Genomic DNA, 239309 nt, shown 5'->3' with positions numbered 1-239309 from the left:
GTATAGGAAGTTTACCGTTAGAAACGGAAGCATTATTTTATAGCCAACTAGATTGAGTCTCAGGTCGTGCTTACCTGTCTTTGAATTGAGCAATCCCAAAAATTCATGATCGGAATTAATTTGACAGTCCAAATTTATCGTAAAAAATATAAAAATATTTAGAAAACTTTTGTAATTAATTTTATATTCTTATTACTAAAAGATATTAAATTAGCCAGCCAAACAATATCTAGAAATCATATTATTGTTGCGTCGATTGCTAAAAAGATGGAAACATAAAACTGGGGAATTTATAATTTTAAGTCACTTAATTTAACTAATTTTTATATAAGTCATGTTAATTTTATTAAATTATATCAATAAATTTGATCGTTTTTAAAAGAAAAAAATAATAAACATGCATCAGCATATTTACAAAGCTCAATATAAAATATTAATTTTGTTTAAAAATTAAATTAGCATTATTTGATGAAATTAGCACAAATAACTAAAATTTCGGAAATATGGTCCGAGATTTATTACTTTAAAAAGTTGGTGATTATTTAAAAAAACTAAAGGATAAACTACACCCAAAGTTATTAATCTATTAGTACATTTATGTTTTGGTCACTCAATTTCAAAAGGTTACAAAACGGTTATTGAACTATTTGAAAGTTTTTATTTAAGTCGTTGAATTATTCAAAAGTTTTTATTTGAGTCACTTGTTGTTATGTTTTTTTTTTAAATCTGATTAGTGAGCTCTAAGTGACAATTTGACGATTAGTATATATGGTGGTTCTGTACTTATTAATGAGTAAAAGAATATAACTTAACAAGATATTTAGATTTTGGTTTACAGAATTCGTGATATTTTAATTTGTTTTATGAAAAAAATAACTGTAAAAGAGAGAGGAAAAAAGAGCTTTCAATTAGTGCAAATATTATGATCAATAAAGCCCATACAATAACGATTTCAATAACCCGATGATTTAAAATAAAATTTTAAATAATTTTGTGACCATTTTATAATTTTTTAAAATTAATTAACCAAAATATAAATTTATTAATAATTTAATGACCCTAAGTATAGTTAGTATTATATTTCAAAAATAAAAGTTAATGTTATATTCCAAAAATAAGAAAATAGAAGTTAATGTTACCACTTACCTCTGGCTTTGATTGTAGTACATATAAAGGATGTGGAAAGGTACCAACACTTTTTCCTTTTTATCTTTCTTTTTAAGAAAAAATGACTTAAGTGAGAATATTTTTTGTTATTCATTTTAAAAAAGTTTAAATATGTTAGAAGTAATTGTAGTTTTTCGTATTTTAATATTTAATCTTTATATTTAATTTTAAGAAATTGAATCTCAGTTTTGTTATTTAAATTTTTTATCTAATTTTGTAAATTTTTTAAAATAGAATAACTTTTTTTAGGCTAAATTAAGTAATTAGGTCTTTTTTTTAAAATTAGAGAAATAAATCGATTTTGGAGAGAGTGTATGAAAGCATGTGCTTTCTTGCCAACTGTGTAGAAAACGCACCCAGCTGGACATGCTTTCACACACTCTCTCCTAGGGTTAGGATTTTTTAATTTTGTTAGGGTTTGAGTTCTTTAATGTTTAGGGTTATGTTTTTAAAGGTGAAACCGCGAAAGTTTATAGGTAGCTTTGAGAGGCCAGTGATGCAATAACACACCTCAGAACACATACATTTCATATGTCATGCTGGGATAAAACCATTACCTCAGAAACTTATCCTATGGAAGTTAGATTTCGGGGTGGCAGTGCTTGATATAGTCACGAGTCAAAGTCTAAGTGAAAGTCTCAATCGGTGGTTGTGATGCGGTCTCGGTTTCGAGTATAACTGGAGGCCAATTAACGATCATTATGCAGTCATGAGTTCAAGCTTTTTAGATACCCACAAATGATGCCTTATATATACCATACATAAGATTGAAGTCATAATCATAGGGAAAAATTAAAGGCTTTCTGGTGCAATCAACATAATTTTTTTCTCTATTTCCAGGCAATCGGTATCTTTAACCTTTCATTCTTATCCGAAGGCTGACATTAAGGTGGACACAAGAGAGTTCTCAGGCAAAGAGCAGATGTTTTGACAAAAGTAGAGGTAAAACTTAGGTCGGCGCGACAACGATTGTAGTTATTAATGGGTTATTTAATAACAGAAATCGTTGTCGCCCTAAAAGGAACATCACCTATACTCCACCGAAAGAGTCGCTATGTAATGAACCGAAAGTTACGGTATCGGAAATTGAGTCTTGAGTACTGTTTCCGTGAAATTTATTCATGAATATTTATTAGAAATATTTATGAATTATAGTTGAATGGTTATTTAATGTTTGATTAAGTTAAGTAGCTTGAATTTAGAATAATGACTAAATTGCATACGGTATAAAAGTTTAATTATAGATTAAAGATTAGTAAAAGGGACTAATCTAGCAATTAGACCCTAAGTGCCATGTGTGTGAATGTATGATATAACATGTGTAATAGTTGGTATATATGTGTAATAGCTATAAGATATTTTATGTTATAGCTATTACACATGTTAATTTTATATTTATTATAGGTTAATAATAATATAATATAGTATAATGAATAAAGAATAATGAGTAAAGAAACATAGAAAGAGTTACAGAGAGCAAACGTGAGAAAGAAAGAAGGAAAGAAAGAAAGAAATAGAAAAGGGAAATTTGAGGATTAAGGCCCTAAAGTTTAATTGGTAAGTTGTTTTAGCTCATTTTCTTATGATTTTTATGTTTATGGATGCCTAATTCAAAGTTCTACATGTATAAGGTTAAAATGAAGAAAAATAGAAAATTTTAGATATTGATTTAGTTGAATAAATTGAGGTTTTATGGGTTAAATTGATAGGAATTGAAGTTAGAAGTGAAAATTGAGTGATTTATTAAAAGAATTCTAAGTTAGGTTTAAATAGGGATTAAGTTGAATAGAGCTCAAAATTTATGTTTTATAATGAATTTTTATGAGTTAGAAATTGTTAATGAGTTGATTAAAAGAGAATATGAAGCTTAAGTTAAAGAAAAAAAGATTAGTAATGGAAAAAGGACGAAATTGGAATTTTTGTAAAAGTTTGATAGAAAGTGAAAATGTGTTTTATGAATTAGTATATTGATGATTTTTAATTGTATGATTGTTAGTAGCAAATGTAGCACCGGAAACGTCATCAAAGAAGGGAAAAGAGAAAGTGAACGAAGATATCGATTAAATTCGATAAACAGTGGTTTGTATTTCTATAAACTGAGCTTAATCGTTATTGCTATATTTGATATTTATATTGTATGAAAATGTGAATGAGGTAAGTATTTTTACCATATTGAAATGAATGTGATTTTGAATACCCTATTAATGTTGTCGGGCTAGTCGGATATAGTTGACATGTCATAGGAATTGGAAGTATTGGGATATTCCGACATTGAGTCGATGAGACACTATGTGTCGACTCATGTTAAAGTTCGGATTTGTTCCGATGAAGTACTTTGTGTACTATAATGTTAAAGTTCGGATTTGTTCGATGAAGCACTATGTGCTTATCCCGAGTGTGGGTTGGATCCGTGTATCCGTTAGTATCCGAGTTATGTTAATAAGGGTAAATAAAGTAAAAGTTATTAAAGTCTTGATTGATATTGAATAATAGCAATAATGTGTTTGAATTACCATGTCTTAAAGTTGATTAAGCTATTGTTTATAGAAATACCACCGAGAGTATTCTCAGCGTATGTTTGTTTCCGTGCACGTGCTAGGTACGAAAGTATAAGGACTCAAAGATACAAGCCGATCCCCAAACTCAAATTGGTGAAGTTTCTATCTTTTGGAAAATGGCATTGTACCTAGGATGTCTTTTGGTTATTTTGAAAGTATCTAAGTTGTTAAATGATATTTTGGTATGTTTTGCAAATGTTACCAAAACCTTAAGTATGGTATGTTTTGATATGTTAGTGAAGAGTAATAAGAGGAATTGTTGGTAAATGTTGTAGAGAGAAGAAATGAAGATGTTATAAACTTAGTTATCAACATTTTATACTAAAACAGATTTGGACAGTAACAGTAGTCCAACTTTGAAAATATACCAAAAATAGTATAAAGTGAATTAGATGATGAATAAAATATGTAATTGAAGCTTAATGAATCTATTTTTATATGGAAGAAACAAAATAGGTAAAAGAGTTGTATTTTATCAGATATTTACGTTTTGGTGAAACAGGGTTAGAACAATTTCTGGATTTCCTGTTCTGACTTTAGAAATTCACCATAAATTGCGTATTAAGAATTAGGACTGAAACTTTATTTGTATGGATTCCTTATTGAGTCTATTTTTAATTGAAACAAATGGCATAGTCATTGGATTTCTGTAAAGGAAGAAATTTGATTCGTAGTGCACAAGGGTCAGAGTAGCCGAACCCTGAAACAGGGGAGACTTCTTCTAATAAACTGTACTAATTGGCCTGACCAAAAAATCTAGAAAAAAATTAGTAAGTAGATATATGAGTCTAGTTTCAGGGAAAATTTACAGAATTGGATTTTGAGTTTCGTAACTCGAGATATGATTTTTTTAGCGACCATAACGCAGATGGATAGTTTACTACGAAAACTGTTTAAGTGCTATGATAAGTTTTGTAATGTCTCCTGCTTGACTCCGGCAACGGTCTCGGGTAGGGGGACGTTACACGCTACCCCCTAAGAGTCCTCTTGCCTCTACGGTGGTGTCAACCTTCTGATAAGAAGGAAGGCTAAAGATGTCGACTACGTGGAAATTGAGAAAAAATTACACCGGTTATAATGAGAAGTCCTATAATTTTCCTTATGGTTTTGCCCTTAAACTTCTATATGGCATTTATAAGGCAACATTTTTTGGAGTATGAAAAGTTTGAGCTTGTGGCCACGTAACGACCGTCAACTGGCTCCCCCGTTATACTCTGACCCATGACCGTATAATGGTCGTGGATTAAGACCTTTACATAGACTTCCACCTATGATCGTATAAAACAAAATAACCCCAGAACCTGACTTTCACAGGATAAGTTTTGAAGGTAATGGTACCATCTCGGTAGGATATAGGAAATGTGTGTGTCTCAGAGCGATATCTCATCACTGATAACTCAAAAATACCTTGAACCGGAAATTATATTAGCTATGAAAATTTTTAACACTGAAGCGAGGAAGAAAACAGAGAAAGAGAATTATTGTAAAGTGGAGGGATGGAGGCTAAGAGAGATAGTGTTTTTGGGATGATGGAGTGTAAAGTGGGAGCCCCTTTTTATAGGCACAAGGAAATGGTGAGATTGCAAAGGAAAAAATCTCGTGGTCGAAAATGCGTTGTAGAACTTGCATTTTCATTGAATATCTTTAAAATGTGCTTCAAATCTACAAAAAAATTGTCAAGGTAAAGTAATTTTTTTTTCATAAAGTATGAAAAAAAAAGTACATGACTCTGGGAATCTTGGGTAAAATCTGAAAGCACGTTTTGATGCATTGAATGCTCTCTGAAGCATACGTCTAATTTCAATGTGTAACACCCCTCACCCATATTCGACTTCAGGATAGGGTTCGAGGTATTACCGGGGCTTTATACTTATAACACACTATTTGGGTCGCAAATTTTTGTTCAAATTTAAAACCTTTCAACCATGAATATCTCGTCCCTTATATAGGCCTTCGAGGCCTATAACATACCTAGAGGCAGTGCGGGACAAATTCGGGCACGTTCGATAAACCTTGGGCTCCTCAGAAAAATTTCTTTATCTTAAAGTGTTATACGCCCATATAGATGGGCCGTTTGGACTCACACGCCCGTGTGACTTGGGACACGCCCATGTCCTTCGGCCGTGTGCAACCTGACTTATCAACACGACCGTGGCACATGCCCGTGTTGCCTGCTCGTGGACAACACTGTCTTTTAGACACGGCAAGGATACACGCCCGTGTGGCCTACTCGTGTGTGTTTTTTATTTAAAATTTTAAGTACAGGGGACACACGGCCATAGCGCACACCTATGGGAAGGAACTGTGTGTCACATACGGCCTAGACACACGCCCATGTATCCGACCATGTGGACCCTTATAGGATATTTTCCAAGCCTTAAGTCACCCCTTTCTACTTCTTATACCTAGTGGTTTCCAAGTTCGAAGGAAAACATGATTATACACTTGTAATAATCTTGATAAAACTAGTTGTATGAAAACCTCATATCATTAGTTTCATATATGAAAAGTTATTTCCCATTTAGTGTTTATGGGTTTCTATGTCACTTTAATTCGTCCGAAATTGGCTCATTCATGTAACTCATTGCCAATTGGTAACAACCCATCACTTGTAAATAAAACTATACAAAAATTCGTAGGTCCTAGCCTACTTCAATTAAGCCAATTTTCATGGCCATATACAAAAAGATAAACATATTTTTACATGCCTTCATTTGGAAAATCAAATGACACATATAACAAAATACTTAAAAATCCTATACATGCCATTGAACAAAATAAAAATGTCTTTATACCAAAAAGCTTAACTAGTTGATAGTGTGTCAACTCTCCAATCGTCTTCCAGTCCTTATGAGTCCTCGAACTTTGTGAGATAGGAAAAAAGAGAGGAGTAAGCATTTACATGCTTAGTAAGCTCGAATAACAGGAAAGTAAACTTACCAAGTATTTAACATGCATCCATGATAGATAAGGAAACCAACAATTATTAAATGGTTCCCTATTACATGCACTCAATCAATAAGTTAGTAACATAATCAAGCATCATATAATTTAACTAGATAAGCTCATCATTCAACATCTCATTTACACAAACATCTCATGTTAATTTCATTGAGTTTCTAGGAAATCTCGATGGAATACCCATTAACCGTCAATTCATGCGAATGATCATTCCCTATACGCACTCTCGCGAACCTCACATTTATGGCGGGGTTACCAGTCCAGGCTAAATCCCCTATTTTTTGAACTCATAAGGTGATGTCGGGATTACCAGTCTAGGCTAAATCCTTTAATACGACAAACACCCTTAATGAGCTCGAATCTGAATTACCAGTCCAGGCTAAATTCAGACCCTAATCAGATTACTCATCCGGGCTAAATCCATAATGCACACATATTCTTCGGGAGGCTCGACCATTCAAAAGAACACCCGTTCAAGCTAAATCCTTACTGCAACACATGCAGGATCTCGTTACATATATCAATCAGGGTTTATCCATTGAATTCCCTTTTTCAACCTCAACCGAGACATTTTTCACATGTTACCATCAAATATGCATTTTTATGATATTTCATGCCAATAATAAATGAAATCATCATGCATTAATAAATCATACAAATATGCATATTATGGGTTTACTTTAAGTTATCCGAACTTACCTAGTATTTGTTTCGGAGTTGTGTTTCAGTTATTTTGAAACCTTGCGTTTACCTCGATCGACCTCCGGAATTTGTTCCTCGGGGTCTATAACAAAAAAATTATATCACTAATACCTTGCATTATACATCACAAGTCTAATTCTCACCCCCAGTCCAAATGACCGTTTTGCCCCTAACCTTTGATATTTTTACGATTTAGTCCTTAAGCTCGTATAATGAAACACATGCAATTTCTACCTTACCCAAGCCTAGCCGAACACTTTTCGTTATTATGGAAACCCTCATTTTCCATTATTTTCGCACTTCTACCACACATTTTACAACTTTTGCAAAATGGTCCCTACAAGTGTTTTTCATGAAAATCACTTAGGAAAAGATGTTTAACACATATTCATCTTTCATGTTCCTCCATAATCCATCAAAATACAAGTGACTCATGCATGGGTAAATTTTTAAACATGAACCTTAGCATGAAATATGGGTAGAAATGGAGAGAGCAAGCTACCGGGATTTTAAAAATACAAATAACATTAAAAACGGAGCTTGTGAGCACTTACTATTAAGCTTGGAAAGCTTGAAAACCTTATCTATGGTGACAAGAGAATTTTGGCAGCATGGAGAAGAAGAATGGCTGATTTTGGCTTGATTTTTCCCATTCTATTTCATTAAAAAGCCAAATGACCAAAATGCCCTCATGCTATTTCTTCAAAATTTCATCCATGCAAGCCCATTTTTGTCCAAAAAATTATAAATTGGGAAACTTAGTCTCCAAGACCTTCTAATTCATAACCCAAATCAATTTCATACAAATTGCTTCTAGAATTCAAGTTTTGCAATTTATTCAATTTAGTCGCTAATTTCCAATTGAACACCTTACTTAAAGAATTTCTTCATGAAACTTTAACACATGCATATAGAATTTCTTCATGAAACTTTAACACATGCATATACTCATATTCTAGGCCTCATAATAATCATAAAATAATATTTTGATGTCGTATTTGTGGTCTCGAAACTACTATTCCGACTAGGCCCTATTTTGGGATGTTACATAGTGATCTGTGAAATGCTTTTTCAAGCACCAATAAGCATTTCATTACCATTATTTAACAAAAGCTTCCTCAGAAACATATTTTAAAACACGCATCTTGTGGGATTGAGAAGGTTCGTTATTTAATAGTCATGCATATAGGAATGGGGTACTTTTAAGAACTTCGCCAATGGGAAACTATATTGTATTTATTTAGATTCCTCAAAGTCCAGTGTTCGGACAATAAACATTGTTTAAAAATTTTGACTCGGTTGTAAATTTTTATAAATAGGTAATTCAATATAATTGTATTTTATGAGATTCTAAGTATGTTAAAGGATCCGGTTTAATTATGGCACCCCTTACCTGGACTTGACAATCGGATTGGGTGAGGGTATTACACTCGACAATGAGTTTGGTCTGGGTAACAAGTCAGATAGGCAAGCCTCGATTCTGGTAGCATCAAGGAAGCGAGACAAAATATGTCGCTATTGTAAGAAGTTAAGCCACATCAAGGCAGATTGTTGCAAACTGTGAAATAAAAGAGCTGCAGAGAGCAACAAGGAAGATAAAGCTAGTGCTAATTTGGTTGATGACAAGGGTTATGGTTTCTTGTTGGTACAAGTGAAAGCTCCAACCTTATGTACGAGTGGATCCTGGATTTAAGGTGTTCTTTCCACATGTGTCCCAATAGGACTGATTTTCCATATATAGTTTAGTTGAAGGTGAAGTTGTACGTATGAGGAATGGTTCACCCAATAAGGTAATAGATATTGGTATTGTTCAGATCAGGATGCACGACGGGACAATCAAAACAATATCAGACGTTAGGTATGTACCTGGTTTAAAGAGAAATCTCATCTCATTGGGAAATTTTGACTTGAAAGGTTGTAGAATTAACATCGAGTCAAGCAACATTAAGGTATCTCATAGGGCTCTCATTTTGATGAAAGGTAAAAAGATTGACAGTCTTTATGTTCTGGAAAGATCAACGGTGATCGGTGAAACAGAATATTCCTCATATATTAAGGACTCGAAGTTGACTCGTTTGAAGTGGAGACAACTTGGTTATAAGATAGAAAAAAGTATGACCATTTCATATAAGAGAGGTTCTTTTCTGGGTGCATATTTTGAAAAGATAAGGCACTGCTTTCGTGCATTTGTGGAAAGTTCAAGAACAACTTCGACTATCTTGCATAGTTCAAGATAGGCCCATGATGGGCTTTGGAAAAAAAAGACATTGTGGAAATACAAGTCAAGGTGGAAATTTGTGGAGTATGCCTTGCATTTCGGTCAAAATAAGACAGAAATAGAGAGTGGCGTTGCGACAAGAAGCCATGCGATATTGCAACAACATGATGATGAAAACATGACAGAAGCAGAAATGACGTGGCAACGACACGACCGAGGACGTTGTGACATGTCATGCAATTTTCTCAGTTTTCTTCTCTTGGTTAAACTCTGAATATTTGTTTCAGTTGAACTTTGATCAGTGTAGATTATTTAACCTATAAACAGGCCTTTTTTCAACCCTAGAAATATTAGCCCATAACGCATTTAAATATTAGCTTTTATAAACTTTTTGAGAATGTTGTGTTTATGTTTTGAGGGTTCTTATTTTGAGTTCAGGGTTTAGTTTTATCTCCATCTTTTGTACTATTTGTTTTTGTCGTTATAGTGAAATTATCTTTACCTATGATTTTTCCCACTTTGAGGGTTTTTCACGTAAAATATTTGTGTTCAATCTTTTCAATTTCTTCGTTATTTTACTTGTCTATTGCTTAATCGGGTTTATCCCCAACAATAATGAAGTTTTTTTTTTAGAAAGTTTATTTGTGAAATAAATTACAAAGAAATAATAATAATATTTGCTAATGAGCTTCATAATCATTAAAGTAAATATAAACTAAGAACACGAACTTGCTAAGTTAAAACAATTTAAAACAAATGAGGGTTAAATTAGAAAATTGACTAAAGTTAAGAGACCTATTATGTAAAAATATCAAGAACAAAAATATTAAAACCATTCTCACGTGAATGGCTAACTTGGGCAGTAGGTTTGCATTTTTAATAAAAATTTAATTTTTTATTTTTTATTTTTCATTTTAATAAAAATCCATCAAACCTCATCTCCATTACCCAATCTCTCATTGGAATTTTATTAAAATTTATATTGATATATTAATAATATTATTAAATAATAATTAAAAATGAAATTAAAATTGCTGCCCACTCTCTCATTGGAATTTTATTAAATATTTATAGTGATATATTAATTTTATTATTAGATAATAATAAAATGAAATTAAAATTGAACCAGGGCAGGACTTCCCTTCTCTAACCTTATAAGACCACTTCCCCTTCTCTCACTCTCAATTTTTATTTTCAAAGAAAAATACCTAGGTTGATCCTTTAAAATAAATACCAATATATAATATAAATAATACACAAATAAATAATATTTTAGTTAAATTAAAGGGATAAATTAAATTTTTAATTTCTATTTATCTAATTTTCTAAATTCATGTTTAAACATTAACTTAAAATTATAGATAATATATAATTATTAAAATAAACACAAATCTAAATATATATAATATAGGAATATATATCTCAAAAGATAAAGATAAAGATATTTTAAAATTAAATACTTTGAAAGGATAATTTAATTAAAATATATATATTTTTTAAATTATAGAAATTAAATGGATAATAAATAAATTAAACAAATTATTTAAATAACTATATATTACATTTATATATTTTAAATCATAATTTATATAAATGTTAAAACTATTTGACAAGTCTCAAGGTCAAATTAAGCGATTTAATATATACAATTTTAAAGAATCGTATAGATCACAATTAGTTTTTTATAGTTCAAAGAGGAAAATTAGTGAGACTCGAATTTAATAAATAAAATAAAATATGAAAAAATTAAATTACTATTTTTAACGTTTAACTTTACTCTCATTTACAATTTTATCTATTTTCTTTAGAATTAAATGAAATAAAGACTATTTTTTATTTTTATAATAAATGAAACTAGTTTGTTTCTAATTCTATAGCATAGGACTTGCTAGACAATTTAACCACACATAAACATAGGTCAATATTTAGTACACTGATAGTGTATTTTTTTATTTCACAAGTAATCTTAAAAATAGACATATATTTTTTATTATAAATATTTTATTATACTCTTATAAAATATTTGTTAACTCCCGATTTAACTTATAAAATTTGAAAACTTTAGTGATCTATTCGAAAAAAAAAGAGAGAGCGGCAAATCTAGTTGAAATTAATTATGAATAATATATATATATATATATATATATATATATATATAAAAGTATCAAAATTCTAAATTTATAATATTTAAATTGCAAAATATTGAATGTAAAAATATGTAATATTCAACTTTTCACTATTTATCAATATTCTAATCCTTCAACAGACTTGAAGCTTACATTCATAGTTTCGGACACCTTACCTTTGCATATTAATAGGAAGGTCTAACTATACCTTTAGTACATGTACTCTTTTAACATTTAAAATTTAGTTTTTTACTTTCATTTCTAAGAATTTAGTCATTTTACTTGTTTCATTTAAGATATAAAGTCCAATTGACAATTATGTTAATGGGATTTTGTTAAATTTTAATTCCTGGCATTTCAATATTCAAATGTCCAATTTAATAATTAAAGTTCAAATGATAACACATATTAAGACTTAACGGAAGTTAGTTAACAACGTTACTAATTGAACTTTATTTTTTTAAATCTATCAAGTAGAGGAAATGAATTTTTAAAATTAAAAGTAGAGGGGATAAGTTTCAAAAATTCGAAGAGTATAGGGGCTATGGACATAATTAGATTGAGAAGCTTAAAATATCCTCTAAGTCCCTATACTCTTCACACATTTGGAACTTAGTTTTGTACTTTTTATTTCAAGGAATATAGTCATTCCATTTTTTGAATTTAAAAAATACAAATTCAATTGCTAGCACTATTAAAATTATTTTGTAAATTCAAGTATTACAACGTTATTTTTTTAGTTACATGGATACTGAGTGAGTAACTTTCTTATTTCAAAATGTTCTGCAAGTAAATTTAACAAAAAAAATTTACTAGTGTGTATAACTGGATTTGAATTTTGAAAATTTGGAAAATAAAGAAATTAAACTTTTGGAAATTAAAGTAAATGGACTAAATTGCAGATGTATAATTATAAAGGGATTTGAAACACTATTTAACCAAATAGAGAAAAAAAAAAAGAGAGAGACAAATTTGTAAAATGAAATAAGCAATAAGATAATAGTGTGCTGTCAATTGACCTAACAAACAAGTGACCACTTTAAGGAAACTCATAAAGTAAATATTTTTGAAGTTGAAAGGTGGAGAATGCATGCTTGTAATTTACTAATGATGGAGCTATCACCACCTTAAAAAACACATATAACAAAAAAAATTATATGGAAAAAGAAATTATTTAATTATTAATTATTGATAAAAATTAGTAAATGTAAATATAAGAAAATTGTTTTGTATTTTTAAAATTTTAAGCAATTTACCTATTTAACTCTATTAATATAGTTTTTTAATAATTTATGAGTTAATGATTGATTAATTGTAAAAAAAAATCAGATTTTTATTTGTAGTTCTAGTCGAGTTATTATATTAATTTTTAGTTTAATTTACGATTTAACCATTTATACTCATATATGAAATATAAATAAAATTAAATTACACTATTTAATTGGCTAAAATTTTGTTAACGTTAATTAAATTTTAGGTTAAAAATTATAAAGGAAGAATACTTTAAATACCAAAATAAATAAAAAGTTTAACCAAAATTGAAAAACGAGTATTCTTTAAAACTCAAATCATAATATATATATATATATATTTTTTTTTTTACTTTCTCACCCATGCTCGAGGAAGACAAATTACCTAAAATTTTATTTTATATTAATATTCTTATATTATAATTAAATTTAAGTTAAAATGTTTTTATTGTTAAATAGTAATTCAAGTCGAGTAATGTCTAATTTATAAAAACCTTATAAAAACTATTGGTAGGAGCTAAATCTATTAAATTTTGGATAAATAATTTGCTTAATCTCAGATTTAGTACTTGAGCTTTAATAAATCTTTTAATATGATATTTGAACATTCAAAATTTTGATATTGATATTTGAACTTTAAATTTATTTATCAATGTGGTACTGTTAGTAAGGGGAAGCCATAAAATTTTCTAAGGGTCGAAATTAAATTGTAATTTTTACGATAGTAAAATATAATTTTACCATTTTAACAGTCTATGTTTTTATAATTTTTAAAATATTAAATCAAATTTTTATCATTTTAGGGATTAAAATATAATTTTACATTTACTAATTTAAAATTTTAAAAAATTTAAAGAGTCTAAATGAAAAAATTTTCATTTTAAGGGCCAAGCTCTTGCCAATTCCCTAATTTTGCCCTTTAACTGTTAGTCGATGAAGTGTCAATACACCTGACCCACTTAAAAAGTGACACATGTTGGTCACTGTGAGTTTTTTTTCCTCTTTAATTCCACCAGGGACCTGATAATAAATATACCCTCTTCTTTCCTTTTCACTTCTTCCACTCTTTGAATGGTTTTGCTGCAGACATTGCAGAATGGTTTTGTTGAAAAAATGGAAGAAACCACCGTCCACAAAGCCCAAAAAACAATTAATCCACTCATTATACCTCTTAATGAATCAAATTAAACACTAATTCTTAACTCTCCCAGAAATTAATTCTCAAAAATCTCTCCACTTAACTTCTCGAATAACTCAAAACAGTCGATCTTTTTGACACCTACAAAAATCAGGTCATTACAAGAATGAATACCCAGTGCACAGAGGCGGCATCGAGGGAGAGCTGGCAAGGGCCCGGGCATCCTAAAATGAGAAATTACATTTATAACCCTTTAAATTTTATAAAGTTATAAGTTAGTAATAGTAAAAGTACATTTTAACCCCTTAAAATTATAAAATTTTAATTGTCTTTTAAATAATTATAAAGATATAAATCAATAAAACAATAAAATTATATTTTAAATCTTATAAAATATATAAGTTAATTTTGATCCTAAAAGTTTCTAGTTTGGTCCTTGTCTAACATAGAGGTGGTATTGATTTGTTTGCTAAATAATTGTTACAAATTAATGATGAAGGTGATATATTTTGGGTTGGTGGTTGCTAGTGGAGGCCAAGATCTCACCATTTGCTTGCTTCTTGCAGTAGTTGTAAGTGAATAAATAAATAAATTTATTATTACAGCAGATGTATAAGAAATGTTCTTCAATTAGTGAAATTATTTAATTAATTTTTTGGTTAAAATATGCTTATAGTCCTCCTACTTTCAAAACTTAGGAATTTAGTTCATGTACTTGTACTTTTTAAGAATTTAGTTTTTTTACTTTTTAGATTTCAAAATTTACGGAAGAATGGTGTTGGAGTTTGATGTCTTGGCACTCTTGTGTGAATCATCTGCAACCTCCGGCACTAAATCTTGCATCAACACTAAATCTTGGTAAGGACCAGGGATGGATCCAATATTTTACTTCAAGGGGTGAAATTTTTAAATCCGAACGACATTTTTTTAACATAAAAAAGTGTCAATTCTTCTCGGATTTTTTTTCTTATCAAACAAATCAATTTAATGTTTTTTAAAAAGTAAGAACGATTTAACTGTAAAAAAATTAAAAGAAAAAATCATAGTATATAAAATTAAATATTTCTTTCCAATATGCAAAAGAGAATAACTAATACTATCATTCAGGAGGTTGGGATTGAGAAAACCTGATATCTTGTTCGTGAGCTTGGGAAGATCTAATATTTGATTTTTCTCCACTATTAACAAAAGGTTAAGGAACTGATTGATCATTATTGCTTTTAGTTACCCTTTTTTCGAAAAAAGATTCGGTCTTTTTGTTGACCATTATTTAATCTGAAAAGGAAATTGGGATTGAGAAAACCTGATATCTTGTTCGTGAGCTTGGAAGATCTAATATTTGATTTTTCTCCACTAATAACAAAAGGTTAAGGAATTGATTGATCGTAATTGCTTTCTGTCACCCTTTTTTCGAAAAAAGATTCGGTCTTTTTGTTGACCATAATTTAATCTGAAAAACCTGAAGACTATAATAATATATTAAATAACAACATATTGAGGGAAAAAAAAAACAATAAGTCATATAAATAAATAACATAATTTATGTAAAAATATTTACTAAGAGGTTTTTTGTGTAAGGAGCCGAGAGGAAGATAATTTGTACTTTTTACTCTGTGCTTGCAGTCTCTGCATCAAACTCCTTTCTTTTTCTATCAGCAGTATCAGTACCTTATAAGAGGAATATAACTCTTTAGCAAGACATACAAATCAAAATACAAAAAAGTTCATATTGAGCCTCTAAGTTTAGTCTTTCGAGGCTCATCATATATTAATATTTGATTATTATTATTAAAGTCATATAATTAAAAATTAAAAAACACTTTGTTAATATAAAGTAAACCTTATGGTTTAAGAGGTAAATGATATGAAATACAATTTGGTTGGGGTGAATGTTATATAATGTGAACATCAAATTTAAAATACATGATATTTTATATATAAAATTAAAAAATCTGAAAATTCCATGGAAGCAACTGCCCCTGAATCCATCCCTAGTAAGGACGGATTATTTATAAATTTAATAGTGGATCCTTGTATTACATGTGTCTTATTGTTGTTCGAGAGTTGCTAGTTGAGTAATGACCAACCAAATTCACAAATATGAATTAAAGATCCGTTTATTTACATGTAAAAAGTTTTACGGAAAATGTTTTCTACATTTTCCTGTGTTTGTTTCACAGAAAACAGTTTGGTCAACAAAAAATGACTTACAGATCAACGTAAAATAAGCCATTTTATTTTTTAGAAAAAGTGCAAGTTATTTTCTAAAAAAACCTCATCTAAATGTAATTTTTTTATATAAAATTAACTTAAATCAAACTTAATATTATTATATTGATAATAAATTTTATTTTATTTTTAAAATATTTAAAATATATAATATTATTTATTTTAATATTATTAAACACACATATTTAATTATTTATATTTAGTCATATAATAAATAATTAATATAATTTATTATTTTAATAAATTATTTAATATTTTAATTTTATTTTAATAATAAATTTTAAATAATATTCTTCATATATTATTGAAAATATTCAATATTAATATTTTAATAATAAATATTTATTACAGTTATAAATATATTAATAATAAATGTTTTGTAGTATAAAGGTTAAAATATGTTATAAGTCTATGTACTCTTTACAAATTTACAATTTAGTCTCTATACTTTGCGATTTGAAAATCAAGTCCAATTGTTAACATTGTTAATTTTTTTTTGTCAATTTTGTTAATGTCACATTTTAAAATAAAAATACTTACTTAGTAGTCATGTAAACTAAAAATGAGTTGTAATGAACTTGAATTTAACAAAATGTTTTTATTATATGCAAAAACATTGTAAAATATAAATATATAGATATAAAATTAACTCAATTAAAAAATAAAAAGATAAGAAAATCTCAAATATATATTTATTTCATTAAAAGTAACTTTTATGAAATATTTTTAAGAAGTCTATCAAATAACAGAAAATATTTTATACAAATTTATTTAAACACCAGAAAATATTAATTTTTAAAAAAATAAGTTATTTTCTAAATATTATTTTTCCAAAGATATTTTGAGTTAAACAAAAGAATCCTAATAATATGTATGGAAGAGAGGATAGTGTCTTTAAGGTTAATCTACATCATTCGATTTTCGTTGAGTCGGCTAATGCGCCAACTATATTCGGCGAGAACCGTTTGACAAAATGTTACTTCCAAATAAAGCGTCAAAATTGTCATTTAGGGGTTTCCAAGAATTTTTAATGTTAGACCCAACGTAAAATTATTTTCATATATTCATATCACATTTATATATATAATAATCATATTTATATAACTATTAACATGTATTTTTCTCCTATACCAAGACCAAATACAGAAACAGCATAATATATGTTCGACTGACATGTTATTAGATTTTGAGATGTTTATATTGCATCATTTATTTGCTTTTTGTTGCGTTGTATTTGTTGTGTTTAAAAAAAATCATATTAATACAGTTTTAAGTTTTCTTTTAAGACACTTTTGATCAACGTTAATATAATAATAAATTTAATTCTTAATTGTTTACAAATTGTATAATTTAATCCTAGTAATAAAGTAAACTTCTTTGCTTGAATTTAATTATAAATATTAATATTAATATTAATATCAATATAATTTTGAGAAATAAAAAAAAAAAATCAGCACCACGGCCTTACACCTCTACATCAATTACTTTGTTCCCATTATTCAAGAGCAACTTAAAACCTTGTGTTATCACTTCAGAGTTCAAATTCTGGTGTTAAACATTCCCTCGCCAGATTATAATAATTGTACAAATAAAAAATAAAAAAATAGCAGCCATGGTTGTCATTTGTTTTCCTTGGAACATTGGATGAACTTACAACTCAACAAAGGAGTAAATTTATCAATTTTTTATTTGGCAAAGGAAGCAGAGAAGGAAGAAGATTTAGTTCAGCAAAGAATATATATTATTACTTGTGAATAACAATGGAGAAAAACATGAGGCATATATAACTAGAGAAATCCCACTATGCCTAGTTGATATATATATATATATATATGCATATAACTGGTTATGTATCTTCAAGAATCTCTCTGTGAACATGCATGCAAGAGGTGCTGCAATACTTGTAATTATACCTGTGAAAGGGCACTTTTCCAGCCAGTGATGTATTACAACATGAGCAGCTACTATCACCTGGAACTGATAATCCACTTTTTGATTGTAAACTAGTAGTTGATCCTACTGTCATGCTACTGCCTTGAGCATCACGGCTGTGGGTGGCGGCAGCTGCTGCTTCAGCAATCCTCCTCTCAGCAGCGGCGGCTCTCTTTTCCCTCTCAAGAGCCTGTGCTCTCTTTAGTTCCTCCTGTTCAGTAACACAGCAGGAGGGGGGAAATGTAAGAAAAGTCTTAACATTGCTTAATTTGAGGGGATTTAAAGTGAAAAATAACAGAAGAAAAACTAAATATTCAACAGAGAAGGCACTGTTAAAATCAATAATTTAATCCCACCTCTTTAGAGATTCGCGATATACCAACTGATTGGGATTGCCATCCCTTTGAAACCGAGGCTACAGTGGCCTGATTTTGTGAAACTGCTATGGTTTTCTGGGACTGGGCAGCCTCAGCCTGCATATCAATATGGGAATTCAAACCAAGTGTGTCAACATTCCTAATAAGCATCAAGAAATTCATTGTGACGAAGCTTTACGACATAATTTCAAGAAGATACCAAATTCCATTCCCATGGATGGACACATAGTTACAGTACAGATACGCAGACATGCACATTCTCTTGAACATAAAAGGCAATTTCAAAGTCATCTCTGAACTCCAATATCAAACAGGAAATTGAACTAAAAGGGCATATATATGATGAACACGTGTTTTATTATAGTTTTACTCAATGTTGGATCCAAGATAAGAGCAATTTTTCTTCTTTTGATCATATATTCTTTAAATTTTCTGGGAGGGGTGTTGAGCATGAAATTTTGGGGCAGTAATTAATAGGGAATATTTACCTGAGCTTTCTTTTCCCTGGCTCTACGCAATTTCTTTAGTTCCTTTGCTCTCGCTTTCCTCTTAGACTCTTTCTCTGCCTGATACATCCATATACGGAGAAAGTCATCAGAACTCAGAAGTCAATATGGAATATAAAAACACTGCATAAACGACTTAATTTACCCAAGGACGGCAACAACCCAAGTTATTAGATGATGAGATGTTCCACAGTCGAGAAGAAAAGAAATATTGAAAGAATAATAAATTCTATGGAGACTGATGAAATAATTCCCATTCTTTGATGGAGTGCATGTGCATTGGTGAATGAGAGAGAAAAGAGGTAGCATACCATGGTAATACTAAAGCAAAATCTGGCAGCATTAAACATATTAATCAAAGAAAATATGCTTCTATTGACTTTGAATAGTTCATGATTGACCTCATGATCGATCGCTATGCAAAGACACTTATTGTTTATAGGAAGAAAGAATATCTCATGACTTATGGTTATGCAAAGATTTTTACCTTTTATATGAAGAAAATATTAAACAATACTCAGCCTGCTTAATCCATAGCTACTTAGATAACCTTAACTATTTATAGCGTACTATAATGCATAATCAGAGGTTAAGCAAATCAACTGCCAATAAGATTCTTGGTGAATGCTCTGATATAAGATCAAGGAAGATAGATAAAAATACCTGCTTGGCTGCTTGAGATTCCTCCATTTCTTTAGTTAAGGCGCTAGGAACTTTAGCAGCATTCCAATCCCACTTCTCAAGGTTTGAAGCCATGAACCGTCTAAAAGTATTCCTGACTTCCTTCTCATTGGCCAGCATATATGGGGTTCGCCCTCTTTGGTCTTTAATACAGGGATCTAAACCCTGCTCCAGGAGTTCCAGAACTTTTTGACCATCTCCGGATTGAGCTGCTTCATGCAAAGGTGTTGAAGTACAAACAACTTCGCTATCACTCTCGCTTGATATAGTATCAGATTTTACATTGATTGAAGGACTTTTAGAAGAATCCCTACAATTCAAGTTATTCCCTAGTTCCTCTTTGCAAGGGTCTAGGTGGTTGCCATTATCATTGGTGCTACTACTTAACAACATGTCTTCTTTGGTGCTAGGTGGAATTTCTTTCTCCTCCACTTCATAAGAAACTTGTGTGAGTTGGCTATATATACGCTTGACCTCCTTTAAGGTGGGCCTACGAACAGTTAATGGAACATTTTGAATGGCACAAAACTGGTGACTGAAACAAGGTTTATCCCCATCGAAAAGCACGTTTCGATTGCTTGAAGGAGCATGAATGAAAACGAAAGATGAGGCATCAAAATAAGACTTCCAAGAAGCAAGCAACTCTTGAATTTCCTAAACATTAACATCACAGGTACCAGTCAACATTTGTGGAGTTCAAAGCCTTTTCACTAGAACACTGCTAGGTATCAGGATGGTAACATAACATAAAGGATCTAATGGCAAAAACAAAATGTCATTACCTTCTTCAACGCAAGTTCATTATGCCGCCGGAGTGCAGCTCCAGCAGAATGTGCAGCCTTCCCAGTTGCATCTTTGGATGACTGTTTCTTACCAGCCTTGGCCCTCACCACATATCTACAAGACAGCAAATAGGATTATCACCTTAACACCTATATCCCATGATGAAGTACAATGTTTGCTACATTCACTACTACTATCATTCGAACAATAACATATATATAAATGCAGACCTGTGAAACGTTTTGTGAGCCACCACGGTGTTACCATGAAACACACATCCAGCAAAGTGGCCACCACTTGAAAGCAGCACAATCCTGAAACTTGTACTATCTTTAGGCTCTTGAATCAAAGTTCTCAATCTCTCAATAACCTCATTTTCTCTCAAGCACAAAGGATTATCATTCCACGCATCTTTATCATTCTCATATGAAACACTTTCAGACTCATTTAAAATCAAAGATTTCCAAACTGAAACTCTCTCTCCCGTTTGAAGAAGAATAAACAATTTCTGCCTAATATTTTCAATCAATCCCTTGGAGGCATCATTACGAGGATAAGATCCCTTATCAGCTTCATCCTCAGACCCTGAAATACTCGAGACATCATAGTCTTTGAAAGAATCCGTAGTCAACTCATCAAAATCTTCCTCCTTTACAATATCCTTACCAGCAATGCTTAGTTTTACCTATAATCAGATAAAACGAAAAAATACCCATAGCTTCGATTCCTATGTAGATTTCAGAGGTAAGTAGAAATAAAGAAAATTCAAAAGGAAAAGGTGAGAAAATTTACGTTGAAACGATGAATGTCGGATTTGAAGTGGGAGCGCTGGTCCTGGAGAGAGTCAAACTCAGCCTTGCAGGTGTTGCAAGTCCATCTAGGAAAAAAGACGCCGGTTTTGGTGCTCTTTTCTTCCCTGTCATCGGTGCTATGAGGGTTTTCTGAAGAATAGTTTTCGGAGATTGAGAGGGGCTCGAAGACTGAAGTTAAAGAAGGACAAAGCAAACGACACGAATCGAAGAAGTTGACAGGGAGGTCGAATATCGAACGGTGCCGGTTTTCCGGAGAAGTGGCGGCGGCTGCGGCGGAGGAGGAGGATGGAAGATGTTCGCTCGCCATGGCTGTGGACTAGTTTTGGTTTGCTTTGCTGCTGCGAAACGAAACGATACCTCGCAATCGTAAACCTTTAGATTAAAATATATGCATAATAACAAATTAAGTCCTTAAATTTTATATTTTTATCTTTGGACTTTATTCTTTTTCTTAAGCAAAATTTGAACTCCATTTTCTCAAAGAGTTGAATTTAACAATAATTTTCAAAAAATATTATTTTTTAACAAAATGTTCACATGACAGTTCGACAATACACGTGTACTTTTATAAACTTTTATATTTTTAAAATTTAAATTTATTTTATTTTTAAATTTATTTTTATAAATTTTAAATTATTTATTAATGTGATATATAAGGAAAATAGTGTCATGTTAGTGCGAAATATACAATGTAGATTAGCATGCTAACATTATTAAAAAATTAATATTTTAGTCCGTATTTTTATTAAAAAAAAGGTAAATTGACTTATTTAAAAAAAATTTGACGAGAATTTGATCATGTTGAAAGTTGTTAAACAGTCCTTAATGACTTGATTTTTTTTTCTTTTACTTTTTAATCCAATAAAATGTTGTTCAAAAATGTTCAATATATACATTAAAAAGTCGATGTTTTCCGATGAAAGAAATGCCAACTTATAGAATAAGTTACAGAAAACCATCTATATACATAAGGCTGTAAATAAACCGAGCTTGAACGAACGAACAAACATCTGTTCATGTTTATTTGTTTATTTTAAAGCTTGTTCGTGTTCAATTTGTGTTTTTTAAGAATTTCAAAATTTTGTTAGTGTTCATTTATTTAAAATTATGTGTGTTCATGTTCGTTTGTTTAATGTTCACAATCATGTTCATTTAACTTAATCAAACATGTTCATGAATATGTTCATTTAACTTAACCGAATATGTTCATAACAATGTTAATAAATAATAAATAAACTAACAATAAATAAATACATACACACATATATTGGTTAGATATAAAATAGTCAAATATAAATATAAATAATTATATTATAAATGAAAAAATACAAACCAAGATAATTTTATTAATATATACAAATGGAATTTTTATAAGAAAATATCATTAATAAATAAACGAGCCAAAAAATAAGTTTTTAAACGAACTTGCTCGTGAACATAAATGAACCGAACACACCTCTTTTTGTATTTGTTCGTTTATTAAACGAACATAAAATTTTTGTTCATACTCGTTTATTTAGCTTAAAAAATGAACATAAACGAACGTTATATGAACTGTTCGTGAACAGTTCATCAAACGTTCTGTTTATTTACACCCATTTACACCCCTACATTCAAGTTAAGTTGTAAATTGACTTTGCATTTGAAAAGTGTAAGTGGCACTATCAATCTCCCTCTTTTGTATTTTTAACCAAAATACAATATTAATGTTCAAGCAAAGTAAATGTGATATTCTACACAAGACTCCCTCTTAATCTGACCAGCCATGTAGCATAACTATGAAATCAATCATTAATGCAAATGAGTAAATAAGCAGTAAAAATAGAAGAACATAGTAAGGTAGTAGACTTGATCATGAGTTGAGTTGGGCCGGATTGATACAAAATTTTAGGCCTATTTTTTAGACTTGGGCTCGACCCGAAAAATAGATGTAAAATTCTACCTAAACCCGATTTAGATTAAAAATGTTAAACCCAAGCCTGACCCAACCCACTCATATTAATTTTTTTATATAAAAAATTATTAAAAAAATATAATACATCAAATACACTGGAAACATTAAAATAAATATTTTCCAACAAATTGAAAATACGTTAAAAAAGTTTTTATACTTAAATAGCACTAATATAGTTGCAATTTAGCAACTAAAATAGTAACAAAATTAATAATAAAACACAAGTTATACAATCCAAATAATAACAACGAAATTGTAGCAATATAAATCAAAGCGACAACAAAACAACAACAGAAAAGAAAGTATAGACTGATTTAAGATGGGCCAGGCCAAAAATCCTACCCGGGACTCAGCCTGTTTAGAAAACAAGTCTTATTTTTTATTCAAATCTATTTTTCGAGCCTATATTTTTGTCCAAACCCTTCCACTGTTTGGGTGGGCCTTTGAGCCTTTGTGGGTAGTCTGATCAAGTCTATAACATAGTAATATACCAGAAGAAGAAAAACCAAAAGTATAAGCATCACTAGTAGAAAATGTATCATGTAACGACCTAGTTTCTAATGGTGTCAAAAAAAGGCAATTTCGCGATCCTATTTTCGTAAATCGAGTCCGTAAATATTTAATAGAGATATTTATAGAGTTGTTGTGTTTATGAATTAAAATTTGATTAAGTGATTTAACCAAAATTGTGAGAAATATTAGCTTAGAGACTAAATTGTAAAAGTTTAATCGCTATAGATTTTTAATTAGATTAAGGCTTGGGACTTAAATAGCAATTAACCAAAGGTCTAAAATAGCAATTAGACCATATTCAAATAAGGATTAGTGGACGGTATGATGACATTGGTTTAATTAAGTAAAATAAGATTACTTATAATTAGAATATGATTAGTTAAAGTTAATTTAATTTTAATCCAACTACAAAAGAACATTTTCAGCGGAAGGAGAGATAAATTCATCTCCTCCAACTAACTACTAAGACTAAGAAGTTTAACTCCATTTTCAAGTTTTGAAGCTTTTGGTCCTTAAATGCAAGTAAATCTCTAGTCATTTTTCTTCAATTTTTATAGATTTTTTTTTTATTTTAGAAGTTTGTTTAAGCTAATCCAAGAATCACTTTGATCAATTGGTGAAGTTTTGATGAGATACCATTGTTGATAACTGAATAATTTATGTGTTAAATCAATAGAAATTAAGCTTAATTAAAAAAAATGACTATGTTGTAAAGCTTTTTTGATAATTTTGTACATTAGGGACCAAATTAAATAAAATGTAAAATTGTTATAAAATTTCGGTAGTAATAAAAAATATAACGTCCCTAATGAATATATGTGAACTTAGATTTTAATCCGAAGGTCTAAATTGAAAGTTATGCTTGTCTCGGGTTTAAGGACTAAATTGATTAATTGTAAAATATGTGTGACTTTGTAATTGATTGTGGTTTGAACGAGAATTTGATATTATGTGTAGGGCCCAATTTTAGCCCGGGGCCCAATAAACAACAGTCCAAAATACAAAGTCCATTTACAGCCAATTAAAACCCAAATACCAACCCTCAAACCCAATTCAATCAAAGCCCAAATGAACCTAAAACTTAGACCCAAAATTGTATCGGCCTAAATGGCCCAAAGATCAAATGATTCTTAGGAACCCTAGGGTTCCATTGCACCGCAGCCAAGTTAGCCTCCAGGCGCCGCACGTCGCGCCCATTTCCGAGTCGTGCGCCACGCTTCCATGATCTTCGCTCCACACTTACAAGCACGCAGTAAATAGTTGTATTTAGGCTATATAAAGCCATTCTCAACAGTGTAAAGAGGAGGTTTTTTTTTTTGTTTTCGAATATAGACACGAAATTAAAAGGTTAAGAACCGAAAGAGATTTCGAAAAGGTTGTTCACTTTGCTTTCATTTATTTATTTCTTTTTCCTTTACTTGTTTTTTTTTTTAAAAAGAAATAAATGAAAAGAGGGTAAAAATCTTACCTTTCTTTGCTTTCGCGCCGTCGTGGGGAAGATCGAGGCCGCCATCTCCGATGAAAGATGGCATTTTCGGAGTCAGGGTTTAGAAAGGCCAAAAATGGCTAATTTTTTTATCTCCGGCCACCGTGGACGGCGGCCCCGTCGCCGGCGACCGGTGGCCGTTACACTGGTCCGGCACCGGAGCTTTGGACTGGATGGGAATGGCTTGAGAGGTTTTGTGGGGAAAGGTTTTGTTTTTTTTTTTTTAGATTGAAGAAGGGAAATGAGGTTTTTGACCAAAAAAATTGGTTTTTATAGTGTCCCCATATGGCGCCATTTTGGTGCCAATGCATATAGGCCAAAACGACGAAGTTTTGAGCCTTGCCCATCCGACTGACCCGACCCGCTAGGAGATCCGTGTGTTTTTTAAGTGATGGTCTAATTGCCAGTTTGATCCCTCCGCTTTTTTATGATTTTACAATTAAAATTATTTTTTATTTCTAAATTTTCCCCACGGATCTACTGCAATTAGAAATTGGTCCCCCTGGCAACTGCGTGTTTAGGGATAAGGGATATTTGCTTTTGGGTCCCTCCCTGTTCTGCGCATGTTTTAATTCGGTCCTTCCCCTATCTTTTGTTTCCGATTTGGCCCCAAAACTTCTATTTTCAATTCAATTTAATCCTTTTTCGATTATTTTGGCTATTTTATTGTTAAATTAATTAATTTGAGTTTTATATTTATCATTATTATGTTTATTAATATTTTTAATATTATTATTTCTATTATTACTATTACTGTTGTTTTAATTAGTATTGTTATTATTATTATTGGTATTATTACCACCATTATTATTATTATTATTATCATACTATTAAATTAATTAGCTAAATACTTAGTATTTATTCGTTTGTTTATTTACTTATTATTTTTATATATAAATTCATTTTATTTTTTTATTTTATTTTTTCAAATTTCTATTCTATTTGTTTATTTCAAGTTTTTACATAATATTTATTTCCAACTCTTATACATATTATTTATTTTAAATGTATTTATTGTTTATTTTGAACTTTTCTTCATGTGATTTATTTTGCTTTTTATATATGTATATACACTACTTATTTTAGATTTTGTCATATATTATTATTATTATTATTATTATTATTATTATTATTATTATTTTTTCTTTTTTTTTCTAAAAAATCATTTTGTATATTATTGATTTTGATTCTTTTTTCAGTTATTATTTTGAACTCATTCATTATCATTTTCAAATTGTCTTACACTCTATTTCGATTTGCTTTATATTTTTAATTTATTATATATGTCTTTTAATTCATTTTCCTTTTGATTATCATGTTAGTTTGTAAATAATGTATATTAGGTGACCATCACAAATTGTTTTATTAGTGCATTCGATCTTGTTTACGTGGCAATTGCATTCGCATATCAGGGTTTCAAAGTAAAAAATACATCTCTTTAAAGCAAAGCACTTGATGTTATTATTCAAAAGTTTTCAAAAATAAGGCAATATTTCGTATTTGGAAATTTGAGAAATCGTGCCCTAACGTGCTAGGTTTCGATTTACCGTTTGACCAAATAACTGAATATCCTTTTGAAATTTCAATGCATGAATTCTGGAAATCATGAGATGATCTTAGTTTTGAGGGTTTGAATTGTTGTATCCTAACGTACTGGATGTGATATTTTATTCCTTCGAAACAAAAAAATCTTAACATCCAATTCGAGTATATTCAAACATTTCTAAATGGGATCGTATTCTAAAATCTTTTCAAAATTTTGACATTAAGAAATTAATTAATCAATTAGGTACCAATTTTTGGGCGTTACGAGGGTGCTAACCCTTCCTCGTGCGTAACCGACTCCCGAACCCTTTTTTTCAAATTTCGTAGACCCAAAATCATTGTTTTAATAAATCAAAATATTTTATTAAAATGATAATCTTAAGGTGATCTGATCTGGCGACTCCATATTTCATTTTAAAGTCGATTCCCGTTCTTCAAACTTAAAATGGTTTCGACATTATGTATTGTTGGATTATTATTCGTAGCTAAAGACAACGCAGGGCCATCGAGAGGGAATAGAAAGGCGAGAGCTGACAACGAGTAACTCAAATCTTCGATTTGTATTTCTAATATTCGAATCACTAAAATTTTGGCATATTTGTGTTGTTTTGAATGGTATGATATTGAGGTAAGATAAAGTAATTATTTGAATTGAATTGTTATAATTGAGATTGATTATCGGAATAGAGGATTAAATTGAATACTATAGAAAATAGCTTATTTTGATGAAAATATGAAATTGACTTTGAATTGGACTGGAATATATTTAGATATGTGATAAATTAATGAACTGGATTGTGAATTGGAGATGATGAAATGTAAATTATGTTATGTTATGTTATGAATTGAAATTACCTTGTTCGAGTAGAGTCGGATATAGTTGGCATTCAATACGATAGATTGAGTATAGATTACTTTGACTATATGTCGATGAGCGCAAGGCGCATTTTCCTTCAGACGTATCAATGAGTGCACGACAAAACTTTTATTTTGGTTATACCAATGAGCACTAAGCACAATTTATTTACTTTGAATGTTTTGATGAGGCATTGGGTGTCAAACTAGTGTGTTGGTTGGGATCTGTATATCCATTTGAGTCCGAGTCATGTTAATAGGAAATATAAATTTCAAATTCGTTAATTGATATTTGAAAATGAATTCAACATTATGAAATTGTATTACAAGTATGTATTTGCGATATATAATTATCAATAACATGTGAAAGATCATGCAAACCAGTTGAATGAGCCCGAGGGCCGAAACAAAATGATAATGGTAGATTTGATTTCAATTCGGGAATGATATACAGACTTGTTTAAATGTAATAGGGTAAAAGGTAATATGGTTGTTAAGTGCATTAGTATGACATGTTAATTAGTTGTTCATTAAGGTAGTATATTTAGTTGGTTCTTTTGGCATAAATAATATATCTTGTAGCATATGTATAGTGTTATATGTATTGAATAATGACATGAGTATGCAAATTAGTTGGTATTGAATGGATTGTATGCATTTGATTCGAAAATTGTATTAAATTGATTTGAATAATGAAAATACCATCGAGTTTTATTACTCAACGTACGGTTTGTTTTTTTGTGAGCAGGTTCAGATATTTCTTGAAGCCCCGAGACTTGAAGTCAGCATCTAGATTACCGCTTCCGATTCAACAAAGTTTGTACAATACCCTTTCGATTGTAAATGGCATGTACCTAGGGTTTAAATCGGTTTTGTATTGAAAATGATCAAATTTAAAACTTAGTTACTTAATGTTACTTTAAGGTATCGATTTGGAATGTTTGTTTCATATGTTGTTGAGATATTGTTGTTTTGGTTGTGAATGTGATACTATATGTTATTACAGGTCTTTTAAACTTGTTTCAATTGATCTTTTTTGGTAATGGTAAGCCACGTCAAGACAATGTACTCCCTACGTCGCGACGAGATGTAACTAATGAATCATGTCACGACGATGTTCATTTGAGGTCATGACTAGCACAACACAAAGGGTTGCATTGCGACGTCAGCCCAAAATTTTGAAATCCTTACAATTTGATCCTATTTAGACCTCGAGTTAACAAAAGGGTTTTCGTAAGCTTGTATAAGATCAAGAAATGATTATGTATCGTTTTATACACATGTTTTAGTTACATTTGTATGTTTAACGGTTGGTAATTGAATGTAATTTGTCCATAGTTACTTTGGTAAAATATGTAAAACCTTGTAATTCAGACCCAACGATCGGGTCAAGTAACGGGGTGTTACATATCAAACTCCAAAAAAAAAAAAAACTCTCATTCATTTTGGTCCACTCTCCCCCAACTCCATCTTATCTTTCCTTTTTTATGTTCAAAATGCAATAGGCCCTGAAGATCATAAGTAAATCAACCTTATATTAGAGGACTTGTGCTTTCTGTCAATTTAGAAACTCAATTTGGCTTTTCAAATGTTGCATCTATTTAATATTAGTTGTTTCTTCATCTAGATGTTTAAATAATCTGGATTTATCAGCATTAGATGGTCTACCATATAGTTGCAATTGAAGCAGCAACTAGTACAAGACTTTTATCATCCTCCGAATCAGCTATAACATTTGTGTTTATAGCTACATGTTTACCCATTTTCGACTTATAAGAGCATTTCAAGTCAAGACACAGATGACTCAATGACTTCATCTTCCTGCACAATATCCTTCTTTTGTTGTCACAGGATTTGCTAGATAAGCTAGGGAAAAAGCAGCATGTTCTTGGTGTTCTTGGTCTCTGCATGCTTCATAATTTCATTGAAGATTAGTAAACCATGATCAACAGATATAAATAAAACTACCTTGTATAGCAACAGAACCATTTTCTTGCTGACCACAATACTCCAATTTTTAGTAGTTATGGCCTCCAATGCAACATATGCAGGCTCAAGTTTGAGTCAAGTGGATCAAATTTGATTTATGAGATGGGAGGCTGGATAATCATATTCCAAAATAAAATTTTCACCATATTTACTAGAATGATGAAAGAATTTTCTTATCACAGCATGGTTAAATGTAAATAAGTGTCATCTGACATATATCTGCATGTAATGTTCATTATCCTTGTCTTTGATGGATTTCTAAAGATTGACATAGAATTCCAACACCAGGTTCTTCACATACGACTTGACATATGAAACAGAACCAGTTCTCTTGGATGTTCCTTTTGTTGATAAAACCTTTTTCAACTATGATCTTCATTGTCTTTGCATATGCCAGGTTGAGGAATCTTGGTTTCCTCTACTCAGGCTCAGGCCTACCTGCTTCAGCATTTTCCAATAAATTTCTTGGTGTACTTAAACTCAATTTGAGATGCAGAACCAATTGCAACTATCTTAGGCTCTTCAACATCAACTTCTTCATTATTCTTCTGCTAGTGTTACTTCTTCAACAAATTATTGTGCCTCTGGATCAATTTCAATTGGATGTTGCTGAATGATATCTTGGTCTGGGTAGTAAGGTTCTACTAACTATTAGTCACTTTCTTCCACTACCTTATCTGTCTTTTCAATAGACACCACCTTAACTCATTCTTCCACATTCTCAAAAGTAACATGAAAATACAAATCCACAAAATCATCAACAACATGCTCTTGTGGAATACAAATATTACCTTCTTGTAAACCGCCTTGCTCATTCTACTGTGGTTCTTTTACTAGTTGTTCTTCAGCCTTCATTTGGGGCATATCTGAAAATTTTAATTTTTTATTTCCTCTCTGTATTCTTTTTCCTAAACAAATTTGAAAATTTCTAACAATCCCATGTAGCATTTTAGGCTTTTTGTATGTTCATGCTTCCATCTATAAATAAAGCTAAGCTCTTAACAATTTCTTCAAGTTTTTAGGAGTTTCTTCCATTGAAGAAACATTATAAGAGAGCTTATAGCCAAAGTATTGTTTAGGAAATTAAAAAAAAAAAACACTCTTTGAAACCATCTCAAAAGCTCAAAGTAAGATGAAGCAATGAGAACAAGCTAATGAAATGAAAACACAAAGGAGAGTAAAAGCATATCAGAGTAGCCTTGAAGAGAATCAAAGGTGAAAGCCATGACTTCGTGAAATATTGTTGCTTGGCTTTTGGGTGATTATCTCACAATGTCATAGTAAAAAGTGAGGCAGAGATCGAACTGGAGAAAAATATTCCAAAGATAATTAAACCCAAAACCTCCCGAGATAGCCTTAACCTTTTTGTTTTCCTTTATGACTAGAAGTGGGTAGGTTAGTTTTAATCCTTTTTCTAATAAACTAAATTTTTTTTATATATTTTAGTGTGATGAAAAATTAAATATTTGTAATATTCTTTTCAAGTAACATGTATATTCACAAGTACGATATAAAGTGTCGAAACCATTTTTTTGAAAAAACGCGGGGATCGACTTTGTTTGAAAATGGAAATTAAAACGGGAGTCGCTACCGATCTTTATTATGTGTGATCGAATCACCCTTGCTTTAATAAAATGTTTTAGTTTATTGAAACGATGTTTTGGTCCACGAAATTCAAGAGAACAAGTTCGGGAGTCGATTACGTGCGAGGAAGGATTAGCACCCCCGACACGCCCAAAAATTGGTACCGAATTGATTAGTTAGTGTCTTAATGTCGAAAATTAAAAATCGGGAATGGATTTGAAATACGATCTTTTCTATTAATATCTATTTTAAAATTCTTGAATTTGCTCAAAACGATTCCTGAAGACTTCCTCGTCTCAAGATATCGGAGCATCACATCCCGTAAGTTAGGACACAATACCATGAACTCTCGAGCACAAGTTTGTCTTTAATTTTAATTGGAAATCCGTGTATTTCAAAACTCAAAAGGATATTTAGCTATTTAGAACCAACGAGAGAACCGAAACCCCATAAGTTAGGGCACAATTCTTCGATGTTCCAAAATGCGAAACATTGCCTTACTTTGACATTTTTTGAATAATAGCGAATTTGATACTTAAACAACGTGTTATTCGTTTGGATTCACATAAAACAATTTATTGGATGAATGTAACGAGGTTTGATTTATGGGGCGATGATATGAAATAAAGTATAATGCAACATAGAACAATGATTCACGCATAAAATATTCCACAAGCGCATGGCAATAATATGAACACGAGTAAGCAGATTAATGTACATGCAATAGCGATAATTTCACAACATACATTATTTAACATTAAACGTGATAAACATAGAAATGAAGCATAGTATAAAAGAACTTCACATAAATATATATATAAAGAAATGTATAAAGAGTTTAAAATAAAACATATGAAAATTTGAAAATAAATGATCCATAAAAGAAAGTTCAAGAATAAACATTCTATAAATTTAAAATAATAAGCAACTTAAAAGTAATTTATAAAAAGGGTTTAAAATAAATAAAAAGCAACGTGAAATAATTAATATATACATAATAATTCAAAATGACATGGAAAACATTCTAAAAGGAACATTATATAAAAAATTTAAAATAAACAATGTAGAACAATTTAAAATAACTAATAAAGAGGGTTTAAAATAAATAATATATAAAATAGTTTAACTACATAATGTATATAAATTTAAAATAAATAATATGTAAAAGTTTAAAATAAATAACGATATAAAAAGAAAATCATAAAGTAAATAATATACAAGATAATTTAAAGTAATATATAATAAAACCGTTTAAAGTAGCTAATTAAGAAAATATACTGTAACCTAAAATAATAATAACAATTTGAAAAGAATACCATAAATCAATTTTAAATAAATGGTTTCTAAAATAATTTTAAGAGAATTAATATATATATATATATATATAAAGATCTAAAGCAAAATATATATATAATTGTTTAAATACATGTTTTTCTAAAGAATAAATAAACAAAATATGCCAAATAGTTTGACATTAGAAGGATATGACCAAATTAAAAACAAAATTAAATTAAAGGGACAAATTTAAAAGAGAAAGGACCCGAATAGAATGCATGCAAAGAAAGAGGGACTTATAAGGAGAATATCCCCGCCCTTATACGCTTTATATCATGCAGGACCAAAATGCGACTAGTGTAAAATCCATGGGGCAAATTAAAGCGCAAAATTAAGAGCCAAAGGGGGTGTTGAAAGCGGGTAGTAAAACTGAAGGACCCATAGTGCAAATGCCCCACTTTTGCCTTGAAAACAACTCTGCCTTTTCATGTTTTTTATTAAGGCCAATTTTTATTTTATTTTATTTTTTTGCATTCTTTTTTTCTTTTAGAAAGAAACAGAGAGTTCTTTTAACTCTCTTCCTCTCCCTTTTCCTTTGGCCAAAGGGCCACGACCGTCAGTCGCACCACCACACCACCATCAAATCTGGTGACCAGTGATGCGCAAGAAGGGACCTTTAGCCCCCTTTTGAACAGATCCGAGGATGAACCCCTCCATGCCCGCGAAAATAGAAAGAAAAAGGCCCACTTTCACTCCTTTCATGCCTGATTTCGACCGTGGAAAGAAACTTCCGACGACGGGCCACGAGGTAACTCAGGTGAGCCTTTCCTTTTTCTTTTATTCTTTATGCCCACTTTTGTTTAATAGATTTGTAAGTACAGATAAAAAAGAAATTAAAAAGGAATTGAAACGAAATGAAAAAAAAATAGAGAAGATAAACTCGAATATCAAACTTTTGTATATTTTTTTGATTGCTGGTGTTCGTTTTTTTTTTACAAAATTTCTCCATTCGGTTTTATAATCGATTACAATAACAATAAAAAAAATGCTCCCATTCCTCTGCTATGCATTGCTTTTTTGTTGTTTGTGTTTGCGGGTATGGGTGTGTCGACGGCATGGAGGAGCATATGCTTAGGTAGTGGGGCGAGGCGGCCATTGGTTGGCCGAGTGTGCTGCTGAGGCTTGAGGGCTACTGCTATTTTTTTTTCTCTGCAGGGGCTAGGATTTGGGCTTTAGGGTTTGTATTTAATTGGGTTTGGTCTTTTAGTTTGGGCCAGGCATAATTGGGCTTGTACAGCTGCCCCTCTTTGCTCATTGTCGTGTAACGAGAATAGAGCAAAGACTTTCAGGAAAGACCAATTTGCCCGGTCGCCGAGTCTGACTTCTTTGGTGCTCATTATTCTTCAGGTAGCTTTATTATACTCCACTGCAACTTCGGGGAGATAAGTCTTGCTATTTTAACCCGCTCCATTGTAACTTTAGGAAGATAAGGTTTGTTTGGATCTGCTCTATTGCAACTTCAGAGAGATAAGATCTGTGATTTTCAATCTACTGAAACTTCAAGGAGATCTGTTATGGCTTTTAGCCGCTCCAACGCCATTTTAGGGAGAGGATATTTGATTTCCAACTTGTTATCCTACTACTTAGGGGGTTAAGATCTGTAAATTCAGCCTGTTACCCTACTGCTTAGGGGGTTAAGGCCCTTCGTCTTCGATCTGTTTCCCTCTTGCTTGGGGTTAAGATCAGAATTCACCAGCCATTACCCTACTTGCTTGGGGGTTAAGGCCCTTCGCCTTGATCTGCTTCCCTACCGCTAGGGGTTAAGATCTGTAAATTTAGCCTGTTACCCTACTGCTTAGGGGGTTAAGGCCCTTCGTCTTCGATCTGTTTCCCTACTACTTAGGGGGTTAAGATCTGTAAATTCAGCCTGTTACCCTACTGCTTAGGGGGTTAAGGCCCTTCGTCTTCGATCTGTTTCCCTACTGCTTAGAAAGATAAGATCTGTAATTCAACCTGTTACCTTACTGCTTAGGGGTTTAAGGTTCTTCGTCTTCGATCTACTCCACTATTGCTTAGGGAGATAAGATCTGCAATTTAACCTGTTACCCTACTGCTTAGGGGTTTAAGGTTCTTCATCTTCGATCTGCTCCACTACTGCTTAGGGAGATAAGATCTGCAATGCAGTCTGTTACCCTACTGCTTAGGGGTTTAAGACCCTTCGTCTTCGATCTGTTACACCATTCTTTGGAGAACATGACCTGTTGAATTCGTTTCATGGACCTATTTATGCCAAATGATTAGGATGTCATGATCAGAATGAATCAAATGATCCTAGCTAGGCGTGTATGAATGACGTTTGCATGAATGCAAAATGTCCCCCTTTTTTAATCACTCGTTGTTCATCGAGATTTTATTATTGACGATTATTCTATCTTTTCTTGATGGTATCTCCGCGTAATACCAAGGATAATCGCAATCTAGGCTATTCTTTCCCTAACTTTTCCAATCCTTGAATTTGGGCGATTCAAACTAATTAGTCCCGTTTCAGGTCCTTGTATCATTTAGAAGAATTTCAGAGTAATATGCAGATCTCTTTTTGAATATTATTAGTCCATTAATCATCAATTTAATGAAAGACGCTTGAAAAAGATTATCGCAATAGGAAAGAGGGAATTTTATTGAGAGTGAAGCTTAAGATGAACAAGGTAATTAAGATAGCACATTTGCTAAGGTACAAAATGTGAACCTATGAATTAATTAAGGTGGCACATTCTGCTAAACAAAATGAATAAGATAAGAATAGGTGCCCCAGATATCGCAGTATGAGCTTCGTTGCACAAACTTCTCGAGGACTCTTTGAACTCAGTATGTGCTTGGAAGACCAAGAGTACTTTGTTGATGCCCCAATATGTAGCATCCCTCCTTCCTGTTAATTCAGAGAAGACAAAACTGTCGCATGCCCTATGTTTGATCAAAATTTGAATTGCCTATTCTTGGGTTTTCAATTCAAACCCCTTTGGTCTCAAAGCGCCCTTTCACGGGTTTTCACCTTGGCCTCTCTGTTTTTTTTTAGGTAAAATACCTCTTGACTGAATCTGAATTCACAGGATTAGGCAGGCTTTTACCATCCATCTCGGTCAAAATCAGAGCCCCTCCAGATAAAGCCTTCTTTACCACATAAGGTCCCTCCCAATTTGGCATCCATTTCCCTCTGAAGTCCTTTTGTATGGGGAGGATCTTTTTCAATACAAGGTCTCCTTCATAGAATTCTCTAGGGCGAACCTTCTTATTATAAGCCCGCATCATTCTCTTTTGATACATTTGACCATAACGGATAGCCTTTAGCCTCTTTTCTTCAATCAAGTTCAACTGGTCGTATCGAGACTAGATCGATTCTGCTTCATCTAATTTTAGTTCTGAAAGCACGCGTAGAGAAGGAATCTCGACCTCAATAGGCAGAACTGCTTCTATTCCATAAACTAAAGAAAAAGGTGTTGCCCTAGAGAGGTTCTCGATCGACGTCCGTGAGGCATATAGGCGAATGGTAATTTCTCGTGCCAATCTTTATAAGTCTCAGTCATTTTTCCTATGATCTTCTTGATGTTCTTATTGGCTGCTTCTACTGCACCATTCATCTTTGGGCGATACGGTGACGAGTTATGATGTTTGATCTTGAATTGGCTACAGACTTCTGCTATCATGCTGTTGTTCAAGTTCAGTGCATTGTCCTATATAATTCTTTCAGGCATCCCATATCGACAAATGATTTCTTTCTTTAAGAATCTACTGACTGCTGACTTTGTGACGTTAGCATAAGAGGTGGCCTCTACCCATTTGGTGAAATAATTTATAACAACAAAGATGAATCGATGTCCATTAGATGCCTTTGGTGAGATTGGCCCAATGACATCCATGCCCCACATTGAGAAAGGCCATGGAGAAGTCATGACATGAAGGGGTGAAGGAGGTACATGAATTTTATCTCCATAAATTTGGCATTTATGGCACTTCTTGGCATAGTTGATGCAATCTCCTTCCATAGTGGACCAATAATATCCGAATCGCATGATCTGTCTGGCCATGGTGAAACTATTAGCATGTGTTCTACAGACACCCTCATGAACCTCTTCCAGGATTTGCTTAGCCTCGACAGCATCTACACATCTCAGGAGTACCTGATCCTTCCTTCTTTTGTATAGGATCTCTCCATCTAAGAGATAGTCACCAGCCAGTCTTCTTAATGTCCTTTTATCATTCTCAGTCGCTTGATTTGGGTATTCACGACTCCTCACATATCGTAAAATATCCTAGTACCAAGGATGATCATCTTTCTCTTCTTCTTCTTCAATATTGCAGCAATGAGCCAGAGCTTCATAAATACTCATTTGGATAGCTTTATGTCCTCTTGTTTATTCACTTTGATCATAGAAGCTAAGGTTGCCAAAGCATCAGCCATCTAGTTTTCGTCTCGTGAGAGGTAGCAGAAAGTGATATCGTCAAACTCCTCGATTAACTCAAGAACCAGCCTTCGGTAATTGATCAACTTAGGGTCTCTTATCTCCCATTCACCTTTAAGCTGATAGATCACTAATGCAGAATCTCCATATACCTCTAACATTTTGATCTTGTGTTCAATGGCTGCACGGATGCCCATGATACATGCTTCGTATTCAGCCATATTGTTTGTGCAATCAAAATCCAATTTACTGGTGAAAGGATAATGATCTCCATTTGGGGATACCAAAACTGCCCCAATTCCATTCCCTACAGCATTGGAAGCTCCATCAAAATTCAACTTCCAGGGGTGGCCTTCTTGAGAGTCTTCCTCCATGGTTGCCACGTACATTAGATCCTCATTTGGGAAGTCAAAGCTTAACGGTTCATAATCTTCTAGAGCCTACTGGCTAGAAAATCTGCTATTGCACTCCCCTTTATAGTCTTTTGGTTTACGTAGACTATGTCAAACTCAGAAAGTAAAATTTACCACCGAGCCATTTTTCTGTTCAAAGCGTTTGATTCCATCATATACTTCAGAGGGTCTAGTTTTGAGATGAGCCAAGTTGTGTAGTACAACATGTATTGTCTCAGCCTTCGGGTTGTCCAAATCAAAGCACAACACAACTTCTCGATCGATGAATATCTTGTCTCACATTCAGTGAATTTCTTGCTGAGATAGTATATCGCTTTCTCTTTCCTTTCTGACTCGTCATGTTGGCCCAACACGCATCCCATGGAGTTTTCGAACACTACCAAGTATAGTATCAGTGGTTTATCCGGGCAAGGTGGCATCAGTACTGGGGCATTAGACAAATAATGCTTGACCTTATCAAAATTTTTCTGGCATTCCTCATCCCAAACACCTGGATTATGCTTCCTAAGGAGACGAAATATGGGGTCGTATTTTTCCGTCAATTTCGAAATGAAACGGGCAATGTAATTCAGTCTTCCTAGGAAACCTCGAACTTCTTTTTGAGTGCGTGGTGGAGGTAATTCTTGTATAGCCTTAACTTTATTTGGGTCAATCTCTATCCCTTTTTCACTGACCACGAATCCCAACAACTTTCCTGACCTGGCCCCGAAGGTACACTTTGCGGGATTGAGCTTTAGTTGGTACTTCCTTAACCTTAAGAATAGTTTCCTTAGGACCTGCACATTCTCCTTCTCAGTTTTGGATTTTGCAATCATGTCGTCAACGTAAACTTCGATCTCTTTGTATATCATGTCATGGAACAAAGTTACCATGGCTCTCTGATATGTTGCTCCTGCGTTCTTTAATCCAAATGGCATCACTTTATAACAAAACGTTCCCCACATAGTTACAAATATTGTCTTTTCCATATCTTCAGGATGCATTTTTATCTGGTTGTATCCCGAGAAGCCGTCCATGAATGAGAAAAGTGAGTAACCTGCCGTGTTGTCCACTAGTGTATCAATGTGAGGCAATGAGAAATTATCTTTAGGGCTGCCTTGTTCAAATCTCGATAGTCCACGCACATCCGTACCTTCCCATCTTTCTTAGGAACTGGGACTATGTTGGCTACCCATTTTGAGTACTTGACCACTTGTAAGAAACCGGCGTCGAATTGCTTCTTGACCTCTTCCTTTATCTTCAACAAAACATTGGGTTTCATCCTTCGGAGTTTCTGTTGTGCTGGCCTGCATTCTTCCTTTATGGGGAGTCGATGTACCACGATATCAGTATTCAACCCAGGCATGTCTTGATATGACCATGCAAAGACATCCTTAAATTTTCGGTGTAACTCAATGAGGTCCTGCTTTGTTTCTGCAGCGATACTAGCTCCTATTTTCACCTCTTTTCCTTCTCCTAAGCTAACAATTTCCACCGGCTCCTTATGAGGTAGGATTTGTTTCTCCTCTTGATCTATCATCCTTAACAAATCAGGAGATGGGCTACAATTTTGGTCATCTTCAAAATCCTCAGTGTCCTTCATACACAAATCTTGCTCGAAACGAATTTTCGAGTCATTGGCAACGTTGCTCATGTCATTGATATCTAGAGACCTGTTATAGACGAAAAAAAAATCCAAAGAACAAAAGAATCTAAGAATACTTTATTCGTGTGGTATGATTATGAATGAAGTGGAAAGAATAAAAGAATGTTTACTCCAATTGATACGCAAAGATGCATTTTTATTGCAATGACGATACTGGATAGTAGCCTATTTCACAAAAAGATTCTTATTGCCCCTAGGCTTAGAGCGATAAGCTTGTTTTGGACATTACTCTGAATTAATTTTAAAAGTTACGGGGATCTCCTCTGCGGTCCAATTGTTTAAAATGCTCCAAGCACGTATGGGCAAATGTCTAATTGATCCCATTCTCTTGTTTTTTCTTCGGATATGGCATTAATGCTCAAACTTCCCAATATCTCCTCGGCAAACCCCTTCTTCACCGATCTTTCTTCAGAATAAATGGTCCCTCCTGACACGAATATTCTGGATATGTGAGGAAAGGCCATTGGTTCTAATTTGACCTCTTCTCTATTCAAACGCGCTCTCCTCCTTTCTTGTTTCTTCTCTATTTCCTTCTTCCTCTGCTTTGCATCTGGCTTGTACCCTAAGCCGAAATGGTCTTGTTTGTCGGCGAGCATAGGTGCCTTTATCCTTCCTTGTAGATTTCTTCCAAGCCCCTTTCCGGGCACAGCTCCTTTCCCAACTGTCAATAGCAAACCCATCTTGGTAGTTTTGGAGATTTTTGGCACCGGGACCTTGTTTCTTTCGACAATAAATGTTGCATTCACAAATTCTAACGATCTGAAAGAGCATTCTATTACTTCATCATTTGTCCCTACATAAGGTACGTCGCTAGTAACAGACGCAATGATATCCTCTTCTGCGTTTATAGTCACCAATCGCCCCTCTGTTATAAATTTGAGCTTCTGATACATCGATGATGGTATTGCCTCTGCCGAGTGAATCCACGGCCTTCCCAACAAGCAATTGTAGGAAGGCTTGATGTCCATTTCTAAGAAATCTATCTCGTATGTACTTGGATCGATTAAAAGGGGTATTTCAATCCTCCCCATTACCTTCCTTTCAGTACCATCAAATGCCCTCACTATATTCTGGCATGTTTTCATATGAGAGCTATCTACTGGCAGCCTCTTCAGCGTAGACAGGGGTAGGACATTTAGTGCAGACCCATTGTCGATCAACACTCCCGGTAGTATATGTCCTTTGCAGCGGGTTATGATATGTAACGCTTTTGTTGATCCCATTCCTCCCGGTGGTATTTCATTGTCATTGAAAAATATGAAATTATTGGCGCTTATATTATTGACGAGACGGTCTAGCTTGTTGACAGAGATATCATTCGTGACGTAAGTTTCATTAAGCACCTTCATTAACGCACTTCGATGTGTCTCTAAACTCAAGAGCAAAGCTAATACCGAGATACGAGTCGGTTGCTTATGTAATTGTTCAACCACGCTGTACTCACTGTGCTTCAATAATTTTAGAAATTCTCTAGCTTCTTTCTCAGTTACTGGCTCGTTGATTGGTAATTCGAACCTGACCGTTTTTCCTTTCTTTGCTTGACTATTGGGGTTTTTTCCTTAACAGTTTCAGTTTCTGTACTTGCAGGGTCATAACGCCTTCCGCTACGTGTATAAAAACCTATATTTTGGTTCTCTCTTAAAACATTGGCCGAACTCTCTCCACCTGGGATCATCACGTTGCAGTCATAATTCCAGGGAACCATTTTACTATCTTTGTAAGAGAAGGATACCAGTTTCTGAATTATGACTCTTGGCACCATTTGTACCCCTGCTTCATTGTTCTTTGGTCGCGAAATTATCACCAGGGGGTGATTGACTCTTTGGACCTCTTCTGTTGTTCTTTCTTCTGAGGCGTAGACCTCTTCTTCTTTTGACCCTTCAATTTCTTCGTAAAACTTAATCTCTTTATTTTCCATTAGATTTTGCACTATGGACCTGAACTTACTGCATTCTTGGATGTCATGACCTCCATCGGCATGAAACTCGCAGTATCTTCTTGCTTTTTTAGGCCTTTCCTTTGAATCTTGTGTGATCAAACCTCCTTCCATCATCTTCTTCCAAACCCATTTCAATGGAGTTTTTACCTCTGAGACATCTATCTTAGTTTTCTTTCCTCCACTTTCGACTATCGCATTTACCCCATCGTCTGAATGACTGGGTAACGGGTTTCCCGCCACATTAGGTTTTATAGGATCATCGAACTTCACAATGCCTATCTTTATGAACCTTTCGACTAATTTTTTAAAGGTCGTGCAGTTCTCAATTGTGTGTCCTGCAGTTCCTGCATGGTATTCGTATTGCGCGTTTGCGTCATACCACTTTGAGAATGGAAGTTGCATGGGTTTCAGGTAAAATGGAGACACCACATGCGCATCGAACAGATTTTGGAAAAGCTCCCTATACGTCATAGGGATTGGCGTGAACTGAACTCTTTCCATGTTAGACCTTGGGTTGGAATCTTGACTCGCAGAGCCCTGATGACTAGTAGTCACTGCCCTCAACTGACTTACTGTGATTGGCTTGGAATAACCTTTATGATATGCGCTTGCATTATTCACCTCATTTTCTTTCCTTCTTGGAGCCGATCTTTTGACACTTTCTCCCGCTTCAATTTTCCCACATCTTACCGCGTTTTCTATCATCTCCCCAGACATCACTATTTCAGAGAAGCTCTTAGTAGCGCTTCCCAACATGTGGTTAATAAATGGGGCCTTCAGGGTATTGATAAAAAGCATGGTTGTTTCCTTTTCCAAGAGAGGTGGTTGGATCTGCATTGCCATCTCCCTCCACCGTTGGGTATACTGCCTGAAGCTCTCACTCGGCCTTTTTTCCATATTTTGTAGGGTAATTCTATCGGGTGCTATGTCCGTCACGTGACCGTATTGTTTCATGAAAGCTTGAGCCAAGTCCTTTCATGAACCAATTTGGGCACGGCTGAGCTGGTTATACCATTTGGCCGCAGATCCGATCAGACTATCTTGGAAACAGTGGATCAACAGCTGATCATTGTTAACATACCCTGTCATTCTTTGACAGAACATCGTAATATAAGCTTCAGGGCAGCTCGTCCCGTTATACTTTTCGAACTCTGAGGTTTTAAATTTTAGTGGGAGCACCAGGTCTGGGACTAAGCTTAAGTCCTTAGCGTCAATCCCGGCTCGGTAATCGACAGTCTCCATTGCTTTGAATTTTTCTTCAAGCCATTTACAACGATCATCGAGTTGTTTTGCCAGGTCTACTTTTTCTTTCTTCCTTTCCGTCACGTCGTCAAGGTCCGGGACAAATGAGTTAGCTGGATTATCTCCGGGCTTAGAACTCGAACCTATGAGGATATTCAAAGGTATCGAGGCATTGGCCTGGTATTGCTGGGGCCTGATAGTGACGGGTACTGTTTGCGGATGTACCTCCAGAGCAAAGTTTGGAGGGTAGATAGGGTCTTCATTATCGTTCCCCATGGTGCTCTTCCCTTTTTTCGCGTTCTCTAGCCAGCAACTGCGCCAACTGGCCTATCAGATTATTTTGGGAGTCTTCCATTTTTTCCTTCATATCTTGTTGTATCTTAGCCAGTTGCTCTCGCATCTGTGCTTGTAATTGCTCTTGCATTTCCCTTCACATTTGTTCTATTCTTTCTAATCTCTATTCTATTGCTTTGGTTTTACGGCGAGTATAGTAGCTGTGTACGGTCGATTGATTCTCGTTGGTTTCCAAATTAACTGAAATAATTTGGTTTAATCAGGGTCTTTTCGTGAAATTTAATGCACATGATGAAATGTAATGCAAATGAATGAATGCAAAAAGAAGTGTTGATTCTAATTCAATTTCATTAGAAGAACTTCACTAGAAGAAAAATTTCTTTACATAGAACGGACGATTACATATACGACTTCGCCCTAATGCCTAAAGCCTTAATTTTCCTAAGAAGCCGTGCTAAGTTTCGCCTCGATCGATTCTCGACTCGTACTTTAAGCTCAATACATCACTGAATCGCCAAGGTTTGCAAGTGATCGCTCACCTCCGAACTCGAGCCACACTTTCGCCCATGACATAGTCTCTTTCTAATCTGGTCTTGAGGCGGTGAAGTCGTTCCTCACAACGGTCATTGTTTGCCTCAAGAAGTTCTACTCGAATTTTGCTATCTCGCAGCGCAGTCTCGAGTTCCTCTACTTTCCCTTTCAACTCTCCAATCCTGCTCAGACTAGCTTTCAGCTCAATTACGGAATTACGACTACGATGTTGATGTAGTGATCTTTCTATTTCAGCCACCCGAGCTCGTAACTTCTCCCTTTCATTTTGGGTTTCTAACAAACTCTTCTTCAAAGTTTCCTCTCGTACTCGGGCATCTTGAAACCTTTTCTCCCAATGCTCAGCTCTAGTCTTTTCCTCTTTAATCTCTTGGCGCCATTGCTCTGACGTTTTACCTAAACCAGCAGTTCTTATCGACATCCGTAACTTCTTATAATCAGTTTTCAGACTATCCAAATCTTGATCGGCCTTGTTTTTTCCTTTCCTTAACTTCTCGGCCTCTAGCTTGTGGATATCGACGTCTAATCCCAGCTTCATTTTCTCTTCTTCTAGCTGTTCTATCTTCTTTCCCAACTCAGAATTCCTTTTCTCGAAGTCTTGCTTAATGATCTCTAACTCAGATGGGATGACTCATAAATACTCCCCTATTGGTTGAGTATTCCCTTGATTCGGTTTAGGGATGTTGTCGTTGACTCTCCTACCCTGCCACCATTCATACTCGAGGGTCGTCATCGGGCTTGTGGTGAATCCTTTCATTATTCGAGTTTGGTTCCAAGCATCTGATATGTCGCGAACCCTCCTCTTATAATTGTCGTCTTTATAGGAGAACTCATATTGTGCCAACCCCTGTGTCACCGGTATAAACTGCCTTGATCGGTACTGCCTTAGCACCATCAATAGAGCCTATCCAATAGCTCCCCATATTCCAGCCAGAGGGACCCAGTCAAAATCACCGCACCTATATAAGATCTCGTCAGGAATCAACCACGGAGCTCTCCATTCAACGTCTTCGGCCCTCAAATTTTGGAGAATAGTTATCCACTTCTCTTCTGAGATGTCGTCTCTCCTCAATGTAGCCACTAATTCTCTTAATGGGGAATAATCCTTAGAGAATACCCGGTAAGAGACATTCTCCACCTTCCAAAAATGATTGTGGAACCAAGCTAAAAGAAGTTGTGCACAACCGATAAATCTTCCCTCGCCCGCTCTCCGGCATGCATTCAAGGATCTAAAAGTTTCTGCTAGGATTGTCGGGATAGGTGTAGTACTTTTATCAAGCCGATCAAATAGATCTGAGACAGCTTCATCTATGTGCCCTAGCGCCTTAGGAAAGATAATCAAATTGTAGAGGCTTAAGGCAAAAACATCAACCCTTTTCTTCGAATCCGGGTGTGCAAAGATCAAGTCCCTCAAATTCCTTCAAGGAATACATTTACTATCCCCTTTTTGCTTGATGCGAGCTGCAATCCATTGTTCGCTCATCCCCGTGATGTTCATCAATTTCTTCAAGAAGGGAGGGACGTTGACAGGTCTTGAATAGGCCCTATCGGCCTGAATCTTCGGGTAATTAAGTAGCGCTATGTATTCCTCCATAGTAGGTACTAAGTCGACTCCTCCGAAGGTGAAGCAACTGTAAGCAGGGTTCCAAAACTGTGCGAGGGCCCGGAACAAGTACTTGTTCACCTTTACATCGAGTAAATAGGGTAGATCGCCATAGTTACAGTAAAAGAGTTGCTTGACTTCGCTATTCCAACTATTCCATATATCCCTTAACTCTTGCAGGTCGTTCTGAGTTACACTAATGCGAGTGAAATCCCACAACTTTGACTCATATCCCTAGGTCAAACTATCTCCTTTCTCTTGTTGCGTTCTCTCGGACCACACTCGGACGGCCGCATTATCCTCCACTCTATCAAGAAATTCTTTTTCCATGTCAAACTCTCCTATCTAGTAACCGAACGTGAATCAACACCCTTTTATGATGAAATGCTACGCGAAAACAATCAAAACACCACAAGTCAGTATTATATACAAAGAATATAATTCAAAGCAAATAAAGAGTAAATAAGCACCTACTAGGGTAACCACTAGGGTTCGGCGTGGTACTATCTAGGGTAGGCTCTTAAGGCTCATTACATATGGTTCGGTTCTAAAGTAAAGGTATCTGAACCAGCAGATTCCTCGATCTTCACCCATTATAGGTTCATACAGGCCGAGTTCGATTCAGGGGAATACATTTCCCTACGGCTATACGGAGATGAAAACCTTACAAAGGCGCAGGTACGGATGTATCCTGAAAGTGATCCACTATCCTATACAGAGGTGAAGACCTCACGAAGGAGTAGTTTCTCACTTCCACTTAAGAGAGTGAAGTTGACCGGTAATGCAATGCGATATGCAAAGATACATCAAATATTTAAACTACTTAAAGCAGCATATTATGAAGAAAGCCACGAAAGTAACAGACAACATGTAATGGAAAAAAACGATTTTCAATTTTTGGCGAAAGACAATAAATAATCAATTTAAGGCTCGACTCTCGATGTCCCTAGTGGAGTCGCCAAGCTGTCGAAACCATTTTTTTTGAAAAAATACGGGGATCGACCTTGTTTGAAAATGGAAAAACGGGAGTCGCCACCGATCTTTATTAGGTGTGATCGGATCACCCTTGCTTTAATAAAACGTTTTAGTTTATTGAAACGATGTTTTGGTCCACGAAATTCAAGAGAATAAGTTCGGGAGTCAGTTACGTGCGAGGAAGGATTAGCACCCCCGACACGCTAAAAAATTGGTACCGAATTGATTAGTTAGTGTCTTAATGTCGAAAATTAAAAATCGGGAATGGATTTGAAATACGATTTTTTCTATTAATATCTATTTTAAAATTCTTGAATTTGCTTAAAACGATTGCTAAAGACTTCCTCGTCTCAAGATATCGGAGCATCACATCCTGTAAGTTAGGACACAATACCATGAACTCTCGAGCACAAGTTTGTCTTTAATTTTAATTGGAAATCCGTGTATTTCAAAACTCAAAAGGATATTTAGCTATTTAGAACCAACGAGAGAACAGAAACCCCGTAAGTTAGGGCACAATTCTTCGATGTTCCAAAATGCGAAACATTACCTTACTTTGAAATTTTTTGAATAGTAGCGAATTTGATACTTAAACAACGTGTTATTCGTTTGGATTCACATAAAACAATTTATTGGATGAATGTAACGAGGTTTGATTTATGGGGCGATGATATGAAATAAAGTATAGTGCGACCTAGAAGAATGATTCACGCATAAAATATTCCACAAGCGCATGACAATAATATGAACATGAGTAAGAAGATTAATGTACATGCAATAGCGATAATTTCACAACATACATTATTTAACATTAAACTTGATAAACATAGAAATGAAGCATAGTATAAAAGAACTTCACATAACTATATATATAAAGAAATGTATAAAGAGTTTAAAATAAAACATATGAAAATTTGAAAATAAATGATCCATAAAAGAAAGTTCAAGAATAAACATTCTATAAATTTAAAATAATAAGCAACTTAAAAGTAATTTATAAAAAGGGTTTAAAATAAATAAAAAGCAACGTGAAATAATTAATATATACATAATAATTCAAAATGACATGGAAAACATTCTAAAAGGAACATTATATAAAAAAATTTAAAATAAACAATGTAGAACAATTTAAAATAACTAATAAAGAGGGTTTAAAATAAATAATATATAAAATAGTTTAACTACATAATGTATATAAATTTAAAATAAATAATATGTAAAAGTTTAAGATAAATAATGTATATAAAAAGAAAATCATAAAGTAAATAATATACAAAATAATTTAAAGTAATATATAATAAAACCGTTTAAAGTAGCTAATTAAGAAAATATACTTGTAACCTAAAATAATAATAACAATTTGAAAAGAATACCATAAATCAATTTTAAATAAATGGTTCCTAAAATAATTTTAAGAGAATTAATATATATATATATATATATATATATATATAAAGATCTAAAGCAAAATATATATATAATTGTTTAAATACATGTTTTTCTAAGGAATAAATAAACAAAATATGCCAAATAGTTTGACATTAGAAGGATATGACCAAATTAAAAACAAAATTAAATTAAAGGGACAAATTTAAAAGAGAAAGGACCCGAATGGAATGCATGCAAAGAAAGAGGGACTTATAAGTAGAATATCCCCGCCCTTATACGCTTTATATCATGCAGGACCAAAATGCGACAAGTGTAAAATCCATGGGGCCAAATTAAAGCGCAAAATTAAGAGCTAAAGAGGGTGTTAAAAGCGGGTAGTAAAACTGAAGGACCCATAGTGCAAATGCCCCACTTTGAACTCTCTTCCTCTCCCTTTTCCTTTGGCCAAAGGGCCACGACCGTCCATCGCACCACCGCACCACCATCAAATCCGGTGACCAGTGATGCGCAAGAAGGGACCTTTAGCCCCCTTTTGAACAGATCCGAGGATGAACCCCTCCATGCCCGCCAAAATCGAAAGAAAAAGGCCCACTTTCATTCCTTTCATGCCCAATTCCGACCGTGGAAAGAAACTTCCGACGACGGGCCACGAGGTAACTCAGGTGAGCCTTTCCTTTTTCTTTTATTCTTTATGCCCACTTTTGTTTAATAGATTTATAAGTACAGATAAAAAAGAAATTAAAAAGGAATTGAAACGAAATGAAAAAAAAAAAAACAGAGAAGATAAACTCGAATATCAACCTTTTGTATATTTTTTTTGATTGCTGGTGTTCGTTTTTTTTTTTTTACAAAATTTCTCCATTCGGTTTTATAATCGATTACAATAACAATAAAAAAAATGATCCCATTCCTCTGTTGCGGCTGCTGTTTTTGTTGTTTGTGTTTGCAGGGTATGGGTGTGTCAGACGCATGGAGGGAGCATATGCCGGTGGTGGTGCGTGAGGCGGCCATTGGTTGGCCGAGTGTGTTGCTGAAGCTTGAGGGCTGCTGCTGTTTTCTCTTCTCTGCAGGGGGCTAGGATTTGGGCTTTAGGGTTTGTATTTAATTGGGTTTGGTCTTTTAGTTTGGGCCGGGCATAATTGGGCTTGTACATAAAGCATAATAATAAAAATTTAATTAATTAGAATTAGAATTAACTTAATATAAAAACTGAAATATATCTAAGTTTAAATAAGAATAAATTTAGACAATATTAACAGATGATGAGATTTAAACAATAGATAATTTGGAGGAAAACCTAAATACCTCTATACATGTCAAGACGCAAAGCTAAACACTTGATGCATTATTAATACCTCATTAGCATATTTATAATATTTTTTAATGTGGCCTTTAATTATATGAGAATATGCTTGCAGAGCTTTTTATTCTATTTGTGAAAATATTAAGATATGCAAATTATTATATGGATGTATATAGATTTTTTGTTGACTTTTATTAAAGCATCATGTTGATAATGCAAAATTATTGCCCTTCTTAAATGTAGTTAAAGAATAACGCATCCTTAAGATTTTGTTAATCATTTTGAAAAACTCTGAAAGACACCTTTTAACTTTATTAAAAGTAATTGACAAAACCTTGAGAATGCGTTGCTCGTATGGGTCATCTTGTTTAGTAAATGATAAAGAAGCGTCCACACAAACATTGTAAGAAGCCACCTCGCCTAGAATAAATATCTTGTCACGTGCATAGAATCTATATATCATTCTCTGTCGATGCCAATCTTCTACATGTTTTGCATGTGGACGAATACCAAGTCAACATCAATTACGTTTGAGAGTTTTTCAACAAGTTTAATGTCTCATCCATCACATCCAGATGCACATGTTGAGACTCCCATGACTAAACCAACTTTTTTTTATGGTCAATTTATCCTAAAAATCTTCTTCTCTCAACACTATCGTATGAATTGTCATATTCTACCTTACCCTAGATAATACATCATTAAATTTAAATTTGATTTCAATCTAATTTTAATTTAAAATAAGAATAATTTTTAATATATTAACAATAGAATTTTTTAATATAAAAGGTTAAAAATTGACACGATAAACAATAATTAGTTTATTTGATTTTGGTTGTGTAAGTTTTTTTTTTACTAAATCGACTGGTTTTATTAAAATAATAAGAACTGTAAAAAGAACAAATGATCTCCTGCAACTTGGACTTGGGTCTAAACAAAGCAAGTCCAATAAGCTAAAAAACCTAAATAAAGCAAAACAAAACTGCCCATAAATAAAATAAACTGAACAGAAATTGGAAACCTACTCCTTTTAATCCCGATCGACATCAATAGCTGCCCTCTTAATGTCTTCTCCTATCATCTGAACCATCACAACTGTTTGAAATAGTAGAGTGATCAAATCTCCTTAAATATTTTATCTTCTCCTACAAGTTCTCAAAAAAAGTCATTTCTTATTCTTCAATCTGGAGCTCTCGACTTTAGCCTCTCCACTTCTATTTGAACCCAGCTTGAGACGCCTGCCTCTAGGTAATGATTTTCATTTTCTTTCAATGTTTTTCTAGCGGTAAAGTGAGCAAAGAGATTTTCTGATTTTGGGATGAAAAGAAACCCCAAGTCTTGAAAGTGTATTTTTAAGAGTTGGATATCTCTGATGAGTGCTCCAATGACCGATCTATCATAATCTGCACTTTGACATTTCTTGATAACTGTTTTAGAATCACCCAGAATCATGCATGCATTAAAACCCATGGAACTACCTAATCTTATTGCATCTAGTCCTGCAAAAGCCTCCGTCGTAAACGGTGATGCAACGTCAGAGTGAAGTACCTATTTAGAAGCCAAGATTTCCCTATCCATCGCACGTACAATCAAACCCGAAGCCGATCTAAAAAGCTTTTGGTCGGAAGCCGCATCAAAGTAGATGGCTGGACACATTCTTTATTCATCATGGTTGAGATCTATGTCAGAATCAAAGCTAAGTATTTTCTCATTTAAACCTTTCAACTCCGAAACGTAACTAATTATGTGATTAGAAATATCTGAACTTGTTGTGTTTCGATTTTCATAAAGGAGCTTATTTTTACTTGTCCAGATGATCCATAATCCACAGCAAAAAAGACGACACTGTTCGCTTGTTCCCCGGTTGAAAACCCAAGTAAGCCATTCCCAAATTTCCTGATTGTTACAATTAAGCACCCAAGAAAATTGTAAATTTCTCCATACTTCCTCCGTTGTAGGACATTGCCGAAAAATGTGAATACTGTCTTCTTCATTCTGATGACACCTGGGGCATTGAGTCTCCACAGCAACTCGTTTTATCTTAAGATTAGCAAGAGTAGGGATGTAGTTCCAGGAAATTTTCCAGACTATAATTTTGAGTTTTGAAGGAACATGTAGGTTCCATAGTTTTCTGTAGAAAGTTTTAATCTCGGCCTGTAAATTATTATTACTAGGAACCAGTGTAGCCCTTTGTAATAGTTTGTAGGCACTTCTAACGGAGAAATTACCAGATGGTTCCCCTCCCCATACTTGGAAATAGTCGTGCACAGCCCTTGGCAATAGAATCTGCATGATTTTTTTAACAATCTCTGTGTGAAAGGTATTAACCAATAACTTTGTTTTCCATGATCTACTCTTTTCATCAATCAAATCTGAAACAAACTCAATATTAACATTGCTTATTTGATTCTGCAATCTATTTTCCTCAACATTCGGTATCCAGATGTCAGACCAGATAGAAATGCGATCTCCCTTCCCGACTCTCCAGCACAATCCTTTCTCCAAAAGTCCTTTAGTTGCCCACACACTTTTCCAGGTAAGTAAAGGTGAATTTCCTAATTTCGCTTTTAAAAAATTAGAGGACAGATAGTATTTCGCTTTTAAAACTCGAGTTAACAAGGAACAATGATAATTAATCAAACACCAACCCTTTTTAGCTAGTAATGCAACGTTAAATTTATCAAGTTTTCGAAAGCCAATACCTCCTTCATCTTTTAATGCACACATATCCTTCCAAGCACACCAATGAATGCCTTTTTTACCTCGATTTTTCTGCCACCAAAATTTTGCTATTATACCTTCTAATTCAGAACAAAGGGTTTTTGGAAGTAAAAAACACGCCATTGAGTAGGTTGGAATGGATTGGAGAACTGTCTTAATAAAAACCTCATTTCCTCCTTGCGAAAGATGCTTTATACTCCAATTATCAATTCGTTGTAGTAATCTATCCTTTAAGCTTTGAAAAGACTCTTTCTTCTTTCTCCCCACTAAATTAGGTAAACCCAGATATCTCTCTGGATTATTTGAGCTGCGTACTCCGAGCACCCTAGTAACAACTCTTTTCTCTCCCTCTTGCGTATTGGAACTGAAGAAAATAGTCGATTTAGCATAATTAACACTCTGACCAGAACATTTCTCATACTCATGTAGAATCTGTTTCAGATAAACTGCTCTTCTTTCAGTGGCCTCTCCAAACAAAATACAGTTGTTTACAAATAATAAATATGAGATCTGTGGTCCATTTCTGCTCGCCTTCACCCCTCTATTAAACTTTTTTTTTCATTGCTGACCTTATAAGGCTAGATAATCCTTCCCCACAAAATAGAAACAAAAAAGGACTTAAAGGATCGCCCTGTCTAAGATCTCTAGAAGGGGTAAAGTATTGACCAGTAAAACCATTAAAAACTACGGAGTATGATACTGTCGTTACGCACTTCATTAATGAATCCACCCAATCTGAATCAAAACCCATTTTCTTCATCACTCCTTCTACAAACTTCCACTCAACCCTGTCGTATATTTTACTCATATCTAGTTTAACTGCCATAAGCCCTTTCTTCCCCACCCTTTTTTGCTTTAAAGTATGAAGTAGTTCATAAGCTAATAAAACATTATCAGAAATCCAAGCACGAATGCACTCTATGCCAAATCGATACATTTGTCTATAACTGATCGGAGCCGATTAGCAATGACTTTGGCTATCAATTTATATAGCACATTGCACAAATTGATGGGTTTGAATTGAGTGATACTCAAAGGATTTGAAATTTTCGGAATTAACACAATATTAGTTTTATTTATTACGTTTAGATTCGTACCTTCATTTAGAAAATTAAGGCGGAATGATGTAGTATCTTCTCCAATGATTGACCAACACTTTTGATAAAAGAGAGCAGAAAATCCATCATCTTCAGGTACTTTTGTCGGACCCATTTCTTTCAGTGCCTCCCATATCTCCTCTTTTGTATATCTCTCCTTAAGTTTAGAACTATCTTCATCAAAAATACATTGATCAATACCCGATAAAATATGATTATAATTTCCTCTTCTTCCAGCTGAAAATAGATTTTGGAAATACGTTCTAGCAACCTCTTTCATTTTTTCGATTTAATCCATCTCCCCGCCCTCATCAGATTGTAATTTACGAATAAAGTTCTTCTTTTGTCTCTGTGTCGCTTGTTTATGGAAAAAAACAGTACTTCTATCACCTAATTTAAGCCAATTAACTCTCACCCTTTGTTCTCAATAACGTTCATCTTTCTCAATCTCAAAATTAAGTTCTACTTTTGTGTCAATAAGCTCTGCAAGATTTTCATCAGTTCTATCATCTTCCAGTAATTTTATTAATTTTGATGTTAACAGCTCATTATTTACTTTCCTGCAGTAAAGAATTTTATTAGCCCATTCTTGTAACCCTCTTTTGACACATTCCAGCTTGTTCAAAAAATTCCTTGTTGACTTTTTCCAAATGTTCCTAACCTCTCCAAAAAATGTTTCTTCCATGACCCACCATGCTTCAAATTTAAAACTTCTATTAAAGCAACTCTTTTCTTCCCATTTTGTAGTAAGGAGTAGTGGACAATGATCAGAAAAAGAATGAGGTAAATGCTGAATTTGAGACTCTGGAAATAGAGACAACCAACCATCAGTGGCCACACCCCTATCAAGACGTTCTTGAATATTTGTCTCTGGTAGATTTCCTCTTTCCCACGTGAACCAGTTCCCACAAAACCCCACATCCACTAAATTGCAATCTTCCAACACTTTTCGAAAAGCTTCCATTCTACCCTCCTCACGAGTTAAACCACCCTTTTTTCAAATCCATAGAGAATTTCATTGTAGTCCCCGCAAACCATCCATGGCATATCCCCATCAGTACGTAATTGTCTTAAAAGATTCCATATTTCATCCCTATCTTGTTGATAAGGAGAACCGTAAAAACCAGTAAATCTCCACTTATAACCTTCATCTATTTTGTAACACCCCAATCCCGTGACCGTTACCGGAAATCGAATACGAGGTGTTACCGAGCTTACTTCATTTATTTCCCCCTATTTTTTTTTGTTCCAGGCAAGCTGGCTAACTGTATCGTAGTCGCTTTAAAAATCATATCTTGAGTTCTGGAACTCGAAATCCAATTATGTAAATTTTCTCCGAAACTAGACTCATATATCTATATGGGGGAATTTTTTTAGAATTTTTAGTTGGGCCAATTAGTACAGTTTATTCATTAAAGTCTCCCCTGTTTCAAGGTTCGACTACACTGACCTCTGTACCTTACGATTTAAATATCTCCCTGTAAAGGGCTTCAATGCCTATGCAGTTTGTCTCTAATGAAACTAGACTCGATAAAAAATCTGTACATATAAGGCACGACCTCTAATTATCTCGATAAAATTTACGGTGAATTTTCTAAGTCGAAACAGGGGATCCAGAAATCGCTCTAGCCCTATTTCACAAGAATTTAATTATCTCCTAACATACAACTCATATGGTAGTTTCTTTTCTTCCATATGGAAATAGACTCATCAAGCTTCAATTACATAATTTATTCATTATTTAATTCCATTTATACTATTTTTAGTGATTTTTCAATCTCACATCACTGCTGCTGTCAGCATCTGTTACTAAAGCAAACTATGCCTATTTCATGATTTTTCCTTGATCTAACTAATAATTCATCATACATATTACAAATTATGACCATGACTAGCCATGCCAAAGGTTAATCATCACCGAGCATCTCCCTACTACACTATTACCAAATCATGAATTTAACACGAAAATAATCAGCCATGACATATGGCATAATAATCGAGTAGGCCTCAACCAATACTCAACCAAAACCGAATTACCAAGACTTGTGTCCAAACATCATAGAACCAAATCCAACCGAACATTATGCCATTTTCGCATGGCTAAAGTTTACATACCAAATTTCAACAAAACATAATAGCTTATACATGCCGAAATGTTCTCCTAGACCAACTAAAAGAAGATACCAAAAGTTGCTAGCGGTGTGATGACTTGATGACGGTCCCGAGTGCATAAAAAGTCGAGTCCAAGAAACCTAAAATAGGAGACAATCAAACACCGAATGAGTATATAACTCAGTAAGTCATAAGCATTACACTACCATCCATTAATAAAATTTTCACAAGAGGAAACAACGAAATGAGGCTAAGTACTCCATCCATACCGAACTATGCCATAGTTTCTTAGACCTTACGATTCAATCTCATTCCAAGTCCTACATTGACATTTCATACGCTATTCAATAGAGTAATTGAGGCATTTCCATACATCATTTTGTTTTCGTTACAATCATACAACTAAACGAACTTTCACCTATTCCACGATGAACTTTATGTACGTGACTTCAATTATAATCATCACATAGGTTCAAAACTTACCACGCTCAACTCCAAATATAAACATAGCACCTATTAGCCATGAACTCAAGGTACTTACCCTTTCCACTGTCCAAAATTGACTCGGTAAGGTCGCACCCTTAATGTAAATAATCTATAGAAAATACATAGTGGGTTCGCACACATAGTGCTTAATAATCAGCCGCGCACACTTAGTGCCATATACTTTAAACTCGCACGCTTAGTGCCATGCATTTTAAGCTCGCACACTTAGTGCCATGCATTTCAAGCTCGCACACTCAGTGCCAATCTCTCAACCGTGAACATTTATTGCCCGCACACTTAGTGCCGAAAACCAGCCACTCTATACGCTTCACTTCTTTTTTTTACATTCGACAATTTCATCTCTACGTACATATAATTTGTATACATTTCACCTCATTAAACACAATTGCATAGGTATTACGATCGTTTAAATCAATACCAAATATATGCTTAATGACTTACCTTGTGTTGGGTAGAACGGTTCCAACTCGGCTATTCGATTGCTTTCTCCTTTCCTTTATCCGATTTAGTTCCCCTTTGCTCTTGAGCTTAATTTAACAATTAAATTGATTTAATCATTTTGAATATCAAAGAGAAATTCAAGGTACTCAACCCTTATTTTTAATAATAAGACCAACCATACACCTATAATAACATCCAATTCATTAATTATTTTAGCACACGCATGGCACATAAGGTTAACTAAAGCTATATTCACTTATAAGATAGCACCTTTAATGAGCTCATACCATGACTATACCTAACCGAATTCAAATAGAGAATTTAGTACAATTAAACATTCTTACTAATGTATAATTCTAGCATGCTTTAATATTTTATACACCTCATTCGGCCCTAACCATTCACTTAACTTATATGTACAAATTCCATCTCAAAATTAAGAGTTGCAACTACAATTAGGTTACAACAATGCCCATCAATGACCGAATGCTTAAGCACAACTATACTAAAAATTTATCCAACATCATTTTAATTTGCCCTTCACTATTTTTTTTGTAATCATCAAATACAAAGTGATTTACATATATATATTAAACCAACCTTGCTAGCACACAATATTCCTTAACCGAATGTCATAAACCCAAGCCACACATTTTGTTCATTAAAACCCTTCAATGACCACATTCGGTACCCCCTTATGAACAAACCAATTTCAACCTTCAAGAAAAAGTATATGTACCAAGAGCTTCAAACTACTTGGCGAATATCAAACCTCCAAACAACCAAACTTAATCCATGGAATGAGTAGAACTTGAACTAATCACCTTATTTATACCTAAATTTCCAAGAATTTCAAAGTGCTTACCTCTTCCTAAGCATCATCCAAGCGAATCATGAACAAAAGAATTCCTTTCTTCTTCCTCCCTCAAGTCACGGCAATGGAGAAGAAAGATGAGCATTCCTTCATTTTTTCATTTTACCTTCTTTTACTAACAATATTTTATCTCCAATAACCCAATTTCTTATTATAATATCTAATTAACATATATATTGCCCATCAACAATCCATCTTGGCCGCCACTACAAAGGAATTGGGGAATTTGACATGCAAGTCCACCATTGTGTCATCATGCATTAACAAGCTATTTAAAATTAGCCTATCATATTTCACCATGTCTCATATTGATCCCTATTTAATAATTTCTCATGCAATTGGCAAAATTAGAGAATGAAACTTCCACATACTCATGTACACACATAATAAGCATAGAATATAGCAATTAATTATTTTTATGACTCGATTTTGTGGTCCCGAAACCACTTTCCGACTAGGGTCACATTAGGGCTGTCACATATTTCCTCTATGACCATGTCAATATGCCTTTTCGAAAAACGTTGGAGCACGACATTTGTGTCCCTATTCCATGCCAAACATAAACCTCCTCTAGAACCCATTGCTTCTACATCAATACCATTGATAAAACCACAACTTCTTCTGACTCTTTCCATATGACTTTTATCAATTTTTGTCTCCATAAAGAAGACCATTTGGGGATTATGTACCTTTAACGTATGCCAAAGTCTTCGAACTATTCGTGAGTTCCCCAAACCATGGACATTCCAACTCAGGATTTTCATTGCGTTTGGTCGGCTTGCCTCTTGGCAGCCTTCGATAATAAATTATTTGTTTCCACCATTCTCCTATTCCTTCCCTCAACTATGTTAATCTCTTCCCTGATTATAGAATCTTCAATCTCTTTTCTAGACCTCTTTTTTCCTTCCTCTCCAATTAGCACTCCATCTTTCAGATCGTGTTCCATGGTAGTATGAAAAAGTTCCGCATTCACGTTTCCCCTTCGTTGACATGAGTTCAACCTTCCTCTCTTCAAATTATTACCCGATACTGGATCTATATTACTCCTGTTTTCCATATTTTTTCCACAAACCCCCAAATTATTCCCTAAAACATGACTTTTTCCACGGTTTGCATCCCATACATCATCTCCTTCCTCTCGTAACCAAACACTATTCATGGCTATAGCTCTCCGAGATTGAGCACGCAGAGATAGATCCCACCCCAATTCTGCGTATTCCACTCCCATTGCCTTTTTGCTTCGCAAAAAGAATCACTATGACCCAAGCGACCACAATAAAAATAGAAAAGAGACAACCTTTCATATTTAAATCGGACATATGAACAAATTCCATGAAACATAAGCTGCTTCTTCCTCTTCGAAGGTCGTCGAATATCGATCTGGACTCTTATCCTCATATAATTACGATTTTCTTTTTCCAAATTAGAGCCATCATACTCAATAATTTTTCCAATAAAATTACCCAACTGCACCACTAGATTTTCAGAAAAGAACCCAATTGGGATGTCATGAATCTGAACCCAAAAGGGTGTAAAAATTAAAGGAACTCTCAATGGATCCTCTCCCCACTTAAGTTTGTATATCACCAATAAATGATTATTAAAAGTCCAAGGTGAACCCTTTAAAACCCTCTCCATGTCCAAAATATGGAAAAATTGAAATAAGTACCTTTTTTCTCCTAGATCTTGAATTTGAACAACCCCGAACAGGATGCCATAAATTAGCCATTGTGCTTTTCATTGCTGGGAAGTGAATAATACTAGCTGTGAGAAAACACCCCACTAAACAAAACGTTTCCACCTCCCTCTCTGAGTTTGACTCGACTTGAACTTGTAGAATCTCATCTTCCTCCTCATTAATTGATAAACCAACAAATTTTGACTCCATGAGTAAGATCAATGCATAAACGAGAATTCCAAAATTATTAAAAGAGATCAAAGGAATATTTCTAAATCGCCGTCAAAGGAACACAAACAAAATTTTTTCAAAAAGAACAATAAAACCTAATTCCTGCCAGAGAGAGCAGACAGAGACGTACTAGGGTAGTAGACGTTGATTGTAAGTTAAAAGTTATAATTTATATCGGTCCAATTAAAATTTTTAATTAAAGTTTAAGTATTTTATTTTTGTATTATATTAGTATTTTATTTATAAATGAAAAGATTATCATTCTTTTAATTTTAGAAAGTAACAAATTAATTATTGATTTTAACGGTTTTGAAGTTACGATTTTAAAAGAAATGAATAAAAAGAATATGAGTTAACATCTCGATTATTAAATCAATTATGAGAGTTTAAATTCCAAAAATTTAATAGATTTATACATTTTCCTCCTCTAAATTCATTTGTCCAAATGTGATAATCTTTGCTTGTTTGAAATTAATTATTCTATTTATAATGGTACCTTTTAATCTTAATTCTTAGTGTAATGATCATTACTTCATAATTTTAATTCTTTTTTCGATTGATATTCATTACAAGTAATAGTGATAACATCCATCACCTCCACAATTGCACTAAATGTGATAAATGACATCTATGATCTCAATTAAAATCCATGAAGCCTTCTCAATCTAATTGGTCACAATTAGATACAAAACAAAAAATGCGTCCTCAAAGAATAAAAGAAAAAAGAATTGATGAACAAAAAAATGAAGATCTCAGCTCATCATTTTCACGAATGGTAAAAATGCTTACCACTAATCAAATCAAATCAAAATAAGCAAAAGGAATCAGCCTAAAAAAAGCCCTTTTGTTAGGGAGTTTGTTTTTCACTAGTGAAAATATACAATGCATAAAATATATGTACACAGAAGCAGCAGCAGCAGCAGCACTTGGATAGGCCTTTTTAAAGTCGTGTTTATTGATTTGATTTTGCATAATAATATGGACCATGGTGAGATCAATGGTTGCATCTTGTATATTATCATTACCAATCAAAACTCAAAAAAGGCTGAATTGAAGACTATGATTTTAGACGAGGGCTGGCTGCTTCACCTTCCCTACCAACCTTGGGTTTCTTCTCTGCCATTTTCCCTACCAACCTTGGGTTTCTTCTCTGCCATTTTCTTACTCAACTACAAATATTTAAAATATTATAATTAGATTGAGCTCAAAATTGGGTTTGATTTAAAAAAAAATTACCAAATTGAAGTTAAATAATCAGCTTGAATCATTTTATTATAGTAAATAGAACTCTCAAACCTTCAAGTATTTAATTTCATCCGATTGAACCTTGATTCGACGGAAATTGATTATGACAATTAGATGCTTGAAGACTAAATTGATTATAATAAAATAATGAAAGCTTAAATGATTATTTGGTTCTGGTTTAGGGGCTCTTTTATATTTAAGCCATAAAAATCCATATACTTCTAACTAAAATTAAATTCAATGAAAAGAATTAATCATCCAAACCCCTATCATTTCAACCCTCAAAACATTCATCCTTACTCAATTGAGTCCTCAACTGGATGGAAATTGATTATGCGATTAACCAATTTTGTCCAATAAAAAAATTGATTTTAAAGATTTAATTGATTGTAATAAAACAATAAAGCTTAGATGGTTATTTTTTCGTTTTAGTTATATTTTGGCCACATAAATTTAAATACTTCTAATTAACTTAAATTCAAGTATTAAAAGGAAAAAAAAGGGACCTCTTGAACTAAAGTTAAATAATCATCCAAGCCTTTGTCATTCACAATAAATTGAGCCTTCAACATCTATTTTCATGCATTTGAACCCTTCAAATCTATTTTCATCCAATTGAGCCTTCAATCTGACAATTTTAGTCCAATCAAGGGTTCAATTGGGTGAAAAATAGATGCTTGAGGATTTAATTGATTTTGTATTAAAACAATGATGGTTAGATGGTTACTTAGTTCAAGATCAGGGTTCTTTCTATATTTAAGCCATAAATTCAAATTAGGGAGATTGGAAGATCAGGCTAACTTACTGTTGGATTGGTGAAAATGATCAACTGCTTATCTGCGGTTGAGACTAGAAGATTTGTGTTATCCTTGTCCAAAGCAAGAGCTGCAATATCCTGCCCTTTTCCCAGTTTCAACACATGGAGCACCTGTAAATCAAAGATTTTAGCCAGGTGACACTATTTGCCAATATGGTTCGTTCTCCTTATGCGTAACATGCATTCAAAGGAGTTTAATCCCTGGAACACCCCATTCCGAGATGGAGGAAGAGAGGTTTAGTCTCCCCAAGGTACCTTAGAACAAAATTAATGCAAACTGAATCCACAAGCATGGCTGCATTCACCATATACGGTGGGTAATAATAGCATCTTGGTTTAAAAGTTTTCTTGTACCTTCAGAGCATGCAGATCCAAGAAGCAAACTGAAGGTGATGGAATATCCAATTCTTCAATCTCTTCTGACTCGAGATTTGAATCATCAACCCCGGGATTCTTAAAGCTGAAGTTTTGGTTGTTATTGAACACTCCATTGGAAGATGAGTTCATTCCAATCAAAGCACTGTTGCCATCCACAGAAATTTCCATGCAACTGAGACCACCAAAGGAAGGAACTTTAGCTGTTGCCACTGGAATCCCATTGAGAGTGAATGTTCTGAGAACATGTTGCGATTGGTTCCAGGTTAAAATGATTCCCGCAGAAGAAAGGCAGACAGTGTCAGCTACCACACCAGCAAACCGTCTCATCAAGCAACCCTTCCTTATAGAATGTAAGAGAACATCTGATGAATGACCACATGAAACAACAATACCTAGATCTGAATTGACACAACAACAAATAACTTCGTTGTGGTGACCCCGAAGAACATGTATGGGACCTTCTATCCTATGCTTCCTGCTTTTTTCTGCCAAGGTGTTAGCTAAAGTACCAGTAGTTGGGGTTGGTGTGCCAGGGTCAGCAGTTGCTTCTGATGTGCTGCTTGAGCTGGATGTTAATGCCCTATGTATCCTCCAAAGTAATACGGTAGTGTCCCGGGAACCGGTCACGAGATAGTTGTTATCTGGTGATAGAGCAAGGCAAGTGACAGGAGCACAGTGTCCAAAAGCCGTTTCTAGTGTTTTTGCTCCATCAGATGAGAGTAACTTGATACTGTTATCCGCATGTCCACCTAGTTAAATTCCAGAAAATATATATAAGGAGATACTAAATAACACAAGAAATGTGCATAACCATTATCAATAACACTGAACATGTAGTTCAAAATTAAGTCTCTTACTGCTACAAATGTTCTATAAATAGTGGTTGAACAGCCAATCAAAATTGAAAAGTAAAGGGACAATTCACAAGTTATTGATATATTTTTTAACCAATGTTTCACCCTAAATATTTAAACATTGAACAGTAGAAGCTGGTTGTAAAAGATCAGAAGATTAGACTCCAAAAACTGTTATCATCATCATAAAACATAGTTTGCATGCAGCATTTCACTGCTATGAAATTGAAAGATTATCTTATTATAGAATGTTAATCAGAACTTGGGATAGTTTTAGATATGCTAGCCATCCACCCTTTTTCTTTTACAAAGGGACCAAGATTTGTTAAGAGACAACTATAAGCTCATTTTAAAATACAATCATAGTTCATTTGGTTGACCAGAAAAAGTCTTTAAAAGAAAAGTTCAATTCATGCTTATAAAGTATTCTTCAGAGTTCAGACAATGGTGCATGTAAGAAGCATCCTTTTCCAACTTATTACTACAAGGACCAAAGGAAGGATTCTAATGAGATGTTCTAACAAAATCCCAGCAAGCATCTGAAAGAAATATTACTTTTTCTTTTCTGATTTAGGGTTCATAAGCTGAAAGAAATTTATTAGACAAATTATGAATCAAGAGGCTACCTGTAACAATTTCTTTATCACATGTAATGGAAACAATAGATGAACTCCTGATCCCAGACGAAGCATATGCTAGTGCCTGGGGAAACTGCTCCTCATCAGAACCAGAACCAGCTGGCATTTTTAACATTCTTATAAGTGCACCACCAGCTGAGCTTGCGATTGCCTTTCCATGTTCAAACATAAATGGTGTTCCCTGATCATCAGGAGTGTTTGGCTGCCACTTGTGCTGTGCAATATGAGCTGCTGGTGCATTTGTGCCAACAATTATGAGAGCATCTGAACATGCATGAATAGCAGATGCAGGCAAATTGCAGCATTCAGGACGAGGGACAGCATATGGTTTGACTGCTCTTGGGTTCCGAAAGATTGTCTGGCATTAAATGTTAATCAGAAGTAGATCTAACATATTCATTTTCGAAAAAAAAAAGTTTGCCATTAGTGAAAGGACATTATTAGATCACTACTGAACTGCAGATGGAATTGCTAATTGCTACCTGCAAATGAAGAACCTCTGAAAGTGGCATCTTCTTCATGTGAGGAACAATAAGGAGTTGGGAAGGAGTTTGTCCAAAATAAGCGATCTTGTTTCGTGTAGCACACTGTTGTACCTTTTATATGTAATACTTGTGTAAGACAATAAAGAAGGTTTCCCAAATAGAGCAGACATTAGAAGAAAAGATAACAAATCAAACTTACTGGATCAGAGATCTTATTAATATCAACTGTCCCTTCATATGTAATGTATAAGAACATGTTATTGGACAATATCGCTTCTCTGCCTAGTTGCTTATACCTAAACATTCAAATTCACTCATGTAAATTCTTGTAAACATAAGGTTTTCTTAAAACAAGAATCTCTGTGAACAATTATTATTACAAAAATGAATATTACAATTATTATTAGTGAAAGTAATACAAAAATGTACCCAAATATGAGGTCAATCCATTCATTCAAATGTGCAGAGACATGCTCACTCTCAAGAGCCATTCGATGTTTATGAATGAAATCAACTGGGGTTTGAGCCCATGGTGGGAGTTTAACAGAATCTGCATGTTGAAAAAAGAAAAGAAAAGAATCAGACTCAGTGCAAATGGCTTTTGGTTCTCTTCAGACAATGAAAAGAGGAAACTTAGGTACATACCAAGATTTCTTCCTACTTGTGTTGTTCCGAAGTTGATTGAATATTCATTGGTTAACATCTCAGGAAGGTAAAACAATTCAGGAACCTAACATAAATAATATAAAATAAAAAGCAAATGAAGGAAATATTGATACTCTACTTAAGTACAAATGTGTCCAAAATTGATCGGCAAGATAAGACAAGCAACAATCACAGGGTACACACGTGCTTCATATTTTAACCGGACAAAACATAATACACATACCAATTCCTTCAAACTAAAGACAAAACATAAAACACATACCAATTCTGTAGGAATATTCTGTAAATATTTTAGGAATATTTTGTAGATATTTTTTTTATTAAAATCCCTTATTTTAAGGGATCATATCTCCTATTTAGTATCAAATACTCTGATTTCTACATGGTATCAGCTTAGGTTATGATTTCTTTTTCAACCTAGACCATGTCCGAAACTCCTTCTCCTACTTCGGAGATTACTTCAAATCCAGAAAATTTTTCTGGTTACGATGCTCCATCGATTAAATGCTGTCGACTATCACCGCCATCGATTGAATGGCAACAATTTTCTTGAATGGTCCCAATCGGTTAAGATTTTTCTCTTGGGCAGAGAAAGATTGCACTACGTTACTAGTGAAATCAAGAAGCTGCTATGATGATGCTGGTTTTGCTAAGTGGATGCGTGACAATGGTCGAGTTATGACTTGGCTCCTTAATTCCATGACCCAGTATAAGCGAAACTTTCTTCTTTACACCACAGCCGCTGAAATTTGGAGTGCAGTCCGCGAAACCTACTCTAGCACGGATAACATTGCTGAATTATATCATGTTGAAGATCAAGCAGCCACCCTTAAACAAGGAACCATGCCTGTTACTCTCTACTACAATACCCTTACTGCTCTTTGGCAACAATTAGATTTGTATGCACATTATGATTGGGTAGATCCAAGAGATGCTGCTCTTTATCAGCAACTTGTTACTCAACGAAGACTTTTTCAATTTCTCCAAGGCTTAAATAAGGACCTGGACGAGGTTCGCGGCAGGGTCCTGGCTATTTCTCCTCTTCCCTCCCTTCGAGAGGCTTTCTCTATGGTCAAGAAGGAAGAAAGCCGAAGGTGTGTGATGCTGTCTGATGAACCATATTCCACTTCTGAAAGATCTGCCTTACTGACCCATCAATCATCTCCCTCTTCCAAACGGGGGAGACCTTGGTGTGATCATTGCAAAAAGCCCGGCCACTCTAAGGAGAAGTGTTGGAAGCTTCATGGTAAGCCTCAGGACTGGAAGTCCAAGCACTCTCGAGATAATAAATCAAGCCTTGTCGTTGCCACCTCTGTCACTAGTTTCACTAAAGAACAGATTGCTGAACTTCAAAAACTATTTGGAAAGTTTCAAGGGTCTTGTGAGGTAATCTGGTCATAAAAGATCCGAAGGTAACCTTTCTTCTCTGCATTTTCTCCTCCCGTTGACTCCTAATTGGATCCTCGATTCGGTGCTACGGATCATATGATTGGTAACAACGCATTGTTTCACAATTTTTCCATACCTTTGGTAAAGTCATCAAAAGCGGTGATGGTACCTTGTGCAAAATAGAGGACATGGCAATCTGTTATTCTCAATGAGCAGTTGCACTTAAAATGTTCTCTTTGTACCAAATCGGCGTGCAATCTCATCTCTGTTAGTAAATTGTCCACAGACTTGCACTTTCTGTAATTTTAATGATCGTGATTGTACTTTGCGAGCCTTGAACTCGAAGAAGATGATTGGTAAGGCCGACTTGCATAATAGTCTCTACATCCTCCTACCTCTCCTAAAATCGAGATCTCCAAGTCATTTACCGCTTTAGGAAAAGTTGATCTTGTTATGTTATGGCACTTTCGTTTAGGCCATCCTAGTTTCCAATACTTTGCAAAATTGTTTCTGCTCTATTCATTAATAAAAGGCCTAATTCTTTTCTTGCAAAGTTTGCTCTCTTGCCAAACATACTAAGTCATCTTATTTTCCTTCTACGTACAAGCCTTCTTACCCTTTTGCTTTGATCCATAGTGATATTTGGGGCCCTTCTCGGGTGAAGAATGCTGATAATTGTAAGTGGTTTATCACTTTTATTGATGATCACATGAGGATAACTTGGACTTATTTGCTGAAAGATAAATCTGAAAGCGCTAGTGTTTTTGTGCAATTTTATAACATGGTTCTCACTCAATTTGGGTCTAAAATCCAGCTCTTTAAATCGATAATGGCGGTGAATTTTTGCTAGGTCTTTAGGTGATTTTTTAAGGAAAGCGGGCATAGTTCAGATTAGTTCTTGTGTTGGAACCCCAGCAAAGCGGCATTGCCGAAAGAAAAAATAGGCACCTTCTTGAAGTTACTCGTTCTCTTCTATTTACCACTAATGTTCCTAAATATTTGTGGGGGAAAGCCTTATTAACTGCCACATATTTAATCAATCGGATGCCTAGTAAGGTTTTAAAATTTCAAACGCCTCAATCTATATTTTTGCAGCACTTTCCTCATTTTAAGCCTATCTCCTCCATTCGCCACTTAAAATTTTTGGTGCGTTGTTTTATCCAAAATATTGCTCCTAATAAGTCCAAGTTAGATCCTAAGTCTTTAAAATGTGTATTGGTTGGGTATTCTTCACTTAAGAAGGGTTATAAATGCTATCATCCTCCTTCTAAACGATTTTTCACCACTATGGATATAACATTTTATGAGCAGGATTCCTATTTCACTCAGGCTGAAATTCAGGGGGAAACATGGAGTGATTTTCAGCCACAATAGGTATCTCCTCCTAATCTTCATTCTCAACCTTCAGAATTGCCATCTTGTTTGCCATTACTGCAGATCATCACTGTGAATGCTCCCATTGATTCTCCTGTAGCACCTATGACTAATTCACCTACACCCACTTTAAACACTCTTCCTGAAAATACACCTACTCCAATTGATGTCTTCAAAAACACCACCACCCAAACAACTTCGTGTCTACACAAGAAAAGAAGACATATCCACGAGACTGTTTTTGCAATCGATTCTTGCCGAGAATTGGATTTGGGTCCAACTGCCGAAATGGAAGAAGAAATCGAGAAGTCCACTACTCTAGATGACTTTCCTATTGCTATTAGAAAAGGGTTAAACAGTGCACCAAGCATCCTATTGAAAAATTCTTGGTTATAATTCATTGATGCCGTCTTTTCAAGCATTTACAGCAACTTTGGATAAAGAACAGGTTCCCACAAGCATAAATGAAGCTCTAAAGGATCCAAAATGGAGAAGGTCATTGAAGAGGAAATTTGTGCACTAGAGAAAAATGCTACTTGGACCATTACGGACCTTCCTCAAGGAAAAAAGGCATCGGTGTAAATGGATCTTTCTGTGTAAAGTATAACTCAATGGCGGTATCCAACGATACAAAGCTAGACTAGTGGCTAGAGGTTTCACGCAAACATATGGGATAGACTTCACAGAAACTTTTGCACCTGTGGCAAAGCTTAACACTATTCGAGTACTCCTAAGTTTGGCTGTAAATTGCGATTGGAAATTACACCAACTTGATGTAAAAAACGCATTTCTTAATGGCAAGCTTGAGGAAGAAGTCTATATGCAATTGCCACCTGGCTCAAAGTCTATTGAAGGTAGCAACAAGGTTTGCAAGCTCAACAAGTCTCTATACGGGTTAAAACAATCACCCAGAGCTTGGTTCGAGAGGTTCATTAAAGTCATTCTTCAAAATGGCTACAAGCAGTCCCTTGCCGATCATACGCTTTTCATCAAGGTAACTTCTACAAATAAGAAAGCTATCCTAATTGTGTATGTGGATGACATCATTCTTCTTGGAGATGATGAGGAAGAGATTAGCAATTTGAAGAAGTTGTTAAACAGGGAATTCGAAACCAAGGACTTGGGAAAGCTAAGGTATTTCCTAGGAATGGAGGTGGCAAGATCAAAAGAAGGACTTGTGATCAACCGGAGAAAGTATGTACTTGATTTACTCAAAGAAACTGGTTTTCTTGGTCGTAAGCCGGTGATACACCAATGGAGGCAAACTTGAGATTCAATAAAGAAGATGAGTCCTTAGTAGAGAGAGAAATTTCAAAGGTTAGTTGGGAAACTAATCTACTTATCCTTGACAAGGCGGATATAGCTTTTCCGTAAATGTGATAAGTCAACACATGATTAATCCTATTGAAGAGCATATGGCAGCAGAAAATAGAATTCTTAAGTACTTGAAGAAAACTCCGGACACGGCTTAATGTTTAAGAATACACAAGACAGAATGGTAAGATTTTCTGAGACTCTAATTGGGCTGGAGATCTCACTTGAAAGAAGATCCACTAGTGGGTCTTGCACTTTTGTTTGGGGTAACCTTACAACTTGGAGAAGTAAGAAACAATCTGTTGTTTCAAGAAGTAGTCTTGGTGAATTTAGAGCACTAGCTTTGGGGATATCTGAAGGAATTTGGCTACTTAAATTACTAAAAGAACTTGGCACAAATCGGAGGATCACTTTGAAGTTTTGTGTGATAATCAATCGCCATTCAGATTGCCAAGAACCCGATTCAACATGACCGAACAAAGCATGTTGAAATTGATAGGCATTTTATTGCTGATCAAGTCAACAAAAGACAGCCACTCTTTCTTACATTCCTTCGAAGGATGATTAGGACATTCTTACCAAGGCTTTGCCAAAACACATGTTCAATAAATTCCTATTCAACACGGGATTATACAATGTATATTCTCCACTTGAGGGGAGTGTAGGAATATTCTGTAAATATTTTAGGAATATTTTGTAGATATTTTTTTTATTAAAATCCCTTATTTTAAGGGATCATATCTCCTATTTAGTATCAAATACTCTGATTTCTACAAATTCCTTCACACCAAAGACAAAACATAAAACACATACCAATTCCTTCACATCACTCATGTCCTCAAGAACTCTATTCCAAGTAGCAGCAACATCTGAAAATATCCGGTCTGAATGATTAAAATTTCTACCTTGCAGCTGAATTGAAAGAGTAGTAAATGGCTCTATTCTAACAAGATAGTACAAAACCTGCAAGAAAGCACCACATATAACAAAGAAGTTAGATAAAGAACCTGCTCAAATTGATAGCAAAATTAACAAAATCAACTACTTTGCATAGAAATAGAAAATTGGATTGAATACAATGAAAGTCTTCAATCAAAAAATAGAAAAAAGAAATTAGAGGCAAGGAAGACTTCTTGCAATCACATTGTTTTCAAATGAATGTTTGCACATAATTCAGAGGATAGATGTAAATAATCCTTTAAACTAAATAAATGAAGCGTGCAACCTAGTGAACTGGCTGATGCAGAATGCATCTGTAAATCTCATGGTATTAGATTTAGACCAATATGTTAAAGTGCATATACTACAGATTTCAGGTGCACAGCAGCTACATGTTTGCCCTATAAAGGGGATTAGTCTATCATGTGAAGCACCATCTGTAGGGATGAATAAGAGTATCATACAATAGGTAGTATAATTTAATTTTTAAAGCCAACTACTGCACAGGTAACAATTGCACGCACATGTATGCAAATGTCCCAAGTACTATGAGGAAACAAACTAAGGAAATCAAACCCTTCATGAATAGCAGGGATATATCTGACATTGTCCCTATTTCAAGGAATTTTCTTATAACCATCATAAAAGTACAACTAGAAATGTTAAATATGTTAGAAAACCTACAGTTCCGGCACTTGAATAGTGTGAGTCATAGTGGAACTTGGGGATAACCGGATCATTGAAGTTAACATATCTCTCTTGGAATTTCTTCAGACGATCTGGATTCAGTGCCCCAACAGGCTGCAAACACACATGACTTTGTAATGGAAAAGGATAGTGCTGATAGAAAGTATGTGCCAGCAAGATTAAAGCAAACTACCTTTGAAAGATCTCTGTAAGCAGATGGATCAGCAAGATTCAAACTCTTTGAACTGTAGTCAGAAAGGATCCATGGGAATACTGGATACTGTAAGTAAGAAAAAAAAGGGCATTGTAAGTACGCCCAAAGAACGTGTGATTATCCATCAAAATGCACTCAGAAACAGTCTTACTTGAGTTATGTCATTGTAACTACGCCCAGCCAATGTGTTTAGCTGCATTAAATATTCAAAATTGCTGATCTGCAGAAGGGTTACAATTCTGCCTGTAATTATGATGCTTATTTATTGCATGTGAATTATTTATATATGTACTGTAATTCATACCTCCCACCTTGCCCAGCGCTCCATTAACTGAGTTCTTTTCAGAAGTTGTTCTGGTCTCTACATCAGAAAACAATATAAGTTCAGGTTCAGGAAGGTAAATAAAAAATGAATCCTTGTAAACAGCAGCTAATACACACACCTTTAGCTAAGTTGTAATGAACCCAAATTTATAGAAGTAAAATACCAGTGAACTTTCCACTCATTTCCTTTAAATACAGATGATATTATCTATGTGCATTCGTGCTAGACCTCTTTCAATTAAAATAAAAGAATATAAAATAAAAATAAAAATCAACCAAAATACAACCTGAGTTGCAAGATAAATGTTGTTCAAATGAGGAGGTTTTGCTTGAACAATAGCTTGGTAGGCATTTCTTCGGGCCTCGGAACTCTGGATCCATTTTTTTTTTTAAGAAAGAAAAGAAGAAGAGGGGAGAAAAGCCAAAGCCGATGCAAATAAGAGGAACATACAGGGAGTAAACAACCATCAAAAGCGTACTTCTTTTAATCACAAACAAATAAACTTTGAAGGTGCATCCAATAGGAACATACCCCAAAATCAAAGAAGAAGTTAGAACGGTCAACCATGAACAGCTCCAAGGCACTTCGTCTTAAGAGATATCTATGGCAAAAACAAACCAGCAAATGAGGCACAAAGAAGACGTTAAAGCTAAAGCAAATTCGATGATGAAAAGTTAAAATTCTTTAATGCAGCTATGAAAAATATTATTATGTGATGGATAACTGTGAGGAATAAATATCTCTTTACGCTCCTTGTAATATTAATATAAACAATAAGCACAAAGAGAGAAGACCTTAAATTCATTACTGGATTTTACAACAATAACAACAACAACAATAATAATAAAAGAAATCCTCATCTGCTGGTCATATCCAACTCTTGCAGTATAGTGTGCAGACATTCACATTGACATTTTCAGAATATTGAGAAATTTTTAGAAAACTTTTGGTTGTTAAGAGATAGATGAGATGCTGAAATAAAAGTAATTTCATACAACAATAAAATGGCAGCAGCATCTTTTTCTCATTCCTTGTTTTAGGCAAGCATCTTGTTTCAATATTTAACAGCATGAATTTAATATGAAATCAAGGATGGTTGATAATAACTAGACATATATTGTCTGATAATGATAAGCAAGATGAGTATAATACAACTACTGAGAATATCAAATGACAAAACTTGAAGCTCAAAGCTAGTAAATACAATAGTGATGCTCAAATTTTCTAAGGCTAGCTTGAACAAAAATGACAATAAAACTAATATGTTTCACTATAACTTCACCTTCGGCTATACATTTGATGAAGAGAAGTAATCAACCAACTATGGTCTTTTTGGTCATTTCTCATTTCAGAGTTGCCTTCCAAACCATCCATTGTTGTGTTGTTTTCCGTATAATCAACTATAAAATTTATTTTCTTTGTGGTTACCTGAAAAAAGGAGAATAGTTCATATTCTAGATGACCATTTCTTCTGGTTTGATATAAAAAGTACTGAAAGTATGAGAAACAAGTCGCACTAGATTTGCAACAGTAGTTTCCATTCTTGTTCTAGAACACAAATAAAAAGAATTTCTCTTTTATCCTAAATCTATAGGAAAACTAGCATCCACAGACACCTATGACGGAGGATTATGGGAAAGCAGGTGAAATAAGGATTGTATAAAGATGTATGATAGCATCCTCAGTGGTCAGACATCTGGCTCTGCAAGTGTGACAAATGTTAATGGCTACTTAGTTTAAAAGTCCCCATAAGTTGAGCTGTAAAGGTGTACCTAAGTTATGAGTTATGAGATGAAAAATGAATTAGATTGGTGACTTATACGAGGGCTATCTCAATTAGCCCAGAAACATTACAGAGGAAGCAGGACTTCTATTCTTGTAGATCTCTTCATTACTTTTCTGTTCTCATACAAGTTATCAATCTTATACAGTAAGTTGACAACTTAGCTGCATACTTCATGATATTTTAGAATTGGCTGTTGTGACTCAAGTAGATTCCTTCTGTTAACGGATCTAATCCTAAGCACCAGATAAAATGCAGTCCTCATTTAAAGGCATTTAAGAATGATGTTCCCTTTAAGTTCATGCACTTCTGTCAAAATCCACAATTCGCTAATATCAAAAAGAGGCACTGTTCTCTGAAAATTTCAGAAAATTGACTGGTTCATCAGCCAACAGTCTTGGTCCTATTATGAGTTTATATGCAGAACATATTGCCTTAATTAAAGAGAATCCTATCAGAAGCCTTTGGGAATCCATGCATCAGAAATTTATCATAGTTTAAGCAATCATCTAGGTTTGAGAATTTGATGGTACTAAGTTTAAGAACATCACAATCAAAGAAATACTAAGCCCACTGTAAAGCAGTGTAAAACAACTATATCACTGAATATAATCTGCAAAGATTTTAAACACAATATAAAAATCTTACTTGAAATGTTCCTCGTATAATCTTCAGCAGTCTAACCATGGATGAAGAAAGTTCAAACACAATTCTCTCACCAAGTTCACTAGAATTGTATCCAGGAGCAACTGCTGATAAACTTTGGACCAAGTCTTGCTCATTGGAAAATTGAGAATGGGTAGATTCTACCATTTTGTGCAAGGGTTGCCCAGATATTCCACAAAGCCTTGGCTGATCTTTTCCACCTTGGTCATTTTCATAGCCTCTATTGTCTTCATTATCAAGTTCTGGCTGTTCATCATCTTCATTCAATAAATTTGTTGAGATTGCTTCTGCTGCCAGAATAGGAGCAGTAGATGAGCTTATGACATCTTGCTGATTGTTTTTCAGATCACTTTGATCTTCAAAATTAGCAGCACCGCCAAAATGAGCAGTCCCTGTGTAATTCCTTCTCAAATATGGTCTCATTCTTGAAGAACTCTCCATAAACCTTAGCATACATAAAGTCTACACATACCATAAAAAGGAAAGAAAAATGTTAGAGAAGGGAAGAGGAAAAAAAAATCAGCTATCTGGAAACATATACTTTTTCTTTTCAGAAGGAGAAAAGAGAAGTCTAAACTTACGCGTGCCTGACTAGGTTGGTCCCCTGCTGGGCCAAAGAGACATTTCATCTCTATCAAGCAAAGAACAAGTTTACGCCATGCTCGAATCCCAGTGAATAACTGGTGTCGTGCAACTAGATCAACTTGTGTACGCCTATCAATCTGGGGAGAAAAAAGTAGATTAATCCAGTTACTAACTTTTATTGCAGCCTAAAAAAGCAACAACAATCATGATAGCTAGCAGTAATCAAACCTCTGACCGCTGAATATTTCTTGCTAAAGCAAAACTTGCAACAAGGACTGCAATAAATTTATAGGATAAAGCATTAAAATCTTTCCCATAGACAGATTTTGTATCAACTGGTTGCAGACATTCCATCCAAGCAACTCCCATGGCTTCAGATTCATTCCATCTTCTCACACGTTCCATATCACTAGCATTCCTCCTCTGTGCAGAAGTAGCCATTGCAATGGCACAGAGACCTCTTCCAGAACCAATCTTTGAGTTGCGTTCAAGATCACGTGCAGCTGCCAAGGCAGCGGCTTTTGCAGCAGCCTTGTCTTTTGGAAAGGATGATGATTTGTTAGGCGCTGTGGGAGGTTTATGAAAGCTTGAAAAAGTATGCAGCTTAGTTGTTTTGCGCTCAAGCATTGAGGATTCACGTTTAAACTGTGTGGTTGCTGGAGAAGCTGGAGTTTCTGCTCCGCTAGCCCCAGCAGCAATCATTGCCAATGCCATTGCAGCTGGTGGTGATGCAAATGCAGCAGCCCAATCTGGAGAGATCATTGCAAGAGCTGTCTGGAAAAAAAAGTGGGGTGGGGTAAAAATTGAAAATTCTCAAGCAAAGCACCAATGAGAAAAACATTGAAAGAAGGAAAACAATGTAGCGTGAGGATAACAACCAACTCTGAAAAAAAAATTCCTAGAAAATAAATTCCGGCTCCTTGCTGAGAGTCATGCAAAACAGAGAAGCATGCATGTGTGCACATAGTACTGTTGGCACTAGGAAAGACAAATTAACACTTATGAGCAAGATTATTTTATGAAAGGAGCTAAGAATAATATGTAGTAACCTCTAACGGTGGAGCATCAGTAGCCAACACAGGATTACCAACAGCTAGAGGATTCAAACCATCAGCAGTAGCAAGTTCATGGATTCCTGCCAAAAGTGGTCTCCATCTCCTCAAAACAGCAATAAAAGGTGGTACAATGGCTTCAAGATACTGTTTACGAAGCAGCTTTCTGTCCCTCCCAACAGCATGCCATACCTGTAGCATATGTCATGTTTAGGTTAATTCAGAATATCAATCAATAACCTAGATAATCATAGTGATGAGGAAGAAATAAAAGTAAACATTAAACATTCCTTTGCAATATCATAACAGAATGAATATGTTAATAGATGAGAACAAAGAAAAGAAGAAGACAACATATTGCTGTGCCACAAAAAGTTGAAGAGTAAAGCACAAAAACTAAGGAAGTAAATAATTTGCTGCTATTTCATACCAAGCAATTCACTTAGAACTAACCTCAGAATAGAGAACACAGGATGCTACCAAAACTCTCTGTCTCTTGGAATCAGAAACTGGCATGTTCAGAATAGGAGAAAGCACACTGCAAATAATTAAATTAATAAGTTCTAAAATCTCCTTGTATATGAGTAATGGAAGTGAGGTGGAAACAAGACCAATTAGACTACACGGTACAGGAGAGAGACAGAGCAGGCACTTTAGTGGATAGATATGTACACTTATGCATCAAGTGGTTGTTGATTAGGAGAATCCTCCACTAACTTACCTCCACAACAATGCTGACTCTGGATTTCTTGCTGCGATTCCATCACTGTTGTCTAAGGACATGATGTTCTCTCCTTGGTGATACAATGCTTCTGGCACTCCATCTTCTATGCCCACATTCCTCGTGACCATCTTGTCTGCTCCATTATCATCTTCCCTCATTGAAAGAAGCACCATGCGAAGCATGCATAAAAATGGTTGGTCACTGTCCAGTAACTGGTAAGGTGCTGCCATTCCTCCCATCCCAGTACCTGATCCACCACCTATACCAAGACCGCCACCAAGTCCAGAATCATCTAACAATAAAGCTTGGAGCATGCTTACAGACTTCTTCACTAGAGGAAGTTCAATCCAATTCCCCTTAGGATCCTTTTGTAAAGCAGCACTCCACAACTCCCAGCCACTGCCACCAGCGCCAAACTCGCCAGTTCTAGGAAAGCCAACCCCATACCATAAGCGGCTCCTGTATTTCCAACCCTCAGCTATATCCATAGCACAACTTCCATATGACACAAAAGCTGAGGAGACAGAGTCATATGGCTCAGCTGCAGCAGCAGCAGTAAGCCGTTCCATCGCCTTTGCAGAAATCTGCCCGTTTGCATCAGCCATTGAAGCAAGGACCTTGTTTGGAAAAAGAACATGAAAGCAGGAAATAAAAAATATTAGAACAAGGCATAGCATAAAGGAAGTCAAAGCAATGTTCATAAAAAGTTAATAATAACAATCAGGCCTAAGAACTGTCACATGTCCATGCTATAAGTCAGGAAATCCAGGAAGACATTATGGCTAATAAGGCTATCGTGGAAGATGAAGAAGTTTAAATAAATATCTAAACCATGAAAATTCCATGTATGCATAGACAATTATCTTTAAGGGGGCAATGCACGTACATCAAGAGGAAGTCCACCAGAATTTCCAGATCTACGATCATCCGAACCTTCTGATGATTCTCTACCAATTGATTCTCTAACAGTTGATTCTCTACCAGTTGATGCAATGGAATTTGAGTAATTATATAGGGGAGATACGAGAGAAAGCGGAGATACAATACCCTCAGCTTTGCGTGATGCACAAGAAAGTTTACTTTGTAACCGTAAATGATCTTCAACAAGCATTAAAATGACAATTGCATTCTCTACCAAAAAAATAGAAAGCTGCGCAGCATTCTCTGCTTGTGCCTTGGCTTCCAGTGGGGACAAACCTTCTGCTGCAACCCCAGCAGCAGCTGCAGCAATAACTTGAGTCTGCCATGGAAGAAAAGCTTAATGAAGAACTATCGCAACTTTTTCCTCTAGTGGTGAGACTTAATACTAATCATTGAAAATATAAACAGCAGCAGAAATAAGAGAAAGCAGCTAGTGGTGAGAACAGTAAAATAACAAAATTCAAGAAAAATAGAAGCCATAATTATTGCATTAAACTGCAATTGTTAATGACCATCTTACCTGAGCCTGCAGCTCTCTAGCAGCGAAGTCCAGCAACCCAATCAAGAGCCTTCTCTTGAATATTGGCAAATATTCTTCACGCCTTCAGAAAACAACCACAAAGGAAATCAAAATAAATTAATGCTTTCTTGTTCATCCAAAAAATATATTACAGATAAGCTTTCACCAATAATAGCAACTGCTGCCAAACATAACACATTTAATAAGATTCATGAAGAACACATAAGAAAACAATGAGAGACAATGTTAAATAAATCACTGTAGCCTTGTGGCTATTTAATATCCTATGCAAAGCATATTGAATATATTGGATACACTAAGTGTTTAGTGCAGTGCATGATGTATCAGAATTTTAAGCAATAAGAAAAAGAAGCAAATTAAGTTTCTATACTTTGACACTTCATATCAAAGCCAGCCAATGATTTTGTTACCTCAAGGAAGGCAGAATTACAGAATTCAATGACTCGGTGATTCTACAAGTTGGCAAGTGAGATCTTTATATCTGTGTAAATACAAAGTGTAGAATTCTCCTTTGACAAGTGCATGTTGTGATGTTCCGACAGAAGTGCTCATTTTACAAAGCAGTCCAAGGGAAAGGAACTAAGGTTCAACAAATCACAAAAGGCACCAGTGTACTGTTGGAGACAATTACAGCAATAAAATTATGGAACAGGACGCAATAGAGTTAATACCTAATTCTCTCGTCCCCAGTGCTTGATCCACCCACAATAGAGAGCCATTCTGCACAATGAATTGTAGCTTCAATATCCTGTAAATTGGAAGCAATAACCAGAAAATATAAATGGAACTGACATGCTTGAATTAAGAGGGACAAATATATACTGAAAGATACAGTAAAGTGGAAAAGATGGATAAAGAAAAACCTGCCATCCATCCTTTTGGCGCATTGAATGCTCCAAAATAATAATCAGGAAATTGTGTATGAGATCCTCTATGTCTCCAAAGCTTACGGAATTAGACTGTTTTCTTTCATCCATCTGCAAAATCAAGTAACAATGTGTAATGCTTAACACAAGGAGTATATGCATATTCATAGTTGCCCAAAAAGGTCAATACTAGTCCAAGTCCTCTAAAATGTCAATCCTAAAGGTCAAGTGAGGTTATCTCACATCAACTAAGTATCAGGATTCATGTGGTGTTATATTAACGTTAGGACCCTCCGCTTAAGCCAACTGGCTCTAGGTTGGATGCTTTAACATAGTATTGGAGCAAAGTTCTGTTATGTTGTTCTTCCTACCTAACCCCAACCCCAAGTGAGGTTGAGAGCCCTGCTGACATTGTCCAGGGAGTTTTAAGTGGAGCTATTCATATCTATTAAGTACAGAGTTTCTGTGGTCTTATATTAAACTGGACCCCTCCATCTATAGCCAATTGGTTTTAGCTTAGATACTTTTAACACTAAACAACACCATCTAACAGATTTATATGCAGTGGAACATCAAAGACGACAAGGGGAAGAAGCACAAACATAAAGAAAAATTGAAGATGGAAAGAGTTACCTCATAGTTATAGATAAGGACCTCTAGTATCCACTCAGGCCATTCCTCCATTTTTGTTAGACTACTTCTATTTTCTGGATGACTGCAAGCCAAAAACAGAAGATCCTGAACAGAAATAAATAACTCAGAAACTATAATACAAAATCAGAAAAAGTCGTAATAAGGATAGTTAAGAGCATGAAAGCAAAACGCAATGGTATATAACTGCAGTTGAATTCAGGACAGGAAAAAGCTAGGCACAAAAATAAATTGGTGATGGTTGAAAACTGTGTTATGTTCTGATAAGCATATATTAGTTTAAAGCTTATTTTGTATTACTAATCGTAAACATTAGAACGAAATCTGCAACTGATAAATTCAGACAAGAATACCTGTAGTGCCCGGCTTTGGAAAGATCTAGATGCATATGGCAGCGAACGCAACAAAACCACCAAAAGTTGTAAGTGTTCAAAACGATGGCCAGAATCATAAAAGCTCAACCTATCCTCTGTCGAAGAAGCATTGATCTGAGAAAAAATAATAATGACTTCGGCATTCAGTGCTATATGCAAGTACAAGATGCCATAAGAAGCTAGCATAGTTGCAAAGCATAGATGATATTTTTACTTCAGCAGGCTGAAAAAATACCACATCCTGGTTATACTTTAAAAAAGAAAAGAAAAGAATTAAAAGAAAGTTTTAGAAAGTTGATGCAATGGTAGACCAATAAGTTTTCCAATGCACAAAACTGAAAGAAAATATAAGCAGAATATCATTGATCATCAAGGTCAAGATAATATTAAAGCAAAAGATTGTTATCATACTGAGGCCCCCAATAAAGCAGTGTAAGCATTGCTTGTCATAAGCCTGTTAGGAGCAGCCTGAAAAGCCTTCTGCAAAGCATAAAACAGAAGAGAAACTTTATCATCAAACATACTGCCACCTGAATCACTCAATGCAACACCAAAAAGGCTGCTTGTCATTTCGGAAGACTCGCGTAAACCAAATTTCAGATGCCCATGTGCTACTAAAGCCGCTAACAGTCCAATGACCTCAACAACAATTCCATCATTTTTGTCAACATTGTAAACATTATTCCTTGCATTGTCGGCACTAATTGAAATACTTATTCCACCCAAATTCTTCATAAAAGCAATTTCAGAAACAGATGACATCCTTTCCATTTTCACACTAGGAGAACCTGCCACAAGACTACTACCACCATCAAGGAATAGAGATTCAAAATCTTTCTGTGAAATTTGATCCCTCTCCTTCATAGACCCTTCATCCTGGCTTCCTTCTGGTTCAGATCTTTGAACAGACAAGCTTTCATCCTCCTTAGTGCTAGTTTCAGGAATGTTGTGATCGCCAGCTTTAACTTCTCGTTGCAGGAGGACAAGTTGTGTTTCTATCCCACCAGAACCCATGAAAGAACTTGCAAATGTTTGAGCTCTGGTAGCATTTGGTTGTACCACTAGCCTGTAGATTAAATGTAGCACCCTGGCAACCTGAAGGGAATACAACTGAGTCATTTCTAGCAAAACAATGAGAGAAATGTCCTCCAATATCAGCCAGAAATAAGAAGCATGCATATAGCCGTATGGTCTAGTTGCATGTGATCATATGCTGATCCAGCAAAAGAAAGTCAAATAGGATAAATGTTCTGGAGACCCAAAATAAACTTCAGAGAAGAAGCAAAAACAATTTTAAGCATATCATCATCAGAACGTTTACTTCTTAAGAAATTAAGTTTCTTTCCAAAGTTTATTTAATTAAAAAGATAACAAAACATCACAAAGATAGTCATGCTTCAATATGACAAACATTGTTAAACCAACATCTGTTCAACTTTTATCTAGAAAAAGTGAACTTCTCATCTTTGAAGGAAATAGTGAAAAGGAAATAAGAACCATTATGAACTCACCTGATTAGGTTGTGGGCAATCAACCATGAATCCTAGTAAACAACGCACATCATCTGCAGCCAATGAAGGTGGTGCTGCTCCTATTAAAAGTTCAATGACAACTAAGAGTTCATCAACCAAAGCATTCACTTCACCTACTCTCTGTGTAGCATCAAGTAAGGAGAAAGTATCCAAGGAGTCCTTTTCAGAAATTGTCCAGTAGCACCTTCTGCAGCCATCAAGGAGCATCTGCATAGCATTGGCATCTCGCATCACTGTTGACTGTGTGAAGACCATATCTGCAAGCGATGATAGAAGTTTCTTTTGGAGCCCATAGCTGCACAAACTCCAAATTTTAAGATCCAAAAGCAGTGTACTGAAAAGCTGCACTTTAAGTACGTAATTATGCTTCTGAGATTGACATAGAGAAACCACAGCTGCAACAAGCTCCTCATCTCCCGCACCATCATGCTTTCCATCCCCAAGAGAAGACAAAGTTTGTAAAAGATAGTCTAAGATTCTTGAAAGAATCTCAAGTCCCCTTGTGCGACGTATCTCTTCATTGTTCCCTGGGTGGTGAAGGGCAATAGAAATAATTCTAAATATTGGAGCAGCTAGAGCTGCTGTAGCCAAAGACAATGGAAGACTACCCTGTTCTGGTTCCAAGCTATCTTGACACATTTTGCTGACAGCCAGAGGAAGTAAGGACATGGGACCTCCATAGGCTAAAGCCCAAAGAGCCTCCACAGGTCTCATTCGTGTTGCAACATGGACTTGTCCAAGAACCTCAGCAGGTCTACGCAGAATTCCTAAGTCACCATAGATAGGTAATTTAAGCAAGAACTGAAAATTACTTAGATACAATAGAAAAGAAAGAGGGCCAAGAAATTTCAAGTTTAAACATAACAAAAAAGTCAAATATGAAGGGGAAAAAAAAATACTATGGTTGATTTCACTAATATAAACAAAAAAAAAAAATGAACTCTTTTCTCCACTCATCTAGGAAATAGGGAGTGCAATGCTGCAATGTCTGGAAGTTAATGTAAAGATGTTAACCATCCAAATTTGATATAAGCATAAAAGAAGCCTAATATTTAAGACATGTGGGATAACACCACTTAGTACTCCCCCTCACATGTAACACGCAATGCGTACATGTGGACAACCTCGCATGGGATTTGGTAGGAAGAACAACAATACAAAAACAAAACTTTGATAAAATATTAAGCATCCAACATGAAACCAATTGGTAATAGGTGGAGGGGCTCAACTTTAATATAAGACCATAGGAGACCTAATATTTAACAGATGTAGGATAACACTTCACAAACCAGAAAAAGACAATGTCACATAAATGAAACGGGTAAACCCATCACAGCAGAAGAATTTACATTCACAGTCAAGTAAACTGACATGCCATCACCAACACTTCCTCCAACATCCATGCATGCACTGAGAGTGGGAAAAACGTAGGAAAAGAAACATACTCATAAAAACAGAACCATTCTGCATGCTCGTAGTACTTTAAAACAGCACAAATAAAGGGAAAAGAAAATGAGATTAATATAACAACTCTCTCCCTCTTATTTCAGCAATCTTATAAACTGTTCTGATTCAGGAACATGGAAAGAGAAAAAATATCATAAGATAAGAAACAAGTACCTAAGAAAAGAACTTAACGTTCATGGACATTCATGCACTAAAAAGGAACTAAAATTAAAGATGAATCTATTCACCTGCTGAGCCAGAAGGAGAAGCATCTCGACAGAACCGCCCAGTAAGAAGACAGGGGTGGTAGAGTAGGTGAAGACAATCTCCAATTTCTGCATCTAATAAACAACTTTCCCATGCCATTCTTTGAACATGATCATTTGTGGCTAGCCAAGGAAGTCCTGCACCATTACCAAAAGAAGGCAGCATATCCCCTCCCCTAGAAGCTATTCGTGCCATTCTTTCAGGCCCAATTGGTTCCTTAAAGATATATACTGGGCCTATTTCAGCAAATAAAGGGCATTGACGGCGACGGCGCTGTAAGCCGCCCATTGCAGGAGGAGGGCTTGTTCCAACGCAACTGAAAGCTAGTGGCTTGGAAATGCGAGGAAATTCAAAAGGATGGCTTTCATACAAAGATCCATCAATATATAATCTCAATTCACTGTCTGCTTTCCCAATAATTCCCTGCCTGCATACATATTCCAATCCAATAAAATACCAACATTGAGGTTTGAATGCATGAGTAAAATGTAAAGATGTTTTCTTTCCTTTTGCGCTACCACTTTCAACCACTAAAAATTGTGCATGAAAATATGCCTCTATTCCCTTATTATCAGCAGATAAGAAGCTAAATAAACAAGGCATGTGTGCTGTGCCTTGACCAGCAAGGGCACTTGCAGTGGCAGCAGCAGACATAGCCGATGATTTTCCTGACTTGGCTGCAGCTGCAGCAGCAATTGCAGCTGCAGCAGTTGCTGTGTTTAATGTATCTGCAAAGGATTCAATGTAGATCCACGTTGCAAAGGAAAACCCATTGGTAAATGGCCAACGACTTTCCCCAGGACCAAGCAAACCAGAGCTTTCACCATCAAATTCAAAGGTGCGTGCTGGCCCCCTCGACTCTCTCCCACTCACTGCCTTCTCTAATGCAATCATTAAGCGAGGTGCCCAAATGGTAGTCAGTGTTCTTGTAATGACCTGAAACCATCTACGCAAATCAATAACACAAAGTGAATGCCCCGCCAAATGTTGGATGCAATAACATAAGGGAGTCCCATCCCATTTTATATGCTCTAGTGAGCCAACACCCTGAGCAAAAATATTCTCAGCTGACCTCAAAAGCACTTGTAATAAACCAGCCATAGAGCACATTGCCCTGTTTCTTGTGCAAGCCCGCAATATAACAAGCAGGCCTCTAACCATCCGTGTCCTGGAAGACATGGCAATGTCACTATCTCCTTCCCAAGGAAGCCAAGGAATTAGCTCACCTGCCACTATTGCAGCCCGAGAGTTTAGCATCACACTAGGAGGATTGTTATCCTCGTCCTCTTCAAAACTTTCAACTCCGCCCATTGTGGCAATAAGTGAATCGACAACCAAGAAAGGAATGCTTTCCATGTCTTCCTCACTTCCAAAAGCCTCAACCCCTGCTACAATATTCTTCAGCTTGTTCAAGCTTTCAGGGTTGCCCATAATGGCAGAATCCACCAAATGCAATAGCTCGGGAGACACGTTTGGCATAGCAGCTTTTGGCTTTGCCTCTCTTGGTGAAGCATGGGGTGAATATCCAGAATCTGCATAAAAGACAGAATCAAGACAAGTTGCCGAGCTTGACTGCCTAATATCATAATCTGCATGTCTTGCTGGTCCAGGACTTGAATTAGAACGGTCATGCCATGTTCCAATCATTGGGAAAGAATCATGCTCCTCAAACCCACCTGATGAGCCTCTGTCACGGTCTAAATCTTCGGATGGATTCGTATCCACCTGACCACCATGAGACTCCCCAGCAGTCTTAGCCTGATTTTCTAGAGATACATGCTCAGATTTGTCCTTATTCCCAATCATAGATGCAGAACAAAACCCCTGTGACACTGCATTATCATTTCTTAATACAGCTTCCTCGCCAGTTGTAAAATTAACGTTCCCCTGATGAGATCCTCCTACCCTATCTGAGAGTACATTAGTTTCTCCAAAGTTCTTTTCTTCCTCTTCTTCCATTTTTTTTCTACTTTAAAGGCCTAGCAGATACTCATTTATATTATTTACAACTAATTTTCCTGCGAAATAAATAAATCAGAACGAGAAGTGTCATTCCTATCAATTCTTAACACTCTTAAAGATGCAAAACTATCAACCACGTGAAACTAGTCTTGTAGTACAAAAAGAAGAAGAAGAATTATGAAGCTCCTCTAAATTTGCTAATATTCTCTGTGAACTAAACCAAACAGAACCCTGTAACATAATTTTTTTGCACACTGACTAAAAATTAAGCGCAACTTCCCCGCTGGCAACTGACTCAAATTCGCACAGAAGAAAAAGCAAGCAATTCAAATTTGAATCAAATAGTTAGATATAACAAGCCGCAGATCCATCTCATGAAGCACGTAAACATTCAAAACTATAAGTTTCTCCCAATTGTATGGTTAAAAAAATGATCTCATCCTTACATTGACGAATCGATCAATTACCATTGAGACTAACAATCGGGAATATGAGAAAACAAGAAATGATCGATCCAACCTAATTGAAAACATAAATAATTGAGATACATGCAGAGATCATAGTTTACCGGTCATTGATTTGAATAATTCTACCATACCTGTAATGGAGAAAGTAACTGATGAAGTTACCTCAAATGGATCAGTTCGGTTCAAATTCTTAAGTTTCCCGTTGAATGTATCGATTTCAAAGTAAGAACGATAAATAAAATCGAAATGAGAAAGAGAGAATCAAAGAAGACGAGAGAGCAAAAGAGAAATGAAAAGAGCGCGAAAATGGCGCGAAAGAGAAGGTGCATTTGGCAAGTAATTAGCGCATTAGGCCTTCCTTTTGATTGCTCAGTCAAAAAAACTAAGGATCATAATTTGCTTAGGCCTCCCTTTTTTCTTATTTTATTTTTTCGATTAAGCACTTTTTGAGGTTAAAAATTTTGTATTTTACCCACAAATATAATAATAAATTATTAAAAATAGATTTTCTGATTAAAATTATGATTTATAAGTAAACGTACAATTTTTTAATTTCTTTTCTTCCATATATCAGTTTTCAATTTTTAAATAAACGAAATTAAAATAATAATATAACAGATAGGTGAAAGTACCATTAGAAGTTAATGAAAATCCTAATGAAAATGATCAATTTATTTTTTATTTTATATATATAATTAATTTATTTATTTTATTAAATGAATAAAATATAATTTAACTTTTAATACAGTACACCATATGATTAAAAGAAAATTAATTTCTAAAATTAAGGCCCAAATGGAATATATGATAGGGGATGGCTGAAAACATTACTTAGGTCTAATATTTTAGGTCTTACTTAAACAAGAAACAAATCTTTTAAAATATTTAAATAGAAGCCAAATCTTTTCGAATTCATCGAGTAACAGCTTATGTGGGCATATATTTGATAAATTATTTAAATTCTAAAAATATTCTAAAATTATGATAAAAATTTTATTATAAAATATTTTATATATTATAAAAATATAAAAATATATTCATTTATAAAAATTATAATAGAGTATGAACATAATTTATTTATGTGTACATGCTATATATTATAAAATATATACTCAATCATAAAAAAATGTTATAGTTTTTTTATAACTTATTTATAACTATAAAAATGATCTTTTGAAATTATGGCAAAAATTTATATTATTTAAAAAATATTGTGAAAGTTTTGGACAATTTATAATATGTTTTTATAAAGTTTATATATTATAAAATTTATGTTATTTTTATTTAATTTACTTATAAAAGGGATATAACTTAAGTTTTTCTTCAAATTAAATTTATATAAATTTTAGTAATTAAAGTTACATATTATTTAGATTGTGAACTCACATATTATAAGGTTGATGCTAATTTTGTAAATAGAAAAAGTTTTATTGCACTATGTTATGGACATGATACTATTTGAGATAATTGTGCTACACACAAGCATCATAGATAGTTCACGAACTCTTTAATTTGAGTCATTCGAGACTTTGAAATGTGATTGAGAATATATTTTTTGTTCTAAAAAAAATATTTTCCATAGTAACATCACTTTAGTATAGTATAAAAAAAATAGTTGGACCCACTAGCATGTTGTATATTTCATAACTTTAACTATAAGTAGAATCGACATGATTCATACTTCGTAAACTCCATGAAAGAAGTAAATCTTGACAATATTAATTATGCAAATTCAAATTCGAATCATAACAGCCTCAGTCAAGGACCAACAAATGATGATAAAGAGCATCTGTTAAATATTAAAAAGTGAAGTAGTAGAACAATTATATAAAATTGTATATGATTTTGAGGTTTTAATGTTTTATTTTATTTTTAGATTGGATAATAAATTTAGGTTATTTAATTAATTTTTTATCCGTATGAGTCATGAATTTATTATTTATATAAATTATTTGAAATATAATATATTTTGAATATATTATTACATGCGTAAATTTTACGGAATTACATGCATAAATTTTAAGGAAAAATATATTTAAATTTAAATAATTAAAAAAATATTTTATATTTAAAATATATTTTTGTAATATTTTAAAACAATGTTATTATATTTGATTGTTGCATGCAATTAAATTATTTTGTGATTTTTGTTGAAATTTTAATTTTAAATTTTAATTATAATTTAATGTACGATGCTTAAAGTTGTTTGTCATTTAAAATTTCATTATTATCGGGATAAATTACATAAAGTCACTTATGTATAAAAAAATTTATTTTAAGCATTCAAAATTAAAAAATTATGATTTAAATACTGTATTATATAGTTTAGTTATTTTAATCATTCCTATTAAAATTGGTATAATTCAAATTTATTCCACAAATTTTATATATTATATCAATTTAATTATAATTTAAAAATTAAAGTAGAAACAGATTCTTTATTCGTCGTTTCCATTTTCATTGCTGCACTATAGTTGTGGAGGGGTAGAAAGAATGCTCAAACTAAGAATTAAAGAAGAAGAAGAAACTCATGTTTTCATTGTTAAAAGTTCGATTACAATTTTACATCATTTGACCAACATTGTTCTGTAATGGTAACAGACTCTATTCAAACATCACTAAACCAAAGTTTTTTTTTCTCAGAAATCTTAACCAGAAACCTGAATGGTTTTGACATCAGGCTTCTTTACTTCCATCTTCGGAATAGTAACAATGAGAACCTTATTTTCCATGGAAGCTTTAATTAGATCCGTTTTCACATTCTCAGGCAACTTGAACCACCTCGAGAACTTGCCACTGCTCCGCTCCACGCAATTCCACATCTCGTTTTTCTCTTTCTTCTCCACATTCTTTCGCCGCTTATTTGACGCACCCTTTCATCTTCGATTTCCTCTTTCTCAAGTCCAGGAAGATCGGCTTTGAACACATGGGCACCCGATGTCTCTTTCCAGTCGATGCAAGTGTTGACCAAAGCTGAATTTTCTCGGAAAAGTGATTCCAAATTCTTAAAGGGGTCCCATACGTCGATGACGAATGGATCGAAGATGTTGCTTCGTCGATTGCCAAAGAAACTTGGGATCAAAGACATTTTTTTTCCTTTTCAAATTCTTGGAATTGCTTTTAGGTGTGTTGGGGTCAATTTGAGAATTAGGCAATTAGTGTCAATTATTTCTTGAATCAAGGAAGAGATGCATAGAATAGGTATTTGAAGGATACATAGGTGGTTTGGGGAGGGAGGCGGATGGGGACGGTGGTGGGGGTGCTACGATTGGGGCGAGAGGGAGAGGGAAGAGGGACGAGGTGAGAGTATTTTTATTTTATTTAATATTAATATAATTATATTTATTTAATATTAACAGAAATATTAATATAGAATTTAAATTTATTATATATTTTTTAAAAAAATACTTCTTAATTATTATAATTGCCTTCCAAGCAAAAGACCCAAGTTCGAATCCCAGCAAATGCAAGCAATTTTTCTTTTAAAATCACATAAAAAAACACTTACAGGAGCTTAGTTGAACAGAGCTAATAATTCCATTTTACAGAGAACTTCAATATACTTGTATTTTTACAAAACCATACAACTTGTTTGATATCATAATATGAGAACACAACCCAAGCAAATACTAAGTGCTAGCTTTGTGATCTAAACCAAGTTTTTTACACATTAATAACACCCATTTCATGCTATATATAGCTCAACAGACCACGAAACACATTATTTACCAAAATTTATAAAGAACTTAAGGTAGTTTTATTATGTTTTTTCTGGAGGTGAAGCTGATGAAATCTCGAAGTAAGTTGGCCTTGGGGTTGAGGGGCAACCTACAGATCGGATTAGATCTTCCACAGCTAGCACTTGAAACTTAGGGGGTGAATTCAGTGCGATGTTGTCAACTCGGTGCTCATATATTTTACCCTTCTTGTCGAGTTTGTATTCAGAAGTGCCATCGAATCGACCACGACTCTCCCATGGGACTCGTGGAATGCCATGGATGGTCCAGCGAACCATTACGACATTCTCCATTGGCTGCCATACACTGACAATGTCGAGCCAGAGAGCTTTGAAAAATATCCTCCCATGGAATCGCAGTGCCCGGAAGATTGACTTATAATTGTCGATTCCGATGAAAGTATTGAGAGGATCTTTGAATACAATGTCATCCCTAAATAGAGGAGAAGTAACTTTGTCAGAACATGGAGTATAAAGATGGACAGTATATGAGAAAATTAATCCTCCTGCATTTATAGAGGTGTCACATAGAAAAGCCCATAATCTATTTACACGAGGAAGGCAGCAGCATGCATCAACCTAGTGGCATATGCTATTTATGCATATACGGCATAACTTTATCCAGTATTGTTAAGACAAGCACCTGGGCATTGCGCCTTAGCATCAAACAAAAGCACCTTGAACCCCTTTAGGCCAGGCGCATTCAGTAGGCACAAGCTCGGCACACCAAGGCATGCACTTTTGTAAGGCAACACACACACACAAAAAAAAGAAAAACCATTTTTGAAAAGGGATCCTTCTCAATATTTGAGTATACGACGACAGGCATAGGACCAAAAGAAATCATGCACACCGGCCAACAAAATTAAAAGAAAAATTAGCTTGTTCACTAAACAAATTCGACCAACTTTCAGAGTTTATTATCATGAGTATAAATCTTAAGCTTATTATACACACAAGCACGTACTCATCAAGACTAATAGATATACAAAAATGCACACACATGCATGTTGCACATTATTTCACTCGAGAAAAAACGCTTTTCTTTAGCGCTTCGTGCCTTTGTCAATACAAGGGTTCGAACGCATAGAGTGCACACCTTGCCCTTAACAAAACCACCTTTGCCATCCATCAATTTGTAAAACCAATCAAACATGGATACTATTAACAGAGTTCTCTATGTTCTAAGCTAAGCGCCAATACTTTTTCCCTTATACACACACACACAAACAATCAACATTCAAACAAAAGACCAACATTCAAAAACATCTAATTACATCAAAAACATAAGCTCGGAATGAATAAGTACGCGTTATTCAAACAAATGTCATCACCTTTCTCTCTTTTTTTTTTTTTTGAATTTAACGATGAGAATCCAAAATCAGCAGATGAACAAGGAAAACTTTGAAAAATCGAATTTATTTTACAGAATTCTCAATTATTTACTCCATTTCAAAGAAATCAAATGCGGGAATATTGAATCCGAACCTGTAAATATCAAAACTAAGCTCTCTGTAGAAGATGTCCGGAAACTCCTCTCTCAAGGTCCGAATAGCGTAACCCATATTCACGTAATAATCCTGCTTCTCCTCTTCCTCTTTGCTGGGCTTCGATCCTCGCTTCACTGGAGCCGAAAATTGTACGTACAACCTCAAGTTTTGGCTCAAACACGAAACCGTACTGCCGGCATCTTTAACACCGACCCTAGCGTTGGTCCTTGACCAAACTTTCTCGTCGTCGTTCTTCGAAATCGCACAGCTCTTGAGGAATTTAGGGCGGGGGGTAGGGTTAGAGAAAAATTTTGCAGAGGCGGTGGAAATTTCAGGTGAAGGCATGAGAAATGCCATCTCGAAGTATGGTTCTCGAGAAAATTTGGAGTAGAGAAGGTGGGATTAAAAGAAAGGTAGGGAATTAAATGCCATTTTCTTTGGACGGAATAAAAAGTGGGAAATTTCCAGGATAGGGTTGTTTGGATAGCCAAAGAATCTAAGAGGGAATAAGGGATCGCAATTTTATTTTTTTTCCCGATTTCAACCGAACGATTCTACGCAAAAATTAATAAATTATTACTAATTTCACGCTTTGGTCAATTAACTTAAAAAAAATTATAAAAATAATTATTAAACTATTTAAAAATTTTCAATTAAAGTTACTAAACTGTTTAAAATTTTTTATTTAAGTCATTGGATGCTAAGGTTTTTTTTAATCATCTAATGAGCTTCAAGTGACAATTCAATAATTGGTATGATGGATCAATACCCATCAACAAGTAGAACATACTTTAGGTTCAAATCAATCTGACGATCAATGTCAGATATTAGAGAAGAAAGTTATTTAGATTTTGTTTCGCAGATTCATAATATTCAAAGTTATTTTATGAAAAAAACTAAATTATAAAAAAAAAAGTGGATGAGAGCTTTTCAATTGGTGCAGACAGTGTAAATAGAAAATGCCATATAGGAGTAGTCTTAACAACTCAATAATTTAAATAAAAATTTTCGAATAATTCAAAAATTATTTTGTACTTTTTTTTAAAGTGAAGTAATCAAAACATAAATTTATAAATAATTTAATAACCTTAAATGTAAATTATCATTTGAAAATCGAGGAATAACAATCCTCTTTATCTAATTTTAAAAATAAATTACAATTTATAATACTAATAATACACTTTCATTAAATTTGAATAGATGGTATTCGAATGGAAATCAATTAATGAGTATTTTAATTTGTAAATCAAATAAATAGAAGGATCAAATTGTTGAAATTAAAAATAAAAGAATTGAATTTTAAAAATTCAGAGAGTACAGATACTGAATCCTGAATTAGACCTTTATATTTTCCTTTATCTATTATTTCATTAAGTTGTGAATCTGAGGAATTTCCTTTAGAGGCAGCTAGATGCCATCAATCAAAACTATTATCCATAATCTATATAAATCAAATTAATGAGAAAAAAACTATAAATAAATTACCATTTATTGATGATTATATTTTTATTGATACTATTTATGATTATATTATTAAATTGTTATTAAAATAAGATATTATTTTTATTAATAAATTTTACATATTAAAATTATAAAAATAAATTAATTATCATTATATATTTTAAAATCACAAAAGTCACTCCAAATTTAATAATAATTTAAATTTTAATAATTTATCAATTGAGTTAAGACTCGGTTTAGATGATACTAATTCATTCAAAATTTTTATATATAATAAGTATGAGTATATTATTTTAATATCTTGTATTTTCCTTTTGAAAGTTTACAAGTACAGTAAAACCAAATGGTAAATATAGATATTTGTATAAATAATCACTAAGTTCAAAATCAAACTATTACATCGTAAATGGATTATAAATTAAAATAAATAATCAAACTATTACAGTATAAATAAACTATGAACTAGAACAATCTAAACTATAAATTAACTAATTGAATTAAAATTCAAACATAGTAACAACTCATGAGGTGACTCGAAAGCTTACATAAATTTCTTTTCTTTTCTTTTCTTTTTTTTTATAAATAAGAGAAGGCATCACTTTGCCTTAAATCAATTTATTCTTACATAGGGATCACTTATTTTATCTTCTAAAAGTAGTCTCCTAACATAGAATGTAAGAACATCAATAGTAACTAAATCAACATCATTAGAAAGACATGATCGAGTTAATCAATCAGCGACTATATTTCCTTCCCTACTCACAAACTGGAAGCTGACAGTTGAAAACTGTCGACACACTTCATTGATTTTTTTAATAAGAGTCATCGAGCGTGTACTTCCCAAGCATTCTTTAATCATATTCACTGTCATCATGCCATCATGCAATCAGTTTCTATAATCACCTTAGTGTAGCCTTTACTCTGAGCTATTTCTAAGCCACGTAGAATCACCTGAATTCACAACCGAGCCCTTCCAACAAATCTTTGAAACCCTTCAATCCAATACCTCGATGAGTTCCGTAACACACTCTTAGCTGCTGACTAATTGCCATTTCTACGAGCCGCTCCATTCGTGTTGACTTTGAGCCATCAATGACTGGGTGGACACCATCTAGTCTGCACAACTTGGGAGCCTCTAGTTCTACTACCCTTGAGATTTGTTTCGCAAACATTAATGGCAAAATACTCGGCGCTTCCTATTTTTCCACAAAATCCAACACAAAACCGCAAAGATCACTCGACACTCTGCTCCAGTAGATCCAATCCAAAACTCTCCTCTAAGATTGGCACTCACCTACTTGAGCAAATTCAACTCAAAGAATCGAGGTACACAATCAGTTGAAATTATCTTCATCCAGGCTTCAGTTGCAAACCGACAATCTCATAATGCATGCAAATCAATTTCATGAAATCCTCCACAGAGTAAACATCTTGCTTCGTCAGTCAGTCTTTTCCTAACCCTTTCATAATTACTAAAAGGTCTTCGGTGCATCACTAACCATAAGAAGTGTTTAATTCTTGGAGATAAGGCATTGTTCCAAATTTCCTTCCACCCAGTGTCGACATGGGGAACATCGAACTGAAAAATGCACTTATAAGCAACCTTAACTAAGAACCTACCATTAACATTCTGTCTCCATAAGCATGTATCATTACCCGGAACATCATTAGGCGAGTGACATGCAACAATGTAATCCAAAATCTCACTGCTAAATCAATGCCTCAACTCTGACCACTTCCAGCATCCATCCGAATACACAAAATCAGCCACTTTAAGGTGTGCCGAAATTATTGCATTAGAAGACAGATATTCATATAGAGGCCTCAAATCAGGGATCCAAACATCCTGCATGAAACTAATTGATTTGCTATTCCCTAAGCTCCAGTACAAGTTCTTCTGAAACCGTTCCCAAATATTGGATATCGAGTGCCATACACATAAGAGCAATTAGATTTTATTTATCGAGAGTGGGCATAACTCCGACATCTTATACTTACTACGCAGTACTTTGGCCTATAGCGCGTCTAGCTTGGTCACTATCTAATAGGCTAGTTTCATAAGAAACGAGATATTTTGAGGCACCAGCCTCCTCAAACCAAGGCCCCCATCTTAATAGGTTGACAACAAGTATCCCATTTGACTAATGCCATCTTCTTTCCACTAGTTGAACTCCAAACAAACTATCCAACAATCTGCTCAATTTTCTCATAGATATCTACAGGAAACATTGTTGACTGCATGAAGTAACCTAATGTAGCTAACAACACCGATTTCGCCAACATTGTTTGTCCTGCCAATGACAACACCTTAACATCCAAACAATTCAGTTTCCCCTTTCCTTTATCAATAAAAAATTGGCAAATGCTCTTAGTTGTCGTGAGTCTTCATTTGATTGGTCTATCAATTTGTTTTAACAAATAACGTGGTCAATGATGAAAACCGTTAATGAAAGGACTTAATCGATTATTTTAATTAACGACAGGGATTTAATTGAGAACAAATTTAATAGAGGGGCTTAATTGATTTTTTTCTTTTACATTTTCTTAAAAAAATTTTTGACATCTAAATCTTTTTCAATATATTATTTTTGTCCTTTAAATAAACTAAGAACTAGACATGGCTACTTAGTTTTAGTTCACAAATTTCTAAATTTTTTATAGTTAAAACAATTTTTTAAGTTTGATTGGCAAAGTTTATGTTATCTTATTGTTGTTAATATTTTCTTTTTTGTTTGGTGTTTGCATATATTCCGATTTAATTATAAATATTCAGATTTGTTGAATATATTATGTGGGCATATGATCTAACTTAAATAAACTTGTTAAGGTGAGTTTGTTTGTGAAACTAGCTCTCTCTTGCCGGTAAATTAAATTTTAAGCACGAAGTTATAGAGTTGTTTATTGATAAGAGAAGTAATTTCAAATGAGCCCCTAGGTTATGGAGACGGTAAGGAGAGATTGGTTACTAAGCATAACGTCGACAAGTATAACTAGTTTATTAAAGAACATTTAAAATTATCTTTATATCAATAATCAAGCTTACGAATCAAACGAATATTTTACTTTTAGCTAAAGTTTCATCTCATTAATTTTTTATATTTTATTTTATGATATCTTTTACCTTGATTTAGTTTTAATTTTAACTCCTTATTTTTATTTTACTTTATTAATAAAGAAATAAAATTATCATCTGTATCCGTAGATTCCACTCTATTCACTATTATCTATATGTTCATTTTTGCGACAACCATATAAGTGGCAAAGAATTTATTTTAGTTTATCAGAATAAATCAACTTCAATTTTTGGAATCTTTTACTTACTATTTTAGGTTTTAAAATAATAAGTTAGCAGCAGCATTTATATTGAATTATCCTTAATTGCTATTGTATGAAATATCGGTTAAAATTTGACATTAGTCCTATACATTGATAATATTCGGATTCAGTCTCTATACTTAAAAACGTAAAATTAAGTCCTTTTATTTTTCTAATTTAGTAATCTTAGTCCAATCAATAATATTGTTAGTGTTTTTTATTATCAAATCTCATATTAACATAGCAATTAAGTTGTCCTTATATGATGTAATATATGGTTGATGAAAATAAATGTCAAGCTAACAAATTTTGACGAAAACTAACAACAACAACAACAATTATTGAACTAAGATTTTTAAATTGAAAAAACAAGAGGATTGAACTTTTAAATTTTAAAGTACAAGGATTGAATCTCAAATTATGTAGAAGTATAAGGACTAAGTGCATAATATAACCTGTAATATTTTATATTTTTAGATCAAATTATCATTCCTATCAGATATTTACTGTTTGAATTTTTTTAATCAAAATTTAAGAGTATTTTATATTTGAAGGTTTTTGTGACTGCACCTCCTAATATTATCAACTTTAGAGTTCTAACTTAAGTTCTCTCTTATAATACAATATATCATACCATCCTACATGTATTAAATATTTTTATACCCAACAAATATAATTTGTCGTTGAATGTTTCATTGTTTCTTTTAATTTCATATTAATCAATGTTACTAATTTATTAAAAAAATTATAAGATTTGATTGTAACACTTTAGATGGTACGATTTTTGATCTTCAATAATTTTCTTAGCCTAATACAGTATGATAAAAAAAATATTGTGCCATAAAAAAATTTAATCATATCCAACTGACAAATAAATATGATTATCTTTGATATTAAAATTACTTTTGGATTGAAGGTGGTTGTAGGTGACGATGATGATAGGGAGAATTCAATTTCGACGTATCACGATAAATATTAAATTAATTTTTAAGTGAATTGCTCAGAATCGAAAAAAAATTCAATTGAACTAGTTTGTAATTTTTTTAATAATTTTAATAAATTTTAATTTTTATTCAAATATTATTGGATAATGATCTAATATATTAAATAGTTGAACCAAAATCCAACTAATTAAATTCATTCAACTATTAGTTGAATTTTTGAAACATTGGTCCCAGCCATTGCCTTTGGTGCCAGCAATGCCATTTTAGATCATAATTTTATGTTTAAGTTTAATATTTAATTTTTATTTTATTATTATACCAATGATTTGACAAGTTGAATAAACATTGGTATATCAATAATGCCATTTTGTATCATAATTTTATATTTAAGTTTAACTCTTTTTTCATTACCAAGTTAATACATATTTTATATAACTGTAATCTTATAATATTGGTAAAAATTTCTCCGACTCTTTTAATTTTAAATTTGAATAATTAAAGATAATTTTTCGATCAATTGTACATTATTTTAATCAGTATAATCATAAATTTAATTCTCTAAATTTACACATTTTATTAATTTAATTTTAATTTAATAAATTTGTCTCATAACATTTATATAAATGTATAAATGTTGAAGTTGAATTTATTATATTTTTTAGAAATAAAACCAAAATAATAAAATTAAATATTAAAGGCTAAATTTATTATTATATTATTCAAATTATGTACAATTAATTGTGATTTATTCTTAATTGCTTACTTTTAAATTAGCATAGATTAAGAGATTCTAATTTACTCAATTTCAAAATAATGTAGATGTCTTTTTACCTATAATATTTAATATTATTCGTCTAAAATGGCGGTGGGAAGTTGGTGCAGGTGGCGCCGCCACCGTCCGCAGCCTTATACACTAATTTCGTCACTTTACACTTCCCAATGGCATCAATAGCTACCATATATAACAAATCAATTAATTCTCACTTCCCAAAACACATTTTAATCACTTGTTTCTGTGACAATCTCCGATAAAAATGGCGTTTTTACACAAGTTATCCAAGGCTTCTTCACTCGCCAGCGCCTCCCTAATTCGCCATCTGAGCAACGTCCCGGAGAACACCGTCTACGGTGGCCCAAAACCTCAAACGCCCAATCAGAGAGTGACGCTTAACCAGCTAAGGCAAAAATACAATAAAGGTGAGCCAATCACCATGGTAACAGCCTACGACTACCCGTCGGCGGTCCACCTCGACACCGCCGGCATCGATATCTGCCTCGTCGGTGACTCTGCTTCCATGGTCGTTCACGGCCACGACACCACTCTTCCTATCACGCTCGATGAAATGCTCGTCCATTGCCGGGCCGTTGCTCGCGGCGCTAAGCGCCCGTTGCTCGTTGGTGACTTGCCGTTTGGGACCTATGAGACTAGTACCAGTCAGGTAGGTACCTCCAGGAACAAAAATATATATATATATTACTTGGTAGTGATGAAGAAGCATTATTTGAATGAATTCTCATTACATTTCAAGGTCAAAATTATTGTATTATGTTTGTTGTGGGAAGGCGGAACTCAACGGCTTGGTATGGTTTCCAAGTGGTATTTTGTCTCGACTTTTTTAAGAGTCTGAGTGCCTTAGGAGGCGCTTCCCCCACCACCTCTTTAAGCACTCTCTCGAGGCACTCAGGCCCGAACATGACACTCCACATTCGACTCGATAACTAAATCCGATTTTGAGATGTCAAGTTTCGTTGCCGGAGCAACTCAGATTACTATCAAACTTATTATATAAGTTAAACCAGCGTGCATGACATAATTATATAATTTAATGTTGTACAAGTAAAATTACATGTATATGAGGTCAAATGGGCCTACTAATATTGACGCATGGTCATGTGAGACCAAATACGGATGTGAATCCTAACTCAAATTAACAAAATAGAAGAATGTCTCAAAACAGTGAAACCATTTCTCGAGACATGCCTCTCCTGTTCTGTCCTCTAGCTTTTACGTATGTTGTTTCTAGACAATACCCTCTGTATCTCGAGACGCACTCAGGCTCTCTGCGGAGTCCAGTTCGATACGGGAAAATAATGATCCATTGAGGGTTCCTCAGCGATATCTCTGGAAAGATGGAGCTTTGTAGGAACATGTGTAGGATATAGTTTGGTGATGTTTAATGTTATTGGCTCATTGCAGTTTTGATCATGAGCAGGCAGTTGATACAGCTGTTAGGATCTTAAAAGGAGGAGGGATGGATGCTATCAAATTGGAAGGAGGGTCCCCTTCGAGAATCACCGCCGCAAAAGCCATCGTTGAGGCTGGAATCGCGGTTATCGGACATGTCGGACTTACTCCACAGGCAATTAGTGTACTTGGAGGATTCAGGCCTCAAGGCAAAAATGTTGCTAGTGCAGTCAAGGTCACTTTCATTTGCCTTCTCTTTCCCCTCTCTTAGGATTTACCTTTGATTATATGCATATGCATGTTTCTGAAATATGTTAAATTTCGGGTTCGGTTTATGCAGGTTGTAGAGACCGCCATGGCTTTGCAAGAAGCTGGATGTTTTTCGGTCGTTTTGGAATGTGTTCCGGCACCTGTGGCTGCTGCAGCCACATCTGCTCTCCAAATTCCCACAATTGGCATTGGAGCTGGTCCTTTTTGCAGTGGACAGGTTTATTTCATACTACTAAACGTAACTCTGTTTGTAGATACATGATTGTAATGATCTGCAGTTCGTAGTAAAAATATTGTGTCTCCACTTTCAGAACTGCCTATCGAATTGTAGTTCAATTGAGCTTTAGAACATTTAGTCGGTTGCCTCATTCCCTATCTGAAAAGCAGAACTAAGGAGCATTTTTGATTATGGCAACATCCAAAGAGTTTAGAGTTACTAGTTTTATCGGATAAATATCGTCTGATTTTGTCCATAGTCTCTTCTTTACATTTACGAAAGTATTTGGCTGATGCTGTTCTAGAGAAAAGCTTAGTTTGATGCTATAACTATGGACCTCAAGTTTTTTTTTTCTTTTTTTCATATACGAACCAATAGCTAATTAGACCATGAAAATGGAGTTTTTACTCAAAAAGGGAGTGTTATGGTTCCGCTGTCCTGCAGAAAAAGCTTAGGTTTGATGCATAAGTTCAGCAACATTGCTTTCTCCACTCTACTTTCGAGCTTCTTTATAAGCTATGTTGCTTGGATTATTCATTTTTCTTAAAGCATCTGTGTCTAGCACATACATGTATCAAGTAATACGGTTTATGAGTTCTTATTGAAATGATTGTGTTACTCTTAATCCTTTATTTCATGTTGCAATCGTCTTGCTTTGTGTTTGTGCTGCATGGTTGTTATACGATATTTGTTTCGAAGAGACTAAAAAGGCTATATTTCGGTATCGTGTTGTCGTATGATTATATTCCTGACCTTTTTAATCTTCTTTTATTTGCTTCACGTACAACTACTTGCAGTTAGTCATGATTTTTGTTGATACAGGTTCTAGTTTACCATGATCTACTTGGAATGCTGCAACACCCGCATCACGCAAAGGTTAACCAAACTATTGCTGTTTTTATCTTGCAGATTCTTTCCTTAGTATAAATAGAATGTACTCAAAAACGGATTCTGCAGGTTACTCCAAAGTTTTGCAAGCAGTTTGCTCGTGTCGGAGACATTATAAACAAAGCTCTCTTAGAGTACAAAGAAGAAGTAACAAATGGTTCGTTCCCTGGTCCTTCACACACCCCATACAGAATGAATCCCAAAGACGTGAATGGATTCTCGAAGGAGTTGCAGAGATTGGGTTTAGATGATGCAGCATCGGCGGCAAACGAAGCGGCAATTGAGCCTGAGAAGATGAACATGGTAAACACCGGAAGTAACTAAATTAAAGCCAGATTTCTTCACCTTTTTTTTTTTTCTACTTCAATCAAATTCATTTAAGAAGCAAATAATGGCATTCTTTTTCGGCATTGCAAATTTTTGGTTAAAGCAATTGGTACCACTTAACAGTTAATTATTAAAAGCTGAATTTATAATTTAATCCTTGCCCATTCTTTTTCTTGGTTGAGAAATGGCCTTTGCATGTTGGGAAACCATAATCGGATTGCAGTGTTCTTATCTGAATTTTAATGGAAAACCTGAATCTAGCATCCATGGAAACGTGCTTGATGTTTGGTTCATAGACTTTGAGACTATTTTTATTTTTTTGTGTTTATTATTATTTAAAATTATGGTTTTGATGAGAATTCCTAACACATCCACATTTTATTTTATTTTAGTTTTGTCATGAAACAAGACCGATATACTATCAGTTTATTTTATTACTATTTTAAATTTATTGATATTTTTAAATAATTTTCAGATCCATTTATAACATATTCTTAAGTTTATAAATATAAATATTGCAGATATACATGTAAAATTATAAATCTTTAATATCTAAAGTCTTTTAGACATTAATAAATAGTATAAATTATTAATTAAGTTAAACAAACTTATCATATTTTTAAATATAATTATGAAAACTAAAAATAATCAAGAAAAAATAACAATTGATTTTAAAAAATTAAAATATAGTATCAACTGGTACGATTAGAAATTTCATGAAACAAAAATAGTAATAAAAGATGAATACTGATATTAAAAATAAAACTATGTATTTAAGTATATATATATATATATATAGAAATAAAAGGAGAAAAAAATTGTTGATATTGGCAAAAATACAGTCCTATACTTCATTGGTCAGCTGAGCCAAAAAAAAAAAAAACAAACATTTCACCAAGTCAAAAGCCATTTCTTCACAAGCTCACTGTAAACAAAAATCACTTTAAACTGAACATGTCTGTAAATCAGTGCAATGGACATTTCCAGAAGCCTGGGATACGATCTCGTAGCTCGGACTCTACACAAACAATATCATTCTTCATTTGCTGCATCACTGAGTGGTCGTACCTTGGAATGAGCCACTGCCCAATTTAGCACCATGCTTCCGAATAATCTGGACCGACCGCAGAAGAATATCTTGTTGTGCAGAGTATATTTCATCTTTGCTCTATAGTTACATACCAAACAACAACAATGGAGGATATCAGTGAAATGAGAAAAAGACAAAACACAAGTGAGGCCTGAAGTGATGAATTTTAGAAAAAAAAGATGCTGCCGAGCTCGCCTGGCATTCGCAACAAATACTGAGGAGGAAAACAAGTCAAGGTTGAGAGCTATGCGTGTTTGTTAGTGCAGATAGTTACGTTTTCACATCTGTTTTATCTGGTGGGATTATGGATGACAATGGAGCGAGGTAGGGGCAAAGGTTACCTTATCTTCGCATAAATGTTTAAATTATATTTAAGGGGTAAAATAGTAATTTTAGAAGGCAGATGGGCGGATCTGATCAAGCATTTACCAGAATTGCCTTGCTCCACTGCCCACCTCCTCTTGTTAAAAAAAGAACAAGAAACCCTCCCATTTGGATTGGACTTGTGTGAAATCCATGGACCAAATCTGGGTTTTTGCCATCTCTAAGTGGGATTCAGTATTAATATGGAACTTGTAAAAGGTTAAGGAAACTGGTAAAGCAATGGTAGATTGCTAGATCAAGATCATACAAAATATATCAGAAAAAAGGAACTGATAATGAGAGATTACCATGCGTCTGAGATTGCATCCAATGGTCAGTTCTGCATAATAACTGTCGATATGAGACAGGAAACAATAAGGAGCCTCCTTTCCCAAGAAAATATTCGAGTTTGATCGCAGCATATTCTTAATGTCATCTGATATCTGGGGAACCTTGTCAAGTCCTTCGATTTCCAAGGGAATTTTGGTCACCACTGCACGCCATTGGGCACGTGATTTGTTCACAATAACCTAAAAGTTTTACATTGGGAATAACCAAGACTGATGGTTTTGGATGACTCGAATGTAATGTGTTGACAAGCAAATAAGCATACTCTCAGCAAAGTCGATGACTTGTGAAAAACAAACCTGACTGGAAAAGAGTGAGTTAGGAACCAGAACTGGAAATTTCTCAGAGTTTAGTAATGTCGTGTTCGTAAGTCCCATTTCCACTACCTGACCTTCTATAGATCCTGCCTGCAATTAAAATATTTATATATGTATAACTTCACACAGAAAAGGAAAAAAAAAACAAACAAAAAAGATCAATTCCAAACTAGTCAATATCACAAGATAATCATGAATCATCTGGTACCACCAAAATACAAGGCAATTAGATTTTACGGGCACAGTTCCTAGTAAGATGGAATACAAACCAAACATCTTCGGAACAGTCAGGATTACTGAATACCTATATATCCTTGTGTTTAAGCATAGATCAGAGAAATAACTGAAGGGTTTATTAGTTGTACAATAAGGAGCAACAGAGTGCGTTGGATATACATAACCAATAAGTGCTAACTTGAAAGTAAAGAGTGATTGATTCACCAAAAACCAGGCAATGAGGTATAATAAATTAATAAGTAGATCAATTACGCCGTGCACAATTCTCCAAGAAGCCCAATTCTTGATACCAAGCATGAAATACACACTTCAGCCGATACAATGTTCAGAAAATAAAGAAAGCCATTCCATTTCTCCTTCTGGACTTCTAACTATGAAAAAGCTGATTGGATCCATTAGCATTGGTGAAAGAAAGAAAACTCTTGTCTTCCACTAAAAGAAAATATCAGCTCACTTAGGTGTTACCTTTATTGTATCACCCAATGAAAAAGGTTTTGAGAACTGCATAGACAATCCACTGAGCACATTTCCAAGGATGTCCTTGGCAGCAAAAGCAGTAGCCACCCCTATGAGGAGGATTGAATCAGTTATACGATTATTTTACAGTCAATAACAAGTTATATGTACCATTAACTACAAATATGAAGTTTCAAGAAATGGCAATCAGGCATCATCTCATTTTGGCAACAAAACACAAAAACATCATTTGCAAACCATTGCCTATTCTTCAAAATCATTCCAAGAATAAAGATTGATATTTAAAAATACTACAAGAAAAGTCCTAGTGGAGATATGATAGATAAGAGCAATTATGATTTATACAAAAAATTTTGGCAAATCAAATGAAAAACTATGATTATATAAACTTAGCATACTACAAGCCTGCTATAGCTCACAAGCAGCAGGATCAGAAATGTTAAGGAATATGTTATAGAAAGATAATCAAATCCAAATTGTACTTTACATATCATCAGCAATATAGCTGAAGTCTAGCCTCTGCTTTAAGTTCAGAACAAGCAAAATATTCAAAATCGTGCAGACAAACACACACAGAGAGACAAAAATGTAAGAGGGAACATAGCAAAGTTGAAAGTATATGAAAACAGAAATGCCACTTTAAATTCAAACCTAGAAAGCCAAGCTAAGAGAACATTATGCGTTAGCAGAAAATATACACCTCCTATGCCACCGACTGTAAGAATAGATTGAACGGCTACTCCACATGCCTCTGCTAAAGCCATTAACCCAACAACAAATAGGCCAATGGATGAAACTCTGTCCAGAGTTAACAACTTTTCCCGATCAGTCCCTGCTAAATTATGAGTAGCAAGTGCCCTAGCAAGTAGATTTGTTTTCCAACGATAGAAAAACCAGACACATGAAAGGATAGCTGCACCCCTCCATGCCTGTGTAACATATTGTGATGCGATAGTACTTGGAGCCACCATCATGCCACTACAAGTCAAAGGCACCATATTTTATTATACATTTGACAAAAAAAAACAAAAAACAAAAAACAAAACAAAACATGCAGGAAAAAACGAATAAATGGATGATAAAGAGTTGAATATTAAAATTTAGGACCACTAACATTTGAGAGAATGCCATGAAGGTAATCAGATATCTCATTGGGTCTTCTAGAGCTCCCCAAAAGCTTTTCTCATATGGAACTTGATTCCCAAGCAAGCTTCCAGAAGGCAGGACTGAAGTTTGAATGGCATAATTGTGAAATCTTCTTAAAAGCCTAGGCAAGACCACCCAAGCCAATACAGTGCCAGTCAAAGTAAAGCCAACTGGAGCAACCACATCTTTAAGATACGGATAGGTATCAAGCAACTGTTCAACATGTGGCTTCAGTTTGTTAGAGACTTCTTTAGCCTTTTCCCCAGTATAACCTAGTACATCCTCAGCACTGTGCCAAGCATCTTTGACTTTATCAATCCAATCATTGCCAATAACACCACCGTTACTTACATCTACTCCCGCTCCACCAGAGGCAGCTGAAACTTCAGATTCCACAGGTTTATCTGCCTTGCTACTGAAAGACAGCAAACCCGGTTGATGTCTCAACACTGGGCTTAACGAAACAAAAGGAAAAATACTCCGGAAACGCAATGTTGATGAGGTTGAGGGTAACACAGACACGGGATTGGTTTTGCGGAAACAGGTATCAGCCAAAGGATCAGATGCTGCAACCCTAATAGGAGTATTCATAAACATTGAAGCAGACTGAGTTTCTCTTTTGTCATAAAAACTATTCAAATGAGCATAAGATGCTCTAACATAGCTGTGATCAGCGATTCTTGTAAGCGACGTGTACGATCTGTATAACGGCAGTGATGACAGTTTTAAAGATGAATATAAGGAATTTGAAAGTGACCTCAGTCTTGAAACCCTAATTCCAGCCATTAGAGCAGATAAACAAATGAGTGGTACTATGGTACTCACATAGCCCAAAAAGTGAATTTAGCCAACTGAAACCAGAAACAACTCTGGATTATTAAATTGGATATTTGCAACAAACCATTAACACTTATTGTTGCCTTAGTAAAAGCTAAATCTAAACAAGTCAATGACATTTCCATAAAATGGTATGTTAAAACAATGTAAATACAAAATATTAACAAGCCCTAAATCTCAGTTTGGATGCTGAGAAAGTGAAAGCAAAACCCACACACACACACCCACGCAGAAGAAGAACAAAGGTAAAAATCCAACAGTTTCCGTCCCAAATTGGTTTTAGTTCATAAGTAATTCAAACTCAGATGCACAGACAGTCTTGAATGTCAAACATTTCCTCAAAAGTTTCCGATCAATTATTTTTCATTTTCTTTCGTTTCCTCAGCAGCCAAACAAAATGTAAAATCGATTTAAAAATTGTTAAGGATTTAAGTTAGTTTACTGACCTTTGACGCGAATCGAGCTGAGGAAATGTGATTTTGTTTCCCTTGGGAAAGGAGAACAAGGGAGCCTTGCGAGAGGAGCCGTACTGAAAAGTAATAATATAATACGAAATGCGTAGAGTATCCTTCCAATACAAATTGTTTTATGTTCGTTGATTTATGATGGATAATTATAGGGGCGATCCAGCGGTTGAAATCACAGTATTCAGTGGGCCATAACCGTTGCTTGTTATGCATTTTAATATTAGATACAAACCAAAATAATACTAATACCATACGGATATACAAATATTTAAAAAATAAAAAATAAAAAATAAAAACTAGATTATTATAGTACTATGTAATAAATATATGGTTAAAATATGCTGTCAGTCCCTGTACTCTTCCAAAACTTGGAATTTAGTCTCATATTTTTAATTTTAGTAATTTAGTTCCTCTACCTTTCAGATTTTAAAATTAAGTTCCAATTGTTAATACCGTTAAAATTTTTCTTTTAAATTTGTTGGTATGGCATTTTGAAATAAAAAATGCTCAATCAATAGTCACGTAACAAAAAAAAACGTTGTAATGAACTTGAATTTAACAAAATAATTTTGATAATATTAACAATTGAACCTGAATTTTAAATCTAAAAGTAGAGGACTGAATTTTAAAAATAAAAATACAAAATTAAATTTTAAATTAAGAAGAGTACATAGAATTACAATATATTTTAACTTTATTTATAAAAAAGTAATAGAAAATCCAAATCAAACTTAAGGTGACATTATAAATTAACGATGTTAAATACTATAGTGTTTTATATATTTTCGTAATTAAATTTAAATTTAAAATATTTTATTATTTAAATTGAATTTGGATCGATCAAACTTGAAACATAAAAGATCTTGTCCAAACCCAACCCATGTAAGGCCAAGTTGCTCAACCCATAAAAAAGTCTAGCCATTATTCAACTATGTTGGTGTCTACTTAACTTATGATACCAATTAAAATTTTAATATATAGTATAAATATATAACATAGATATAACATAATTTGTGGATATATAAAATTTATACAAATATATAAATTAGTTAGATTATGGCATGCCAAATGTGAGCAAAAAGCAGAAATATATAATAAATATATTTAAAAATTTAATATAAAAACAAATAATGCTTTGGTTAATATAAAACATATTTTTATATTTTATATAAAATTAATATCACCCTCAAAATAATATTATTTACAGTATTTTAGTAATTACTCGTTATTGGTACTTGATTAACTCGTGACATCAATAACTAAGTAATGACTAAATTACCGTAAATTATATTATTTCAAAATATACCACAAGTTTTTGTACTTTTCACAAATTTAAAATTTAGCTCATGAACTTTTATTTTAGGAATTTAATCTATTTATCTTTCAATTTTCAAAATTCAAGAACATTGTTAAATTTATTTTCTTAAATTTTTGGCGTGATATTAAAAAAAAAACTGATGGCTATATAACTAAAAGATAACTTGTAATGAATTTAAATTTAATAAAATAATTTTTAAAAATATCAGATCAAAATTTTAAAATTTAAAAATAAAAGGACTGAACTCCTAAAAATAAAAAATATAAAGACTAAATTTTAAATTTATAAAAATACAACTACTTATGGCATATTTTAAACAAAATAAATATATCACGATTGAAAGGTGTTGGACTGTTCATGGTCCAGCAATGGGCTAATTATTTTAAACGTGACTTACCTAATTCCATATCTTGATTCATTCACTTTTTCAGAAAATAAATAAATAAAACATGTTTTTAAGTGTTTACATTCTTTTTCCATTTAAAATTTATTTATATTTTTATTTTTAGAAATTTATTCCACTTGTTGTTTCAAAAATATCAATATTGTTAAAATTTTTGTTAAATTTATGATAAACTTTTTAAAAATGCGTACTTAATAATTGTGTAATAATTTTTTAATATATTAATAAATTAATAAAAATTAACAGTATTAATAATTTAGCTTGCATTTTAAATCCGAAAATAGTGAAATTAAATTCATTTAAAATGAAAATAAATATACTAAATTCAAATGTACAAATAATACAAAACTTATAACATATTTTAACTCCAAAATATACTCCTATATATAAGAGTTAATTACACCAAACATCCTCAAAATTAAGACCCTTATTTTAAATTGATCCCTAAATTTCAAATTATTTTAATTACATCTCTAAACTATCGATGCCAATCAAGTCCTTTTGTTATTAAAATATTAATTTAATCGTAAAATTACATGACAAATCTTGTTAGACATAATTTAAAATAAAAATTTTAAATAAATGCTTAAAAATCCTAATTTTGAGATTTTCAAACTTTTATAAAAGATTTACCGTTCACTCTTTTTTTTCTCCAATTTCACTTTATTTTTAGTTCTTTTTTTTCTTTTAAAAGTTATGTGACAATATTTTATTTTTTAAAAATTTTATTTTTAAATTTAGTTACATAAAATTTGACGTACCATTTAATAATTAAATTAATAGTTTTGAATAAAGAAAAGACTTTATTGTTATAACAACGGTAATTTAGAAATAAAATTAAAACATTTGAAAATTTGAAAATTAATTTAAAATAAAAATCATAATTTAGGGATGTATATTACTAAATAGTAGTTTAGTGGGATTAATTCAAAATCCATTGAACGAGACAAATAATCACAACTTTGGGATAAATCTATTTTAAAATAGATAATAAAGAAATTATATGATGATTCGTGGCTTATTGCTAATTAGCAGTCTCACACTTCCACTTCGTTACTCCTTTTCATTTACACCACGTGACAGCTGAGGCATTTTTTTATAAGATATATTTTTTTAAAATATTAGATTACCACCGTTAACGGAATTTATCAAACAAATATATTTATAAAAAATAATTTAAAGAGAGAAAAGAAATTTTAGTTGAAAATATAAAAACATTGAAAGTTACTATGTTTTAAGTTTGAATATTATTAATTATATATTTTAAGTCCGTTTCAATTAACGCCACTTGTATTCGTTTGTATTGTCCTATACCGGTAGATGCAAAATTGATACTTTTAGCTAATTTATAATTTTTTTATTTTAACCATTTTAAATTTTCTACATTTACATTTAAAATCAAGATTTATTAAATTAAATTATATAATTTAAGCTCGACTTGATTATACCTCACGTTCATTGATATAGTATTGATTATCTTAATTTTATTTTAAAAATTTAATATCTTTTTAACTTTTAAATCAAGATTAAATTCTAAATTAAAAGATTATAATTAAATATCTAAAATCCAAAAAGTAGGAGGTAAAATTAGACCTAAATTAAAATATTAGTATTTTTATAAAAATATATTTTAAGGATTTTTTTAATATTTTAGTTTTAAGAAGTAACGCAGCCGTCCCTTCTCATAAGCCACAAAATTCTATCCATAAATATAACGCAGTCCCTTCATTCACATTTACCATGCACTACTCTATCAAACCCACGCCATAACTGAAACAACCTTGAACCTTCCTTTTCTCCATATACATAACCCAAAACCTTTTCCCTGTAAAATTTTCTTCATGGGGTTTCCTGCTAGTTACGCCGAAGTTACCTTACCCAAACCCTTGCTTTTCGCACTTTCATTACTTTGTTTCATCGGAAATCTAATTTCCGCCCTTTTAAACCGCCTCGGACTCTCCGATTTCATCGAATCGGACATGGTTTGGCCCGAAAACCGGACCCGAACATCCGAGACTACCACCGTACCCGCTCTTCTCTTTCCGGTTATAAAGTTCGAGGAGCTCGTCGTCGACCCACCGGAGAACTGTGCCGTTTGCTTGAACGAGTTCGAAAGAGGGGAAGAGATCAGGTGCTTGAAAAACTGTAGACACGTTTTCCACAGGGCATGTTTGGACCGTTGGATGGATCATGATCAGAAAACGTGTCCACTTTGTAGGACACTTTTTAAAACAATTTAAATTTAATATAGGGTAAACTATACTATTAATATTTCTATTTTAGTTATTAAACTATAAAAATTTCAATTTCATCACTAATATTTTAGATTAGATTAATTTTGTTTTAATTAAAAATAATGTGATTTATTTAACAGTGTATAATAACACATTTAATTTTCCACCAAATTATTGGTGAATTTACCCTTTAATATATATATATATATGTACATATATGAATTAATAGTGAGAAAAAAATATCTGAGAATTTTCATAAATAGGTGTCTGAAAATGGTTCTTAATGGAGTAGTGTCATCATCCATTAGGCACCAACATATGAGTTGGATATATACTGCATATAATGGTGAAAGGCAATGGCAATGGCAATGGGAATGGGAAAGGTTATTTGAGCTTCTTACTAAAGTCTGAGAGCTGGAGTAGCTGAATTCTGGAAATGTTAGCTGCTTCTTCCCTCTCTTTTTGAGTGTTATATCCCCAGTCACCTGTTCACATAAATACATTTCTTTCTTAGCAATCCATCCAATAATAGAGATCAGCTTCATTTATTCAATAATCTATTTATTATCTTAGATAATAATTTTTTTTAATGAAAATTAAGTGAAAAACTCTATAATAACTATGTATTTAAATGAATGTATTCAATTATGGTTTTAAAATAAATAAAAAATATTATAAAATAAAAAAGCAAAAAATCAGTTCAACTAGTTCAACAAAGCTTTTTATTCAGGTGAACCAGTTTCAAGCAATTCGCAGACCATCCAATCTAGTCTTTTTCTCCGGACTAATTTCTGGTCTAACCAATCAATCCGAATCAATGGTTTATAGATGTCTACTTGAATAATAAATTTAATACCAGATTTCGCAATATCCTAATTCGTAAAAAAAAAATTTAAATATTGCGAGTTATCTGATCTTTTTATCATCCATTGACAGCAGGCCAAATTTCATCAAACTAAAAGCTCAAAAACTTGAATGATACCTAAATACAAGTTCCATCCATCTAATTCTGGTTCTTTGATGACATTCTTCAAGGTTGCAAGCCGATCTTCCACAAAGCTAGTAAAATGAGAGTTGAATTAGTTTCAGTAAGATTAAAAAACCAAACAGGCTGAGAAAAAAAGCACAGGTAAAATATGGCAATTGAGTATTAGGTAATGGAGATACTGATATCATTATAATCAGAAAATAGTGATGCAAATGATATGTAACGAACGTACTGTAGTTTCATCCCTTGGTGTTCTGGTCTCAGTTGTAGTTGTTTCAGTACTTTCACCTTGGGCCTGATAAAAATATTCAAAAGACCCTTACTATTTTAAGCAAATAAGGAGCAAAATTCCCCAAATGCTTATCAGATAAAATACTAACCCAGTTCCCAAGCCATATATCCTTTCCGGAGGGATAGTAACTCCAGCAAGTTCTCGTAATAAAGCATCTGCGAACCGGCTCTGGAATAAGGCAGAAAGAAAAAGAACAGTCAAAGATGAACAACTAACACATTCATTACAAGAGTAAAACAACTAAAACATTCATTAGCAGGTGAAGGAAAAATTGACTTGTAGACCAAGTAATAAAAGGAGAACCAGGAAAAGACTATGACTGATCTCAACTTTGATACTTTCCTACATTCAAGTTCCTTTTACCCCCTTTTTCTTTTCTTTTGCCTTGGTTTTCATTTCAAATTCCGGAGACTGGATCAAACTACCGATATATCCACAATGTTTGCCTCTTCGAACTGATAGCAAACTTTTCGTCTTGTTCTTGCGCATGTGTGCGTTGTGTGAGAGAGGAGTAAGGGACAATCAGAGTGAAAGAAACTCACAGCACCTGTTTTGTAGTGACTATATATATGGTCGAGCTAGAGAATTTAAGGGCATCTGGAACACCTGGATAAAACCTGCAGCATAAGCATCTTCAGTTCATTGCTTGATGCAAAATGTGCCATTACAAAACTCAAGTCTTAAAGCATGTGACATAGCTGGTTTAACATCTGTTGTTACTAGTTAGCTTCTCTTTTGCTTTACATTTGAGTCATATACTTATTGATTCGTCTATTAACAAATTTGATAAACATATTGTACTCTAATTCCTATTCCTCCGTTGATATTGTTTTCCAATGAAAACATCTATATCACATATTCACATCAAATACTTTAGGTTCATTGATCAAGCCTATAATAGAAACATTGCATCTCAGGTCTAACTCCAACTTAACAAGCTTTAAATAAAATATACCTATTTGCACCAATCCAAGTTGCTAGGTCATTATCCATCCATTCATCCCTAACCTTTCCGAAAAGATCAATTAAAGCATCCCTGTTTTCATCCCATTCTTCCATGATTACTGGCTTTATTTTTGACCAGTTCTCTAAAATATCTTCAACAGTTAGTCCTTCTGCAACCTTACAAATTGAACCACTGGCTTTAGGTCCAGACTAATATTATAGAAAGAAATCTAACTAAGAATAAAGTAAAAATGAATCATAGTGGATCTTAGATACTCCATATCAAAAATATAGCTTCAAGGCAGAGTCATGGGCATTATTTATGCACCCACCGAAGATTTCCGAATCGAAGGTAATCTACTCTCCACCAACAACCTCACAAGTAGCAGATTCTCATACCCCGTTTCGACCACAGGTCGCACCTGTGACATTATAAGACATTAGTTTCAACATAGCAGTCTTTCATAAATTCCAATTTTTAGCTTAGACATTAACTATCGCCCAAAAAATGAATAGCAATTCTTTTTAAGTTTCAAATACAATATTGTGTAGCTTATCTCTTATCAGTTTCAGAGGTTCTTCAAGAAGTTGTGGAGACTGCAAGGTGAAGTGCCAAAAGACAGCTTCTCTTAAGCTTGATACCTATGATTTTTTTCCCTTTCTTCTGAGATGTGTACTACTGTTAAACTATGCAGCATAGCATGTGAAATATAGGCTACCAAATTTCTGTTTGGAGTTACATGTACAATGCTTCATGCAAGGTAGATACAAACTCATTATGCTGAAATAAACCTCCCATAAAATTCCGAAGAAACGGAACGAGTTGATAAGATAGTGACTAGCATCTTCTAATTCAATAAGCAATAAACAACAAAAAATCAACCATGCATTGATAGCAACCTATGTTACTTGGACCCAAGGGAGAGTTTAGAATAAGGTATATGCTCAACCTTTTCTAAATTTTTTGGAGGATCATACATTTAGGGGTGCAATAGAGTTGAGCCAAGTTCAAGCTATAAGAAGCTCAAGCTCCACTTGAAATTCAAGATTTGAAACACAGTTCGAACTTGATCGAGTTGTAATTTTAAAGCCCAAACTCATTTGAGATAAAAATTAAACTGCTTGTGCTTGCTCGATCAGCCTTAATTAAGCTCGTTTATTAGTAAAAAATAGGTTCAATTCTAATGCTCAACTTCAAACTCGATTATTTATGCTCAAACTCAAGCTTGAGTTCATATTGAGATTTTCGCTACTAATTAAAAATATAAAATTTGATTAAGCTCACAAGCTACTCGAATCAAATATTTAAAATACTTGAATTCGGCTCACTCAATAGTTGAAGCTTAACTTGACAATGACAGCGCGAATTTGCATTTTCTCCAGCCAAATGCAAATACTTAAAGAGTAAAGGAAAATCCAGGTAACTCAGAAAGCAATCATCCAAAGGAGGTGAAGATTAAGATCGGGTGTAACAGTAGGCAAAACCTGTCATCCCTATGAAAATTCCACGCAGCCTCAACATGAAACAAAATGGTGGAAAACCTTAAAAATTAGAAAAAAACAACAAAGGCCAAGTTTCAATTCAGTTTTGAATGTTGAAGAACGTTGCATTTTGATTTTGCATCTAATTTCGACTTCCAAATTCCAAGTTCTTCCAGAATCAAGAACAATCAAACTACTCAACTTATTAAGAAAACCAAACAAAAGAATTCAAGAGCTTACTATATGCATCTGATCAACAATCCAGTCTTCCAAGACCGAAGCCACACCGTCAAACAAATCCGGCCATCTCACTTTAGCAGCCTGAAAATATGCAATAAAAGGGGAAATTTTCAATAAAAAAAAAAAGGTGAGGAATTATTAGATAGTAAAAGCAATGGAGAAGAGAGAAGAAATGAACTGGCCTTAACAGCAGAGATGGAACTTTCTCCACAACTATCGCAGAGAACTCCATCGAAATCCAAAGCGTATAAATCTCCCATTTTCCTTTTTTTATTTTCTCGCGCTTTCTCGGCTGGGATTTTGGAGATAATCTGCTCGCGAATTCATTTTTGACGCCCGCCATTCATCTCCTGTTTATAACGACAAAAATTGCGGCGTTGCTTCCCAACCAATTGTCATGTGTCACGTGTCCACGTGTCCCGTTGCTTCCCATCTGACAAAGCTTAACCTAAGCTTACCCAAAAGAAAACCATACCCAAATCAAAAGCTTTGTTTTTTCAACCCCTTTTCTTTCCCCAGATTTACCCTCACGTGTCGCTCTCAAATATCTTTCTTATTCCCTCCCTTTTTCAACCAGATCTTTCAGAACCCATTGCACGGTTGAATCACTCATGACGCTTGGCTTAGGAGGATCGAGCGTCGCGGCTAATCTCTTTGATCCCCTTTCACACTTCTTTTTCGATTACGTTTATTAATCTCTGGTTTCATACATTGTGTTAGTTTTATCGTTTCTCGCTTCTTATAATCAGTTATTATTTATGGGTTTGATCAATTTAGATGGATTAAGATCAGAAAATAGATAGAATTTGTGCAAAGATTTGATTTTTGGATTTGATTTTCTTTTTAGGAGATTGAGGGTTCATTTTAAAATTGTGGGAAAATGATGCAAATTCAATCACTTTCCTTTCCACACTGCACTCAAACTTCAGCCAACCTTTCGGCTTTTCCCCACGGTTTCACTTATTTTTCATCACAAAACCAGATATCCTCACTTTTGGGAAATCAATATTCCCCATCTCGCTCTTTTAATTCATTGAAAAGGGTATCCAGAATTCAATTTAGATCGAGAAAACGCGGGGGTTTGGTTAGGGTTAGATGCGGTATGGTCGAAGATGAGAGTGTTGATGATGGTTTCTACATCAGGAGGTGTGTGGAGCTGGCAAGGAGGGCAATTGGGTTCACAAGTCCTAATCCTTTGGTGGGATGTGTCATTGTGAAAGATGGAAAGATTGTTGGTGAAGGGTTTCATCCTAAAGCTGGCCAGCCTCATGCTGAGGTAACCCCTTTTCTCCTTCATTTGTAAAATGTATGATTTTTTAACCATGATGGTTTAGTTCTCGAATTATATCTGCGTTTGATGCCGTATCCAATACATGTCACCCTCAAAGGATCTCTAACTACTTGTAGAAACTTAAAAAGATTGATTGTAACAATGCCGTGTATATATCGGTATCCATTACTCGCACTTGAGTGCGAGTAACAGTTTTCGAGAGTAATGAACTGCCAATCTGGAATCCTAGGAGAGATGAACTTAGAGCAAAATCTATAGACAACGTTTGATGCTGGATTGGGATTATGGTTTTGTGATCGATTCTCGGTTGGTGACTTCAATTTATATTTTCTGTTTGGAAGTTGACCGTTCTTTATTGCTTTTTAGGAATGACTGAATATAGGAAATTATGTCTGCAGGTTTTTGCTTTGAGAGATGCTGGGAATTCAGCCGAGAATGCGACTGCATATGTGAGCTTGGAGCCATGTAATCACCATGGAAGAACTCCACCATGTACTGAAGCATTGATTAAAGCCAAAGTGAAAAAGGTGGTGGTCGGGATGGTGGATCCTAACCCGATCGTGGCTTCAAAGGGGGTTGCTAGATTGCGAGATGCAGGAATTGTCGTGACTGTGGGTGTCGAGGAAGAGTTATGCAAGCGGCTCAATGAAGCCTGGATCCATCAAATGTTAACCGGGAAGCCTTTCGTGACTCTTAGGTAAATAAATTCCCTTCACCATAGAATCTAAACATGAAACAAAATTCAATATTCTTGTTTGCTGTCTGTCAGACATCTTGCTCGCTGTGTTCCTTCGATTTGAACTTACCAATAATCAAAGGTCTCTTTTTAATATCCAGATATTCCCTCTCTGTCAATGGCCACTTTTTAGACCAGCTCGGGGAAGGGGTCACCGAGGCTAGTGGATACTACTCAAAGTTGTTGCAAGAATATGACGCAATTATACTTTCTGGAACTTTATCCGAGAAGTTTTCAAGTCCGACATCACAGGAGCCAGGTGCCAATCAGCCTCTTCGGATTGTAGTAGCAAATAATCCCGATCAATTTCCTTCCCTAACCACAGAAGCCTCTAAGACAATAGTATTTGCAGACAAAGAGATAGCTGCGGAAGCAGATTTGGCTCGAAAAGGAATCGAGGCAGTGGCTTTAGATCGGATAAATTTGACTCCAATTCTCGAACACTGTAAGCGCCAGGGTTTGTGTAGCATTTTACTCGATATGAGGGGCTGCATCCACGACCTCGAAGATCTTGTTAGAGAAACCATTGAACAAAACGTGTTGCAAAAGATAGTGGTGGAAGTGTTGCCATATTGGGATGAATCAAACGGTGCAGGGTCACTTGTGGTATTGAATGGTTTGGTTAAAAGGCTAGAACTGAAGAATTTGCGATCCGAGATCTCAAATCGAAGCCTCGTGGTTGAGGGATATCTTCAAAACCGGTGATCACAATCTTATCAAAGGCACCGATGAAGGAGGAGCAGAACAATGAAACGGCAATTATCATATATCCCAATGTATGATAGGAAGATGACCAAAAACCTAAAGGATAAATTTTGAGAATTACAAAATTAAAATGCCTTACTTTTTCGTTAAAGCCATTAGTATTTTTTTGGAGGGTCAAAATTTACTAACCATCAAAAGGCAAATTATTATCAACTCGATAATAAGCATATCGACTTTTTAAATTTACCATAAATACATGTTATTTTATTTGCAACTTAAAAATTCACCAGCAAGAAGAAATTAAGTGGACTTGTTGGGAACCTAATAATATTTATGATGAGGTAAAGTAATATGAAAGGCACTTATAGTAGAAGTTAGATTATATTTTGTCCCATTTACTCGAAAATATGCACATTAGTCTATGTACATTAGATTGAAAAGTAAACTTTTACCTTTATGACACAAACTAGGATTGCAATCATTAAAAGATGTTATCAGAGAAGTCAGATGCTTTTTATTTATAGAAATGACAAAGATGAGCATACGCAACAACAGAAACAAAAAAGAAAAAAAGATAAATTTCAAATTTCTTGCACAAGGTACAACTTTAAAACTATTCCACGATGTTCGGATGATTGGAATAGCATCGAAGTAGGCGACAGGAAACCATTTGCTAATAAAAGAAATATAAAAGGAAGGAAAGCAGGACTTATCTAAACTTCTTTCCTACAATCCTGGCTAACGTTAATGCATAAACAGCACAAACTAAAAGTCTTATAACAACACCTGAGTTTTTAAAAATGCATACCCATGACTAGGGACCAAGACCTTGAAAGACCAGCATCATTAACCTAACAAACGCCCGTGTATAAATAGCAAAGAGCAAAATCAGAGAACATTCTGGATATGAAAAAAGATAACAAAGAAATTACTTTGTGCATGTAATCTAAAATTTCAGATGAGCATGGTTGCTCACCGTTGTTATCATAGTAGGCTAAGGAAACATCCCACAAAAATCACCGGCAGTAAATAGCTTGATCGATATGTGGAGGGATTTGCTTAATTTCAGTCCCAAGTTCTTGTTCGATCCTATACCTGTTAGAGTAGACCATATAACATTTCAATGGATCAAGTTATCCTCGATATATGTAGTAGTAAAAATTCATAAAACTGCTAGAGATGTGATAACATACAAGTTAAAGCGGTCCTCGTAAGTGATCAAATTCACTGCTAATCCAAGATGGCCAAACCTTCCTGATCGACCAACCTGAAGTAGAAGAGCACGAGGGTCACAAAAAAGAATGATAAATAATGCAACTTGAAATGAGAGAAATATTTTAACCAACATACTCTATGAAGGTACGTTTCTGAGTTCTTAGGGAAGTCGAAGTTAATAACAACATTCACCGCTTGAATATCTATACCCCTAGTAAAAAGATCTGCAGCAAGTATGGTTCCATATCATTATGAGATTATTCTTCATATAACGAAGAGCAAAACCATTTTGTGCACTAGGGAATTAATTCCAGTGAAACATAAATTAGAAGAATGTTAGACGAAGCAACGAAAAATTCAAAACCAAAGCTTCTATAGTAGCCAACGTATACGACCATATGTTGGCAATCATTCAAGTTCTAATATTCACATACTTCAACCAATTCCTTAACTTAGGATTTGCAAAAGAGAGACATTTAAGCTGAAAGCATAGAGTAGAACTGGAAAAAGATAAAGCAAAGTGGGTTCAGGTAGAATATTATACATTTCAGCATGTTTAGAAAAAGATAAGCAGTAGTAGATTTGAGTAGTAGGTTATATACATGTCAGTGTGTTGTCTAAAAGACATCGGAAAAAGAAAAAGATGTTGAAAAGAAACAAATGGCTAATACAAGAAAAACAGCAAAAGGAAGTCCAGCAAACTATATCAGCAGTACATGTATTTACTTGTTAAATAATCAATATCATCTACGAAGATTAGCTCACCCACAGCATAACATACCAGTACAGACAAGGTTCCTGCATGCTCCATTGCGGAAATCATGAAATACCCTGTTACGGTGGTCCTGAAGCATCTTTGCATGGATATAAAAGCAAGAATAGCCAAGTTCTGTAATTTTCTTGGCCAACAACTCCACTCGATTTACCGAGTTGCAGAAAATGATTGATTGGTTTATTTGCAGCTGTAGGTAAATATATTCACATGTCATCCAGAGAAAAAGAGAGAAAACTAAATAAAAGTTTATATAAGGTCAAACCTTAGAGAAAAGAGTATTTAAGCAGTGGACTTTCTGTCTTTCTTCCACAAAAGCATAATATTGCGTAATACCCTTTAAAGTAAGTTCATCCATTAGATTAATAATATAAGGTTTTTGTAGATATCTGTCTTTAAAGTCCTTCACAGTAACAGGAAATGTGGCGGAAAACATCAAAATTTGGCGCTTTGCTGAAAGGAAACGTATCAGCTGCTCTATAGAAGGTTGAAATTCAGGAGACAAAAGTTTATCTGCCTGAAAGAAACCAAAACACAGAACATCAAATTTTTTTAGATCACAAGTTTAAATCAAGTATACTACAGGACAATGAAAAGAATCAAATAGCTTCTTTATTGCAGAAATTGTAAGAATTATGGTGCTAATGAGTCAACCCTCTGAATTCTAGTTGAAGACTGAATTTATATAAAGATAAGAATTTAAAAAAGAAAAAAAAAATCAGAAAGTTACATAAGACAGAAGATAATAAGAAAATAAAAAGTACAACAAATTCATTGCAGTAATAGGAGAATAGAAAATAAAAGTGCTCAATCTTCACAGAAAAACAGACATGGAAACTCTGGGAGAAATTAGTATGCACAAAAACCCTTGAAGATAGCAATAACAGCTTCATTAACTTCAAAAATCATATCAGTAAAATTTTCCAAGGAAAAAGATGAACAATGGGGTGTGTGATATACTGATGACTTACAAACAAGAATAAGCATTTGGAATTACATTTAAATTCTTTAAGCAAAAACCCAACAAATTATGCAGGCAAAAGTAATCCAAGAACTTGGATCTCTGGAGAGAAAACAGTAAACTGTAAAGCCCAGTATTGCCAACGGCACAAGGCGCACTCTAAGCGCTAGAACTATTATATTGCCTGAGGCGTTAGATGAAAAAAAAAAAGTGCTTGCCTGAGCAAAGATGCAATGCATTCTAATAATTCTAAAAATGATTTCTAGTTTATCGTCCAGTGTATCCCACAAACCATGCAAAAATTTTCTATTTTTCATTTATTGGCCAATTTCCTTAAAATTGCAAGTTTGCTGCTCAAAATATTGAGAAATAAAGAGTTTGATATTATCCCCAATTTTTACTATTAAATGTACAGTTAATTAGAAGAAGTAAAGAAATTAAGAATTTCAATTAGGTGGCCTTTTTTTGCACCTATCACCTTAAAAAAAGGATGCCTAGGTGCACCAGGCACTTATAAATGGGCATTTTTTTTATTACCGAAAAAAACAATGTGGCTAGGTACACTTCGGTGCATGCCTAACATGGATAAATATACTAGATGAAGGATACTTATGCTTCCCCTTTTAGCAAAAAAAAAAAAAAGAAAGAAAGAAAGAAAAAAAGTACAAATACTTTCCCTACAAGTTCAAATCATGGCAAGCATTTCTACCCTCCCACCCAGCCAAAAAGACAAAGCATAAAAACTGTTTGTCAAGATAAATAAATAAAATATCTTTCTTTCCCCATGCATCCAAAATGCTTCTAACTTCATCTTCTTCTCTAATGCTAACTTGAAAGGACAAAAAGTTAAACTGAAACAAAAGTAAACAGAGCCACTACCAAAAATTTACCTCATCCATGATAAGCATTGAACAATCTTTCAAAATGCAAACACCCTTTTTAGCAAGGTCTAGTATTCTGCCGGGGGTTCCAACCAGCAAATGGACTGGTTGATACAATCGCATGATATCATCCTTGAGACTGGTACCTCCTGTTGTAACCATGACTTGAATTTGTAAATGCTTTCCAAGCTCCTTGCACACTTGTGATGTCTGAAGAGCCAGTTCTCGTGTTGGAACAAGTATAACAACTGTGCGAAAACACATATATTGGTAAAAACAAGAAACTAAACAGATAATTGATGTAAAATCAATATCCATGGGAGGCATTGATAACTTAGTGCCAAAAGTAAACATCATGAAATAGAAAAGGGAGATATGAAATTAACTTGTATTTCAAATTAAGCCAGACTGGGTTCAAATAAAGAACTTATTGGTGTAGGCTTCTGGAAGATAACTCAATGTTAATTCCTAGACTGATGCAAAAATTGTTAAATCCATTTACAAGAAGGGAGACACAATACACTTCCTTCAAAAATTAGTACAGAAGTTTGTGCCTCACTAGACTATGCACATCCATGACAATGCATTCAAACTTCAGTTAACAACATGCAGCAAATGATAATCAGGTGTCTATTCCACTACCTAACTGACAAGCAGATCATGTAACTAGAAGAACAATAAACAATAAAAATCCAAAGCTAGCTTAATTGCAGTACCCATTACTGGACCTACAATTCATGCACATTATACATATATAAGTGAATGAAGATTTAACCTTGAATAACATTCTTATCTTGGTCAATTTTTTCCAAGGCAGGAATGCAGAATGCTGCTGTCTTCCCAGTTCCGTTTTTGGCTCTGGCAAGAATATCACTTCCAGTTAAAGCAATGGGAATACTCTCTTCCTGAATAGGCGAAGGTCTTTCAAAACCCTTCTCATATATTCCCATAAGAAGTTCACGTTTCAAAAAGTAGTCCTCAAACTCATTTCCCTTTGTAGCTGTCACATCCTGGAAGCAATTTAAAATGCAGATTGGTACATAAAATGTCATTAAATTATTAGAAAATTTTCAAAGACTAACAGCACCATTCTCACGCCTTGTCATGAGATGTCACATAAATACAATGTAATGCAAGCCTAAGAAGATGAAGTAATGCAAGCCTAAGAAGATGTAAGTTCAAGCCAGATGACCTCAACATCAGAGGCCTAGGATTTAAAAAAAAGTGCACCTGCATTACCAGAAAAATAGACAAGAACAGTTTGTCCTTAACACCATTCTAAAGAGCTGAGAAGAATTTTATCATTTCATCAAGATCTGGTGTACTAGGAGAAAAATATATACAGCTATGCTGCAATTTCCTTCTAAATATAACCAATATAAACAGAGCCTTCAAGGAAATTTTAAATGACAGTTCAGCTATGCAAGCTATTAACAAGGATGAAGTAAATTCTATACAATATACATACATGTTTAAAATATCAGTTACAGGCATACCTCTGTTTTGTAGCGAGTATCTGGTGGTGGCATCTTTAGCCTTGCCTTCCAATCTTGTGAACTGAAAGTGGTGGGGGAAAAAGGTAAATAATTGTAACACCATGCAATATGTTTCTTGAACGAAAAGGCAGGACAGGAAACTCAATTTGTGGGGAAAAAATCCCATAAACATGGAAGTTTCAAGCTATAGCATACATATTGCGAATTCATTGCCACTTGGCACATATAGGGTTAAAAGTTTATAACAAAAAAGAAAGTAATTAGTAATCACGGAAGCAAGTCGGAGATTTGACAAGCCTCATTCAGTCCTTCCTAACGTGCCATAGTAAAAAAATAACTAAAATACTACACAACTACAAGAGAATATCAAAATCTATATAACATTATTTGATATAAAAATACGTTACACAGTTATGACATGAAAAAAAATTACACAAACATGATACAAATACACGAATTGTCAAATCTGCTTATTGCCTGATGTGATCTGGAATGCTCAAAACGTGTAAAATAGGGTAACGTTCAAGAAATGCAGAAATACCAAGATATATAATGCCAGAAATACAAACAAGCGAATGCCAACAAAACAAATGAGAAGAAACTAGAATGGACCTTGAGTCGAAGGCTTCGGATTGTATGGTCTTCTCAACCTCGTCGACGACACTGGAGTCATTGGTTCCGGGCAACTGGTTTCGCCTAAGCCACTGCTGCTGTTGTTGTTGCTGATGTTGATGTTGGTTGTGAAACTGGTGATGATTCTGCACAAAATTCCTCTGCATGTAGTTCTGTTGTGGCGGCCTCGACTGAAAACCAGGGTTCGAGTTTAGTCCGCCGCCGCGGCCAACGCCGATCCCCGGTGGATACCTTCCTCTACTATTCATATCACAACCCTAAACTCCAAAACACCACAAATTCCTAGAAAAAAATTCCGAAATCTGTACACAAACTACAAAAATTTTTAAAAAAAATCGAAGACTAGGGTTTCTCGCAAATGGGGTAACGCCTTAAATAGTGGCAAAACCGAGAGTCCTAAATCACAACAATTAAGCTAGGGCTTGCAACATTCGGGTAAAACTAAGGGATCTTGAAGTAGAGAGCAAAAAAAATTGAAAGAATTTTGTGGAGAGGAAATGATTCGCAACAGATTTTCGATTGGTTGTGGCAAAGGATTGAGAAATTAGAGATGAAAAAGGGGTTGATTCATAGTCGATTTCTGGGCTTTTGCAAATGGGGGAAATTTTTAATTTCTTCTGTGCATTTTGATTTTGATACTAATTAATATATGGTCTTTTAATTTTTTACATTGCCACAACATCTAACTGATTTTTTTTCTTTTTTCTTTTTTAATTTTAATTTTCGAGTTTGTTTTTATAAAAGATTTTTTTATCACATACTATTTTTTAGGTTAAAGTCTGCAATTAGTCCCTTTACTTTGTAAAAGTTATAGATTTAGTCTTTATACTTTAATTTGATCAATTTGAGTCCCTATACTTTTCAAACATTAAAATTTTAATCCTAACTCAAACACTAGCTGTTAAATCCATCTGGTTAAATTCAATTACTAGTCTTACACTAAATGTACAATTGTAGATTTAGTTAATATCATTCAATTTGATCATTCTAAGTCCCTACACTTTTTCAAATTTTAAAATTTCAATTTTGACGCAAATGACAATAGTTAATATGTGAAAATAATAAGCCGGTATGACATTATGCATATGATAATATGTTTGATGTATTAGATTTTAGAAATAGTAGAACTTAATGAATTTAACAATTATCATTTGGTGAGTATTGAAATTTTAAATTTTAAAAAGACATGGACTAAAATGACTAAATTAAAGTACATAGATTAAATCTACAACTTTTTGTATAGTACAGTGACTAATAACAAAATTTAACTTTTTTATTTTCGAGTTTTTATCGAATGGTGCCTGAATTTGACTATTAATGATTGATGTTGATTGAGTTTCAATTTAGTTAGCTCTATTGCTATTACAATAACTAAGAAATGTGAATTTAAAGGTGATTAAACACGTTTTTCCAATTTTTTTCGGTTTAAGGTTTTAGAGAGATTATATAAAAAAGAAAAAAACACATAATATATTTTTGAAAAAATTGTGCCATGAAAATGCAATATTTTTAATTTAAATATAAAAATTCAAAATATATATCAATTTTAAAATATAGTCCAAAGTTTTTACTTAAAATGTTAAATATACATATAAAATTGAAAATAAATTACAAAAATTAAGATAAAATAAAATATTTTAAAATCCAAAAACAAAATTGATTTGTGGTGACCAGCATCCGAAATATATCGCGGGTCAACATTGATGAATGCAATCAATTTTTGTTTTTAAATTTAAAAATATTTTTAATTTAAATAAATTAACTACTTTTTAATTAGAGAATTTAAAATGAAATTAAAATTAAAAATAATATAACTTGTGGGTTTTTTATAAATTTTAAGAATTTATATATAATTATTTAGTTTAAAATTTCTTAAAATATTAGCTATTTTAAATATATTTTAACTTTTTATATATTTTAGGAATTTTATAATTTCAAAAGAATTACTATATATTTAAAATTTTTCAAATTATAAAATCTTAAAATCTTAAATTTGAAGTTAATTAAAATGAGATATGCGTTTCATTTTCGTTGCTTCAAATTTAAAATTTTAACACCCAACTTAAATATTCATAATTGCGGTTTTTTTTTAAATACATGAATAAGTCAATATTTAGAAAAATTATGAGAAGGCCAATTTTATAAAAACACATTCAATTATAAGTATTTTCAACGTAATGATAGAAAAACATTTTTAACTAGAAGCGTTTTCTATCACATAAAAATTAAAAGTGGCAGCACCAATATTTTTTCTTTTTTCCTAATGCCACCTATAAATGTAGAAATAGAACTTACAAAACAGGTCTTTATATAGACCTAAAGTCTTATTTTTCTTTTTTTCTTAAGCGATATGAGATATATGATATGGGTATATATAGACTCATAATTCATTTACAGCTTATTACCAGACAATGCGAGATTGCTTACTCTTTTAACTAACAACATAAGATTAAAAGTTATACTATATTTTAAGATTTAGAATTACAGTTTATAGTTTAAGATTTAAAGTTTTTGTTTTAGGGTTTAGAGTTAAAGTTTTAAGTTTAGGGTTTTTAAGATAAGTAAAATTTATGGTTTAAAGTAGACTTGTTCATGAGTCGAACTACTAGCTTAGACTTGAAGGTCCGCTCAAAAATTGGGAGAGTTTAGGTAAAAATATTAAGCTTGAAAAAATGGGCTTGAACAAAAAAATTAGGCCCGTTTAAAATATGGGCTAAGCTTAGGCTTGAACATTCAAGGTCTGACTCGACCCGTTTAAAGTTTATGATATTTTATATTATGTAATTTATAATACATTGGAAAAAAACAAATCTATACTAAATATATAATACTACTATAATGTAAGCATTAAAATAATGTTAAGATGACTATATAAAAAATTTTAATAAATAAAATATATATAAATTTAGTAAATATTAAATTTAAATAATATAAATATATTTTAAAATATTTTTAAAAATAATATGGGCTTAAGTTAATCCTTTGCAAATATGGGCGAGTTTAAAATGAATTTAAATTAATCTTTTGCAAATATGGGCGGGATTGGGCGAAATTTAGGCCCTTATTTCGGGTCTGGCTAGGCTTGGGTAAATATAAATATGTTAATATCATGCTTAGACTTGATCCAAACCCAGCTCGACTTGGCCCATGAGCATATTTAGTTTAAAACTTTGAATTGGTATTTTTGTGAAACAACTAATTAAGAACTTTTATGAAATTTTAAAATATATAATTGAAGTAAAGTTATGAGACAATTTATTATAGCAACGGAGAAAGTCAGAAAACTTTTGAGGGGAGTCGAATTAAGTTGCATATTTTCATAATAGTAAAATCAAAATTTCACCATATTAATTGCCTATATCTTTATTATTTTAAAATACTAAATTAAATTTTCTCATTTTTGGAGGGCAAAGTGCAATTTTATTATATATTAATTTAAAATTTTAAAATTATAAAATAACTAAATGTGAAATTTTCTATTTTAGGAGATTGAGACCTCATTGGCTCTGCCGGTGTATAATTGATTGAAATTTAAGGTTTTGAAATCAAAATAAAGATGTCAATATTTTAATGATTTTATAATTTTAAAACTTAAATTTTACATAAAATATTTTTAATTTTTATAATTTTTTGTTTATAAATGTATGTATCTCTAAACTTTTAGTATTTATATACATATCTCTACGACATTTTATAATCATATTTTTCTCACATCGTTTCGATACATTTTTTTTTTATAATACAAAATCACCCCTAAGGCACACAAACAATTCAATGTATATACGGGATAGTGACAGATTCGTGTTAGGCGGTATTGCGGACTATAGGGAGAATCGGATGGAGGGAGAGTGGGCGGAGGCCGAGGCTTTGAGGGATAGGATTATTTGGACCCGAGATAATAATGTTGTGAGGGCCATTTTTGAGACTGGTTGCACCAGTTTGGTGAACCATATTAAAAAATATTGGTAAGACATAATCATTTTTGGCTTGCTTGAATTCTTCACGGAAGTCAAGATTAATTGGATCGGCCGAACGAATAATAGAGTTGCGGATTATCTTAATAAGTTAGTTTTAAACAAATATTGTACTCTTTCATTTGATATGGAGTATCCTTACGATATCCATGAGCTTATGATTGATTCATGTTAATGAAAGATAGTAGCCTCCAAGTCTTTTTATTTGTCAAAAAAAATTCAATGTATATAATATTAGGTAATGATCTTGTTTGAGTTACATAAACATGTTGGTCCACAATTGTGAATAAACTAGTCAACAAATAAATTCAACTTTGATGAGATTGTATACCCAATCAAACTATATTGCTTTCTTTTTTAAAAAAAAAATTATAGAGACAAATTGTAAGAATGATGTCGTGTTAGTGTTATGTAATTTTTCAAGATTAAGTTTCTTCAATTGTTGGAGTTTCTTCTGATTCATTATCGCCATGTTCGATCGATGCCGCGGAGTTGTTTCTCTTATGTGTAGCAGCCTCGAGAACGTGATTGTAGTTCCCTTTCTCCATGAAAAGTTGAGAAAAATGGTGCTTACAATATAAGACCCCGTTTAAAGCCGCATACGAAGAGTGTGTCAAGTGACACCCTCCGTGAGCACATTTGAAACATGATTTGTGGAAACATTCCCCTTCCATGGTCACCTAAACCCAACCAATATGAATCAATATTAATAAAAACTCGAAGATATATATATATATAAATAAAGAGGTTTTAAATAGTGGTAATGGATATTAAGTTGTTTCGGTCTGTTACTTTTTTAAAATTATTAAATCAAAACAAAATTCATAAATTTTATGTAATGATAAAAATAAATAAATTATTGATTAATTTAAAAAAACATAATGTAAAATGTATTTACCTTCTCTAATGGATACACTGTCTTCTCGCACGAGGCACATTTGTCTTGGGTTCCACAGAACATTGATGAAAATTTACTAGAAGTTTTATTCTGTAATAAATTACAAAAATTTGTCATTTATCAATACAAAAAATAAATGTATTTTGGTCCATATTTTTAATTAGTTGATATTTATTCATTATTTTTTAATAGTGATAAATGCAATGTGATCCAAATGTATTTATCATTGTAATTTGAGTCCATATTATAAATTAATGTTTGTGTAATATATTTATCCAAGTTTACTGGGGAGGGATGGGATGTATTATGTGAAAGTCAGAAAATTATTTTAAGGGTGAAAATTAAAATTTAATTTTTAATATATTTTTATAACTTTTAAATGATTAAATCAATTTTTTTTATTTTTAAGGGGTTAAAGTGTAATTTTATTTTTACTAATTAAAAATTTTAAATGGACAGTTTTTATTTTTAAGGAGGACTGGGCCTTGCTAGCCCCCCTTAGATATGCCACTGCATGTTGATAATGTAAAGGTAGTATCATCTTTAGGTGTCAATGAAAAATTGATACGTTCTTAAATTTTTGTCATTGACTCTTGAAGAGAACCTAATGGTATTATCCTATTGAAGCTGTTGAATATCGTAAACCCTAGCTAGTGAAGAGTGAGAACACATGGAGGAAGGTTTAAAGTCAAGATCTTTAGCTAGCCCAAGTGGCATCTTAGTTGCCGAAGTACCTCTATATCAAAATCTGTCTCTTGAATTATTATATGAATCAAGGACAAACCTTGAGAGTTTGTTGGTTCTTCAACAATACTCAAAAAACAATATTTTGATTTATGTGATGCTTCACATCAACGCGATCTAACAAAATTTCACCTTGTTTGATTATGGTTTATCTACATATTCAAATAAGCATCAAATATATTTTTTGAATACGAGATTTTAAAGAAAATAAAAAAAAAATGTTACGGTTTTAACTTCTTTTCATAAAATTTTGTTTTCAGGTTAAAATGATTTTTTAGTCCTAAAAATTTTATTAAATTTGAAATTATTATTTCATATACAAGCGGATGATTAATAAAGTAAGATTTTTTTACTAAAAATGAAAAAAAATGTAATATAAAACATATAAAAGAAAGTAAAAACGTACCGTTTCATTTTGCTTCTCGGTTTTGCTGGAAAAGTGGTCAATCAAATAAATTTAAAATGATAGGCTATAATATATACAGATAAATATCAAAATTATATATGAATTTTGATTTAATGTATAAATATATATATAAGCTTTAATTTAATGCAATCATACACATAAAATTCTAATTATGGTTTAAATATATAATTGAAACTTTAATTTTAACTTAATCATACATATTTAAAAAACACATCAATCTATTTTTATATTGAATAAATATAATTATTTAAGTATGCAATATATAAATATAAAATGATGGTATATAAATAATTGTGTTAATAAATTATAAAAATTACACAAAATTAAAGTTTATGTATATAATTGCACATTAAATCATAGTTCATGTATAATTTTAGGATTTATCCATATTAGATATCATCTCTAATCTTCATAATTAATTTTGAAAAAGAAAATTACAAAATGGGTCTTAAACCTGTTAGGAAATTTTTGCTGAAATTGCCTGATTCCTTAAAAAGTTGCTCAAAATGAGGCTTGCAGTAAAGAACTCCATCTATGGAGGAGTAAGTGCTCATCTGTCAAGAAACGCAATTAATCAACATCATTCAATTTTAAGTCATTATTTTTTATGCAAATTAAGGGCGAACTTAGGAATCCCAAGGTTAAAGTTTTTTTTTTTTTTGTTAAAATGAATTAAAATAAATTATTAATTTTTGAGAATGGGTTAAACTAAAGGAAAAAGGATTAAATTGAATTATTAATTTTAATAGAGAATAAAAATGAAATGGTATCATTTAATCAAAGTAACCAAGGCACCAGGACGAAATTAGTGGAGCTGGCAGAGGCCGCCCCCTAAAATGAATTTTTTTTCATTTAGGCCCTTTGAAAATTTTAAAATTTTAAATTAGTAACGGTAAAATTGTACTTAAGCCCCCTAAAAATGATAAAAATTTGATTTAATCTTTTAAAATTATAAAGATATAGACTATTAAAATGATGAAATTGCATTTTTACTATCATAAAAACTACAATTTAATTTCGCCTCTGCAAGACATCTATTACTTGACCTCTTAACTTTACCCGTAATGCAAATTAAAATTTTATATTTTTTATTTGTCTAAAAGTACTCATTATTAATATATGTATACAATTATCTTTAAGTATCCTTTAAATATATAAAAATTTTAAAATTTACTTAACTAGAAATATATCCGTATTCATGCGCTCACAAATATATCTAAAACGAGTCATAAATTTAGTCCTTTTATAATTTATAAAATTTTAAACTAGTAATGGTAAAATTACACTCGACCCTTTAAAAACTTGATTTAATCCTTTAAAAATTTAAAGATATAAACTATCAAAATGGTGAAACTGTATTTTTACTATAGTAAAAATATATAATTTAATTTCAACCCTGCAAAATTTTTTTGACTTCATCCTATATAAATTTAAATTATGAAAGAGAACTCGAAAAAGAACTTGAAAGATAAAAATCAAGATTAATTACCACAAGATTTCCCTTGCAATGGCTACATTTGAAGCATGTTTTATGGTATGGAACTCCTTCGAGAGTCAACATATCCACAACATGTACAGTCTTATCACAAGCCTTGCATTTGTCAATTGTTCCAGTGAATGACATTTCCTTGATTCCAGAAACTAAAAGAAAAAGGAAAAAGCTCTTTGTAAGATGTTATTGAAACAATGGAAATATATAATGTTTGACAAAAGAAAGTGAGTAGGTTTTTTGCCCTTTTGTCTATCACTTTCTTACAAATGAGATAAGGGCTTATTTTAACCCATTTTGCAATTGGGTAATTTTGGTAGTGTTGAGGTGGGAGATCCCACTATTATTATCTCATAATTTGGGAAGTTAATGTCCTTTTAATTTGGAAAGAAACAAGGTCTGTGTTTTTTTGACCTCTTCAAGGTTAAATTTTGGAGGAAGGAAATTGAAAGCCAACTATTTTTTCTATTTGGAGTTGTGCTAACGGTGGTGGTTAGATCTGTCAATGGAGTTAATCGAGTTATGGCTCGTTTGTTTATTTTTTAAGCTCAGATTGATTTGATGATTTGTTTTATTGTTAAAAAAATATTTATTTTGAGTTTTTTTAATAACATTTAAATATATTTTAGGTTTGTTCAAGTTTACGATCATTTATGCTATTAATAGTTTTTTCCATTTTTATCTCATTGTTATTGTTACTTTTGCATTTATTTTCAATGTTATCACTATAATACTTAGTCACCACGAATAATTGTATTGCCACTCTTATTTTTGAGTCTCAACTTACATCCAAATAAAGTTTGAATTAATAAGTTCGCATTAATAAATAAATTTTAGATATTATGTGAACATTGATTTCAATCAACAAATACATGCAATAATTCACGGGAGAGATATTATTATTATGCGTAATATTAATTATAAGGAATGCATTTGTAGGGATTTGAACCATCAACCAAAGCTTATGTAGTCCTTACCTTGAATCTATGATACCATTAGGGTTAGCTAGCTCAAGTATCCAGTAACACATGAATGAGCATTTATATGAAGGGTACATGCACAACAAAAGCAAAGACAAAGAAAAAGAAACAAGTTTAAAAATATAATTCACTCCATTCACAAAATTTAAGTACAAGCCATTAAAACAGCAAATACAAATGCAATACCCTAATATCTACGTTGACCATGGTGTTATCCACACCTTAGGTGGAAGCAAGGATCACCTCATCCAAGAAAGAAGGCTCAGTAGTTGTGGGCTTAGAAGGACTAATAATTACAGGCTCAAAGGAACAATAGTCATAGTTGTGGGGGGGGGGTATTCAATTGTAAGAAAAGAGGGTTCCTCCATAGCCTTTTCAGCCGATAGTTAACCCCATCTTCAGAAGCACTATTTTTCGAACCTCCTTTTGGTTCATTTGGGGGTACAAGAGGGAGAAAGAGACTTCCAACATATTTGCTTGGAATTTCTCCCAAGCTTCCCCTGACAGGGTCATGACATTAAAGTCTAACCTCTCAGACCCAACAACATTACAACAAGCCCCCCAGTTGACCTCGAACAGATGAAGGGGCTTCTAAGCTACTTGGGCGGCCAAGATGAAGCTATCCCTTATAAAGGGACCTAATCTTGCCTTAGCTTTGTTTAACATTTTCATTACCTCAATGCAGGCCTTTTGTTCCTATTGCAACTGCTCCTTGGCCTGTTTAGCCTTATTTTCTTGCTTCTAGAGGGCCGTATCAAGTTCAGCTATCCAAGCACAACCCCTCTCTCGGTCAACTTGATACCCTTTGTAGTCCTTGATGTTCTCATTCTCCTTAAGCAAAGTGGAATTAACCTCTTCCAAATATTCCACTCAAGTCCTTCAGACGATGGCCTCTTCCTTTACCTCGACAACAAAAGCCTCAGCCTTAAGCTTGGCCCTCCGAAGGTTTGTGTAAAAACTTTTGAGAGAAAAATATTGACTTCCTTCTTCTGTATTAACAAGCCAAAAAGAGCCGTATTTATACATGATAAACATGGAAAATAAATCTATGTAAATCCCTAGATAACTTCTCTCTTAAATATATTATCTACATATTTAATAAATATTTGCATATCTTAATATATTCCTTAATTTCTTTTCTAATACCCCTTTGAGTTGATGCGTGAAGATTACGAACAACCAACTTGCGTAGAAGATAACCCAAACTATTGTGTCCCCAATGCCTTAGTGAAGATATTGGATAGTTGTTTAGAGATGCAAACATAAGTGGTTTGAACATGTCCATGTTGAATCTCATCACGAATAAGATGACAATCAATTTCAATGTGCTTTGTTCACTCATGAAACCGAGATTTGCACTAATATGTAAGGCTACTTAACTATTATAATACAACAACATAATATCAAAGTGAACAACACTAGGAGACAACAAGAGGCTCTTTTAACCATTTCAATTCACACACAGTTGTAGCTATGGAACGATACTTTGCTTCAGCAGAATATCTCGACACTCATTAGCATTACATGGTTCAGTAAACGTGATCACGAGTCGTTCGTATTTGTGATGAATGACTTGATTACTATTTGATAGTAATTGACTTTTCATGTAGGAAGGTGTAATGGTTACTATGAGATAAAATAGGATTATATTGGGAGAAAAATTATTGTCCCAAAGAGATTAAAGATATCCTATGAGGCTAGCACACTTACGACAAGGTCATTAGACGAACACTGGTCAAGTTGCTTTCGTGATGGTATGTCATTGGAGAGAGCTTAGTCACAATACTATAATGGAATGACTTCGTGACTAAATGAGTTTCTAATTAATAGGCGAAAAGTTGGAACTTAATTATAAATCATTTGATCTTCAATTGCATACGTCCAATTGGTCCCTCCACTAGCTTGTTAAAACCATAAATGAATTACATGTTGAATCAAATGAATAGAAATAGTAAAAATGGAGAAATGGAATCATTTGGAAATGACTATGGTTTTCTCCAAAATGAAAATGAAAATGACCAGGAATAAATTTATGGTTTTCGAATTAAATGAAGTTTGAAAATGGAAATAAATCATTTGGTCATAGTGAACCATTGAATATGAAAATATTAACTATATTTTCTCATGAATTCTTTTATGGTAAAGTCGCTATGATTTTAACGGAATTAGAATTAGTTTGAGAAGATTATTTAATTGGAAATATATAGAGAAGTTTATTTTGGGAAATAGAAAAACAAATATTAAGTTAGAACAAATTATAAAGTATTGGATTAAAAGCTCGAGATGTACTTGTAATTGGACCCAATATGGGAGAGACCCAAAAGTCTCTCATGCTAAAAGGGGTGGACGACAAACCCTAGTAATATTAATTAGGGTTGCCTAAAACTTTTACAATTAAAAATAGGTTCTACATTCTTTCCCTAAAAATAGATGGCACCAGTAGGGCTATTAAACAGAACTTTAAGGTATTGTTACTCTGGCCGAAAATAGAGAGAATTTATTCTTAACTATTGAATCTATTTTCCGAAATAACAAATTCTGTCAGTTTTTATTTTAGAAGATATTTTGCATTTTCACATTAAGAAAAGAAAATTATTTCTAATTATGTATTTTTCTTCAAATCATTCAAACCCACACTTGAAGTCGTTCGTGGTACGAGAATAACAGATAATATTGTTTGGTTGAAAGGCAGGAACGATAAGGATCCATCTATCCGAAAACACAGGTACGAATTCGGTCTAAGGTTTATTGCTATAAATATTACAAACCAGGTTGGTTTTCAAAATTTTTATATTTCGCTATGCAAGAAAATTGTTTTTGAACTGGATTTTTACCTACATATATATTTTTCATTTTTTTAAAAATAATATAGGCGAGCCTAAAATGGGCTTTAGTTAGCTATTTACAAATGTAGACGGGCTTGGGCAAAATTTTAGGCCAATGTTTCGACTGAGCTAGGCTAGGCAAGTATAAAGTGTGTTAATATCATGCTTAGGCCTAACCCAAACTTGGCTCGACCCCACCCATGAACGCCTCTAATGGTCGCGTGATTTCCTAATCCCGTCATCGGCAAAACCCAACTCGAAGTCAACATTGTAGAAACCGTTTGAACCTTCTCGAATAGATAATATTTCCACACCTTCTAGAGGGTGATGTCATTGGGCACATCAATAAGACCCCTTTTTGCAAATCCTCAACTATCATTCAACATCCTCGTACTCGTCTAAAAGAGGTCTATAGTTGTACAAGTTTGTGGGGGGCATGTTTCACACAATGGGAAGCCAAAACCATCCCCAAATTTCACTCCACAAGTATGTACTTATGTTTAAATTCATATTATTGACCCTCTTATACAATAAGTTCTCCACGGGAGGAGTCCCTTGCCGTTTAGCAATGTATAATTGCACTGGTTGGGTGGTTTGATTAGCTTAGGATAACTTGTACAAAGTTTGGAAGCCCTCAGTTGGTAGTAGTCCCCCCACTCACTACAGTGGTTGAGGAACCCTACTATGATCAATTAGGAGGCTCTGACTAGTTACCTTGGTGCAACCCCATAATGGTTTAGTACATTGCCCATGAACGAATGAAAAGTGGAACCCTACCTCCAGTACATAAAGGGGTAGATAAAACCCTAACCTTCCACTGCCATAGTTAGGTTCACTCACGATACTCAAGGCATTAGACTCTGAGGGGATGTTAAAGTCGTACTTGTAGTGGTTGGCTTCCAAACCATGAATACAAAGCAATCATGTCATCTTCTTATTGGTTGGTACACTCAAAAGTGCCACCCATCACGTATTCGTTTTCCAATTGTGGGCCTTTTCTCACCTTATTCACAATAGCCTTGAAGGTACTGGTTTCTCCGCCTTTGTCATCTTCGACCATTAGAATCAAGCAGCGCTAAAGAGAGATGAAACCAAAAAAGTTTGAAAATCGAAATCTTATCCTTGGAAATAGTGGCGAGGGAAGAATGAGAAAGAAAAACAACAAAGAAGACAAAAGAACTTGAAGAAGATGATGATGAAAAGAAGACAAAGACTTAGAAATTTTAAGGTTGCAAAGAGTACAAAAACTAAAAATTACTTTGAGAATTCTTTGATGAAGCAAATAAGTTTCAACTGATTTAGTTTGGGCATATTTAACCATTGACAAACTACTCCCAACAGAACATGTGTCCCACGAAAGGATACAAAGTCTGCTCCTTCATTGGCATCCTTTCCTAAGGCACAACTATGATGCTTTATCATTAATGCATCCATTCCAGAACCTTTAGTGCATCCATTTTTTCCCTAAGGCGTCCTCAATACACACAAACAATGCAACTCTTCACCTGTCAAAACCCCCATAAAGTGACTCATTTGTTTAACGCTCATGCCTAGTAGTTTTTCAAGGGATCTGCTTGGTGGCTATCTGAAAGGTCTCGAGGCAGGCTTATTAGTTTCACTCATTGGAACCGAATCGCCTTGTTGATGTCTTATCACTTTAGGTAGGTGTTATTTAAGACAACGGATAAATGTGATGTATGCATGGCAAGTATTCTGTCCATGTCAAGGGTGTGGTCCTTACATTGCGTATTTGCCAGGTAATAAGCTCGGTAGGTCCTCACAAATGTCCTTAGCTCACAAGATGATTCTTAGTTTGGGGTATTGTCCTACGAGATTGGTAGTGCATGAGGTGAGCTTGCGGGATGTAGGTATAACAATATAGATCTACAAGTAAAAAGAATGTAATATGTATTAGATTATGGTACATTCACATGTAGGTGAAAATATTTATGTAAAAATAAATTTAAAAATTATATAAAAGTACAATAACACTTGCAAAATTAAGGCAACTTTTGTGTGAGTCCACTATGAGGCTCTTTTAGATTTATTTTCAATTTAAATTTCTTTTATAGATTTTATATAAAATTTTAAGGACAAAAATCATAGTAATATTTGTTATTTTATTAAAACAAATTTTTTTCAAATCAAGTTGGTGCATGATTAACTTGTGATATGAACTCAATCAATGACTTGATAATATAATAATAGATTATACATAATTTGAAAACTTTTTAGTACACTAGCAGTAGATCTATTCATAGGTACCATTATCTGCCTAAGCTCTAAGGCCCTTCAAATATATAAGTATTTAGACAAAATACAATAACCAAAAAAAGCCTTGAGTAAACAATATTAAGCACGTTTAAAATATGGGTTGGAACATTTAAGACTTGAGCCTGACTCGACTAGTTTGATACTTTTGTAGTATATATATATTTTATATATTATATAATTTATATCACATAAAATTAAATAGATAATAACACAACACTATATAAATTAGAAATATGTTAATTTTTCTAAATTTAAAATTTTAACAAAAAAATATCTAAAATATTAAATATAATATAGACAGTCTAAAACACACTTGAGTTAAGTTTTTTTTTTTTAAAATAAGCGAACTTAAGCAAAATCCTAGGCCTATATTTTAAACTAAATTAGGTTTGAACAAACATAAAATATATTAATATCATACATAAATCTAACTTGAACCCGATTCAACTTATAAATACGTCTTACTCTGTAAGAATGAATGGATAACAAGTACTCTTTTAAGATTAAAGACATGAAGACTATTTGCAGAATACTTGCAAACATTTTGTTTATCTATCTCAAAATTTTTTGTTGGAATATCAAGGTCATATCCTAATATTGCTATATGAATCCAAATCTAAATTAAACAGAAACATGAGAAATTCTTGCGAGTGTAGTTTCAATCACCGATGTTTAAATTTCTCATTTTTGTAAATGTAATAGTTTGATATTAAAATGAGTTTAGCTAATACAACTATATTTAAGCTTATTAAATTATAAATAAATTTACATTTTAATAATTTAATTTAAAAATATAAAATAATATTAAATTATTCGTAAAATTCTTATTTAAACCACTATATCTATATAACCTTTGTTTGTACAACATACACCAGTTAGAAAATTCTTTTCTATAGTTCAGTTTTTATATTTATAAAATACACACAAACATGCAAACCAAAATCAGACTTTTAAATCTGACTTTTAATACTGTAGTATCATATCATATTGTGATTACTGTGTACTTTTATTTCATTTTTCTAAATTGTAACTCATTTTTTAAAAATACATTCCCAAGTACAACACAACACTACAGCTTAATAACAAACCAAGACAGAACCTCAAAAAACCCTCCTACATTCAATGCACATAAAAAGAAACTAAGAACCCCTGGATGGATGTTTCCCTAAAGTACGGACCATTTAAATTTTTTTTTGTCTCACGCTACATTATTATTACAATATCTAATTTAATTGTCACCATTATTTTTACACTAATAACCATTCAAAGGGACTATAAAAATCCATAACTTACAACTATACCTGAATATTAACAAACAATGTCATTGGCAGTGCATTTTAATACATTTGCATGTTATATAATCAGTTTTTAATAAATCACATATGGCAATTTGCAAGTTTGTATCACGTCCAAAATTAATTGGATCTACTTTTATATAGGAAAACTCATGAATCCTCTAGTAGAAAATTTTTACGGTTTTTGGAACAATGAACTCTTAACGAGTTTTTTTTTATCATTAGTTTAGGCACATAATATTGTAAATGAAAAATATATTTATATAGAAAAAAATAAAAATAAAAAAATTCCCAAGACCCCACTGCTAGCAGTCCTATATTTCCATCCACCTAAAAGCATTACCAGCCTCCCTGACTCGCGCTTTCGGGTCTTGGCTTGTAACTATTAAATGAAGGAACAAAGATTATCGGATTTGGACCTGAACTGACTGGCGAAGGAGGCGTGGCCTACCTCGTCATGGGAGGCAAAGAAAGCATCAGAAAACCAATTTACAATGCCTACAGATGCCTTCTAATCATATTCTTTATGTCCTTGCATGTTCAGGGACAAGACGTTGGCGTAGTTCGGTAGATGCACCGGCCAGTTCTGCATAATCGTTGACACGAGTAATTATGCACCATGATGATTCGAAGATAAAATACAATGTGAAGATTTTGAAGTAGCTTTTACCTTGAGCTGTGAAATTGAATAGGGAAGGTAGGGGTCGCCCATTAGGCAAGCTCAAATCGGGGACTCTCAAATCATCGAAGAAGGGGTGTGCTAATGCCTCCAACTGAAAAGCAGGAAGCAATACACTCACTAGATTCAACACCGAGACCATGTGTAAAATATTGTGAAAGACATGAAACTAAAACGATACACTCCAACAACTTGCGCACATGTCAAAGCATCTTTATAAGTCAATTGCTACTAAAATTCCCTATCAAACATTATAGAGAAGCACGAGTGCATATTCAACTGAAAACAACAATAGTACAATACGAAATTCTTACAGCAGTGCAACGTAATTTCGGTGAGTACTGAAGCAGCCTTGACACAAGATCCACCGCCTCAGGGGGCAATTGCTTGTGAAATAACTGAAATTGTAACAAGCGTAAGATTGGTTTTTCTTTACAGCAAGTAAGGTATTTAGAAGATGATGCAATCAGCAAACCTTATGCCACGGATGGGCTTTGATCTGAGGGAACTTGAACTCAGTGTAATTTGGATTCATGCACTTAATTTCTTCTCTGGTCGGTGTTCCCAATATCTGAAACAATAACGCAAACGGAAAAAGATGAGTAAACCTAGAAAAAGAAAAGTAAAACTAGAAAAATGAAAAACCGAATATGCAGACCTTAATAATTTCCACTAGCTGATCAACACCACTTTCACCAGGAAAGAGTGGCTGCAAATGGGGTAATACGGAATATGCATTAGTGCATGCCTTGTATAGAGCATTATTGTATAGAACAGAATAGTCAAAAGATAAAAATTCTCCATATTATAAATGGATGCTAGAAATAAGAACACAAAAGTATCCAGAAGCTAGGAAGATAAAAGACTAGTTTTGCAAATTGTGCTTTCACATAGACATCCAGGATGCCGAAAGCCTTTAATGCTCATAAACAAACAAGGGCTCAAAAGGATGACGGCATCGGTAGAAACAAATATCATGAATGCCATGAATGACAATACAATCCGTGAAATTGACAATCATGAAACGGTAGATGAAATGATGATATACGGAACATGAATACTATTGAATAGTTACTAGAGCCTTGAAAGCATTAGGGAGCTAAATAAAATATAAGTTGACATCTAAGTTGCATCAGAAATATATTTTTATGAACTCACATGTCCAAGCAGAAGCTCAGCCATCACACAACCAACGGACCACATATCAATAGCAGTGGTATACTCCGTCACCCCGAATATAAGCTCTGGAGCCCTATAATATCGTGAGCATATATATGATATGTTGGGTTCCCCTGGGACCTAAAGATTGCAGAGTAAATCTCCATAAGTTTTACAAACAAGAGAGGGGGGGGGGGGGAGGGGGAGAGAGAGACATTCAAACATCCCAAAAAGTTGCACATACCAGCTTCTTCGCACTACCGAAATCACATATCTTCACCTGGTGAGTGTGGGGATATACCTGTGAATACATCATGACATTAGCTCCAATATGCCTTGGCATTCGATAACACAAACAATGACCAGAAGAAAAATAAAAGCAAAGACGTGTTAAGGCAAACCAAAATTTGCAGTAAAGAACCACTTTACAACATTAGCATACTCAAACTGGTGTGACTGGCCAAAAATACACAGTGCCGCACATTATACTGCATTCAAGTCGATAACAAATTGCCAAGGTGATGGGTAACAATCTCTATACAAGAGATTGAAATTTTTCTTGACATCAACCTTCAGCTTATAATACAAATGGGAAAATGCCTTACCAGTAAATTTTGTGGCTTAATATCACGATGACATACGCCAATCACATGATGTAAATAATTTAGAGCGCGGCAAATCTACAAAAAGAAAAGAAAGAAAGAAGCAATACAGCTTATCATGGCATGCACTGAGAATACAAACTAAAGTGTTAAAAACTCCAACCGGTAGAATTTTGCAATCCACTACTAATTTAGCAAAAGCAAGGAAGGGTCAAGGATCACCTGATATGTATACAGCTGCACATAAAGAATGGGCATATGCTGATTCATTCTGCTATGGTATTTTGAAACTCGATGTACAGTTTCTGGAACATACTCGAGAACAAGGTTAAGATAGAGCTCATCTTTTTCAGTGGATGAAAAGAAAGAGTGCTTCAGCCGGACAACATTAGGATGGTCTAGTACACGCATAATCTGGAGTTCCCTATTCTTGTATCTTTTATCCTGCAAAACCTTCTTTATAGCAACAGGTTCACCTGTCTCCAAGCATTTAGCCTACACCATAACATAAAATGTTATCATAAACACAAAGAGACCAAAAAAAATACTCTGAATATGCAAACACTAAGAGAACATAGACAAGAAGATTGCTACACACCGATAACTTCGTACCTGAAAGACAACACCAAATGAACCTGTACCAACCACACGCTCCGCCAAATATGACATTGTCTGAGACCCGGGGAAAAAAAAAAGCATTGTTAAACATTCTTCACAGCCTAACCCAAATAGAATAATCAAATAGAAATTAAATACATGCACTAGGGCTCATTTTTTAAATAGCAACTACAACACATGGACGCACAAGAAAAAAACTTATTCCCATTAAACCAAGGAGAAAAGAACGAAAAAATCAAGAAGTTAAAAAAGGAATAAAGCAACAGTAACTCGCAAATAGGCTGCTAAGGATAATTTACAATTTTGATGAGCAGTCAATCATATACAACAACAATAACCAAAAATCAAATCACCTGTTTTGGTTGCCCATTTTGACCACCAACAGTAGTTGAAATTATCTGACCTGTTTCTGTTCCATTTCCATTAATAACAGTAGCCTCTGGATCCTGTGAATTGCACTCCAGAAACAGTAATTTTAGAAAAAACCAAACAAGCTAGATAAATTATAGAAAGAAATTCAATCATTTCATAAAATCAAAAAAAGTATACACAAAGCAGATCACAAGATATCTTCAAGAAATCCAAGTCATAGCCTGAGGAATACATAGACTAGTTACTCACTGATCCAATTCATTGACCTTGCTAAAGTTCAATATTGAATACTTCAAATTATACAAGAGCTTCAAACTTATATATATGCACATATATATACATATGCGTGTATGTGTACATATATAAAGAAAGGATTTAAGAGGATGATAAACATACATGTATGGATACATTCAGAAGAGTATGAAAAACAAAAAATAACCTTATCATCATGGCTGACAGTTTTCTCATCTCTAATTCTCATTTCACGCATTTCATTAGGGAGCTGATCAACGCCTAGATTTTGTTGTCTAGCAACAGAAGGAACCCTGGATGTGCTTGCAACTGTTTCCTGTGATGTAGAAGCCATATTATGCTCTCGACTGGAGGTACTACTCTCAACTAAATTTGATTCTCTGCGACTCCTACCTGATTCTTGATCAACCTTTGCCCTCTTGGAGCTAGAATCCCCACCCTGACGAGAAAAATAAGATTTTCTCAAGGGAACTCAATACATGAAAGCAAAAGAGTAAAGTATACAAGCAGAATCATAAAAAAAGGAGTTCCTTTTATGTCGCTATCTTTAGATACTAGTCTTGATGTAAATTTCATGGTACTCCTTCCAGCACAAAGGTGCTTCATACATAAGTGGGTAGTGACATTCAACAATGAAGAAGCAATTCAGATTGAATAAATTTTACGTAAAATAGACACAGGCAAGTAGCTCCTTAAGTTACAAATCAACATTCAGTTCGGCCTCCTCACTCAAAACTGCTTTTGTCACTAACAAAAGTTATGTGGACCATCCCAGATTAAGGTCAAGTTCAGGGAAGATAAACAAATTATAGAAGCAATCAAAATGTTAATATGTCAAAGCTAAAAGTAAGTGGTATGCAGCAGTTTTAATAGTAGTTTGATCAATAACACTTCAGTAGGTGTTTTTTTTTTTGGGAGGGGGGTGTGCAGAGGGTCAAATGTAAATTTACGACTTCCTTCCCTTTCTAGATTTCAGTACACGATTACATACTACAGGCACAACATCACAAGAACCCAACAATTTTGGTAGGAAACAAAATCCACAGCATTTTATACAGCCCCTACCAAGGAAAATAAGTTCTGTTTAGAACATTACCCATTCTCAAGGGAAAAAACAGTAATCGAGATTTGACACATCACCGTCTCACCGACATATCAACAATGAATAAAATTCACTACTAAAACACAGCATACCATCAACGACCACCATGGTAATTGAAAAACATATTACTCTATACCTACACTTAACCTATAACAATTCGGCCCCTTCTACATTATTGTTGGTACATCTTTCCCCATGCTAAACAGGTACAAAAATTTGACTTTTGTTGTCAAAATCATGGTTTGCCAACCCAAACCAAAAAGCCAAGAAAATAGAGCTTTTGGATTCTGGAAGCTGACTCTTAGAGAAGATGGTAATATTATCTTCAAATCTCCAATAAATTTAAACTTGTTTTTGACATTTTAATTTCTCACTACACATTTTCAAAACAAAGGCAAACACTTAAAAATTCTTAAATGAACATTTTTTCCACTATTTTTTTAGACAAACTTTTTCCAACTCAAGCTTTTTTCTAACCTGAGCTATTTTCAAATGCATTGATAAATAAAAGCAAAAACAATAAATTATCCTCACACAAACATACAACTAAAATAAGATATTCTCAAACACAAAATCAAAGAAGAGATCCATCCACATTGATCAGCAAAAGAAGAGAACACGTTCAATGATGAAACAAACATGTAAGAAATCATTAAAAAATAATGGCAAATAACCTTCCAGAAACGAAACAAAAAGGAAAAGACCTTAGCTAACAATGCCATTAGGTGTTTCAGTCAAAATGAAAAGTTCAAAAACTATCTCAAAATACAAAATGAAAAGTTCAAAAACTATCTCAAAATACATATTCTTTTATTTTAAAATAATAATAATAATAACTTCACTAGGAAAAGAACAAAAGGGAATAAAAATCTCATGTTGCGTGTAAAAATATACATATTCTTTTATTTTAAATTAATAATAATAATAATCCAGCTAAATCTAAACATGAATGCCAGAAATGATAAAAATATATAAACATTAAGTGCAGGAAAATAAAAAAGGGGAAAAATCATTTTAATGAACCAAGCTTTAAAAATATTCCCCAAAAAGCGTTTCCTTTTACTTTACTTCTATTATTTCATTTTCCTAACAAACAAACAAACAGATATTATCACTAATCAAATCCATCACAAAAAAATATTTAAAATAGGGAAAAATAGAACTTACAGGATCAGAAGAAATTGAAGAGCGACCGGAAGCAATGCTCTTGAGACGACGCATAACATTCATGATTTTAGATTTCAACAAAACCAAAACCCTAATTTCCCAGAAGGTAAACAAAATGAATTTGGCAATCAATACAAATAAGAGAAGAGAAGAGAGAAAATCAGCATCTTCTCTTCTTCTTCCCCTCCTCCTCCGCCTTCAAATTTATCACCAGAATAACAAATAATTGAAAAAAAATTCCAAACAAAAATAAAATATAATCGCCAAAAATACAAAAACCTAAAGGAGATTTTTTCAACAAAAAAACATAAATTAAAAAAAAATCTTCAAATTCTCTTTTTCTTTCCCCTCTATCTGTATCAAAAGGAAAAAAAAAAGTTTTCCTCCTACAATAAAATCTTCTCTTTGTATTCCATAAAAGCCACAGGGTCAAAGCTAATTTGTACTTCAGTCAAACAAGAAATATAATCCGTCGGATTGTTTCATAATTGAAGGATCTAACGATCAGTAATTGAGTATATAATTTTTTGGTGGACTAAAATACCCTTTTCGGTAAGTGGTATTTACGGAGATATATGAGGATTTTGATTTTGACTATTCCGACAAGGATATATATCCCTCACGGAATATTCGGGGGGAAGCTTTGACCGGTCTTTGACCATTTTTAAAATGAGAAATTAGACTAATTATTAATTAATCAGCCCTTTTTTTATTTTTAATTTAATCAAAAGATCATTAAGCTAATTAATTAAAAATTAAATTTAATTAGATCTATGAAAAGCCTATTCGAGTTTCGTATGAATCATTTGAATTTTTTATTATATAAAAAATCAATAATTTGGATTCATGAATGCGAATTAATTCAAATTTAATACAAATTAAAAATTATAATTCAAAGTTAAGTTTTTTAAATTTATATGTATAATTCCTATTCGAGAAATTATGACCATTCCTACCACATTATTCATAGTCCCTTTCCAGTTATTTAACGACATTTCAATAATTTTTTTTCATATCATTGACACATAATTTTAGTTCCTATTTTTTTACCCTGAACTTCAAACTCAAATATTAAATTTCAAATCCTGAATCTCATATACAAACCCGAACCTAAACTTTGAACCCAAGTTTAGATTTGGGTTAGGGGTTCGATGTTCAAATTCGAGTTTAAAATTTAAGATTTTGGATTAAAGATTAAATATTCAAGATTCGAAATTCTAATTAAAAAATACAAAAATTATGTGCCAATGATATAAAAATTATTGAAATATCATTAAATAATTGTAAAGGACTTATAAATAATATGGTGAGAAAAGTTCAAATAATTTCTACCTTAGTCCCTGCTATAATTATAATTAATATATTAAAAATACAATTAAAATCAATAATTACATTATTAAATTAATTAAATATATATCCGTACGAAACGAATGCAATAATATATCCCACTTTGCCAAGCTGTCGTATGAACATAAACAGAAACAACCTGTGAGGTATGATGGAAATCACATAGAAGATCTTTAAAATCCCTTTTGACCCCCAAAATGAAAATCTTGAATGAGAGGACACGTCATCACTTTTTTTTTTAGTATTTTATCTGCCTGTTTTATAATTTATGTTCAAGATTAGTTAAATCAAGTACTTATTAATTTTATCAACTTAATATATACGATAAATCTTCTTCTTTTGATAGTTGAACTGAAGGAATTAGTTTATAATTTTTAACCTATTTTTAATTTTTATGTGTTTAATTATTATTGAATTGATTAAATTGAAAATTAATAATATTAACTGTTTAAATTTCCGATCCAATTTTTTATATTTTTAATGTTTATTTTATGATTTATATTATAATTTTATAGTTCTTTATTTTAACAATGTTATCTTTAAATAGACACAACTTCAATTCACTTGCAAGGATTTATTCAATAGAGGTTAATTCCTAGATTATGAAATCTTTGTGATAAGCCCGTTGATCCGATTTTAGTTAGATTTATCTAGAGACTGATATATTTATTTAAAATCAAAATTTGAGCATGCTAAAATATTGGTGTGGATAAAAATCGAAGTTGATTTAACTTATGAGTTTGAGCTTGAATTTTCACATTAAACACTCAAGCTAGACTTATTTCCTAGTTATTTATTAACAATATATAATGCTATAATATAAGCATTAAAATAAATAAAAATTGTATTAAATTATTAAACATTGAATTAAAAATAACATAAAATTTGTAAAAAATAAAAATAAAAATATTGGTAGACTTAATACAAACTTAGTTTAATCATTTATAAATATGAGTAAGTTTAAGCAAACTTGAAATGTGTATATAACATATATTAATAGAGTTCAAACCAAACCCGATCCGCTCTATAAACGACTTTAACTTTATATTAATATTATATTCTTTTTTAACCTGATTTCAATTTATGTTAATTTTAAAGATATGCCATTTTATTTCAAGCTTAATAATTTTATTTTATAAATTCAAAGCTAACATATATTTTATAATAATATGGATTTATATTTTATATACGCTATAATTACATCATATGAGTTTATATTTGATATAATTGTATGTGTTTCAGATAAAAATATGTCATATTTGATAACCCCATTTAATGAGATATTGTCTAATAAGAATCACCGTAATATGTGTTGAATACAAAAATATTTCCAATACGAGCATTGAACCCAATAAAGAAAAATAGAAAAGCTGAAATGATCAAAACATTTTTGAGTAATACATCATTTATGTATTCTTTTGAAGTTTTTTCAGATATTTGGAAGTTAAATTTTCAAATTCATTTCTAGATATATGTCATATATAGATTGATAAAGCTACAGAAATAAAAGAATCATGAAAATCACAATACTAAGAGTTAGATTACATTTGACCCTATTTACTCAAGAAATAGATAAAATAATTCCTATACGTCAGGGTAATCAATACCGTACCAATGGACAGACCATTTTTTCTTAAACACCGATATATTTCAATTTATCGTTTTAGATTATCAATAATTTTAATTTTTTTATATACATATTTATAGTGTAATTTTTAGTTTATTGATAAATTATATATACATTTAAATCTTTTCACATATATATTTATAACTTATGTTTAAGTTTCTTCAAAAATTATATGTTATTTTGGTAAACATAAATAAATTATATATTATACATGTGACATTACATTCGTATAAATATATTTATATACAAATTATTAATTAGGTTGAATAATTCAAATTAATAACTTCTAATTTTAAATGTAATTATGAAGAATTAAAATGGTTAAAATTAAAAATTAAAAAATTGATTGAAAATGCCAAAATTTTGTACCAACCGATATGCATCGGTATTGATCAAAATGGGCTGAAATACACTGAAATGGCCTAAACGCATGTAAATTTTGGCCGAAGCGGAACATAGAATACTTGATACTGGTTTTAGACTAAAACGGTACATACCGGCCCGTGCAGCCAGTATCGACTACCATGTTGTGTGTTGGATCAAAGAGCTAACTAGTCCTTTTTATTAAAAATTTCACTCATTTCTACTAACCAAACACTATACAAGAACCAATTTTTAACAGTAGAAATGTAAAAAAAATTTAACAAAAGAACTAGTTTGCTATCAAACGTTCGTAAACTAATTTGTCCATATTTTTAGTAGAGAAGGCAAAATGTAATCCAATTCCTAGTATAAGAGCATCCATGGTATTTTTATCTAGCTAAATGTTATCGAGCCGATAACTAATCAAACTACACACAGAAGGATCGCAATGGTAATGCAGAGCAGCAGCACCAAGTTAGAGTTGGTAACAATCTAATGGCATCAAATTACAATCAAATTCTCACTGCAATCTATGTCTCTACTACAATAAAGTTGCAGTCTTTTGATTCTTATACTTTCTAAATCTACAGTTTCTTGATAGAAAGAAATAGCGAACACGGAACAAGAAACAAGATTGCACCTTTTTGATGCAAGGAGAAGACAAATTGGCTTCAAATCGTAATTAAAAGAAAAAGAAACGAAAAGGAGAAATACCTATATTAGGAAGAACAAAGGCTGCCTCACGAGGACGATGAAGTTAGCTGCCAGAAGGTTTTGGTTGCAACCAAAATGTTCTCCCTTCCATGTGATTCGGGTTCCTTGTCGTTTATGGTTGCTGACCACCTTACTGCATGAGCTATCCGAGCCACTTTATCTATTACTTCAGGGGAGTCTCTAATCACGACTGTTCCTTCTGGACGCAGCATTCGATCTATCTCCACCATTAGATCCACAAGATTACACCTGCAGGAACATCGAAGTTGATGAAAAAAGCTGACAAAAACTCGAACGAGTAAACTAACAGAATGAGCCGTGCAGAAACATTTCACAAGTCTGTTCAATAATGACGAGACATGCAAAGACTCCTAGGAAACAAAGGTGCTTCTATGCTTCGTTTATTTATTTATTTATTTTGCATCATGTTTGGAAGGTGATTGCTTAAAATGGAGAATAAAATGAGCAAAAGGTTATCTGAAGCACATAAAAGTATTGTGATGTGCAATAACTTAAAAGGCAATGTTTCGAGTAATTCATGAACTTCTCGCATAACACATGCTACAAAAATTCAAGAAAAGCCAAAGACAGAATTGAAGGATGAAGCTAATGGTTATATCTACCTGCTCTTGCTTGAACCTGGGAGCTTTATTAGTGATTCAATGCCAGCTACATGGATGAGATCATAAGTACGGGGGTATGTCGAGAAAGGCTCACACCTGCAAACAGCAATCGAGAGAGTTAACCAGAGAGTTTCCATAAAAGACCACCATACATCAAACCATCATAAGAAAAGAACGACAAATCTAAAAGACAAGCAACCATGACAAAGCTTCAAGGATAAGGGTTAATCAGGGATCTAGTTTGACAGTGAAAACACGCAAGTAGAAAATCATAGCTTTAAGCAAATAATCAGTAATCACTCATCTAGCGACATCAGCTAAACCCTTTCCAATGGGAGATTCAATCAACATTTTCAGCAAATAAAGGTAGAATGCTACAGTAACTCACCAATCATGGTATACCCCGATAAGACCCCTGTCATATATAACATCAAGAGTTAATGGCTTCCGAGCAGGAACAACATTCATCACCCATACTGGATCAGATTTGAGTGCTGCTGCAAACCCTCCAAAGAATGCATTCATGTCCATGACATTGCGTATTGCTGGAGTACCAAGCTTCACGTTCAAAGTATTCTTATAATAGGCAACTCTCCTTGCCCACCGCCTCGTGTCTGCCTCAAACAAGTCAATCCCATTTTTCATGACCAAGGCCCTTGAAGGAGCTGTTGTTAGCCTGTCTGGCCACTTGGGAATTGTCCCAATAGCATATTCTCCATTCACAGAAGATGTTTTAGTCACACACTTTTTTAATTTAAAGTACCTACAAACAAAAAAGAAAAGAAGTTTATAACACTATGTTTCTTCTCTAGAATCAATAAATAAACAGAATAGAAAAAGTTGGGAACGGAATCTGGTAACTATTGAACATGCAGCTAAATTAGGTAGAAAATTCCATCAAATTCTTGTTGGAATTTTCTTAGGATGAAAGGCAAATCCTACTAGAATTTTGAATTCTTTGAAACTAAGGATCTCCATGACGATTACCATGCATTACTTGGGTCATTTGATCCATCACATAATTCGAGCCCAAATTCATTTTGGTTTGGTAGACATGAATCTCCATCAGGCTTCTTCCAAATGGCTGTGTTTCCATCCACAGCAATAAGCTCGTAACACAATGCTCTTGCAACAGCCTGGAGGTCTGTCCACTCCTTGTCTTGCTTAGGCCACTGCACAGGGGGTCCGGAGATGACCAAATATCCATCCGGACGAAGTAACCGATCCACTTCAACAAAATATGTTGCATCTGCAAAAGCCATATTTCTTCAAACTAAGACCAAAGAATAAAGGCAGCTATAAATGCGAAAAAAAAAGCACTCCACACACTCGCAAAACAAAGGAAAAAACTTACTATAAGCTGTAAAAGGGATAAGGCAACGAGAGCAGTGAATTAAGTCAAATGCAAATGCAGGAAATGGGAGTCTGCGGGTGCCAAGCATTAGAACAAAGGCTGGTATCCCTCTTTCCAAAACAAATTGTATTTGTGCTTTGTGTGAATCCCTTGGAGCAAATGAGAGTGTCAAAATGCCTTCTTTTAGCATTGAACCCCCAAAACTAGCAACCTGCAGAGGGCCATAATGAGTACGATACTCAAACAGTACAAACTTAAGTATGAGCATTACAAGATACTACTATACAACATAGTGTCAACATACCCCACAGCCCATATCAAGGGCCGTCCTAAGAGTTCCACCGGTTATGGGAATGTACTGTCCAAGTTTCTCTATATACGATGCAGCTCCATCAGGGAACATTGTTCCACCACCAGGGAAAATAAAGTAAGGACCTTCCTCTTTCATCCATCCTTGGTGACCTTTCCTATCAGCAATTTTGTTGTGTGGCATGTTGGAATGCCATATCTAACCATGAAATAATCAGAACTGCTTTAAGTAACGGTAACAATTTACTTCCATTTCTAAAAGTATAATAAACGATGAAACAATTTTATGGAAACAACATCAATTTTTATAGAAAATTTTGTGTTTAATAATAATCTCTAATGGAATACAAAACAAACCCACAGTTTCATTGTGTGACATATTTGAATACCATGCATAGCAATTATATACTTGGAATTCTTACAAGTAAATAAATGTAATAGCCCGATTTTGGGTCTAGTCGGAACAGTGGTTTCGGGACCACAAACCCGACGAAAAAAAAAAAAAAATTTATTTTCATTATATTTTTATAGTCACTAATAATTTGCTTCCATTTCTTAACAAAGGAGCAACTTTAGGGATGGCAATAATCGAGCTGCTTTATGGATTTCGACAGGAAACCACGCTGAATGTGGAAGTTCTTATACTGAAGTGAATGCAGGTGATGGAGCGAGACAATTTTAGTAAATTTTAGTATTTGCTCCACTCGCTCGACTTTTAAAATTACTAAAACCATACATATATGAATATATTATATTATAAGTATACTAGAAATCATATATATAAACTATAATTATGTTTATGAATATGCTTAGAATCATATAATTTGAACAATATCAAATTGAAGTAAGTATCGGAGAGCAGTTATCCAATTATGGATATTACTGATCCATGGAAGTGACGCTCTCAACATTCTTGTAAGCGTGGAACAGAGATAGACAAAAACAATTCTCGCTTAGCTCCATTGCCATCCCTAAGCAATTTTATAGCAAATTTCGTGTTTCAATAATCTCTAATGCTACGTTTGGGAACTTAGATTTGAAATTTTGGATTTCGATTTCAATTATTATGTAAATAGTAAGAATAAAGTGGACAAACTAGTTGAGATTCAATATAATATAGATTAGAAAAGTATAAAAACATGAATTCATCAAATCCTAAAATATTTTAAGGATTTCAAATTCATTAGTAAACAAGCTTCTAACAAATCCATGTATTTGAGAAATGATTATTTAATGTTATATTTCTAAATTGTTTAGTACTCAATTTCCACTATTTTTGAGATCCAAATCCTGAAATATTAGTTCCCAAATGCTGCTAAGGAAAACCCAACAATCCCACAATGCCTTAAATACTCCGCTTTCATTATTATATAAATAGTAAGAATGAAATATAGATATTACAAATAAATTAGTTGGAATTTAATATAATATTTTAAGAATTTCAAATTCAAGCATTTTAACAAATTCATTAATGCTAGATCTTTAAATAATTTACTACTCAATTTACACTATTTCTAAAATCCAAGTCCCCAAACACTAACTAAAAGCTGAAAGAAGAAAATATATACATATATATACCTTGTGCAAGCTTTCAGGCCACTGAACGGGAATCTTGTAGCCAAGAGGAGGAGGGATCAAGCAAAGAGGCGTTTCATCAGGCAAAGGGCAATGCCTTTCTCTATAGAAATTCATCTCCCTACTGAGCTGACTATTACGCCTAGGATCCTCGCACGGCATATGATCGACGGAATCAGCAGGGCAAGCTTCGATAGGCTGGTGATGATGGCCAAGCTCCAACAGCTCCACCAAACGATGCCGTTGCTTTGGATCGGAGGTGGAAAGCAACAAAGCTTGCCTACCAGAGGCAGCCAAGGAATCGCCGAGAGGGGTGAAGACCAACAAGAAAAACAAGAGTACGAGGGCGAAGAAGAAGGCGGAGACGATGTCCAAAAGTTTCCATTGGCGCGGATTTCGTTTGGATGGTGGTAGATTTAAGTGACCCATGTTTTGTTGAAGCTTTGATTAGATTTAAATTTCAATGATTCATTGAAGACTTTTTAGCTTTTTTGCATAGAAAGGGAAGTGGAAGTGTTTGAAGTGAGTTTGAGACAGTGGATTCAGATTTCACACCTAAGAATCCCGTCTTTTGTGTTTCTATCCTTTTCCTCCTCCTCCTCCTCCTCCTCTTCTTCTTATCTTATTATTATTAGAATTATAAAATATAAAATCAATCAATTAAGCACTTCTATTAAATTCCCATATAATTAAGTTCTTGTTCTTAGTTAAAATAATTAATTAACTCCTTTCATTAATGATTATATTAACTGTTAAAATAAATCAATAGATTAATCAGATAATCACACGTAACAACTTCTCGTTTAATCTAATATTTTTTATAAAAATATTAAAAAATTATAAAATTTATAAAAATAGAAAAATATTAAAAAATATAAACTTTTAAAAATTATAAAAATATATATAATAGTATAAATATTATAATAAATATAATAAATTATAAAATTAATAAAAATTTTAAATTTTATAAAAACATATTAAAATTCTATAACAATCATAAAAAGTATTAAAATTATATAAACTTATAAAAATTATTATAAAAACTTGAATTAGCCGAATCAATAGATTAGATAAACTGATATAATTTAACTCTGAATACAAAGATAAGAGGGATTTGTGATTAATGCCAAAATATCCTACAAAATTTAATACTTAATTGTGCTTTATTCTGTTGTTTTTTTGGTCCTGAGTTTGCTTTAATTATATTTTATATTATGATTAGTTTATTAATTAAATTAGCGCATCTAAACTAAGATACAAGTTTAGGTGAAAGAAAGGAAAAGGAGTGAGGGGAGCACGTGGGCAGTCCAAATTCCAAAATGTATCGCACCGTCACTTACTCTTCACCTTCCAGTATCACTTTTTACTTTTACTTACCGACATTAGATAAACTACAATACTGGTCACTAAACTATCATCTTCCTTTTAGTTTAGCCATTAAACCATTAATTTTTTCGATTTAGTTATTAAATCTTTTGAAATCAAATATTTTCGTTACTCTCCCGATAGTAGACCTATTCTTGAATTTAGTTACTCGCCCAAGCCTGAAGGCTTGTCTGAAATTTAAGAGGATTTAGACAAAAAAATTAGGCTCGTTTAAAAATATGAGCTGGGCTCATACTTGAACATTCAAGGCTTGAGTCCGACCCGACCTATTTTTAAGTTTATAATGTTTTAATTACGTTATTTTTATATATTATGTAATTTATAACACATTAAAAAAATATTAAGATGAATATAAAGAAATTCAATAAATAAAAAATAAAATTATTAAGATTGATATAATATAATATAAATATTTTTAAAATTTTAAAATATAATATAGGCGGGCTTAAAATGGGCTTGGGTTAGTCTTTTACAAATATGAGTAGATTTAAGTAAAATTTTATGCTTATATTTCGTTTCAAGTCGAGCTTGGGCAAGTATAAGGTATGTTAATATCATGCATAGGCCCAACCCGAACTAGCCCATGGGCACCTCTACTTGGTAGTTGTCGTTAAATGAGTGATGAAAAGTTGATGGGGGATTTTTTATTGGTTTAATAACAAATTTAGCCCTCCAATGTTTACACATTAGATTAATTTGATCTTAAATATAAAATATTCAACAAATTTAGCCCTTGATGTTTACAAAATTTATCAATTTAATTCTAATTCTAAAAATTTCAATAAATTTAGTCCTCAAAACTTTACAAATTTGTTGATTTAGTTTTACTTCTAATAAATTCAATAAATTTTAAAAAATCCAACAGAATTTACAATTTTAAAGAAATTTTATTCAAGAAGAACTCCAAGCCAACGAGGAATTGATCTTCGACCAAGCTATAAGAAATTAAAAAAAAAAAAAACCAACAGAAAAGTTGAATAAAAATCCAATGATTTCATGAAAAAAAACTTAAATTAACGAAGATAATAGTTTAGTAACTATTTTTATAATTTAACCCATGATTTTACCATAAGTTTTAGAATAGTCTCTTCAAATCAAATAACATTTTGTCATGACTAATTCAATTATGAATATATTTGGATAAGCGGTGCGTTTACCAACGGTTAGTATAAAAATAGTAGTGACGGTAAGATTAAATACAGTAACGATATTGTAGCGCGAGACAAAAAAAGAAGAAGCTAAACACATCGCATTAAAAGTAAATGCCCATCCAAAGGAGCCGACGATGATGAAAATGAAGAGAATAACCTCAACTATTCTTGATTTTATTCTTCCTAATTTTTTTTTCCCTTTTTCCTTTTCTCTAAACTGCCAATTATGTGTTTTCTTTCCAATTGTTCTACTGCTTTTGATGAAAATGTCAAGATGGGTATGTCTAAACCCGCCCATCTAGAGAATTTGTTCATACATAAGTGTAAATCAAGATCCCTTGAGCTTCATCAATGTTGAGTTTTTTCAATTGCATGATTTCAGTGAACTCCAAATCAAGATGGGTTTTTTAAATTTATTGAATTTTTTAAAATTAGAATTAAGTTAATAAATTTTGTAAATTTTGAGGATTAAATTTAGTGAATTTTTTAGATTCCGAGCTAAAATGATAAATTTAGTAAACATCAAGGGCTAAATTCGTTGAATATTTTATATTTAGGATCAATTTGCTAGAATGTGTAAACATTGAAGGGCTAAATGTATTATTAGACCAATAAAAAAGCCTACATTAGCTTTCTATCACTCATCTAAATATTTGATTTCGAAAATTTTAGTAACTAAATCGAAAAAATTAATAATTCAATGACTAAAATAGAAGAAAGACAATTGTTTAATGACCATTTTTGTAGTTTACCCTAAAATATTTGGCGATGTTATCATACTATACTTTAGTTTTACTCTCCATCCCACTATTTTCAAAATCAGATCGAATTGGTCAATTTGATCAATTGGATTGAAAATTGATTAATTATCGATCCGAAATAAGGGGTTAGATTGATTGACTTGTAAACTGATAGGAACCAAATGTCTAAGATTAAAAAAATTTGATGGAACTAACGTTAAATCGATTGAATCATTTTTGTCAATTTAAAAAAAAAATCTTGATTTTTATGAATTTTTTTAGCAATCTCATTATAGGCTCTGACCATATCTGCTCTTTTTGACACAATACCTAAAACTGCCCATAGCCCCTCCCTAACCCATAAATAGGATGATAATTCACTTCAAGACACTCTAACCCACGTTCTCCTACATTGGCAACAATACGCATTCTAATCAAATTAAATGGATCAAGAATCGATAGTCTGACCGGTTTGATCATTAATTCATTAAAATTTGATAATTGAATTTGAATTAATAAGATTTACATTAAATTGAATTATGCAACTTTAAAAAAATTTGCTTAAGTAGTTAATATAAAACCACGCAGAATTTATATTACTCATAAATAGTATGAAAACATTATAATCTTATATTCATTGTTGACTCTAACCCTCTGCGACCAACCTTGCCTCAAATACTCTGCAGACCATTCGAGTACTTAAAACCAAAAGGGGATGAGATTCTTCTCTAAATCAAGCACATGCTTGACATTTGACACGACTCTACGTTCAACCTGATTATGTATGGAGAATAACGAATCATCATCATTGTGCTCGGCTACATCAGCTACCTTCATAATTATCTGAAACTACCAGAAACTGAAATTTATGATCCCGTCAAAAATCTCTATCTAAATTAATTGTTTTGTCGTCGAACGAGTCGATTTGCAAAAGCTGAACCAAGCTCTGATACCAGCTTGTTGTGGTCAACTTATATAAACAACGAAATAGAAAAGGTAGAAGAATGAACATAAATATTTTAAGTGAAAAAATCCTCAAAAAAGGATAAAAATCATGGGTAAAGGAGATATTGACTTTTCACTAAATGAGTAAACAAACGAGAGTACAATATAAAAAAATAAACTTAAATGTACAACCTGTACATTACTCAAGACCCCAAATATAAAGCTCAAAATCTCAAAGAGCAAACAGATAAATAAAACTTTAAATCTCGTAAGGCACTCACAAAAGGGGTAGGTATAAAATACTCTCCAGAATTATCATGAAACTCCCACTAAAACTCATATGTGACTACGTTTTAATTGGCTTAACAAAACAGGGATACAATAACCCCTTTAAATAGGCTAAAATTAGAATTCTAATCATACTAAAATATCTTTAGAATAATCAGAGTCTAATTGAGAGAAGAAGTTTTTCTTGAAGTCTAGAACACAGCTACCAAATAGGAGAACATGTCGTGACAATGCAACGTCCCATTAGCTTCGTCACAATATTGTCCCGACGAGCCGACACTCCTTGTCCTAACATTGGGCATGTTTTGGCCGTTCTTTGATTGCTCGTCGATTCTCGTCTAAGGTGCTTACAATATGTCCGATAAATGCGAGGCATACCAGACAGATTAAATTACTGAAAATAATAGTACGACTAAATTCCAAATGTATGAAGAGTACAAAGACTTAGAGCATATTTAACCTATTAGTTTGTAAATCAAAACACCAATGAATAGAACTGAATAGAGTATTGATATTCAATAGGTTAAGTGGTAAAAAAGTTTGATGTCTCTAAAGTAAAATTTTGGGCTCAAATTTTGTGGATGAAAAAACAATACCAAAAAAAACTTCTCCTTACAATCAAAAAATTCAACCTAAAATCCATTGCTATATGTGTTGTAAACTTTTATTCAACAAATTTAAAGCTCAAAATCTTAGTATTTTTCCAAGTGAATGCTACGTTTGGTAGAATTATTATTTTTACACATGTTTTAGTATACATGTTAGTAATAAACTAATTCAATTGATAATATTTAGCCATTTCTATAAATTATTTTTAGCTAAAAGAAGGAAAAAGTTTAGGCTTTTACTCTTCTTTCAAAATTCAAGTTCAAATTTATACTAACTATTCTTTTTTTATATCTACCTATTGTAATACATATATAATAAATATTTTTCTCGTATTATTACACTAGTAATCACATAAGGTAAATTTCAATGAAAAGATAACACATGAGAGGGTAAAACTAAATACAACAATCAAATTGAAGGAATGGTAATTTATGTACAAAATGGAGTCAACAGAAAATCCCACCCAGTGCCATACTTTTCACCCACGAATGGACTCAAATATATTTTCTTTAATATATCCAAACGTATCGGATATTAAAATTTCAAAGAAAATAAAGGCTTAGGAGTAATTGGATCCGATCTTACGTGCCTGATTGGCCAGTGTCGAATTCCAACGAGTCGAGTAACGGCGTACGGCAAACCGGGCAAGTGGAGTGCTTTCTGAGCCAAACGTCGATGCAAGAAAGGTGAAAATTATGGGCACACTTGGGCATGATTCTTAGCACTTCTTTCTCTTCGTACTCGCCTAAGCATATCGAGCATCTTATTCACAAAACCAGAAACTAAATGAGTTGGTCGATTGAGTCTTAATTTAATTAGTACGAGTATTATTGTCAATATAGAAAAATATAAATTTAGTATGCTAAAACGCATTATCTTCTTATTTATAGATTAAATATTATGTCAAAAAATAAATATGATCGAAACCTATAATAAAATTATTAAAAAACTAAATCAGCGACAATAATTTTTGTTTTATAAAGTATTTTTATTTAAGATATGTGTTTGAGATTTTATAAGATATGATTTTTCGATATATTAAAAAAAATTGAAGTAACATAGGAAGATAATACTACGAAGTGAATAACAAGTTTCATAAAAAAACCTATCAGTCAAGGAGAGGAACCCGGAAAACCGCTTCATTGTAATAAAAAAATTGGGCAAACTACAATAGATCATACAATTATCGTTTTTATCTTTTTTTGTCACCAATTGGCTAACGTAAAAATGGAAACTCTAAAAATTAAGATAGTTGAGTGATAAAATAAAATAAAATAAAATAGTTAAATGATCATTTTGTAACTTTTCATAATTAAATTACTAAAAAGAAAAAAAACATAGTTAGATTACTACTAATATAGTTACCTAAAAGAATTATGTTGGCTGGAAGTGTCGAATATATATTTGACAATTGACATTAGTTTGTCTTTATCAATTTTGATTTGAAATTTCAAACATGAATTAACTTGATTTGACATAAAATCAATAAAGAAATTCAATTAACCAAAGTTAAAGCTCTCAAAAGAATTGAATTCAAAATCATCTAAATAAATAACTTGAAATGACTTAAATATGAGGAAAAGTTACAAAGTTCAAAAATTAATATGGACAAAAAAATTAAAAACCAAATTAAGAGAAAAAATTACTAAATTCAAGGACTAAATATTGATTTATCCCATTTTTAATACCACAAATAAAGTTAAGAAAAACTCATCCCAGATCTCAATTATGTATTCTTTTAATTATTAGAATACAACTTTTATGACACTAAATAATTTTTAACCACCATTAAAATTAAAAGATTAAAATATGCCCTAAATTTAAGAATTTTGGTAAATTTAAAATTTAATCTCTATATTTTTATTTTAGACATTTAATCTATCTACTTTTTAAATTTCAAAATTCAAGTTCAACTGTTAACACAGTTAAAATTATTGTTTTAAATTCAAGTTCATTAGAAAATCATTTTTAGTTATATTGCTATCAAGTAAGTTTTTTATTTTATTTCAAAATGTCTTACCAATAAGTTTAACAAAAAAATAATAGTGTTAACAATTGAATTTGAGTATAAGAATTAAATTCCAAATTTGTGAAGAATGTAAGGACCTATGGCATATTTTAACCAATTTAAAAATTACCACAATCACTAAATTGAATAATTATCATGAAATTAATGAAAAATGGAATTCACTTTTTCACGGTGGAGGTCTTTATATTAAGAGTCGAATTGTATTTTTTTTCTTCTACTTAAAAAATAGCAAATTAGTCATTATACGTTAGATCAAAGAGTAAACTGATTATTTTATTAAAAAATTCATCCATGGTTACTATTAAAAATTGTTACATGTACATCAACATAAAGTATATATAGCACACCATGTGTAATTGTCCGGTATTCCGTCAACCGCACCAATTTCTAATAGTAGAAATGGATGAAAATTTTAAATAAAAAAACTAATTTAATTTAATGTATAGGAACTAATTTACTCATTTTTTGAATAAAATGATAAAATATAATCTACCTCGGAGCCTCTGTTGTAATTTTACCATTGATACAAGAGAATAAAACGGCTGAGGGAAAGAAAAAACTTACTGTGCATCTTCCATGGACTTGAAAGCTTCACGATTGAACTTGATGGTGGGTATTGCAGCTACCACTACTGGTTCAACCCCTCCAATTTCTGCCTCTGCCTGCCATCAAACCATTAATGTTTTAGAAAAACCCCAAAATTCAATGCCACAAAGTAATCAAAACGAGTTCGAAAATTTGCCCATGAATCTGAATATACTGAATGTTATGACAGATAAGGAATCAAAATTCAGAAAAAAATAAAAAACCTTATCTCTAAAATCCAGACAAGCTTTAAAAAACGAAATGAACCTGTTCGAGATCAATCCTGGATTCGGTCTGAAACAAGAGTCGGGTTTGGGACCCTCTAATTCTCCGACAGATCATTTTCGTACAAACAAACACAATAAAAGTGGCACTCATTCCAAAACCGATCACTGTTGTGATCAAATTCATGCCTGAACCAAACATCTTTTTTCTCTTGAAATTTTCCTTGTTTTTTATTTTCCCGAGAAAGAAAAAAGGTTAAGAAAGACCTGGATCAGGATTTTCCGAGAATGAGCATGTTTGGAGGCAAAACTGGGAAAAAAAGGGTGGGTTTTTTTCTGAAGAGAAAAGAAAAGAAGGCTACCACATGGCGGTATATTATCGGTTTGGCATGGTGGGGGATAGGATTCGAAAGAAAAGGACAAAATGGATTGTTTGTTGTTTAATGTTTGGAATCACATTCAATGGACCCAGTTTTTGTAATAGTAGCTGGTTGTAAGTTTTGGCTACAAATTTGCAGCAGTATCGACGGTAAAAAAATTGTGGATGTGCATTCCTTAGTCGATTTAAGGTGGAGAATCTCTCTATCTGCATTAATGTTTTATAGCTTCGTGAATGGAAAAAAACAGAGGATTTTATAATGGGGTAAGTGGTTGAATTGGATAAGCCAGGTCATACTATTTCAAGCCGATACAATCGATTAATACTCGATTTATGGGATAATCGATTTAATATCTCTATTTGAACTGTTACTCAGTTTATTCACAATCCAATCGATTTAATCAATTGATCCAGTTCAAACAATTATAATTTTATCTATTATTTAGAGAACCAATCTAACTTGATTCTATATTTTATAATGAGATAAGTGGTTGAATTGGTTAAGTCATCGAGTCGATCGATTGTACTATTTGATTAAATCAAGTATTAAAAAAAATGAGTTTAAACAATTCAATCTGATTCAATTGATCAATACTTGATTCACGGATCAATCGATTTGACGTCTCTATTTGAATTGGTATATCAATCGATTCACAATCCAATCGATTTTATCAACTGATCTAGTTCAAACAACTACAATTTTATTTATTATTTAGAAATCTGATCTAACTTGACATTATATTTAATTGAAATATAATGCAACTATTGTATATCAATAAGGTACATGAAAAATTTCTCATGATACGTGGTTTTGTATCCTCGTTATTTATTTACGATTGATGCATTATTAATGAATAATACGACACTTCATCATTAGTAAAAAAATAGAATATTTATAAATAATACTACTAAAATTATAACATAAACCCATAAATTCAAATCGACTAAAGCTAGACCGAGTTGATTGTATTTAAAATATATATATATATAATAATTATTATTAATATTTTGTGTTAAAATAAAATTATTAATTATTTATAAATTTTCGTATATTTTTTATTTTAGATAATGAAATGTCGTATTTAAATTCATTAATAGTAGATGAAATTCATATATGAAATGGTGTAATATTATTTAATTTTTATTTATTTTAAATCTGAGTGATTGCTGCATTTGGATAAAGCCTAGTCTAAGGTTCACGATTAGAGTTATTTTATTTTAGCCATAATTGTAAAAATCACCACTTAACATTTTTGGGTTTTTCACTTAAGCCGTTAAGCTTTTTGTTTTGTCATTCTCATCCACAAGGTTACAACTTTTTCAAATGACTTCCTGACATGACACATTATCACTAACGTGGCATTTTATATTTTTAAAATTTACTTATAAAAATAAAAAAATGATATTTTTAAAAATTTATAAAAATAAAAAAATGATAATTTAAAACGTATTAAAAGTTTAAATTTTATAAAACAAATTCAAAAGGAAATAAATTCAAGAAATATGTGTATTTTGAGAAACAACAAAAAAGAAATTAGCAAACCATGAAGAGAGATCACATTCATCCCCAACCCAATCCAGACCCGTCGGCTCATCCGTCAGCGGCGGTTCTTCAACCGGAAAGGCCAACAAATTTTTGAGGAAGCTTCCTTCTCAGATTACAATCTCAAAGCAATTCCTAATAAGGCTATTTATTCTCAAAATACTCAAAATCAAACCCAATCCCAGACCCAAGATTGTTCGTCTTCTACCAGCTGCGGCGGTGGGATTGATGAGGTTCTGAGGGAAAATGAAAGCGATGACATAGTGAGGAGAACACCGATCACAATGAGTTAGTCAATTCGAGATCCACGAAACGACTGCGCTTTGTCCCTACAACCACCCGCCATCAGTCCAACACTCTTAAACAGAGCGCAAAAACAGAGAGATGAGGAAGAGAAATGGGTCTTTGCTTAAATCTATTGCATCAATGAAAAGATAAGTTGAAAAATTTAAGCTAATAACTTTCTGGGTTTTTATTTATTTATTCTTATTCAGAGAAATAAACAAAGTGCTTAGTCTTGCCACGTCAGACAATTGTTAAGCGTTGGTTGACTAACGGTTTCTGTCAATTTTGGCCTTCTCTGAAAAAAAATTGCAACGTTGTGAATAAGAATGACAAAAAAGAAAGCTTAAGGGCTTAAGTGAAAAAAACAAAAACATCAAGGGTGATTTTTGAAATTATGCCTTTATTTTATTAAGGGTGTGGCTTAACCCTATCCTCGTAACCATTTTTCACTCTTTAAACAGAGAAAACGTAATAAACGGTTTCAACTTTCAACTTTATTAGTTTTTTAAGCTAAATCAACATCAATATATATAATTGGTCTAAATTATTATTTAAAATTTAAATTTATTTTTAATTTTAAAATATTTTAATTGAAATTTTAAAGTATCTGTATTACATCAATGGAGTTTTTTTTTATCTAATAGTAATTTGAATGTCAAATGTTAATTTGGATTTGGAGTGGACTCTTCCATTAGTCTAATAATAGTTTGGACATCAAATATCATATCGAATTTGAGAAAGATCATGTTTAAAACATGTAGATAAAATTTTAAACACGTTAATTTATTGCCTAAATAATTTAGATTTAACGTGTTAAAAAATAACTTGCCTAAAATTTATTGCATGAAAAATATGTGTTTAAGCGTAGGGGTGAGCGTTTGATCGAATCGAATGAAAAAATTTTAAGTTAATCGAGTTGATGAATCCTATTTTATCATCCTAACTCGATTTAAAATTTTACTGAATTGAGTCTAGTGAGATGAAATTCGAATAAAAAATATTTGTTCGAGTTAAATTTAAAAAATAACTTTGGATCCTTGTAGTCATTGCCACCCACCGTAATTAAATTAGTTATTAACTTTCATCTCCTCATAATTTATTTATTAATCTTTTATACATGATTTAGCTTCTTTGCTTGCTTAGTTGTTTCAATAATGTTATGATTCTTGTCACCATGTATTTTAAAATTAAAAATTATTAAATATAAAAATGTGGTTTTTAATAAAAGTTATTTTAAAGATAAAGTGTAAATTGATACCAACAGAAAATTTTAATACTGAATATTTGATGGTATCATCAAGAATTTAATTTTAATAGAAATTGATAAAGATTCAACATGATTAAATAATTCAATGATATAAATAGTAAAAATGTGAAAATTAATTTAATAATATAAATAGTGAACATAAATTCAAAAAAAGAAGAAGAGTTTTTAGGAAAATAAAAGGAAAAAATATTTGGGGTTTGAGAGAAGTAAAAATTTTGGGAAGAAAATAAAAGAAAAAGAGTCTTGAGAGTTTGGGAGAAAGTAAATTTTTTTTTTGGGAAAGTAAAAGGGTTTGAGGGGGAAGAGTTTGATATTTGATTTATTCGAATTATTCGATTAACTCATTAATTCAATTTGAATAATTCAAAACTTAAATTTTATTTTTTAATTTTTTCAAGTCGAATCGAATATTACTCACCCTATTAAGCGCATTCGAATTCAGACCTTCCTATTTGTTTTAACTTTTAACAGCAATGGTATCAATTAAGATAAGACTTGCTCCGTTTTGCTCCGTCTCGATTTAATTTTTGCTATTTATCTTTAATATTTTCAATAATTTTAAAGCCAAGTAAATATTTAAACTTGATTCTTCAAAGAGTATTTAAACATAAATATATGAATTTTCACTATTATACATTATAACATTCTTACCCTTTTAATAGTTATATATATAAAGATAAAATGATAATTTCATATAGTGAAGCGGTGGGGATGGGATAAGCAATTATCATATTCACTCCATATTACTTTCCAAAAGATAAAATCCATCCTACCCCACACCCACTTTTTAAAATAAAAAATCCACTTAATCTGAAGTGAATCGGTTCGAGTCTTACAATCAATAAGTAAAATTAGGAAAAAAGAAAGAAAAAGAAAAAAGAAATAGTGAATGATTAAGCTTAACTAAAACTTCAAAAACCTAAAATTAAGATTTTTAAAATATCTATTTTTACAATATTTAAAATTTTCATTTTAAATTATATCACACAAGATCTAACATGTTATTTAACAATTAAATTAATTATTTTAGCAATTGAATGACCTAATTAACATAACCTCAATTAGAGATATAATTAAAATGATTTGAAATTTAAAGATAAATTAAAAATAGAATCATAATTTAAAGATGTTTAATGATTGTTATACAGAAAAGATGGATTGTGGTTGATTCAAGAATATATGCTTAAGAAGAGTGATTGAAAACTCCAGATATTGCTCTCTGTTCTATAAAATACCATTTTCTATAAATGAATATGGCTTTGCTTGTTCATGTGATTCTTCCTTTTATATGCAAAGTATATATATATATATATATATATATATATATATATATTTATGATTAGAAGATGCTTTACTTTCATCATCTCTCAATATAATCAATTATTATATATGAGTATTATTGTTAATGTAAGAGAATGAGAGTTTGAGTGCACTTAAGTGCATTATTTTTCTATTTACGAGTTGGAGAAGTTATGTATAGTTTTAGACATTGTGTCAAAAATAACAAATATGATCGAACATATAATGAAATTGTTAATAAAATAATTGAATAAATTAATAAAAGTGGAATCTAAAACCATTAGTGGAATGCTATACGAGTGGCATTGCCCCTTTTTTCTCCTAATTTTAAAAACTTTTACTAAAAATTTCAAGATTTTTAAAAATATAATTTATTGCAAATATTGAGATTTGAACTCTAAATTTATTGAATATCATCTCTTAAAGATAATTAAATAAATTAATAGAAGAAAATTCTTAAAGTTAATCATGTATGGTAACAAGAGTCTAAAAAATATTGGTTAGAGACGAATTTAATGGGGCAGGCAAGGGGCCTCCCCCAAATATAAGATATTCAATTTAGTCCTTATTAAATAATGGAATTTTAAGTTAAAATAAGGAAAAAATACACTTTGGCCCTCTCAAAAAATGATTTTTTTTTGTTTAATCACTTTAAGGATGATGAAATCATAAATTATTAAATAATAAAAACCATATTTTGACCTCTCAAAAAATTATAATTTAATTTTGACCCACTAAAAAAATTATGGATTCGCCCTTGGCCTTGGCTCTTGAAAATTTTGAAAATATTTTATTAAGCCCTTCAAAAAGTTGGAATTTTAATTAGGCTCCTAAATTTTATAGAAATCTTAATTAAACCCTTTAAAAGTTTAAAAAATTTCAATTAGATCCTCTTTTCTTTTCTTTTCTTTTTTTTTTATTTTAAAATTCTCATTAATCCTCTCAAAATTTTAACTAAATCACCCAAAAATTTAAAATTTCTCATTAAATCCCTAACATTTTTATAAAATTTTGACTAAACCCACCAAAACTTAATGTCATAGTTCTTAATATCTACTTTTTTTTTTATAATTTCCTCCCAACTCTACACTTGGATAAGTCTTTGAATGTATGATGTTAATAATTGACTATCCCTTGCACCAAAATATTGAATATTCTTTTGATTGATTTGAATTCTTCCCCTATAATTGATTGTTTTAATAGTGGACTCAACATAATTATGTTTGGAATTTATATAATCCTACTTCACTTCATTATGCTTGAGTTTGTTTAAAGACACTTTTTCATCATTTAATTTAAAATACTAAAAAGCATGCACACTTCCACTACACTAAAAATTTAATTTCTATTAATTTGCATTTACCAAATATTTTGAGGGGTCAAAAAACCAATTTTTATTAAAGATTATTAAGGGTAGAATCTTGAACCCTCAACGGAAGGTATTATTATTATGGCAGAATCTTGCCTTCTGTACCCTAAAAAGAACATAAAAAGATTCACCGAATTTAGAAAACGCCTCACTTGATGGGGATGAGACTTGCAAACTCACGAGAAACGATATTTATTTGACATAAATATATTTAATATCTTAATTTTTTTATAAATTTTAAAAAATTATATCTCACAAAAAAAGTCATGGAACTTGCTATTATTACAAATTTAGTTACAAACACAGATTCGGATACATGACAAAACAGCAAACAATGTACTTTTAAGTGTTGCTTCGAAGGCATATCCAAACATATATCGAAAATAACTTCGCATAGACCCTCTATATACATGATTGTACTTCTACATCGGACATAACCGAGATAATGACTGCCTACTATCAGAACAGAAACAGAGAATAAAAAGACCAAACAGAACTGCTGTGTTTGATTACTACATGCTACAAACTGTTGAAACCGGACATCGTGGGAACAAGCATGGAAAAAAGAGGTTTGAACGGTACGATCTATCCCCCTTCCCAAAATGAAAGGGGTGAACATGTAGTTGTTCTCTGAGTTACTGTGGCTTAGCACCACCATTTTCTTCCTTGCTTTCGTCAGGAGTGGTGGTGGTTTCACTTTTCTTGTTGGAATGCCCTGTAACCGTCCTCCCCATGAACTTTCCTGCTTTGCTCAGTCCACTGCCGACAGCTCCGAGGCCACTCCCCACCATCCCAACTCCAGCACTGACACCACTTCCCACAAGTCCAACTCCAGTACCGATACCGGTACCAACCATACCAACACCAGATCCAACCAGTGAGGCCGCTCCGTCGAGTGCGTCCATTGTGCTTCCGATTACTCCGGCTTCTTTCAATCTCTTCCTTTCTTCTAGGATCCTCTTCTCTTCTTCCAAAGCAATCAACTGTTCCTCCTTGTTAAATTGATGGTACAAAAGCTGAAAGCATAAAATCGAGACTATATTAATCTGAAAAAAATACAATACTTGACTGAAGATAAACCTCATTCACAAAAAAAAAAAGAGAGGTTAAAATATGCTTCAAGTCTCTGTACTCTCTGCACACTTGGGACTTTAGTCCCTCTATTTTAGATTTCACAATTCAAGTCCAATTGTCAATACCATTAAAAAATTTCTCTTAAATTCATTGGTTTGACATTCTGAAAAAACAAAAAATACTCACTTGGTAGCTATATAACATAAAAAAATTGACATTGTAATGAACTTGAATTTAGAAGAAAAATTATAAGGATATACACAACTGGACTTGAATTTTGAAATCTGAAAAGAAGAAGAACTAAATTCCTTGAAATAAAAGTAGAGAGACAAATTTAAATATACGAAAAATACATAGACTCGGAGCATATTTTAACAAAAAAAATGAAACTCGACATTCCAATGGTATAAAAAAGGGCATCAAATAGATAAAACTAGAAGCAAAAGGAGGATACAAGTAGATAAAACAGGTATTTGGAGTGTCCATACCCAAAGCCAAATATGCGTTCGACATGGGTATTTCAAGAAAAGAGAAAAATCAGAGGAACATATGACTTAATTACATTAAAAGCAACTATTAAGACTAATAAATCAAGCATAAAGAAAGTAAATTCTAAAACAATACCTTAATGGTACAACTTCCCCTGTCCTTGTTATCTTTTATTTTAAGTGTATCAAGTGAGGACAGAAGGTTCAGATTAACCTCCTTTGGTGTCTCCGGTTCCAGTTCAATCAAACGGAATTTTGCAATTCCCAACCTCTTGTCTTGCCCAATGTCCTGGTCGAAAACCTGTTTGAAGAATATCAATGTCAAATACGAGTATATGCACGGCATGGACATACTCAATTCTTTGTAAGTTTTTCCATGTATTAAGAGTGTTTTGGAATGTCATATCCCCTATAGCCAGGAATTTTTGTTGGGGGCGGAATAAGAATAAAAAAATTTTGGGGGTAAAAACTACAAATTGTGTGTTAAAATAGCTTATTGAAATATTAATTTTAGAAAGGGTGAAAAATGAAAATTTCCCACTGACGAAAGGGGCTAAAAGAGATTAAATCGAATGACTTAGGTTTAAGATGAGCTAAAAGTGCAATTCAAACATTTAACCAAGGGGGCCAAGGCCACTGCCCCCTGGCTTAGCCACTAAGATGATACCATAAGCAAAAAAAAGGAGTAGAGAAACTGGTTCAGAACCTCTACGGTGAGTTCCTGTGTCTCTCGATCTTCGGCAATCAACTCAAATGTTTCATTCCAAATGGGATTCAGGTTGTTCTCGATGACTTTTGTTTTAATCTTGAAGAGAGGTCGGATATGCACGACAACATAAGGATCAGATTTTCCAATCATTTCCATGTTCTTTAAATCATTCGCTTTGACTACAGTAACTGTCAACTTTCCCTCCGGTTTAAGCTCTAATTCACTGCATAACAAAAAAAGTGATATTCAAGCAACATATCGGAGAAATTCCGGAAATTAAAACCAAAACAAGTGTGCAACTAGAGCTTTTTTCTTCGGTTTTTCAGTTTATCACTCAAAATGGAAAAAGAGCGGAGAACCAATGTTTTGGAATTACCTTGTATCAACTGGTATACCACCAATTGGAACAACAATTCTGTGTGGCCACTGAAGCATGTCTGTGACAATTGAATTCACAGTATCCTACAGAATACGATAAAGTTGGAACAATCTACAATCTCAGTTAGTGTATCTAAGAATAGCAAATCGGTCAAAACGTGGGAATATAAACCAAGAAAACTTACATCAATCATGTCTGAAATTCCAGGAACCGCTGTTAAGCTTCCACCAACAGCTTTCAGAGTGTAATCAATTCTAGGCTTTGGCTGATTGAATTTAAAAAAGGAATCCATGATTTCAAAACAGTTATAGATAGCATTATTCCGAATTTCGACATTTTGTAGCAAAACTTGAATGAACAAAAAATGTATGAAAGCAGAAAGGACATCAAACAACCTATATAAACCCCATTGCATTTGCAGCAATGTATCAATACCTCAGCAAGGAGAGCAACAACTACCGCAGAAATACAAGGAATCTCTTCAGCAAGTTGGAAGATGACACGAACAACAGTGAAAACTTGGAGATTCTTCAACTGCATCATAAAGCAACACACTAATAGTGAACCCATAATCTCATGTCATAAGAATTGAACTCTTACAATAGAAGAAGTGATACGGTATGTTACAGAGTTGAAACATAATTACATTTGCATTTAATATAGATGAAAAGTTCAAAAGGCTGCTGATGCGCTGACCTGAATCGGTATTGAGGCAACAAGTGCAGCTTCAACACCTAAAATTATACTTGGATCACCACCCCACCGAAGATCAATATCCATCGTGATTTGGCCTTTCTTAAGGGTCTGAACGCGAATACCTGCATTGTGTAAGCAAACATGCTGATAGAAATGCTTAAAGCGAGGAACTCATATAGTTTACAGAACTTTATAAATCAAATTGAGCAGTAAAAAGGCCCCTGCTAACAAAAACCAGTTATATGTATCCGTACATTTGAGTCTCATGGTCTAACCATCTCACAAATTAACCAAAGTGCTCCATCATGAAAAATTATCACAATCCTAAGACAAGACCAAGACACTCTCCACAAAAGCTTTAGATCGAGAACTTTGGAAAGAAGGGAGATATGACTTGAATAAGCTAAAAGCATTGGAGAAAAAAAAAAAAGTAAATGCCGTGGTAAGAAAGAAATTTGGACAATCAGGGGATCAGGAAGGTTGATTATCCTTTCAGCAGATACAAAGTTTCTTTAACTATAGAGTTATTAATCATCTTTCGAGCTAAAAATGAAATAGATTCTTGAGTTTTATGGTTAGTTGATTAGCTTTTTCATTAGTTTAATATAGTTAGTTTGTTCATAGGTTAACTTTGAGTTGAAATTTAAGTGTACTTTTGGTGCCTGTTTTAGGACCAAAACCAAGTCAAAGAGTGTTGGAATTACGGAGATAAATGCTAATAGAACTCAACAACTCAAGTGGAGAGCACCTTGGCAATTGGTTTCATGAATGCTATGTTCAGGTGTGTGATATAGATGTTTCATTGGAAAACAATATCAACGGAGGAATAGGAATTAGAATTCTACATTTATTTAATTTCTTTGGGAGTTTTAGTTTTACTAGGTTTTTTATTTCCTTATAAACTTTAAATTAGGAATTCTATTAGGACTTTAAATTAGGAATTAGATTAGATTTTCCTTTGTAATTAACAGCCTATAAAAGGCTGCCAATATGAAATAAAAGAGGGTTTTTATTTTTATCACAAACGTTAGTTTGGGAAGGGGTTCATCAAAGACGAATCGCCTTTGAGTAACCATAGGTCGAAGCAAGGATACTTTCTCGTCTAGACACTGTGACTAGATCTTACGCCAAGGCGCATAACAACTTGGTATCGAGTCGGTTGTCATGGGTGACGAAAAAACTTTGACACCAAGTGGAGGCATTTATGGAACAAATGGCTACAAGGCAACAAGCATTAGAGGAGCAGATGGCGATTTTATCTCTTCGGTCCAAAAGACAACGAAAGAGAATTTAGAAAAAAATAATGAACAACAAGGCAGCAGTGGAGGCAAGAAAAGAAATTCAGATTCACAACGCGGTGGGGGCATGGTGCCAAGATACTCCAAGATGGAATTTCCCACTTATGATGGTGTTGGTGATCCTTTAGGATGGTTAAAAAGATGCGAAAAATTTTTTGGCAATCAGCGGACCAACGAAGAAGACAAAGTTGGCTTAGCTTCATTCCATCTCTTAGGAGAAGCACAATTGTGGTTTGATCAAATCGAGGAAGAGGAGGCAAATTTGGATTGGGAGCGTTTTAGAGAGTGTTGTCATGTCAGGTTTGGGCCACCTATGAGTAATAACCCCTTGGGGGAACTTGCAAACTTGAGACAAACTGGGACAGTAGAAGAATATCAACGTCAATTTCAATCACTACTGGCTAGGACTACTGATCTTAAACCTCGACAACAAGTAAACATTTTTACTGCCGGATTAGTAGAGGAACTTAGAATTGATATCGAGATGCAACAACCGGGAAACCTTGGAGTTGCAATGAATATGGCTCGAGCTTTGGAACGGAAACAAAAAGTCTCTTCCAAGATGTTATCTCAAACCAATCTAAACTGGTCAGCTTCCCAAAACACTGGCAGCAATTCCATTATTCCAACAACTAAGAGCTTTGCAAAGGGAGGAGGACAAACAACGAAACCAATGGGGAATAACAAAAAGTAGGTTCTTCCGCACCATTTATCAAAAGATTGACACGAGCGAGAGATGGCGGAGAGAAGGGCTAAGGATTGTGTTATAATTGTGACGAGTCTTACTCCATGGGGCACAAATGTAAAAGGCTATTTTGGATAGAAGTACCAGATATTGAAGATGAGCAAGATGATGAGGTAGATGATCTTGAAATTTCCTTACATGCCGTTAGAGGAACTTGCAATTCATTTACTATGCAACTACCAGCAAAGGTGTCAGGAAAAACAGTGTTAGTTCTCGTTGATTCAGGCAGTACACATAACTTTCTACGCGAAGGTCTAGTGCCAAGATTGGGACTGAAAATACAAAAGAAAAGGGGGTTAAGAAAAGGGGGTTGCAAGTATTTGTGGCAAACGGAGAACGGGTTCCTAGCATTGGCATTTGTAAATCAGTACAGTTCGTTGTGGCCAATGACAACTTTCAAGCTGATTTTTATACAATACCATTAGAAAGGTTTGATATGATTTTGGGGGTTAAATGGTTGTGTACCCTTGGTCCAATTTTATGGGATTTCAGCTCCTTAATTATGCAATTTGCAGTAAACAAGAAGAAGATACTCTGGCAAGGGCAGCACCCAGAGGAAGTTCCACGACTCAGCTTGATACAGGGACAGGATTTAACTAATATAGTATTAGATAAGCTACTGGTAGAATTTGCGCATTTATTCCAAGAACCGTCTGGGTTACCTCCTAACCGCAAATGTAACCATCGTATAACTCTCAAACCAGGAACGGGACCAATTGTAGTCAGGCCTTATCGATATCCACATTTTCAAAAGGATGAGATTGAGAAGCAGTGTGACCAAATGTTACAACAAGGAATCATTCGACCCAGTAGATCACCATTCTCTTTTCCAGTACTATTAGTAAAGAAGCATGACGGGTCATGGCGTTTTTGCATCGATTATCGAGAGCTTAATGCTTGCACTGTTAAAGACAAATATCCGATTCCTGTCGTGGATGAATTGTTGGACGAACTTCATGGGGCAAAATATTTTACAAAATTGGATTTACGATCGGGATATTTTCAAATTAGAATGGCAACTATTGATGTGGAAAAGACAGCCTTCCGAACCCACCATGGACACTTTGAGCATGCCATTCGGGCTTACCAATGCCCCTTCCACATTTCAGAGTTTGATGAATGACATTTTTCGCGCTTACTTGCGTAAGTTTGTTTTAGTCTTCTTTGATGACATATTAATTTATAGCAAAACATGGACTGAACATATGCATCATGTAAGATTAGTTTTTGAACTCTTGCGGGATAATATGTTGTTCTTAAAGAAATCCAAGTGTTTCTTTGGAGAGTCTCAGGTAACCTACCTCGGTCATGTCATCCATGGTGAAGGGGTCGAGGTTGATCACACTAAAATTAAAGATGTCACCGATTGGCCAACTCCTAAAACTACCAAGGCTCTACGAGGCTTTCTTGGGTTGGCAGGATATTACAGAAAATTCATCAAGAATTATGGACAAGTGGTCGCACCCTTAACATCTCTTCTAAAGAAAAATGCCTTCAATCGGACTAAGGAAGTCGATGTTGCTTTCACCCAATTAAAACTTCTCTTTCAAAGACCCCAGTTTTGCAATTACCCAACTTTATGGAGGAATTTGTGGTTGAATGTGATGCTTGGACAGCGGGTTTGAGTCAGTACTACTGCAAAGGACACCCCATTGCCTTTTTCAGTTGCAAGATTGCAGATCGACACCTTAAGTTGGCTGCCTACGAACGTGAATTAATTGGTTTGGCAAAGGCAGTGACTCAATGGCGACCCTATCTTTGGGGAAGGCATTTCCTCATCCGTACTGATCACTTCAGTCTTAAGTATTTGTTAGACCAACGACTTACGACATCTCCACAACAACATTGGATTAGCAAGCTAATGGGGTTTGATTTCTGAGTGGAATATAAAGCAGGGAAGTTGAACAGGGCTGCAGATGCTTTATCTAGAAAAGACGAAGACTTACCACACCTCATGACTGTTTCATTCCCTCAAGTTGAAATTCTTAAAGCCATCGACGAGAAATAAAGCTTCCCGAATTATCACAACTCCAAAGAAAGAATTCTACAAGGAGAGTTGGGGCTCGATTGGGTTGCACAAGATGGGTTGATTTTCTTCAAAGGGAGGTTGTACCTTTTACCTACCTCACCAATTATTCTCACTCTTATCTCCTCTATACATGCTATGGCACATGAAGGGGAATTGAAAACATTGTATCGTCTTCGCCAAGATTTTTTTTGGAAAGGAATGAAGCTTGCAACCTCAGAATTTGTGCAACATTGTTTAGTATGCCAATGCCACAAATGGCAAAATTTACAGCCCGCAAGTTTACTTCAACCTCTTCCAATACCACAACATGTTTGGGCTGATATTTCTATGGATTTCGTGGAGGGTCTACCCAAAGTAAAAGGAAATCGGTACTTATGGTGGTTGTGGACGATCGTCAAGCACGCCATTTTTACCTCCCATCCATTTATCGCTATATCTGTTGCTACCGTCTTTTTGCAGAGGTATTCGACTTCATGGCTTGCTGAATCCATAGTTTCGCATCATGATAAAGTTTTCCTCACTGTTTTGGAAGGAATTATTTCGTCAAAGTGGTACTAAGCTCGCTTTTTCCTCAAAGATACCATCCCCAATCGATGGTCGACAGAGGTAGTTAACCGAACAATAGAAATGTACCTACGATGCCTCTCTAGTGATCGTCCACGACAAAGGTCGATTGGGTTCCATAAATTTGAGTATTGCTACAACACCTCATATCACACCGCCTAAAGGCCACTCCTTCCAATTAGTATACGGTGGGATCCACCTCGACTTCTCTCCTATTCAATTGGTTCTACAAGGATTGAAGGCATGGATAAGGCTCTACAAGATAGGGATGCACTTTTACACAATGCTCGGGATAGACTCTTGCAAGCTCAAAGAACGAATGAAAGCCACTTATGATTTGGGGCACAGAGAGTTGAATTTTAAAGTCGGGGATTGGGTTTGGTTACGGCTTCAACAGTATCGACAATTGACGATAACTAAACAGAAGCATCACAAGTTATAGCCAAAATATTTTGGTCCTTTTAAAGTCTTGAACAAAATAGGATCAGTGGCCTATCAGCTTGAATTACCTACAGGCAGCAGAATACATGATGTATTTCATGTTTCTTTCCTCAAAGAATACAAGGGACCTCAACCAGATGCGGTTGGAGACTTGCCCTTAGTATATGATGGCAAGGCCTTGCCTACTCCACAAGCTATTATTAATACCAGGCTTAATCGGGGTCGGCGGGAACTATTAGTGCAATGGGCAGGATGCCCTCAAGAAGATGCCACTTGGGAACCAATTGATAATTTTCGAGCGACTTATCTCGAATTTGAGCTTGAGGACAAGCTCAACTCCGAGAGGGGAGAATGATATAGATGTTTTCATTGGAAAACAATATCAACGGAGGAATAGGAATTAGAATTCTACATTTATTTAATTTCTTTGGGAGTTTTAGTTTTACTAGGTTTTTTATTTCCTTATAAACTTTAAATTAGGAATTCTATTAGGACTTTAAATTAGGAATTAGATTAGGATTTTCCTTTGTAATTAACAGCCTATAAAAAGGCTGCCAATATGAAATAAAAGAGGGGTTTTTATTTTTTATCACAAACGTTAGTTTGGGAAGGGGGTTCAGTCAAAGACGAATCTGCCTTTGAGTAACCATAGGTCGAAGCAAGGATACTTTCTCGTCTAGACCTGTGACTAGATCTTACGCCAAGGCGCATAACAGTGTGAAAAAAGAGAAGGCATGAAGGCAAAGCGCGAAAACTTGTCTCGGACTTTACTATTTGGGGACAACAGGGATTCTACTTTGACTAGGCTTTTGGACTATTTAAGCATTAAGATTATTTTAGAATAGAGAGAAGCCACAACCTGAAATAGATGTATAAATTACATTAGGACTATTAGATTAACTTTTCCATTGGTCAAAAAGCATATTAAGGGATTATTAGATTTGTGTGAAATATATCATAGGTCTAATCTCATAAGAACACAAAACCTTGTTTTATATTAATTTAGTTTTAGATTTTAGCACTAATTTTCATTAATTGATTTTCTGGATATATTTAATGTGCACTTTTCGGTTTGGCTTGCACTAATTTATCACTTTATTATGAGCTGCCTGCAATAGCATATATTTGCATTAGAAAACTCTGCTACTTGAAAACATGACAAAACCCACTAGCTAAAAAGCAAGCAAAATGAGGTCACAGTTCTCCATTAAGTCATACCTTCGATCTTGGGAGCTACAGTACCAAGAGACAGTTTACTGAATTTTAGTGAAGTAATACCAGGAGGTCGGTATTCTTCCAAGAGAGGTTCAACAGACTCTTTGATTACCGCTGATGCTGCCTGAAAAGATAACATTTCAAAATATTTTAAACAGTGAACCTAATGCAGGTTTATCTGCGAGCAAATGTAGCATATGAAACAACTGCAAATTTGCAATTATTTTCACTCAACAAAACATAAAAGAAGATGAATAAGTTGCCAAAATTGAATCTATTCTAGTGGAAACACTCAGTTAAACAAAAGGCACACTGCTAAGATTCTTTAACTTTTACGAGCAAAATCTTGATCGGTCGCAAATATAACCATAAAAAGAACAAGCAGCTTACCTCTGCAACAAAAGGCCATAACTTGCTCAAGTGCTTGTTCAACCATTTCACCTAAAAGGGCCAACCATAGTATAAAAGGTAAGCAACTATACTGCATAAAATCTTAATCACAAAATTAAAGTACATTTATTCAATACCTAACACATGTAGATATATCTGGTAGCCGAAGATGCATGTTTTAGGCAATAAAACCAACAAAAATGCATCATGAATACACTTATTATGCTCTGACTCTTTATTATTCTTGAATTACACATATCCAACACCCATATTCAATGCATATTTGAGCATGCGTATAGAAATATGATCCTCCAAAGACTCTCCAAATACATGAAATCTTGGAAAATAGAACATGCTCGTGTTTGACAGTCATACCCAAATCAGAGTAACAAAGGAATACGTGACAAAATACATGGACATATCAAAATTTATATATAGGAATTATTAATGTCCCAAAATTTATATGAATAAAGCAATATTATGACAGCAAAAATACACAACAATGACACGAATATACAAGTTATTAGGTCCAGAAAAATTCCAAACTTCTCGTGAAGAAATAATTTTTGCTTTTACAAGTGAAACAAGAGAAATTTGGTTTTCTTCAGGTTGAACATAAACCACAGTAGCCTAAAAGAAGGTTAACAAGAATCTTAATTGATTTGACACCATTAAACCAACCTGTTCATAGACAGGGAAAGATATCCATTCAGGATAATTATCACCACAAATTTTCTTCAAATCATCTCTACTGAGAGCCCCAAGAACTTTTATATCAGCTGCCTGTCAAAGAAGACAAATATTATAATTAATAAGGATCCAAAAAGTTTCATTCATCTGAAAGCTTAAAAGCTCACTAAGTTGCAAGATCAGATTTCCGGCCATAAAGACGAACCAAAAATGGAGCAAGGGACATATGCTCCTCCCCATTTTTGCATCAAACTAAAAAAACATGAGGATTTGAAACAAAATACATGAAAGCACAAAAAAATTGAAGTTACCAAGCTACTATTGTAGTGGCAAAAAGATTTGTAAGTTGGCCTCAATATCCAAGGTTCAAACCATGTGAAAAACATACACCTCCCCCAAATTTGAATATACCAAAAAAGAAAAAAACAAAGAAAAAGCTACAGTAAAACCACCTTGTTCAACCCATTGAGCCTAGAATGTTCATTGACCAAGCAACCCAAGCACAGCTCAAAAGTACCACCCAATAACCATGACCACACTCTAGAAGGTCATGCGACCACCTATGAGCTCCCAGAGGTCAACTCATTTGTTACATCAAGGACCAAAGGAGATTCTACCACTAGGATGGTCACCGATACCTCTCACCAATTGACCACCAAATCCCATCAAGAGAAAAATACATGATGCTCAGAAAGTCGCCCAAACAGGTATAAATAGCCCATTTTTCACAGCTAACCATAAGTCTACATTCTCACCTTACTCTATCCATTTCCTTTCTCGTGATACCCTCATTGACTTAAGCATTATAACACGCCCGGAGAACTACCTCCGGCACCCTCTAACCTTTTTGTCCTCCTCTACAGGTATTTGACCACTTTCACTACTTCAACTCCAACCCAACATCAACATACCACGAAACACTCAAATAATTTCTTATAACCGCCCTACTACATACAATCAAATTTGATTAGGATGGTAAGTAGCAAATTGAAAGTTCCTTCTACTAGAGGATGCTTATGCTGACACAGCTCCATCAAGGAAACTAAACTTAAAAAATTAACTAATCTACTGATAAAAAAATGCGGGGTCGTTTAATACAAGGAAAATTACAATGAATTTACTCACTCAACTACAAAGTTCAGCGTTCTCTTTAATTCATTTCATAAATAAATGAAAAAAATAGAAAAGTTAAACGAATTGTGATTAAATAATTAACGAAATCTAAACAGATTTAAAAAGTTGCGTGAAATAAAGATACCTTGGCGATTCGTTTAGTGCTTCGGTACTTCATCATATGACGCCAACCAGCCATCAATGAAATCCCGAATACCATCCCCATAAACATCCCAGAAACCAACCCCATTTTCCTGGATTTCAAACATAAAACCTTTTTTTAAAAAAAACTAACCCAAAGAAGTATAAGTAAGCAAGTAAGCGTAGGATGCATGAAATGATAAACAAAGAAAGAAAGAGTTAAAGTGAAACTAAAAATTGGGATCCAAAAGAGGAAAAAAAAAATTACGTTTAAACAATTTGGTTTCTCCGTTCTTTTTTTTTTTTTTTTTTTTGCTGCTTAAGAAAACTTTCTTCAATCCAAATAACTCAGTGATTTAAGCTCCAACAGGAAACGTCTCTAACAAAAAAAGAAGCTGGAAATGGCAGCTGGGACTGCAAATAAAATACTAAGAGAAAAAGAAAAGCATTCGAGTAATGTAAAAGCAAAGTAGAGCTGGATTGAGGATTGGAGGAAGACAAAGCCGAGAAAGACTCTTCTTTGCCTTAAAATCTTTTAGTGTTTAATTTTGGTATAAAGCAACATTTAGTTCTTTAACTTGTCGATTTCTCTCAATTTAGTCCTTTAATTTCTTTTGTCTATGTTAGTTTTAGAACTCAGCAACTTCTCCCCATTTAACCAATATCTAATTTGGTTTCCATCAAGGTGAAAATTTTAAAAAAAAAATTATATAAAATCTAAAAATACAAAAAATTATAAAGAAATTATATATTTTTTCTTAAAAATTTATGTGATGGCATCACACAATTTAAAAAATCACATTATCACATTTTAACAAAATTCAAGTTTATGGATCAAATTGAAAAAACTGTCAAATTCCAAGCATGCTTACGACCAAAAGTTTCACGGACTCAGATAAAAAAATTATTTATATCAAGGACTAAATGCTACTTTATCCCTTTAATTTTCTCTTTTTCTAATTACACGTCTGTCTGTTATTGTTTTTGTTCAACGAGGTCCGTCGGTTTTGTTACTATGGGAGACTAATGGGTAAATTGCAGCAATCATCATCTAATTATAAAAAAAATTTCATTTTAAGCAACCAAAATTGGCCACTCTCAAATTTACAAACAAAAATCGAAGCTGGATTTTTTCCTTAAAATTTTAATTTTCCACCTAATTTATGTAATTTCCAATTCATTGTTGTACATTTAAATAAACAACTATATCCAAATCTTTTAATATAAATGAGGAGAAACCCTAAAAATTGGGGATATTTGCATTGCTTTTGTCCCTTTTCTCCGATGTACTAGTGATGCAGCAGTGAAGACAAGAAATTGAGAGGGAAAAACAAAGGAAAGCATTCTCCAACCGCCAAAAAGAAAGAACCCGATGTTATTTCGACCTGTTATTGTGGAAATGGAAAAAAAAAATAATGACAAAAAAAATAATGACAAAAAATTTCAAAAAACAAAAATATCAATTTCAACTTATCCAAAATATCTTCAAACGCCATTTGTCACCAAAGGTAGCTGTAGTCAGTTATGGGTGTGAAGCAGCAAGATCATGCAGAACTCAACTCGATGTTTGACCCCCAAGATGTTAGCTTTGAGTAACTCGATTGCGGGCAATGGTGAAAGCTCACAGTTCTAAGCTTCAATGAAGAACTTATGAAGCGTGGTTTCTGATGAGAGTAATGGGGAAGGAAAAGAAGAAGGTGCAAGTGAAAGTGAAGGCATACGTGAATAATATCATAGATAATTAAATCATACGTGAAGACAGTTCAATGTTAAAATTCTTCCGAATATCTTAAATATTCTGTTTCAATCTTTCGTGCTTACAAGAAAAAAAAATACAGAAATATAGGTTAAATAAGTACAGAACCCCTTTAGTGGAACGAACTCCTCGTAATTTTTATTTAATTAATCTTGGAGAAAATACATAGTTAACTAATTATAAAAATAATAATTTTAGGTATCCAATATAAAATATTTATGATTTAAGTACCCATATTATATAGTTCGGTTATTTTGGTCACTCCTGTTAAAATCACAACCAAAAAGTTGACATGCCTATTAAAAAAATAGTATAATGACAAATTTAGCCGTAATATTTACATATGATATTAGCTTAGTCATAATTTTAAAAATTAACCCTCAAAATTTACAAATAATCTCAATTTGATCCTAATTCTTGAATATTTAAAAAATATATAAAATTAAATATATATATATATATATATAATAGTTGTAACACCTTGATTTGACGAACCGAGTCGAATTGGGAAGATAACTTCAGTAAAGGATGCCTAGGTTGTTGGACTTAGCCCAATGAAGGTTGGTGACTGTATGGCGAAGTACTTCGTAGAACTTCGCCAATACAAATATATTAGTGAGTATCCAAATGAAATCGTCACTCGTGTTTTTATGTAGTGACTAGAGTAAGTAAAATAGCTTATGGAACACGTTTCAGTCATTTAATGTCCTATTGGAGGTAACATGTCGATAATTAGGACACTTGGAGGGCCTCGTAAGATGTGATTTATTAGTGGAAACGTGCGAGAGCTAGAAATGATTGGAGATAGTTCTAATTAGGATTTATCCGTAAGATTGCTATAAATAGGATAGAGTAGTAGTGGAGAGAAGATTTCTAAATCATTTTCTCCACTAGACCTTATTATCATCAAAGAAACCAAGAGAGTTCTTTCTTACTAACGAAGGTGCTAACTATTAAAGCTCAGGATAGCTTCTACAATAATTGTCTACTAGTAAATTCTTAAACATTCCTTTAAGTTTTACCAGATAGATAGAAAACTGTTAACATAAGAAATGTGGTAGTATATTTTGAATACTAGGTATGAAATAAACTTCTACCCAAAACTGTTTGCATGTCTATAAATGTTTGTTATGTCATAGCCATTTGGTAGTTTTTGATGATTTTAGGAGTTGTTTCATTGTTTAGCTAAAGACATGGAAGAAGGCCCTAGTACAAAAGGTAAAGAACCAGTAGAGTAAATAAAGCTCTAGAGTAAAGCATTTTGGTGAGTTCTTTCATACCTAGAGTTATAGTCTGTATTGTTTCGATTAACTGTTTTTGTCATTCTGTAAGGTAAGTGCCATTGTCCTTTGTCACTGGTGTTTACATCTAAAGAAATATGTTCTTAGAGTCAGTTGCATGCATGGTCAAACACGATAAAAGAACTTCAAGATGTGGTGTATGTATAAAGAATGAGTACTCATTCCTTGGCGCATAAGCTTCGTATCTAGACTAGTGTAATGAGGTATGGGTGGAATGATATATACATTGATCTTGAAGATCCAGGATAAAATTTTCACCTCCGGTATGGCACGTAGTTACAAACTATGATTGATGAAAACCAGACCTTGCTAGGGAACACTTATGTGTCCAAACAATGAGGGGAGTGTTGAGGATAGAAATGAAATGATTGTGTATGGTTCAGTTAAGAAATTATGAAAATCTAAGATATGATAGGTTTTTCAGGAACCGAGATCAGAAGCTAGCACAAGGAAGAGAGTACAAGAGAAAAAAAAGGGTACATTAGTTTATGCACACTATATGAAAAGAATAAACAATAAACCTATTATTCAAAAAAGGGTTATACAACGTAAATAGCAAGTCCTCATAGCGGATGTGCTCGCAATGTCATGCATGGTAACTTAGACCAACGAAGTACACCAATGGGCGAGGTGAGTCGCGATTGAATTCACCAGATGTCTTATGGGCTAGAGGGATATGTTTGCCAAATATGGTGAGTTAGTTGACAACCTGGATTTCTATCCCTTAATGTCTGTTATTATCTTTTAGGAACTCACTAAGTTCTTTTGAACTTACCACATTTCCCCTTTGCTTTTAGGTTCTTAGATCAAGCATACCATTGAAGGAAATCTGCCAAACCTACGACCATTTGTGACCCTTTTGATTTTGTGGGTAATATGTATTCGCTGAGGGTTATTAGAACTTTTGTTAGAAGTTATCTTTTGTCGAACTGTTGTTGTTTTTAAATTAATGTTTTGTATTTATTTTAATGATAATTGTAGCCTTGAATGGCTTATTCCCACCCCGATTTATAAAAGTGTTTATGATAGCCATCGCAAGCTATGATTGTGTATTTTAAATCTTTATGCAAGGCGAAATAGCTATTTTAAAACAGAGTTAGAATTTCTGAAATGCTACACCACGAAAATGGAATCTGCCAAAAATTGTTGGAGTGTTTTAAAGAGAAGTGTTGGAGTAGTCCAATAGGTCAAACTTGTTACATTCCATACCCGGATCCTGTGGACGGGTCAGGCGTGGGGTGTCATAATAATAAATATAAATATATTAATATTAAATAAAATAAAAATACCCCTCTGATAAATGATGAAAGTAATATACTTTAATCCCGTTCATAATGCGTTTTAGGATGATTATTTATGCAAATTGGTGAATTTTATGTTCCTATTCCTTTAAATTCATGTTTTTATTCTTTGGTAAGCATTTGGGAGCAAAAGGAACAAAAAACGAGCGAAAATCGGATAAAAAAAGCATATTTCAGGAGCCACACGGGCTGGACACACAGCCATGTGCCAGACCGTGTCAATTTCGCACTTGCTTCCCAAACACGAGGAAAAATGCAATTTTTAGGATTTTTGGACATTCCAAAGTCTATAAATACCAAATAGAAGAAGAGAATAGAGAGCCATCAGAGAATATTGAAGAAAACAACTCGAAGAACACTATTAGAGCCAACTCTGAAACAGATTTCCAACAAGATTGAATAACTCCTTTTAATTTCCTTTGAAATTTTTATGAGTTTCTTTATTTCTTGTGGTTATTTTGACTTTGAGATGTATTTATTCAGAATTATGAACTAATTCTCTAGATACCTAGGAAAGATGAAAGCTATGATGAATTCTATTATTTAATTTTTGTTTTATGCGATAAATACTTGATTATTGTTCTTAGTTATGTGTACTTATTTCTAATTTTAATATTTCTGGGATATTAATTCATGTTTAATGTGCTTAAATTAGAGGAGGAAAAGTTCCTTTTAAAAGTAGATCTAGCATAATTGAGTGGAGTTGCATGCAATCCTAAAAATAGGACAACATAAATCTACCAGATTATAGTCAAATCTAAGAGGGGAATCTATAGATCGAGTTAATACAACGATAGGGGTTTTAATTAGAAAGAGATTTGATTAATCAAACTAGAGTCAGTTGCTCTTACTCTCAAAAGAGATTTTAGCATAATTTAGGGACTTCTACGAATTAAGATACCAAGTGAATAAATCGTTTAATTGAAATTCATAATAATAGATGAAGTGTAGGTGGATTCTTTATTGGGTATTGCCTCTCTCATTGGTTATTATTCGTTTATTCTCCTTAATTAAGAAATAATTGATGCTAATTGCTTAATTCTCAAATTCACTCCTACGCACCTAAAAGTAATTCCAATAATTTGAAAAGGAAAAAAATATCTTTGATCCCAAGTTTCTTTGGAAATCAACGGAGCAACATCTTTGATCCATTCGCCATCAACATATAGGACCCTTTCAATAATTTGGAATCACTTTTCCAAGAAAATTCAGCCTTGGTCAACACTCACATCGACTAGAAAAAGAAGTCGAATGCCCATGTGTTCAAAGTCGATCTTTCTGGGCTTAAGAAAGAGGAAATCGAAGATAAAATGGTGCTTCAAATTAGTAGCGAAAGAATGTGGAGAAGGAAGAAAAGAACGAGATGCGGCATCGTGTGGAGCGAAGCAGTGGCAAGTTATCGAGGTGGTTTAGGTTGTTTGAGAATGCAAAGACTAATCAAGTTAAAGCTTCCATGGAAAATGGGATTCTCATTATTACTATTCCTAAAGATGGAAGTGAAGAAGCCTAATGTTAAAACCATTCAGATTTCTAAGAAAAGAAATCATTGGTTTAATGATGTTTGAATAGAGTTTATTAACATTACAAAACAATGTTGGTCAAATGATGTAAATTTGTAATCAGAATTTTAATAGCGAGAATGCAATTTTCTTCTTCTTCTTCTTCTTTATCTGATCATTCTTTTGTACCCCTCTACAACTATAGTGCAGCAATGAAAATGGAAACCATTAAAGAACCTATTTCTTTGAATTTTTGTAGAACTAGGATCAAATTGGGACTATTTGTAAATTTTGAAGGTTAATTTTTTTAAAGTTATGACTAAGTTGATATAATATGTAAAAGTTGAGGGCTAAATTTATTATTATACTGATTTTTTTAATTACCATGTCAGCTTGCCATTTGTGAGTTTTAATGAGAGTGACCAAAATGATCGAACTATGTAACGAGAGTGCTTAAATTGTAAACTTTTTATTCTGAGTGCCTAAAATGAAAATTTTTGACACATGAGTGACTATTTATGCAATTTACCCTCATAATAATGAAGTTTTAAATATCATACATTAAATTATAATTAAAATTTAAAACTAAAATCTCAATAAATATCACAAAATAATACAAGTAAAGATAATAATATTTAAAAAAAACTCTTATAAAATAGTTTTGATACCATTTAAATTTAAATAAATTTTCTCGTAAAATTTATACATATAACAATATATTCAAAATATTACAAATATATTATATTTCAAATAATTTATATAAATAGTAAATCCGTTAAATAATCTAAATTTATTTTTAACATAAAATAAACAAAGCATTTAAGCGTCAGAAATAATTAACATTAAATCTGAATTATTAGTTTAAGTGGGTCAATTAATGTTCTGTCTATTAACTTCTTCTTCTTTTTTCTTTTTAATTACAATATAAGGTAAAGTTCGAATAATTAGTGCGATTAGCGCAATTTAAACCTAAGTTACATTTGGAGCGGTAAACTCTCTTAACTATGAGGTCAGCACATGAAATTCTTCTATCTATTAACTTTACTTTCGATTCCATTAATAGTTAGCATTATGACTTTACAATGTATTGTTTCTCCATTTAATGAATTCAAATTATTTACGTTAAAAACCAATAATTAAATAAAAATTCAAAATTTAGAATTTCTCAAATTTCATCTTCTTTTCATCTCAACTACAATTTCAAAATTCTTCATCAACTTGATTTTTTAGTTTTTATTTTATTTTATTTTTAACCAAATAAAAGACCCTGAAAATATACTATGTTTTTGGTTTTCGCATAGTGAAATTTCTTACTCAATAATAAATTTGTAGATAGCAGTGAGTAGAGTCGAATATATAGACGTCGATGATAATTTTATTTACCTAATAATCAAGTAAAACAAAAAAAAATAAAGAGTTAAAATTTAAAACTAAAATTAAATTCAAAATAAAAAATATATATTGTAAAATAAAATATAAGAAAATCGATGAGATGAAATTCTAACCAAAGGTTAAATATCTGTTTGATTCGTAAATTTGATCATTGATGCAAAAATAGCTTTCAGTGTTATTTACTAAACTAGTTATAGTTGCCAACATTACGCCTAGCAACCAGTCTCTCCTTACTGTCTCCATAACATGGGGTAACCTATTTGAATTTACTTCTCTTACTAATAAACAACTCTATAACTTCGCGCTTAAAATTTAATTTATTGGTAGAGCTAGTTTTAATCAACAAACTGACCTTAGTGGGTTTATTTAAGTTAGGTCACATACCCACACAACATAAAATGCATATCTCTATCATATCCACCTATGTTGTTCGTCACGGTATTAAAATAAATTAAACAAATATAGATTTAACAATTCTAATTGACAAGACAAATATTCTAAGCAAGTGAATATGATATCGATATTCAACAAATATGAATATTTATAATTAAATCAAAAGACATATAAATGCCAAAGAATAAAAAGAAAATATTAAGAACAATTAGATCTCACAAACTTTGTGAATCAAACTTCGAAAAAAATTTAACTAGAAATAGTTTAGAAACTCACGAAATAAAACTAAGTAGCTATGTTTATGTCTCTTGTTTAACCTCGTAATTTCTATGTATAGGGCAAAAATAATATATTGGATAAAAATACGAAAGTTCCCTTAATTAAATAAAGTAGAATTTTTGTAGTTTTTTTGGTAATTTTTGTGTCAAACTTCTAGGCCATTTTTCAATTCCTTCCTAATATTTTTCCAGCTTGAGTTGTGAAACAACTTCAGTTAGATATTTTGATTCCATTTGAATCAGTATATTATAGGACTAAAACGAAATCTTGTAACTCAAATTATAGCCAAAATATTGAAGTTGTGTTAAGTGAAGTCTAATTCTCAAAATTAAATTTTAAGCTTGTTTTTCTGTAATTATTCTATAAATAAAAAATAAATAAAAATGTAAATAATATATTTAAGAACATAAATAGTATAATTCAAGACAATAAATATCACAAATAAATTGAGAATTATGTACTTATCTCCAATGATACCTTGATACAGATGGCAAAAGCGAGGCATTGAATCCCAAGTATTGATACTCATCAAGCTCAATTAAATGTGTAAGCTTTCAAGTCACATCATAAGTTGTTACTATGTGAAAATTTTAGTTTTAATAGTCAAATATGTAATTCATTGTTTAGATTGTTTCGGTTCATAATTTGTTTGTGTTATAATTGTAACAGCCCTAATTTGACCCTAGTTGGGAAGTGGTTTCGGGACCACAAAACCGAGTCATAAAAATAATTAACCGTCATATTTTATGTTTATTTTATGTGAATATGAATGTGTGAAAGTTTCATGCATTAATTTTGTCATCAGTATGTGAAATTTTGAAGAAGGGACTTAGGTGAGACTTTTGTGAAATAGGATAGGTAATTATAAAAGGATCTAATTGTGCATGAGGTTAAAAAAATGTACTTGCATGTCAATTAGTCAAAATTTTTGTTAGTGGCCGGCCATGTTATGGATTTATGTATAAAATAATTATTTTTGCTAATAATTAATATTACAAAAATGAAATAATGAATAAAGATTAATAAAATATTTGGGTGAGTGGGAGGAGAAACCAAAGTTGGTTCATCCTCACTCCACCATTGCCGTAACTTGAGATTAGAAAGAAGAAAAAAAATTTCTTTGTTTGATTTCGGCTTGGAGAATATTTAGAAAGAGGTAAGTACTTTGAAATTCTTGAAAATTTATGTATAATTTTGGTGATTTGTTCAAATTCTATTCATTCCATGAGTTAAATTTTTGGTTGTTTGGAGGTTTGATATTCGGCCAAGTAGTTTGAAACTCTTGGTAAATATTTTTCTTTCTTTCTTTATGTCATTAAAAGGGATGCTATATTAGGATATGAAGAGTGATAAATTGTTGTTAACTTGAAGGTTGAGATTAGTGTATGTTTAGAGGGAGGTGCCGAATGTTTTAAAAAAAAAATGTGTAATTGAGGTTATAACATTCGGTTAAGTAATATGGGTGCTAGCAAATTTAGTATATTGTATAGTTATTAATTGTCTTGTATTAGATGCTTTTTGAAGGCTAATAAATGGCTAATAAGATGTTGTTAGGAAATTTTAGTTAGCTATGTTGAAGCATTCGGTATTTCCTATAATAATAGGTATAAGATTAGAAATTATAGTAAGTAAGTTGTAATCCTATAGGAGCAAGATAGAATCGGTTATTTAAGTAATGGAGTGAATCGGTCATTCTGTGGCATAGATAAAACCAATATGAAATGGTTACATTGATCATGGAATGAAAATCTTTTTATAGAAGTTAAATTTGTTTGATTAGGGCCGAATGGGGTTTATAAAGTAATGACATGTTAAATATTATTTATGTGAATCCGAGGTTGTGCATGAGACTAGTAATCATTCAATTGTGATAGTCACACATAGGCATAGATATACGAATGCCTTGTGTATGTACCTTGAGTCGTAGAGGAGTTTGGATACATATAGTTAAACTTGTGTATATAAAGCACGGTAAGTTATGTAAATTTTGGTTTGTGTATGCGAAATAGATGTCGGTGTAATAGGCATAAAATAATAACAACAATTGTAGCCTATTCTATAAAACATATTATGTTTCGAAGATATATGATTGTTTATTGTGACTACTAAACTAAGAAGTAAAGCCGAGTAAATAATTTAAATAAATCTATTTGTTTTAATTAAGCTCAATAGCAAAAGGGGTTTAAATCAGAAAAGGGAAAGGAGAAAGCAGTCGAGTAGATAATCCGCAACGGTTCAAGCATCCGAGGTAAGTTCTAAGTGGTCACCTTTAAAATATATAAATGATAATGTCTTAGTATGAATACATTAGTTGAATCGTAATATTTGGTCCCACTTGTAGTAAATTATGTGATAAATGATTTATATGTATGCCATATAGATGAGTGATCACTATAAGTTAAGATTAAATGGTGATATGGTTATATATATATATATATATATATATATATATATATATTATTATCTGTGTGGGATTTTTGAACCGAAATGAAAATGGTCATATTCATATGGAGCTTGTATCTGAATGTAGTAAATGACTGCTAATGTAGTAAGTTGAATGGGATGTGTGAGTATATAATTAAATAGGAAAAATTTATGTGGTATTATATCCGGGTTAAATCCCGCAGGCTTAATGCTGGTATTATATCCGGACTTATAGTCCGCAGGTCTAGTGCTGGTAATAGATATCCGGGTTAAATCCCGCAGGCTTTGTGCTAGAAATTGGAAACGGGTTTTAAAAAAAAACCTAGCAAGCTTAATGCCGGTGATTTGAGTAAGATTGTGATTTCGAATGTTCGGAGGAAACCACCATTGAAATTGTTCAATGCATTAAGTTGTTCGGTATGTATTATATACTGTATATGTTAGATTGATCGAATTGAATCATGAATGTCAAATGAGAAGTATATGTAAAAATCTCATATGTGTATTCGATTATGGTGAAAGGTTACATGAGATGCTTTTCGAATTCTTATGATCTTTTTTTTTAATTTCAATAATCGATCTATAAGTAAATTAATGGTTTGCATTGCTTAAAACTTACTAAGCATGGTAATGCTTACTCCGTTACCTTAATTCTCTATTTTGTAGATTTTGTTCGTCAGCTACGGTCTTGGAAGTGTCAAAGTCGAAGTCATCCACACTATCTAAGCCCCTTTTTGGTACTCTTTCAATCGAACTTTGATAATGGCATGTATAGGACTGACCTTTGTTGTTAATTAAGTATCTTTTGGTAATGTATATTCGTATAGCCATGCGAAAATGGCTTGTATATGTTGAGTATGACATTATAATTATTTTGTATATATATGGTCTTATGATATGGTTATTGAGTGGTATGGAAATGTTTGGCAATGATTAGCCATTGGAATGGCTAATCATGATCATAATTGGTGCTATGTATGTCAAATTGCTAGCTAATCCATGGAAACCATGAAATAGGTAAAATTTACCACAAAATATTTTTTAGACAGCAGTAGTGAAGTGAGTCTAAAAAATCACTAAAAATAGTAGAAATGGAATTAAATAATGAATAAGTTATGGAATCGAAGCTTGATGAGTCTATTTTCATATGGAAGAAACAAAACAGATATATGAGCTATATTTTATGAGATGTTTAAATTTTTGTGAAACAGGGCCAGAACGATTTCTGGATCCCCTATTATAACTTTGAAAATTCACCATAAATTTTACAAAGATAATTATAAGTCATGATTTATATGTACAGATTCATTATTGAGTATAGTTTTATTAGAGACAAATGACATAGTCATTGAAGCTCTGTACAGGGAGATATCTAATTCGTAACACACAGAGGTCAGAGTAGTCGAACCCCGAAACAAGGGAGAATTTAACTAATAAACTGTACTAATTGGCCCGACCAAAAAATTCTAGAAAAAAATTTGTAAATAGATATATGAGTCTAGTTTCAGGAAAAATTTACAGAACTGAATTTCGAGTTTTGGAACTCGAGATATGATTTTTTAAGTGACTGTGATGCAGTTAGCCAGCTTGTCTGGAAAAATTTAAAAATGAATTGTGTGAGCTGGGTATGTAATGAAGTAAGTCCGTTAACACCTCGTGTTCGACTCCGGCAACGGTCTCGGGTACGGGGTGTTACAATAATAGTTTGATTATTTGTTTCAATTCTTAATATGTTTATGATGTAATGGTTCGATTTTACACTTGATGATTATTCATACATTTATTTATAATTATTCTTTGGTTTTATTGTACTTGTAAACTTTCGAAAAAAAAATACAAGTTATAGAAAAATATGTCCATACTTATTATTATAAAGATTTTGAATGAGTTGGTGTCATTCAAATTGAGTCTTAACTCAATTTTTAGAGAAGAGATTATATAAAACGGTGATTCCATGTCATCCTTTATCTCTTTCCAACAGGAGAATGATAAATCAACTTTTTCCTCTTGATATTTAACATTTTTAGTTGGATTTGAATTTTTTCAATAAGAAAAGGCTGAAAATCAGGAGGAAAAATCTGATTTGTCATTCTTCTATTGAAAGGGGATAGTGATGACGTGGAATCATAGTTTCATACAATCTTTTCTCCAATTTTCAAAATAACTAAAATTCAAAATTTGGAGTGAATTTAAAATATATAAATATTGAATGCTAAATAATTTATTTATAATTTTAATAAAATATTTTTAATATTAAAATTTATTAATAAAAACAAAATATTATTTTAATAACAAATTAATAATATAATCATCAATAAATAGTATTTTTATTTATTTTAAAGTTTCTTCACTTATTTATATAGGTTTTTTCTCATCTTAATGAAATAATAGATAAAGGCAAATATAAAGGTCTAATTCCAGATTCAGTATCTATACTCTTTGAATTTTTAAAATTTAATTCTTTATTTTTTAATTTCAACAATTTCATCCTTTTTTTATTTGATTTAAAAATTAAACTGCAATTAGCAATGATATTAATTTATTTCCATTCGAATACCACATATTCAAATTTAGTAGTATAAATCGTACTTTATTTTTTAAAATTAGATAAAGGGGAGTGTTATTCTTGGGTTTTAAAAGGGTAAATTACACCCAAGGTCACTAAATTATTAATAAATTTATATTTTGGTCACTCAACTTCAAAAAAGTTACAGAATGGTCATTGAATTACTCGAAAGTTTTCATTTAAGTTACTGAACTATTAAAACTGCTCTTGTATGACCTTCTCTATTTACACTGTTTTTACCAATTGAAAGCTTTCATTTTCCTTCTTTTGTACAATTCTGTTTTTTTTTCATAAAACAACTTTGAACATCACAAGTCTGTTGAACAAAATCCAAGCAACTTTCTTATTTAATATCCAATACTGATCATCAAATCGACTTGAACTTAAGATATGTTCTTCTACTTGTTGGTAGATACTAATCCATCATACCGATTGTCGAATTGTCGCTCGGAGCTCACTAGATAGACTTAAAAAAAAAACTTAACATCCTAATGACTTGAATAAAATTTTTCGAATAGTTCAATGACTTTAAATGAAAACTTTCGAATAATTTAGTTACCATTTTAACTTTGTAAAATTGAGTTTCTAAAACGTAAATTTAATAATAATTTAATAACCTTTTAATGTAATTTACTCAATTTAAAATCGAGAGACTAGATTTTAATAGAAAAAATAAGAGAATAATGCAAAATTAAATAAGAAATATAAAATATAAACACTAGTTTATTCAAGACAGGGATCAGTGGCCGATTAAATCTTACATTAATTATTATGAACATTATTTTTAATGTAAGAATATTATTTTCTGCTACTTTTTTTCAAACCTGATTGGAAAGGATCCGATTTTTTTATCGATTATCTTATTGATTAGAAAGGAAATCATGGGCCGGTTCAGATAGATACTTAAAAAAAAAAACCGCCATCCATCTTAGATTCTCTGGCTATCCAAACAACCCTATCCTGGAAATTTCCCACTTTTTATTCCGTCCAAAGAAAATGGCATTTAACTCCCTTCCTTTCGTTTAATCCCGCCTTCTCTGCTCCAAATTTTCTCTAGAAACGTACTTCGAGATGGCATTTCTCATGCCTTCACCTGAAATTTCCACCGCCTCTGCAAAAATTTTCTCTAACCCTACCCCTCGCCATAAATTCCTCAAGAGCTGCGCGATTTCGAAGAACGACGACGAGAAAGTTTGGTCAAGGACCAACGCTAGGGTCGGTGTTAAAGATGCCGGCAGTACGGTTTCGGGTTTGAGCCAAAACTTGAGGTTGTACGTACAATTTTCGGCTCCGGTGAAGCGAGGATCGAAGCCCAGCAAAGAGGAAGAGGAAAAGCAGGATTATTACGTGAATATGGGTTACGCTATTCGGACCTTGAGAGAGGAGTTACCGGACATCTTCTACAGAGAGCTCAGTTTTGATATTTACAGGTTCGGATTCAATTTTCCCGTATTTGATTTCCTCGAAATGGAGTAAGTAATGGAGAATTCTGTAGAATAAATTCGATTTTTCCGAGTTTTCCTTGTTCATTACTGCTGATTTTTGGATCGTTAAATTCAAAAAAAAAAAAAAAAAGGTGATGCCATTTGTTTGAATAACTCGTACTCATTCATCCTAAGCTTATGTTTTTTTATGCAATTAGATGTTTTTGAATATTGGTCTTTTGTTTGAAAGTTGACTGTTTAGTGTTTGTGTGTGGTGTATAAGGAAGAAAGTATTGGCTCTTAGCTTATAGAACATAGAGAGCTCTGTTAATAGTATCCATGTTTGATTGGTTTTACAAATTGATGGATGGCAAAGGTGGTTTTGTTAAGGGCAAGGTGTGTACTTTATGCGTTTGAACCCTTATATTGACCAAGGCACAAAGCTCGAAAGAGAAGCGCTTTTGCTCGAGTGAAATAAGGTGCAACATGTATGTGTGTGCATTTTTTTATGTCTATTGGTCATGTACGTGCTTGTGTGTATAATAAGCTTAAGATTTATACTTACGATAACAAACTCTGAAAGTTGGTCAAATTTGTTTAGTGAATAAGCTAACTTTTCTTTTAATTTTGTTGGCCGGTATGCATGTTTTCTTTTGGTCCTGTGCCTGTCGTCGTATACACAAATATTGAGAAGGATCCCTTTTCAAATATGGTTTTTCTTTTTTTTCTTTTTATACGTATTGCCTTACAAAAATGCATGCCTAGGGGGGTCAAGCTTGTGCCTACTGAATGCGCCTGGCCCAAAGGGGTTTGAGGTGCTTTTGTTTGATGCTAAGGCGCAATGCCTAGATGCTTGTCTTGACAATACTGGATAAAGTTATGCCTTACGTGCATAATAGCATATGCCACTAGGTCAATGCATGCTGCTGCCTGCCTCGTGCAAATAGATTACGGGCTTTTCTGTGTGACACCTCTATAGATGCAGGAGGATTAATTTTCCCATATTCTGCCCGTCTTTATACTCCATATTCTGACAAAGTTACTTCTCTATTTAGGGATGATATTGTATTCAAAGATCCTCTCAATACTTTCATCGGAATTGACAATTATAAGTCATTCTTCTCAGCACTGCGATTCCATGGGAGAATATTTTTCAAAGCTCTCTGGCTTGACATTGTCAGTGTATGGCAGCCAATGGAGAATGTCATAATGGTTCGCTGGACCATCCATGGCATTCCACGAGTCCCATGGGAAAGTCGTGGTCGATTTGATGGCACTTCTGAATACAAACTCGACAAGAAGGGAAAAATATATGAGCACCGAGTCGACAACACCGCACTGAATTCACCCCCTAAGTTTCACGTTCTAGCTGTGGAAGATCTAATCCGATCCATAGGTTGCCCCTCAACCCCAAGGCCAACTTACTTCGAGATTTCATCGGCTTCACCTCCAGAAAAAACATAATAAAACCACCTTAGGTTCTTCATAAATTTTGGTAAATAATGTGTCTCATGGTTTGTTGAGCTATATATAGCATGAAATGGGTGTTATTAATGTGTAAAAAACTTGGTTTAGATCACAAAGCTAGCACTTAGTATTTGCTTGGGTTGTATTCTCATATTATATTATCAAACAAGTTGTTCGTTTTGTAAAAATACATGTATATTGAAGTTGATTGTAAAATGGAATTAAATTGATTAAAATAATAAGATTTTGACTTTGTTCAACCAAGTTTCTGAAAGTGTTATAAAAAATTATTGCCTGCGTTTGCCGGGAGTCGAACCCGGGTCTATTGCTTGGAAGGCAATTATCCTAACCGTTGGACTACAAACGCTTGTTTTTTAAATGTTTCAATTTAGTTAACTACAACTAAAAAGAAAGAACTACAATAGTTAATAACTCGATCTTAAGTAGACTTTATGATAATATTCTTGTAGTATGTGATATGAAAGTTTATATCGAATAAAAATTAGCTTTATTGTTTTATTTAATTATAAATATATTATTAATTTATTTAATGTAAGGCACAATAATAAATTTATTATTAATATTTACTTATTTGTCATTTCAATCTTAATTTTATTTTTATCATTTCTTTCTATATTCAAATTTAATTAAATTAAATTTTTGCCTAAAAAATTATAAACTATTAAAATTTTAATTTAATGATATTGATGTAGATATTTGTTTTTATGAATATTTTTAAATTTTTGAAATTTAAAAAAATTTATTTTTCTAATTTTATGCAATAATTGTGAATTATTATGTGAGTTGTCACTTTAATGTCATTAAAATTTTAAGAGTCTTCTACAATTTCATCTAAAAGATATAATTTAATTAAATGTTAAAAGTTGAAAGTGAAAATGATCGAAAAAATAAAATTAGTGTTGAAATGATAAAAAGTAATAAATATTAAATGGGAAGTGATCCACCTACATTATTGATTAATATTTTAACTATCCACCATTAAATTTTTCAATATAATTGTTATCAATGTAAATTTTCGAATCGATCGATATATATATTAATATTTATTTAATTACTGAAAATTTTTACTTAAAATAAATAATTAAAAAATTAATATATATCAAAATTTACATGCTTAATTTATATGAATAAAATATGAAATATAATGATTAGACCGTAAAAATATTAATCCGAGATATAAAATAATTTTATATTGGTGTAAATTAATAATTTCTTATATTAAAAACTAAATTTATGAATTATGACTTAATTTAATTTAAGTTTTAGAAAAAGATGACAGATGTTACCATATTATTGGCCAGAAAATTTAGGAGTGATTTGTGTAATGGAATAGTAGTGTTTACATAAGGAAAGCAGATTGTACAGTTACTAATGTGGGCATTTATAAAATTGGTGCTACCAGCTGTAGCACCAAAGTTCTCTCCTCCCTCGACGTGGATAACGCCTGCTCACAATGCTAGGGTTCCCTTTTGTTTAACTTAACAAAAAGACAAACGAAGGACTGGGTTTTTAGCTGTTTTATTTGGGATGAAAGACCAATTGAATTCGGACCCCACGACGGATATGGGTTCGAGGTTCCGGCATGGAGCCTCTGGCTCCGGCTCCGATGGTGATTTCGGTTTCGCTTTCAACGATAGTAATTTCTCCGACCGGCTTCTTCGGATCGAGATTATGGGTGTCCCATCGGAGTGTCACCCTAATGGTGAAGATTGCACCGGTATCTCCGATTGGGACCACCACCGCAAAAGGCGCCGGGAGGATATCAAGAAGGAAATCGGTTTGTTCCTTATTTTGCTATTTATTTATTCTGTTTGGTCAGCTTAGAAAATGATATGTAATCGAAAATTTAAGCAACTATTATTTAATTGTTAAAGCTGTTCTTTGTAGACCAGAGTTGAGAGGGAAAATTAAAATAAAAATAAAAATAAAAATTCAAGGATATACTTGTTTGGGTAAATGGAAACTTTGAAGGAAAATGTTATGAAAAAAAGAGAGGAAACTTTATGGAATACAGCCACTTAAACAAATTTATGAGGATTTTACTTGTTTGGAAATTTTGTAAATAAAAAATTGTGCTGGAGGTTGCTCTTTCTTTGGATGGTCTTAAATGTTATTTCTCTCTATACACAAAAGGCATAGCCTTTTAAGAGCAAAGAACTTGAAAGCTATGTTATTTGGACTTAGGTGTGAGTGCTCGACACAAAATTATGTTTAATTCTTTTCTTATTCTATGTAGTTGGAGGATCATTTGAGGGTTATATCCCTGTAGTTATGTCCGAATTTGGGTTGGACACTGCTTGTTGGATGCTGATACTTTGAAAATAATGAAGTGGAGCAAAATAGCTTGATTGGCTAAAAAATTATGTTGAGAGCCGATCACACGATAATGTTGTCGAGATGGATTTCAAAGAGTTGAGATTTACTCATTTTTAACATATAAACTTGTCCATGGTCTTTTGTGTTTGTCTCACTTGTTTCCATCAGGGGATTTGATTCCTAGATTACTCTGTTCCATGCTTATGGATGCTTACTTGTTATGATATATGTAAACATAGTCTATTTTATAATATTTATGATATATATAAACATAGTCTATTTTATAATATTGGTTGGCTTCTAATGATTTTGCTTTTATTTTACATTCTCCAGTTTTGGATCTTAGTTTATGTCCTGAGGAGCAGATTTTAAATGATAACCAGCCTGATATGGATGATGGTGCTGGCTGTGAAAATCAAGATGCAGAGGCAGAGGCTGTGGCAATGGCTGAAGAAATACATTCAGGTTTCCATGTTGTTTAGACAATGAACTATTTTGTTGACTGACTGCTTATGTTCTCTTATGTTGAGACTTTAGGAACTTTTATTTGTACAAGGTTGACACAGGTAGTTGGGTTTTTTAGCAAATAACAATCGAGCAAAAGAGAAAAATACAAGAAGCTTAGGTAAAAGTACCATGGAGGCTCTTGTACTAGGAGTAGGATTGCATTTTTCCCTCCCTCTACTAAAAAAATGAGCAAATTAGTCCCTCTACATTAGATCAAAGAGCAAATTGGCCCTTCTGTCAAAAAATTTATTCATTTCTACTGTTAAAACTGCTCCCTGTATGTCATCATGCACGCAATGTGGAACTGTATGGTTATTCCATCAACCACACCAGTTTTTAGCAGTAGAAATGGATGAAAATTTTAACTGAAAGGACTAGTTTGCCCTTTGATTTAATGTACAGGGAGTAATTTGTTTATTTTTTTAGTAAAGGAGGCAAAATCCAATCTAACTCCTATTACAAGGGCTTCCATCATACTTTTACCATAAGCTTATTGTTATATATTGAATTTATTCTGCTAAAGGAAAAGGAAGTATCTCTATTTTGGGATAGAAACTTAGTAGATGATTTTTATTTGTTCAGTTTAAATTCTTGCTTCTTGCGCGCCATGACTGTATATTACTTGGGTCTGGTTTGTCGCAAACTGGTATAGTACATTTCTTTTACCTTGCTTAGAACTTTTGTAGGTGATGAAGATGAAAATAGAAATGAATCAAGTTGGAGCATGGATTGTTCTACAGTTCTGAGAGTTCAAACATTGCATATCAGCTCTCCCATTTTAGCAGCGAAAAGTCCATTCTTCTACAAGGTAAGTGATCACTTCTCTTCATAAAATTTTGTTAAAAAGTAAATAGAAAGAGAGATTTGTATTGCTAGATTGAAAATATAACTTGTCGGAATATTTTTCGCCCTTTCTCTTTATTGGTATTTAATTACTTGATTATTGATTACTTATAGCTTTTCTCAAATGGGATGAGGGAATCAGAGCAACGGCATGTAACCTTAAGAATCAATGCCTCCGGTATATTATAAACTTGTCTATATTTGCTTCATGGTTATTTTTACTTAAATCAAAAAAGTGTGAGCAGTCAAAGTTAAATGACGATGCATGTTTGTACTATTATTTACAGAGGAAGATGCCCTTTTGGAGCTTTTGAATTTTATGTATAGCAACACCTTATCTGTCACTACAGCTCCAGCCTTGCTTGATTTGTTGATGGCTGCTGACAAATTTGAGGTTGCCTCATGCATGAGATATTGCAGTTGGTTATTACACAATTTGCCTATGACACCAGAATCAGCTCTGCTTTATTTGGATCTTCCGTCGAGTGTATTAATGGGTGAAGCTGTCCAACCTTTGACTGATGCCGCAAAGCAGTATCTCGCTGCCCGTTACAAGGACGTGACCAAGTAAGCTCCTGTTCTTTTTGACATGAGATCGATAGTTTTATTAGCTTGGCTATGTTGTTGCTTACCTTGTCTAGTTAACTGTGTGGAAATAAAAATTTTAGACGTTTGATAAATTTCCATCTGGTGAATGTACCTGAGATGTCCCTCTATTATAGGGACTTGATCAAATTAGTCCCTTTACTAGTAACTGAATCATTTTAGTCCTTGCATTATTAAAAAGAATCAAATAAGGTTAAATTGGAATAAAGTTAACATTTACTATTTAACAGAGTTAATATATTTAAAGTTTTTATGGTTCTATAAATGAAATGTTTTGTTTGCAATTGAAAAAAAAGAATTCAAGACATCTTTTTATACCAACAATGTTTATTTGATTCTTTTTAGTAAAATAAGGACTAAAGTGATCCATTTAATAATAGAGGGATTAATTTGATCCAGTCTCTATAATACAGTGACCTCCCAGGTGCTTTAATCATTTTCGTCTCTACATTGCCCTAGTGAATTTATATACTGAGCAAAGCCTTAGTGCTAGACTTGGATAAAATTCTCTCCCACATTATCCGAGCAGGGGGAAGACTGTCTACAATAACCAACCTTCTCCGACCCTCGAAATGGGGAGCCTTGATCTCCAGGGAACCTTTTAGTCAAAGTAGAAATTATGCATATTTAGAGGCTTATATGTGTATGATTTCGGGGCATATTTTTTCCAGGTTCCAAGAAGAGGTAATGGCTTTGCCACTTGCTGGGATCCAGGCAATATTGGCCAGTGATGATCTTCAGATTGCATCCGAAGATGCGGTGTATGATTTCGTGTTGAAGTGGGCCAGGGCTCAATACCCAAAACTAGAAGACCGAAGAGAAGTGCTTGGTTCACACCTTGCGCAATATATTCGTTTCCCTTACATGACTTGCCGGAAACTTAAGAAGGTATTAACATGTAACGATTTTGATCAAGACGTTGCATCGAAACTTGTGCTCGAGGCCCTCTTTTACAAGGCTGATGCCCCATATAGACAACGAAGCTTGGCTGCAGAGGAATCTGCAACCTCAAACCGTCGATTCATTGAGCGAGCTTACAAATATCGACCCGTTAAGGTAGTGGAATTCGAACTTCCTCGTCAGCAATGTGTCGTGTACCTTGACTTGAAGAGGGAGGAATGTGTAAACTTGTTCCCATCCGGACGAGTCTATTCTCAGGCATTCCACCTAGGGGGACAAGGTTTCTTCCTATCAGCACATTGTAACATGGACCAACAAAGCTCTTTCCATTGCTTGGGGTTGTTTTTAGGAATGCAGGAAAAGGGCTCCGCTAGTTTCGCGGTGGACTACTGAATTGCAGCAAGATTAAAGCCGACAGAAGAGTTTGTTTGTAAATACAAAGGAACTACACATTCACGGCGGCAAGGCGGTTGGCTACAGGAATTTATTTGCTGTACCTTGGACATCTTTCGTGGCAGAAGATAGTATTTACTTTATAAATGGTATCCTCCATCTTAGGGCTGAGTTAACTATCAGATTGTGTTCCTGAGGCGATTTTGAGTTAAATTTTGGTCTTTTTAAACCAATGTATAGAAGTTAAACACAGTCCTGAGAGCAGGCTTACAAATATAAATTGATGGTGCTGCTGCCTAGGAGAATCAGGCAGCCTATCTTATTATTATTAATATCATTATATAGATGCTCTGAAATTTTCAAGTGGAGAGGCTATAATCACATACACTAAGACCATATTATTAATATATCAAATACTAAGATCTTTATGATAATTTCCTCTTCTTTATGACAAAACTCCTATTTAAGCATGGCCTTTAATTGACCATTCAGAGTTTATGGATATTGGTGTTTGCCTCTTGTACAATTTGATGTATATGTGTGTGTGTGTGTGTGTGTGTGTGTGTGGTGTGGAGAGTATAGATGATGATAATTATAATCAAGTTGCAGATGTTCTGTCAGCCTGATGCACCAAATCAAATATATTTTCATAGACGGTTATAATTTGTCTTCAAGTTTCTTAGTCTTTACTAATATGTAATATATACATAAGCAAATATATATTGTATAATAGAGACTTTTGTATTAAGAGTTAGATTGCATTTTATCATTTCTACTAAAAAAAATGAGCAAATGAGTCTCTATATGTTAATTCAAAGAGCATATTAGTCTTTTCTGTTAAAAATCTTATTCATTTGTAACTAGCATGATTGACGGAATAATTAGATAGTGATACATGACATGTCACGTGTACATTATGCTGACATGCAAGGATCGATTTTGTACAGTAGAAAAGGATAAAAATTTTAACTGAATGACCAATTTGTTTTTTAATTTAACGTACATGAACTAATTTATCTATTTTTTTAGTAGAGAGGGCAAAAATATAATATGATCCATAATATAGAGATATTCATGATACTTTTACCTATATATGTGTGTAAATATAAATGTTAGATATTATTATAATTATGATGTCACGATTCAGGACACCAATTCAATTAGGAAGTGATTAAAAATTCATTCTTTTAGAAATTAAATTATATCATTATGGGTGTTTTTATCTTTTATATCATCATATAAAACAAGCTACACAAGTATTCTAGAAAAAATGTGACATTATAAAATTATGATAAGTGAACACTTTTATTACTTAACACTTCATCCATTATAATATTAATGTAATTGTTGGGTTCACGCGTCTTAATCAATATATAATACTTCATTTAATTAAAGAATGAATATAAACATTTCTTTTATATTTAAAATTATTCTTGTTGGTTGAGTCTTAATTGATTAGCACGAATATTGTAGTTAATATAAGAGGACATGAGTTGAATGTATTAAAACGCATTATTCTCTTATTTTAAAAATTATTCTTAATACAAAAGTCTCTATTATACAATATATATTTGCTTCTGTATATATTACATATTAGTAAAGACTAAGAAACTTGAAAACAAATTATAACCGTCTATGAAAATATATTTGATTTGGTGCATCAGGCTGACAGAACATCTGCAACTTGATTATAATTATCATTATCCATAAACTCTGAATGGTCAATTAAAGGCCATGTATAATAGGAGTTTCGTCATAAAGAAGAGGAAATTATCATAAAGATCTTAGTATTTGATATATTAATAATATGGTCTTAGTGTATGTGATTATAGCCTCTCCACTTGAAAATTTCAGAGCATCTATATAATGATATTAATAATAATAAGATAGGCTGCCTGATTCTCCTAGGCAGCAGCACCATCAATTTATATTTGTAAGCCTGCTCTCAGGACTGTGTTTAACTTCTATACATTGGTTTAAAAAGACCAAAATTTAACTCAAAATCGCCTCAGGAACACAATCTGATAGTTAACTCAGCCCTAAGATGGAGGATACCATTTATAAAGTAAATACTATCTTCTGCCACGAAAGATGTCCAAGGTACAGCAAATAAATTCCTGTAGCCAACCGCCTTGCCGCCGGTGAATGTGTAGTTCCCTTTGTATTTACAAACAAACTCTTCTGTCGGCTTTAATCTTGCTGCGAATTCGTAGTCCACCGCGAAACTAGCGGAGCCCTTTTCCTGCATTCCTAAAAACAACCCCAAGCAATAGAAAGAGCTTTGTTGGTCCATGTTACAATGTGCTGATAGGAAGAAACCTTGTCCCCCTAGGTGGAATGCCTGAGAATAGACTCGTCCGGATGGGAACAAGTTTACACATTCCTCCCTCTTCAAGTCAAGGTACACGACACATTGCTGACGAGGAAGTTCGAATTCCACTACCTTAACGGGTCGATATTTGTAAGCTCGCTCAATGAATCGACGGTTTGAGGTTACAGATTCCTCTGCAGCCAAGCTTCGTTGTCTATATGGGGCATCAGCCTTGTAAAAGAGGGCCTCGAGCACAATTTTCGATGCAACGTCTTGATCAAAATCGTTACATGTTAATACCTTCTTAAGTTTCCGGCAAGTCATGTAAGGGAAACGAATATATTGCGCAAGGTGTGAACCAAGCACTTCTCTTCGGTCTTCTAGTTTTGGGTATTGAGCCCTGGCCCACTTCAACACGAAATCATACACCGCATCTTCGGATGCAATCTGAAGATCATCACTATTAGTAGACATAATTAAAACTTAAAACCTATAATAAGATTATTTAAAAATTAATTACTTATAAAAATTCATACATAGTAAGATTAATAAATATATATTTTTTATTGGAATTATATTATTATTTATTTTATTTGACACAATATTTAGAATCACCTATCCTAACTTCGAATTCATTCATAAATTAGTAGAATAATATGTTTTAATGTATTTGAATCCGCATCCTCTTACATAATTAACAATATCTATGCGAATCCAACTCCTACATAATCAACAATGTATAATGCGAATCGAATTAACACCCGATCGATAATTTTACACCCACCTAAATTTTATTTAATATTTAAAATACAAATAGCTCAAAATTACCATATTTTCATAATCACTTGGCAATGAAGCAAACAAAAGATCATAAACACAATGCCCTTTCAGACTTCATAATTAAAAAAAAAAAAAAAGGAAGAAAATTGGGATCCATAAAACAACATTAATTGTAGCTAACGAGGCCACAGAAAAGCTCCCATGGCGAAGCTTCTCTTCTGCTCAACGTCGCCGGTGATGGGTAGTCCGTATTCTTTAAGCAAACAATCAACTTTCCACTCAGGCATGGCTTCGTAATCAGCTTCGGTGTACCTTGGGTAATGCAGCGGCATCTGAAAGGCGCTGCCGCACCAGGTTTTAGCCGCCGCTTGATCACTGTTGTGCAGGCCGCCGGTGCCTAGGGTTGGAGTCGGCGATACCTTGGGTACTGATTCCATACCCATTTCCTTTTGGATAGTGATGCAAGTTTGTTGTAGATACTGACCTTTTTATAGAGGATTTAATGTGTTGATATATGCATTGAATGTTGGTGTCTATTTGTGGACTTGTTAATAGTAGACCGATATGATTATTTATTCAGGTAAATTATAATAATAGTGCCCCAACTATTAGTAAATTTTTTTAGTACTCAATTAGGAAAAGTTATAAAATGATAACTTAACTATTCAATTTTGTTTCCTTTTACACTAGCTGGCTAACCATAACAGCTTTTAAAATTAGCATAATAATAGCTTTAACCCTCAACTTTTATATATTATATCAATTTATTCTTGATTCTAAAAAGTCTAACCCTCAACATTTACACCTTGTGAAATTTGGCCTTTTTTGCAGTTTTACTTTTCTTTTTTAGTTAAAAAAGAAATTTGCTAATAATTAAGTAACAATTTTATAACTTTTTATAATTGAGTGACAAAAAAAACTAATAGTTAGGTTACTACTAGTGCAGTTTCATTTATATATTATTAATATGATATGAAAAATATAATGTGAATGCAAGGTAAAATTAAAAATTTTAAGTGGATTAAAATTAAATTATAATTTTTAGAGGTCAAAATGTAATTTTATAACTGTTAATTTAAAGGTTAAAATATGTTTCAAGTTTTTGTATTTTTGTATATTTAGAATTTAACTCCTTTATTTTTTTTTCTTTCCAGATTTTAGTCTTAGTTTTAATTTAAAACTCCAAGGTAAATTGTTAATGTCGTTAACATTTTTTGTTAAATTTATTTGACATTTTGAAATTAAATAATATTCATTTGTCTTACTAAGCACCGGTTCTATCCCGACCAAGCACCATATAAAAAAAAATGACGATGAGTCGATAAAAGATTCATGATTTTAAATATAAATCACTAGTTCCAACACAATAGCATTTAGCAAATCAAAGTCCGATTAAAAATAGTAAAATTTGTAGTAAAATTTATTATAATAATAATAATAATAATAAATCTACTATAACCAAACCTTAGTTATAATCCTATTTTATAATCTAACAAAGAAATTAAAATCACCTTTACATAAATAGAATTTAGTTGGACAAGAGCTGGATGCAGTAACACTCAGATCTTCTAAATAAGTTGGATAATTCTAAATACATTACAAAGAATAATTAAAGTAGATATTTAAATTAATATACCATGAATTATTAAATATAAAAATTCTAATATTCCTTTGAAATTTTTCAAAAATTTTAATTAGGTCCCTCAAATTTTAAGAATTCCCATTATACTTTTTTAAAATTAATTAAACTCTCCTAACATTTTTAGAAATTCTTATTAACCTAAAAAGTTAACAATTTTAATTATATCTTAATTTTTTAAAAAAATTTCTCAGTCATACTCTTTAAAATTTTGAAAATTTTATTCAGATCCTCTAAAACTTAGTTATAAGTTCGATTACTGGAAGTGTTATATTTTTATTTTAAATTTTTTTATTAGAACAAGTGATCACCACAGAAACCTAACGATGCAAGTCTCTCGTCATAATTTCTTAACATCATTTAAATATTATATTCAAAAGACTCATGTAATCTATAAAAGATATAAGAATAATTCATAATAATATTTATCAATTCATCACATCTAATAAACACTCCATTCAATCTCAACCAAATCAACTCCAACAATACCCTAAACTAATGCATTCCACCCCATCACCACACCCAAAGGGTCAATAAACAACTTTCCTCGATAAAATCTCTATGAACCCCTTCATCTTAGGCACTCTTCGCACCCTCAAGAGTCCATCTATGTTGCATAACACAAAGTTTACTTAAGAAAGTTGCTAACCCACATTGATTTGCTCAACATTGAATCAATTAAAGACCACACGTTTAACACTGAACAAGAACATGAATTCACAGGCATTTGCCCCCACCAGTGGAAAACACGCATTCAATCAATTAATACTTACCTGTTTGAAACGACACATTGTGGCGGCCACACTGCCTATTGCTGATTGGCATTGTTAAACAGTGCTCTGCAAGGCTCAAATAAATGGATAGAAACAAAAGTTCGAAATAAATATCAACCACTAATGGTGGTGTGATCTTGTACCCTAGCTGTCGGTTTGAAGCAAATAACAAAAGCAATTAATATAGGCCAGAGACTTGGTCAAGCAATATTTGTACTCTTTTGAGTACTGTTAGGTTTTTGTTAATCCATAATTGCAATCATGTATAATTTTGTTTTTAAATGTCTATCAATGTTCTACACGATGGAAAAATAAAAGTATGTTTCAGGTGTGAAAGATGGAAAAATGTTTAAGGTCTAGTTCGATATTTTTATTTGTTTCACTGAAATGATATTTAGATAAGATTCTCTCAACAATAATAATTCTAAACTTAATTCAAATACACGAAAAAAAAAAAAAAAAAGGCAAGAAGTGCATTTCCAACCAAACAGTAAAGTTTGTACTTAGGTGCAGGTGATTGTTGGCTTTGGCGGCTTTTGATGTGAGAAAATACAATTTCATCTTTATTAATTTATTCTTATCTATCCAAGTAGAAACTGAAGTAATACAAACCTTTCAAGCGTAACTTAAGGGTTTATTTACGAACTTCCATGTGTTGACAAACCAATTTTGAGACCATTGTTCTAACCAAAAATTGCAAAGCAAGTCCTTCAAGGTATGCTAAATTGTTTTTGTGCAATTCTTTTCTGATACAATATTGGGACAAGAGATGAAGGTAACACAATATGATCTCATGTTAAACGAGTGTCTAGTAAAAACTTTAATCACCGAATTATATTCTAGTTATAATATGTTTTGGTTCTTTATTTGTGTTAGCTTAATGTTGAAGTTACTATACGTAATGAATTATGCATTGAAAATTAGTTTGGTTCTCTATTCATGTTACATAAATCTCTTAAACTAGTGCTATATGCTAATTTACATTTTGTTTAAGTTGATGCTCATAAGTTTCGTTATTGAAAATTTGTTGATTATTTTTGCATGTAAAATAACTTTGAAATTAATCTTAGAACGTCATCGGATTTTGTAGTGCTAATACACAAATTGAGATGCTATTTGGGTACTTATAAATTATAATTGTTCGAAAAATAAATAAATATACTTCAGTCTTTACTTTTCATAAGTTATTTGGACCTGTTGCTTTATAATGCTTCGGAGGACAGTTTTTTTTTTTCCTTGAAATACCCATATCCAACATATATCCAAACTGAGGTATCGAGATATATAATCTTCTAAAGATTCTCTACATACACGGAACAATAAAATAAAAATAACAAAAATTTAACATTCGTGCATCGATATCTAACACGAGTCCGAGTAACATAGTTTATGGCAGCAAGACTGTCATCATCCCGAAGATGATTGAAGAAAAAACATAATGTATGCCGGAGGTATTGCCATTACAACATGCCTCGACCTTTACCGATTGAAATCAACTTGTAAAGTTGAATTTTCACTTCACACTAAGCCCAATCAATCTACTTATTGAGAGATAAAATGTTTGCTAAGCCACAGAAATAACACAATTAATCTAGCAGAGATGGCTTAGAAATTGCCTTCTCGAGTTTTATCGAGAAGGGAGGTGAATGCGAGACTTGCATTGATGCTAGTTCAGTCTTTTATTGATACAGAACATGAATGGGGGAGCTGAAAAGCTACAGAGTTCAAAAGGAAAACATAGGAAACCATGGGAACAAATTATGGGCAGGCTCGTATAAGTTTCTAAACTCATTTTTGTGTGATGAGACGAAAAGAAAAAGGTTGAAAGGTTGTCCCCTAGTTTATCTTGCTCTATATCCCCTTTACCTACAAAAACAGCACACATCCCTAAAAACATTGAGTAGAATTGGTACCAGTTTAGTCTGATATTCTGATTTCAACTCCTAAAATGTCTTTCACCACCTCATATGTCACGAACGCAATAGCTATTGAAGGTACAACCTGGAAAAGAAAATGAAGGGGACAAACAATATTAATTATCAACAATTGAAGGGCAATTTTATATTCAATTGTAAAAATAAAACATTGATTACATTACAGAACCATGAAAAATACTTTCAAGTTATCAAGTAGGTTGTTTTCCATACTAAATAACAACTTATACTAAACTAAACTGGGATGCAACTGTGAGAGGATGGCAGATGTTAGTGGATTATAAGACTTGCATCAGTAATGCGAAAAGGCTTAGGGAGATAAACTTTTTAAGGGCATGTGCAAAATAACAATTTGATGCGAACAGAAAGAGCAGGAACAGCACACAGTATCAATTACATGGAAAAAATGTTATTCCTGAATTCATAGACATGTGAATGATTCCTGAATTCATAGACATGTGAATGAAAGTGAATCAAAAGACACTGACCTTCACAGAATTAGGGACCAGACCCTTGTATAATGCTCCAAAGCCCTCGTGCCTAACAGTTTTCCTGAATGCATCGATCATGCCAGTATACTCAAGAGGAGCCTTATTCCTCCCATCACCAGTGACAACTGATGCAGCATCTTTCCATCCTACCATTTGCATTCTTCTGCGGATGACATCGAGAGGGTAAGCAACAGTTTGCCCAACAGTTCCAGCAGCAGCCCCACAAGCAAGCCTGGTTGTCACACTCAACTCAGAGTCCTCAGCAAATCCGAATTGTTTATTTTTTATTAACCAATCTTTTAGAGACTCGTACACAGCAAAGTTCAAACCCACATATGGTATCTGCAAACATAAAATGAGTCCAATATCAACAATGCAAAAGATAAAGTAAAGCATTCTCTTTGTCAAGTAATATAGTAATTCACCAACAGTTTACTCAGTGATCACTTTAAACCACCCAAAATGGGGATACAGGCATTAACAGCTCTGACATCCAAAACCATTAATCTATGAAACTCCAAATAGAAGAAAATAAGCAACTCACAACTCCAATGACTGAAGGAAGCCAACCCTTGTATAATGCCCGTGGGCCTTCTTGCCGCAACACAGTAGACAGAGCATGGAACATTCCTCTGTACTGATAAGGAGAGCTGTCTGTCTGCAATATAAACGATTAAATGATTAATTGCTCATGTAGCAAAACTACAAGGAACTATCCCTGATATCAAAGAAAGAAAATGCAGCAGCTAAAAACAAAATCAATATTTTCTTTGATGAATTAAAATAATTCTCAAAATTTTCTCCTAAAACAAATAAATAAAGGAAATAACAAATTGATGTCCAAAGTTTATTATTTACCACAAAGTAATCTCTTTCATCTTGATAGCATTGAGAAAGATTAAACCAAAAAGTAAAACATCAAACATCTGCCAAGTGAAACAATATTTAAGAGATAATACCTGTACAGTAAGCCTGCCTCGTACCATGTCCATTGGGTAAGTTGCAGACATGGCAATTATTCCAGCACATGCTCCAGCTCCAAGGCGTAAAAGAGGAGTGAGTTGAGCATCTTCTGCAGAATTAACAACAAAGAGAACCCTTAAATGAATATTCCAGATTTCAAGGAGATCTGTATATAAATTTCATAATACATGATAATATCTGCTTGGTTTGATATCACATGACCGAACATTAATGTACTTGACAATAAACTTTATCCTATAATAACAAGTTGCACAATATTTCCAAAGCCCAATGCTTTTATCTATGATTATTATGGCTGAGGGACCACAAAGCATGTAAAGGACAAAACTCGTAGTGTCTTTATTAAAACCTAAAATCACAACTGAATTTTGTATGTGATAAGATAATGCAAACATGATATGATTGCTCATTGCCCGGAAAAAAAAAATGATAAAATGAGCAATACCATTGCCAGTTTGCTGTTGATATAGATACAGGATTCCCCTGTCACAAAAAAAAGGAGGAACAATCAGCAAAGAGAAATTCCAGTTCAAACTTTAACATGTGTGGTAGGAGAGTAAAAAGGAAAGAAAACTCTGCAGCCCCAAGGAACTTAAGGCTGATAGGTTGCACTTGATCAACCAAAAACGTTCATGTAATATCAGTTCGAATCAGTGTTGCCCAAGCATGCACCAAGGCATTGTGCCCTAGAGTCAGACAACAAAAATGCATCAAATCCTTACAGGCGAGGCACATTTGATTACGCACGCTTTTCTGAAAGGTGATAGGCACAAAAAAGCCCGCTTGGTTAACGTTCTCTTTAATTTCTTCTTTATGCTAAACTTTTTTCATTAGTTTTGCCTCTAGTAGCAAAAAAGGGGTACTCGGCAACAATATGAGACAATAAGGAAATAATGCATATTGACTAGCAGAAGAAATAGAAAATTTTGCCAGTTTTGTAGATAAGCTGGACCATTATTTAGAGTTAATATCATGTATATCTTAAGCTTATTTTATGAGTATACACACGCACATAAAAAACACACATATATACATATTGTGCCTTGCTTCAATGGCTAGGACTTTTTTTTGCGCCTTATGCCTCAAGCAGTACAAGTGTTCAAGGGCCTCGACAGCGACTTGCACTCTTGACAACACTAGTTTGAACTTCTCTTTGTTCAATCACCCGTGAACTGATCAGTGATCAATTGATCATCAAATTTTTAGTGACCAAGTACATTAACCTAAAAAACCTAACCAATTTCACTAAAACAGATCACTCAAGCTTAGCAATACAGAGATGATTGAAAAGAAAGTCAAATCAATAACAGAACAATAAAAAGCAAGTTGTATTGAACAGAGTTCAGGAACCCTACTTTGAAGCTTGCTCATAGCTGAAGAATTTGACCGCAGAGTTTGGAACAATGCGTGCACAATTAGTACCATTGCCCTTGAATAATCCACGAAAACCTTCCGTTCTCCAAATGTACTTCAAGCCTTGAACCGTTCCGTTGTATTTTATACTATGTGGATTCTGAACCTGCATTATTTTATTTTTCAAGAGAATTTTATCATTTCAGAAATCGAAGCATTCATATTTCTCAATACAATAAATTTCAAAGAAATTAAACAAAATATACCTGAAGTAAAATCTTTAAACGTTCCAAAGGAGCAACGGCAGTTCGTGACCTGCATAATTCAATGTCCATGTTTATGTTCCAAATTAAAAAATCTGAGATATTCAAATGTCTTCAGAAAAAATTTCTTCCTTCGACACAAGCAAAAACTCCTTAGTGTGTGTGTGTGTGTGTGTGTGTGAGAGAGAGAGAGAGAGAGAGAGAGAGAGAGAGAGAGAGAGCTCACAGTCCACCGGCCACGCCGCCGGCAACGAGAGACTTGCAGATGCTAAGAATAGCATAGCTAGGTGCCTTGACGCCCTCTCTCGCAAGCTTCGCTTCCTCGGCTAAATTAACGATCGTCGAAACCGCCGATTCACTAGTCTTCACATCCTCCGAAGCCATCGAAAACCAGAAAAAAAAAACACAAAAACACACTGAAAAACTCTTCGAAGTCCTTCTCTCTCGACGGAAAACCCTAAGAAGGTTCTTTTTCTCCCGGTAGGATTGAAGGGATCACGGATTATCGAGGAGGATAATCCGGCGATCGAAAGGATCGGATCTCCGAAGCAATTTATAGTAAAAAGAGGTTCCACATTTCTCTCTTTTTCCAATTTTTTTTTCTAGTTTTTGTGTTCGTTTTTGAGAGAGGTGTGGTGGACTGGTGGTGGCGGCTGGTTCGAGAACTTGAGATGAACTATTTGAGAGCGTGTAATGTCGTTGCTTTAAGAGCGCGTGGATTTGGTAAAGTTTTTTCTATTGGCCTTTTGAAGAGGATAATATGCAGTGTAAACTACACACTACAGCGTACAGTTACCGAAGGAGATTTTTTTTATCACCTATGATTTTTTTTAAATAGTTGACCCAATTATAAGGTTTTTTTTTCCTCAAAATATGAATTTTTAAAATTCATCAATCAATTAATTAAAATTATTTTTTCCACTTTCGTGTTAGTTAAAATATTAGTATAATAATAAATTTAACTATTAATTTTTATATATTATATTAATTTAGACTTAATTTTAAAAATAATTTTTAAAATTTATAAATAATTTTAATTTAATTTTAATTTTAAAATTTTTAAAAATATAATAATAAATTTAAAAATATATAAAAAATATAATAGTTAAATTAAATTTTATATTAATAATTATATAAATATTAAATAAATAAATAAAACCCCTCCGATCCCTCCCTCCCCCCAATCACCAAGGGTATAGTTAGGGGTTAGGGGATGGCAACAGCCTGACTTACCCTAAAATAAAAAAATTTATTTAAAATCTCTAAAAATATTAAAATTTTAAATAAATAAAATTATACTTTTCACTCTCTTAAAATAATAATTTTTTTAAATTAATCATTTAAAATTATAAATATAAAATTATTAAAATAATAAAATTATATTTTTATTATCATAAAATTATAATTTAATTTTCAGTCTCTCCTATCCAATCAGCATTTAGAAAGTGTCCTTCTGTTTCTTTTGGTTATGTCTAGAAACCTAGATTGAGAGTTTCTTTTTTATATATAAAGAAGAAAACAGCACCGGAATTACACAGTTACCAAACGGTGCATATAGTCATGAAATACACTTAATTCCAGTGGCCGGCCGAAAGAAGTAGCGGCCAAAACATCAGCTACTGGATTTCCTTCTCAGTAGACATGTCTCACCTTCACCCTGCACTCTTGTTGCAGCAACTTCTTGATTTCTCTTACCAAAGCATTTAGTACAGCAACAACAGGATCACCTTTTATTAACTGTATAGCCATTGGGAGCATTTTATTGAAACACCCCCCCCCCCCCCAAAAAAAAAAAAAAAAATGGAAGCTTTTTATTCTTAAAGATTTCCAAGTTGATTTTTACAAATTTAATCTTTGGATGAAAATATAAATTTATGTACGGATCCATCACGACTTAAATGGTGATTTGATGAGGAGAGGGGACCCCAGGGGGGGATTTTTTTATTTAATATTAATATAATTATTTTTATTAAATATTTATGTAAAATTTAAATTTAAATAGTTATATATTTTGATATAATTTTTTGAATTTTTAGAAATTGGATCAAATTGAAATTATTTATAAATTTTGAGAATTTTTTATTTAAGACTAATTTGATATAATATGTAAAATTGAGGGCTAAAATTATTATTATACTGACTTTTTAACTACTATGTCACCTTCTTGTTTGTGCAATTAACAGAAATAGACAAATAATAATCTTGATTAGTTGAGAGACTAATTTGGAAAAAATTATAGTTAGGAGACCAAAAAGAAACAAACTCATAATTAGATGACCTATGGTATAGTTTACCCTAATATGTAATGACAGGTTGGCAATTAGTTAACGCTAGGTATAAAAATGTAAAAGATATATATATATATATATATATATATATATATATATATATATATATATATACATTTATGCTATTAAATTATTGGTAAGTTTAAGTTTTGGTCACTCAATTTTTAAAAATTATAAAATGGTCACAAAATTGTAGAAGAGAAAGGAAAGAAAAGATTTGGATTGGTGCAAGTGATAGGAATAAATAAGGCAATACAATAACGATTTTAACAGTCTAATAACTTAAATAAAATTTTTAAATTATTCCATAACTATTTTTATAGATTTTTAAATTAAATGACCAAAACCTAAAATTCAGGTTTAGTTATTTTTCTTCATTAATAATTATACTACATTGAGACATTTATATAATATTTTACTATTTTTATATGCATGATATTATCTAGCTAACTTAAAATGGAACAGGCCAGCTTGGGCAATACTAGGTTGTATTTATGGCTTTGGGTTACCTTGGGCTTAACTTCGAGCCCTAATTTAGAGCCCCTCTTTTTACTTTTAGTATTATCGGTTGTTAAATTATAATTTGACTAATTATTATATAAAATAAAAAAATATAATCGATTGAATTATCAATTTTTATCTTGATTTTTTTTACTTTTATCAAATTTTTGTTGTATTTCTAATTATATATTCTTGATGGAATCATTGGTTTTCAATTCAATGGATCTAGACCTAATCATGGACCAGATCACCTGGCTCGATCTGAATGTCTAGTAAGAGGATATAAATAAAAATATAAGTCCAAAAAATAAAGTTGAACAAAAAAATAAGCCCCATTTAGAAAATGAGTCAAGTTTAGTGTAAGTTTTTTTGGCTCGAACCCGATTCGAATTTGCAAAAAGAAAAAAAAAATGATGTTGTATTGCTACTATTTTGTTATTATTATTTAAATATTGTATAACCCTTATTTTATTGTTAATTTTGTTACTATTTTAGAGGCATATGCTTGTTAAGTTACACCTATTTTAATGTTATTTAAGTATTATTTTTATTTTTTAAAATATTTTAAATATGTAATTAATATATTATATTTTTCAATTTTTTTTATATAAAAATAATATAATTTTTAATATCGGCAAGTCAAGGGACCTAAACTTGAAAGATGAACTTAAATTTTTGCTTTGACTTGATCCATTTAAATCCACTTTTATCTTGATTGAACTTGGAACAAAAATTTAAATCCATTTCTCGAACTAGGCCGAACTCAAACTTAAAAAATGAACTTAAATTTTTGCATTGACGCTGTCTGGCCATGATTAGCTCCAAATGTATCTTATCCAACTTTAGATTAGGTTCAAAGTTTAGATTGTGAAAAAAAAAAAAAAGCTTAATGATAAATTTGGCCATTAATATTTACATGTTTTGTCAAAATGGCCCTAATTGTATTTTTGAGCTTTTTTGGCCATCAACTTTTATTCTTTTTTTCAATCTGCTTTTTTTAACAGATGTAATAAATAAATAAATTCAAGGTTATAATTTTTATTTTCTTTTAAAATGTTTCAATCTTTCATGCGTTTATTTCTTGAGAAGTTTTTGTCTTGAGTTAATTTCCTTTTAGATAATTACACCTATTTTCTTTAAATTAAGAGTTTTTTAAACTTATTGTATTATTTATTTTATTATTTTTCACATGTAATTATCTTATTGAGTTATCTAAGTAATAAATTACATCTCATTACAAATATTACACATATGAAATTTCATATCATCCCGTTAACGTTTTTAACCTTACTTTCATTAAATTTGTTAGAAAAAACATATTGAAAAAAAGAACAAAGATTGGTGGCCAAAAAAAGGCTTAAAAATACAAATAGAGCCATTTTGACAGAACATGCAAATGTTAATAAACAAATTTGTCATTAAGCCTATATTTTAACCTAACAAAAATCATATTTTGGTTAAAATTTGCCATAAGTTGTTGTACTCTTTGAAAATTTAGAATTAAGTTCATATACTTTCATTTTCAGGAATTTAGTGTCCTACTTTTCAGATTTCAAAATTCAAAATTCAAGTCCAATAGTTAATATTGTTAATTTTTTTGTTAAATTCAAGTTCATTACAATATTTTTTAATTAGTTGGATATTAAGTGAGTTTTTTTATTTAAAAAAACTGTGTTAATAATTAAACTTGAATTTTAAAATTTTAAAAATAGAGGGACTAAATTTATAAAAATAAAAGTATAAAGATTAATTTCTTAAAATTTGAATAGAACTAAGGATTTATAGGATAGTTTAACCTAACGTCTTTCACGTAATTTTGGCAAAATTATGAAGTATTCGCTGCCATAACTATCTGTATAAATCTCTGCAATTTTCATTCCCTTTCTTTCATAGGAGCAAAAGAAAAATAAAAACATGGCGAAAGCTCAAAGGCCTCATATAGCAATCTTACCGAGTCCAGGGATGGGTCACCTCATTCCACTCGTTGAGTTCGCCAAACGTCTCGTTCACCAACACAGTTTCACCGTCACCTTCGTCATCCCCACCGATGGTTCCCCTTCCAAAGCTCTAAAATCAACTCTCGATTCCCTTCCAACATTCATTGATTCCGTTTTCCTCCCGCCCGTCGACTTGAGCGATCTCCCTCCAGATTCGAAGATTGAAACGGGGATGATCTCTTTAACGGCTTTCATGTCGATGGTAGCCGGCGCGAAGCTCGTTGGATTGGTCGTCGATATGTTCGGGACCGACGCGTTCGATGTTGCTAATTAATGAATTCAACGTCCCATCGTATATATATTTCCCGTCGACGGCCATGATGTTGTTGTTTTTCCTTTACCTACAAGAACTCGACCGAACAGTTTCATGCGAGTACAAGGACATGGTCGAACCGGTGAGATTACCCGGGTGTATATCGATTCACGGAAATGAATTACTCGACCCGACACAAGACCGGAAAAACGATGCGTATAAATGGCTTCTCCATCATGCAAACCGGTTTAGATCAGTTAAAGGGATAATGGTAAACAGTTTCCCGGACTTGGAAAGTTGACCGATAAAGGCCTTGCAAGCGAAACAATCGGGTAAGCCACCGATTTACCCGTTGGATCACTCATTAACGTTGATTCGAGTGAAAACCCGATCCATCAGGTTGCATCAAGTGGCTCGATATCCAACCGGTGGGTTCCGTTTTATTTGTCTCCTTTGGCAGCAGTGGGACCCTTTCACGTAACCAAGTAAGCGAGTTAGCAATGGGATTAGAAATGAGTAAGCAACGTTTTTTATGGGTCATTAGGACTCCTAACGATACCATTGCTAATGCCACATATTTCAATGTTGATACCCAAAAGGACGATGACCCATTTATGTTTTTGCCCAAAGGGTTCGTAGAAAGAACCAAAGAGCGTAGTCTAGTGGTGGGATCATGGGTACCACAGGCTCGAGTGTTGAACCATGGGTCCACTGGTGGGTTCTTGACCCATTGTGGGTGGAATCAGTTCTTGAAAGTGTGTGGTTAATGGGATATATACCTTTAATTGCATGGCCACTTTATGCTGAACAAAAGATGAATGCCTTGATGTTAAGTGAGGATGCTAAGGTTGCTTTGAGGCCTAAACCTAATAAAAATGGGTTGATATGTAGGGACGAGATTGCAAAAATTGTAAAATGTTTGATGGGAAGTGAAGAAGGGAAAAGTGTTCGAAATAGGATGCTGGAGTTGAAAGAAGCAGCTAAAAGAGTACTTTGTGAAAATGGGTCTTCTACCATAGCACTCTCTGAGGTGGCTGATAGCATTAACCATCCATTGTTATCTACAAGCTAGAAACCTTCTCTCTTTTTTTCAAATATTCTTATTTTCCTTTTACCTTTCCATGTTTGATTACTATATTCATGTACATGATTTAAGGTTTAGATTTTAAGTTATGGTCACAAATGTATTTTTTATAAAGCTTATAACTGTGTTTTTTTCCCTAATTATATTAATAATTTCAATTCTATTCAATCAATACTCATTTGACAGCCGTAGTTAAAATATAATATTATAATAAAACTGAATTTAATAAAATAAATTTAAGAGTGTTTACAAATAAACCTGAATTTTCTTTTCCTTGAATATCTCACATTTTTTTATTCCGAACAACATAAATGCATTATACAACCCATCAGAACCCATCAAGCACATCAAAATTGAATTACATCATGAAGGATTGAAGCTCAATAATCATCCTACTCTCTAATTCTAATTGACTGCCTAGGTTCCAAGACATAGTAATGCTAAATTAAGACTGTAGTCTATTCAAAAGTTAATTTTACAAATGGCACATACGAACAGACAATTAAATAATAGCTAGATACAATGTTAGGTTCGATTAAAGTTCAAGATCTTACCACGGTTGCCCTATCCCACCAAGTCGCCGTGCCAACTGAATATCCTTCTTCACTGAGGGCAACAAAAGAAAATGAAATTAGCTTTGCTCCTTTTGAAATGAAACTGGAATGAAGCCATTGTTAAAACAATGAACCTATAAAAGGAAATACTTCGCTCTTTGAAACCGAGAAATCATGTTTCTCAATGAGCATGAAACAATACAGTAACACTAAGAGGGATATAAACTTAGATCACACAAATGACAATCACTAAACAGTTCTCTTATGAATGTTTCCTATCTATTAACTTCCCCGTGCTATAAATGCAGAATAAACTTTACTCATCGTAAGCTATCCATAAACTTCTCCGTGTTCCCATTATTTTTGAGAGATTCAACATTAGAACAAACTCATAGGCCAAGAGGCAAGCTTTCAATACGCCCCACAGCATCAGTCAGCTTGCATGATCTCCCACCAAATACACGATAAGGAAAGTGTACCCTGAAATACCCTGAAATGTTACAATATTATTACGGCTACCTTTAGATTGCTACAACTATTAAAAACTTAGAAATACCCTGAAATGTAGAACAAATGTCCCCGATATAAACTAGTTCAAACAAAAACAACAGTTTCTCCATCCCTTAGTGTAACACGTTTTGCATGAATTGCAGAGAGCGTTGCATCTGCAAACAATTGAATCAAATAATCCTCTGCTGCCTACAAAACCATCCAAAGTTATATGCTTTTCGAAGTAGAAAGTAGCAAAAGTATTGACATCACAAATTGCATTGTTATTTCTTATTGTGAAATAAAATATAACTGAACAAACTACAGTTCTTCACAATCATACAGTTAATTATAGCAAGTGCAAATTTGCATACTCATATCATACTCAAATTCAAGTATTTTTGGACACTTATAAGTGCATAATGAACATATTATAACAGTGAATACATATGCAAGTTAATGTTGGCAATCTAACCTATGGCAGCATGGCAATATGGAGACTGGGAAGCATTATATATTCCAGATCAACCATATATCTGGAACCACATGCAAAAAAAAATTAGCATGCACTTTGTAGTCTATGTGTCTATTTATTTTTTATGGCTTGTCATCTTCTTTATACATGAGAGAGTTATAAAATATTGACAATTGAATACATCTTCAAATATCATATACAAAAATATTTTTACCTTCTGTTAATAGACAATTTTCACGACATCTGTATTTATGCCCATTTTTGCAAAAGCAAGCAATAATCATTTATTTTGTTGATATTTTTCGAGTCATGGCTGCAGAGTACTCTATACAGATTACTAGAGTCGTTGACCTCAACTGAATGTATAAGTTATACCAAAATATAACAGTAGAAGAAGATACATGATAAGGTCTTTGTTGCTAGATTTGTACAGTAACAACATTCTTTCTACTATCCAAAGCATACAAAGCTTTGACATATCCATTCATTTTATCCTCAGTTTCATGTGTTGGATGGACTGGTTTTAGACGTATCTTCAGCCACGTGCATTAACTATAATCATTTATCCATGTGAAAAATGGAATGCATCCGACTTCTATATTTCCAAACAACTTCGGTATTATATTAAACTTAGTCTATCATAGATGCCATTCTTTCAGTTGTTTATGATACATCCATTAAGCTTCGAAAAATTTAAATTATATTGAGCATGAACAATTTGATGTTGCTTCTATTTTAAATAACACAAAAATATTTAATTTCACAGAATTTTAGATTTTTTTTGCAAAAGTTAAAATATATATATATATATATATATTGAGTTGCAATTTTTACCATATTAACGACATGTGTTCTTCAACCTTCAAGTGATAAGTTTTCTCTTAAAAATAAAATAAATCTAAATTTTAATAGAGTTGACATTTATTGAATAAAAATGCATTGAATTTTTTTTTCAGTTTCAATTGTATTTCGAACAAAAGTTTTCATTTACAAAACTATAACAACTTTAAAAATATTAATTTTATTAAATAATAAGTGTTAAACCTGTTTGATTTGATAATATTTGATTCTTTTTAATAGTATATGAACTAAATTGATCTATTTAATAATATAGATACTAATTTGATAGAAATATTCTCATAGTAATAATTCTTGTTATCTGAGCTGGAATTCAATTGTTGAATATTGCTAACTCAATCAATAATATAAAAAAAAAGCACAATATACATATCATGATATTAAACCAGGATATCAAATGATAATGATGAATTAAGATTTTATTTTTATTATATTTTTCATCACAATTAAATTTCCAAATTTTAAAATGCAAAAACCCTCAACTGCACAAATTTCATCAAAGCTCAAACGACTATCCTATCTCTGGTTCTGTAGCAATTTCCATAATATTACCCAATCTTTGCCTTTTGCATTAGCTATTTCGTAACGCTTCCACCTTTGTTTTTTTCTTCAATTCGAGGGCACTTCCCAATTTCCAGGATTGCTGTAGTTTCTATTTAGGGTTTTTATTTTGATAATATCATCGCCCTATTATTTCCCATTTCTTTAACCCTCTAGGGCTTCCTTCCCCCTTTTTCTTCTTTTCAATTCCCAATTTTTTTTTTAATTTTAGGGTTTCTTATCCAGGTTTTGTATATTTTCTCAGTCGTCTGGGAAAAGAAAGGGAAAGGCTTACATTTTTTTTGATCAATTTACTTTGGGAATTTATTGGAAATAGCCCCTTCATTTTGCCAGTTTTTACTGCACTCGGCGTTTTAATTACTTCATAAACGTTAATACCATCTAGGGTTCTTACCTGACTAATTAAAAAAAAGAAGCCAAAGTAAAACTAATTTCGAAGTTTGATTTTCTGAAGAAATAATCATTGATTCACCAGAAAATCGTACATATTGAAAAACTATTCATTTTCTGCCCATTTTTTAAAATTGAAAATTGAAAATTTGTTTTTGGTTGCATTGTGGCGATTGAGAGGGTTTTAGAAAGTTGTTTTTTTTTTTTGGTGGGGGGGAAGGAAAAGTGGTTTAAGATTGCATGGGAGAGCATGAAGGGTGGACGGCGCAGCAGGCACCGAGCGGGCTATTGCCGAACGGTTTGTTACCCAATGAAGCCACCTCTATGATTAGGATACTTGACTCGGAACGATGGACGAAGGCTGAGGAAAGAACTGCTGAACTCATTGCCTGCATACAGCCCAATGCACCCTCGGAAGGTCGCCGTAATGCTGTTGCTGACTATGTTCAGCGCCTCATCGCCAAATGCTTCCCTTGTCAGGTTCTATGAAATGCAACTCCATGAGAATCCCTTTTTCTTTTAGAAATGCCATTATATGAAATTTGACATTTAGAAAAGTTTCTATGTTGTGGAAATGATTGAATGGATACGTTTGATTAAAAATGTTAAGGATGGATAAGGTACATTCATATCAAGGATACTTTGAGTAGAGAGATGAATGAACTATATGCAGTTTTAGCTTTTCTGGGATAGGGTATTGGGTCCATCAATTGGTTTTAATTTGGAGTTGCTTGCTTTCTATTGGCAGGTCTTTACTTTTGGGTCCGTGCCCCTCAAGACATATTTGCCAGATGGGGATATCGACTTAACAGCTTTCAGCAAGGATCAAAATTTGAAAGATTCTTGGGCTCATCTGGTTCGTGATATGCTGCAAAATGAAGAAAAACACGAGAATGCTGAATTCCAAGTGAAAGAAGTTCAATACATTCAGGCTGAGGTAAGGTTTTAATGAGATGTCTTTTGTTCGTAATGTCTATGGGATCTTGGATTTGGTTTTCTCCTTAGGATCTCTTGTTTATTTCTGTCAAGGTTTTAGTATCTTTTTCTTTCTCAGATTTCTTCAATTAATTTGCACATTTGTTGACCCTTGCTACTCTGCTGGGATCTCCTTATTTCAGTGTTATTCTCCCTACACATTTTGAGCAATTTCTTGCATAGAAGTAGTTGTAGAATTCTTGAACACATTTTTGTCATCTTAAATTCTTAATAACTCAATTCATTTGGATATTATCTTTTCCTTCTTATGCACTTTCAGGTGAAGATAATAAAGTGCCTCGTAGAAAATATTGTGGTAGACATTTCATTTAATCAGCTTGGTGGATTATGTACTCTTTGTTTCCTTGAAGAGGTTAGGTGATGCAAAACCTGCCACTGCATGTCTGCAGGTTTATTTTTGGAATGATAGACCATTTAGGAATTTCTGTAAGCTTTAACCTAACTTAATGCCCATGTGTGCAGGTTGATCTTTTGATAAATCAGAACCATTTGTTCAAACGTAGTATCATATTGATAAAGGCATGGTGTTATTATGAGAGCCGTATACTGGGTGCTCATCACGGACTTATCTCAACCTACGCCCTGGAAACCTTAGTTCTTTACATATTCCATGTTTTCAATAATTCCTTTTCTGGACCACTCGAGGTGCATATTTTTTTTTACCTTTGTATATATTTTATGTTTTTTTTTTTTTGCATTTGTCTGCATGTCTGTTTGATATCCTTTTCATGTGTAGGTCCTGTATCGTTTTCTTGAGTTCTTTAGCAAGTATGATTGGGAAAATTTTTGTGTTAGCCTCTGGGGTCCTGTCCCAATTCGTTCACTGCCAGGCATAACAGGTGCTGCAATTTCTGGGACATCTAATGCTAAGCTTTGGCCAAGAATCTTCTACTTACAGAATTTTGGCCTGTTTTGTAGTCTTAATTACATTGTTTTAAATACTATTTTGCAGCCGAACCTCCTCGAAGAGATGGTGGAGACTTGTTACTTAGCAAATATTTTCTTGACACCTGTAGTTCAAGATATGCTGTTTGCCAGGAAAACCAGGGCCAACCATTTGTTTCTAAATATTTCAATGTAATTGATCCTTTGCGTTTAAATAACAATCTTGGACGTAGTGTTAGTAAAGGTAGTTACATCTACAACTTTGTACTGATTATTCGTTGTATCTTTTTTTTATTTGTTTCTCTTGATTTTTGTGACTTTTGTTGTCTATCATTTGGCAATCTCTGTTTCCAACACTATGTTTCATGCTTTATTGGTTATAAGTTTCTATACCTGGCATAAATATTTGATAAATAAAATGTCCTTTTAACTGTCTTAATTCTGTATGGTCCTATAGAATTAACAATGAACTTTTAAGAGAGTCACGTGATAGAGAACTAATGAAAATAGTGAACTTAAGTTGGTGAAAAGCAAGGCGAGTAGACTTTTAATGGAGGGAAGGAAGTTGGTAGCAGACTATGTTACATGAACTCAGGAGTGAGTGTTGTATGTGAGCATGTGTTTGACACAAATGCACTCTTTTTTCAAAAAGATTTTTCATATATTCGGGGATTGTACCCTATACTCATGTCTGAATCTGTGTTAGACATAAGTGTCAGGCGCGGTAGTTTAGAAAAAAATGAAGAGTGCACGTAACATGGCTAGCAAACAGTAAGAATCTTAATTTTGTTTACTTCTACGTAGTTCTGGCGCTTACTGGAAACTCATATGATTAAGCATATCACGAATCCAAGGTGGATACCATAAATTCTACATGTACAACTATGTAAATCTTTTTGTTAGTTTTAATGCTTTCGAGACAGTTGAGTTGTCAATTTTGTGTGCTACTGATAGGTTTTGATGTGCATGATGTTAATTTTCTATTCTCCAGGTAATTTCTTTAGGATACGCAGTGCGTTTGCATTTGGAGCTAAAAAGTTGGCAAGACTACTTGATTGTCCCAAAGGGGACCTGTATTATGAAGTAAATCAATTCTTTATGAATACATGGGAAAGGCATGGCCGTGGCCAACGTCCTGATGCACCAAGGAATGATTTGTGGTCTTTGAGATTTTCAAATTCAGACCACACTCGTGGATCTAAGACTGTCAGAAACAATTCAAGCAGCAAGGGAAATCATATTTCCTCTGGGCATGAAACTCAAGCTGAAGAAGTTCAAGTATCTTGTGGTGTTCCCTCACATAATCATCCATCGGAAAGCACAATTAGTGATGTATCTACTGTTTTTCATAGCCAAAGGAGCTATGGCAGCATGAGCAACTCAAAGACCTCCGATCAGGTTAGACGGAATTGTAATTCCAATCAGAATGTTCATAATGATACAGGCCAGAGGAATTCTAAAGCGGAGAATTTGGTGACTGATGTTCAAGGAAGATATATTTTTGCAAGGACACGTTCGAGTCCTGAGCTTACTGAAACTTATGAGGAAGCTACTTCTCAAGGAAGGCGGAACAGAATGCAAGAGAGTGGGGAAAAAACACAGATTGGTTCGATGCGATCAGATACTAACAGGAGGAATAATATGGGATCTGTTATGGTGGCAAGCTACAACATTAAATCATGTGATGATCCTTCATCTACAAGGCAAACGTCAACCCGTCAAAGCATTGCTGCTGCTGTTGATCCAAACAGTCTTCGTAATGGTAATCAAGACGATTTAGGCTTGGGAACCACGGCTCAGGACTTCTCTTCGATTCCAGGTTCACAAGGAATGCATCAAGAAGAGCAGGATTTAGTGAACATGATCACATCTTCTACAACTCATGGCTTTAATGGTCAGGTTCCTGTTCCGCTAAATTTAGCTGCAGGTCACTTACCTTTTTCTCTCCAGTCTCTATCAACTGGCTACAATCAGAGAAATTTGGGAGGGATTGTTCCCGCTAATATTCAAATGTTTCCGCATGGATTGGTTTCTCCTCCTTTGGCCCATTATATTTCTGGCATTGAATTACCTTCAAATGCAGAGAATTCCATTGAGCCCAGTAGTGGTAATTTTGGTTCTTCAGAATTGAACCCAGGGGAAGTGGAACATGAGTTACATCATGAACACGACAGAGGCTCTGTTGGTGGTTTTTATCTTGATAATGGAAATTCTGAAATCCGTCCATCAGATGATAACCAACTTTCAACTTCAGCTGGCTATAAGGCTGGCAGCTCTGGACAGAAGTTTACAAAAGAAACTCGAGGGTCAAATAGGGAACATCATCTAGATGTTTGCCAATTTCAAGATAATAGAGCTAGTGATGTTTATTTTGATGAAAGAAATGCAAGTTCTATATCCATGCCTGCTTCGCATACTAATTCACTCAGAAGTAAAACCTCATCAGAAAGTTCTTGGGAAGGGTCTTCAGCAAGGGCCTCTAAGTCAGCTGGGGAGAAGCGAGGTAGGAAAACTGCTGCTTCTGTGCTTCACTTTGCTGCAAGTGGGAAAGGTAAGAGTGTATCTGAATGTTCCTCCCAGGCAGAGGACGATGGCAGAGATTGGAATCCACCATCAATAGGGGGCACTGAAATGGTGGAAAGAACTATTGGACCTCAGCCAGTTGGTTCTTTTCCTGTTCCAAAGCATCAAATGCCTGGTGAGGAAGCTCAAACAAGTGGACCAGATTCACCGTTACCTATTGCTCCATTCCTCTTAGGTCCAGATTCAGGCCAAAGAACAATGGATAATTCTGGAGTTCCTCCATTGGCCTTCACGATAACAGGGCCACCCGTTCCATTTTTGTTCTGTCCTGTGTACAACATTCCAGCAGAAACGGGAACTCCAGAAGCATCAACAAGCCATTTTAGTTGGGATGAAGGTTTGGATAACAATGATTCTGGTAAAATGCTTGAATCATCTGAGGGACTTGATCAATCTGAGGTGCTAAGTTCTATGAGAAAGGTTTCATCTCTTGACCCATCAGAGCATAAATCTGACATTCTTAACAGTGACATTGCTAGCCATTGGCAGAACTTGCTGTGTGGACAGTTTTGCCAAAATTCACAATATCCTCCGAATTCGCTTTATCCTTCACCCGTCGTGGTGCCACCCATCTATTTACAAGGTCATTTCCCTTGGGATGGTCCTGGGAGACCTCTTTCTTACAACATGAATCTCTTTTCTCAACTTATGAATTATGGGCCTCATGTTCTTCCTGTTACTCCCCTCCAATCTGTTTCAAACAGACCTGCCATATTCCAAAGATATGTTGACGAAATGCCAAGATATCGCAGTGGTACCGGGACATACCTGCCAAACCCTGTAAGTGACTTATAACAATCTGTTATGAGCCTTTATTACTTTCAATATCTGCCTTTGGACTTGGCAAAGCTTTCAGGAATAAGGTTGGTTACACAGTCCTGTTTTTCCCATTCCCCATTAATTGGAGATGCACAGTAATAGGGGACAATAATTTGAAATGCAATTATATGTTGTTCATAAGACAATGCTACATTTGTCTGTTTCATCAGTTTTTGAAGTGATCTTAATATTGTTTAGCTCCCATTTTCGCATCAGTCTACCTTGAGAACTATAGCCTTCAATAATTTTGTATATGAACTTTTCTCCACTCCAGAAAGTTTCAATGAGAGAACGCCCTTCTGCAAATACAAGGAGAGGAAAATATAATCCTGATAGAAATGACCACCATGGTGATAAAGAAAAGAACTCGAATGCCAATACAAAGTCACGAGCTGCTGGGCACAACCATGGTTGCAACCAAAATGATAAATCAAGGTTCACATTTGACCAATTTGCTGGTGAGAGCAGAGCTGAGAGGCCCTGGGGTTCACATAGACATGATTCATTTACTTCATACCAGTCTTGGAACGGAACAGTCCGCTCAAACTCTTCACAAAGTAGCCCTGCCAGTATGCCATATGGCATGTACCCACTTGCAGCCATGAACCCCAATGGGGTGTCATCTAATGGACCTACCTTTCCATCTGTGGTCATGCTGTATCCATTCGATCATAATTCCCCTACTGAACAGCTTGAATTTGGCTCTCTTGGACCATTTAGTTTCTCAGGCATGAATGAAGTATCACAGCCAAGTGATGGAAGTAGCTCCACTGGAGTATTTGATGAGCAAAGGTTTTATGCTACCTCTGCTCAACGGTCATCACCCGACCAGCCTTCCTCACCCACACCCACCACCAAAGGTATTTTGTCTTGTTTTTGTGAGATATAGTTTCTTTAGAAGACATAGCAAAAGCAGTCAGCTTGAAAACTACTCGGACTGCCTGTCTTGAATATTCTGATTGTTTTATGATGCTCTCATTTATTTCTTAACAGGGGACTTTGATATTATTGCCAGATCCATGTCCTAGAAGAATCACAATTGAAAGATGAGGAATTCCCAAACCTTTGCTTTTCCATATGATGGAAGAAATGATGGTAGGAGTACCGATAATGAGAAAACCTCCATGTTACCAGGTTTCTGTTCTCATCTCAATCCTAAAACCAACAAGTGGATTTTCTGATTCAATGACTCCTAGTGAATTTCTCACAAGATGGTGTCATCCATGTTTCTTAGCTTTGTGCTTGTATGTACACTATGACTGACTGAAAATCATTTTTGAAAGTGCTCAGTTTTTTTCGAGGTTAATAACAAAGTAATGGTGAAAAAGGAATGCAGGATTCAGTAACAGAGGTTAGTGTTTAAATTTAGGGTTCTACACATTGTAACTGAACTAGATTCTCTTTAGATTTACAACTGAGTTCTATATATCATTTTATAAACCTCTAGTGATTAGGATGTTATTTCCCACATTGTAATAGGTTTTTCTTTTCTTTTTTGATTTTTTAGTTTCAGTCTAACTAGCTCTCACTTTTGTTGACTTTCTTGTTGAAACTTGAAAGTTACCAGTGTACTAATAACAATTCCATGTTAAAAGAACAGAATTGATAACAGAAAAAAAATAGAGGTGGTCATGTTTGTTGCATGGAATGTTGTGCTCTTGCCTTGTAATAATATCTTCGTTCAAATTTATTTTATTTTATTTAAATTTTTATAGGGTTTTTCATTCATAGCAAATATATTTGCTTAATTTCTCCCTAAACCCCTCTCATGCAATTAAACAAAAATTCAGAAAAGAAAAAGAGAACAATAATTGGAAAGGAACAATTTTGCAACCTCTATGCTACCGTCTTCCCTGTGTTATTATTTGTTTTAAGGTCTAATTCTGCTTTCGGTCCTTGTATTTTTTGTACATCTGAAATTTAGTTTCTCTACTTTTAATCTTAGGAATTTAATTTCTTTATTCTTTTGATTTAATAATTAAAGTGTAATATACAATATAAATATAAAATGATACGAATACTGTATAAATATGCTTGTCATAAATATAGATTGATATGAACATAGATGAAGCTAGAAATTTATTTTAGGGTCAAAATTAAATTATAAATTTTTAAGAGATTTATTACAATTTATTATTTCATATTTTTAAAGGATTAAACTGGAAATTTGTCAACTTAGAGGGGTTGGAGTGTAATTTTACCACTTGGGTCACTTGATTCCCCGATTTTATCTCTGGATATGAATATAATATAAATATAAAAAATTTAGAAGTTCTGTTGTAAATGAATAGGAGTTGAAACAATGGATTGCAACAATCTTACTAGAATCGGACTGGATGGTTAGATTGGGAATTAGTTGAGGTATCAGTTCGAAAAAATTATTAGATTAATTAATTCGGGAATCAGTTAAACTAAATAAAGGATGAACTAACCTAACAAATTGGATTAATTAAATCAATTAAATTAACGAACTAGTGACTTAAACAGTTCAACTACATGTTTATTTCTGAAAGCCTTAAATTACTATCGTTTATTTTTAGTTTGTTTATTTTTGATTTATGAAATTAAGTTACTTCATATTCAAAATTAAATTATTTTATTTATGATGATTATACCAACATGTTTACAAACAAACATGATTATAAATAATAAAATTTTATTTTATAAAAATAAATTTAAAACAATTAAGCGTAATCTTTTACTTTTATTTATAGAATAATGAAGCATAAATATATTAATTATAAATGAAATAAAATTACATGATAATATTTTAAAATTATATTACAATCGAACAATAAATTACTTTTCGAATAATTTATTAAATTAGCTTGATACAATTTATAAATATATTTATTGATGAACCCCTTATGTACATTATTTTCTTAGTTCAACGTATTTAATAAATAACCTCAATTTTTGTTAAGAATTGTTATTTAATGGTTTAATTATGAATGTTTTCCTTTACTTTTAAAAATTTAGAAGTTAGTCCTCTTACTTCAATTTATTAGAATTTGATTCTTATACTTAATGAAATTGAGAAGTTAGTCTAGTTGTTGCTAAATAGGGGTGAAGCTAGAAAATTTTTTAAGAGGGTCCAAAATGAAATCTTAATTTTTAATAGTCAATATCTTTATAATATTTAAAGGATCAAATCAAACTTTTATAATTTTAGGGACCAAAGTATAATTTTACTTTTTAATATAAAATTTTAAAAATTTTAAATAGCCTAAATAATAATTTTAAATTTTAGGGAGGCTGGGCCCTACTAGCCCCCTAGATTTGCCTCTGTTGCTAAACACAAGAACTTAAAATCACCAATTTTTGCTAGTTTGTTGCATATAAATGATTAAATTGTCAATTTTTTTTCTATTTTATTGCATATAAATTGTCGAACTACTTGTTTTTACGTCGAAAATTTGTTCAAGGTTTATAATGCTATCCAATTGGACCAACTTTTTACTTTTCATAAATACAAAGACCAAATTCTAACAAATCTAAGTAGAAAGATTAACTTCTCGGGTTTTTGTAAAGTAGAGTGATATAATTATTAAAATATTTAAAAAGTAAACAATGACATCAAAAGACCGGTCGTTTTGTTTTAAAAATAGATGTCTTTGACATCCAACTATAGCACTGAATAACTTTTTTTTGAATGGTAGTTCCAAAAAAACGTACTTCTACATCAAAAAAGCGTATTCGAAAAAATGTTTGGAAAAAGAAAGGATATTGGGCGACCTTGAAAGCTTTTTCATTAGCCAAATCTCTTTTATCTTTAGTAAGTTTACGTTTTTGTCACTCAACTTCAAAAAAGTTAGAAAATAATCATTAAACTACTCGAAAGTTTTCATTTAAATTATTGAACTATTTGAAATTCCATTCGAAATTTTTTATTTAAGTCCTTGAGTTATTAACTTTTTCTTTTAAAAAGTTCATCTAGCGAGCTTTTTGCAATGATTCAACCACGGGCGTAGTCAAGGGGGTTGGAAGGGGCTCCGATCCCACCTAAAATAGAAAATTTTTCATTTAGGCCCTTTAATTTTTTTAAAATTTTAAATTAGTAAAAATAAAATTACACTTTGCCCCCTAAAAATGATAAAAAATTAATTTAATCCTTTAAAATTTATAAAGATATAGGCTATTCAAATGGTGAAATTTTATTTTTATTTTCGTAAAAATTAAAATTTAATTTTAGTCCTCGCTAAAAAATTTACTTCCTTCGCCCCTAGATTATGATGAAGCAGTACTCCTCAACAAGTAGAAAATCATATCTTAGATCCAAGTTGATTTGATAGTTAGTGTCGAAGATCAAAGATGAAAGTTGTTTGAATTTTAGTTCGTAGATTTGCAATGTTCAAAGTTGTTTCACGAACAAAAAATTAAATTGTAGAAGAGAAGGAGAATGAAAAATTTTGATTGGTGCAAGCGGTGCGAATAGACAAACTCATGCAAAAGTGATTTTAACTACCTACTGACTTAAAATGAAAACTTTTAAATAGTTTAATGACCATTTTGTAACTTTTTAAAGTTGAGTGACCAAAACCTAAACTTACTAATAGTTTAGTGAGATTGGGTGTAATTTAACCAAATTATTAAAAGGACTAGAAAATTAATTATTAATTATTAATTATTAATCAACAGTCATTTTCTGGCCCCCAAATAGGAATCCTTTTTAATTTATTACCAGAAAAATTAAAAACTACAATAAAATGCCAAAGAAAATCACAGCCTGAGATTTTTTCTCTCTGAGCTTTTAACGACAATAAATTTATTTATTAAAATTAATTAATGTCATTATAAACCCTAAAAAAACCCCACAAAATCTTCAATAAATTTCACTACAGCTCTGACATTCAGTGCTTTTTTTTCCCCTACAAAGTCAAAAAAATATTTTTATTTTTGTTCCTCGTTATAGTAAAAATATATCTGCAAAGGCATTTCTCGAAGTCATTTCTCAAGTCCCCAAGAGCTTGAATTTCCAGCTTCAATCAGGAAATTTCCGTACCGTTTGAAATTGTATCTGTTTGGTACAGTAGAGTTTTCCAAAGCATTTATTTAAAATTATTATGTGTTTTTTTTTTTTTGAATTCTTAAGTTTGGATCTCTAATTCGTCGAAGTAAAAAGTATTCGATATTTTAGTTTTTTCGTGCTTTCGAGAGTCGGCAATTTTGTTTGTTTATTTCTTTAAATTATTATTATTTTTTTAGAATTGCTTAATTTAAAATTCTGGTTCACTTTCTTTGTTGTTTACTTGTTTATTATAACTAAATGCAATTTTTTTTTTGGTTCCTTTTTAGAATCTTCGTTTTATTTACTGAAATTGACTGTAGCTGGTTATGATTATTGCGAATTTTATGTCATTATTTTTAGATCTGTTTGATTAGATTCAAAAGCTGGAATTCTTTTTCTGCTTTATTATTATTTTTATTTTTTGAGTGTAAAATGCGTGACGCGTAACTTGCCTTTGAAAATTGAATAGTACCAGTAATGAAACACTGTAGCTCGAAAATTTCTAATTATTAGAACATGTTTTGTAATTTTGTTGGGAGTTAAATGAATTTGACCTAACGGTCGATTTTGAGCAATGCGGTTGCGTTGGAGTTAATGATGAATAAACGTCCTTAATTTTGGGAAACTAATTGGAGAATTTGAGAATAGCTAAGCATGGTGTATTTCTTTGTTTTTGGTTCTAACCCTAGTAAGTGACATATGGGGTGCATTCTTGTTTCATTATGAACAGGGTTTTGTTTTTATCTGTCTAAATTTATAGCTTTTAATCAGGAGCAGTTCCCTTCATGGTGCTATTGGCTCACAACATTGTGATTGTAAATTTCTTCACAGGTTGGATATGGTTACTCAGATGCAGACATTCTTTGATGGGGAGTGTCTGAGCTGAGCAAAGAGATGCTGGATATCGGCTTTCAGTTGGAATGAAGAACTTGCAGGTTTTTCTCTTTTAATAAGTAATTTTACATGTAAGTGATTGCTCGCTTCCGTTTTAGCTAAGTAGTCATTGCAGGGAGTTGTAGGTGGTCGTAAGAACTGTTTACAGATTTTCTTATTGCTGCATTATTCTGCTTGTCAGTTCTTTGACACTAACTTGAAGATAAATTTTATTCAAATTATAGAGCACAGAAGATATAAAACCTTCTACTGAAGATTCACATGAACCAAAAACGGAACAGCAGAACAATCAAACTGCAAATGGCTCCTTAGCAGACACTGGCTCTTTATCTGCTTCAAGCAACAATGGCGGAAAAGTTTCATGCCAAGATATTGAACTGGTAAGAAACCAGTCCCTTATTTTGTTTTATTTATCTCGTTTTTTTTTTCTTTCCTTCCTGATGCTTCATGCTAGGTGGAGTTTCATTTATCTTTTCCTATTAGTTATATACAATTTAATGATTTATGTGAACTGATTGCTGCAGGTCCAGAATTTAATTGAACGATGTTTACAACTCTACATGAATAGAGATGAGGTTGTCAAAACCCTCTTGAATCGAGCAAGGATAGACCCTGGATTCACAACTTTAGGTGCTCTTCCTGAAATATCTTTGCTACTCTGCACATATATATTTTAAATTTGGAAATTTCAATAAAATGCATTAAATGTGCATTCATAAACCGCAATAGCAAAATGAAAACCAATCTACTGCAATCATATCCTTGAATAAAATATATTTCTTGTTCAAAAGTGATTGATTTGGGTACTAACTCTGTTATTCTCTTTACTATTCATGTTTATTCAGTATGGCAGAAGCTGGAAGAGGAAAATGCTGAATTTTTCAGGGCCTATTACATAAGGCTGAAGTTGAAGAAGCAAATCCTTTTATTTAACCATTTGCTTGAGCATCAATATCATATGATGAAATATCCAGTGCCTCCAAAGGTTCCCCTGGCCCCAATACAAAATGGAATTCATCCCATGCCTGGTAGGATCCGACCAAATAAATGCTAAACACAAGCTTGTATTATTTTAGTTATCTTATAAAGTGATAATGATTTTTGGCATTGAATAGCTACAAGTTTTAAGAAGCTTTATGAGCAGAAACATTGCTATAGTATTGTTTTTTGAACACGATAAATATTTCTGACTGCCGCTTGATATAATAATTTCCAAGTTAGATATCAAATCCTCCTTTCAAATTCACAGCGTAAGGAAAAGGAAACTTGGGTTCCGAAGATTTCTAAAGAATGGTTTTGTATTTTAAAATAAACTTGATACAGTGTCTATTAGCTGTTTGTTTGATTATTTCTAATTCAGGAAGTTTGCAGTTATATTCTCTATTAGAGGATCTAGTGAGAACGATGGGGCATTGAAACAAAATCACAACTTTTTTGGATCAGTATTTGTGAAATATACTTAAGAGGCAGAGGATTTATTGTAGGAGTTCTGAGTATTTTGTTTGCATGTTTATGTCACTATTGTGGTTATTTAACTGCACTTCTTTGCAGTGCAGTCAACAACTTACCGATGGGATACCCTATGCTACAACCTCCAATTCCGGCTGCAGGGCAACCTCATCTTGATTCTATGGGCATATCAAGCTGTCATGTGGTCAATGGAGTCCCTGCACCCAGCAATTTTCAACCTATGCGTATGAATTCTGAAAAAGAGTAAGAAGTTAACAATCTTTTTTTTTATATATATATCATTAGTTGCCTATTAAAGCTTGCAAAATATTTGCTAACATGCATGCATGAAGACGCTTTTCCTCTTTATTTTCATGTTCTCATGCTATAAGTTATGCTTTTTGTCTCAAGATAGCTTGCCTAATTAACAATTTGAGTACTTGCCATCTAGTTATGTTCCGCTGATTTCTTTCTGCTTTCTTTTGGTTGAAATATTCAGGAGCTGCTTGGTGAGATTTGCGAAACATGCATGATTGCATTAATGTTTATATCACATTGTTCATTAGCAACTTTGTTCAATTAAGCTGTAATTATAATGATTTTGCTTAGCTACATGAATAATTTTTACCACCACGTTCTTAAAGAATGTTTAGATATTAATTTCTTGTCAAGCTATCTCCAGCTTTATCCCTCTCGTGCCTTGCTGTTTGGCTATAAATTTCTTTCCTGCCTAAGTACAAGAAGTTTATGGAAGCTTCTATTCTAATTCTAGCATGTTGATGGACAGCAATGCCACTGATGTAACACCTGCAGCTCCTCCAACCACTACCGTGTCATCTATGTCAGAGATGCCCGTGAGCCCTACATCAGTGGCATCAAGTGGGAATTTTCCCTTCACTGCATCAGACATGTCAGGGATAGGAGTTGACACTTCAGCACTTGATTCAGCCTTCACAACAGATGTGGCAAGTTCAGTAGGATTGCAGCTGGGACCTGAAAATGGAGCCGGGAATTCTAGAGATTCCCTTAGATCATTGGATCAGATTCAGTGGAATTTCAGTCTTACAGATCTGACAGCAGACTTGTCAAACTTGGGAGGTGTGTTATCTCTCTCACACTCACACTTACATTTGAATATTCATGCTTTTGTATTTGTTTTTCAATTTTCTGCTCTTAATACATTGTGCATTGCTTTCATTGTTGGTCTTGGAGACCGTCTAGGAACCCAACATTTTTTTTTTGTTTTTCTTTATGGAGCTTGTTGTCATAAAGTGCGGCTCACCGAATTTTTACAGATTTAGGAGCCCTTGGGAACTATCCTGGTTCTCCTTTCCTTGCCTCTGATTCAGAAATTTTGCTTGATTCTTCAGAGCAAGAGGATATTGGTAAGGTTACAGAATGCTATTTACTTTGATGCCCACTCGATACTTTGTGATATCATTTTAACGAATGATATTTCAAGCCTATGTTGCTTTTGACTCTTCATTTACCTTAAAATACTCGTATTCGTCACATATTTAGATATAAGTACGAAGATATTACCCTCTGGATACATGGAAAATGAAAAAAAATGAACATATCCATGTCAGACACAGTCTCGTACACTTGAATTTATTGCAATGTGTAATTAGGATCTCCGCATGGTCTTGTGAGTTATAATAGTGAATAGGCAAGTGGCATCAATGTGCCGTTTTGAAATACGCAGTTCGTTGACATTTATGCCATTCGATATACACTCTGCATACCCGTGTTCTTTTACCATACACTAATAAGTCTAACTTGTTGCAGTGGAGGAATTTTTTGTTGATTCCGTACCTGACCAACCAAACTCTCCATCTGAGGAAGAGAAACCATAGACCAAGGTGAGTCTTTACCTTCTGATCTTAAAATTGTTACCGGTAGGATAGATTTAGATCAATAAGAACAACATTTGACATCTATTCGGTAGGCATTTCGAGTCTTTAGCAAATTTGAAGCTTTAAGCTGTATAATTTTATATCTCGATCGATCGAATAGCAGTCAGCAAACCTCAAACCAGCCATGTTCCCCGGTTGTAATTTTTCACGCATTGTTGAAACGAGACTTTATTTAATTATTATTGTCCGATATTTGAGGTTGCCGTGGTTCGGTCCCTGGTCCTACACTCTTGCCAGCAGACTGCATGACTATTTGGCAATATGAGATTTTTTTATTTGGTTCCTACATCAAGGAAATCATAATTGCAATACTTCCCTGAGGTATATCGAAATAGTCTGTTAGTGATCTGTTGGTAGCCTGTTAGATTCTTAGTTCCGATCACCTGAAATTACTCCTTTAGTTTATCGAAAACGAATTTAAGATTATTAAGAATTAATATGAGGATATATTACACGCGTAAATGTTCTCGAATTTATTGTTTCAAACAGAGCACATCTCATTTGATATAATACTCAATCAGGGGCAAAGCTAGAAAACCGGACCGAAATTAAATTGTAATTTTAATAGCCTATATCTTTATTTTTTAAATGATTAAATTAATTTTTTTATCAATTTTAAAAGTTCAAATATAATTTTATTTTTATTAATTTAAAATTTTTAAAAGGTTTAAATGTATGAATTTCTATTTTAAGAGGGCTGGGCCCCGCAACCCCCTTAGGTACTCCATTGTACTCAATTGGTAATACACTTTGATTGATTTGTTTTATTTTCTAAATAAAATTTTGAATTTTATTATTTTGTTTATTTCTTTTATACTTTTAATATACTAAATTAATTTTAAAATTTAATTTGCACTGACAAATTATACATTTTATATTTAAATAAAATTGTAATAAATGTTTTTCGTATTTTAATAAAATTGATAAATATGAAAATAATTAATATTGGATAATTGTCCTCAGAGTATATGTGGGATAATTATCCTTAAAACATACAAGTAAATTCTATATTATTAAAAAGTTTAAAATATATAATATATGTTAAATTTATTTATTGAAAAGAGTTAAAAAACGTACACGACAGCTAATAAGTTTAAATTAAGTTATAAAAATTAGATTAAATTTAATTGCAATTATTATTTAAATAATCATAACTTAAGTGCCGTACGTGGAAGTTGAAAATAGCTTCATACTTTATTTAGTGCAATACAAGGGGTTGATTACAGATAATTTTATGAAAAGTTCTGCCCATCTTTTTATTCGTTTGGCATGCTCTTCATTTTCACATTTCCCCCACTTCACTCTTCACACCCTACAACCAAAATAATATAAAATTAATATTTGCGGCTTAACAAGTAAAATATCTTTAAAATAATAGTAAAAATAATAAAAAAATAAAATTTATATAATATCTAAATAATAATAGCAAAATAGTGGCAATATAATAATGAAATGCTGTTAAAATAGCAGCAAAGCAACTTATTTAAAAATCTTATCGAGACTTGGTCCATTTAAAAGATAGATTTTGTTTTTACTCAAACTCATTTTTCGAGTTTATATTTTTACTTAAACTTTTTTATTTTTCTGACGGGTTTTCAAGCTTAAACGGATAATTTGACCGATGATCAAGTCTAATTATATTGAGATAAATGAGATGTTATTCAAAATAATAATTGAATAACTTGAATTTCTTTGAAAAGCTCGATGATGCTAATTTATTTAGTAAAAATAAATTTGAAAATTATACTCTATGTTAAACTATTATTTTTTATTTGAACTCGAGTTTAGTTTAATACTTTTCGATGCTAATTAAAAAATATATATTAAAGATAGGAAAAAAGCTTGGTTAAGCTTATTAACTACTTAAAACAAGTGTTAATATGAGTTGACATTAAACAGAGTAAATTTAAGGTGAGTTTGAATGAACAGTGCATTTATTTGCGGTTAGTATAAAAAGAGCAGTAGCTGTGAAATTAGATATTGTAGCATGAGACAAAAAGTAAATTAAACACAACTAAACACACCGCACTGGCTATCTAAACCTACTCTGATTATATTAATAAAGGGTGCCCCTGAGACATGTAAGGTCTTTAATTTTCCCTGATTTTGTAAAATTAACTTTTAAAATCTTAAAATTTATAGTTAATAAAATAATAAAATTTATATTTTAACATTCTAAAATTTATAATTTAATTTTGATCTCATTATAAAATTTTCGATTTTGCTTTTGCAGTGTCTCATTGTCACGTAATCAATGAGATGCATATAATTCATATAAAATGAAACATAGAAAGAGAAAAATAGGAAGAGAGTGGGGGTTTACTTGGTGCAATCAGTAGTGGCAGAAATTGGAGGAATTAAAGTATTGATACCACATTTCTGGGCAATAAGAGGGAATCTTTTAGGGTCATATGGTCCTATTTTTGGCAATACGCCTTTAAGGCACTCGCATATTCCTTTCCTATCTAGTTTGGTGTTAGCTTGCTTAGCAAGTCCTTTAGCACCCGAACAACATCCCGGTGCCGGATCGGGTTGGCCTTTTATGAAGCTCAAGCAAGGGGTAATCGACACAATAACCTCCTGGCACGGAGGTGCGGCATCTGCAATTTCTGAACTAAATGTAAGTAACACAAGGATGGTTAGGATGTTGATTAAGCTAGACATGGTGGTCAATTAAGTTCTTTTTGGGCTTGATCTTATTGTGGTTTCTTTTGAAGCTTATGCATATATATATACAGTTAAAGAGTATTTGGTATTTGCTGGTAAAAGTATCATAGAGGCTTTTGTATTAGGAGTAGGATTGCATTTTGTCCCCTCTATTTAAATGGGCAAATTGATTGCTATACATTAGATCAAAGAGTAAATTGGTCATTCTGTTAGAACTTTCATCCAATTCTACTGTTAAAAACTGGTCCCTGTACATCAGCATGAGGTAACATAACACGCCATAAGTGTCTGGTTATTCGGTCAGCTACACCAAATTTTAACAGTAGAAATAGATGAAATATTCAACGGAAAATATCAGTTTACTCTTTGATCTAACATACAAAGTTTAATTTACAAATTTTTTGAGTTAAGAGGGGTAAGATGCAATGTGACTTTTAGTGTAGGGGCCTTCATGATACTTTTATGTTGCTTTAGTTAATACAATACAATGATAAAATTGGGAATATTATTATTAAGATGAAAATACTTGCGAAATCCCTTTGTTAGGGACTAAATCAAATTAGTCTCTCTACTATTAAATGAATTAATTTGATCACATCACTATTAAAAAGAATTAAAAAAGGTCATGTTGGAACAAAGTTAACTTTTACCATATGAAAATAATTTTTCCATTTACATTTCAACTCAAAACAAAACATCGTATCGGAAGAATCATAAAAAGCTTTCAAAATATAATTTTGTTTAACAATAAATAATATTTTTAAACCGTAAATATTAACTTTTTAAAAGTTTTATCTCATTTGATTCTTTTTTTATTGGTACAAAAATTAAATTAATCCAACAATAAAAGAATTAATTTGATCCGACTTGACCTGATACATGTACCTCAAACATACAGGGAAGATTAAGAATTTTGAGGAAGTTGCAATGCAAGTCTCGTGATTGCATGCTTCTTAGCATATTAGAGTAATAAAATGACAAAATTCATGATTGAAGTTACGTGAATATAGTGGCCAAGCACTCAATTGCCTTCCCACATTTTAGGGGCAAATTCGAAAAATAATTATAAAACAGGTTAAAATTAAATTATAAATTTTTGAAAGATTAAAATATAATTTTATTATTGTATTAATTTTAAATTTAAATTTTAAAGGGATTAAATGATAATTTTACTATTTTTAGGACCAAACCTACCACATGTGGCATCATAAAATTAAAATATTGGTTCTTATAATTTTCTTATTTTGATATAGCCAATATTTATTTATTTTTTTGTTTTAGTGTTGTTATACTTATGTTTTACGAGCCTACTAATAAATTATTCTTAACTGTACTCTCTTCTACTATGTATCAACAGGTGTGTTTCTTTGGGTTTACAATAACAAGATACTTCATTAGTTCAATCAGTTCAACAAATTGAATAGACTTTTTATATTAAAAAGAATGTAAATAATTTTATTCAATAATTTGTCTCATAAAACTATTGACTAAAATCTAAACTACCTTTACATCAACTAATATTTGTAACTCAATATTGAACCTACATAGTTACAATCACTCTCCCCACACTAATCTTCACTTACAACCAATTAAACTCTCCAACCCCTCTAAAAAAAAGTCATAAAACAAACTAATAAAATAAAAAAAAAACAAAAATAAAAAACACTAGCAAAATCAATAGTTGACGCCCACCAACTAAGTATTTATAACTCTTCTCCTTCGTTGATTAGTAGTCAAGAGATAAAATTTTATCGTAAATTTAAACATGGAGTTTTTTGAATAATATAATCCTATATAAATAACCAGTAAACTACAAAAATAGTTATTTTTGTTTGCCTCAGATTACATTTTTGTCACTAATGTTTGAAATGTTACGTTTTAATCACTTAGGTTATCATTTGTTACAAAGTGGTCACTCTACCGTTAAGCTCCATTACCTCCCTAACGACAATCCTACATGGCAATCTAGATGGGTTTTAAATTCCAACTTAGATATCCAGTTGTTGGAATAAAAATAGGTTTTTAATTAAAAAAATTCCAGTTGTTAGGATGAAAATAAAATTTTTAATTAAATAAGTTTAATTTAGACTGCCAGGTAGGACATCTCAATTGGCATTTAAAACCCATTTGAATTGCCACGTAAGACTTCCGTTAGGGAGGTAACAAAGTTTAACGGTAGAGTGACCACTTCGTAACAAAATGATAACATAAGTGACTAAAACGTAACATTTCAAACATAAGTGACTAAAATATAATATAAGACAAATAAAAGTGACTATTTTTATAATTTACCCTATAAATAACTTTATCATTAGGTATCCTACAACTTATTTCAAATAGATAAGGATTGACTTTAACAACACAAAAATACTTTGATTCCATCAAACAACTCGAGCAGGTGCTGCCGTGCTGATTATTTTAGTGTGCTAGTCTTCTGACAGTTAATTTTCTTTTTCACAGTTCATGAAAATTTAAAATAAAGTTGGTATTGATAGAGATCTCATAATGAAGTAATTCGTCTGATATTTGATTGATACATTGATTTCGTGTTTGAGATAATTGACAATTGAGAATAATTTAATTGAGAATTTCTCAATTAATTTTATAGTATTTATTATATTGTCAGTATGATTAAACTCATAAGCTCACGACAATAGAAAGATGAGTCAGCCATTGATTACGTTCACCAAATATATAAACATTCGTATCAAAATTAATTATTTTTAGTTGTTCATTTTCGGAATCGACAAAGATTAAATTATTTTAATTTTTTTAAAAATGAATAATTTATTTAGTATCGAAATAGAAAAATATAATTTTCAATGTGAAAGTTAAAAATAAGTTGATATTTTATTTAGTGGAATCAAATTACAAGGGGTTGAATTATACATAATTTTTTGAAATCCATCGTTAGGGGTTCTTTATTTCATTCACCGTACTCTTGCTTTTCACATTTCCCAGCTCTCTCTTCATACCCTGCAAGAAAAATGAAAAAGAAAAAAAATTAATATAATTGAGATCAACATTCTATCTACAATCGCTTTTGTCAATTTTTCAAATTACCCATAATACTTCTTCAATCTATAAATAGAAGGATAATGCATTTTAACACACTTGAATCCACATATTTCTGTATTGACAACAATGGCCATACAAATCGAGCTAAGGTTCAATCAATGATGTATTTATATATTTTAATAATTGATAACCAATTGATTTAATTATGTTAGTCAAGATCATAACTTACTAAATCAATAAATCAACATAGGCTTAACTGAATGGGTTGGCTAAAGCTGCTACATAGGTTATAAATCAGATTCAATTCAAATTTGAATTTTAGAAATGATATTGTTGAGAAAGACAATCCTGAATTTCGAATATAAAATAGACATAAAAAATACTAAAAAAAAAAAGAAGGAAGAGAAAAGTTACTTGGAACAATCAGTAGCGGGGGTGATGGGAGGAAAGAAATTCTTGATACCACATTTTTGGCCAAGAAGAGGCACTCGATTAGGGTCAAATGGCCCAAGTTGTGGCAATAATGCTTTAATGCACTGGCATACTTCTATCCTATCTTCTTTGGCCTTTAGTTGGTCAATAAGACGTTTAGCACCAACACAACATTCCGGCGCCGGATCGGCTCCGCCTTTTATGAAGCTCTCGCAGGGGCTTAAGAAAAAGATAACCACATTGCACATTGGTGATGCTGCTGCAGTTTCTGTAATATCCAGACTAAAATTAAGGAACACCAGCATGGCTATAGAGTTGATTGAGCGAAACATGGTGGCCAATCACTTTTTCTTTTCGTTTCCTTTTTGTTGATTTTATTGTAGTTTCTTTTGAAGCTTATGCATGCTTATTATATATAGGTTGAAAGTATTTGGTGTCTCCTTATAGGGGAAGATGGGTAAAAGCATCATAGACAGCCTTATATCAAGAGTTAGATTGCATTTTGGTCTCTTTACTTAAAAAATGGTCAAATTAATCCTACGTTTGATCAAAATGCAAACTGGTTCTTCTATTAAAAGTTTCATTCATTTTTACTGTTAAAAATTAATCCATATAAGTCAATATAAGGTATATCCAACACACCATGTATCACTATCTAGTTATTTTGTCAGCCATATCAGTTCTTAACAGTATAAAGGGATGAAATTTTTAACAAAAAGGACTAATTTACTCTTTGATCTAATGCGTAGGGATTAATTTAATTAATTTGTTTATTTTTTTAGTAGAGGAAAAAATTTAATCTAACTCCTAATATAGGAACCTCCATAGTACTTTTATTGGGAAGATGGTTGTGTAAAACTAATATGGTTTTACAATATTTTATAATTTTTTACAATTGATATTTCAACGATATAATTAAATTGGTTTTCCATACAAAATTTTGAGATTCAATATTTCTATCTTATTGGTCTAAATTATTGTCTATATTACTATATATTAACAGTTGAAAGTTTTTGCTTAATAAACAAATAGTTAAAAAATTACTCGAAACTTGACATGTATGAGTTACATGAATAGAACATAATATATGACAGTTGAATCGCTAAAATATCAATAATAGAAAATTTAATGAAATGATGTAAAATCATATTTGTTTTACATTGGTGTAAATGTTTCCTTCATTATAAATTTACATATTATTAAAAAAGAAGAAGCTAATTTAGCTTTTGTATATTTATAGAATTGAGAAATCTTATACTTTTGGTAAGATAAAATGTGCCACATAGAAGGTTAAATTTTAAAAAAAAATAGTAATTCTAGTTGAATCCATGACACAGAAAAGTAAAATTCTGTAATAAGATTTTAACAGAAACGAGCTAAAAGATATACCATTTACGAGGATATACATTAAGAAATGGTTTTAGTTATAAAATTCAATAATCAAATTATTTAATTAATTTAAGTTTGATTTTAATATTTAATTTTAATTTTGATTATTTGTATTAGAATTGAGTTCAAGTTTAAATTTAAATTTATAATGTCAATTAAAATGGTTATTCTCGTAAATTACTCAAACGAATGAATACGAAAATTTTGAAATCAAATTCAATTAACTTGTCATCTATCGTAGTGTTAGTAACCATAGTTTAAAGTATTTAGTACCCTTATACTATAGTCAAAGTTTTATATTTTTATATTTATTTTACTATTTATGATTGGGATTCGTGATTATATATTTAACAATGTCCTCTGTAAAATTTAAAAGTAAAATTAATGATGATATAAATGAAACAATATTTAAATGTTGACAAATTTCAAAAGTCTGAAAGAAAAATATATTAGTTCAAATTATTATGTCTCTTTATAACATGTTACGACATCACACTGTAATATTATAATAGTATGGGTAACTTTTTAAATTTTGGAAATTTTAACTTGTAATTATTTGACTAAATTTTAACTTGTATGCATATTATAAAAGTTTAACAGATGCATTTATAAAAAAAATATTTAAGGCACTTTAGATGTATAGATCTTATACACCATCGTTAATAATAAAATGGTACATCACTATTAGTGTAAAATAAAAAACATTGAAGGACTCAAAATAAATAATATTAACTTTGTTAAACATAATTAAATATTAATTATAATTTTTTCGGTTCAAGTTTTCAAGTTTTAAAATTTAGGTTTAGGTTTTTAGGTTTTAAAATTCAAAATTCAAAATTAATTTTTTTACATTTTATATTTAACGATTATAATTAATATTTATTTTTAAAAAGATAAATTTATTAATTTTATTTTTAAACTATTTAATATTTTTGTTTTACATAAGGGATGATGTATTATCTTATTATTAAATGATGGTACATAAAACCTATGCACTAATAGCACATCAAATATTCACTCATAAAAAATAAACATTCAAGAATTTATGATATAAATAATATTATATTA

The 239309-nt window shown here is 32.8% G+C and overlaps 22 protein-coding genes, 1 non-coding gene and 2 pseudogenes across 32 annotated transcripts; 7 read left to right on the top strand and 18 right to left on the bottom strand.

Annotated features, from left to right (window-relative positions):
* Window positions 1–18067: 18067 nt before the first annotated feature.
* LOC108467923 (uncharacterized) lies at window positions 18068–21856 on the bottom strand. Its single transcript, XM_017768745.2, has 7 exons — window positions 21421–21856; window positions 20859–21313; window positions 20628–20742; window positions 19828–20499; window positions 19147–19224; window positions 18638–18754; window positions 18068–18492 (listed from the first exon to the last, which is right to left on the bottom strand). The coding sequence occupies exons 1-7, from the start codon at window positions 21745–21747 to the stop codon at window positions 18196–18198; spliced, it is 2061 nt and encodes a 686-aa protein (XP_017624234.1). The 5' UTR covers window positions 21748–21856; the 3' UTR covers window positions 18068–18195.
* An 18786-nt stretch (window positions 21857–40642) lies between these two features.
* On the bottom strand, window positions 40643–41992 carry LOC108468245 (uncharacterized). The gene has a single exon (XM_017769137.1). It carries the CDS (start codon window positions 41990–41992, stop codon window positions 40643–40645), a length of 1350 nt encoding a protein of 449 aa, XP_017624626.1.
* Window positions 41993–49629: 7637 nt separating this feature from the next.
* Window positions 49630–52548, bottom strand: LOC108468247 (uncharacterized). The gene is made up of 7 exons (XM_017769140.1): window positions 52269–52548; window positions 51741–52050; window positions 51337–51535; window positions 51153–51222; window positions 50456–51005; window positions 50256–50346; window positions 49630–49998 (listed from the first exon to the last, which is right to left on the bottom strand). The coding sequence occupies exons 1-7, from the start codon at window positions 52546–52548 to the stop codon at window positions 49630–49632; spliced, it is 1869 nt and encodes a 622-aa protein (XP_017624629.1).
* A 144-nt stretch (window positions 52549–52692) lies between these two features.
* LOC108468248 (uncharacterized) lies at window positions 52693–53232 on the bottom strand. Its single transcript, XM_017769141.1, has one exon. The coding sequence runs from the start codon at window positions 53230–53232 to the stop codon at window positions 52693–52695; it is 540 nt and encodes a 179-aa protein (XP_017624630.1).
* A 5515-nt stretch (window positions 53233–58747) lies between these two features.
* On the bottom strand, window positions 58748–83690 carry LOC108468249 (BEACH domain-containing protein C2-like). Its single transcript, XM_017769142.2, has 32 exons — window positions 83405–83690; window positions 80826–82862; window positions 79111–79898; window positions 78011–78694; window positions 77579–77713; window positions 77208–77312; window positions 76572–76685; window positions 76380–76456; window positions 75688–75769; window positions 75133–75486; window positions 74244–74863; window positions 73976–74060; window positions 73520–73714; window positions 72699–73244; window positions 72467–72607; window positions 71868–72347; window positions 70719–70864; window positions 69968–70037; window positions 69723–69806; window positions 69416–69472; window positions 69263–69331; window positions 69091–69177; window positions 68895–69011; window positions 68085–68234; window positions 63174–63258; window positions 62958–63078; window positions 62728–62824; window positions 62526–62639; window positions 62032–62401; window positions 60528–61300; window positions 60162–60284; window positions 58748–59280 (listed from the first exon to the last, which is right to left on the bottom strand). Exons 2-32 carry the CDS (start codon window positions 82801–82803, stop codon window positions 59206–59208), a joined length of 8922 nt encoding a protein of 2973 aa, XP_017624631.1. The 5' UTR covers window positions 82804–82862; window positions 83405–83690; the 3' UTR covers window positions 58748–59205.
* Window positions 83691–85782: 2092 nt separating this feature from the next.
* LOC108469018 (18.2 kDa class I heat shock protein-like) lies at window positions 85783–86593 on the bottom strand (annotated as a pseudogene).
* Window positions 86594–86787: 194 nt separating this feature from the next.
* On the bottom strand, window positions 86788–89049 carry LOC108467564 (uncharacterized). The gene is made up of 2 exons (XM_017768239.2): window positions 88498–89049; window positions 86788–87442 (listed from the first exon to the last, which is right to left on the bottom strand). The coding sequence occupies exons 1-2, from the start codon at window positions 88854–88856 to the stop codon at window positions 87034–87036; spliced, it is 768 nt and encodes a 255-aa protein (XP_017623728.1). The 5' UTR covers window positions 88857–89049; the 3' UTR covers window positions 86788–87033.
* Window positions 89050–95000: 5951 nt separating this feature from the next.
* Window positions 95001–98291, top strand: LOC108468096 (3-methyl-2-oxobutanoate hydroxymethyltransferase 1, mitochondrial-like). The gene is made up of 5 exons (XM_017768953.2): window positions 95001–95658; window positions 96433–96639; window positions 96745–96891; window positions 97714–97767; window positions 97849–98291. The coding sequence occupies exons 1-5, from the start codon at window positions 95254–95256 to the stop codon at window positions 98101–98103; spliced, it is 1068 nt and encodes a 355-aa protein (XP_017624442.1). The 5' UTR covers window positions 95001–95253; the 3' UTR covers window positions 98104–98291.
* Window positions 98292–98837: 546 nt separating this feature from the next.
* Window positions 98838–103503, bottom strand: LOC108470270 (mechanosensitive ion channel protein 1, mitochondrial-like). The gene is made up of 7 exons (XM_053018082.1): window positions 103368–103503; window positions 102053–102784; window positions 101639–101916; window positions 100927–101027; window positions 100207–100314; window positions 99868–100089; window positions 98838–99274 (listed from the first exon to the last, which is right to left on the bottom strand). The coding sequence occupies exons 2-7, from the start codon at window positions 102679–102681 to the stop codon at window positions 99158–99160; spliced, it is 1455 nt and encodes a 484-aa protein (XP_052874042.1). The 5' UTR covers window positions 102682–102784; window positions 103368–103503; the 3' UTR covers window positions 98838–99157.
* Window positions 103504–107565: 4062 nt separating this feature from the next.
* On the bottom strand, window positions 107566–111602 carry LOC108469594 (uncharacterized). The gene is made up of 9 exons (XM_017770512.2): window positions 111473–111602; window positions 111291–111371; window positions 109901–109990; window positions 109579–109745; window positions 109171–109240; window positions 108712–108791; window positions 108564–108626; window positions 108326–108402; window positions 107566–107828 (listed from the first exon to the last, which is right to left on the bottom strand). Exons 1-9 carry the CDS (start codon window positions 111548–111550, stop codon window positions 107728–107730), a joined length of 807 nt encoding a protein of 268 aa, XP_017626001.1. The 5' UTR covers window positions 111551–111602; the 3' UTR covers window positions 107566–107727.
* A 568-nt stretch (window positions 111603–112170) lies between these two features.
* Window positions 112171–114173, top strand: LOC108469593 (riboflavin biosynthesis protein PYRD, chloroplastic). The gene is made up of 3 exons (XM_017770511.2): window positions 112171–112566; window positions 112980–113278; window positions 113419–114173. The coding sequence occupies exons 1-3, from the start codon at window positions 112171–112173 to the stop codon at window positions 114020–114022; spliced, it is 1299 nt and encodes a 432-aa protein (XP_017626000.1). The 3' UTR covers window positions 114023–114173.
* Window positions 114174–114513: 340 nt separating this feature from the next.
* On the bottom strand, window positions 114514–120699 carry LOC108469592 (DEAD-box ATP-dependent RNA helicase 8-like). The gene is made up of 10 exons (XM_017770509.2): window positions 119960–120699; window positions 119348–119408; window positions 118627–118861; window positions 117861–118099; window positions 116275–116526; window positions 116019–116199; window positions 115373–115461; window positions 115216–115289; window positions 114999–115117; window positions 114514–114873 (listed from the first exon to the last, which is right to left on the bottom strand). The coding sequence occupies exons 1-9, from the start codon at window positions 120226–120228 to the stop codon at window positions 115039–115041; spliced, it is 1479 nt and encodes a 492-aa protein (XP_017625998.1). The 5' UTR covers window positions 120229–120699; the 3' UTR covers window positions 114514–114873; window positions 114999–115038.
* Window positions 120700–124152: 3453 nt separating this feature from the next.
* Window positions 124153–127882, bottom strand: LOC108468250 (LIM domain-containing protein PLIM2b-like). Its single transcript, XM_053031696.1, has 5 exons — window positions 127513–127882; window positions 126462–126577; window positions 126003–126027; window positions 124853–124942; window positions 124153–124634 (listed from the first exon to the last, which is right to left on the bottom strand). Exons 1-5 carry the CDS (start codon window positions 127645–127647, stop codon window positions 124380–124382), a joined length of 621 nt encoding a protein of 206 aa, XP_052887656.1. The 5' UTR covers window positions 127648–127882; the 3' UTR covers window positions 124153–124379.
* A 7106-nt stretch (window positions 127883–134988) lies between these two features.
* LOC108470012 (shaggy-related protein kinase theta) lies at window positions 134989–141325 on the bottom strand. Of its 6 annotated transcripts, none has more exons than XM_017771188.2 (14): window positions 140837–141325; window positions 138961–139006; window positions 138755–138883; window positions 138297–138389; window positions 137938–137997; window positions 137548–137820; window positions 137329–137403; window positions 136968–137024; window positions 136724–136864; window positions 136224–136274; window positions 136041–136136; window positions 135880–135963; window positions 135557–135659; window positions 134989–135472 (listed from the first exon to the last, which is right to left on the bottom strand). In XM_017771188.2, the coding sequence occupies exons 1-14, from the start codon at window positions 140893–140895 to the stop codon at window positions 135411–135413; spliced, it is 1329 nt and encodes a 442-aa protein (XP_017626677.1). In that variant the 5' UTR covers window positions 140896–141325; the 3' UTR covers window positions 134989–135410. The 6 variants fall into 6 exon arrangements, with proteins under 6 accessions (XP_017626677.1, XP_052887654.1, XP_052887655.1 ...); XM_053031694.1 differs by lacking the exon at window positions 140837–141325 and adding an exon at window positions 140374–140463; XM_053031695.1 differs by lacking the exon at window positions 140837–141325 and adding an exon at window positions 140344–140380.
* A 3234-nt stretch (window positions 141326–144559) lies between these two features.
* Window positions 144560–149426, bottom strand: LOC108469963 (probable pectin methyltransferase QUA3). The gene is made up of 7 exons (XM_017771101.2): window positions 148752–149426; window positions 147169–147372; window positions 146865–147075; window positions 146498–146759; window positions 145899–146273; window positions 145511–145606; window positions 144560–145136 (listed from the first exon to the last, which is right to left on the bottom strand). Exons 1-7 carry the CDS (start codon window positions 149175–149177, stop codon window positions 144914–144916), a joined length of 1797 nt encoding a protein of 598 aa, XP_017626590.1. The 5' UTR covers window positions 149178–149426; the 3' UTR covers window positions 144560–144913.
* Window positions 149427–154257: 4831 nt separating this feature from the next.
* LOC108468995 (RING-H2 finger protein ATL2-like) lies at window positions 154258–157086 on the bottom strand. The gene is made up of 3 exons (XM_017769867.2): window positions 156749–157086; window positions 156461–156558; window positions 154258–154629 (listed from the first exon to the last, which is right to left on the bottom strand). The coding sequence occupies exons 1-3, from the start codon at window positions 156905–156907 to the stop codon at window positions 154449–154451; spliced, it is 438 nt and encodes a 145-aa protein (XP_017625356.1). The 5' UTR covers window positions 156908–157086; the 3' UTR covers window positions 154258–154448.
* Window positions 157087–163092: 6006 nt separating this feature from the next.
* On the bottom strand, window positions 163093–176648 carry LOC108469721 (calcium-dependent lipid-binding protein-like). The gene is made up of 12 exons (XM_053031916.1): window positions 175088–176648; window positions 174824–174932; window positions 173557–173658; window positions 172876–172926; window positions 172489–172609; window positions 166194–166315; window positions 165933–166031; window positions 165682–165762; window positions 165495–165580; window positions 165116–165341; window positions 164546–164710; window positions 163093–163863 (listed from the first exon to the last, which is right to left on the bottom strand). Exons 2-12 carry the CDS (start codon window positions 174926–174928, stop codon window positions 163483–163485), a joined length of 1539 nt encoding a protein of 512 aa, XP_052887876.1. The 5' UTR covers window positions 174929–174932; window positions 175088–176648; the 3' UTR covers window positions 163093–163482.
* Window positions 176649–188545: 11897 nt separating this feature from the next.
* LOC108467848 (uncharacterized) lies at window positions 188546–190863 on the top strand. The gene is made up of 2 exons (XM_017768656.2): window positions 188546–189160; window positions 190210–190863. The coding sequence occupies exons 1-2, from the start codon at window positions 188802–188804 to the stop codon at window positions 190616–190618; spliced, it is 768 nt and encodes a 255-aa protein (XP_017624145.1). The 5' UTR covers window positions 188546–188801; the 3' UTR covers window positions 190619–190863.
* A 53-nt stretch (window positions 190864–190916) lies between these two features.
* On the bottom strand, window positions 190917–190988 carry TRNAG-UCC (transfer RNA glycine (anticodon UCC)). Its single transcript has one exon. It is a non-coding gene; the product is annotated as a tRNA-Gly (tRNA).
* A 995-nt stretch (window positions 190989–191983) lies between these two features.
* Window positions 191984–196641, top strand: LOC108467440 (BTB/POZ domain-containing protein POB1-like). The gene is made up of 6 exons (XM_017768053.2): window positions 191984–192419; window positions 193292–193423; window positions 194152–194273; window positions 194423–194486; window positions 194596–194875; window positions 195586–196641. The coding sequence occupies exons 1-6, from the start codon at window positions 192170–192172 to the stop codon at window positions 196205–196207; spliced, it is 1470 nt and encodes a 489-aa protein (XP_017623542.2). The 5' UTR covers window positions 191984–192169; the 3' UTR covers window positions 196208–196641.
* Window positions 196642–197977: 1336 nt separating this feature from the next.
* Window positions 197978–199753, bottom strand: LOC108469014 (BTB/POZ domain-containing protein POB1-like). Its single transcript, XM_017769896.2, has one exon. It carries the CDS (start codon window positions 198990–198992, stop codon window positions 198216–198218), a length of 777 nt encoding a protein of 258 aa, XP_017625385.1. The 5' UTR covers window positions 198993–199753; the 3' UTR covers window positions 197978–198215.
* Window positions 199754–202969: 3216 nt separating this feature from the next.
* On the bottom strand, window positions 202970–207482 carry LOC108470051 (mitochondrial adenine nucleotide transporter ADNT1-like). Its single transcript, XM_017771232.2, has 8 exons — window positions 206962–207482; window positions 206739–206787; window positions 206475–206638; window positions 205565–205602; window positions 205095–205207; window positions 204680–204793; window positions 204133–204477; window positions 202970–203711 (listed from the first exon to the last, which is right to left on the bottom strand). The coding sequence occupies exons 1-8, from the start codon at window positions 207117–207119 to the stop codon at window positions 203628–203630; spliced, it is 1065 nt and encodes a 354-aa protein (XP_017626721.1). The 5' UTR covers window positions 207120–207482; the 3' UTR covers window positions 202970–203627.
* Window positions 207483–211421: 3939 nt separating this feature from the next.
* LOC108468251 (hydroquinone glucosyltransferase-like) lies at window positions 211422–212857 on the top strand (annotated as a pseudogene).
* A 2757-nt stretch (window positions 212858–215614) lies between these two features.
* On the top strand, window positions 215615–223156 carry LOC108470217 (uncharacterized). The gene is made up of 9 exons (XM_017771490.2): window positions 215615–216665; window positions 216934–217122; window positions 217441–217533; window positions 217644–217826; window positions 217918–218020; window positions 218134–218310; window positions 219058–221429; window positions 221743–222328; window positions 222462–223156. The coding sequence occupies exons 1-9, from the start codon at window positions 216426–216428 to the stop codon at window positions 222494–222496; spliced, it is 3978 nt and encodes a 1325-aa protein (XP_017626979.1). The 5' UTR covers window positions 215615–216425; the 3' UTR covers window positions 222497–223156.
* Window positions 223157–226160: 3004 nt separating this feature from the next.
* Window positions 226161–230927, top strand: LOC108467623 (uncharacterized). Of its 5 annotated transcripts, none has more exons than XM_017768333.2 (9): window positions 226169–226492; window positions 227308–227411; window positions 227595–227750; window positions 227895–228000; window positions 228216–228398; window positions 228927–229083; window positions 229607–229917; window positions 230115–230204; window positions 230608–230927. In XM_017768333.2, exons 2-9 carry the CDS (start codon window positions 227397–227399, stop codon window positions 230673–230675), a joined length of 1086 nt encoding a protein of 361 aa, XP_017623822.1. In that variant the 5' UTR covers window positions 226169–226492; window positions 227308–227396; the 3' UTR covers window positions 230676–230927. The 5 variants fall into 5 exon arrangements, with proteins under 5 accessions (XP_052887420.1, XP_017623822.1, XP_052887418.1 ...); XM_053031458.1 differs by lacking the exon at window positions 226169–226492 and adding an exon at window positions 226550–226589; XM_053031459.1 differs by lacking the exon at window positions 226169–226492 and adding an exon at window positions 226997–227164.
* The last annotated feature ends 8382 nt before the right edge of the window (window positions 230928–239309 follow it).

Source organism: Gossypium arboreum, chromosome 8 (assembly GCF_025698485.1).
Source record: "Gossypium arboreum isolate Shixiya-1 chromosome 8, ASM2569848v2, whole genome shotgun sequence".
NCBI classification, from domain to species: domain Eukaryota; kingdom Viridiplantae; phylum Streptophyta; class Magnoliopsida; order Malvales; family Malvaceae; genus Gossypium; species Gossypium arboreum.
The sequence above is the reverse complement of the archived record's forward strand: the minus strand, read 5'-3'. Positions and strand labels throughout refer to the sequence as shown.

Coding starts and splice junctions, on each gene's coding strand:
- LOC108467848 (XM_017768656.2), top strand. CDS start 188,802: ATGGCATTTCTCATGCCTTCACCTGAAATTTCCACCGCCTCTGCAAAA. Junction 189,161..190,209: donor CTCAGTTTTGATATTTACAG/GTTCGGATTCAA, acceptor TTCTCTATTTAG/GGATGATATTGTATTCAAAG.
- LOC108467623 (XM_017768333.2), top strand. Junction 227,751..227,894: donor CATGCCAAGATATTGAACTG/GTAAGAAACCAG, acceptor TGATTGCTGCAG/GTCCAGAATTTAATTGAACG. Junction 228,001..228,215: donor CCCTGGATTCACAACTTTAG/GTGCTCTTCCTG, acceptor ATGTTTATTCAG/TATGGCAGAAGCTGGAAGAG.
- LOC108469592 (XM_017770509.2), bottom strand. CDS start 120,228: ATGAATAGTAGAGGAAGGTATCCACCGGGGATCGGCGTTGGCCGCGGC. Junction 118,862..119,347: donor ATACTCGCTACAAAACAGAG/GTATGCCTGTAA, acceptor AATTGCTTCCAG/GATGTGACAGCTACAAAGGG. Junction 115,118..115,215: donor TACGAGGACCGCTTTAACTT/GTATGTTATCAC, acceptor CTACTCTAACAG/GTATAGGATCGAACAAGAAC.
- LOC108468250 (XM_053031696.1), bottom strand. CDS start 127,647: ATGTCATTCACTGGAACAATTGACAAATGCAAGGCTTGTGATAAGACT. Junction 126,028..126,461: donor ACAGGTTTAAGACCCATTTT/GTAATTTTCTTT, acceptor CCACTTTTCCAG/CAAAACCGAGAAGCAAAATG. Junction 124,635..124,852: donor CAGTGTATCCATTAGAGAAG/GTAAATACATTT, acceptor GGTTGGGTTTAG/GTGACCATGGAAGGGGAATG.
- LOC108468249 (XM_017769142.2), bottom strand. CDS start 82,803: ATGGAAGAAGAGGAAGAAAAGAACTTTGGAGAAACTAATGTACTCTCA. Junction 74,061..74,243: donor GAGTCAGCATTGTTGTGGAG/GTAAGTTAGTGG, acceptor AATTATTTGCAG/TGTGCTTTCTCCTATTCTGA. Junction 69,473..69,722: donor ACATTTATCTTGCAACTCAG/GTTGTATTTTGG, acceptor TTTCTGATGTAG/AGACCAGAACAACTTCTGAA.
- LOC108467923 (XM_017768745.2), bottom strand. CDS start 21,747: ATGGCGAGCGAACATCTTCCATCCTCCTCCTCCGCCGCAGCCGCCGCC. Junction 20,500..20,627: donor ATGAACTTGCGTTGAAGAAG/GTAATGACATTT, acceptor GTTAATGTTTAG/GAAATTCAAGAGTTGCTTGC. Junction 18,493..18,637: donor TATCGCGAATCTCTAAAGAG/GTGGGATTAAAT, acceptor GTTACTGAACAG/GAGGAACTAAAGAGAGCACA.
- LOC108470270 (XM_053018082.1), bottom strand. CDS start 102,681: ATGTTTATGAATACTCCTATTAGGGTTGCAGCATCTGATCCTTTGGCT. Junction 101,028..101,638: donor TACAGTCGGTGGCATAGGAG/GTGTATATTTTC, acceptor TCCTCCTCATAG/GGGTGGCTACTGCTTTTGCT. Junction 100,315..100,926: donor CATTGGGTGATACAATAAAG/GTAACACCTAAG, acceptor TTTTAATTGCAG/GCAGGATCTATAGAAGGTCA.
- LOC108469963 (XM_017771101.2), bottom strand. CDS start 149,177: ATGGGTCACTTAAATCTACCACCATCCAAACGAAATCCGCGCCAATGG. Junction 147,076..147,168: donor CCCTTGATATGGGCTGTGGG/GTATGTTGACAC, acceptor GGCCCTCTGCAG/GTTGCTAGTTTTGGGGGTTC. Junction 145,137..145,510: donor CCAGGTTCAAGCAAGAGCAG/GTAGATATAACC, acceptor ATGTTCCTGCAG/GTGTAATCTTGTGGATCTAA.
- LOC108467440 (XM_017768053.2), top strand. CDS start 192,170: ATGAAAGACCAATTGAATTCGGACCCCACGACGGATATGGGTTCGAGG. Junction 192,420..193,291: donor GGATATCAAGAAGGAAATCG/GTTTGTTCCTTA, acceptor TACATTCTCCAG/TTTTGGATCTTAGTTTATGT. Junction 194,487..194,595: donor CTTAAGAATCAATGCCTCCG/GTATATTATAAA, acceptor TATTATTTACAG/AGGAAGATGCCCTTTTGGAG.
- LOC108468248 (XM_017769141.1), bottom strand. CDS start 53,232: ATGGAAGCTTTTCGAAAAGTGTTGGAAGATTGCAATTTAGTGGATGTG.
- LOC108467564 (XM_017768239.2), bottom strand. CDS start 88,856: ATGGCATTTCTCATGCCTTCACCTGAAATTTCCACCGCCTCTGCAAAA. Junction 87,443..88,497: donor CTTAGTTTTGATATTTACAG/GTTCGGATTCAA, acceptor TCCTCTATTTAG/GGATGACATTGTATTCAAAG.
- LOC108468995 (XM_017769867.2), bottom strand. CDS start 156,907: ATGTTTGGTTCAGGCATGAATTTGATCACAACAGTGATCGGTTTTGGA. Junction 156,559..156,748: donor CCAGGATTGATCTCGAACAG/GTTCATTTCGTT, acceptor GTTTGATGGCAG/GCAGAGGCAGAAATTGGAGG. Junction 154,630..156,460: donor AAGTCCATGGAAGATGCACA/GTAAGTTTTTTC, acceptor TTTGTGAATAAG/ATGCTCGATATGCTTAGGCG.
- LOC108470051 (XM_017771232.2), bottom strand. CDS start 207,119: ATGGCTTCGGAGGATGTGAAGACTAGTGAATCGGCGGTTTCGACGATC. Junction 205,208..205,564: donor TCAACAGCAAACTGGCAATG/GTATTGCTCATT, acceptor TTAATTCTGCAG/AAGATGCTCAACTCACTCCT. Junction 204,478..204,679: donor TTCCTTCAGTCATTGGAGTT/GTGAGTTGCTTA, acceptor TTATGTTTGCAG/ATACCATATGTGGGTTTGAA.
- LOC108468245 (XM_017769137.1), bottom strand. CDS start 41,992: ATGGAAAAAAGGCCGAGTGAGAGCTTCAGGCAGTATACCCAACGGTGG.
- LOC108469721 (XM_053031916.1), bottom strand. CDS start 174,928: ATGGGGTTGGTTTCTGGGATGTTTATGGGGATGGTATTCGGGATTTCA. Junction 165,342..165,494: donor GGTATACCAGTTGATACAAG/GTAATTCCAAAA, acceptor TTTGTTATGCAG/TGAATTAGAGCTTAAACCGG. Junction 163,864..164,545: donor GGGGAAGTTGTACCATTAAG/GTATTGTTTTAG, acceptor TTATGCTTTCAG/CTTTTGTACCATCAATTTAA.
- LOC108468247 (XM_017769140.1), bottom strand. CDS start 52,548: ATGAAAGAGGTTGCTAGAACGTATTTCCAAAATCTATTTTCAGCTGGA. Junction 52,051..52,268: donor CCTTAATTTTCTAAATGAAG/GTACGAATCTAA, acceptor ATGTTTTATTAG/CTTATGAACTACTTCATACT. Junction 51,006..51,152: donor TGCATTAAAAGATGAAGGAG/GTATTGGCTTTC, acceptor AAGCGAAATTAG/GAAATTCACCTTTACTTACC.
- LOC108470217 (XM_017771490.2), top strand. CDS start 216,426: ATGGGAGAGCATGAAGGGTGGACGGCGCAGCAGGCACCGAGCGGGCTA. Junction 217,534..217,643: donor CTCTTTGTTTCCTTGAAGAG/GTTAGGTGATGC, acceptor CCATGTGTGCAG/GTTGATCTTTTGATAAATCA. Junction 218,021..218,133: donor TTCACTGCCAGGCATAACAG/GTGCTGCAATTT, acceptor ACTATTTTGCAG/CCGAACCTCCTCGAAGAGAT.
- LOC108469014 (XM_017769896.2), bottom strand. CDS start 198,992: ATGTCTACTAATAGTGATGATCTTCAGATTGCATCCGAAGATGCGGTG.
- LOC108470012 (XM_017771187.2), bottom strand. CDS start 140,899: ATGAATGTTATGCGTCGTCTCAAGAGCATTGCTTCCGGTCGCTCTTCA. Junction 138,390..138,754: donor CTGTCAGCCATGATGATAAG/GTTATTTTTTGT, acceptor TGCAATTCACAG/GATCCAGAGGCTACTGTTAT. Junction 136,137..136,223: donor AGCTAGTGGAAATTATTAAG/GTCTGCATATTC, acceptor TTATTGTTTCAG/ATATTGGGAACACCGACCAG.
- LOC108468096 (XM_017768953.2), top strand. CDS start 95,254: ATGGCGTTTTTACACAAGTTATCCAAGGCTTCTTCACTCGCCAGCGCC. Junction 95,659..96,432: donor ATGAGACTAGTACCAGTCAG/GTAGGTACCTCC, acceptor GATCATGAGCAG/GCAGTTGATACAGCTGTTAG. Junction 97,768..97,848: donor AACACCCGCATCACGCAAAG/GTTAACCAAACT, acceptor CGGATTCTGCAG/GTTACTCCAAAGTTTTGCAA.
- LOC108469594 (XM_017770512.2), bottom strand. CDS start 111,550: ATGGGAGATTTATACGCTTTGGATTTCGATGGAGTTCTCTGCGATAGT. Junction 108,627..108,711: donor ATATATGGCTTGGGAACTGG/GTTAGTATTTTA, acceptor TATTTTTATCAG/GCCCAAGGTGAAAGTACTGA. Junction 107,829..108,325: donor TGGATGGAACTTGTATTTAG/GTATCATTCAAG, acceptor TTATGTGAACAG/GTGACTGGGGATATAACACT.
- LOC108469593 (XM_017770511.2), top strand. CDS start 112,171: ATGATGCAAATTCAATCACTTTCCTTTCCACACTGCACTCAAACTTCA. Junction 112,567..112,979: donor CTGGCCAGCCTCATGCTGAG/GTAACCCCTTTT, acceptor TTATGTCTGCAG/GTTTTTGCTTTGAGAGATGC. Junction 113,279..113,418: donor AAGCCTTTCGTGACTCTTAG/GTAAATAAATTC, acceptor TTTAATATCCAG/ATATTCCCTCTCTGTCAATG.